Source organism: Lathamus discolor, chromosome 1 (assembly GCF_037157495.1).
Source record: "Lathamus discolor isolate bLatDis1 chromosome 1, bLatDis1.hap1, whole genome shotgun sequence".
Classification (NCBI taxonomy): Eukaryota; Metazoa; Chordata; class Aves; order Psittaciformes; family Psittacidae; genus Lathamus; species Lathamus discolor.
This window is the reverse complement of record NC_088884.1, coordinates 125,282,931-125,545,856: the sequence shown is the minus strand read 5'-3', so window position 1 is coordinate 125,545,856 and position 262,926 is coordinate 125,282,931. Positions and strand designations below refer to the sequence as shown.

The 262,926-nt window shown below is 41.2% G+C and overlaps 5 protein-coding genes and 1 long non-coding RNA gene across 18 annotated transcripts; 3 read left to right on the top strand and 3 right to left on the bottom strand.

The window, feature by feature from the left end:
• Positions 1–9,522: 9,522 nt before the first annotated feature.
• Positions 9,523–15,810, bottom strand: LOC136006446 (serine/arginine repetitive matrix protein 3-like). Its single transcript, XM_065664470.1, has 2 exons — positions 15,756–15,810; positions 9,523–10,178 (listed from the first exon to the last, which is right to left on the bottom strand). Exons 1-2 carry the CDS (start codon positions 15,808–15,810, stop codon positions 9,523–9,525), a joined length of 711 nt encoding a protein of 236 aa, XP_065520542.1.
• MFAP3L (microfibril associated protein 3 like) lies at positions 9,664–31,885 on the top strand. Of its 2 annotated transcripts, none has more exons than XM_065694439.1 (3): positions 9,664–9,714; positions 22,131–22,538; positions 26,690–31,885. In XM_065694439.1, the coding sequence occupies exons 2-3, from the start codon at positions 22,256–22,258 to the stop codon at positions 27,553–27,555; spliced, it is 1,149 nt and encodes a 382-aa protein (XP_065550511.1). In that variant the 5' UTR covers positions 9,664–9,714; positions 22,131–22,255; the 3' UTR covers positions 27,556–31,885. The 2 variants fall into 2 exon arrangements, with proteins under 2 accessions (XP_065550511.1, XP_065550504.1); XM_065694432.1 differs by lacking the exon at positions 9,664–9,714 and adding an exon at positions 9,782–9,866.
• Positions 31,886–136,639: 104,754 nt separating this feature from the next.
• On the bottom strand, positions 136,640–149,295 carry LOC136021807 (uncharacterized). Its single transcript, XR_010615890.1, has 3 exons — positions 149,155–149,295; positions 136,820–136,921; positions 136,640–136,719 (listed from the first exon to the last, which is right to left on the bottom strand). It is a non-coding gene; the product is annotated as an uncharacterized LOC136021807 (long non-coding RNA).
• On the top strand, positions 140,367–158,087 carry LOC136021799 (histone PARylation factor 1). Of its 2 annotated transcripts, none has more exons than XM_065694407.1 (8): positions 140,367–140,460; positions 150,735–150,894; positions 152,166–152,352; positions 152,833–152,931; positions 153,942–154,092; positions 155,124–155,211; positions 155,789–155,961; positions 157,830–158,087. In XM_065694407.1, exons 1-8 carry the CDS (start codon positions 140,458–140,460, stop codon positions 157,959–157,961), a joined length of 993 nt encoding a protein of 330 aa, XP_065550479.1. In that variant the 5' UTR covers positions 140,367–140,457; the 3' UTR covers positions 157,962–158,087. The 2 variants fall into 2 exon arrangements, with proteins under 2 accessions (XP_065550479.1, XP_065550470.1); XM_065694398.1 differs by lacking the exon at positions 140,367–140,460 and adding an exon at positions 149,194–149,301.
• A 1,404-nt stretch (positions 158,088–159,491) lies between these two features.
• CLCN3 (chloride voltage-gated channel 3) lies at positions 159,492–222,685 on the bottom strand. Of its 5 annotated transcripts, none has more exons than XM_065694358.1 (14): positions 222,523–222,685; positions 210,805–210,980; positions 183,176–183,333; positions 180,369–180,468; positions 178,318–178,505; positions 177,562–177,684; positions 175,789–175,995; positions 173,744–173,824; positions 171,972–172,517; positions 170,437–170,623; positions 168,668–169,066; positions 166,622–166,838; positions 164,230–164,305; positions 159,492–162,531 (listed from the first exon to the last, which is right to left on the bottom strand). In XM_065694358.1, the coding sequence occupies exons 2-14, from the start codon at positions 210,962–210,964 to the stop codon at positions 162,373–162,375; spliced, it is 2,601 nt and encodes an 866-aa protein (XP_065550430.1). In that variant the 5' UTR covers positions 210,965–210,980; positions 222,523–222,685; the 3' UTR covers positions 159,492–162,372. The 5 variants fall into 5 exon arrangements, with proteins under 5 accessions (XP_065550430.1, XP_065550420.1, XP_065550446.1 ...); XM_065694348.1 differs by lacking the exon at positions 222,523–222,685 and adding an exon at positions 221,101–221,245; XM_065694374.1 differs by lacking the exons at positions 164,230–164,305; positions 222,523–222,685 and adding an exon at positions 221,101–221,245.
• On the top strand, positions 221,292–262,654 carry NEK1 (NIMA related kinase 1). Of its 7 annotated transcripts, none has more exons than XM_065694292.1 (35): positions 221,292–221,394; positions 224,191–224,339; positions 224,417–224,513; positions 226,562–226,659; positions 228,004–228,087; positions 228,573–228,640; positions 228,744–228,830; positions 229,895–229,949; positions 231,180–231,380; positions 232,594–232,654; positions 233,798–233,955; positions 235,761–235,814; positions 236,051–236,104; positions 236,255–236,302; positions 236,395–236,469; positions 238,324–238,502; positions 238,585–238,716; positions 241,846–241,948; positions 244,010–244,093; positions 244,655–244,738; positions 246,776–246,853; positions 247,917–248,012; positions 248,915–249,088; positions 249,256–249,321; positions 249,411–249,645; positions 250,655–250,807; positions 251,459–251,644; positions 252,223–252,343; positions 252,553–252,635; positions 253,548–253,765; positions 255,530–255,684; positions 256,497–256,708; positions 258,791–258,924; positions 259,187–259,319; positions 261,292–262,654. In XM_065694292.1, the coding sequence occupies exons 2-35, from the start codon at positions 224,223–224,225 to the stop codon at positions 261,303–261,305; spliced, it is 3,897 nt and encodes a 1,298-aa protein (XP_065550364.1). In that variant the 5' UTR covers positions 221,292–221,394; positions 224,191–224,222; the 3' UTR covers positions 261,306–262,654. The 7 variants fall into 7 exon arrangements, with proteins under 7 accessions (XP_065550364.1, XP_065550358.1, XP_065550371.1 ...); XM_065694286.1 differs by lacking the exon at positions 221,292–221,394 and adding an exon at positions 222,806–222,884; XM_065694299.1 differs by lacking the exons at positions 221,292–221,394; positions 236,395–236,469 and adding an exon at positions 222,806–222,884.
• The last annotated feature ends 272 nt before the right edge of the window (positions 262,655–262,926 follow it).

Sequence of the window (262,926 nt, the reverse complement as noted above, 5' to 3'; positions counted from 1 at the left end):
ACAAATTTTGCTGTACTGTTTTGAGTTGGATTTTCTTTCCCTCTCCTTCCAGAGGACATAATTCCTTTTGCTCTTTAGATTGACTTTTACACAAAGCTATAGGCTTAATTCAGGGGGGAATCTTATGGAATAACTGCAGCAAAACTCACCCCGAAAGACAGAGTAGATGCTTCCAGAAGCACAGACATAGCAGACATAACAGCATATGTCTGACCAACTTACAAGAACTTCTTTGCACCTCTCAGCTACACAAACACAGAAGGAAAGAAAAATATGAGCTCAGAAAGCCAAGAAAAGCTTTCATCTTTTACTAGACCTAGTATTTCCAGATGCCAGCAGTCTACTGCATAGTAGCCTACAGACAAGAGGATAAAATTGGACCAAGTAGCCCCAGAGCCTCTTCCACAGCATCACCTGCTAGCAGAGACTAGCAACATAGAAATATGCACAGCTCCTTCAGCACAGCTGGTCTATCAGTTGGTCTATCCATGCTTGCTTCTGCCTTCTCTCCAGATGAATACCTCATGATCACCAGGGTCCAGACACATGCTTAACTGGAAATCAGATGCACACGTGCAGAATCTTTGAGTTGTTAAAGGAGCTGTGCATTCCCGACTGCCCACTGAGCTCTCAGTCTTTCCGACCATGCAGAGATCTGGGAGGACAGGGGACAACCCAGCAATCCTTGCTAGTCCTGGGACACCATCCAGAAAGTAGCTAGAGTGGAGGATGAGAGATCTGAAAACCTTTGATGGAGGAAATGTTGGCTGTCCGAGAGGGAAAGGAAAAGCTCTTGTTTACCGGATATTTGATCCCTTCCCAGAAAACTCAGTCTTTGCATTTCAGATGCACGTTTCCCCTGAACAACAGGAAATCAGCCTCTGCTTTTCAGAATTAGAAGTGGCCACCTTTGTAGGTAAAAACTGTAGCTATTCCCCACCCCAATTTCACAAACAAAAACCATTACTGAACACTTTCCAGTAGATGGCAGGGTTACGTCGTGCCAAAGCTGAGAGTCCTGAGCTGAAACTGCTCCTGGATAAAGGTTCAAATACTGGCTAAGTATGTTTAATTAGCAGAATGAACTGATATCTGAAAAGGCATAAACACACGTCGGATTAACTGATCTAATGTAAACTAGGAAACATAGAAGTTATATTTTAAGATAGTGACAAATCTTGAACCTAAACACAGTATTAAAAATGAGCTTCATTAAAAATGAGCTTCATTTAGACAATTGTTTATACCACAAAACTGACAAGGCAAAAACCATACTATTTAATGTAAGAATCCACTGCAGTTGCCAGCTGCAGAATAAAGTCATGGGAAAAGAAAAAAAACCCCACAAATCTTATTGAAAGTGATCAGCAAAAGTGGCTTTCAGGACCAAAATCAGTTCAACTGCGTGTTGTAGTGTTCACCATTTTCTAGGGACTGAGCAGAAGAAGAGCACCCCAAAAAGGCAATTCTGTACCATGCTTGTCACTATGAGAAATAATGACCACAGTGGGTAGAGAATATGTTCACAAGTTGGGACCCCCCTGAGAAGCAAATGGAAGGAAAGCCTCATGCACTCAATGCTAAACAAAGACTGAATAATGACAGGATCCATATATAAATGAGAATCAATACAGATTTCAACAGTATCACAAGGTACAGTGTACAGCATACAGAAACAGCAAACACAATCTCAAATATACCTTGGTTCTGAGCTCCCATGGAGGTGCGAGTAATCAGAATCAGAAATGGGTTTTTACGTGCCAGGAACCAAACTGTTCAGCCCAGTTTGACTTCAAAATAACTGGCTGCAAATGGACAAGGCTTTGGCTTCTTAAAACGACAATTCTCTGAATCTGCTTTTCCAGCCGAAGCAGCAAGAAGCACCCCACTGTATTTCCAACACTCATAATGATTCTAGTAAGTTAATTCCTTTATAATTGTCCTAAGGTTGTTTGGGCATATGCTTGAAGGATAGCTGGATTTTCAGGAGGTGGATATAAATGTGGTCATTCTGGTTGTGTCAACAGCTTCTGAAATTATATGTGGATGACTGCTAATGCCAACCTCTGTACATTGCAGGTAAGCTGAAATGACTGCAGGAAAAAATACCAGGCCACATTTTATATGGTTTTCTTTAGCAGAAAAGATTCAGACATCAGACACCCAATACTTTTGCTTCTCTTTTGGTATGTGCCAGGTTTGGCTTGCCTCACTGAAATTACTCACATATTTAATTTCACTATTATACTGTGGAATTAGATGATTAGTGGAAATGCTATATTTATTCATAAAGAGAAATTACATGCTTTCTTTTGTGAAGATCTAATAAGAAAATGCACGGGCTGATGACACACAGGGCTTCTGAAATGTGCCCAGCCTGGCACACCTTCTGTGTGAGGACAAATTCTACCTTTATTACACCAGTGCCCCTCAGTAGCACTACCCGACTGCAGACCATGCAGAAAAACAGAATTCTCATTCCTAGTGATGAACAGTATCTTCAAAGTCATATTTCCTATTATTTCCTGCAATAATATACTCAACTTCCTCTGGGAAGCATGGAGTGTCACTAAAGAACATACCTTTGACTACATCACTGAAAACAGTACTGGGGTTTGTTTTTATTTTACAAAATCCTTAATAATTTTTTGTCATATTGGGGGGGGGCTTTACATATTAATGCATGATTACATTATATTCCTTAAATGTTTCCCTCATCCTATAGCCACCTTACTGACAAGTCACACCTATTGATTCACCTTGTTTCTGAAAGCATTTGCTTTGTAAAAATACAGCCCCCAAAAGGAATAAAACCTGCATCAACTGACGCTGTAAAATCCTATTGTCTTTTTGCAGTTGGATAATACACACAAAGCTTGACACATTCCTAAAATTCTGCTTCTGGTGAGAGTGTAACAGAAATGGTAATATTACTATGATCATCTCGATTTTTTCGCACAAGACTAACATAAATCTAACTGCCCCGAGATCACATGTCTTTTCTCCCCCTTTCAGCCTCATGAATAATTTGGCTCCTCTTTCTCACTGACATAAACACTGAATCTTGCTGAAGGTCACGCAGCATTCTGAGTATCTTCTCATTCATGTGCAATTCAGCACTGTATTCTGTGCCTCATATTATTTTACATTCATGACATGCAGTTGTAGAGTGTTTCCATGGTGGTATAATGCCTGATAGTCAGTTCATGCAGTGAATGGTAAACACTAATGTTTCAAAAGCTTATTTGCGGCGTAGATTTGTTTTTTACTGCCCTATCACAGTTTATCCAGCTGGAGAGCTATGGGCCAGGCAAGGTCAGCAAAGGCGATTAATGATCATTGTTTCATACAACAGAAGTTGAAATAAATAAGATTATTTGGTGTAGAAAATAATTAATATGAGGCATCTGATATTATTAGGGGAAGTATAAACCAATTGTTTTGACCCATAGGCCTTTGGCTCACCCAGGGTCCTCACTAATCCGATTGTCACCTAATATTTCTGTCTGAAGACAAAAGCCCTCTTAGGCTTTAACAGAGAACCAAGATCCTTCTGTTCCTGGCTCAGTGACTCTTCATTTCTAGCTTCAAGTTTCATCTCATCGGTGCCCTCTGAAGCAAAACAGGAAATCATGAGCAGGAAAGTAGTGGTGAGGTGCAGAAAAAGAAAGAAACGAAAACATTTTTATCTTTAAGAAGTGCTTTCAGTTGGCTTCAACTTACACATGGAAAGCTTTTTCCGCAAGTTGCTGGGGGTAGGGGAGAGCATGGGGGCAGAAGAGCTTTCACCAGTCTTTTATTTCTTCATGTCCTAAAGAGCTTGGCAGCTTTTAAACAGTGGTGCCAAACCCTCCGAACGGAGTTTCCTGTGACCTCCCTGTGGAATTTTCCCTTCCGATCACAAGAGGTGTGGATTTCACCCTCTCCTCAGCTGCCAATAATTTATGCAGACATATCTGTCCTTGGCTCAGCACATCCACGTGGCTAGGCCTCCTGTAGCACACATCACTGAAGAGCCTGAGCAACAACACAAGCACATGTAGAAACTGTCCACATACATGCTGTAGGACAGGGAGAGATCTTTACCTCAAGAAAATATACTTCAAAGCCAAGAGAACCTCAAAGAGGTAATTTCAAGAAGAATAATATTTGCATTTGTGTAAAATAATATTATAGCACCCATGTAGCATATATAGCAGCCCTGCGGAGAAGGACTCGGGGGTGCTGGTCGATGAGAAAATGAACATGAGTCGGCTTCAGTGTGCTCTTGCAGCCCAGAAAGCCAACCATATGCTGGGCTGCATCAAAAGGAGCATGACCACCAGGTCAAAGGAGGTGATCCTGCCCCTCTACTCTGCTCTTGTGAGACCTCACCTGGAGTATTGTGTGCAGTTCTGGTGTCCTCAACATAAAAAGGACATGGAACTGCTGGAACAAGTCCAGAGGAGGGCCACGAGGATGATCAGGGGACTGGAGCACCTCCTGTATGAAGACAGGCTGAGAAAGTTGGGGCTGTTCAGCCTGGAGAAGAGAAGGCTGCGTGGAGACCTGATAGAAGGGGGCCTATAGGGATGCTGGGGAGGGACTCTTCATCAGGGATTGTAGTGACAGGACAGGGGGTAACGGGTTCAAACTTAAACAGGGGAAGTTTAGATTGGATATAAGGAGGAAATTCTTTCCTGTTAGGGTGGTGAGGCACTGGAATGGGTTGCCCAGGGAGGTTGTGAATGCTCCATCCCTGGCAGTGTTCAAGGCCAGGTTGGATGAAGCCTTGGGTGACATGGTTTAGTGTGAGGTGTCCCTGCCCATGGCAGGGGGGTTGGAACTGGATGATCTTAAGGTCCTTTCCAACTCTAACTATTCTATGATTCTATGATTGTATGAAATTGGTGCATTTGTTTCATTTATGGACTGTGTCTGCAATAGAGTTCAGGAAGGAAATTCCCTCAGAAGTGAGTGATTAAAGTGGATCACTGCAGAGAAGGTCTTCCTCAACAAGACAAGGATTTTCTTCCTCTGGGAGGAGCAAAAAGAAGGATCACAGTAAAAGTATAAAACCAGGTTACTTTTGTAACCTCATTCCTTAAAAAATAAGGCATAGGGAGGAATAAAATTTAATTGGTCATTCTCATGCTTACACGTGCAGAGGAAGTAGGAAGAGGAGGAAGGAACCACCAACAAAACTGGAAAGTAACAAATCCAGAAGTGCAGAAGAGAAATAGTAATCGTTACACAGTATTGTGAGGTACAAATGAAAATCACCATAAGTTCATGAGCTTTGTGCATAATCTTTTTTTACTTATTTTGAGTTATTTCAAAAGGTAGGGAGGAGAAACAAGAAAAAACCACAAGCCATGATGTAAGCCACAGTGCTCTAGGACACAATTCAGAGTCAGATATTTCCAAAGGGACTGATACAAAGCAAGCTCTCTCCCTGATGAGGCATCAAAAGAAGTGTGTCCTTTTTCACTTGCCATAAGAATGTATGATGGTTTAAATAAGTTAATAAATAAAATGCTTTGAAGTAGATAGACCCCGGTTGTCCAGTTTGAGGTAGGAATGCCCATTCCCTCCTGGGACTACTCATCCCACATGAGTCTGGCACATTTGGAGCAGGCCTGGAGCTCCCAGGACCATAGCATTTCTGCATCTTCCTCCCAACCAAAATCAGTTGTAGGCCAGATCCATGCATTTCAGGTGTCCATATCCTTCCCCAAAATTGGGGTGCTACTCAATCAAGAACGCAGTGCTGGTATAGCTTGGAACTGCAGTCTTTCATATGATTACAGTGACTAATGTAACAATCTTAAGTAGCAGATACAAATAAAAATAAAATGCAGCACATCTTTCAGAAAACAAATTGAGTTAATATAGCATGGTGAGGATATACGTAATAATAAAGAAAGTCAGCATTTTCTCATTAGCATTCATGCAATTTCTAATTGTACTGGGGTCTAGAAATTCTAAAAAAGAAATGAGTAACATCACCACACTGAAAAAAGAATTTCTCATCATCAAAAATTTCACCTCTACCTGAAATATGTCAACATAACGTGATTTCCAAATGAAATATCCCCTCATGTATCTATATACAAGTGAAAATCAACCAAAGTTCAATATTGCATTCTTGAAAGTTGGAGGTGAGAACATTAACCTATCCATGTTTTTAACCAACTTTAGGATGACTCTTCATTAGGGACTGTAGCGATAGGACAAAGGGTAACAGGTTCGAACATAAACAGGGGAAGTTCAGGTTGGATATAAGGAGGAAGTTCTTTACTGCAAGGATGGTGAGGCACTGGAATGGGTTGCCCAAGGAAGCTGTGAATGCTCCATCCCTGGCGGTGTTCAAGGCTGGGGTGGACAGAGCCTTGGGTGACATGGTCTAGTGTGAGGTGTCCCTGCCAATGACAGGGGGGCTGGAACTTGATGATCTTAAGGTCCTCTCCAGCCCGAACCATTCTCTGATTCTGTACATCTATGACTGTCACATTAATACAGCTATTTTCTTCAATATTATTTGAAAACTTCCCTTTTTCTTTTGTTTCTCTGCTGCTACTTTACGTTGTGTGGCACACAAGCTTGTCTCAGGCATTCCTGTGTCCCACTCTGACTAGTGGATGGAGGGATGGTAATTACAGAGAATGTGCAATTTAATCTTATCTTAGACTTCTAACAGCATGATTACAAGGCTTCCCTGATCATGCTGTTCAGATACAACTATCAGAAATACAAAGTTTTGCTGGTTCTAAGGTAAAAGGCTGATTTTCATTAAAAAACACTATGATATTACAGAAGTAAAATGCGCTCACTGTTGTACTGTCTCAAACACCAGTGTTTAACTATGGCAGGCATTATCAAAGAAATTAACAACACTGTGAATTTTATTATTTATGTGCTTTCACAGGTGTATAAACTTAAATACATTAGGGAGATTTTCATAGCTAATCTTAAACTACAGTACACATCCAGAAAACCTGTGTTATAGCCCCTGCTCCACTCAGTGCACCAGTCTTCTGCATGCAGCTGGTGCAAGCATATTGGAAAGGTGGGAAGTCCATGGGCTCATTTGACAAGACAGGGATTTCAGACCTTGCTCCATGCTGAACAAAGCACAAACTAGAAGCCAGCTCTCCCGCTTTCTCCCACAGACCTCAGCTGTTTTTTCCTATGCACCAAAGACATCAAGTTTAGCCACCAGGGTGCAGAGTCAGTTCAGAAAGCCTGCCAAACTTGCATCTTCTGAGGTACAGATGATATACCAGTTGGGTATACCTAACGCTGGAAGCAAGGGAGAAGATCAGCCACTTCAAGCCTGAGGAAGGCAGCCTGACCTGCTGGAAGGCAGTTCCTCACCAGTCTTAGGGAGTTCATTGTCAGATCGTGGCTGTGTGCTATGGGTGCTGGAATAGGCAGTTTGCCTTCACAGCTCAGCTGTCTTCCTCAGGGCTACTACATGTTCGTGGCAAAAGTAGGAGATGGGGCAGGAAGAAAGGGGCATCAAGGAAGCACTGAATCAAAGGAAGCTGTGCAGGATAGCTAATGCTTTTAACTGCTGTGGTGGTGTAAGTCCTGCTTCCTACCTGCTGCAGACCATGAAGATCAACGAAAGACTTCTCATGGTAGTCTACATAGCTACATCTCCCTGTGGAGTTATCCCCAGAACAGCTATTGTGAATGGGAGGACAAGCACAGCCCACACTAGGCATAGGAGACATTGATCTCCGTGGAAAGGGCACAGAGCAAATCATGTGGTGCCTTTGCTGTCAGCAGTGGTGTCATGCTCCACATTGAGATGTGGAAGTGCTGGGAAGAGACATAAGTCCCAGGTGTGTGGGCATCGAAATTCCTACAGCTGTGTCCAGGCTTATGTTCACTGAAACCTGAGGACACTGAAAGGGAAGCCACTTTCACGAGACCAAGGAAAACTGTTATGACTTTTCCAAATAGAAGAATTCAGCCTCATCTCACACAGACCTGACATGCACTCAGATAGCTGCTGGGTGCTGCCGGACTTGAGTGAGTTTGTGAGGCTGGGGACTCAGTTACCTAACTGCTCCACCACCAAGCAATAAATATAAGCCACTTGACTCTGTTCAAACCCAGTACTTACTCAAACACAGGAAGAAGGAAAATCAAATGCATAGTAAGTGGTGCCAAGCTAGCACACCTCTCAAGACAGTGGTAAACAAGGACCTACGACCAAAACAGCTCCTCCCATCAAGAAAGCGTTATGCTGGGAAAGTGGATGAGTAAGAAGCACACACCTTGACCTATTCACTCAGTTGGCACCTGGCTCTGGCCAAGACTGACTATGTCAGATGCGTCTTCCTCAGAGTCTGCAAATTCTTCCATACTGGAGACCCTGAACACGAGACACCCTGGCTGTCAGCAGCCCTAGTCTCACCAGTACCTACACTACTCCTGAGCACTGGCTGCATCTGAGTTCAACCACTGCAGCCACCCCTGAACAGCATGCAAGGTGGTGGGTCCAGGGGCCCAGAACCTTGGTGTTAAATAGTCCAGTTTCCTGGAGTGGGTCTTCCTCTCTGTTTCTCAGCCCTTCGTTGCTATCCTTCTTCAGTATTCCCTAGGCAGGTTGGAAACCTGCTTTGAAATGGGCTACATATTCCTCCCCCTGCAATGACATGCAGTCCTAACCCCCATTTTTCCAGCAGTTCCAGCAAATGCTCACTCATCTGACTACTCTTATTTGGAGCAGAGAATCTTCAGTTACTACTGCCCTCAAAGCAATCAGAAGAGGGTATCAAGAGCAAGGTCCAAGCCAACTCTCTATAGGATAATTACAAACATCTGGAAGCATAAACCTCCATGGTTTAACCCGTGGCCCTTCGTGCTCAGTTGAAGATAGCCCTTCATCCTTCCCTTCTGACGTCACAAGGTCGGGAAGCAAGTACACGCAACTGGCACAGGACAGCACAGGCACAGCGCAGCTACCTGCCAGACTCCTGCCTGCGGCTGCCCACCTACATACCAATCCATTTTGAGCAAGCACACAGCCTGCACAGGTAGCACCAACCACATTCGATCAGTTTTGCTCAGGCTAAAGGCCAGCTTTACCCTCTTGTGACTTGGATACCTACAGAGCCAGCTTCAGCTTCCCGCAAGCTGGGACCTCTACAGACTGGCTTTAAAGTGGCGCTGGGTGCTGTAATCCCCTTAGGACGACAGTCCTGCGGGAAAACCACGCGTGCCATTTCTCGGAACGACAGCATTCTGATCTCGAAGACTATCCGAACAGGTTGAGCTTTCCCCTCTTTCCTGCAGCCCTGGCTTCCGCGGTGATAGCTGATCCGCGATGTGAGGACAGGCGTGCGCATCCCGGCGGCGCGGCCGGCCCGGCAGAGCGTTCCGCCGCACCGCAGGCTCCTGCAGGCGCAAAGGGGACTCGCGGAGCCGGCGGACGGACACCGCCGTTCCTACCACCGCCCCCCCGCGCACCGCCCGTTCGTGTCACGCCCCGCCGCCCCGCTCCTGGCCGCCGCACGGCCCCCGCCGACCCTACAAGGGCACCGGCACCCCAACTGCCCCCTCTCCCCGGCGGCCCCGGGTGCTGCCGGCCCCCACCGGCCCCGGGGCCGCCCCCCCGGCCCGGCCCTGAGCATGCTCAGTGCCGCCCTGACCTACTTTCCCCTGCCGGAGCCGGCAGCGGCGGAGCGGAGCTGATCGGGGGATAGTGCTGCGCACGGCACGGTACAGTACGGCACCGCACCGCGCGGCGCGGCACTGCGGCAGCGCCGCGCTCCGCCCGCCCCGGCCCCGGCCCCGGCATGGTGCTGCGCGGGGCGCGCTGAGGGCACGGCGGCGGGCGCTGCCGCGGGGCGGTGGCAGCCGCCGGCGGGCAGGTGAGCCGGTGCGGTGGGGGCGCGGGCCGCGGTCCTTCCCGTGGGAGAGCGAGCGGTGGTCCCGGGGAGGCGCTGCCCGCCGGCCTGGCCGGCACCTGCCGCGGCTGCCGGCGCCCTGCGCGCCGGACGCCGTGCTGCGGGGACTGCGGAGCTCCGCGGTCCCGGCGCAGAGCCGCTGCGGGGAGCCTGGGAGCGGGCGGAGGGCTGGAGCGCGGGGACGGCGACCGTGCCCGGGGAATAGCTGAGAGCCTGGCGTGCCCGGCGCTGCGCTGCTCCCGCGGCGGCAGTCCTCGGCAGGTGACGGGTAGCCCGCTGTGGAGAGCAGTAGCTACCCCGCGTAACGGGAGTGGGGTGATGCTGTGTGCAGCGTCAAAGTTCAGAAGATTGATTCGGATCAGCGCCGGGGCTTGCTGAAAGGTGTGCTGCTTCAGGCAAGAGAGCTAACGAGTCACCCGCTGGAGACCGTCAGCTCGGGATGCTGTCCCACGCTGGGACGGGGAAAGGAAGGCAGCAATCCTGTCCTCTTCAGTGGAGCTGGTTTCTTAGGAGAGCTTTAAATTTAAAAGCTGCCTCCTGATGCTTTGCTTTAATTACCCTTTACTTCACAGGATGGTCTAGTAAGATAAAACTCAATTTCGGAAGTGCCCTGAGGGAGCAAGAATCTAAAACTTGAGAGCGGTCTTGAAATAACTATCAGATACTATTTCTTAACGGGGCAAATTCAAACAGTATAGGAGGAGAGCTGAGGAGAACAGAGAGTTATACCGAGCAAGCAGTTTTCTAGTGTATTGAGCTGGAGAGCATTGTAAGAGACTGCACTTTATAACAGTCCTTGTCCAGTTGTTAAATTGAAGCATCTCAAATGGAGCTTCCCTCATAACCCAGCTCCGGAAATAAAAGCACCAGCTGTGTAAGCAAAGCAATGCTAAATACTAAATGCGACCTCATTTGTTATGTATTTGCTTGAAAGGCTGTAAAGTTAGTTCAAAGGGAAAAGGACAAAGGAGTTAAAAGGGGGAAAATGTAGCAATTTAGTTGTTTAGAGCCACTAACACTGTGGAAGAGTTTCTCTCTTCACTGCAGTATGACAAAATACAGCCAGTCTATTTTCAATGGAGATGATGTTTGCATGGCAGGAATCTTTTGTCTGGCTTAGCATGTGCAGTTAGCAACAGCACCACTGATCTACTTGTGGTTGGTGTAATCAGAATCCTTTTTTATTAGAAAGCCTTCTTATTTAGACTGCAGTATATCAACACCAGTTGATGTTGAGTGCAGCTGACACAGCTGGAGTGCACATTGTACACCCTTTATTTCTGAAGAATTTGTAGGTGTCAGGGGGGCCTAGATAAACAGCAGGACATCCACAAAAAGAAATGTTTTCTTCCTGCTCTAATACAGTGATATGTAGTATTTGTCCAAGGCGTGTTTCCCATGCTGAAAGTGGTGAGATAAAATCAGTTGCTTTTAAAACATTTAACACATGGTGGGAGTCTGACAGTAAGTTCGGAAGTGATATGTATTGTACAGCTCCATTTGTCTTCTTGTCCTGTCCCCCATGCCTCCCTGCAATTAGACAGGTCCTGTGCTAATATAGAGGAGGATGGAGTTGGCACAGGAACCTAGCTTCTTCGGAGAGCTTTAAATTTAAAATAAAGTGATGTTCATCCCATTTTCACAGGGGAAAAAGACAAACCCAACCAACAGAAATATGCAAAGCCACACCATAGAGTTTAGGAGAGGGTCACGTTTGTGACACAGTGCTGTGGGGACTGATTTAAATGGAACAAAAGCAATCTCTGTTTCAGTTCTTGCCCAGAAATTTTGGAATCCGGAGGCTGTAATTTATATTGTGGTTTAAAATTCTCACCGGTGTAAGGCACCACTGAGACATGGATGCAACTTAGAACAGGAAGAATGAGCTTGCCAGAAGCTAAAGGAACCAGTATCGAGCTTTGCTAGCAAGGTCTTATTTCTCTATAAGCATTTTGCACCTTTACTAAAAGTTTTTGCAGGTGTGAAGATTCTACTTTGAGACATAGAATCATAGAATAGAATCATAGAATAGTTAGGGTTGGAAAGGACCTTAAGATCATCCAGTTCCAACCCCCCTGCCATGGGCAGGGACACCTCACACTAAACCATGTCACCCAAGGCTTCATCCAACCTGGCCTTGAACACTGTTAGGGATGGAGCATTCACAACCTCCCTGGGCAACCCATTCCAGTGCCTCACCACCCTAACAGGAAAGAACTTCTTCCTTATATCCAATCTAAACTTCCCCTGTTTAAGTTTGAACCCGTTACCCCTTGTCCTGTCACTACAGTCCCTAATGAAGAGTCCCTCCCCAGCATCCCTATAGGCCCCCTTCAGATACTGGAGGGCTGCTGTGAGGTCTCCACGCAGCCTTCTCTTCTCCAGGCTGAACAGCCCCAACTTCCTCAGCCTGTCTTCATACGGGAGGTGCTCCAGTCCCCTGATCATCCTCGTGGCCCTCCCCTGGACTTGTTCCAACAGTTCCATGTCCTTTTTATGTTGTTACCAGAAGACTGTGGTGTAAGACTATATTGCTGGATACTTTCTGGAATTTCTCATTCATGCAATTCTGAGCTGCTGTCCATCCATGCTGACTTGGGTGCCTTCACAAACATTTCTTTGTAATCTTATTTTTTTTTTAGCTCTCTTAACTAAATCAGTGGCATTTTCTGTCCACATACAGATCCATCTTGGAAACATCATTTGTAAGACAGTGGAGATGCTGTTACTTTTCAGTAGTTACTATGATTGAAATAATTTTTTTGCAGCATTTTAGAGCATCCTGTCTTTTATCTGCCAGGAAGGCTGTGAAGGGCAGACAGAACTTGTACCTGTTTGTGTCAAGACTGAAAAATTCAAAGAGATTTCCTGATTTGCATTTAGCTATCTAAGAAATTTTTGTAGTGGGCTCTTATTTCACAATAGAAGTAGTTACAATGAGTAGCACCAGTTTATCAGAAATAAGGAACTCTGTACACATGTGTGTAAATATCTTATTTTGGAGAGGGCCACTGTGTGCAGAGGAATTGCATTAAGAACAACCTACCTAGCCCAAACTTAGCAGTTAATTGACATGGTTCTGCTACTCTAGAGTTTTATACCAAGAAGGTATTTTTTAATATTTTAAATATTTTTAAGTCACGCAAGGCCAGAGCACTTATGTGGCACGGCAGCTACCCTACAGAAAATAGTGGATGCTGAAAAAGTTATGTTACTTTAATGTTACACTTTTCAAACTGATGTAGAAATAACTGGCACAAAAGTCTGAAATTACAGAGGTTCTTTAGGATAAACTCTTGAGGGTTTCCAACTAAATTATTGCATATACATGGCCTTCTATATACATGCTTGGAAAGAACAGAATTGATTGCTTTTATGTACAGGCAAGACTAAAGTTGTTGTGTGGTGCAGGGCAAACTCATTTGAATCCCATCTGCTATCCCCTTTGTTACTTGAGGAGGAAATAGGCGCAGGCAGTTTTAACCTGAAATAATCCTTTTCTACTGCAATCGGTCATGAATGGTTAGATTTCCTATAAATTCCCCCTCTGACAAGGTTAATCCTGTTCTAATCATGGCATCCACGTGTAACCTCTTTGCCCTGTATCCCAGAAACCAATAAATGTGAAAGCCAGTCATTAAAAATTATATCCATCTTGCAGTTCTGTAGGGATAGAGAAGAATTATCTGTACGCATGTCTGTTTTCTCCTGTTTTGGTTTGGGTTTTTTTTTTCTTTTTTATATTCCAACTAAAATGAGAGCCTTTTGTTAAAAAAGTATAATGAAAACTGTATCAGTGCATTGAAAACGTTCACTTATTCAAAGCACATAAAAAAATCAGAATTTAAATAGCAGACATCTTTAGCCCTGCAGAGCCCATCATGTCTTTGTTTAAGCAAAACTTAATTTTTCATTTTATGTCTTGTTTGAATGTCCTACGTCTGGAATTTTTAGTCTTCATTTAGGAAAAGAAAACATAGGTGTGCTTAAAGGATGGTTAGCTTTCGCAAACAGCTCAAAAGAGGAAGTGAAGGGAAGTGAATCGGTAAAGTGAATGCATTGCTGTGTCCTTAGCAGGGTCACTTAAGCCATGCCAAGAGCATATGAGATCTGTTGTATTTGCTGACTTTGGTTATTTAAACTGTTGACAGAATAATGCTTACAGAGCACCAGTATAAATAAAAGATAAGAGGTGAGTAAAGAAAATGATAGATAAGTAGAACTTGGTGAGGCCAGGCAGCACAAAGATGTATGTGGAAGTGTGGGAGAGATTCTCTGTGCATCTTCTTTGTTCCCCTTCCTCAACAAAGGGGACTTTTAAGCATTGATCCATCTGCATGTACTGCAGCAGCATGACAACAGCTATGCTGAAAGCTTGCAAGGAGTTAAGCAACTGTCTCTTAAAGCCACAGGGATGTGTCTGGAATAATAGCTTTGTATACAAAACTACATTAAGTGATAGTTGTCCAGCCTCCAAATAAATAAAAATGCTAAATAGATCTAGATAATCTGAGTAAACAAAGTATTTATTTGTAAGATTAAAAATTCTGTAAAGAGTGCATAAACCAAGCATAACCTGGGCCTTCAAAAGTCTCCACTACTCATAGTGTTGAATTTGCTTTATGATCAGGGTAGCCCACAACTCAGTAGGGTGTTTCCACCCCAGTACCTGTCTTGATTAAAAACAGCAAGTTTCTTGACTGAATATAAAACTATGTTTTCACTGAAGTCATTAAAAAACCTTAAAGAAAGAACAATAAATTGCTCAGTCCATATGAAAATGCACATACGAACTATAGCTTATTTACTGAAAAGTATTCAAGTTGCCTGACTGTTCTTGTTACTTCAGTGTGTTTTGCAATAAGTTCAATTTGATAGAGCAGAGATGCTGGGATTACAAGAGCTGTGACACCAAAAGGGATCTTCTCAGAGATTTGGCATTCCTAAGGTACTTTTAAATAATCTCTTTAAAAATTACCTACTTTCATCAATTCATTTTTAGATTAATGGATTAGGGTCTCTGAGTGTTAATTGACATGAAGGGAGTGCACATCAGACGATTCAAAGACATGGTTAAATCAATGGATCCAATGAAATGCTTAAAGTGAAGGGGGTCTTAAAGGCTCTAGGATACCATATGCTCACTTGTTTTGCAGTATCGAGACATGAAGTAGGATAAAGAGGAACGAAACCAAAGAGAAATAAATTTACAGTAAAAATATTCTAAAACATTTACACACTCATAAAGGCAACATGAACAGTGCCTTCACTGTGCCATTGCTGAATAGACTGGCATGTGCTTCTTTCCCTCCACCAAAAGTCTGGATATAGCATTTATTTTCAATCACACATACAAAATGTGGAATGACCTTATTGTTTGGTGCTTTCTTGCTAGAGTTTATTCACAGAATCATAGAATGGTTTGGGTTGGAAGGGACCTTGAAGCTCTTCTAGTCCAACACCCCTGTCACGAGCAAGGTCACTTTCCACTAGACCAGGTTGCTCAAAGCCCCATCCAGCCTGGCCCTAGCACTTAATTCATACCATGACACTAAGATAACTGAATCTTTACAGTCATTAACTTTACTCTCTTACCCCCTACAGCGTTGAATGTGTTCAGAGCAAAATAACTTTAGAAAATAGTCATTACAAATTTAACTCCGTTTCTGCCATTAATGGCAGAATAAGCTACGGCCCCTGATTTTTCCATTTTCTTTCCTTTGTTATTTATCATTTGTCACCTTACGAAACTGATTGACAAATATTTGCCTGTAATAGCTTACCAGTGCCTACAAAACACAAAATTAATTTGTAGGTTTCTTTATTATCATTTCTTTTAGATGCGAGTCCTACAAAAGGGCTCCAAATTGCCGTACTGACAGCCGTCTTGTTCACTGCCCAGGGCCATACACTCAGAGGACAGTGAACACACAGAAAGCAGTTAAGTCCCCACATTCTGCAGATACCATCATAATCTATGAACCTGCACAGGTAAATTACATACAGTTTCTCTTGAATCTTCCTAAATTCTCAGCTCTTATTTTATCTTGTGTCAAGGAATTGCAGTCTAGTCACTGTTAATCAAAAAAACTTCCTTCTCTTTCTTCCCAATGTCCCATCTTCCACCTCAGTTTCACTGCAGTTTCTTTGTTTAATATTATGAGAAGCAGTAAATACTTATGCCTCAGCTGTCTTCTTTATACCATTCAATATTGTGTGTGTTTTTAATAACATCTCTTATTCATCAACCCTCTGAAGTCAGTAGTCTGAAAAAGTTGTCTTAGTCGGTCTTCCAGTTTGGCTTATTTCTGCTTTATTCTATTTCAAGATTAAATTCAGCACAACTGACAGTTCTCTAGCATGAAGAAGCCAGTTTTATCAGCAGATAATAGCCCATGAACTTGAGAGTCTGGCTATCTACATGGGGAAAAAAACATTCCCATGTAGATCTGCAACATTCACTATTGCAAGTAAATGGTATTTCAGTAGTTATCTGGGCTGGAAATAAGCCCTGTCTGTATGGTAGTGGACTTATCATTGTACTTATCATGTAAGTACAATGGAGAAGGCCAAACAAATTTTTTTTCAGGCTGTAGTCAACATCCTCAGCTTGTCTTGTCATTCTTAAGTACTGCTGCTCAAAAATAAAAGGATTATGGAGATCATGAAGGCAATTTCCCAGCATCCCATATAGAAATTGTTAAGAGTAGCCATATTTTTTCACAATAACTTTTCCACAAGGCGATTCTTGTATCTGTGTTTCTTGAGTATTAGAGTTTCTTTAGGTTAGAGGGGGCCTCTGAAGACCATCTGATCCAGTTCCCTTCTCAAAGCAGGGCCAGTGTAGACCAGTTTTCTCAGACTGTGTGTAGTCATGCTTTGAACATCTCAAAGGATGGAGATTCCACAGCCCCTCTGGGAAACCTGTTGCAGGGTTTCACTGACCTCATGCTTAAAAATTTCTTCATAAACAATCATAATTTCTGTTGTTGCAGCTTGGGTCCCTTGTCTCTTTTCCTTTCACTGCACAGCTCCGAGAGAAGCCTGAGCTTGTCTTTTCTGCACTCTTTCATCAGGTGGCTGAGCATGCGTGGCCAGGGCAGTACCACACGGCCCTGAGAAGTTTCTAAAACATGCTCAGGCAGCTGAGGAGGCTGAAACACACCCATAGTTGGGAGCTGCTACCCAAATAGGAAGCCCTAGTTTAGGTGTGCAAAAGAAAGCTCTTCATCTTACAAGCATCACCAGCATGCAGCCTGTTCAGCATAGCCAGGGACACTGAAAAACATGAAGTTATAAAAGACTGAAATCCCCCCAAAGGGAATGAACAGAGCCTGTCTGGGCCCTAATAGCTCAACCTTTTCAGGAGGTGATTCTCATTCTTAAGTCTGTGAACTGGCACTCGGCTTCTTGCCTTCTGTGTGGCATAAGTTCCTTCATTTGCATTCCTGTGCCCATAAAACCTGTTAGCTTTTACTTTTGTCCAGTCCGTAAAGGCATTGCCCATGGAAACCAGGAAAGGTAGTAACTAGTTTCTAAATAATACTGAATTAGCTCTAGTTTTGTTTTGTAGCATTATCCATGATACTTATTTATAGACAAATGATAACTAGAATGAAAATTATTTTGTTTTCTTGATCACTTACAAGCCAAGATAGCATTGGGATGTTAAAGCTATAGGAACATAATTTATGCATTATACAATAAGCTGGTTTCTTGTACTTTACTTCTGAATTGAACAGCCTCACAGTTAATAGGATTACACATTATTCCAAGAACAAGAACAGGGCAGTCTTACAGAAGTGAGAGAGCCAGGAAAAGGTATGCACAACTGCCCTGCTTTTCTGTTCTTTTGTGTTCTGTCATCATGTTGTTCTGCACAAATGCAGTATTTGCAAATGTAGCCCCTCACCCGTAGTAATTTTCTTTGGTGGTGGTGGTGCTGGTAGTACTGGGAAGCAAAGTCATCTGTGACATGAAAAAATAAATGGTCAATCAAAACATATCTCTTGAGTGATTAATGTTCCCAGGCAGCCCAAGCTGTGTCTTCTGTTCAGACTGATGCTTGATTTTGGACAGAGAAATTTTATCCTCAGTTTTTGTCCCTGATAGAGTACCGTGATCCTGCAGTTGTGCTTGTTCTGGAGCGCATCTCTGGATGGAAGTGCAGAGAGCACACCAGAGTTGGATATTATGTCACTTGGAAGAAAAGCCTGTCATAGGTCCCTCATGTCACTCAAGTCTAATTCAGTTTTCCTTGGAAGTTAACCCCGTAAGCAGTAAATTTATTACTTTCAGATTTTCAGTTTATACCATTTGGGTTGGGTAAGAAAAACACAAAACTATTTCATGTAAGGAAAATACATGGCAACCAGTGGCAAATGTTGCTACAGATAAAATATGGCAGAGCCAATTACCTATATATATAAATTCTAGGTCCTGAAGGAGAGTTGGGGGATTCCTGTTTTCCATCTTGGGAGTAAGCCTGCCCTGACTAGAACTTTGGGTGGAAAAGGTAGCTCAGAGTAGCTGGAGGTCTTCTTTTTGCTTTTCATGCACCACAGTTAGAGATAAAAAGAGGGAAAAAAGAAAAAAAAAAGAAAAAGTCTGTGTAGCCATATTAAATATATTGTGAACTTTTACTCTATATAAATCTTTTACAAGTAGGTCATGTGCTTTGGGATGGGAGAAAGGAATGCTTACATTCATTCCATGACCAGAAATTTATAATGATCCTTTTGTGGCAAAAGTGCTCCCAGAGACTCAGTCTGTTCCTAGAGTGATACTCAGCATTGCAGATGGCCTCCTTCATGAGTTTTGTGAGTTACTGTCAGTCTTGAGGAGTTATTACAGGAATCTTTGTTTTAGTCTGGTCAATTCAGCTTTCTCTGACTTCGAGTTAGATTAAAAGGTTACAATTTTGCCTGCCTTCATCAGGTTTATCATGGGTCACAGCTGATTACTGCCTCTCATGGCCAAGATCCAGGGCAGCACTGTACCCACTTCTCCAATACTCTGGATTCTCTTGCGTCTTTTCCGGAAGTGGGCAGATGTCACTAGCAGTGCTGTTTTGGTCTCCTTAGCCTTCTCCCCATTTAGTTGTGTGACTGAATTATAACCTGTTACGTCATTTATGTTTAACGAAGCAGCTGGCTTCCAAATTTTTTTTCCTGATGTCCTCGGGCTGCTATTGTGGCTAGAGCAAAGCAGTAGTACAGAAACTTCCCTTTGCACCAGAGTCTGATGTGAGCACATTTTCTGCTCTTTCAGTTCTTTCTCTCTGCTTCTTCCTGCTTTCCTAACCTGACTCCATCATTTTTGGTTCTGTCCAACAGGCTAGCAGAGTGTCTTGGGCCTACAGGCCCTTTCATGTCCATCTTAGAACTTTCTGGTGCTAGGTGAGGCTGAGAAAGCCTTCTTTGGTTTCCTTCATTTTTTTTTGTTCCCCACTAGTGGTGCAGAGGATGCATGCCAAAGAAAAGATTCCTTACCCCTTCCTAGTTGCCCTGGAACATTTGTCTAAACTTGCAGTTTAAAACATCAGTCTTCAGAGAGCTCTCTCCCACACTCTTTGAACATCCAGAGCATTTCCCTGGATGGCACATGAAAGCAGTAGCCACCATTTCCAGACATTCTGCTTTAAACATAGTGCCTGCTTATTCCTCTTACTAGCCATCACACTGTATTTATTTCAAACAGAAATGTATCTGCAGAAGTATTTAGTGTTTTCTTAATATTCTGTATTCCAGGAACATATATGGGAACATACATTCCCAGGAGTGACATGAGTAGGTATGGATTTCCCACAGTAGGCGTAAATTATTTGGCTCTATTTCTTAACATTTAGTGTGGCTATTAATGGTTCAATTTTGTGCCAGAATGAGGGAGTCACTGTTATTTTCAGACAAGTAATTGGCCCTTTGACCGTATTAAGAAACAGTCATGTTTGTTATCACTATACAAAGGTATGGGTTTTGCTTTTATATGCTCTGCATTAAACATGAGTAAACATACAGAATAGGCACCTGCCTTAAGCTTCCCAATACACTGCAGGTCCTTCCATACAGGTTTTCTATTCACCCATTGGGGTGATGCTATTTAATTGCTTTCCATGGTAAACACCTTTTTTGATTGCTACTGATTTTTCTGCCATCTAAAAATATGGTAGGCTCAAATACAATAATAACAAGCCACAGTTAGTAATTAGCAACACAAAGCGTAATCAGTTTGTGTTGTTCTTTTGCCTTTCCCATTGTCTTAATCCAGCCAGTCTTCGTTTTTGCTCCCTTGCCAGGAAGCGTGACGTGTCTTTTGGCTTTTCTGTATGGCGCAATGCAGATCTATAACACTGCACAGAAACATTTTATAGAGTGAATATGTGTGACCATATAGAATGGCTGTCTCCAAGGTTAATGGAGTAATAGAAATGAGATGTAAATAGTTACTGAATTGAATAGGCAGAATTGAAGGATTTTTTCCAAAGTGCAGATTCAGACAGGCTGTACCTATACAGAACTTCAAACCCGCAGGCTCTACGCATATTGCATAATTTAAAATGGATTTCTAAGTCATTGTTTTTATAGCTTTATATGACAAATGAGAATTGCATATTAACTTAAAGTAAAAAATTATTCTGACTTTTCAAGACAAAAGATTTCCACATTCAATAATTAGAAAAACAGAGAAAAATAAGGGCAAGCTTGGAGCTGTGACAGGCATCCACACCATTTGTGCAGCTTATCTAAAAACACATAGTTTGTCATTTCTAGTAGTGATTTGTCCCGCAAAATGGAGGAAACTGTTTTGCTCTTTTAATAACAGTTATATCTATTTGTATGAAATTAAGTTCATTGCTTTATAGAGAACAGGGAATGGAGAAGAAAATAACCTAAGTCAAATATTACCAGTGAATTACCAATGAATATTGTTTTCTTTCCTTTTTGAATAAAGAAAAAAAGAGGGAATGGGATTGTTTGTTTTTATTTTAGTGTTTCCTTTATATATGAACTGAAGTAGCCTTGTCAGCAAGTCGTTTTCTGTGCTATGGTAGAGGAGTTACCACAGTGTCAAACAGCTTTTTAACAAAATGTAAACAATTTTGCAAGTGAAATCTTCATTTGGGGAAATTTTTTTAGATAGTTACTTATATTTGGATTCCAGGTAGACTCCTCTAACAAGTAAGTTTCACCAAGTTTCAGTTACTTACCTTTGAAACACAAGTAAAACCAATGTAGTTGGATACTTTGATGTGATTTTAGCATAACTTACAACCTTTAGGCTCCTGAGTGAAATTTTCAGAGGTGCTCATTTCGAGGCAGACGTTGTGTCCTGACTCAGTACTGAATGCCAGTTGTGTTTGCTGAGAGCATAATGACTGCAGTACAGAACACATTTGTAAACCCCCCTCCTCTGTCTACAATTTGAAATCACTGTGCAAGAAAGGGCTCATTGTAGATGATAAGTTGAGGGAAAATACTTAGTGAGAGTGTGCAAAAAGTATATGCCACATAAGGAATGGAAAAGTCCCAGCTTCATTTGGTACTTAGTTGATGGCTAGGCTTAAACCGTGACGGTCTGCTGTAAAAATGACATTGAAATGACTTTACCAAGTACCAAATATCCTCTTTTAAGAATATTCTTTCATGCTATGTTTTATCTCAGATAACTTAAAAAAATGCAGCAGCTTAAAAAAAAAGTGAATGGCCTTTTCTGTATGTGCTGTTGTATTTGGACAAAATTGTGTATATTAAGGATTCCAACAGAGCTCCGATAACCTTTCCTGGAGCAGTTCTTCCTTACACCATGTTCCACAATTCACCTAAAATCATGCATGTGACATAGTTACAGCACTGAATCCGCAGTGACAGCTTTAATGTGCTGTACCTTTGTTTCTCCTGTTGACTTTGCAAATGTTAAAAAAAAAGAGAAAAATCAGTTGAACTTTTGGCATACAACTGTAGCTGCTGCTCTAGCTAAATTGCTGCTAAGTGTCTAGGTGATAAAAGCTTTCTCCCACGCCTGCCACTCTGAACAACACTATTATCAGGAAAATGTATGCATCTTTTTCCAGTAAGAATAAGGACTGTGATAACTTCAGCATTTAGACAAGACACCGAGCTGATGATTGTGAAATGCATTAATGGATGTGTCACTGTTTTAAAAGAGCACATCTAATGGATTGTTTATACATGCCATCTCATTGTACTTATTTATTTATTTATTTTATAGGATATTTTAAACATTACATTGCACAGATCAAAGTAGAGCTCTCCTGTGACTTCCTCACCTCAAAGGCCTGTGTTGAGCGGAACCAGTCCCAGTTCCCAGCCAGTTGTATATACCACTGAAGGAAAATGAACATACTGAACAGCCACCACTTTTTGTACTTTCTGCCTACCACACGCCTTGTCATCTTACTAGCAGCTTTAACAACTGCTGAGGATGTGACTAATAGCACTTTCAACCGCACTGACATGAACACGGGATCCGTGCCCTCGGTGATCTCCCACATCGACCATATTATAGTCAAGGAGGGGAGTAGTGCCTTGATCGACTGCAATGTCCAAGGTAGTCCTAGTCCACATTACAGATGGTACAATTCCAATGGCTACCTACTCAAAGAGGAGGAGAATAAAGGTAAGATCTTAGTGTTCTCACTGATATAGCCTGCCCAGAGACGCTTCGGATTTCAGGAGGTTGACTAATAACCTGAATTTAATAGCCTGACTGTGGTATTTTCCTGTATGAAACTGTGTGAAAGCACAGTGGCAGCCACAAATTCATTGTGTGCACCTTGGAAGAAAACAGTAACATTTTGTTGTGTTATTTATAGCAACACAAAGCATGAAGTGTAGACAGGCTTCTTTCACTGGAAGATTTCGGGTTTGATCTTGTTTCCCTTTCTGGCCTCTTTTGTTCTTCTCTGGAACCAAAAAAGATTTAAAAGCTGTTTTCCAACTCAAGGGAGGATTCTCTTGACATATGACAGTAATTTGTTGATGTGAATTCAACACAGCTAACTCCCTGATACACCTGCGGTCTTTATGTGTTGTGCCATGGAGGGTGAGATGCAGAAGATACTCCGAATGACCAACAGAAAAACCTATATAGGGCAGCAGTCAGAAGGACAAGCAAAGTCTGAGCCTTCCTGGCTTTAGTTAAGACTCTTCGGTTGCATTTGCCAGAGACCTTAATTACACAAGCTTGTTTTTCCTTAAATGGAAGGGTTAGGTTATAATCCTAGTTACAGTTCTAGGGAACATTTCATTGGAGGTGGGGGGAATGTGTTTTGCTCCTGTAATCCTTCCATACTGACTGCTTTGTTCCCAGCATGATGAAATAAACCAGTTATTCATGCTAAATTCACGATAGCTTGCCTAACTAATAGCTGACCTGAGGGAGAATGCTGCTATGACAGGAGTAATGATTGACCCAGCTGGATATTCAAGAGCACAGTGTATCTGTAAAAACTTACTGCATAATTGATTATATTTTACATGATAATATTTTGTAATTTTCTGAGTAAGGCTAGAGAAAGGAACTACTTGAGCTAGTGTTTTCAGGTGTAATCTGTGCAGTCATGGCAACATACTGTGATTACTGCACTGGAGTGGTTTCCTAAGGCTCACTAACAGAAATTTTCCCCTTTTGTTAAGCATCTAACTTTAGGTCTTTTTATAGTCAACTGAGAGAGGCAGGTACTGACACATATATTTAGGTAGGTGAGCAAAAACTTTGACCAGTAAAAATTGCAGATGTAGCATTAAGACAGCATCACTTGGACTTTCAACAGTGCACTTCCACCCTTAAAAAAATGACAGCCTTCCTATAAGAAATGTTTCCTAGCTCAAGGCCTTTCCTTACTATGTGTACAGTTACGCTGCATATGGCGTTGAATTGTTACCAAACCTAGCAATGATACCTTTTCTAATCATTGTTTTCTTGTTAGGCTTATACTGTCTGCCAGGATCCACTGGCCCAGGCCCAGTCACTGAGTCACAGTTCAATGCTATTATGTCATTTATAACAGCTGGAGCCAGGATACATCAGCAAGGCAGCTTATCATTTAACAATTAATAAACACCCACTTTGCCAACATTTCAATTCAAAGAAATACTGAGCAGCCAATACTCTGTATTTCTTTCTTATTCTAGAGGTGGAGAAAGAAGTGTTACCTCTTACAGACAGAATGATAGAATCATAGAATAGTTAGGGTTGGAAAGGACTTTAAGATCATCTAATTCCAACCCCCCCCGGCATGGGCTGGGACACCTCCCACTAAACCATGTCACCCAAGGCTCTGTCCAGCCTGGCCTTGAACACCACCAGGGATGGAGCATTCACAACTTCCCTGGCCAGCCCATGACATTTCCTCTATAAGAGTGTTGTCGTCTGAATTTGCCTAACTTTAGAAGATCGGGGTGATTTGTTTATGTGAAGGTCTGCTTTAGACTGAGCTTTTTATTTATTCTATATTTTTAAATTTCAGGCAAAGTGATGCAGCTGTTTTCAAGAATTACACTAGGACAAAACCCAGTGTTTCAGCTAAGTTAAAAACTCTACGTAAGAAGATAAAACGATGCAATTAAGTGTCCATACAGGAACTGAGGCAAGGGTCTTGTGGGAATACTTTCTCTATAGGCTTCTATAAGCCATGCTTAATTAGAAAAACTTTCAAAACGGTAAAAGCCCATAAGTACTCTAAAATAAAGGCTTTTTTTGACTAATGAGTTTCAAAATTGCGCACAGATTCTTCCTTGAAAGAAATAATGTAAAATATATATATATATATATATAATCTTTTTAACAACCAAAGAACTATGTAAAGGATAAAATAAATATAGAAGCAAAGTGTACACCAACATGTGACAGGACTGCAGACCTTGTGTGTGATTTACCTGCATTGCACAGGGGTTTTAGTCCTCTAATCAGATTCTGTGTGTTTGCTCAGCTGCCTTAGTAGACTCATAGAATGGTTTGGGTTGGAAGGGACCTTGAAGATCATCTAGTTCCAATACCCCTGTCACAAGCAAGATCACCTTCCACTAGACCAGGTTGCTCAAAGCCCCATCCAGCCTGGCCTTGAACACTGCCAGGGATGGGCATCCACAGCTTCTCTGGGCAACCTGTGCCAGTGCCTCACCACCCTCGTAATGAAGAATTTTTTCCTAAATGTCTAATCTAAATCTCCCCTCTTTCAGTTTAAAACTATTCCCCCTCATCCTATCACTATATGCCCTTGTAAAAAGTCCCCCTTCAGCTTTTTCTTCATCATTCAGTATGGCTAGTAAGACAGCAAAACTGAATTTCCTATTTTGTTTCACTTTTGCCACAAAGAGAGTGTGTTACAACCCCAAGTAAAAACAACTTTCATGTTAATAGACTTAAACTGCTTAGGATTAAGGAAGACCAACTTTCTGATAGTAAAGATAGGTGCACACCTGAAACTCCTTCCTGTGAAAGATTCCATTACTGCCTTCAGCAGATACCTGCCAGGTGCCTGCTTGGGATTGTGTTACAGAGCTTGAAAACAGTTGAGCCTGCCTCTGGGCAGCAGTATTGGATGATCTTACTGTCTTACATCAGCCTGTGTCGTTGTTCTAAAAGGAAAGCTGTATGACATCACTCTGTGGATAGTGTTCAGAAGGCACAGAGGCACTCCTGCACTTTCTGGCTGTTCTTTTCACCATGTGAACCCTTCTAGGAATAGGTTTACATGAATGAAAGAATTGATACCAGATTTTCCCACCGAAGTTGAATCATGTTTTCTATAGCAAAGTTGTAATTTAATAAGTTATATAACACCAAATAAAGCCAAAAATATATATATATACACATTCTCAGGTCTAAAATGGTAGTGATTTTTGAATAAAAATGAAACTTGCGAAACTGAAAATCTAATTCATTACCAGTATGTAATGGCAAACACAGTAATGAGCTGAATCTTGAATCACTTCAGCAGTGATAGCAGTGCTGGATTTTAGCATGTTGTTTAGTCTCAATTTAATAGCTAAATTGTTCTGCTGTGCCAGGTTCAAAGGATATGAAATGTATGTGTACAACTGCATATAACGACTAAAAATACCACTTACATTTAATTGATAGAAATGACTCTTAAAAGTAAAATAAGTTCCATTGTGATGTGTAGAAGTTCACACTGGCAAAAAAGGTGTTCTCTGCCGTGTCTTTTCCCTTTCCTACCCATTTTACTCCTCTAGTTTCTTCTTTTTAAAATCATATTTCAAAATTAGATTTTGGAAACCTCAGAGAGTAGGCAGCATAGTATATGATCTCTGAAATTTTAGGGGTTTAAAGTTTACATTAACAATTATATGAAATACTGTAACAAAACACCAAAAATAACCCAATTGTAAGAAAATGCATTGTCAGGGAACAAAATAAGGAGGCGTTAGGAGGTTTGTCTGCCTCACAATCCCATTGTTACTGTTTTTTAAGGCAGTGTGGCATGCATTTGGGAGGCTCTCTGGGGTAAGTAGTTCCATCTTTGTAACTTAACTGGCCGTAAGATTGTGATAGATGTCATGCATATTAATTTTTTTCATGAGACTCTTTCAGGGCATGATCTAATTATTCACAGTTGATGTCAGGATTTTATAGTAACACATCCAGGGACAGAGAGGCCTTTGTGATGGTAAATTCTTTGTCTTCTTGTGAACATTATTTCCTTCTTCTAAAATCCGAAGCCAGTTTGACAAAGATGATGTTTAAGACTATGATGATTATGTGAACAAAATGCTTCTAACTAAATTACTCTGTCTCCTCTCCAGCAGGAAAATGGTGGTTTCTTGACAATGGGCTACTAAACATTACCAGCGTGTCTTTTGAAGACAGAGGTAAATACACGTGTGTTGCATCTAATATGTATGGCAGTGTTAACAATACTGTGACGCTGAGGGTTGTCTTCACCTCCGGAGATATGGGCATCTATTACATGATTGTCTGCCTTGTAGCTTTTACCATTGTTATGATACTGAACATTACTCGATTATGTATGATGAGCAGTCATCTGAAGAAAACTGAGAAAGCAATCAATGAATTCTTCAGAACAGAAGGGGCAGAGAAACTCCAGAAAGCCTTTGAGATTGCAAAGCGTATCCCAATTATCACTTCAGCCAAAACACTTGAGCTTGCCAAAGTAACCCAGTTCAAGACCATGGAATTTGCTCGCTATATCGAAGAGCTTGCTCGGAGCGTACCTTTGCCACCTCTCATCATGAACTGCAGGACTATAATGGAAGAAATTATGGAAGTTGTCGGTCTAGAGGAGCAAGGACAGAATTTTGTACGGCAGACAGCAGAAGGCCAGGAAACCACTGAAACAGATGAGCTGTACATGATCCCAAATGCTTTGAAGCGCAGTGACTCTCCCACAGGTGACTCTGACGCATCATCACTGCACGAGCCGCCTCAACAGATTGCAATAAAAGTATCAGTTCACCCATTGTCTAAAAAGGACTGCATGGATGGTCAGTCACAAGAAAGCATGCAGCTGGACACCAAGGAAGAAGACACTTCTCAAACACCAGCACTTCCTGCAGAACCCCTTCCTGAGCCTTCTGCTGAACTCAGTTCCGATGACACAGCATTGGCAAACGACAAAAATACATGCATTATATATGAAAGCCATGTATGATAGTTACTCCTGAATCTATGCATAGCAGGAAAATCAGGTGGAGCTCTTTTAAAAATACATATTGTAATTGCCGCTAAGCCTTACCTGGAGACTATCATAGCAAAAGCATGTATGTGGATTATTTGGCACTTTCTTCTCAGTTTGACTTTAGTTTACCATGATGTATGGCAGAGTAATTGCTATTACATTAATATTAATTGCTCTTTTTGATTAGGAGTATTTCCAAGAAACATTTACCTCAGCATTTTCTAGGTTGGAGTCCCCTATAGTGGCCTCCTGAAAGTCACTGGTAGTCTTCAATGTAGGACACTTGAACTTACTAAACATAAAACTGGTTTTCATTTTCCTCCTTGACTCTCTTATTTTCATCTGTTGCATTTTTGCAGATATTATCTTATGAATTTGAAATATTGCCCAAGAGGCAGCACTCCAGTAGCCAAATAAAATCCTAATAGATCCCTTTTAAAAAACCTGTTTGTTCAGCTGCATTGTCATTTAGAGGGCTATTAAAGAAAGTTAAAATGTTTCCATTTCATTTGAGACTACACTGCTCAGGCACAGGGGAAATAGTTTTCCTTTTTCCATGGAATGAAGATGCCAACAATTGTGTTTTTTTCACATCAAGAAACAACTTTGAGGTATATTTTACAGATGGGGAAGTGTGTAAACATCTTACAGAAAGTTGCAGTCCAACAGCTCTGCAGGGATTTTTGCATATATTTGACCATTTCTAACTTTGCCAGAAGTTTATGTGGAAAATAGCTGCAAATATGCAAGATGTCTTTGGGGTTTTTTTGTTGGTTGTTTATTGGGTTTTTTTGGTAGTAATTTTGTAGGAGTAAGTATGCACTACCTTACCAAAAGATATGCAGGTTCCTTAACAGTCCTGCAAATGCCAGTCATCAGCTGGTAACAAGGCTGAAATGGCAGAAGAGCCTTTTATTGGGATTCTCAATTTGGTGTACATTCGTATTTTGAAGATCAAACCTAAATGCATCTATAAGCATAAGTCTGACTGTGTGTTATCCAAACGAAAAACCAAAATAATATAATTGTCCTGTGAAATTCCAATGACGATCACACACAAACTGTTTACTGCATTGTAATTGCCTTGTTACTTTGCCTCCTACCTATGTAGGATGTTCACTGCTTGAGTACATGTGTCCCTACCCCAGTAAAGCTTTAATCATCACAGCAACTGGGGCATTAAAAAGGGTCAATGTTTAGGCCAGGAAATGCCAGGAGTGGGAAGGAAGTGATAATTCCTATTGCAAGTAGACAATAAAAAGGACCTTCTCTGGAGTAAGTCTGGAATGAAAGCTCTTCCAAGGAGGAGTTGTGTAAGATTCATAGCATATTACTTAATCATCTGGCACACTTTAATTTGGAACTAATGAACAAACTGTCACCTTACCGTTTTTAAGAAGGACTGTAGTGTTAAGTACAGATACTCAAAACTAATCTGGAATTATGCATATTGCAGAAAAAGTCACTTAGGTCTCTGGGAGATGAGGTGTGGATGGCTCTCTGGACATTTTACTGAAGTAGCCACATCTACATAAGGTGTCCATTCAAGGCAGTCAGGTATATTAACTGCACACGTAATTGAGACCAAACAAAGTCAATGTTGTAGCTCTCTAAAAAAATCATTGATAACTGACAGTTTATCTCAACTTCCTCACGTTAAAGTGCAGAGCTTCACTAGCAGTGTAATACAGGAACAGCCCATGACTTAAGTAGGTGATGTCGAGAAGGCTCCGTATTTACCTTTCTAAAGTTATTAAAAAAAAATACATGTTTAATAAGGGACTTAAGATTTTGTGACCAACTTGTGAAAACTGTGGTATTTAATTGCCTAATGTTTGCTTGTGCTCACCACAATGGCAGGAACCTATACAAAATGCATTTGCACATTCCCAAAAGGAAGGAAGGGCAAAGTCCATTTAGGAATGTGGCTGGAAATATTTTAGGTCCAGTGAAGTAATGTAAATCTAGAACACAGGGTAAATGAAGGGAATACCATAAAGAACCTCACTTCTGACCAGTGTGATTGAAAATACTACTGAAGCAAACTGTTAACTTCTCTGCATCCAAAGTACGTTTCTATTTAGTGTTCACATCAGTTTTTCAAGTTACTCAATCTGCTTCTGGTACGAAAAAGGCTGAGGGCAGAAACAAAAGCAGGAACTTGCACTAAATTCCTTTAATTCACCTTAAACTCCTGAGAAGAGGCGTCTTGATTTTTCTGCCTGGCCAACATTTACAAACAATGCTCACGCATTCTGAAGTTACCTGCCTGGTGCCCAACTAAGATTGCAAAGATGAGCAAGGTTGTTTTCCTTGAAAACATAAAAATAGGTTTTAAATTACACTTAAAAAAAAAAGAGTTTCAAAGTTATTTATTAAAATAGAGTATTTTAATTGTTTTCTAATTATGAACTTTTTACAGTAGAGACCAGACCCCTTCATGTATTCATATGGTGATTGGTACCAGGCAGTTCTGATCCAGCTGCTGCCCTCAGACTGTCCTCTTTTACTGAGATCCATTAGAAAGCAATCAATCCCTATGGTTTTCTTCAAGATTTCTGTGTAAACTTCCTTGAAGATAAAGACATTTTTTTCCCCCCAGAGATTGCCCACAAAATGCATGTGTTTGAAGCACACACAAATGTACATTGCAAATTACATATGAGCAACAGTGATTTGGTTTAGATGCATGTAACAGGTCTAGTGCACCAGCCAGTCTGCTATAAATTCTTCAAACATTTAGCTTTGTGGTGTTAGGGGAATAAAAGCAGAACAGCACTGTATCTGAAGAAAATACAGACTGTAATGGGTCTGGTTTAAGTATGTTTTTTGCTTTCATGTATGCCACTCAGGATCTTTATGCATCCATTTAATGATCTTAAAGATCTCTTCTGACCTAAACGATTCTATGACTCTGTGATATAATACGTGTAAAGCCTAAAGCTTTCTACATACTTTCAGGCACTTCCTTTGTGGGAGACAGATGGGAAGCAAGACACAAACCCATCTTCCCTGTTCCAAACTTTCTGTCTGTGCTATTATAAAATAGACAATTTTGTCCTCCAGTATTTCTTAGGGAATGGCCATTTTCTGGTGCAAGAACAAAATTAACAAATATAAAAATAATGATGGCTCTAAGAAAACACTAATATTTGCTTGTAATGTATTTCCATGCAACTTAAGCACTTCAAGGACATTACAGCTATCTGTTCCCATCACAGACTATGCTCTGTATATTATAACACTAAACATTAATGGTTCTTACCATACTCAATCTAGAAAATCCAGTCCAACTGAATTTGCATTCTAAATGTATAAGGAACACAGGACCAGGTTTAGAAAGGAAAAGAGATTTGCAGAATACATTTACACCATTGTAAAATATTTTTGCCAAAACTTCATGAAACATGACTAGACTTCTGCAGCACAAGAAAGCAGTGTTAGATGTGAATTTTACACTTACTCTTCTTTGGTTTTACTAAATCTAAGACCACATTAATCAGACCACTTGAAGAGAGTACTATCTACTTACTCAACATTTTCTTTATGAGCAGCATGTGTTTACTGCTGATCCTTTTTTGTTCTCTGGTTTGAGTATGCTTGTGATGAAACCTGCCCTTCAGTCATTTTTTGAGATTGTCATTGAATAAATTTAAAGACCCCATAGATCGGAATTTTAATGCAGGCTTGTTGGTATTAGGTAAGGCACAGCACTTTGTTCCTGTGCTAAAGAATTACTGTATAGCCATAAGATTTGCAGAATGGCATACATGGGCAGATGTTGATTTTTTTTTTAAAGCAGTGCCTGGTTTATTCTAATGTACATACTGTGTCAGTTCCTCGATTTGCAGTTACTTTTTGACACAAGTACTGTAACGTATAACTAGGGCTTTCTGACGTTCAGTTTGGTTCAGATCAGTTAATTCTGGAAAGTGTTAACAGTGTCGAATTTTAAAATTTCTCATGGAGTTTCTTGGCAGCATGCTGTTTTAAGAGTAGGCCTCTTAAGTATGCCATACTTGGTGGGACAGCTGAAAGCTTAGATGCAAAGGAAATGCTTGCACTGAAGTATCTTAAGTTATATTTCATTTATTATGAAATCCTCTTTGGTTTTACAAGAAATGTAAGACAGATATGAATGTGTTCTTTTGAGAAGTGGTTACTGTATTTTGATTTAAGTAACTTATGATTTTATAGTTCGCAGCCGTAAACCACAAAGAGACCAGTTCATGCTGAAGTGGCAAAATGAAATGTGATCCAGCTTGTAAATTGATTGTTGTTTCAATAAAGAATTTGCACAGAGTATGCTGAGTTTGTACATACTCAAAAAGATGATAGTTTCTTAGTAAGAGTATGCTGTTGCTCCAACTCAAATGGAAGTGAATTATGTATTCCATTGTACATCTGCTAATATTCCAGAAACTTTGATTCAGGAAAAAAAGTTAATTACCTAGAAAGAAGGTTTTAATAAAGCTCTGAAAGGGCGCTGTTGTTGTTATCAGAATACAGACTTAATCAGTATTGTTATCAATAGCCTAAATTGTTCAGGTATGTAAGGTCTGTCTTTGGAAACATGTCAGCAGTTCTGCGTGTAATCCAAAGGACTTCCTTTGTCCACTGTTTCTTCTCTGGGCCTTGTCATGGGGCCTTGCAAAAAGTATTGCTGCTTTTTCAGAATTGGGGACAACAGATAAGTGTCTCTTCTCCCAGAGGCACCCTAGCACCCAGACTAAATAAAATCTTGAGTAGCTCTACCCACGCCCCCATTCCTTCACCCACCCTAAAAAGATGAGGTGAAATGGCTTTCCTGTACCACAGCAGTTGGACTGTATCGACTGTATCTCCCTAACAGTCTTCAGCAGGACTTGGTTGAAGCAGACACTGTAATACCTTGTCCTGGCTCTGCTAGACAGCTAGCAGCCAGTGGCAGTCATTGACAGATACGGAATGGGGGGCTTGCCCTTTCACACCTGAAAGATTTGCTCTTGCCAGCTGCCTGTTCTAGGCTGAAGAACATAGCCAACAGCAGGAAAACAATAGCTATTTTGTGTTTTAACTCTGCTGTTTGAAAGAGTGCTCCAATTTTGAAAAATATTTTCAGACGCATTTTTATTCAACAGTCTTGTCAGAGTTAATGGGGGTGAGACATCCACAATTGGTGGACAAGTATCTACCAAAAATTGTGAAGAAGTCACAAACTCATCATAAAAATGGAATACATATGGCTAGAGCCATATGCTATTTTATTGTCTCAGCATGGGACCTTGTCTTGCAGTTCGATACACTGTGATGTTTTTTTTTCCTCTAGAACAGTACCACCTCAGGCTGCTCCCCTCCAGCATGCTGAACTCCTGCAACAGCTTTGCTGGAGCATTTTTCAGGAAGGTGGGGTACCATTGGTCCCCATGAACTACACTCCTGAACACTGAAACAGGCTGCTCCCAGTCTCAGTGCTTCTTGTGATAGAAGATCTTTATGTCATGTGGAGGAGGCTGCCTTACATTAGTACTACAGAGGCACCCCCAAACTAAAAGCTGCTGGTGGGTAGTATCTGCACAGAGACAAACCTGTGGACAGTGGGGTCTCTGCTCTCCTACTAAGACTTGAGCCAGGGAAAGCTGGTACGTAGCTCAGGGCTGGTAGCCCAGTTCCTTGCAGTGCTACAACACCACTTTCCCACAGGACTGCTGATTTTCTAACTTGCATTGTGCACTAGTTCCTGGAATAACCAGCTAAGACTTGAGAATCAGTTCCTCCTCAACATCCATTTCTTCCATCTCTTCCTCTCCCCATCTTACCTTCCTGTGCTTTTTTCTGTCCCCACCACTTCTGCAGTGTTACTTCTCAAGTGAGAACAGAGTGAAATTAGTGTTCAGAGCAAGTGTTTCTGCACTCCAGGTACCTCCATTCCAAACTGACCTTTCAAATGGATTTTATTTTTCCACCAACTGTACCAGGCTCTAATGCTATGTACTTTATTTAGCTGTCTGGCTCCTAGGCCCAAACTGAGTCATACTCTTAGAGTAAAGGCTGACTTGTGAATCCATAGCATCATATATAAGTCTATAAATAGGGCAAAGACAGTAATATAAACTGAAGCTAAGTTCCCTATTTCTCATACAAAATCAGACTGCATAGCAGCAAACAATAAATGTGGTAGACCTAGGCCGCTCAAGTTATGCAGTGAAAAGCTATTCCAGACCACAGCAAGATGAGGCAAGAATGAGAAAAATTAACAGCCAACCTTGTATAGCATGGAGAATACATGTAAAACCCTGCTTATGGTTAAACAGAAATTTAGCATCAGTATCAAATCAATCTGATCTTCTGCAGCCACATTCTATTTTGAGAACAGATTCCTTTAGTATCTGCTCTAAGCAGAACTTCCCTATGGAAGCAAGCACCTTAGCTATGGAAATAGGACAAGAGTTATAAGAAGGAGCCTTGTCTCCCTCATCTACTACTTTTGACTAGCTATGCATCAAAGGCCAGCCAAAGGTCTGGCCAACCACCCTGTCTTGGTGTCTAGCCACAGAGTGTGGGAGCTTCTGTTTGAGATGCATGAGTGAGTTTCTCTGAGACGTCTGTCTTCTCTTGCATAGGTTTTGACTATACCACCCAATAAACCACTCATTTATTAATGGCACCAGTCATTCTCAATTAATAATTACAGAGAAGAAAAATAAATGCTGCCACCACTTCCCTCTTTCTGAAGCCTCTTATTGCTTCTACCTCAGTATTAGCCCTGATGGACAGGTATCTCCTGAGTTGTTTGGGTATCTGTCAGCTCATTCCTGCTGGGGAACACTACCTTAGCCAGAGAGCAGGATTAAAAATAATTCAGCCAGGAAAGAATCTCCCTTCTAAGGAGGCAAGCATGGATCCTGCCCCATAAAAAGGCTTCATTATCCTTCTCTTTAATGTGCACAGAGTAAACTGCCTCAGGAAAAGGTGGCAAAAAATAGAAAGAAATTTAAGAACATTAAAATGGAAAATCTTTCTCCTCATTCAAAACATCCAGAGGTGATTTATCTTTAAAGTATATCAAGTTCTAACTCATTTAATCATGCTTTGATGTCCTTTTAAACATACTCAAGTGGAGAAAAAGGAGATTCCTAAAACCAATGAAATTTTCACCACCAACCCCAAAGTAAATTATCACAAAAGTACAAAACATATTGTTCAGCCCTTCTCTCAGGATACCATTTATCAGGGAAGATATTTCTAGCCCTTTTTATGGTTCTGCTTAGGTGACTGCAGCTTCCTTAAGGGATTGGTGAAGGTGCATTTATTTTCTGCTGTCTTCTTCTTGGTTAAATAGTCTATGCCCTGTATGATCTCCTCTTTATGTTTAAAAATCAATGTTCCATCAAAGATTTATCTTCATTCTTCCCCTCCCCATCCCATTTGGATACCTTTTGGTTTTTTGTGTGTTTTGTTTTACTGCTTGGATTTGGGGTTGTTTGCACTGAAGTTCCTCATGTTTTAAAACATCAGAGGATCCTAATGTTTTTTCAGTTGCCTGTTTTGGGGCAGGATCACTCACACCCATCTGTATAATTCAGTTTTAATTACACTGATGTACATTTTACTGTTCCCAGGTTGGTGCAGGATGAACTAATCTATAGGCTGCAGCAGATTTCTTTTGCAGAGCAGCACCAAGGTAAAGCCGTAATTCCCAAGATACAAGTGAAATAAGTGTCCTCAGTCATATATGGGTCTATGAATATATGGTCTTCTGTTTGTTCATTTCAAAAAAGCCTTACTTAACATGTTTCTTTTGGCTTAGCCTCTGATCATTGATGGAATAGCACATTTGCACCATCCCTACACTTTTACATCAGCTATCCATTATGTGGATTGGTTTATCTTATTCATTGGATAGCATGCCAAGTGCAGGGGTGTCAGTACATTAGATATTTGCGAAGAGACTGTGGACAGCTTGGTGACACTATGTAAATGATATTTATTTCAAATGCATTGATAAATGCTTTTTTGCATTCTTTTAATGGAAATGCTGTATTTCTACATAGGCTGATATTTACATGTTGATGGAGTCTCTTTTTCTAACTAGAAACTCCAGTTTTTCGTAAGTGTGCAGTAAAATGACAGTAATCTGCTGCCAAATAAAGCTGCTTTTTGCAACTACAGTTTCTATATTTCGTAATCCCCCTGTAATCTCTGCTAAGCACAGAGCTCATTCTTTAATATATGCATCATCAATGAGGCGAAAGGCTTCAAATCTGTTATGCATGTAGTCTGCATCAGACTGCTAGTTATTTTATTAGAACATATACCTACCCTGACACTGTAACTCCCTTTGCAGTTACCAGAAATAGCCCCAGAGCATTACCCAAATGTTATATGATACAGTGCCACAATGCAGTGCCACTGAGAACTATGCACTTACTCTACACCAATTTCAGGAAAAAAAACCTCCCCAGAAGACCCATCCCTTCTCATCAGGGAAGCAGGGACTGAAAGCCTCTCAAGTACTTCATGTTTCACATGGTTTTCAGACAAAAAGAAAACAGCCCCAAAACCCCCAACTGCCAGCTAGGTAATTACTGAGGTTCTTACTTGTGAAACTGATGCAGGAGCAACATCACCAATGTTCACTGGAGTATGGAAATGCATCACTCCTGTCGGTTGTCAGACAGCAGCTAAAGACACTTCTCACAGTAATCCATGACACTATAAGGAGGGCAGTGTTACTCCATAGCATGTAAATCGGTAATTTTGTGGAGTCTATGGATGATGCTGAAAGATGCAGTCCCCAAACTGTTCAGGTGACGGCACTGCACCTGAAACTCAAGCCTGTTTCCTGACTACAGAAAGGCACTGGGAGCATCACTAAAGGCTCTTCTGGGGTGGTGGAGTCAGACCCTTTCATGAGAATCCAGGTCCTTCCTTTTGGCTTGATATCGTGACCAGACTACCCCTCTTCTTTATTTGCTGTAGCACTACCTCATAGCTCTTCAAGGAAGACTAAGTAAGGACTCTTCAGTGAGGCAACTGCTGAAAACTATGCAAATGCAACTCAGCTGTACTGACAGATGTGAACTTGCCTTTGTACCATACCAGATGAAGACGTTCCCAGAGGCCTGCCAGTGTTAAATGGAAAAGGGCAGTGATGCTGTGAGTCCAGAAAAAAAAAGGAAGCAGATGAGAACGGGCAGTGGGGAGTGAGCTGGAGGCAGTGGCCCAGTCCAATAGGCATACAATTAAGATGACAGCCCCACACTTCCTGCTGAAAACACCTCCAGCAAAATCAGCTCCCTGTCCCTACACACTCTTCTCCAAAGAACTGTCACCCATCGTCAGCTCAGCAACAGCTCCTTGTCCTTCTGCCTAGTCAGGCTCTGACCAGCCAGTTTTTGCTTCTTATTGAGCAGCTACAAGGCTGTCTAATCCTAATGGAGATTTGTTCTGGCTTTTCTTGCCCTGTCTCTCCCTATTACTAACTTAAAAGAAGGCATGGGATTCACTTGCCAGCATACAAGTAAAAAGCTAGTCCTCAGAGACCTAACAGACCAACTCTTCTGTTCTAAAGGAGGATGTGCAGAAGCTAGGCACTTCAAAATGAATTAATATATTTAAAACCTCTGCCTGGTTAAGCCCTGTATGCTTATTCATCATCTCCTTTTGTAATGACAGAGTGCTGGCCAGTTTTAACAAACTACAACTTGACCTATTGCTGTGTTTTAAAGGAGAGGATTATATGGAGTTTTTTTAAACCTGTGCATATTGAGCAATGAAGAGTTAAGAGAACAGAGTCCAGACTTAATCACAGCACTCTCTTCTCACAATGCTATAAACTGTATTCTGTGTCTATTTGCAATTTGCAGAACAAGCACAGGATATCCTAGCAAAATCAATATTTTTTCAGTGATGGCAGTTGTCCTCATCTTGCCTCTACATAACAGAGTAAAAGGTCTTAAGGCACTGTCAATTAGAAGAATTGATAACAAATGCTTTTGATTAGGTACCCTGTTGGAAAGCAACTACAACAGGAATTCCAGTTTGTAAATGAGATCTGCTCCCTTTATATTGACTTGCCATATAAAGGCTAACTTTACTGAGCAGAAATACACAATCTTTTACAAGTCTGGCTTACTGCTGCACATTTTTTCTTTTCTCTTAAGAGTCCCCTATTGGATATGATATGTACTACAAAACTTTAATGCTCTACCCATGCAATTAGAGAGATTTTATTCAAATACAGAAATAGAAGATAATAAGTATTCCTTCCTAGTTTTTCTTTCAAGAGTTATTATCAATAACTTAATCATTTGTGCCATGTGCCACAAACACTGAGACAGATGCTGGTAACTTTTCTGCCCACTTCAGCCTAGACCACACCACTTCATTAGAGTGCTGAGAATTTGCTGGCTTCTGAGAGGCCAAAGCATGTATTCTCAAGGGACTGAAAGGAAAATGTTCCACAAATGCCAAGCTGGAACTTGGCACCATGGTCACTTGGCAAATGAATGGCACTATACATAATAAACAAGCAGAGAGAGGGAGCTTAAATTCTAAATGCCCTCTTGAGAAAAGATAGAAAACAGTTCCTAGGAACACAGAACAAAAGCTGTCAGAAAACTAAGATCATTGATTTTTGTCATGAATGACTTATGATTATAGCTATGTGGTTCGAATGGGAATGGAAGATTCTGCACTACAAAGCTCTGCATTCTCTAATCTCATGTGAGGTTTCATTTGCATGCATTAAATAAAACACGGTGTCACATGCGTTAAATCTGATGGGCTCAAACATTGTATTTTACACATTAATCTAATTATCTTCCTGTTTGACTAGATCTTTACATGACATTAATTTATTACCAATTAATAAATGCTTTTTCTGTTTCCATGTATATCTATGTAGAGAAAAATATGGGTTAGAATAGCCAATAATTTTCCACTCAAATGAATCAACTGCTTCAAAATGAAACTGACCAAGCTGCAATTTCCACACCTCTCATGTTTTTATTATGCAACACAAACATTAAAAGTAAGAAAATACCTGACGCAGAGCTTAGGCTTCCAACTGGCTACCTGACAAAAGAACAGATTAAGCAAGGAAGCAGGATCTCTGATCCAGCAGATGAACAAGTTGTATCTGCCTTCTGCATATTAACATTGCTCAGATCTGAAGGGAATCTGCTGTGACCCACATGCATGTCAGTTCTACACTGCACAGCACTCAGGATACTCACCAATCTGTTACTACACCTCATACCCTTGATATCCTCCACAATTCCCCATCCACTGCCAAATCAGGGTTTCAGAATGCACTATTACAAAAGCCTTCAAAACCTTATTCTGCACTGAAACAGGAGTCAGCGTACTCAGAGATCAAAATATACCCTTGTTCTTTACCTCTAAAGGACTTAAGTTCACATCCAGTCCCATTCTCTTAAAATACAACCAAAGATTAATAGAAGGTGGAAAACAACCTTCTAGCTCAACAAATAAGCATCTTCAATTTTAAATACTAACACTAAACCACCACTGTGCAAAGACACTTTCTACTCTCTTCCCTTTTCCAGGTCTTTAGCAGCTTTCCTTTACAGTCCTTAACTTTCTGAGTTGTGGACCTGAACTGCACCCTCCACCAGAGGAATCTTAAGTCTAAATTTGTGTTCTGATTTTGCTTGCACTTACTTGGTGCTTGAAAGAAATCCAGTTGTGCAGTTAGGCCCAGATCCAGAAAAACACATAAACATGCGATTTATATATATGAATAGTACCATTGTGAACGGTGCAGGCTCTTTCCCAATATTTGCCATCCGTCTTTTCTCTGCTAGTGCTTCTTTGTTCCCCATTATTGCCTACTTGTGGCCTTTCTTTTTCTTCCAAGATTTTCCTACGGATTTGTAATGGGGTGCAGGCTATCCGTATGATCATTCCTAAAGACTGAGAGGAGAAGCCTCTCAGAAGAATGGAGACATAAAACACAATTTATGGAGACATTTAAACACACTGTGTTTAAAATGAGATGTCAGTTCTCAGCACTGCATTTCATCCCAATCAGTTCACATGTACCAGAACACCTGTTGGCTAGCTTGCTTGCTCAGCCTGACTTTTTAGAAAGACCATCCTGGTAGCCCATTTAGTTAAGGAAGTATCACTGCAGAAGAAGTAGTTAAGACTCATGAGTTACAATATAGCTGGGACGTTAAGTGCTAAATATTCTAAATCCAAACTACTTAAAAAAATAAATAGTGTGGATTCTATGATATTGTGAGCCTAATAAAATTCTTTCACCTATGAGCAGTGGTGTATATTTAGAGGAGAGATATTAACATGTTTCAAGCAGTCCCATAAGCAAAATAAACATTTAGCTATAGGTATCAACTGAGATTGATCATTAACATGAAGTCTCTTGGAAACAATTTCATATAACCTGGTCATTTCAATAATCTGACTTTAGGTTTAGGAATTCCTGTTGGAGATGCCCATATACTGAACCAGACATTTAAAAGTGCTGATGAGATATTTACTCTAAAATGCTAGACACAAACTCTTTGCAGATGGATCTGTGTCATCGACATGGTGCAACTTTACACTGAAAGACATCAGCCATATGGTCAGTGTTGCAGAAATACCAGCGCTGGTCAAACATTAACTGCCATAAACTCTAATGGGAGTTGACAGCCTGTCTCAGGGAGCTGTTTAAATCTTGTAGAATCGAAGTCCTGATAGCCCTATCACATAGCAGATACCTTTGTGATAAGGCTTTTAATCTCAACTTTCTGAGATTAAAATCAGAAAAGAAAGTTGAAAGATCAATTTTAAAAAAACCCTGTATTGAATTAGTGACATATAACACATGCAACATCACCACTCTGGTTCTTGGAGAAAGGGATAATGGTTTTGAGAGAAATTTTGCCTCAGCAGTGCATACTAAGTCAAGGACAAGAAGTTAATCTTACTGTAAAAGTACATTCAATGCTGTTGTCCTAGTAAAATTAATTCTACTTGTCCAGAACCTAACAAAGCAAAAACCCCTTTAATTCAACATTCATGTGGTGTTTTAAGAAATCAGACTACAAGCTTCTGTGTTAAAACTCATTCTGGTTGAATCTTAAATCCACCAATGTTATAGTGCTGACAACTTACTAAATGTTGCCATGCAACAGAAGGAAAATAGCAAAAAAGTAAACAATTCAAATATGCTAAAGAAGAACAAACTGATACAAAAATAAATCCTACTCCTCACTTCTAAGCAATGTTAACTCCTTTTTATATTCCATGCATAAAGAGGAAGTACACAGTCTCACAAAACAAGGAGCAGTGTTCTTGAGAGGTTTCTGGATGTGTTATTCTCACAAAGGATCCTTTTATTTCTTTTCAACACTTGAGCAGACAATTCCTTCCAATTTCAGTCAACCCATGAAAACCACCAGAGACTCCAAAGACTTCATGAAGTCACTGGGGCAGACTGTAAAAGTCTCCCTGTGCTATACAGAGCTGTCGTGTGTTTCCTTATAACCATTCTTGTGTAGCTTGTATACTGATGTATTTTGTGCTTTGTGATACTTCTATTATTTACTGCTCCAACAAACTAGAGGTCCTTAAATTTCAGTTTGTGCAAGCCAGGAACAGTTGCTGACTACAGTGAACCGCCTTTTGGCCAGCCAGAGTCCAAAAGTGTTCTCCCCTTCAGAGTCCCGAAGTCAGAATCCTAAGGATAAATCTTTCTGCAAATTCTCTAGTATTTTTCTCATTGTCAATATTTTTCTGCCATCAGATCTAACCCATCACCAGAAAACCCTTCTTCATGAAGAACTGCAGCCCATGGGAAGGACGCAAGCTGGAGAACTTTGTGTAGAACTGTCTTCCATGAGAGGAACTCATGCTAGAGCAAGAGAAGAGTGTGGGGAGGAAGGAGTGGCAGAAACAACATGTGATGGACGAAGTGACCACAAGCCACATTCCCCATCCCCCTGTACCACTGTGCAGGGAAGAGGTAGAGAATTCAGGACTAAAGTTAAGCCCAAGAAGAAGGGAGGAGTGGGAGAAGGTGTTTCAAGATTTGGGTTTATTTCTTATAACCCTACTCTGATTTGATTGGAAATAATTTAACTTATTTTGCCCAAGTCGAGTCTGTTTTGCTTGTGATGGCAACTGGTGAATGATATCTTCTTGTCGTTATCTCAACCCATGAGCCTTTTGTTATATTTTCTCTCCCCTGTTCCATTGAGGAATGGAGTGATAGAGAAGCGGCAGTGGATGTCTAGCCAGGGTCAAGAAACCACCATACAGCTCCTTCTACCAACAAGGGGTAAAATTCTTCCCTTGTCTCTGGTGACTTATTGTACATCTTTCAGTTTAAAGTTCAGTTTAAACCTGAACTTTATGGTCCATATTGCATATTCATAAATTTGTATTAAAAATAAATAAATATGAGGCTTATTACTAGCTCTATACTGCAACTGTGATAATAATGTCGCTTCCTTGGGCTGACACTTGTTTCATTATGATCTTTTCCATCTTCCTTCTGCAAAGCCTCCTGTAAACTGACTACATTACTAAGACAGGAAAGCATTCTTCAGGCGGATGGTTTTAAATTTCACTTCATCTTCCAAACTGCTATGGTTTTGCTCAACCTAATGCACTTTGAAATGGCGTTAAGCTAAAAAAGAGAGTCAAGCTAATTAGTGAATAGGAATACCCACATATGGAGTTAGGCAGGAATACCTGTTCTTGAGTAACATCATATACCCAAGCCTGGAACAGTTTTAAGGTTTTGTTTACAATCATGACAAGTAGAGCTTTGGAATTTTTAAATTTCTTTTTTCTTTGTTTTGCTTTCCAATTTTTTTAAATTGAAACAAAAAATCTGTGGCACAATAATTGCTTCAGATAAGTAGTTCAGAAAGTTCATGAGTATTTGTACCCCTGACTTCTACCCTAAATTTTGGTAAGAGATACCCATTAAATACAACACGGAACCCAGAATCATTTCCCACATTCCTAAGAGCAGAAATAGCTATATAATTTTAATTATATCAGGAAGTATCAATTCAACACACAATGGGAACAAGATGTTGGTCTCTGATGTTAGCTTGGTGACTCAGGCACCATGGCAGGATTTCCTCCCCTCTGAAAATTCTTTAATTGGAGTGGATGATGAGGCATCTGTTCCCTCTCCTTTAGACTCGTACAGCCCTCTATGGAAAGACACGACTGCTTTGGGAAACAGACAATGGAAAATCTTTCTGACAAAGTACAAGAGGCCAACAAACAGTGGAGCCAAATCCATTCCTGACATCCCTGACTAATCTCAGTGGCACCACGGCAAAGATTATTATAGCCTACGTGCTAGATGTTCTGCTACAAATTAAAAGCATTGGAGTAACTTTGGAGGCCTGGCTCACAGGAACAGCTAACAATTAGGACATCTGGCTGTGGATTAAATGTTTCACTTCTTCTAGGAAAATGTTGCTAACTTTTATCTTAAGAAGACAGTTGGCTCTTGAGTCTTGCTCCCTCTTTCCCTGGCCCTTCAGAAAATCTGGGTGCATGTCTAAAGAACAGAATGGTATTGTTGCAGCAATACTGCAATGCAGTTATTGTTTCTGGAAAAATGGGAAAGATGTTCAAAGACAGGTAACTTAAATTTTTACCCCTGTATGTGTGAAGAGAGTAGGCCAGGCAGAAAGCAGTAAGAAGCACTGAAAGAATCTGAACATATGCTTAGTGTCTACTTACTAGAAATTTTTATTAAAGGTACAAAGTCTTTTAACTTCCACACGTTCATACTCCAGTGCTGAACTAACTAAACCTAAGGAAGAAAAGCCACACATGCAAGCTAATGCACACACACAGAGCACTCCTTACATACAGGCACAAAAGCGGCGAATAGTTCTGAGGGAAGATGATTGATACACATTTGCTCTAAGAGCTGCCTGCCATTACCTACAACATGCTGCAGTCATTCCTTGCTAGGAACTGATGCAGCAGCCAAATTACCAGCTCAGGAATCACTGAACTGTTATTTTGCCAAGGAGTCTGAAGCATTTTAAAGAGAGGTAAAAGGTTTCTGTACTCTTGGGTTCAGAAGAGTCAAGAATTCACACACACATATTATTAGGGCCACCCAACAGAGACTATTGAAATCATCTCCCTGAGATGATCAGAAGTGACTGTGTTAAAGACACATTGTAGCTTAGTGTACTAAAATATGGCAATATATACATTTCAGTGAAATTTTGCATTGAAACCTGACAAAAAAGACGTGTGAGTATTTTAAGAAGGACACATTTATGGACTGATTTGCTCCATATTAATTCTATTCTGAAGTTAGCAGTAGTGTCTGGAAAGAGTATTAAAATTATTTCAGTAAGAAGTTATATAGTACTCTCCAAGATTTCTTGGAAGCTGCTATGACCACAAAGTACAACAGAAATAAACATAATATTCAGAGTCCTGAAGTCATAAACATAAGGATAAATCTTTCTGCAAATTCCCAAGAAAGCCTCATTTTTGCCATCTTTCCAATAAAGATATAAACAGAGAACAAAGTAAACAATGTAATAACAGACCTACGCATAGTTTTACATCACTACTATTGCAGGTACACAGCGAGATTAGACTGCATGGGATTTCCAGAGGATTGGATCTTCACAATATTGTTCTCCTCAGGCCCCATTAGGAATTAATGATGCCTCAGGAAGTACCAAGTCTTGCAAACTTCTTTCTACTGCTTCTGCTACATGACTATGGCAACATTGCAGCTTCTGCCCAGCTTGTGCTATTAGAGGAAGGTATCTGCAACAGAAACAGAGAGGCACCAATTCCCCCGGGACAGCTTACTGATCTGCACATCATTCAACTCCATTAACCACGTATCTGGGATTCCCAGACTTTAACATTCCCACAGAGTGCTCCATCTTCCCTAAAGCTCTGAGAGGACAGCAAGCGTCTCCTGAAAACTCCTGGTTTGTTTCCCTTCCTGTGGGATATTGTTTCTGGGGTACAACGTCTTTGTGTGCACCTTTAATCAAGTCTAGATACATCCTGTCAGCAAAATATTAGGTTTATCAGAATAAATGGGTGAGAATACTTGCAGAAGTAATGGAAGCACTAAACCATTCCTACGTATACACTGCATTAAACTTTTATGAGAGAAACCATACAAAAATGCTTTGCTTTGAGTGCATTCTCAGAGCCGGTCATTTAGTTTGGTCAGTTGAGCTGATCAGGCAAACAGAAGTTTAACCCAACAAAGTAAAAATATTAATGGAAGGGTGGAATCCCACATCAATATCTGAGCAGAACAAAAAGACAAAAGCATATTGCTGGCTCTAAAAGGTAATAAAGAATATCTTACTCTATCATAAAACCCTACCCTAATTCTGAAGCAAAAGGTTGTTCTAAGGCAAGATTTTATGTCTATTCTATACACAGTGTAAAATATAACATACTATTCATATCATAGTGTCTATATTGTTTAAACAGTACAATATACATTATACTTATCTCAAAAAAAGAAAAAAAAAAAGCCCAACAACCTCAGAGCCAGTGATTTTGACGCCCGCTTGGTATTTATTAGAAAAACGGTATGTGGCTCTGCTTCATAATTTGGAAGTGTCAATACCTGCTGGCAGACTTTTGAGAAAGAGACAATTTGCTATTGCTGATTTGTGACAGATGCTAGCAGGTTAGTGGGTGGGAAGCCACCCCTCCAGATCTTTGATCTCACCTTTTAAGGGTGCACTACAGGAAGAGTGTGCACTAAAAGAGACTGTGGGCTAAACTGACCTGACTCCATCCTCAAATCTGATACTTAAAGAAACAGCCTCGGAGTCAAGGCAGGTCCTGCTTTACCAGTAGCCATTGCCATGCTGGGCAGATCCTTTCACAAGTTTCCCCATTTGGTAGCTATTGGAGAAAGACAGCAATTGCAAGTATATAATACAGACTAGACCTGGGTGGAAAACAGAACTTTGTCTAACAAAAGGTGGTGATATTTCAAGTTGGGAAGAAGCCCTTCAATATTTTCCAAATTCTGTACAAAGACAATTTTTTAAAAAGGGAATATAAATCAAATATTCATTTCGGCTCCATCAGAATCCTTTGATTCAATTTTAAGGTTGTTTGTTTGTTTCAATAAAAGCGAAGAAAGAAATTGAAATAGATACATCTTTCCAAACGGCAACAAAAGACCCCAACAAAAGTCATTATTTTAAATATGCCAAATGCTTTTTTGCTTGGTTGCTTCTTTCTTTCTTCCAAAACTAACACAGGCAAAAAGGAACCTTCAAAGCCCTTCAAAGTCAGATTCATCCCTGATATCTTCCGAGCCAGCTCTAACAAAACTACTGTTGCATAAGTCTTTGAGAACCACAAACAGAAGGTGATATATACACATGGTAAATAATCATAATTACTATTGCAGATAATGGTTTTATACTTTTTTGAGCTAGGCTATATACTCATAGCTATATGTTCATATCCATAAAACAAGAACTCCAGCAAAAAAAAAATAGGCTGACCTCTCTTGTGTGACATGATTGACAGAATGAGCTGGTTACACTCAACACTACAGAAGTCCTGCTAGTCTGAAACATCCTTCATGACATGCTGTTTTGAGTTTTCCCTGTGATTGCTACTGAATATGTCTTTGGAAAACATTCATTTGTTGTTAGGTTCTATATATATATTGCAGCAATAATTTTAAGGGGTATATACTGCAGCTTCAAACAGTATTTTGGAATAATTCATGCAGGGTTACATTCCTAGAAATCCCAGATCAAAAGCGGATATAAGTGTATGTAAAACGTATGCTAATTATGAAAGGGAAATCTGGTAGTCAGCGCAGAAATTATTTAAAGAGGAACATTACTTATAGCATGCAGAAATTCAGTCTTGATGATCATACTGCTTCTCCATTAATAGTCTTTTACTCACCTACCATGATGGAAATTGCGCTTAAAATGAAAAGAGCTGCTTTCTTATTGCAGTTCTTGTGCCATTAGGCTCAGTCTGAACTTAGTTTTGTTGCAGCATGCATAATCCTGCAGAGGGCAAACAAATGATGCCACTTACTAATTCTTCCCTGCAAACTTTATCAACTAGCTTTGGTAGCTTTGGCAGCTTCTCTGTATCATTTAAGGCTGCTGGGCATGCAGCTGTTTGCTTGTTCTATGTCTGCAGAAAAGGGCTTTGCCTGATTTCCCTACGTGCTCAAGCACTATGGCATATAGCACTTTGTGATTCACAGTTATTGTCTCCTGCAGCAGCTGTGACTACAGATGGATGCTAACCTTCCAGCAGGAAGAAAGGCAATACTTTAACAGCTGATAGAGTACAAATGTCTGCATCTCCATGACCAATTCAGAAATTTCCAATGCAGTATTCAAGGTCAGGTTGGACAGAGCCTTGGGTGAGATGGTTTAGTGGGAGGTGTCCCTGCCCATGGCAGGAGGGTTGGAACTAGATGATAGGAAGGTCTTTTCCAACCCTAACTGTTCTATGATTGATACTATGATTCTACCTGACCACAAAATCATTCAGTTTGAATGTCATAGCTTTATCAAAGTGAAGTACAGAGCACTGAACTGGAATTTAGAAAACCTGAGCTTTGTAACGAGTCCAGTGAATAAACTAAACTTCCCTGCATTTGGAACCATCATCCATAAAACGGGAAAAAGATGGTCTACCAATGTGCACTGCGTTTGTGTGGCAAAGTTTTGGTAGCAGACAGGCTACAGGGGTGGCTCCTCTCAGAAGCTGCTACAAGCTTCCCCCATATTTGATTGAGCTTACGCCAGATGGATTCAAGGTGGATTCACCACTGGCCAAGGCTGAGCCCATCAGCCATGATGAGAGCACCTCTGAGATAACAGATAAAAGGGTTTGCACAGAAGCAATTGAAGCTGGAGATGGGAGTGAGAATACATGAGAGCACCAGCTCTGCAGACACCAGGGTCAGTGAAGAAGGAGGAGAAGGTGCTCCAGGCACTGAAACAGAGGTTCCCTTGCAGCCTGTGGTGCAGACCATGATGAGGCAGACTGTGCCCCTGCAGCACATGCTGACTCACAGTGGAGCAGATATCCATTTGCACCCCTGGAGGACCTTGTGCCAGAGCAGGTGGGCATGCCTGAAGGAACCTGTGATTCCGTGGGAAGCCCACACTGGAGCATGCTCCTGATAGGACCTGTGACAACATGGGGGACCCACTGGAGCAGTTAATGAAGAACTGCACTCCATGGGAAGGACCCACGCTTGAAAAGTTCATGTAGAACTGTCTCCCATGTGAGGACCCCACGCTAGAGCAGGGAAAGAGTGTGGGAAGGAAGGAGTAGAAGAGACAACATGAGATTAACTGACCACAACCCCCATTCCCTGATCCCCTGGGCTGCTGGGAGGGAGGAGGTAGAGAATTCAGCAGTAAAGTTAAACCCAGGAAGAAGAGAGAAGTGGGGGGAAGCTGTTTTAAGATTTGTGTTTGTGTCTCATAATCCTCCTTTGATTTGATTGGAGATAAATTAACTTAATTTTCCCCAAATTGAGTCTGCCTCTGATGGCAACTGGTAAATTCTTCTTGTCGTTACCTCTACCCATGAACCTTTTGTTATATTTTCTCAGCCCTGTCCAGTTGAGGAGGGGAGTGATAGAGCAGCTGTGGTGGGCACGTGGTGTCCACCCAGGATCAACTTGCCAGACAATGAAAAGTGTCATGAAAGAAGTAGATACAGTATTATTATCATAGCTACTATTGACATGATTTTGCAGTTCTATTACTACTGCAGTTAGGTCCAAGCAACAAAGTTTGGATCCTAATGCTCACTTTGCAGGTTAAATTTTTCCTGCCTAATGACAGAATCATAGAATTACTTAGGCCAGAAAAGACCTTCAAGATCATCAAGTCCAACGGTAACCCTAACATAAGGTGTTAAAACAGTAACAATCCCTTATACAGGAACTGTACCGTAGGCATCTTGCCTTCCACAACCCTGTAGGTATGCATACATAATATGGGCCTAGGAGGTGCCTGTATTTGACTTGTACTTCCTTTTTTTACAGTTTACACAGTTTACAGTTCCTTCACTGCTGGAACCTGACAAAACTCCACTAATGTTACATCTTTTTCTGTCAAGTATGGTAACATTTTCTTTTAGTATTACAACATTACCAATTGGTTTAGCTTTTTTGTTGGATTTGCTTTCCAGAAATCACCGGTGAGTTCAGAACAGGAGTATGGAACTCCACCTCAAAGGAAGTTCCTGAGAAATTATGAGTTCCTAAAATAGAAGCACAAAAAGACGTGACTCTGTTTTTTTCCCTTTGCTAGTCAAATAACCATAGCAAGGTACATCACTTCGTGACCTGAGACTCAGTACCTTTATCTACTAGATTTTCTCCTGTAGCTGAGGCATATAGTATGCAAGGAAACCCAGGTGTCATCTTGTCACACAGAAACGACCTCAGATATTAATACAGGTTCTGCCTGCATCAAAACAGCAAAAGTTTATCCCAGTTTCACGTGTTGATATAATTAGAAATAGAATGGGCAAAGTTTGAAAGAAGATCAATCCATCAAATACAAGAGTTTTTATTAAATCCAGACGGTACAATAGCACAAACAGTGGACACCTCTGTTTCAACCTCACAAAAAAAAAAATAAATTAGTTTTTCTCTATATCCAAGTTGTATAGTTTTAACTGAGTCAGTAGAATTTATTTTTATAGACATAAAAGAATTACATAAATAAGTATTATTTAAGGAATACTTGTAAACTTTTAACATTTCTGACTGCAGTCCAGTCCTGAAGAACTTGCCAATGCCAGGAATCAGGATTTAGAAGAGGACAAAATGTACTTTATAGAGAAATTACTTGTAAAAGCAGATTACTTGTTCTGAGAAGGGTCGTAATATGTGCCCTTTGAAAATTATATGCCCCACCATTTACAGCTACGATGAGTCAGAGATGAGAACTGGGCAAGGCAGATTCCTTAGGGAGAAAAATGACTCACCAGAATCTGCTTAGACTGAACTCCCTGGTTCTGACTTCCTTATAGAAAGAAACAAACTATGGGAGACATGGGGGTGGTCAGATGAAGAAATATTTGCCACAGTGGGGCCACTTTTTCCTAGCCCTTTATCAACTGGTTTAGTTGATAACTTCTTTGTATGAGTAATTGTAAGATGAGGAATTTCGATCTCACTGAATGAACAGGTACTTGGAGGGGAGGATAACAATGATTTGAATGCAAGGAAAGAAAATACAGATAAAATGAAGGGCAAAGTTCATTGACATCAAACAATTACTTGATGGTCTCAGAGATGGCCTTAGAGACAACAGAGTTTCATTTGTGGTCGCTATTTGTAATTATAAATGTTTTATTCTGTATGTGGTCCCCCTCCTCACTGTGCTGCAGTCACAGATGGCACTCACAGATGATCAAGACTGATCCTACATTTTTGTCCCCAGCTCAGCAGAGACGACATGCAAAAGCTAATTCAGCTTGGAACTGTAATGTGTCTTCCCAGAGATTCACTAAGGGAAAAGAGCCCTTCAAACCAGTTACCAAGGCATTCAAACATAAGGAAGGAGTCCTCAGTGTGGACTTAGTAGAATCACAGAGTAGAACTGGTGATGGTATAATATGAAGGGAATCATCATCATGCTCTACTCTGTGGAGCAATGTAGAGTAATTTCTATAAAGGAATATCCAAAAACATCTGCTCAAGTAAGAGCTCTGGCACTGTTGGGTGGGGAACTTGCTGGGAGGGACTTATGCCCAGGTGGATCCCTGGCTAAGAATTGCACTGAACAGAGCTAAGCTGTCTCTGACATGCCAAAGCTGTCAGTGAGTCAGCACAAGGGCCACCTACGATAGGAGAAAGGAAAGGTTCACTCCTTCCCAGTATAACAGGGTAAACATGACCATTCCCTTCCCAAGTGGATTTAACCAGTCACCAGGAACAAAGAGTGTGTACTCTTTCCTACTTATGCCAAAAACTGTTTTTTCACGCTTTTTATAAGGTTTACATCCTTTTCTCTGTCTGTAAAGAACAAGCTGTTGAATTTAATTTGTGTTGTTTGAAGAAGCACAGGGTAAATGAGTATCTCACAATGGGACATAGAGCTTTCCTCATAATTTTTTTTAATAGTTTAGTCCTGGTGCAGTCATTCCTTCCAAATACTTCCCCCAAATATTTCTTTCCAGGGACTTTTTACCTGTGGAACTATGCTTCTTGACAGAAATGATCTGACAGTAACCAGAACTGGAATTAATACATCCACTGTATAAAAGGGAATCACAGTAACCTTGTCATTCAGTTTAGTGACAGAATATTAGTGAGGAGCTTCCACAGGCCCCTGAAATCATGTTCTGCAATGAAATCCAATTTAATTTAATACGATACCTGCCATCTTGAGAAATGCTGCACATTTCAAGCTGCCACTCAGCCCTAGCTAAAACCCAGCACTGGCATTTTGATAGACTTGGGGTTTATGTATACTAAATATATTTATTTTGGATGGTTTGGTGGTGGTTTTTTTTTTTTTTTTTTTGTCCTGACGCAATTAAAAATTATCTGTTGCTTTCAGCACTGATAGGCAGTTTCTGTCATAATTAGCATTAACTATACTGCTTGAATTTCCTGTTGTTTAACAGCATCCGAACTGATTAAAAATGGAGAAAAGAGAACACTGAGTGCTGCTGCAGGAGACTACCTGCCCTCTGTGAAATTAATGACTGCGATCTGCTGAATCTCTATACTTCTCTAAAGAGGTTCACACAGACAGTGCCCAAGGAGAGCAGAGGTCCGAAATGAAAAATATTTCTCAACTTTTATACTAGTTAAACCAGTATTTTCCCCCTTGTTCCATGATCATTTTGTTCAGATATCACTTGTGATGCTTTTTTAAGTCACAATCAAAAATTGTGTTATGTCTCAGAAAACATCAGAGTCGAAACTGTGAGCCAGCTACAAAACTGTAACTCCATAAAAATATTTTTTTTCTTTACTTTATTCCCCAGAAACATATGTGGCTTTTCAATCCATGTGTATGTAGCACCATTAAAATGTGGGTAAATATATCAAAGAACGCAGATATAGCACCTGGATTAAGCTACACATTACGTCAACACATTCTCAGTGCAAACTCTTAACAGTTGTTTTACATATAACTACCAATGAGATCTGGCAGGAAGCAGTATTTCTCAGGAGGTGGTTTGAAATGTTGTGACACTGGTGTTATGTCTAAGAAGTTTTCAACAATGAGCCAGAAATTTCTACTGGCCACTGTTGTGATTAATATTTATTTCTTATTTGTATCACCATAATAATTAGGTACCCTAAAAAAGGATAAGCCTATCTCCTATGTTCTTATGCAAACACTGCATAAAAAGTTCTCAAAGAATCTACAACCAAAGCAGCAATTAACAAGCCATAACCTGAGCCAAAATCAGACCTGGTAGACAAATTCACATAGGCCCATATGCTTTAAGCATAAGAAATACAACTGTCAGAAAAACAGATGCACTTGGGAAAGTAGTGCGACTTGATTTAGTATTGGGCAGGTACTCAGAGAAGGGCCTCTCTTTGAACTCGTGTCTTCCATACGATTTTTACTTTCTCAATCTTCTGAAATTAACGGGTAAATCACACCCATTCCGCATAGCTGCTATGCAAGAAATCGTAGCAAATCAAGCAAAAAGAAATCGAGTTCCATGTTTTTATTGCTCTCCAGTGTGTTTCCCTAATAATTTATATAAAACATTTAGCTTACTGCATATCTCTGGTGACCTTTTCCCCTCCTAACTGCCAATATTAAAAAAGGGGCATTAATTTAAAAGCACATGAATCCATATTACTCTTCCATCTTTACAGGTGGTTGGTTATTAAATATCTGATTTACTATCACAAAATTGTTGCATCACTTAAATTGGAAAAGACCCTTATGAGATCATTAAGTCCAGCCGTTGAACAACTTTCTTATTTTACATCACAGGAAACAGAAAGGCATGGGAAATATGGGCATGGTGACAATGATTAAAAATTATGTTCAATTCAATTCAATTCTATTAATAATTTCAATTTCTATTAGTGAAGAAAACTTGCCATTCTACTAGCTGTTAATAACAAGATTATGCCATTACTACAAAGAGAATAATTAATTGAGAAAAGCTGGACAAAGATAATTTCAGCTTAATAATTTCTTTTCCTAAGCTACCCTGCAGCACATAAATTGTGTTTATTTAGCATCCATAGAAAACATTCAAATGCTTCAATACTGATTGTGTTCTCATTTGCACTGATTTGCCCTATTTACAACAATGAAACTACTGATACTTGCATCAGTGTAGAAGAAAAGAAAAACAGTCCTTCTTTAATGGAATATAAGTTATTTGATTTGATTTTATTTGATTTGATAAGATACTGTTGTATTTTTGACTGATTGCTATCAACCACATTTAGCAATGAGATTATGGCAAAGAAAAAATTCTGAAAATGTAATGACATTTTGAAAACTTCTTGTAAGATACCTACATACCCACATGTAGGAATTTCATTTTGATAGCAGCATTTTTCTTCAAATAGTGGAAGATGTGGGTTGGGGATAAAGCCACTACCAGTAATCATTTTCAACTTTTATTAGTTCTGGAAAGTAGTTTTATGTTCTTTTATCAGCCTTTTTCTCCACTCACCACTATAGAAGTAAACTGTTTTCTGAAGCCAGTCTTCTCTGCAGACCATCATTCTGATAATGTAACATAATGACAGAAAATTAGCACTTCATTTTCAGCCCTGCTCTTCCAGAAACTCTGTATTTGTCATTCTTTGAATAAGCAGAAACTAGAGCTTGTCACAGAAGGATGAAATCTGTACTGAATCACAAAATCTTTCTGAACACCTTCAAAGGTCATATGTTAACATCAACTACAATGAGATACAGAATAACTAAAACTAAAGTAAAACCACAAATTCAAGTAAAAGATGTATTTCCAGGAATCTGAGTATCAGTTTTAAGTAGATCCACATTCAAATAATGTTTAACTGAACTGGGGATGAGCAAACAAATGAATTCATCAAGATGATCCAATGCAAAAGAATGATTAAAAAACCCTGAAAAGCTGAGTTTTGATGTGGTATATGAATATCAATTGTGCCTCTTGAAATCTGGGAGACTCTTGATCGATCGTCCCCATGTCTCTACATGCTAAATAATGGACATAGGGATGCTTTCAGCTAAATCTGTAAAACTGTTATCACATCAGCTACTGACTTGGAAGCTGAGAAGAAAAATAAAACACCTCAGCCTGAAATGTTTATTCAGTTTTTCTCCAGAGAAACAAAAAAGGAAGCTTATAAAAGTGCTGCCACCTTGGAATGGCTATTCTTCCTTACTGCATGGGTACAGAATGTTCTGAAATGTAAATCTACAGCAATTAATAATAAAAAAGTAAACTAAAAATACTTAAACTTTTGATACAAATATTTAAATCTCTGATAGGGTTTCTTGACCAAGTTGTTGAATTCACACATAGTTTTGCTTAATCTAAATTGGCATTATTTACAAGTGAATAAAATATTCAACCGACATATTAGCATCAGCCAAGAATTTAAGCTGGACATGCTAAAAAACAGCTGACCCATCACATTTCTTCCAGAAAACAGGCTGTCTACACCAGCAGCACCTCTCCTTCTCTACACACTTTCTTTCTTCCTCCTGGAACAAGCTCTCTTGTGCTTGTTAAGTCTGACCCAGAAAATTAGGAGGGAGAAGAAAGCAGCTTCATGCATTTCTTCTTGTGGCATAGATTTCATCAATCTCTCTGTCTCCTATCCTTCCTCTCAGGCTCACTGTTCCTTTGCTGGCAGATAAAAACTGAGTTTTCCAAACCCTGTCTAGAATGGCCCATTGCCATACATACCCACCAGAAGTTAATGCCCCCTCATGACTATGTAGTTGATATGCTTGTCAACAGGTCTTTAAACAGGTGCTATTAAGGTGAGGGATTGGGGGGGTGAGGAAGAGATGGAAGAGGAGAACATGCTTTATCTCTGATGGATATATCAGTTCAGAGTCGAGGGGAGGAGGTGAGAAGTCCAGGAGAGCACAGTATGTTGAAGTTGGGAGTTGTCTGCTTTTGTAAGAAAATCTGTAGAAGATTCCTATGGAGAACAGGGAAAACTGCTTCATTTCCTTCATGAAAAAAGAGGTTTATAGAATAAACTTAACCCTTTCAATTATAAACCTATTTTATTTAAAACAGTTAAGTATTTTTTAACATTGAAGTGCATTCTGCTTTGAAAAAGGTTGGTGTTTCTAGCTCAGCACTTTAATTAGCCTTCGAAGAGGATGAAGGGTGGATCCTAGACCTCTGGTTTCAAGCTGCATGCTGTGAGACACATAATGTGACACCAATCTTCATCATTATTAGACTTAACGCCAGTGACGCACACCGTGAAGCTTAGTGGGGAACACACCTCTTCGAACAGCCAAAGGGCTTAAAGGCCAAGTTACAGTCATCGTTTCCTTGTATGCAGAACAAGAGAGTACTCCAACCAGAGAAAGTATTTATGCACCATTTGAGATTCTCCTGAAATAGCACTGGGAAAAGCTCCAGGGAAGCCAATGAAATTACACAAGGGATTCATCTGTTTGACAAGCATCATCTCTGCAAGCTTTATCATAGCAAACAGAAAGACACCCTCAACAAAAGTAAAAATATACTTCCAAACAGCACTGTAGGAAGGAAAATATAACCAGTCTCTAAAAAAAAAAAAAAAAAAAAGAGAAGAAAGAAAAAAAATCTCAAACCTTGAAGATTTTTTATAGTTTTGTCTTCTGATATGAGGACATTATGTTCACATTTTCAAGCTTTTCTTCACAGCTAATATTAATATGGCTAGAAGCTTTCTTTTATTCAAAATAACACTCCCAAGCTATGTATAAACTAAGCGGATTTTATAGACTAGAACCTCAGCAGTGACTCTGGGGGTGCCTGCCTAATCCACACAGCTAGGTTCACCTCCACTGAAAAGTGAAGCAGAGAGGAGAAGCAGTGTGGAATAAGGTCTCATCCCAGCATGGAGCTAAGGCAGCTGCAAGGCTCCTGCACAGGTCCCAGAACTGGGAAGTGCTTCTCTCAGTAGCTCTTCATAGAAGCACTATTGTGTCTGATAACAAATCAGTTTTAATCTCAGTCTCAAAGCTGATAATTTAAGGAAAACACACAAATGAGATAAGGATATGATTTAAGATACAAACTGACAACACTGAAAAGTACTACTGTTGTACATGTTCATGAAGTATTGACTGTGCTATGCATCTAATGTTGAGCCACTGTCTGCGAAAGTGACAACCTTCCATGAAATTTTAACAAGTAATTCCAAATCTACCAACCACCTATTTTAAACAACAGAATCTGTTGACTCAATGCCACTGACAGACTCAATGCCATTAACAAAACTGCAAACCAAGGGTGAACAAAAAAGGAATTAATAGATCATTAGGCTGCATCAATTGAAGTCTGACATTCTGCTCTATATTTAGGCAAGACTCCAGTCAGCTCCAGAATGTAAGAACTAGACTATGTTGTAAATGTTAGGAAATACAATGAAGTTTTCTGAAGAGTTCACAGTTCTCCTATGTCAAAACTTTTCATGACATTATCTTTCTAACCGTCAGTCACTGCAGTATTGCAGTGAAAAACGAGCTGTTATGGTTTCTCTTGAAATATTCTAAAACTCCAGCTTCTTGTCCTGAGGGTATGAATGAGGTATCTGGTATCACTAAAATTTAGCAAAAGGCTGCAGTTCACCATTACTGATTAGAACAATCTGCAAATGCCCAAAAAGAGCTGCATCAAATAATCCTTATCTGAATTCAACACAATTGCAATGATAAAAATATAAGATAAAGAAAAAAGAAACACAAGAAAAGGAAATTAAAGGAAGAAACGGTTTTTCTTCATTTTGCTGTAAGCATTCTTCCTAAAATTACTGCTGATCTCCCACTCTTACTTTACATGAAACTACATCATTGCAGCGTATGTTGCAGCTCTGGACCAGTCTGGAATAGCAACAGCACCACTTATCATAAGACTGTGGCTCAACACCACAGTATTTGCTTCTATCATACTGAGCAAAGGCAACATGACTACCTACCTCTACCTCTGAATGTAATTTATGCTCTCATCTTACTCTATAGAAAAAAAAAGAAATGTATTTACTGAGTATTTTTCATATAACCTTTTTAACTATATGTGCTACTAAGTACTGAAGTTAGAGAAGGTAAGTATATGAATGGCATATTATGTTGTAAGTGCAGGGAAGGGAGGTTTGTGGCAGTCTAATTTCTGTGGTCATTTAGCTGCATGTTTGGCCAGAAAAACATATGACATCTGAACATACAAGCTGCACGATGTCAGGCAAAGAAAGTTTGTTTGATAGTTTGATGGCTCTTATTTGAGACTTTGGTTAGTTGTTTCGATACACCATGGAAAATGTTGACTATCAGGGACAAAGCAGTGATATCATTCAAAATTCAGTAGGAATTTTAGCAGCGAAGGGGCAGCTTGAGTGTGGCCCTGATGATCTGTGAGGCGGAAGACATTTCTGAGTAACGTTTTGTACTGGATGGTGCCAAAGTATGGCAGGCTTTATTTCCTGTTGTACACAACTGAGAAACGATAAAGTGTGAATAACTGATGCCATATTAAGATAAAGTCTTTTAAACTACCTACTGAAAATACTCACTTGCAGATGGGGACAAAGTCCTTTGTTGAAAGATCACAAAAACCATTGTACAAAAAATATAATCCAATTCTTTTCCTTTATTAAGTATACTAGACTGTATGCAGTTTGTTAGTCTAACACATTTGCCTCTATTCCTAGTCCTGCATTTATGTAAATCCACTTACTTCAAGTAAGTTATTCATAACTCCCATTAATGCAAATGAGATCAGAATAGAGCTCCACTTTATATGTAAGCATAGGTGAACATGCATCTGTATACAGTGATATGCTATGCATCAGTCCCAGTTTACTACAGTTGTTCAGACCCAAATTGTATTAATCCTTTCCCCACCCCACCAAAGGTAAAAAGACAGATAAATGGAATAATACTTTAACCCTCTTGCTAATAAACAGCAACAGATGCATACTGAAGTAAGGACACTATGCTTCACTTTTGCGGTGGTGTGCCAGTAACACATCAGCTGTGCTACCAAACAAATTCTGCACAGCCCGAGCATTAGCACAGAACTCTTTCCCCTTCCCCCCACAAAAAGGAAATGTGTGATATTTAGAAAGAGAACAATGTGAATTAAATGTTCCATGTACCAAGCATTAAGAGCCCAGCTCAACTCTCTGAAGTCAACAGGAAAAAATCTCGTAACTAAATGTTATGTTATGAAATGTGATGAAACCGGGCACAGTCGCAGCAAAGACACTTTTAAGACACAGCCCCTTTCTGACCTTGATTCTTACTGAAAGAGAATAAATACCATATGAAAATGAAAAATCCTGTCTGAAATCAGTTCAGACAACATTAAACTGTGTCCATACACACTGAATAGCTGATACTGTGTTCATTGTATTTTGTCAGCCACCATGGTAGTTAGGACTGATACTTAACTACTTGCTTAAACATCTTTACTTCAGCACAGTGCTTCTATAAAAAATGCTTTGGTGGCCAAAAAAAATAAGTGTTCTAAGCAGGTTATCCTTACTGCTTTTTTCTGTTTGTTTTCTACCTTCCTTTTCTGCAAAACTGGCAGTTCTTCAGGACTCCATGCTGTTACCTTTCATATTCTCATCATTTATTGAAAATCTGCCTGAAGGCTGAATTCACAAGTATGGCAGTAGCACTATTTATTTACAAGCCATTTTTACAATATTATTAGAATTGCAGCACTAGCACAATCTAAACAATTTATAGAGTGAATTGAGAATCCTAGCTTGTCCAAATAAAACATTTGACTGAAAGCAGATAGGACAAATGGCTCATGACCCACTGGGAGAATATGACTAATGTGTGGCTGTACCACTGCCCATTGCTGGATACAATTAAAACAGGTTGCTTTATATCTCTGGCCCAGAAACTGCTAGTTATAATCAGCACTTCATCTGATTTCTTGATGTAAATATTTTAAGGAAAAACATTTATTTCTTTATTTACTTACTTATGTGGTTTAAGGGTGTTTTTTTCATCAGGTTATTCTCCTTCTACATCCAATAATACACAATGCGCTATTTGTGCTTGCCCTGGGAAAAGTCCCAAAAGGCTCTAAAGTCCACCAGAGAATAGCTGATCAGGACTGCTGGTATTACTGCATACTACACAGGCACTGAGTAGTATCCTCCTGCAGAAAACTTCAGTTAGCTGGGACTGTAGTGAATTATTTACATCCTGCTCTATTTCACAATTCAGCTAACCCCAGGGAGAAATAAGACTCCACCCCCGCAAACAAAATCCTCCAAACCCTCTTTATTTTCCTTTTCTTTTTCCTATTACTTGGGCTGCTCATAACTTATGAAAGTTTTCACATAACATCTGTAATTTCCCCTATATCCCTGTTCTCCTGTGCTCTCCTCTAAACCAATGTGCAATTTGAAATTTCCGGGCACCTTGTATGATTTTCTCTCCTTTCATATCCTATTGAGCTTCCCTGCAATCTTTTGTTTGGCTAAGTCCACAGCATCATTTCACAGCTTCAAGGCCTCAGCTGGGCCAAAGAAGCCTCCTACTTTCTATTTAATGGGGTATTTTTCTTCCCAGTAAATAAACGTGACACTGTCAGAATATTTCTGTTAGCTATATTCATAGAGGTTATTGCACCTCCCTTTCCTCTTTCACTGCTTTTTATCAATGTCTAAGTTACAATTTCTGATGGAATCCACAGAATCTTTTGTAGCTATGGCACACTTATCAGACATTTGAGCAATTAGACCTTTGCTTGTTTATGAAATCCATAGAAATGGGCTGTCTGGATAGCAAATGTAAGTAACCTAAACTGGATAAATAGATTCAAACATCACATTCTGTCAGAGACATGTGAAACATTAAGACTTTCTTCACTTATGGGTCTTCTGTTGTGCTGAAAATTTGTTTAGTTCAACTCTTTTGAGTACCTGATTTCAGCACTGACAACATAAGAAACAAAAAGCAGGCTCAGAATCTGCCATCATTACAAAGTCTAAATAAATTTCAATTTTGTCTTAAAGAATGTCTTTCAGGTACTCTGTCTCCAAGGCAATGCAGAGACGGCTGCTGGCAGGAGGAAAGTTTTTAATTCTGATTCAAATTGACAGTAAAACTTCCTCACAGTTTGGCAAGGTTGAACACTGTGGGGGTTTCGTTCATATTCATCCTTCCTCTGAAGAATATCTGCATACAGCATTGTCTAGCAAAGAGCTGCAAGCAGACTTTTACATATTTTCAATTGCAAAACATTTAAAATAACAACCCTCTCCAAACAGCTTTTGGGCTTTTTAGGTAACAAGAGACAATAGAAGGCATTTATAGAGTAACCAGAATTTCAGCAGCAATAGATCAAATGTTAAAGACTAACTGATTAATTAAGCAACATCTGTTCTATCTTCATGATACCCCGTCATCATCTTGGCACCTCTTTCTTATGCACTTCTACCAGTATTTGCTATTTCAAACATGAACATGGGCAGGAGATGTGGAGATGGTGTACTACATGTAAGGGAGAGGTTTGGTTGGATAGCCCTTACAGTTAGTGATGTGATTGAGAGCCTCTGGGTGAGGATTAGGAGGGCTGGAAAACAAAGGTGATGCTGTAGTGTATATGTATTACTCAACGTCCAATCAGGATGTAAGCACTGCTGAATTACTCAATAAGCAATTTGGATAAATTTCTAGGTTGGTAACTCTGGTCCTTATGGGAGGTTTTAATTTCCCAGACATCAACTGGGAATATCATACTGCTGTGACAAGCAGGTCTTGGAAATTCTTGAAGTTAGTAGAAGGTAACTTCTTGTCACAGGTACTCACTGAGCCAACTAGAAAGATGCCCTCCTAGGCTCGCTATTTGTGAATAGCGAAGGACTTATGGGGGATGTGATGGTAGGTGGCTGTTTGGCTACACTGCTCATGAAATGGTTGAATGCATGCACAGCAATGGCAACATGGTGAAAATAAAAGGAAAGGTTATTTCTGGGAAAAGCCTGGGTAAAGAATATAATTCTTCTCCAAAAATACATTTTGCCTTACAGCAATCATTACATTTTCTTGCCAAGAGCTTTCTAGGTTATGAGAATAACAAAAGTGGAACTTAAATACACAAAAATTAATCCCTCAAAACAGATTATATACACCTCTATGGAATATATGTGGTACAGATATGTATTACAATGTTTAATGGTAAAGTTTGAAAAGAAAAATAATTATGTGCTGGAGTTATTCATATACTATAAAAAGCTACTCAGTTATTTGAGTGCTTTTACAAGTAAGGGCTCTAGTTGTCTTTGGAAGAAAAAAAAGAATATATAATATTTCAAATGCAACAAATTGCTTTGAAAAACATATTTCCTATCATTAATCTGTATTCAATAAATGAACATTCCATGTATGGCTGAAATTAATACATAATAAAATATTCTAGTAGGACAGCTGAAGCAGCAAGCCAATGTTCTGCTCTGTTGTTCAGTTAGATACTTCTTAGATTACATGTTCAAAAGTTGTTGTTTAGGAGCTGCACTTAGAGCAACCCATTATTAATATGAGTATTTATGGCAAATACTGTCTATGTGCCATTTTAAGTGTTATTCTTGTTTAGAAATATAGAGACAATTGTTTTATGAAGTGTGAAAGAATCAGTCCCTTATATTAACTCATGAGTTAAAATAATCAGAAAGTGACAGCTTATGGTAATGTACTCCATATCCAGCTACTGAAAAATGCAAATTCTACAATCAGATTCCATTTTTTCTGTCAACAGACAAAAGCAAAACCAAATCCAATACAAAATACAACTTGGTAATGACTTGTTCCATATGCTTGCATAAAACCATCACTGTCACTTAGTTGTTTTTTGTTTTTTATATGCTGTCCAAGCTATAAATTGTGGATATTTTTTTCCCCTTCAGGCCTGCTACTTTAGTGGAAAATAGTAGACATTAAGAAAGGGAGTGTCCCTAGCCCTACTGAAGAGACTTGTGATTATTACCACAGGATCATAGAGTGCTTTGGATCGGAAGGGACCCTAAAGATCATCTATTTCCAACCTCCTCTGTCATGAGCAAGGTCACCTTCCACTAGACCATGCTGCTCAAAGCCCTGGCCAGCCTGGCCTTGAACATCACCAGGGATGGGGCAGTAACAACTTCTCTGGACTACCTGTGCCAGTGCCTCACCACCCTCACACTGAAGAATTTTTTCCGAATATCTACTCTGTATCTACCCTCTTTCTGCTTAAAGCCATTCTCCCTTGTCCTGTCACTACAGGTCCTTGTAAAAAGTCCCTCTCCAGATTACTTGAAGGTTTCACTAAGGTATTGAAAAACCATGATAAGATCTCCCTAGAGCCTTCTCTTCTCCAGGCTGAAGAAGCCCATTATTACAAAAATTGCACTTCGGTTTCATTGACTAGATTGAATTATTCCCTAAGTCAAATCATATTTTCCCGTCAGTCAATTCTGTCTGTCCTTCAAGGTAAATCTGGAGTTAGTTTTAATATTCCTTTAGACTATTAGATGAGAGTTCTAGGTACTGAAGCTTACCGTGAGTGGGTAAATTTTAAGGCAATGTAGCGATAATTATCATTGCTTTTTGTGATGAGTGGCTGTAGAAATATTTGGCACACTAGCAGAGAATATTTATTGGCATTTTTTAACTATGTCACCTGTCCTTTTTTTTTTTTTTTTTTTGAGGACTGATTTCTACCCAGATCAGCTAAGTTAAGTTTTAAGAGGCTTTCTCATATAAAATCTGCAGTGAGAAACCTGTCTGACAGCTTTTATGAACTTCCTTTTACAACTTCAAAACCAGGAAAACACACATCTGTAAACACAGACTAGGGCATTGCTAAAAGCTAACAGTTTGGATCTTGTATCTCACACTCAAGCATGACTCCAGCATTCATCAAATTGTCCAAAGGATAAGAAATACCAAGGTGCCAAGCACTAGAAAATCATTAAACTGAGAAACAATGAAGAAAAAGGGGTATGAAAGAAAAAGCAGATAAGCAAATTAGTAATTCAAAACCAGTAAGTCATCAAGCTTAAAACAGTGCATCTATCTGATGCAGTTTATCTATAAAGTGACTGAATTATTAAAGGGAATATTCAATGCTGCATTAAAAAAAAATAAATTGCGAAGTGACAAAATGTCATATCATACCAAGTTACTTAAGTTTGTAACGTCCACAAAAGACTGTTGGAAAGTGCAGAAAGACCTAAGCAAGAGAATTATGATAGCATGATGGAGTATTCAATACGCACATGGAAAAGCATATGCATTTAAAGAAATATATATATAACCTGTACAGTTTAACAGTATCCAAAGAGATGTGGATGTTATTACAGAAAGCCCAATAAACTGCATTAAAAAAATACTCCCCAAATCCTAGCAGTACCACAGACAATGCATTTCTGTGAATGAACAGCAGAGTCTTGCCTGGTGTACTCTGCAGGTACTGAACACCTACCCTGTAAAAACACCTATTAGAATCAGAAATAATTAGTTATCGACAAGGAAAAATGAAAGGATACTGTAAAGATTTGTACTTTATATAAGGAAGAGAACATAAAGTATATCATGTATATAACGAGTGGAATAGTGAGCAAGTATCATCTCTGACTTTTGGCAGGAGAGTCAAATAAAAAGTAACTTCCCAACTGGTGAGCTGTATTTTCACACAACTAAAACTAAGGAACCCATTGCCAGAGGCTGTCAGATATCTACCAACATGCATGTCCTGGGTTCAGCAGTAGCAGACATTTTTCTCCTTCTTAGTAGCTGGTGCAGTGCTGTGTTTTTAACTTTCGGCCTGGGAACAGCTCTGATAACACTGATGTTTTCAGTTGCTGCTCAGTAATGTTTACTCTGACCAAGGACTTTCTGAGTCTCATGCTCTGCCAGGGACGAGGAGAAGCTGGGAGGAAGCACAGACAGGACACCTGACCCAAACTAGCCGGAGGGGTATTCTGTACCACAGCACGTCTTGCCCACTATGTAAACTGGGGGCAGTTACCCAGAAGAGTTAGATTGCTGCTCAGGTCAGGCTGGGTATTGGTTGGTGGGTGGTGAGCGGTTGTATTCTCTTCCCTTGTTATTTCCCTTATCATTATTATCATTGGCGGTAGCAGCAGTGGTTTGTGTTATACCCTAGTTACTGGCCTGTTCTTAGCTCAACCCATGGGAGTTACATTCTTTCAATTCTCCTCCCCATCCCTCCAAGAGTGGGGGGAGGAACAGGGAGCAAGTGAGCAGCTCCGTGGTTCTGTGTTGACGGCTGGGTTTAAACCACGACAGTTCTTCGTGGCACCCAACGTGCGACTCAAAGGGTTGAGGTAACAACAGATCTGACCAGAGTGTGTCTAATCATATTTGTGATAATCATTCATTGTTTTAGATTAATAGTCACTTGTCACAATGCTGATTTATTGGCTCTCAAAGCTGTTACTCTTGATCTTGGAGTTTCATCATGTCGTACCTTACTTACAGCTGGTATTTGCTGTTTTAGTGTTTATCGGCTGGGGGGGGGGGGGGGGGCTTGGGCTAAGGTTCTAGGAACCCGTGTCTCTCTGTGTTGCCCAGGCTACGCTGCAGCAGCTATTCACAGACGCGATCCCACTACTGACTGGCACAGGAGCTGGATAGATCAGATAGACAATCTCTCAATTGTTTGAACTCCTGAGACCATTTTTCCACAGCAGAAATGATGGAAGGGGAGAGACTGTCTTCGAACTATTGGAGTTTATGAATCATTTCATTCACTGTTGGTGGTACTATGTCATTCCAGGTTGTTGGAGCAACCTTGTTTTAATATATATATATACGTATATATAAAAAATTCCGCTCGATACTTATGTATTTTCAGACATCTAATATTTCAAAGCATCCTTTATCATTGCTAAATTAGCCAAACCAGTACAAAATTAACTGCAAGAAAAATACCAATTCACATAGTTTTTGTCAGTAATACAAAAGGGACTGTTCAGCTTCTCACATTTACAACCATTGAGGCATTTGGCTTTAGAATGACTAAGGGATTACTAAGGCTTTAGAATGACTAAGGGATGACTTTAGTTAGTCTCCACTCTCAAAGGGCTTTGCTGAACCGGTCGAGTATTATTTTGCTGGAAGTAACAAGTGGTCAGTAGATCCCTGGGTTTCAATCGCCACAGCAAACAGAAGAGAATACAGCCTGCACATACAGGATGTCGATGTGACAGATGGCGGTCCCTAAGCTTGTTTTGTGCAAACTCAGCACACTCCTAAAATGAAGCAGGTGCACCTAACTGTACAAGTTTCTCCAAAGATATACCGTATTTCGAGTGACATTGTTGTGAATGAAGGGAGCAACGTTACCCTGGTATACTGGCCATGGGGAAGCCAGAGCCTTCCATTTCCTGGAGACACAGCTCTCCACCAGGGCAGAGATGCAACACACAGATGGGCTCGTGATCAAATGAACTTTGATGAAACCAGACGAGTTCTGCAGTATCATCAGCAGGCAACAATCCAATACTACACACAGCCTCTCCTGCCCTGAAAGACTGTTACAAGAGATGGAGCCCCACATCATGGACCGGATGAACTCAGCAGCTTTATAGGGATTGGTCCATGCATTAAGGAATGATATCTCTCTCTTTGTGTGTGTGTGGATGTATATATATATATATATATATATGAGACAAGAGTGATGGTATATTGAAAATGTGGGATCTGAGCATGATGTGAATGGTATGGAATAAGGGGTGGATACTGTCCTGGGTTCAGCAGTAGCAGACATTTTTCTCCTCAGTAGCTGGTGCAGTGCTGTGGTTTTGACTTTCAGCCTGGGAACAGCGCTGATAACACCGATGTTTTCAGTTGTTGCTCAGGAATGTTTCCTCTGACCAAGGACTTCCTGAGTCTCATGCTCTGCCAGGGAAGAGAGGAAGCCGGGACGAAGCAGGGACAGGACACCTGACCCAAACTAGCCAAAGACATATTCCATACCACAGTACATCATGCCCAGTATACAAACTGGGGGCAGTTACTCGGAAGGGTTAGATTGCTGTTCAGGCTGGCCTGGGTATCGGTTGGCGGGTGGTGAGTGGTTGTGTTGTCTCCCCTTGTTATTTCCCTTATCATTATTATTATTGGTGGTAGCAGCAGTGGTTTGTGTTATACCTTAAGTTACTAGACTGCTCTTATCTCAACCCATGGGAGTTGCATTCTTTCGATTCTCCTCCCCACCCCTCTGGTAGCGGGGGGAGGAAGGGGGAGCGAGGGAGTGAGGGGCTGCGTGGTTCTGGGTTGCCGGCTGGGTTTAAACCATGACAGTGCAATAGTTAGACTGAAAATTTGCATTCCACTGAAGTATCAAGTGGCAGCATAAGACCGATAAAGATCTTGGAAAGGACATTAGATCCGCTACTTCACAGACTTGGCCAGGCTCTAGACAGAGATCAGAAGCCTCAATAAAGGAGAAATCTGCCAAGCTCTTACACCTTTCCTTGAAGGACCAGACACTTCTGTCACTTATTTGATAAAGAGCCTAAATCTGAATGACAAGTCTTGTATTCATCAGGGGAAAACTCAACTTGAACAACTCTCTGAAATTCCTAACTCGGTCCATAGGGTACATCTATGGACTTGCAGTTTGACCCAACCATGGCAGAGCAAGAAATAGTCCCCAAAGTATTTTATTATTTTAAATATTGAAAACTAACTTTTTGATACTTTTTCTAAACAACAGTGCCTTTTACCCAGTGCAGCCTCAAAGGAGCATGAAATATAACTTCTATAGCAGTCTCAAAGGGAAAAATTCCTACACAAACCAAAACCAAACACAAAACAAAAATAAAATTTAAAAAAGCAAACCAAACCCTTCAGAGTAGACCTGTCAAAGAAGTGACAACAGAAAAAGCAGGCAGGGAGAATAGGGAGAAAAGGAGCTGACCCAACTACAGATGCTGAGCTCTCATACCACTGTTAAACAAAGATAATTACTGCAAGTCACCAAGTGTCCTGCAGCTTTTTGCAGTGGTGCTTTTAGTCTATATTGGAGTCAGTCTTGAATTCAAGAAATGTAAGCGAGAGGGAGAACCACCATAAGCAGGTCTTCAAGTATCTCTGTTACATTGGACTTGGAAAATCAACTACACTTTTCTACTTAATCAGCTGTGAATTCTTTATTCCATGTATCACATTTTACTCTTTCCTTCTAGTCACCTTTCCTAAGGGCTAAGATTCTTGAACATCATCATATACACTGCTAGAGTCATTGCTCTAGGTGTACAGGTTATTGGGTAGGTGCAGTCCAGCTGCCTATTGCACAGTGGGAGGCCCAAAAGGTGTCCTAAATGTGAGAAGTCTTGAGATTTGATAAAAGAAGCCTTCACTTTGCTTCCAAATAAAATATAATTACCTATTTTATCACCAGGGCAGTGGGAGGCATTAATATTTCCTTTTGATTTTCAGTCCTATGGAGAACTGCTAAATGTCTTCATTAAGATGTACTAATAAATAGAGCAGCCTTTTACCAATTATTATTTCATTGTTGTGTTTTAAATATTAAGTATGTAAAAGTCATTTCTAGCTCTAGTGTAAATATATCAAACTAAGAAAAGAGGGAAGACCCCTATTCAAGATCTAACCCTAGTTCCTATCCTAAGTGGGAGAGATGGGTATCTTCTCCGCTGACTAAAGGAGGATGTTTATCAGGCAGCTTTTCATATTCTCCACTCAAATGATCACAATTCACATTAACAGAGGCATGTGTATGACAGCTTGAAAGCTACCCTTACTTTTCCCCACAAAACTGAGCTGTGATCACTAATCAGGAAGGGAAAACGTCAGAAGGGAGAAGCAGAGGGCAAAGTGCCTGGTGTTGGCTCTGTTCAGTAGGAATCCTCCTGACTCTGGTTGGTCATAGTGCTAGTTTTAGGACTGCTCAGTGCAGCATAGAGCAGTCACAAAAGAAGTGCAGGCGTAGATTTGCCAAACACAGTAAGTTTCCCTCTTTAGATATAGTTTCTTTGCCTTCCTTTCTATGTTACATCTAGAAAATCAATCTTTTTATTGTTACCAGGTACAGAAGGTAAAGTTTTTCCTGAAGAGTGTTTAACACATGAAAATCAGGAGTTGTGTACTCCAGCATAAAAACAGGGACAGAATAATTCAGTGATGAATAAGTAACAAAGCATCCATGAAACCGCTCCTGTCATTTTGTCTGGAATCAAAAACCAGAATTTAACAACAGAGTCTATTTTCTCCTTTGCTATCAAAAGTTGAAGTGTGATTTTCCTATTTTGGTATTAACTCCAGTCTTAAAACTTTATACTTTTTCCCCTGTATTCTGATATTGTGAAGTATGTTCTCAGTATATTGAATACTAAACACACAGATGTTATTATCTGTTATTTTATTAACCACATCTTTCAGGAGTGAAAGGAAATGGGAACCTCACTGCAGGGCAGTAAGACGCACTCATGTAGAAATTGCTTTGTTCATCTGTTTCATCTTCCCACCTCGGTGAAGGAAATCTTTGTAAAATTGGCTGCCATCATACCCCCCCATCTGTATCCTGCTTTGATGATCCCCTAGAGTCATGACTGCCAACTACTCACAGCCTTTCCAGGGGAAAAAGTATGCTTTGGGATATGATCCCACAGTTCCACGTGAAAAGTTTGATTGTGATCATTCACCTAACGTGCCGGTAAGAGGCTAAACAACCAGCTATCTGGATGTGTTGATCTTATTTAGAGTACTGTGAAGACCAAATTAAAAGCTTTGAGAGAAATAATGAAGAACAGATGCACTCCATGGAGCTATTTTTAATACTTCTTCAAAAATAGCTATAAAGTCATTTAAAATCAGACTCCATTATAATTGAGAAACACACAAGAACTCCTTAAAAAAGCAGTGATTTTTTTAAAAAAGATTGATTTTCACATGCATGATAGATTCCCTTATTTGAATTTGAATATTTTGCTATTTTGGATAACAAATTATTCATCTTATTTGGGATTGCTGATGTTAAAAATTAGCTAAAGAAACTCAAATAACGTATTTCCAGAAAACCAAAGCAAAGTGAGATTAATTATGAATATTCAGCCATAAGATCTCAGATTTCTTCTGTATTATTCTTAACATCCACTTTCTGTCATTGCTGGTTTTGCTACTTTTCTCTACATCAACCCATGACTCATTGTTGCTTGCAAATCTGAAGCATTTAATTTTAGACAACGTTTGTCTTCCGGGAATCAGTCATAAATGACTATAAAACCAGACAATCTTTTAAGCCAAAAATGTCACCTCCCTTCAGAGATGTTGAGCCTTATTCTCCATGCTCTTTATTTTTTTGTTACTCCATTTATTTCTGCAGAGGTAGTCTCAATTCAGATCAGCCTCAAAGAATAATCAAGTCCATAATTTCAAGGCTTAGCAAAGAATACCAGTTAGCTAGGAACAATGGCTTCAAATTATTTATTTGTTCTGTAGTAATGATGTATTCTCAGCAAATGCTATTTTAAGGGATTTTGCACCTCCTGCAGTAGAAATTACTAAATTTCAAACCAAAGAGATAACATAAGGAACAATAATACTCAGTTTTACTACTCTAAAAGTAGAAGCAAGATGTTAAGAGTGGGTTAAACATGTATGGTGACTGCTTCAACAATTTGCATATTTGTCTTGTAAATCATTTTAAGCTATGTTGTTTTTTTTCCCCTGCTTTGAAACTGAGCCAGTGATTTCCTGGTTTACTGTGATATCCAGCAAAAAACCTGCTGGGATATCACAGCTATTGTGGAGTCCAGCCAAATGAGTGAGCCTACACAGAGCGGCCAAGGTCAGTGCTGTCATAGGAAATTATCTTGATGGCTTTAAAAAAGGTACATTTTTATCACATTGCAAAAGACAAATTGCACATGTGGTTTCGACTGTATATATGGTGGTCGGGCTGGGTGCATAAATACATCACGAAGAAACAGAACTCCATGAAAACCAAGGCCAGAGCATAACTTTACTTTAGATCCCATTTATACTAGCACATCACAGGTTATCCTGGGTGGTATAATACATCCTGATTTTTCTTAAGAAAGCATCAGTGTCTTTACAATTTTAATGCTCTGAGACTGTAAGAAAGCAGACAGGCTGTGTTTCAAGAGGATTACCTTACAAAAAGGTAATCCTTGAGGGCCATGGAAAACAAGAGGAGGAAGTAAAAACTCTGAGGGACAGAGGGAGCGTCATCAAAGCCTATCTGTTGAGGTGTAGGTCTTCCACTGCCCCAAATAGCTGCTGATGTGAAGATATCAAAGCCGAAGTGGTGACAGGGGAAGAGAGGATAGAGGAAGATAAACAGGAAGACACATAAGAATGAGGACAAGGGAAATGGGGAAAAGGAATGGTGGGCCTAGGGAGAAACAGGTAAACAGGCAAAAGAGCTCAAGGCAGACAAAATTACAGAAATCAGAAATTAAATGCAGTCAATAAGGGTTAAAGTGAAATCCACAAAGAAAAGAGGCTCTCTAGAAAGGAGAGGCTGAGAAGGCAAGGAGAGGGATTTGCCTTCTACATGAGAAAGTGGTAGGAATGCACAGAGTTCTTCCTAGGGATGGACATGAGCCACCTGACAATTTACAAGTTAGGATTTGTAGGCAGACCATCATGGGTCACATTGCAGTGGGCATCTGCAACAGACTTCCCACTAAAGAAGAATTAAATGCAACTGGTTGTTAGCCTATGTGAAAACCTATGAGCTCTTCAGAGGCTCTGGGTATGTAGTCTTGTGACCAGAGTATGCTTAAGCTTCCAGTTTAGTCACCAGGTGAATACATTAAAGTCATAAAAGAGACGGCTACTCAGTCTACAAATATGCTGCTTTTTCGTGGGTTTTTTTTTTTTTTTTTTTAGTAGTAGTCAGGCACACCAAGGCAAACTCAGACCTGCTCCAAACGTCTTTGCAGCATAATGGGAATTATGCTATAATATCTTGGCTCCAACAAGATCTGAATAATAAATATTGCACCAAAGATGTGCAAGCCAGGCTCATTGTGCAATATATTCATAACAGTGACATTTTACTGAGCTGCAATGGGCCATGAGTCATGTACTCTGAGATGTAATAGTCTGAAGACAAAAAATGTTGTACACATAATAAGGAGGGGGAGGAGGGATATGACTGTTGTGCAGAATAACCAAGTTAGATTTCTCCAAAAGCCACAGAAACCAAAATATTATCCAGCCACAAGTGCATTCAAGGGTCTGACAGCAGTGAAATTTTAAAGACCCCGTAAATCAGGAATGTGGGAATTGCCCACCCAGCCATCTGGGGTAGTTATGTCATGCAGTATCTATTCTGAAGCGAAGAAATCATGGCCTGATAAAAGCCTCTTGTTTTGCAATAGGTTGCACTATAATCCATAAATTTGCTAAATATAGTCCTGTACAGATTCAATATTCTAATGTACATGACCAAGTACAGCTCTGTAACAACTCCTTAACCACAGACTCATGCATGCAACCACTAAATATAACTATTTAGTGAACAGGATCCAACTAAGGCTGACGCTGCCTCAGATTTGTTTTTAATATTTCAGGGACTGAATCAATCCATGAAGTTGTGAATGCTCCATCCCTGGCAGTGCTCAAGGCCAGGTTGGACAGAGCCTTGGGCAACATGGTCTAGTGTAAGGTGTCCCTGCCCATGGCAAGGGGTTGGAACTAGATGATCTTAAGTTCCTTTCCAATCTAACAATTCTATGAGTCTACGATTCCATGATCCAAACATCCATAGGCAACACCCCTTTGTCAACTAGGCTGAATCTAAGTTTCTCTAACTCATTCAGTAAACAGTTATAACAGTGTACAGTGAGGGCTGGCTGCTCTGTAACCCAGAGCACCTGGGAAGGTGGGAGCCAAGCATGATACCCAGCCAGTAAGGCAGGCATCTTGCCAGCCAGGGCCTAGCCCTGTGGTACCCAGGCAAGGTAAACAGGGCAGGACAGACCCAGAACAGGCAGCCAGGCTCAACCAAGAGTCCAGGCAAATTCATGGTGATGAGTCAAGGCTGAGGTCAAGACAGAAAATCAGTTGTCAGGTTAGCGTCTCAACCAGCACAGCCCATGGCCAGGCAGGGCAGGGCTGGGGCTGAGCTGGAAACAAGCAAGTCTTCCAACATAGCTCAGATGGGGACTGGAATGAGCTGAAAGCAGGCTCCTGGGCCCATGGCAGGGTGTAGGCAGAGGCCCAAGGTAAGGCTGGTCAGGATCATTAAGGTCTAGGAGTGTCCTGATAAGACCATGTTCCTTCAGTAGCAGCATCTGATCCAAAGATTGAAGTCACAGTTAAAATATGCATGTAATGAGCACAGCTTATTGTTTGCTGGACACTTCAAATCAAAAGGCTAAGAACAGTGATGACCACACTTGGGAATAATAACCAGAGTGACCAGTATCAATTTAGTGTTCATTTAGCAATGACAGATTTGGGACCACCTTGCGAACATCATGAACTAGGAAGAAAGCTTACATGCCATTTATGTTTCACAAAGGTTGTTTTGATGTGGGGTTTTTTTTGCCTAATGTTTATAAAACATTATGAACTACTACATATGACAGAATTGCAATAACTGCCCCTGTTACATGCATAAAGTTAAATCTTAAATCTGCATATTTATACTTCACTTCTTCAGTTGCTAAGCATATAAATGTTCCATGAAATTTTGACCCTGCTGAAAATGACGATCGCTGTAATTCTTCTTTGTTAGAGTTAGGTTTTCAGGTTTTCATTCCTTAGTATTCTACTGAAAATCAATGGATAAAATAGGCAATTCTTGCTACACTGACTTCTGGCTCAAGGTTTCATTAAAATATTGTTAAAATATTAGACAGATGGATTAACTGAGACCAAACATTACCCCATATAAATTAACCCTACAAATACAATGAAAGCCCTCTTTCACACATGCTCTATAAAGCCTTTGTTAATAAGAATTCCACTTCTTGGATACTCAAAATGAAGTATTGTTCATTGCCATATGGCTCGTATTAAATACAAGGAAGCAAACAAAAACACAGTAAGTCTTTGACATTTTAATGACCATAGATCAGTTACTCCTACCAGAAGCAGCTCTATCGGCTAATTATACTCCCTGCAAAAAGAAATTAACTTTGTTTCAAACCTGATTTCAGCTTCTGCCTTTTCCCACTAATTTCGAATTCAAATCTTGATGCAGGAAAAGATTATACGCATTAGCCCTTGAAGACCACATCTAAGATGAGGGTCCCTTTGGCACTGCATAGCTAAAATGCAAAAGAAAGCTCTTGAATAAGACTGACTACACAAGACAGAAGGAGAAAAATACTTGAAGTGAAGGGACATCACAGTGCCTCCATTTTAGGATGGGGGGTTCTCCTATGGAGGAAAAGGTTTTCATAGGATCCATGCTGGTGGTCTGCCTGGCTCTGAGAGCTGGTCAATAAAATTTCTCACAAACACAAGCTTCCCAGTAATCTTAACTTTTATAATCCAAGTGAATTAGTGAATGGTGCCAGCTACTACTGCTATCAGGAGCATTTCTAGGTTTGCAGTAGTTCACAGGATCCTCTCTCAATCTCCATTTGAAAAACAGAAATTTGCTATTGAATATAGATGAGACAGAAACAATCTTTCCAGTACGGCATTGTGTTAAATGTAAATGACTTATTATTTGAAGGAGAGACATGGTGATTAGGACCCGAAAGTAAGCTGCAAGTTGACATTTAGGGTAGGGTTAGGGTTAGTGGTAGGGTTACCATTCAGACTGTAATAAAGGCTACAGCTCCAGGGTCACTTGGGCTCCAAATGGCATGGCAAGAGGAGCACGGCACTGCAACAGCATTGCTTCTTTCTACACCTTTCTCATCTGGGACAGCCAAGGTGATAAGGACCCTAAACTAAGCTGCAAGGTGCTGTTTTAGTTGGGGTTAGGGTAGGTTTACCATTCTGACTGCCATAAAGGCTACAGCTCCAGGGACATTTGCATTGCAAATGGCATGGCAAGAGGAGCACGGCACTGCAACAGCATTGCTTCTTTCTACAACTTTCTCATCTGGGACAGCCTTGGTGATAAGGACCCTAAAATAAGCTGCAAAGTGCCATTTAGGTTAGGGTTAGGGTAGGGTTACCATTCTGACTGTCATAAAGGCTACAGCTCCAGGGACATTTGTGCTCCAAATGGCATGCCAAGAGGAGCACGGCACTGCAACAGCATTGCTTCTTACCATACCTTTCTTGTCTGGGCCAGCCATTGTTCTTGGGACATTAGCATCACCTGCGAGGTGCTCTTCTGATTAGGGTTAGGGTGTTGGGTTATGCAAACTGTTCAGAGGCCCATAATAGCTACAGCTCCAACTCCGGGGCAGGAAAGAACACTACAAGGAGAGCCTGGCAGTGTACTGCTATTATTCTTTCCACAACATTTTCATCTGGACCAGCCATTCTGCTTGGGACTTGAAACTCAGCTCCAAGGTGCCATTTAGATTAGGGTTTGGGTTAGGTTTAGGGTTATGGTTCAGGAACTCACAAAGCCTACATAGACAAGGACACTTGGGTTGCAAAAGTCACGCTGAGTGGAGCAAGACACTGCGAAGACATTGCTTGGTCCACACCTTTCTCATCTGGGTCAGCCATGGTGATTAGCACCGTAAAGTAAGCTGAAAGTTGACATTTAGGTCAGAGTTAGGGTTAGGGTTAGGGTTACCATTCAGACTGTCATAAAGGCTACAGCTCCAGGAACATTTGCACAGCAAATGGCATGGCAAGAGGAGCACGGCACTGCAACAGCACTGCTTCTTTCTACACCTTTCTCATCTGGGACAGCCTTGGTGATAAGGACCCTAAACTAAGCTGCAAGGTGCCATTTAGGTTAGGGTTAGGGTTACCATTCTGACTGTCATAAAGGCTACAGCTCCAGGGACATTTGCGCTCCAAATGGCATGCCAAGAGGAGCACGGCACTGCAACAGCATTGCTTCTTACCATACCTTTCTTGTCTGGGACAGCCATGGTGATAAGGACCCTAAAATAAGCTGCAAGGTGCCATTTAGGTTAGGGTTAGGGTAGGGTTACCATTCTGACTGTGATAAAGGCTACAGCTCCAGGGACATTTGTGCTCCAAATGGCATGCCGAGAGGAGCACGGCACTGCAACAGCATTGCTTCTTACCATACCTTTCTTGTCTGGGCCAGCCATTGTTCTTGGGACATTAGCATCAGCTGCGAGGAGATCTTCGGATTAGGGTTAGGGTGTTGGGTTATGCAAACTGTTCAGAGGTCCATAATAGCTACAGCTCCAACTCCAGGGCAGGAAAGATCACTACAAGGAGAGCCTGGAAGTGTACTGCTATTATTCTTTCCACAACATTTTCATCTGGACCAGCCATTCTGCTTGGGACTTGAAACTCAGCTCCAAGGTGCCATTTAGATTAGGGTTCGGGTTAGGTTTAGGGTTACGGTTCAGGAACTCACAAAGCCTACATAGACAAGGACACTTGGGTTGCAAAAGTCACGCTGAGTGGAGCACGACACTGCGAAGACATTGCTTGGTCCACACCTTTCTCATCTGGGTCAGCCATGGTGATTAGGACCCGAAACTAAGCAGCAAGTTGATATTTAGGGTAGGGTTAGGGTTAGTGTTAGGGTTACCATTCAGACTGTCATAAAGACTACAGCTCCAGGGACATTTGGGCTCCAAAAGGCATGGCAAGAGGAGCACGGCACTGCAACAGCATTGCTTCTTTCTACACCTTTCTCATCAGGGACAGCCATGGTAATAAGGACCGTAAACTAAGCTGCAAGGTGCCATTTAGGTTAGGGTTAGGGTTACCATTCTGACTGTCATAAAGGCTACAGCTCCAGGGACATTTGCACTGCAAATGGCAAGCCAAGAGGAGCACGGCACTGCAACAGCATTGCTACTTTATACACCTTTCTCATCTGGGACAGCCTTGGTGTTAAGGACCCTAAAATAAGCTGCAAGGTGCCATTTAGGTTAGGGTTAGGGTTACCATTCTGACTGTCATAAAGGCTACAGCTCCAGGGACATTTGCGCTCCAAATGGCATGCCAAGAGGAGCACGGCACTGCAACAGCATTGCTTCTTACCATACCTTACTTGTCTGGGACAGCCATGGTGATAAGGACCCTAAAATAAGCTGCAAGGTGCCATTTAGGTTAGGGTTAGGGTAGTGTTACCATTCTGACTGTCATAAAGGCTACAGCTCCAGGGACATTTGCGCTCCAAATGGCATGCCGAGAGGAGCACGGCACTGCAACAGCATTGCTTCTTACCATACCTTTCTCATCTGGGACAGCCTTGGTGATAAGGACCCTAAAATAAGCTGCAAGGTGCCATTTAGGTTAGGGTTAGGGTTACCATTCAGACTGTCATAAAGGCTACAGCTCCAGGGACATTTGCGCTCCAAATGGCATGCCAAGAGGAGCACGGCACTGCAACAGCATTGCTTCTTACCATACCTTTCTTGTCTGGGCCAGCCATTGTTCTTGGGATATTAGCATCACCTGCGAGGTGCTCTTCTGATTAGGGTTAGGGTTAGGGTTATGCAAACTGTTCAGAGGTCCATAATAGCTACAGCTCCAACTCCAGGGCAGGAAATATCACTATAAGGAGAGCCTGGCAGTGTACTGCTCTTATTCTTTCCACAGCATTTTCATCTGGACCAGCCATTCTGCTTGGGACTTGAAACTCAGCTCCAAGGTGCCATTTAGATTAGGGTTCGGGTTAGGTTTAGGGTTATGGTTCAGGAACTCACAAAGCCTACATAGACAAGGACACTTGGGTTGCAAAAGTCACGCTGAGTGGAGCACGACACTGCGAAGACATTGCTTGGTCCACACCTTTCTCATCTTGGTCAGCCATGGTGATTAGGACCCGAAAGTAAGCAGCAAGTTGATATATAGGGTAGGGTTAGGGTTAGTGTTAGGGTTACCATTCAGACTGTCATAAAGACTACAGCTCCAGGGACATTTGGGCTCCAAATGGCATGGCAAGAGGAGCACGGCACTGCAACAGCATTGCTTCTTTCTACACCTTTCTCATCTGGGACAGCCATGGTAATAAGGACCCTAAACTAAGCTGCAAGGTGCCATTCAGGTTAGGGTTAGGGTTACCATTCAGACTGTCATAAAGGCTACAGCTCCAGGGACATTTGCACTGCAAATGGCATGGCAAGAGGAGCACGGCACTGCAACAGCATTGCTTCTTTCTACACCTTTCTCATCTGGGACAGCCTTGGTGATAAGGACCCTAAAATAAGCCGCAAGGTGCCATTTAGGTTAGGGTTAGGGTAGGGTTACCATTCCGACTGTCATAAAGGCTACAGCTCCAGGGACATTTGCACTGCATATGGCATGCCAAGAAGAGCAAGGCACTGCAACAGCATTGCTTCTTTCTACACCTTTCTCATCTGGGACAGCCTTGGTGATAAGGACCCTAAAATAAGCTGCAAGGTGCCATTTAGGTTAGGGTTATGGTAGGGTTACCATTCTGACTGTCATAAAGGCTACAGCTCCAGGGACCTTTGCGCTCCAAATGGCATGCCAAGAGGAGCACGGCACTGCAACAGCATTGCTTCTTACCATACCTTTCTTGTCTGGGACAGCCATGGTGATAAGGACCCTAAAATAAGCTGCAAGGTGCCATTTAGGTTAGGGTTAGGGTAGGGTTACCATTCTGACTGTCATAAAGGCTACAGCTCCAGGGACATTTGCGCTCCAAATGGCATGCCAAGAGGAGCACGGCACTGCAACAGCATTGCTTCTTACCATACCTTTCTTGTCTGGGCCAGCCATGGTGATAAGGACCCTAAAATAAGCTGCAAGGTGCCATTTAGGTTAGGGTTAGGGTAGGGTTACCATTCTGACTGTCATAAAGGCTACAGCTCCAGGGACATTTGCGCTCCAAATGGCATGCCGAGAGGAGCACGGCACAGCAACAGCATTGCTTCTTACCATACCTTTCTTGTCTGGGCCAGCCATTGTTCTTGGGATATTAGCATCACCTGCGAGGTGCTCTTCTGATTAGGGTTAGGGTTAGGGTTATGCAAACTGTTCAGAGGTCCATAATAGCTACAGCTCCAACTCCGGGGCAGGAAATATCACTATAAGGAGAGCCTGGCAGTGTACTGCTCTTATTCTTTCCACAGCATTTTCATCTGGACCAGCCATTCTGCTTGGGACTTGAAACTCAGCTCCAAGGTGCCATTTAGATTAGGGTTCGGGTTAGGTTTAGGGTTATGGTTCAGGAACTCACAAAGCCTACATAGACAAGGACACTTGGGTTGCAAAAGTCACACTGAGTGGAGCACGACACTGCGAAGACATTGCTTGGTCCACACCTTTCTCATCTGGGTCAGCCATGGTGATTAGGACCCGAAACTAAGCAGCAAGTTGATATATAGGGTAGGGTTAGGGTTAGTGTTAGGGTTACCATTCAGACTGTCATAAAGACTACAGCTCCAGGGACATTTGGGCTCCAAATGGCATGGCAAGAGGAGCACGGCACTGCAACAGCATTGCTTCTTTCTACACCTTTCTCATCTGGGACAGCCATGGTAATAAGGACCCTAAACTAAGCTGCAAGGTGCCATTCAGGTTAGGGTTAGGGTTACCATTCAGACTGTCATAAAGGCTACAGCTCCAGGGACATTTGCGCTGCAAATGGCATGGCAAGAGGAGCACGGCACTGCAACAGCATTGCTTCTTACCATACCTTTCTTGTCTGGGCCAGCCATTGTTCTTCGAACATTAGCATCACCTGCGAGGTGCTCTTCTGATTAGGGTTAGGGTGATGGGTTATGCAAACTGTTCAGAGGTCCATAATAGTTACAGCTCCAACTCCGGGGCAGGAAAGATCACTACAAGGAGAGCCTGGCAGTGTACTGCTATTATTCTTTCCACAACATTTTCATCTGGAACAGCCATTCTGTTTGGGACTTGAAACTCAGCTCCAAGGTGCCATTTAGATTAGGGTTCGGGTTAGGTTTAGGGTTATGGTTCAGGAGCTCACAAAGCCTACATAGACAAGGACACTTGGGTTGCAAAAGTCATGCTGAGTGGAGCACGACACTGCGAAGACATTGCTTGGTCCACACCTTTCTCATCTGGGTCAGCCATGGTGATTAGGACCCGAAAGTAAGCTGCAAGTTGATATTTAGGGTAGGGTTAGGGTTAGTGTTAGGGTTACCATTCAGACTGTCATAAAGACTACAGCTCCAGGGACATTTGGGCTCCAAATGGCATGCCGAGAGGAGCACGGCACTGCAACAGCACTGCTTCTTTCTACACCTTTCTCATCTGGGACAGCCATGGTAATAAGGACCCTAAAATAAGCTGCAAGGTGCCATTTAGGTTAGGGTTAGGGTAGGGTTACCATTCTGACTGTCATAAAGGCTACAGCTCCAGGGACATTTGCGCTCCAAATGGCATGCCAGGAGGAGCACGGCACTGCAACAGCATTGCTTCTTACCATACCTTTCTCGTCTGGAACAGCCTTGGTGATAAGGACCCTAAAATAAGCTGCAAGGTGCCATTTAGGTTAGGGTTAGGGTAGGGTTACCATTCTGACTGTCATAAAGGCTACAGCTCCAGGGACATTTGCGCTCCAAATGGCATGCCAAGAGGAGCACGGCACTGCAACAGCATTGCTTCTTACCATACCTTTCTTGTCTGGGACAGCCATGGTGATAAGGACCCTAAAATAAGCTGCAAGGTGCCATTTAGGTTAGGGTTAGGGTAGGGTTACCATTCTGACTGTCATAAAGGCTACAGCTCCAGGGACATTTGCGCTCCAAATGGCATGCCGAGAGGAGCACGGCACTGCAACAGCATTGCTTCTTACCATACCTTTCTCATCTGGGACAGCCTTGGTGATAAGGACCCTAAAATAAGCTGCAAGGTGCCATTTAGGTTAGGGTTAGGGTAGGGTTACCATTCTGACTGTCATAAAGGCTACAGCTCCAGGGACATTTGCGCTCCAAATGGCATGCCGAGAGGAGCACGGCACTGCAACAGCATTGCTTCTTACCATACCTTTCTCATCTGGGACAGCCTTGGTGATAAGGACCCTAAAATAAGCTGCAAGGTGCCATTTAGGTTAGGGTTAGGGATACCATTCAGACTGTCATAAAGGCTACAGCTCCAGGGACATTTGCGCTACAAATGGCATGCCAAGAGGAGCACGGCACTGCAACAGCATTGCTTCTTACCATACCTTTCTCGTCTGGAACAGCCTTGGTGATAAGGACCCTAAAATAAGCTGCAAGGTGCCATTTAGGTTAGGGTTAGGGTAGGGTTACCATTCTGACTGTCATAAAGGCTACAGCTCCAGGGACATTTGCGCTCCAAATGGCATGCCGAGAGGAGCACGGCACTGCAACAGCATTTCTTCTTTCTACACCTTTCCCATCTGGGACAGCCTTGGTCATAAGGACCCTAAAATAAGCTGCAAGGTGCCATTTAGGTTAGGGTTAGGGTTACCATTCAGACTGTCATAAAGGCTACAGCTCCAGGGACATTTGCACTGCAAATGGCATGGGAAGAGGAGCACGGCACTGCAACAGCATTGCTTCTTACCATACCTTTCTTGTCTGGGCCAGCCATGGTGATAAGGACCCTAAAATAAGCTGCAAGGTGCCATTTAGGTTAGGGTTAGGGTAGGGTTACCATTCTGACTGTCATAAAGGCTACAGCTCCAGGGACATTTGCGCTCCAAATGGCATGCCGAGAGGAGCACGGCACTGCAACAGCATTGCTTCTTACCATATCTTTCTCATCTGGGACAGCCTTGGTGATAAGGACCCTAAAATAAGCTGCAAGGTGCCATTTAGGTTAGGGTTAGGGTTACCATTCAGACTGTCATAAAGGCTACAGCTCCAGGGACATTTGCGCTCCAAATGGCATGCCAAGAGGAGCACGGCACTGCAACAGCATTGCTTCTTACCATACCTTTCTTGTCTGGGACAGCCATGGTGATAAAGACCCTAAAATAAGCTGCAAGGTGCCATTTAGGTTAGGGTTAGGGTAGGGTTACCATTCTGACTGTCATAAAGGCTACAGCTCCAGGGACATTTGCGCTCCAAATGGCATGCCGAGAGGAGCACGGCACTGCAACAGCATTGCTTCTTTCTACACCTTTCTCATCTGGGACAGCCTTGGTGATAAGGACCCTAAAATAAGCTGCAAGGTGCCATTTAGGTTAGGGTTAGGGTTACCATTCAGACTGTCATAAAGGCTACAGCTCCAGGGACATTTGCACTGCAAATGGCATGGGAAGAGGAGCACGGCACTGCAACAGCATTGCTTCTTACCATACCTTTCTTGTCTGGGCCAGCCATGGTGATAAGGACCCTAAAATAAGCTGCAAGGTGCCATTTAGGTTAGGGTTAGGGTAGGGTTACCATTCTGACTGTCATAAGGGCTACAGCTCCAGGGACATTTGCGCTCCAAATGGCATGCCGAGAGGAGCACGGCACTGCAACAGCATTGCTTCTTACCATACCTTTCTCATCTGGGACAGCCTTGGTGATAAGGACCCTAAAATAAGCTGCAAGGTGCCATTTAGGTTAGGGTTAGGGTTACCATTCAGACTGTCATAAAGGCTACAGCTCCAGGGACATTTGCGCTCCAAATGGCATGCCAAGAGGAGCACGGCACTGCAACAGCATTGCTTCTTACCATACCTTTCTCGTCTGGGACAGCCTTGGTAATAAGGACCCTAAAATAAGCTGCAAGGTGCCATTTAGGTTAGGGTTAGGGTAGGGTTACCATTCTGACTGTCATACAGGCTACAGCTCCAGGGACATTTGCGCTCCAAATGGCATGCCGAGAGGAGCACGGCACTGCAACAGCATTGCTTCTTTCTACACCTTTCTCATCTGGGACAGCCTTGGTGATAAGGACCCTAAAATAAGCTGCAAGGTGCCATTTAGGTTAGGGTTAGGGTTACCATTCAGACTGTCATAAAGGCTACAGCTCCAGGGACATTTGCACTGCAAATGGCATGGGAAGAGGAGCACGGCACTGCAACAGCATTGCTTCTTAACATACCTTTCTTGTCTGGGCCAGCCATGGTGATAAGGACCCTAAAATAAGCTGCAAGGTGCCATTTAGGTTAGGGTTAGGGTAGGGTTACCATTCTGACTGTCATAAAGGCTACAGCTCCAGGGACATTTGCGCTCCAAATGGCATGCCGAGAGGAGCACGGCACTGCAACAGCATTGCTTCTTACCATACCTTTCTCATCTGGGACAGCCTTGGTGATAAGGACCCTAAAGTAAGCTGCAAGGTGCCATTTAGGTTAGGGTTAGGGTTACCATTCAGACTGTCATAAAGGCTACAGCTCCAGGGACATTTGCGCTCCAAATGGCATGCCAAGAGGAGCACGGCACTGCAACAGCATTGCTTCTTACCATACCTTTCCCGTCTGGGACAGCCTTGGTGATAAGGACCCTAAAATAAGCTGCAAGGTGCCATTTAGTTTAGGGTTAGGGTAGGGTTACCATTCTGACTGTCATAAAGGCTACAGCTCCAGGGACATTTGCGCTCCAAATGGCATGCCAAGAGGAGCACGGCACAGCAACAGCATTGCTTCTTTCCATACCTTTCTTGTCTGGGCCAGCCATTGTTCTTTGGATATTAGCATCACCTGCGAGGTGCTCTTCTGATTAGGGTTAGGGTTAGGGTTATGCAAACTGTTCAGAGGTCCATAATAGCTACAGCTCCAACTCCGGGGCAGGAAATATCACTATAAGGAGAGCCTGGCAGTGTACTGCTCTTATTCTTTCCCCAGCATTTTCATCTGGACCAGCCATTCTGCTTGGGACTTGAAACTCAGCTCCAAGGTGCCATTTAGATTAGGGTTCGGGTTAGGTTTAGGGTTATGGTTCAGGAACTCACAAAGCCTACATAGACAAGGACACTTGGGTTGCAAAAGTCACACTGAGTGGAGCACGACACTGCGAAGACATTGCTTGGTCCACACCTTTCTCATCTGGGTCAGCCATGGTGATTAGGACCCGAAACTAAGCAGCAAGTTGATATATAGGGTAGGGTTAGGGTTAGTGTTAGGGTTACCATTCAGACTGTCATAAAGACTACAGCTCCAGGGACATTTGGGCTCCAAATGGCATGGCAAGAGGAGCACGGCACTGCAACAGCATTGCTTCTTTCTACACCTTTCTCATCTGGGACAGCCATGGTAATAAGGACCCTAAACTAAGCTGCAAGGTGCCATTCAGGTTAGGGTTAGGGTTACCATTCAGACTGTCATAAAGGCTACAGCTCCAGGGACATTTGCGCTGCAAATGGCATGGCAAGAGGAGCACGGCACTGCAACAGCATTGCTTCTTACCATACCTTTCTTGTCTGGGCCAGCCATTGTTCTTGGAACATTAGCATCACCTGCGAGGTGCTCTTCTGATTAGGGTTAGGGTGATGGGTTATGCAAACTGTTCAGAGGTCCATAATAGTTACAGCTCCAACTCCGGGGCAGGAAAGATCACTACAAGGAGAGCCTGGCAGTGTACTGCTATTATTCTTTCCACAACATTTTCATCTGGAACAGCCATTCTGTTTGGGACTTGAAACTCAGCTCCAAGGTGCCATTTAGATTAGGGTTCGGGTTAGGTTTAGGGTTATGGTTCAGGAGCTCACAAAGCCTACATAGACAAGGACACTTGGGTTGCAAAAGTCATGCTGAGTGGAGCACGACACTGCGAAGACATTGCTTGGTCCACACCTTTCTCATCTGGGTCAGCCATGGTGATTAGGACCCGAAAGTAAGCTGCAAGTTGATATTTAGGGTAGGGTTAGGGTTAGTGTTAGGGTTACCATTCAGACTGTCATAAAGACTACAGCTCCAGGGACATTTGGGCTCCAAATGGCATGCCGAGAGGAGCACGGCACTGCAACAGCACTGCTTCTTTCTACACCTTTCTCATCTGGGACAGCCATGGTAATAAGGACCCTAAAATAAGCTGCAAGGTGCCATTTAGGTTAGGGTTAGGGTAGGGTTACCATTCTGACTGTCATAAAGGCTACAGCTCCAGGGACATTTGCGCTCCAAATGGCATGCCGAGAGGAGCACGGCACTGCAACAGCATTGCTTCTTTCTACACCTTTCTCATCTGGGACAGCCTTGGTGATAAGGACCCTAAAATAAGCTGCAAGGTGATATTTAGGTTAGGGTTAGGGTTACCATTCAGACTGTCATAAAGGCTACAGCTCCAGGGACATTTGCACTGCAAATGGCATGGGAAGAGGAGCACGGCACTGCAACAGCATTGCTTCTTACCATACCTTTCTTGTCTGGGCCAGCCATGGTGATAAGGACCCTAAAATAAGCTGCAAGGTGCCATTTAGGTTAGGGTTAGGGTAGGGTTACCATTCTGACTGTCATAAAGGCTACAGCTCCAGGGACATTTGCGCTCCAAATGGCATGCCAAGAGGAGCACGGCACTGCAACAGCATTGCTTCTTACCATACCTTTCTCGTCTGGAACAGCCTTGGTGATAAGGACCCTAAAATAAGCTGCAAGGTGCCATTTAGGTTAGGGTTAGGGTAGGGTTACCATTCTGACTGTCATAAAGGCTACAGCTCCAGGGACATTTGCGCTCCAAATGGCATGCCAAGAGGAGCACGGCACTGCAACAGCATTGCTTCTTACCATACCTTTCTTGTCTGGGACAGCCATGGTGATAAGGACCCTAAAATAAGCTGCAAGGTGCCATTTAGGTTAGGGTTAGGGTAGGGTTACCATTCTGACTGTCATAAAGGCTACAGCTCCAGGGACATTTGCGCTCCAAATGGCATGCCGAGAGGAGCACGGCACTGCAACAGCATTGCTTCTTACCATACCTTTCTCATCTGGGACAGCCTTGGTGATAAGGACCCTAAAATAAGCTGCAAGGTGCCATTTAGGTTAGGGTTAGGGTAGGGTTACCATTCTGACTGTCATAAAGGCTACAGCTCCAGGGACATTTGCGCTCCAAATGGCATGCCAAGAGGAGCACGGCACTGCAACAGCATTGCTTCTTACCATACCTTTCTTGTCTGGGCCAGCCATGGTGATAAGGACCCTAAAATAAGCTGCAAGGTGCCATTTAGGTTAGGGTTAGGGTAGGGTTACCATTCTGACTGTCATAAAGGCTACAGCTCCAGGGACATTTGCGCTCCAAATGGCATGCCGAGAGGAGCACGGCACAGCAACAGCATTGCTTCTTTCTACACCTTTCTCATCTGGGACAGCCTTGGTGATAAGGACCCTAAAATAAGCTGCAAGGTGACATTTAGGTTAGGGTTAGGGTTACCATTCAGACTGTCATAAAGGCTACAGCTCCAGGGACATTTGCACTGCAAATGGCATGGGAAGAGGAGCACGGCACTGCAACAGCATTGCTTCTTACCATACCTTTCTTGTCTGGGCCAGCCATGGTGATAAGGACCCTAAAATAAACTGCAAGGTGCCATTTAGGTTAGGGTTAGGGTAGGGTTACCATTCTGACTGTCATAAAGGCTACAGCTCCAGGGACATTTGCGCTCCAAATGGCATGCCGAGAGGAGCACGGCACTGCAACAGCATTGCTTCTTACCATACCTTTCTCATCTGGGACAGCCTTGGTGATAAGGACCCTAAAATAAGCTGCAAGGTGCCATTTAGGTTAGGGTTAGGGATACCATTCAGACTGTCATAAAGGCTACAGCTCCAGGGACATTTGCGCTACAAATGGCATGCCAAGAGGAGCACGGCACTGCAACAGCATTGCTTCTTACCATACCTTTCTCGTCTGGAACAGCCTTGGTGATAAGGACCCTAAAATAAGCTGCAAGGTGCCATTTAGGTTAGGGTTAGGGTAGGGTTACCATTCTGACTGTCATAAAGGCTACAGCTCCAGGGACATTTGCGCTCCAAATGGCATGCCGAGAGGAGCACGGCACTGCAACAGCATTTCTTCTTTCTACACCTTTCCCATCTGGGACAGCCTTGGTCATAAGGACCCTAAAATAAGCTGCAAGGTGCCATTTAGGTTAGGGTTAGGGTTACCATTCAGACTGTCATAAAGGCTACAGCTCCAGGGACATTTGCACTGCAAATGGCATGGGAAGAGGAGCACGGCACTGCAACAGCATTGCTTCTTACCATACCTTTCTTGTCTGGGCCAGCCATGGTGATAAGGACCCTAAAATAAGCTGCAAGGTGCCATTTAGGTTAGGGTTAGGGTAGGGTTACCATTCTGACTGTCATAAAGGCTACAGCTCCAGGGACATTTGCGCTCCAAATGGCATGCCGAGAGGAGCACGGCACTGCAACAGCATTGCTTCTTACCATATCTTTCTCATCTGGGACAGCCTTGGTGATAAGGACCCTAAAATAAGCTGCAAGGTGCCATTTAGGTTAGGGTTAGGGTTACCATTCAGACTGTCATAAAGGCTACAGCTCCAGGGACATTTGCGCTCCAAATGGCATGCCAAGAGGAGCACGGCACTGCAACAGCATTGCTTCTTACCATACCTTTCTTGTCTGGGACAGCCATGGTGATAAAGACCCTAAAATAAGCTGCAAGGTGCCATTTAGGTTAGGGTTAGGGTAGGGTTACCATTCTGACTGTCATAAAGGCTACAGCTCCAGGGACATTTGCGCTCCAAATGGCATGCCGAGAGGAGCACGGCACTGCAACAGCATTGCTTCTTTCTACACCTTTCTCATCTGGGACAGCCTTGGTGATAAGGACCCTAAAATAAGCTGCAAGGTGCCATTTAGGTTAGGGTTAGGGTTACCATTCAGACTGTCATAAAGGCTACAGCTCCAGGGACATTTGCACTGCAAATGGCATGGGAAGAGGAGCACGGCACTGCAACAGCATTGCTTCTTACCATACCTTTCTTGTCTGGGCCAGCCATGGTGATAAGGACCCTAAAATAAGCTGCAAGGTGCCATTTAGGTTAGGGTTAGGGTAGGGTTACCATTCTGACTGTCATAAGGGCTACAGCTCCAGGGACATTTGCGCTCCAAATGGCATGCCGAGAGGAGCACGGCACTGCAACAGCATTGCTTCTTACCATACCTTTCTCATCTGGGACAGCCTTGGTGATAAGGACCCTAAAATAAGCTGCAAGGTGCCATTTAGGTTAGGGTTAGGGTTACCATTCAGACTGTCATAAAGGCTACAGCTCCAGGGACATTTGCGCTCCAAATGGCATGCCAAGAGGAGCACGGCACTGCAACAGCATTGCTTCTTACCATACCTTTCTCGTCTGGGACAGCCTTGGTAATAAGGACCCTAAAATAAGCTGCAAGGTGCCATTTAGGTTAGGGTTAGGGTAGGGTTACCATTCTGACTGTCATACAGGCTACAGCTCCAGGGACATTTGCGCTCCAAATGGCATGCCGAGAGGAGCACGGCACTGCAACAGCATTGCTTCTTTCTACACCTTTCTCATCTGGGACAGCCTTGGTGATAAGGACCCTAAAATAAGCTGCAAGGTGCCATTTAGGTTAGGGTTAGGGTTACCATTCAGACTGTCATAAAGGCTACAGCTCCAGGGACATTTGCACTGCAAATGGCATGGGAAGAGGAGCACGGCACTGCAACAGCATTGCTTCTTAACATACCTTTCTTGTCTGGGCCAGCCATGGTGATAAGGACCCTAAAATAAGCTGCAAGGTGCCATTTAGGTTAGGGTTAGGGTAGGGTTACCATTCTGACTGTCATAAAGGCTACAGCTCCAGGGACATTTGCGCTCCAAATGGCATGCCGAGAGGAGCACGGCACTGCAACAGCATTGCTTCTTACCATACCTTTCTCATCTGGGACAGCCTTGGTGATAAGGACCCTAAAGTAAGCTGCAAGGTGCCATTTAGGTTAGGGTTAGGGTTACCATTCAGACTGTCATAAAGGCTACAGCTCCAGGGACATTTGCGCTCCAAATGGCATGCCAAGAGGAGCACGGCACTGCAACAGCATTGCTTCTTACCATACCTTTCCCGTCTGGGACAGCCTTGGTGATAAGGACCCTAAAATAAGCTGCAAGGTGCCATTTAGTTTAGGGTTAGGGTAGGGTTACCATTCTGACTGTCATAAAGGCTACAGCTCCAGGGACATTTGCGCTCCAAATGGCATGCCAAGAGGAGCACGGCACAGCAACAGCATTGCTTCTTTCCATACCTTTCTTGTCTGGGCCAGCCATTGTTCTTTGGATATTAGCATCACCTGCGAGGTGCTCTTCTGATTAGGGTTAGGGTTAGGGTTATGCAAACTGTTCAGAGGTCCATAATAGCTACAGCTCCAACTCCGGGGCAGGAAATATCACTATAAGGAGAGCCTGGCAGTGTACTGCTCTTATTCTTTCCCCAGCATTTTCATCTGGACCAGCCATTCTGCTTGGGACTTGAAACTCAGCTCCAAGGTGCCATTTAGATTAGGGTTCGGGTTAGGTTTAGGGTTATGGTTCAGGAACTCACAAAGCCTACATAGACAAGGACACTTGGGTTGCAAAAGTCACACTGAGTGGAGCACGACACTGCGAAGACATTGCTTGGTCCACACCTTTCTCATCTGGGTCAGCCATGGTGATTAGGACCCGAAACTAAGCAGCAAGTTGATATATAGGGTAGGGTTAGGGTTAGTGTTAGGGTTACCATTCAGACTGTCATAAAGACTACAGCTCCAGGGACATTTGGGCTCCAAATGGCATGGCAAGAGGAGCACGGCACTGCAACAGCATTGCTTCTTTCTACACCTTTCTCATCTGGGACAGCCATGGTAATAAGGACCCTAAACTAAGCTGCAAGGTGCCATTCAGGTTAGGGTTAGGGTTACCATTCAGACTGTCATAAAGGCTACAGCTCCAGGGACATTTGCACTGCAAATGGCATGCCGAGAGGAGCACGGCACTGCAACAGCATTGCTTCTTTCTACACCTTTCTCATCTGGGACAGCCTTGGTGATAAGGACCCTAAACTAAGCTGCAAGGTGCCATTTAGGTTAGGGTTAGGGTTACCATTCAGACTGTCATAAAGGCTACAGCTCCAGGGACATTTGCACTGCAAATGGCATGGGAAGAGGAGCACGGCACTGCAACAGCATTGCTTCTTAACATACCTTTCTTGTCTGGGCCAGCCATTGTTCTTGGGACATTAGAATCACCTGCGAGGTGCTCTTCTGATTAGGGTTAGGGTGTTGGGCTATGCAAACTGTTCAGAGGTCCATAATAGCTACAGCTCCAACTCCAGGGCAGGAAAGATCACTACAAGGAGAGCCTGGCAGTGTACTGCTATTATTCTTTCCACAGCATTTTCATCTGGACCAGCCATTCTGCTTGGGACTTGAAACTCAGCTCCAAGGTGCCATTTAGATTAGGGTTCGGGTTAGGTTTAGGGTTATGGTTCAGGAACTCACAAAGCCTACATAGACAAGGACACTTGGGTTTCAAAAGTCACGCTGAGTGGAGCACGACACTGCGAAGACATTGCTTGGTCCACACCTTTCTCATCTTCGTCAGCCATGGTGATTAGGACCCGAAAGTAAGCTGCAAGTTGATATTTAGGTTAGGGTTAGGGTTAGGGTTAGGGTTACCATACAGACTGCCATAAAGGCTACAGCTCCAGGAACATTTGGGCTCCAAATGGCATGGCAAGAGGAGCACGGCACTGCAACAGCATTGCTTCTTTCTACACCTTTCTCATCTGGGACAGCCATGGTGATAAGGACCCTAAAATAAGCTGCAAGGTGCCATTTAGGTTAGGGTTAGGGTAGGGTTACCATTCTGACTGTCATAAAGGCTACAGCTCCAGGGACATTTGCGCTCCAAATGGCATGGCAAGAGGAGCACGGCACTGCAACAGCATTGCTTCTTTCTACACCTTTCTCATCTGGGACAGCCTTGGTGATAAGGACCCTAAACTAAGCTGCAAGGTGCCATTTAGGTTAGGGTTACCATTCAGACTGTCATAAAGGCTACAGCTCCAGGGACATTTGCACTGCAAATGGCATGGCAAGAGGAGCACGGCACTGCAACAGCATTGCTTCTTTCTACACCTTTCTCATCTGGGACAGCCTTGGTGATAAGGACCCTAAAATAAGCTGCAAGGTGCCATTTAGGTTAGGGTTAGGGTAGGGTTACCATTCCGACTGTCATAAAGGCTACAGCTCCAGGGACATTTGCGCTCCAAATGGCATTCCAAGAGGAGCACGGCACTGCAACAGCATTGCTTCTTACCATACCTTTCTTGTCTGGGCCAGCCATTGTTCTTGGGACATTAGCATCACCTGCGAGGTGCTCTTCTGATTAGGGTTAGGGTGTTGGGTTATGCAAACTGTTCAGAGGTCCATAATAGCTACAGCTCCAACTCCGGGGCAGGAAAGATCACTACAAGGAGAGCCTGGCAGTGTACTGCTATTATTCTTTCCACAACATTTTCATCTGGACCAGCCATTCTGCTTGGGACTTGAAACTCAGCTCCAAGGTGCCATTTAGATTAGGGTTCGGGTTAGGTTTAGGGTTACGGTTCAGGAACTCACAAAGCCTACATAGACAAGGACACTTGGGTTGCAAAAGGCACGCTGAGTGGAGCACGACACTGCGAAGACATTGCTTGGTCCACACCTTTCTCATCTGGGTCAGCCATGGTGATTAGGCCCCGAAAGTAAGCTGCAAGTTGATATTTAGGGTAGGGTTAGGGTTAGTGTTAGGGTTACCATTCAGACTGTCATAAAGGCTACAGCTCCAGGGACATTTGCACTGCAAATGGCATGGCAAGAGGAGCACGGCACTGCAACAGCATTGCTTCTTTCTACACCTTTCTCATCTGGGACAGCCTTGTTGATAAGGACCCTAAAATAAGCTGCAAGGTGCCATTTAGGTTAGGGTTAGGGTTACCATTCAGACTGTCATAAAGGCTACAGCTCCAGGGACATTTGCACTGCAAATGGCATGCCAAGAGGAGCACGGCACAGCAACAGCATTGCTTCTTACCATACCTTTCTTGTCTGGGCCAGCCATTGTTCTTTGGATATTAGCATCACCTGCGAGGTGCTCTTCTGATTAGGGTTAGGGTTAGGGTTATGCAAACTGTTCAGAGGTCCATAATAGCTACAGCTCCAACTCCGGGGCAGGAAATATCACTATAAGGAGAGCCTGGCAGTGTACTGCTCTTATTCTTTCCCCAGCATTTTCATCTGGACCAGCCATTCTGCTTGGGACTTGAAACTCAGCTCCAAGGTGCCATTTAGATTAGGGTTCGGGTTAGGTTTAGGGTTATGGTTCAGGAACTCACAAAGCCTACATAGACAAGGACACTTGGGTTGCAAAAGTCACACTGAGTGGAGCACGACACTGCGAAGACATTGCTTGGTCCACACCTTTCTCATCTGGGTCAGCCATGGTGATTAGGACCCGAAACTAAGCAGCAAGTTGATACATAGGGTAGGGTTAGGGTTAGTGTTAGGGTTACCATTCAGACTGTCATAAAGACTACAGCTCCAGGGACATTTGGGCTCCAAATGGCATGGCAAGAGGAGCACGGCACTGCAACAGCATTGCTTCTTTCTACACCTTTCTCATCTGGGACAGCCATGGTAATAAGGACCCTAAACTAAGCTGCAAGGTGCCATTCAGGTTAGGGTTAGGGTTACCATTCAGACTGTCATAAAGGCTACAGCTCCAGGGACATTTGCACTGCAAATGGCATGCCGAGAGGAGCACGGCACTGCAACAGCATTGCTTCTTTCTACACCTTTCTCATCTGGGACAGCCTTGGTGATAAGGACCCTAAAATAAGCTGCAAGGTGCCATTTAGGTTAGGGTTAGGGTTACCATTCAGACTGTCATAAAGGCTACAGCTCCAGGGACATTTGCACTGCAAATGGCATGGGAAGAGGAGCACGGCACTGCAACAGCATTGCTTCTTACCATACCTTTCTTGTCTGGGCCAGCCATTGTTCTTGGGACATTAGAATCACCTGCGAGGTGCTCTTCTGATTAGGGTTAGGGTGTTGGGCTATGCAAACTGTTCAGAGGTCCATAATAGCTACAGCTCCAACTCCAGGGCAGGAAAGATCACTACAAGGAGAGCCTGGCAGTGTACTGCTATTATTCTTTCCACAACATTTTCATCTGGACCAGCCATTCTGCTTGGGACTTGAAACTCAGCTCCAAGGTGCCATTTAGATTAGGGTTCGGGTTAGGTTTAGGGTTATGGTTCAGGAACTCACAAAGCCTACATAGACAAGGACACTTGGGTTTCAAAAGTCACGCTGAGTGGAGCACGACACTGCGAAGACATTGCTTGGTCCACACCTTTCTCATCTTCGTCAGCCATGGTGATTAGGACCCGAAAGTAAGCTGCAAGTTGATATTTAGGTTAGGGTTAGGGTTAGGGTTAGGGTTACCATACAGACTGCCATAAAGGCTACAGCTCCAGGAACATTTGGGCTCCAAATGGCATGGCAAGAGGAGCACGGCACTGCAACAGCATTGCTTCTTTCTACACCTTTCTCATCTGGGACAGCCATGGTGATAAGGACCCTAAAATAAGCTGCAAGGTGCCATTTAGGTTAGGGTTAGGGTAGGGTTACCATTCTGACTGTCATAAAGGCTACAGCTCCAGGGACATTTGCGCTCCAAATGGCATGCCGAGAGGAGCACGGCACTGCAACAGCATTGCTTCTTTCTACACCTTTCTCATCTGGGACAGCCTTGGTGATAAGGACCCTAAAATAAGCTGCAAGGTGCCATTTAGGTTAGGGTTACCATTCAGACTGTCATAAAGGCTACAGCTCCAGGGACATTTGCACTGCAAATGGCATGGCAAGAGGAGCACGGCACTGCAACAGCATTGCTTCTTTCTACACCTTTCTCATCTGGGACAGCCTTGGTGATAAGGACCCTAAAATAAGCTGCAAGGTGCCATTTAGGTTAGGGTTAGGGTAGGGTTACCATTCCGACTGTCATAAAGGCTACAGCTCCAGGGACATTTGCGCTCCAAATGGCATGCCAAGAGGAGCACGGCACTGCAACAGCATTGCTTCTTACCATACCTTTCTTGTCTGGGCCAGCCATTGTTCTTGGGACATTAGCATCACCTGCGAGGTGCTCTTCTGATTAGGGTTAGGGTGTTGGGTTATGCAAACTGTTCAGAGGTCCATAATAGCTACAGCTCCAACTCCGGGGCAGGAAAGATCACTACAAGGAGAGCCTGGCAGTGTACTGCTATTATTCTTTCCACAACATTTTCATCTGGACCAGCCATTCTGCTTGGGACTTGAAACTCAGCTCCAAGGTGCCATTTAGATTAGGGTTCGGGTTAGGTTTAGGGTTACGGTTCAGGAACTCACAAAGCCTACATAGACAAGGACACTTGGGTTGCAAAAGGCACGCTGAGTGGAGCACGACACTGCGAAGACATTGCTTGGTCCACACCTTTCTCATCTGGGTCAGCCATGGTGATTAGGCCCCGAAAGTAAGCTGCAAGTTGATATTTAGGGTAGGGTTAGGGTTAGTGTTAGGGTTACCATTCAGACTGTCATAAAGGCTACAGCTCCAGGGACATTTGCACTGCAAATGGCATGGCAAGAGGAGCACGGCACTGCAACAGCATTGCTTCTTTCTACACCTTTCTCATCTGGGACAGCCTTGGTGATAAGGACCCTAAAATAAGCTGCAAGGTGCCATTTAGGTTAGGGTTAGGGTTACCATTCTGACTGTCATAAAGGCTACAGCTCCAGGGACATTTGCACTGCAAATGGCATGCCAAGAGGAGCACGGCACTGCAACAGCATTGCTTCTTTCTACACCTTTCTCATCTGGGACAGCCTTGGTGATAAGGACCCTAAAATAAGCTGCAAGGTGCCATTTAGGTTAGGGTTAGGGTAGGGTTACCATTCTGACTGTCATAAAGGCTACAGCTCCAGGGACATTTGCGCTCCAAATGGCATGCCAAGAGGAGCACGGCACTGCAACAGCATTGCTTCTTACCATACCTTTCTTGCATGGGAAAGCCATGGTGATAAGGACCCTAAAATAAGCTGCAAGGTGCCATTTAGGTTAGGGTTAGGGTAGGGTTACCATTCTGACTGTCATAAAGGCTACAGCTCCAGGGGCATTTGCACTGCAAATGGCATGCCAAGAGGAGCACGCACTGCAACAGCATTGCTTCTTTATACACCTTTCTCATCTGGGACAGCCTTGGTGATAAGGACCCTAAAATAAGCTGCAAGTTGCCATTTAGGTTAGGGTTAGGGTAGGGTTACCATTCTGACTGTCATAAAGGCTACAGCTCCAGGGACATTTGCACTGCAAATGGCATGCCATGAGGAGCACGGCACTGCAACAGCATTGCTTCTTTCTACACCTTTCTCATCTGGGACAGCCTTGGTGATAAGGACCCTAAAATAAGCTGCAAGGTGCCATTTAGGTTAGGGTTAGGGTTACCATTCAGACTGTCATTAAGGCTACAGCTCCAGGGACATTTGTGCTCCAAATGGCATGCCAAGAGGAGCACGGCACTGCAACAGCATTGCTTCTTACCATACCTTTCTTGCCTGGGACAGCCATTGTTCTTGGGACATTAGCATCACCTGCGAGGTGCTCTTCTGATTAGGGTTAGGGTGTTGGGTTATGCAAACTGTTCAGAGGTCCATAATAGCTACAGCTCCAACTCCGGGGCAGGAAAGATCACTACAAGGAGAGCCTGGCAGTGTACTGCTATTATTCTTTCCACAACATTTTCATCTGGACCAGCCATTCTGCTTGGGACTTGAAACTCAGCTCCAAGGTGCCATTTAGATTAGGGTTCGGGTTAGGTTTAGGGTTATGGTTCAGGAACTCACAAAGCCTACATAGACAAGGACACTTGGGTTGCAAAAGACACGCTGAGTGGAGCACGACACTGCGAAGACATTGCTTGGTCCACACCTTTCTCATCTGGGTCAGCCATGGTGATTAGGACCCGAAAGTAAGCTGCAAGTTGATATTTAGGGCAGGGTTAGGGTTAGTGTTAGGGTTACCATTCAGACTGTCATAAAGGCTGCAGCTCCAGGTACATTTGGGCTCCAAATGGCATGGCAAGAAGAGCACGGCACTGCAACAGCATGGCTTCTTTCTACACCTTTCTCATCTGGGACAGCCATGGTGATAAGGACCCTAAAGTAAGCTGCAAGGTGCCATTTAGGTTAGGGTTAGGGTTACCATTCAGACTGTCATAAAGGCTACAGCTCCAGGGACATTTGCACTGCAAATGGCATGGCAAGAGGAGCACGGCACTGCAACAGCATTGCTTCTTTCTACACCTTTCTCATCTGGGACAGCCTTGGTGATAAGGACCCTAAAATAAGCTGCAAGGTGCCATTTAGGTCAGGGTTACGGTAGGTTTACCATTCTGACTGTCATAAAGGCTATAGCTCCAGGGACATTTGCACTGCAAATGGCATGGCAAGAGGAGCACAGCACTGCAACAGCATTGCTTCTTTCTACACCTTTCTCATCTGGGACAGCCTTGGTGATAAGGACCCTAAAATAAGCTGCAAGGTGCCATTAAGGATAGGGTTAGGGTAGGGTTACCATTCTGACTGTCATAAAGGCTACAGCTCCAGGGACATTTGCGCTCCAAATGGCATGCCAAGAGGAGCACGGCACTGCAACAGCATTGCTTCTTACCATACCTTTCTTGTCTGGGCCAGCCATTGTTCTTGGGACATTAGCATCACCTGAGAAGTGCTCTTCTGATTAGGGTTAGGGTGTTGGGTTATGCAAACTGTTCAGAGGTCCATAATAGCTACAGCTCCAACTCCGGGGCAGGAAAGATCACTACAAGGAGAGCCTGGCAGTGTACTGCTATTATTCTTTCCACAACATTTTCATCTGGACCAGCCATTCTGCTTGGGACTTGAAACTCAGCTCCAAGGTGCCATTTAGATTAGGGTTCGGGTTAGGTTTAGGGTTACGGTTCAGGAACTCACAAAGCCTACATAGACAAGGACACTTGGGTTGCAAAAGGCACGCTGAGTGGAGCACGACACTGCGAAGACATTGCTTGGTCCACACCTTTCTCATCTGGGTCAGCCATGGTGATTAGGCCCCGAAAGTAAGCTGCAAGTTGATATTTAGGGTAGGGTTAGGGTTAGTGTTAGGGTTACCATTCAGACTGTCATAAAGGCTACAGCTCCAGGGACATTTGCACTGCAAATGGCATGCCAAGAGGAGCACGGCACTGCAACAGCATTGCTTCTTTCTACACCTTTCTCATCTGGGACAGCCTTGGTGATAAGGACCCTAAAATAAGCTGCAAGGCGCCATTTAGGTTAGGGTTACGGTAGGTTTACCATTCTGACTGTCATAAAGGCTACAGCTCCAGGGACATTTGTACTGCAAATGGCATGCCAAGAGGAGCACGGCACTGCAACAGCATTGCTTCTTTCTACACCTTTCTCATCTGGGACAGCCTTGGTGATAAGGACCCTAAAATAAGCTGCAAGGTGCCATTTAGGTTAGGGTTAGGGTAGGGTTACCATTCTGACTGTCATAAAGGCTACAGCTCCAGGGACATTTGCGCTCCAAATGGCATGCCAAGAGGAGCACGGCACTGCAACAGCATTGCTTCTTACCATACCTTTCTTGCCTGGGACAGCCATGGTGATAAGGACCCTAAAATAAGCTGCAAGGTGCCATTTAGGTTAGGGTTAGGGTAGGGTTACCATTCTGACTGTCATAAAGGCTACAGCTCCAGGGGCATTTGCACTGCAAATGGCATGCCAAGAGGAGCACGCACTGCAACAGCATTGCTTCTTTATACACCTTTCTCATCTGGGACAGCCTTGGTGATAAGGACCCTAAAATAAGCTGCAAGTTGCCATTTAGGTTAGGGTTAGGGTAGGGTTACCATTCTGACTGTCATAAAGGCTACAGCTCCAGGGACATTTGCACTGCAAATGGCATGCCCAGAGGAGCACGGCACTGCAACAGCATTGCTTCTTACCATACCTTTCTTGCCTGGGACAGCCATGGTGATAAGGACCCTAAAATAAGCTGCAAGGTGCCATTTAGGTCAGGGTTACGGTAGGTTTACCATTCTGACTGTCATAAAGGCTATAGCTCCAGGGACATTTGCACTGCAAATGGCATGGCAAGAGGAGCACAGCACTGCAACAGCATTGCTTCTTTCTAGACCTTTCTCATCTGGGACAGCCTTGGTGATAAGGACCCTAAAATAAGCTGCAAGGTGCCATTAAGGATAGGGTTAGGGTAGGGTTACCATTCTGACTGTCATAAAGGCTACAGCTCCAGGGACATTTGCGCTCCAAATGGCATGCCAAGAGGAGCACGGCACTGCAACAGCATTGCTTCTTACCATACCTTTCTTGTCTGGGCCAGCCATTGTTCTTGGGACATTAGCATCACCTGAGAAGTGCTCTTCTGATTAGGGTTAGGGTGTTGGGTTATGCAAACTGTTCAGAGGTCCATAATAGCTACAGCTCCAACTCCGAGGCAGGAAAGATCACTATAAGGAGAGCCTGGCTGTGAACTGCTATTATTCTTTCCACAACATTTTCATCTGGACCAGCCATTCTGCTTGGGACTTGAAACTCAGCTCCAAGGTGCCATTTAGATTAGGGTTCGGGTTAGGTTTAGGGTTATGGTTCAGGAACTCACAAAGCCTACATAGAAAAGGACACTTGGGTTGCAAAAGTCACGCTGAGTGGAGCACGACACTGCGAAGACATTGCTTGGTCCACACCTTTCTCATCTGGGTCAGCCATGGTGATTAGGACCCGAAAGTAAGCTGCTAGTTGACATTTAGGGTAGGGTTAGGGTTAGTGTTAGGGTTACCATTCAGACTGTCATAAAGGCTACAGCTCCAGGGACATTTGCGCTCCAAATGGCATGCCGAGAGGAGCACGGCACTGCAACAGCATTGCTTCTTTTTACACCTTTCTCATCTGGGACGGCCTTGGTGATAAGGACCCTAAACTAAGCTGCAAGGTGCCATTTAGGTTAGGGTTAGGGTTACCATTCTGACTGTCATAAAGGCTACAGCTCCAGGGACATTTGTGCTCCAAATGGTATGCCAAGAGGAGCACAGCACTGCAACAGCATTGCTTCTTACCATATCTTTCTTGCCTGGGACAGCCATTGTTCTTGGGACATTAGCATCACCTGCGAGGTGCTCTTCTGATTAGGGTTAGGGTGTTGGGTTATGCAAACTGTTCAGAGGTCCATAATAGCTACAGCTCCAACTCCGGGGCAGGAAAGATCACTACAAGGAGAGCCTGGCAGTGTACTGCTATTATTCTTTCCACAACATTTTCATCTGGACCAGCCATTCTGCTTGGGACTTGAAACTCAGCTCCAAGGAGCCATTTAGATTAGGGTTCGGGTTAGGTTTAGGGTTATGGTTCAGGAACTCACAAAGCCTACATAGACAGGGACAGTTGGTTTGCAAAAGTCATGCTGAGTGGAGCACGACACTGCGAAGACATTGCTTGGTCCACACCTTTCTCATCTGGGTCAGCCATGGCGATTAGCACCGTAAAGTAAGCTGCAAGTTGACATTTAGGTTAGGGTTAGGGTTAGGGTTAGGGTTACCATTCAGACTGTCATAAAGGCTACAGCTCCAGGGACATTTGCACTGCAAATGGCATGGCAAGAGGAGCACGGCACTGCAACAGCATTGCTTCTTTCTACACCTTTCTCATCTGGGACAGCCTTGGTGATTAGGACCCTAAACTAAGCTGCAAGGTGCCATTTAGGTTAGGGTTAGGGTTACCATTCTGACTGTCATAAAGGCTACAGCTCCAGGGACATTTGCGCTCCAAATGGCATGCCAAGAGGAGCACGGCACTGCAACAGCATTGCTTCTTAACATACATTTCTTGCCTGGGACAGCCATGGTGATAAGGACCCTAAAATAAGCTGCAAGGTGCCATTAAGGTTAGGGTTAGGGTAGGGTTACCATTCTGACTGTCATAAAGGCTACAGCTCCAGGGACATTTGGGCTCCAAATGGCATGGCAAGAAGAGCACGGCACTGCAACAGCATTGCTTCTTAACATACATTTCTTGCCTGGGACAGCCATGGTGATAAGGACCCTAAAATAAGCTGCAAGGTGCCATTAAGGTTAGGGTTAGGGTAGGGTTACCATTCTGACTGTCATAAAGGCTACAGCTCCAGGGACATTTGGGCTCCAAATGGCATGGCAAGAAGAGCACGGCACTGCAACAGCATTGCTTCTTTCTGCACCTTTCTCATCTGGGTCAGCCATGGTAATAAGGACCCTAAAGTAAGCTGCAAGGTGCCATTTAGGTTAGGGTTAGGGTTACCATTCAGACTGTCATAAAGGCTACAGCTCCAGGGACATTTGCACTGCAAATGGCATGGCAAGAGGAGCACGGCACTGCAACAGCATTGCTTCTTTCTACACCTTTCTCATCTGGGACAGCCATGGTGAGAAGGACCCTAAAATAAGCTGCAAGGTGCCATTTAGGTTAGGGTTACGGTAGGTTTACCATTCTGACTGTCATAAAGGCTACAGCTCCAGGGACATTTGCACTGCAAATGGCATGGCAAGAGGAGCACGGCACTGCAACAGCATTGCTTCTTTCTACACCTTTCTCATCTGGGACAGCCATGGTGAGAAGGACCCTAAAATAAGCTGCAAGGTGCCATTTAGGTTAGGGTTACGGTAGGTTTACCATTCTGACTGTCATAAAGGCTACAGCTCCAGGGACATTTGCACTGCAAATGGCATGGCAAGAGGAGCACGGCACTGCAACAGCATTGCTTCTTTCTACACCTTTCTCATCTGGGACAGCCTTGGTGATAAGGACCCTAAAATAAGCTGCAAGGTGCCATTTAGGTTAGGGTTAGGGTAGGGTTACCATTCTGACTGTCATAAAGGCTACAGCTCCAGGGACATTTGCGCTCCAAATGGCATGCCAAGAGGAGCACGGCACTGCAACAGCATTGCTTCTTACCATACCTTTCTTGTCTGGGCCAGCCATTGTTCTTGGGACATTAGCATCACCTGCGAGGTGCTCTTCTGATTAGGGTTAGGGTGTTGGGTTATGCAAACTGTTCAGAGGTCCATAATAGCTACAGCTCCAACTCCGGGGCAGGAAAGATCACTACAAGGAGAGCCTGGCAGTGTACTGCTGTTATTCTTTCCACAACATTTTCATCTGGACCAGCCATTCTGCTTGGGACTTGAAACTCAGCTCCAAGGTGCCATTTAGATTAGGGTTCGGGTTAGGTTTAGGGTTATGGTTCAGGAACTCACAAAGCCTACATAGACAGGGACACTTGGGTTGCAAAAGTCATGCTGAGTGGAGCACGACACTGCAAAGACATTGCTTGGTCCACACCTTTCTCATCTGGGTCAGCCATCGCGATTAGCACCGTAAAGTAAGCTGCAAGTTGACATTTAGGTTAGGGTTAAGGTTAGGGTTAGGGTTACCATTCAGACTGTCATAAAGGCTACAGCTCCAGGGACATTTGCGCTCCAAATGGCATGCCGAGAGGAGCACGGCACTGCAACAGCATTGCTTCTTACCATACCTTTCTTGCCTGGGACAGCCATGGAGATAAGGACCCTAAAATAAGCTGCAAGGTGCCATTTAGGTTAGGATTAGGGTTACCATTCAGACTGTCTTAAAGGCTACAGCTCCAGGGACATTTGCAATGCAAATAGCATGCCAAGAGGAGCACGGCACTGCAACAGCATTGCTTCTTTCTACACCTTTCTCATCTGGGACAGCCTTGGTGATAAGGACCCTAAACTAAGCTGCAAGGTGCCATTTAGGTTAGGGTTCGGGTTACCATTCTGACTGTCATAAAGGCTACAGCTCCAGGGACATTTGCGCTCCAAATGGCATGCCGAGAGGAGCACAGCACTGCAACATCATTGCTTCTTAATATACCTTTCTTGCCTGGGACAGCCATGGTGATAAGAACCCTAAAATAAGCTGCAAGGTGCCATTTAGGTTAGGGTTAGGGTAGGGTTACCATTCTGACTGTCATAAAGGCTACAGCTCCAGGGACATTTGCGCTCCAAATAGCATGCCAAGAGGAGCACGGCGCTGCAACAGCATTGCTTCTTACCATACCTTTCTTCTCTGGGCCAGCCATTGTTCTTGAGACATTAGCATCAGCTACGAGGTGCTCTTCTGATTAGGGTTAGGGTGTTGGGCTATGCAAACTGTTCAGAGGTCCATAATAGCTACAGCTCCAACTCCGGGGCAGGAAAGATCACTACAAGGAGAGCCTGGCAGTGTACTGCTATTATTCTTTCCACAACATTTTCATCTGGACCAGCCATTCTGCTTGGGACTTGAAACTCAGCTCCAAGGTGCCATTTAGATTAGGGTTCGGGTTAGGTTTAGGGTTATGGTTCAGGAACTCACAAAGCCTACATAGACAGGGACACTTGGGTTGCAAAAGTCACGCTGAGTGGAGCACGACACTGCGAAGACATTGCTTGGTCCACACCTTTCTCATCTGGGACAGCCATGGTGATTAGGACCCGAAAGTAAGCTGCAAGTTGACATTTAGGGGAGGGTTAGGGTTAGTGTTAGGGTTACCATTCAGACTGTCATAAAGGCTACAGCTCCAGGGACATTTGGGCTCCAAATTGCATGCCGAGAGGAGCACGGCACTGCAACAGCATTGCTTCTTTCTACACCTTTCTCATCTGGGACAGCCTTGGTGATAAGGACCCTAAAATAAGCTGCAAGATGCCATTTAGGTTAGGGTTACGGTAGGTTTACCATTCAGACTGTCGTAAAGGCTACAGCTCCAGGGACATTTGCACTGCAAATGGCATGCCGAGAGGAGCACGGCACTGCAACAGCATTGCTTCTTTCTACACCTTTCTCATCTGGGACAGCCTTGGTGATAAGGACCCTAAAATAAGCTGCAAGGTGCCATTTAGGTTAGGGTTAGGGTAGGGTTACCATTCTGACTGTCATAAAGGCTACAGCTCCAGGGACATTTGCACTCCAAATGGCATGCCGAGAGGAGCACGGCACTGCAACAGCATTGCTTCTTACCATACCTTTCTTGTCTGGGCCAGCCATTGTTCTTGGGACATTAGCATCAGCTGCGAGGTGCTCTTCTGATTAGGGTTAGGGTGTTGGGTTATGCAAACTGTTCAGAGGTCCATAATAGCTACAGCTCCAACTCCGAGGCAGGAAAGATCACTACAAGGAGAGCCTGGCAGTGTACTGCTATTATTCTTTCCACAACATTTTCATCTGGACCATCCATTCTGCTTGGGACTTGAAACTCAGCTCCAAGGTGCCATTTAGATTAGGGTTCGGGTTAGGTTTAGGGTTATGGTTCAGGAACTCACAAAGCCTACATAGACAAGGACACTTGGGTTGCAAAAGTCACGCTGAGTGGAGCACGACACTGCGAAGACATTGCTTGGTCCACACCTTTCTCATGTGGGTCAGCCATGGTGATTAGGACCCGAAAGTAAGCTGCAAGGTGCCATTTAGGTCAGGATTAGGGTTAGGGTTAGGGTTACCATTCAGACTGTCATAAAGGCTACAGCTCCAGGGACATTTGGGCTCCAAATGGCATGGCAAGAGGAGCACGGCACTGCAACAGCATTGCTTCTTTCTACACCTTTCTCATCTGGGACAGCCTTGGTGATTAGGACCCTAAACTAAGCTGCAAGGTGCCATTTAGGTTAGGGTTAGGGTTACCATTCTGACTGTCATAAAGGCTACAGCTCCAGGGACATTTGCGCTCCAAATGGCATGCCAAGAGGAGCACGGCACTGCAACAGCATTGCTTCTTAACATACATTTCTTGCCTGGGACAGCCATGGTGATAAGGACCCTAAAATAAGCTGCAAGGTGCCATTAAGGTTAGGGTTAGGGTAGGGTTACCATTCTGACTGTCATAAAGGCTACAGCTCCAGGGACATTTGGGCTCCAAATGGCATGGCAAGAAGAGCACGGCACTGCAACAGCATTGCTTCTTAACATACATTTCTTGCCTGGGACAGCCATGGTGATAAGGACCCTAAAATAAGCTGCAAGGTGCCATTAAGGTTAGGGTTAGGGTAGGGTTACCATTCTGACTGTCATAAAGGCTACAGCTCCAGGGACATTTGGGCTCCAAATGGCATGGCAAGAAGAGCACGGCACTGCAACAGCATTGCTTCTTTCTGCACCTTTCTCATCTGGGTCAGCCATGGTAATAAGGACCCTAAAGTAAGCTGCAAGGTGCCATTTAGGTTAGGGTTAGGGTTACCATTCAGACTGTCATAAAGGCTACAGCTCCAGGGACATTTGCACTGCAAATGGCATGGCAAGAGGAGCACGGCACTGCAACAGCATTGCTTCTTTCTACACCTTTCTCATCTGGGACAGCCATGGTGAGAAGGACCCTAAAATAAGCTGCAAGGTGCCATTTAGGTTAGGGTTACGGTAGGTTTACCATTCTGACTGTCATAAAGGCTACAGCTCCAGGGACATTTGCACTGCAAATGGCATGGCAAGAGGAGCACGGCACTGCAACAGCATTGCTTCTTTCTACACCTTTCTCATCTGGGACAGCCATGGTGAGAAGGACCCTAAAATAAGCTGCAAGGTGCCATTTAGGTTAGGGTTACGGTAGGTTTACCATTCTGACTGTCATAAAGGCTACAGCTCCAGGGACATTTGCACTGCAAATGGCATGGCAAGAGGAGCACGGCACTGCAACAGCATTGCTTCTTTCTACACCTTTCTCATCTGGGACAGCCTTGGTGATAAGGACCCTAAAATAAGCTGCAAGGTGCCATTTAGGTTAGGGTTAGGGTAGGGTTACCATTCTGACTGTCATAAAGGCTACAGCTCCAGGGACATTTGCGCTCCAAATGGCATGCCAAGAGGAGCACGGCACTGCAACAGCATTGCTTCTTACCATACCTTTCTTGTCTGGGCCAGCCATTGTTCTTGGGACATTAGCATCACCTGCGAGGTGCTCTTCTGATTAGGGTTAGGGTGTTGGGTTATGCAAACTGTTCAGAGGTCCATAATAGCTACAGCTCCAACTCCGGGGCAGGAAAGATCACTACAAGGAGAGCCTGGCAGTGTACTGCTGTTATTCTTTCCACAACATTTTCATCTGGACCAGCCATTCTGCTTGGGACTTGAAACTCAGCTCCAAGGTGCCATTTAGATTAGGGTTCGGGTTAGGTTTAGGGTTATGGTTCAGGAACTCACAAAGCCTACATAGACAGGGACACTTGGGTTGCAAAAGTCATGCTGAGTGGAGCACGACACTGCAAAGACATTGCTTGGTCCACACCTTTCTCATCTGGGTCAGCCATCGCGATTAGCACCGTAAAGTAAGCTGCAAGTTGACATTTAGGTTAGGGTTAAGGTTAGGGTTAGGGTTACCATTCAGACTGTCATAAAGGCTACAGCTCCAGGGACATTTGCGCTCCAAATGGCATGCCGAGAGGAGCACGGCACTGCAACAGCATTGCTTCTTACCATACCTTTCTTGCCTGGGACAGCCATGGAGATAAGGACCCTAAAATAAGCTGCAAGGTGCCATTTAGGTTAGGATTAGGGTTACCATTCAGACTGTCTTAAAGGCTACAGCTCCAGGGACATTTGCAATGCAAATAGCATGCCAAGAGGAGCACGGCACTGCAACAGCATTGCTTCTTTCTACACCTTTCTCATCTGGGACAGCCTTGGTGATAAGGACCCTAAACTAAGCTGCAAGGTGCCATTTAGGTTAGGGTTCGGGTTACCATTCTGACTGTCATAAAGGCTACAGCTCCAGGGACATTTGCGCTCCAAATGGCATGCCGAGAGGAGCACAGCACTGCAACATCATTGCTTCTTAATATACCTTTCTTGCCTGGGACAGCCATGGTGATAAGAACCCTAAAATAAGCTGCAAGGTGCCATTTAGGTTAGGGTTAGGGTAGGGTTACCATTCTGACTGTCATAAAGGCTACAGCTCCAGGGACATTTGCGCTCCAAATAGCATGCCAAGAGGAGCACGGCGCTGCAACAGCATTGCTTCTTACCATACCTTTCTTCTCTGGGCCAGCCATTGTTCTTGAGACATTAGCATCAGCTACGAGGTGCTCTTCTGATTAGGGTTAGGGTGTTGGGCTATGCAAACTGTTCAGAGGTCCATAATAGCTACAGCTCCAACTCCGGGGCAGGAAAGATCACTACAAGGAGAGCCTGGCAGTGTACTGCTATTATTCTTTCCACAACATTTTCATCTGGACCAGCCATTCTGCTTGGGACTTGAAACTCAGCTCCAAGGTGCCATTTAGATTAGGGTTCGGGTTAGGTTTAGGGTTATGGTTCAGGAACTCACAAAGCCTACATAGACAGGGACACTTGGGTTGCAAAAGTCACGCTGAGTGGAGCACGACACTGCGAAGACATTGCTTGGTCCACACCTTTCTCATCTGGGACAGCCATGGTGATTAGGACCCGAAAGTAAGCTGCAAGTTGACATTTAGGGGAGGGTTAGGGTTAGTGTTAGGGTTACCATTCAGACTGTCATAAAGGCTACAGCTCCAGGGACATTTGGGCTCCAAATTGCATGCCGAGAGGAGCACGGCACTGCAACAGCATTGCTTCTTTCTACACCTTTCTCATCTGGGACAGCCTTGGTGATAAGGACCCTAAAATAAGCTGCAAGATGCCATTTAGGTTAGGGTTACGGTAGGTTTACCATTCAGACTGTCGTAAAGGCTACAGCTCCAGGGACATTTGCACTGCAAATGGCATGCCGAGAGGAGCACGGCACTGCAACAGCATTGCTTCTTTCTACACCTTTCTCATCTGGGACAGCCTTGGTGATAAGGACCCTAAAATAAGCTGCAAGGTGCCATTTAGGTTAGGGTTAGGGTAGGGTTACCATTCTGACTGTCATAAAGGCTACAGCTCCAGGGACATTTGCACTCCAAATGGCATGCCGAGAGGAGCACGGCACTGCAACAGCATTGCTTCTTACCATACCTTTCTTGTCTGGGCCAGCCATTGTTCTTGGGACATTAGCATCAGCTGCGAGGTGCTCTTCTGATTAGGGTTAGGGTGTTGGGTTATGCAAACTGTTCAGAGGTCCATAATAGCTACAGCTCCAACTCCGAGGCAGGAAAGATCACTACAAGGAGAGCCTGGCAGTGTACTGCTATTATTCTTTCCACAACATTTTCATCTGGACCATCCATTCTGCTTGGGACTTGAAACTCAGCTCCAAGGTGCCATTTAGATTAGGGTTCGGGTTAGGTTTAGGGTTATGGTTCAGGAACTCACAAAGCCTACATAGACAAGGACACTTGGGTTGCAAAAGTCACGCTGAGTGGAGCACGACACTGCGAAGACATTGCTTGGTCCACACCTTTCTCATGTGGGTCAGCCATGGTGATTAGGACCCGAAAGTAAGCTGCAAGGTGCCATTTAGGTCAGGATTAGGGTTAGGGTTAGGGTTACCATTCAGACTGTCATAAAGGCTACAGCTCCAGGGACATTTGGGCTCCAAATGGCATGGCAAGAGGAGCACGGCACTGCAACAGCATTGCTTCTTTCTACACCTTTCTCATCTGGGACAGCCATGGTAATAAGGACCCTAAACTAAGCTGCAAGGTGCCATTTAGGTTAGGGTTAGGGTTACCATTCAGGCTGTCATAAAGGCTACAGCTCCAGGGACATTTGCACTGCAAATGGCATGCCAAGAGGAGCACGGCACTGCAACAGCATTGCTTCTTTCTACACCTATCTCATCTGGGACAGCCTTGGTGATAAGGACCCTAAAGTAACCTGCAAGGTGCCATTTAGGTTAGGTTTAGGGTAGGGTTACCATTCTGACTGTCATAAAGGCTACAGCTCCAGGGACATTTGCGCTCCAAATGGCATGCCGAGAGGAGCACGGCACTGCAACAGCATTGCTTCTTACCATACCTTTCTTGCCTGGGACAGCCATGGTGATAAGGACCCTAAAATAAGCTGCAAGGTGCCATTTAGGTTAGGGTTAGGGTAGGGTTACCATTCAGACTGTCATAAAGGCTACAGCTCCAGGGACATTTGCACTGCAAATGGCATGGCAAGAGGAGCACGGCACTGCAACAGCATTGCTTCTTTCTGTACCTTTCTCATCTGGGACAGCCTTGGTGATAAGGACCCTAAAATAAGCTGCAAGGTGCCATTTAGGTTAGGGTTAGGGTTACCATTCAGACTGTCATTAAGGCTACAGCTCCAGGGACATTTGTGCTCCAAATGGCATGCCAAGAGGAGCACGGCACTGCAACAGCATTGCTTCTTACCATACCTTTCTTGCCTGGGACAGCCATGGTGATAAGGACCCTAAAATAAGCTGCAAGGTGCCATTTAGGTTACGGTTAGGGAAGGGTAACCATTCTGACTGTCATAAAGGCTACAGCTCTAGGGACATTTGCACTGCAAATGGCATGCCAAGAGGAGCACGGCACTGCAACAGCATTGCTTCTTTCTACACCTTTCTCATCTGGGACAGCCTTGGTGATAAGGACCCTAAAATAAGCTGCAAGGTGCCATTAAGGTTAGGGTTAGGGTAGGGTTACCATTCTGACTGTCATAAAGGCTACAGCTCCAGGGACATTTGCGCTCCAAATGGCATGCCAAGAGGAGCACGGCACTGCAACAGCATTGCTTCTTACCATACCTTTCTTGCCTGGGACAGCCATTGTTCTTGGGACATTAGCATCACCTGCGAGGTGCTCTTCTGATTAGGGTTAGGGTGTTGGGTTATGCAAACTGTTCAGAGGTCCATAATAGCTACAGCTCCAACTCCGGGGCAGGAAAGATCACTACAAGGAGAGCCTGGCAGTGTACTGCTATTATTCTTTCCACAACATTTTCATCTGGACCAGCCATTCTGCTTGGGACTTGAAACTCAGCTCCAAGGTGCCATTTAGATTAGGGTTCGGGTTAGGTTTAGGGTTATGGTTCAGGAACTCACAAAGCCTACATAGACAAGGACACTTGGGTTGCAAAAGACACGCTGAGTGGAGCACGACACTGCGAAGACATTGCTTGGTCCACACCTTTCTCATCTGGGTCAGCCATGGTGATTAGGACCCGAAAGTAAGCTGCAAGTTGATATTTAGGGCAGGGTTAGGGTTAGTGTTAGGGTTACCATTCAGACTGTCATAAAGGCTGCAGCTCCAGGTACATTTGGGCTCCAAATGGCATGGCAAGAAGAGCACGGCACTGCAACAGCATGGCTTCTTTCTACACCTTTCTCATCTGGGACAGCCATGGTGATAAGGACCCTAAAGTAAGCTGCAAGGTGCCATTTAGGTTAGGGTTAGGGTTACCATTCAGACTGTCATAAAGGCTACAGCTCCAGGGACATTTGCACTGCAAATGGCATGGCAAGAGGAGCACGGCACTGCAACAGCATTGCTTCTTTCTACACCTTTCTCATCTGGGACAGCCTTGGTGATAAGGACCCTAAAATAAGCTGCAAGGTGCCATTTAGGTCAGGGTTACGGTAGGTTTACCATTCTGACTGTCATAAAGGCTATAGCTCCAGGGACATTTGCACTGCAAATGGCATGGCAAGAGGAGCACAGCACTGCAACAGCATTGCTTCTTTCTACACCTTTCTCATCTGGGACAGCCTTGGTGATAAGGACCCTAAAATAAGCTGCAAGGTGCCATTAAGGATAGGGTTAGGGTAGGGTTACCATTCTGACTGTCATAAAGGCTACAGCTCCAGGGACATTTGCGCTCCAAATGGCATGCCAAGAGGAGCACGGCACTGCAACAGCATTGCTTCTTACCATACCTTTCTTGTCTGGGCCAGCCATTGTTCTTGGGACATTAGCATCACCTGAGAAGTGCTCTTCTGATTAGGGTTAGGGTGTTGGGTTATGCAAACTGTTCAGAGGTCCATAATAGCTACAGCTCCAACTCCGGGGCAGGAAAGATCACTACAAGGAGAGCCTGGCAGTGTACTGCTATTATTCTTTCCACAACATTTTCATCTGGACCAGCCATTCTGCTTGGGACTTGAAACTCAGCTCCAAGGTGCCATTTAGATTAGGGTTCGGGTTAGGTTTAGGGTTACGGTTCAGGAACTCACAAAGCCTACATAGACAAGGACACTTGGGTTGCAAAAGGCACGCTGAGTGGAGCACGACACTGCGAAGACATTGCTTGGTCCACACCTTTCTCATCTGGGTCAGCCATGGTGATTAGGCCCCGAAAGTAAGCTGCAAGTTGATATTTAGGGTAGGCTTAGGGTTAGTGTTAGGGTTACCATTCAGACTGTCATAAAGGCTACAGCTCCAGGGACATTTGCACTGCAAATGGCATGCCAAGAGGAGCACGGCACTGCAACAGCATTGCTTCTTTCTACACCTTTCTCATCTGGGACAGCCTTGGTGATAAGGACCCTAAAATAAGCTGCAAGGCGCCATTTAGGTTAGGGTTACGGTAGGTTTACCATTCTGACTGTCATAAAGGCTACAGCTCCAGGGACATTTGTACTGCAAATGGCATGCCAAGAGGAGCACGGCACTGCAACAGCATTGCTTCTTTCTACACCTTTCTCATCTGGGACAGCCTTGGTGATAAGGACCCTAAAATAAGCTGCAAGGTGCCATTTAGGTTAGGGTTAGGGTAGGGTTACCATTCTGACTGTCATAAAGGCTACAGCTCCAGGGACATTTGCGCTCCAAATGGCATGCCAAGAGGAGCACGGCACTGCAACAGCATTGCTTCTTACCATACCTTTCTTGCCTGGGACAGCCATGGTGATAAGGACCCTAAAATAAGCTGCAAGGTGCCATTTAGGTTAGGGTTAGGGTAGGGTTACCATTCTGACTGTCATAAAGGCTACAGCTCCAGGGGCATTTGCACTGCAAATGGCATGCCAAGAGGAGCACGCACTGCAACAGCATTGCTTCTTTATACACCTTTCTCATCTGGGACAGCCTTGGTGATAAGGACCCTAAAATAAGCTGCAAGTTGCCATTTAGGTTAGGGTTAGGGTAGGGTTACCATTCTGACTGTCATAAAGGCTACAGCTCCAGGGACATTTGCACTGCAAATGGCATGCCCAGAGGAGCACGGCACTGCAACAGCATTGCTTCTTACCATACCTTTCTTGCCTGGGACAGCCATGGTGATAAGGACCCTAAAATAAGCTGCAAGGTGCCATTTAGGTCAGGGTTACGGTAGGTTTACCATTCTGACTGTCATAAAGGCTATAGCTCCAGGGACATTTGCACTGCAAATGGCATGGCAAGAGGAGCACAGCACTGCAACAGCATTGCTTCTTTCTAGACCTTTCTCATCTGGGACAGCCTTGGTGATAAGGACCCTAAAATAAGCTGCAAGGTGCCATTAAGGATAGGGTTAGGGTAGGGTTACCATTCTGACTGTCATAAAGGCTACAGCTCCAGGGACATTTGCGCTCCAAATGGCATGCCAAGAGGAGCACGGCACTGCAACAGCATTGCTTCTTACCATACCTTTCTTGTCTGGGCCAGCCATTGTTCTTGGGACATTAGCATCACCTGAGAAGTGCTCTTCTGATTAGGGTTAGGGTGTTGGGTTATGCAAACTGTTCAGAGGTCCATAATAGCTACAGCTCCAACTCCGAGGCAGGAAAGATCACTATAAGGAGAGCCTGGCTGTGAACTGCTATTATTCTTTCCACAACATTTTCATCTGGACCAGCCATTCTGCTTGGGACTTGAAACTCAGCTCCAAGGTGCCATTTAGATTAGGGTTCGGGTTAGGTTTAGGGTTATGGTTCAGGAACTCACAAAGCCTACATAGAAAAGGACACTTGGGTTGCAAAAGTCACGCTGAGTGGAGCACGACACTGCGAAGACATTGCTTGGTCCACACCTTTCTCATCTGGGTCAGCCATGGTGATTAGGACCCGAAAGTAAGCTGCTAGTTGACATTTAGGGTAGGGTTAGGGTTAGTGTTAGGGTTACCATTCAGACTGTCATAAAGGCTACAGCTCCAGGGACATTTGCGCTCCAAATGGCATGCCGAGAGGAGCACGGCACTGCAACAGCATTGCTTCTTTTTACACCTTTCTCATCTGGGACGGCCTTGGTGATAAGGACCCTAAACTAAGCTGCAAGGTGCCATTTAGGTTAGGGTTAGGGTTACCATTCTGACTGTCATAAAGGCTACAGCTCCAGGGACATTTGTGCTCCAAATGGTATGCCAAGAGGAGCACAGCACTGCAACAGCATTGCTTCTTACCATATCTTTCTTGCCTGGGACAGCCATTGTTCTTGGGACATTAGCATCACCTGCGAGGTGCTCTTCTGATTAGGGTTAGGGTGTTGGGTTATGCAAACTGTTCAGAGGTCCATAATAGCTACAGCTCCAACTCCGGGGCAGGAAAGATCACTACAAGGAGAGCCTGGCAGTGTACTGCTATTATTCTTTCCACAACATTTTCATCTGGACCAGCCATTCTGCTTGGGACTTGAAACTCAGCTCCAAGGAGCCATTTAGATTAGGGTTCGGGTTAGGTTTAGGGTTATGGTTCAGGAACTCACAAAGCCTACATAGACAGGGACAGTTGGTTTGCAAAAGTCATGCTGAGTGGAGCACGACACTGCGAAGACATTGCTTGGTCCACACCTTTCTCATCTGGGTCAGCCATGGCGATTAGCACCGTAAAGTAAGCTGCAAGTTGACATTTAGGTTAGGGTTAGGGTTAGGGTTAGGGTTACCATTCAGACTGTCATAAAGGCTACAGCTCCAGGGACATTTGCACTGCAAATGGCATGGCAAGAGGAGCACGGCACTGCAACAGCATTGCTTCTTTCTACACCTTTCTCATCTGGGACAGCCTTGGTGATTAGGACCCTAAACTAAGCTGCAAGGTGCCATTTAGGTTAGGGTTAGGGTTACCATTCTGACTCTCATAAAGGCTACAGCTCCAGGGACATTTGCGCTCCAAATGGCATGCCAAGAGGAGCACGGCACTGCAACAGCATTGCTTCTTAACATACATTTCTTGCCTGGGACAGCCATGGTGATAAGGACCCTAAAATAAGCTGCAAGGTGCCATTAAGGTTAGGGTTAGGGTAGGGTTACCATTCTGACTGTCATAAAGGCTACAGCTCCAGGGACATTTGGGCTCCAAATGGCATGGCAAGAAGAGCACGGCACTGCAACAGCATTGCTTCTTAACATACATTTCTTGCCTGGGACAGCCATGGTGATAAGGACCCTAAAATAAGCTGCAAGGTGCCATTAAGGTTAGGGTTAGGGTAGGGTTACCATTCTGACTGTCATAAAGGCTACAGCTCCAGGGACATTTGGGCTCCAAATGGCATGGCAAGAAGAGCACGGCACTGCAACAGCATTGCTTCTTTCTGCACCTTTCTCATCTGGGTCAGCCATGGTAATAAGGACCCTAAAGTAAGCTGCAAGGTGCCATTTAGGTTAGGGTTAGGGTTACCATTCAGACTGTCATAAAGGCTACAGCTCCAGGGACATTTGCACTGCAAATGGCATGGCAAGAGGAGCACGGCACTGCAACAGCATTGCTTCTTTCTACACCTTTCTCATCTGGGACAGCCATGGTGAGAAGGACCCTAAAATAAGCTGCAAGGTGCCATTTAGGTTAGGGTTACGGTAGGTTTACCATTCTGACTGTCATAAAGGCTACAGCTCCAGGGACATTTGCACTGCAAATGGCATGGCAAGAGGAGCACGGCACTGCAACAGCATTGCTTCTTTCTACACCTTTCTCATCTGGGACAGCCATGGTGAGAAGGACCCTAAAATAAGCTGCAAGGTGCCATTTAGGTTAGGGTTACGGTAGGTTTACCATTCTGACTGTCATAAAGGCTACAGCTCCAGGGACATTTGCACTGCAAATGGCATGGCAAGAGGAGCACGGCACTGCAACAGCATTGCTTCTTTCTACACCTTTCTCATCTGGGACAGCCTTGGTGATAAGGACCCTAAAATAAGCTGCAAGGTGCCATTTAGGTTAGGGTTAGGGTAGGGTTACCATTCTGACTGTCATAAAGGCTACAGCTCCAGGGACATTTGCGCTCCAAATGGCATGCCAAGAGGAGCACGGCACTGCAACAGCATTGCTTCTTACCATACCTTTCTTGTCTGGGCCAGCCATTGTTCTTGGGACATTAGCATCACCTGCGAGGTGCTCTTCTGATTAGGGTTAGGGTGTTGGGTTATGCAAACTGTTCAGAGGTCCATAATAGCTACAGCTCCAACTCCGGGGCAGGAAAGATCACTACAAGGAGAGCCTGGCAGTGTACTGCTGTTATTCTTTCCACAACATTTTCATCTGGACCAGCCATTCTGCTTGGGACTTGAAACTCAGCTCCAAGGTGCCATTTAGATTAGGGTTCGGGTTAGGTTTAGGGTTATGGTTCAGGAACTCACAAAGCCTACATAGACAGGGACACTTGGGTTGCAAAAGTCATGCTGAGTGGAGCACGACACTGCAAAGACATTGCTTGGTCCACACCTTTCTCATCTGGGTCAGCCATCGCGATTAGCACCGTAAAGTAAGCTGCAAGTTGACATTTAGGTTAGGGTTAAGGTTAGGGTTAGGGTTACCATTCAGACTGTCATAAAGGCTACAGCTCCAGGGACATTTGCGCTCCAAATGGCATGCCGAGAGGAGCACGGCACTGCAACAGCATTGCTTCTTACCATACCTTTCTTGCCTGGGACAGCCATGGAGATAAGGACCCTAAAATAAGCTGCAAGGTGCCATTTAGGTTAGGATTAGGGTTACCATTCAGACTGTCTTAAAGGCTACAGCTCCAGGGACATTTGCAATGCAAATAGCATGCCAAGAGGAGCACGGCACTGCAACAGCATTGCTTCTTTCTACACCTTTCTCATCTGGGACAGCCTTGGTGATAAGGACCCTAAACTAAGCTGCAAGGTGCCATTTAGGTTAGGGTTCGGGTTACCATTCTGACTGTCATAAAGGCTACAGCTCCAGGGACATTTGCGCTCCAAATGGCATGCCGAGAGGAGCACAGCACTGCAACATCATTGCTTCTTAATATACCTTTCTTGCCTGGGACAGCCATGGTGATAAGAACCCTAAAATAAGCTGCAAGGTGCCATTTAGGTTAGGGTTAGGGTAGGGTTACCATTCTGACTGTCATAAAGGCTACAGCTCCAGGGACATTTGCGCTCCAAATAGCATGCCAAGAGGAGCACGGCGCTGCAACAGCATTGCTTCTTACCATACCTTTCTTCTCTGGGCCAGCCATTGTTCTTGAGACATTAGCATCAGCTACGAGGTGCTCTTCTGATTAGGGTTAGGGTGTTGGGCTATGCAAACTGTTCAGAGGTCCATAATAGCTACAGCTCCAACTCCGGGGCAGGAAAGATCACTACAAGGAGAGCCTGGCAGTGTACTGCTATTATTCTTTCCACAACATTTTCATCTGGACCAGCCATTCTGCTTGGGACTTGAAACTCAGCTCCAAGGTGCCATTTAGATTAGGGTTCGGGTTAGGTTTAGGGTTATGGTTCAGGAACTCACAAAGCCTACATAGACAGGGACACTTGGGTTGCAAAAGTCACGCTGAGTGGAGCACGACACTGCGAAGACATTGCTTGGTCCACACCTTTCTCATCTGGGACAGCCATGGTGATTAGGACCCGAAAGTAAGCTGCAAGTTGACATTTAGGGGAGGGTTAGGGTTAGTGTTAGGGTTACCATTCAGACTGTCATAAAGGCTACAGCTCCAGGGACATTTGGGCTCCAAATTGCATGCCGAGAGGAGCACGGCACTGCAACAGCATTGCTTCTTTCTACACCTTTCTCATCTGGGACAGCCTTGGTGATAAGGACCCTAAAATAAGCTGCAAGATGCCATTTAGGTTAGGGTTACGGTAGGTTTACCATTCAGACTGTCGTAAAGGCTACAGCTCCAGGGACATTTGCACTGCAAATGGCATGCCGAGAGGAGCACGGCACTGCAACAGCATTGCTTCTTTCTACACCTTTCTCATCTGGGACAGCCTTGGTGATAAGGACCCTAAAATAAGCTGCAAGGTGCCATTTAGGTTAGGGTTAGGGTAGGGTTACCATTCTGACTGTCATAAAGGCTACAGCTCCAGGGACATTTGCACTCCAAATGGCATGCCGAGAGGAGCACGGCACTGCAACAGCATTGCTTCTTACCATACCTTTCTTGTCTGGGCCAGCCATTGTTCTTGGGACATTAGCATCAGCTGCGAGGTGCTCTTCTGATTAGGGTTAGGGTGTTGGGTTATGCAAACTGTTCAGAGGTCCATAATAGCTACAGCTCCAACTCCGAGGCAGGAAAGATCACTACAAGGAGAGCCTGGCAGTGTACTGCTATTATTCTTTCCACAACATTTTCATCTGGACCATCCATTCTGCTTGGGACTTGAAACTCAGCTCCAAGGTGCCATTTAGATTAGGGTTCGGGTTAGGTTTAGGGTTATGGTTCAGGAACTCACAAAGCCTACATAGACAAGGACACTTGGGTTGCAAAAGTCACGCTGAGTGGAGCACGACACTGCGAAGACATTGCTTGGTCCACACCTTTCTCATGTGGGTCAGCCATGGTGATTAGGACCCGAAAGTAAGCTGCAAGGTGCCATTTAGGTCAGGATTAGGGTTAGGGTTAGGGTTACCATTCAGACTGTCATAAAGGCTACAGCTCCAGGGACATTTGGGCTCCAAATGGCATGGCAAGAGGAGCACGGCACTGCAACAGCATTGCTTCTTTCTACACCTTTCTCATCTGGGACAGCCATGGTAATAAGGACCCTAAACTAAGCTGCAAGGTGCCATTTAGGTTAGGGTTAGGGTTACCATTCAGGCTGTCATAAAGGCTACAGCTCCAGGGACATTTGCACTGCAAATGGCATGCCAAGAGGAGCACGGCACTGCAACAGCATTGCTTCTTTCTACACCTATCTCATCTGGGACAGCCTTGGTGATAAGGACCCTAAAGTAACCTGCAAGGTGCCATTTAGGTTAGGTTTAGGGTAGGGTTACCATTCTGACTGTCATAAAGGCTACAGCTCCAGGGACATTTGCGCTCCAAATGGCATGCCGAGAGGAGCACGGCACTGCAACAGCATTGCTTCTTACCATACCTTTCTTGCCTGGGACAGCCATGGTGATAAGGACCCTAAAATAAGCTGCAAGGTGCCATTAAGGTTAGGGTTAGGGTAGGGTTACCATTCAGACTGTCATAAAGGCTACAGCTCCAGGGACATTTGCACTGCAAATGGCATGGCAAGAGGAGCACGGCACTGCAACAGCATTGCTTCTTTCTGTACCTTTCTCATCTGGGACAGCCTTGGTGATAAGGACCCTAAAATAAGCTGCAAGGTGCCATTTAGGTTAGGGTTACGGTAGGTTTACCATTCTGACTGTCATAAAGGCTACAGCTCCAGGGACATTTGCACTGCAAATGGCATGCCAAGAGGAGCACGGCACTGCAATAGCATTGCTTCTTACCATACCTTTCTTGTCTGGGCCAGCCATTGTTCTTGGGACATTAGCATCAGCTGCGAGGTGCTCTTCTGATTAGGGTTAGGGTGTTAGGTTATGGAAACTGTTCAGAGGTCCATAATAGCGACAGCTCCAACTCCGGGGCAGGAAAGATCACTACAAGGAGAGACTGGCAGTGTACTGCTATTATTCTTTCCACAACATTTTCATCTGGACCAGCCATTCTGCTTGGGACTTGAAACTCAGCTCCAAGGTGCCATTTAGATTAGGGTTCGGGTTAGGTTTAGGGTTATGGTTCAGGAAGTCACAAAGCCTACATAGACAAGGACACTTGGGTTGCAAAAGTCACGCTGAGTGGAGCACGACACTGCGAAGACATTGCTTGGTCCACACCTTTCTCATCTGGGTCAGCCATGGTGATTAGGACCCGAAAGTAAGCTGCAAGTTGATATTTAGCGTATGGTTAGTGTTAGGGTTAGGCTTACCATTCAGACTGTCATAAAGGCTACAGCTCCAGGGACATTTGGGCTCCAAATGGCATGGCAAGAGGAGCACGGCACTGCAACAGCATTGCTTCTTTCTACACCTTTCTCATCTGGGACAGCCATGGTAATAAGGACCCTAAACTAAGCTGCAAGGTGCCATTTAGGTTAGGGTTAGGGTTACCATTCAGACTGTCATAAAGGCTACAGCTCCAGGGACATTTGCACTGCAAATGGCATGGCAAGAGGAGCACGGCACTGCAACAGCATTGCTTCTTTCTACACCTTTCTCATCTGGGACAGCCTTGGTGATAAGGACCCTAAACTAAGCTGCAAGGTGCCATTTAGGTTAGGGTTAGGGTAGGGTTACCATTCTGACTGTCATAAAGGCTACAGCTCCAGGGACATTTGCGCTCCAAATGGCATGCTGAGAGGAGCACGGCACTGCAACAGCATTGCTTCTTACCATACCTTTCTTGTCTGGGCCAGCCATAGTTCTTGGGACATTAGCATCAGCTGCGAGGTGCTCTTCTGATTAGGGTTAGGGTGTTGGGTTATGCAAACTGTTCAGAGGTCCATAATAGCTACAGCTCCAACTCCGAGGCAGGAAAGATCACTACAAGGAGAGCCTGGCAGTGTACTGCTGTTATTCTTTCCACAACATTTTCATCTGGACCAGCCATTCTGCTTGGGGCTTGAAACTCAGCTCCAAGGTGCCATTTAGATTAGGGTTCGGGTTAGGTTTAGGGTTATGGTTCAGGAAGTCACAAAGCCTACATAGACAAGGACACTTGGGTTGCAAAAGTCACGCTGAGTGGAGCACGACACTGCAAAGACATTGCTTGGTCCACACCTTTCTCATCTGGGTCAGCCATGGCGATTAGCACCGTAAAGTAAGCTGCACGTTGACATTTAGGTTAGGGTTAGGGTTAGGGTTAGGGTTACCATTCAGACTGCCATAAAGGCTACAGCTCCAGGAACATTTGCACTGCAAATGGCATGGCAAGAGGAGCACGGCACTGCAACAGCATTGCTTCTTTCTACACCTTTCTCATCTGGGACAGCCATGGTAATAAGGACCCTAAACTAAGCTGCAAGGTGCCATTTAGGTTAGGGTTAGGGTTACCATTCAGACTGTCATAAAGACTACAGCTCCAGGGACATTTGCACTGCAAATGGCATGGCAAGAGGAGCACGGCACTGCAACAGCATTGCTTCTTTCTACACCTTTCTCATCTGGGACAGCCTTGGTGATAAGGACCCTAAAATAAGCTGCAAGGTGCCATTTAGGTTAGGGTTAGGGTAGGGTTACCATTCTGACTGTCATAAAGGCTACAGCTCCAGGGACATTTGCACTCCAAATGGCATGCCGAGAGGAGCACGGCACTGCAACAGCATTGCTTCTTACCATACCTTTCTTGTCTGGGCCAGCCATTGTTCTTGGGACATTAGCATCAGCTGCGAGGTGCTCTTCTGATTAGGGTTAGGGTGTTGGGTTATGCAAACTGTTCAGAGGTCCATAATAGCTACAGCTCCAACTCCGAGGCAGGAAAGATCACTACAAGGAGAGCCTGGCAGTGTACTGCTATTATTCTTTCCACAACATTTTCATCTGGACCATCCATTCTGCTTGGGACTTGAAACTCAGCTCCAAGGTGCCATTTAGATTAGGGTTCGGGTTAGGTTTAGGGTTATGGTTCAGGAACTCACAAAGCCTACATAGACAAGGACACTTGGGTTGCAAAAGTCACGCTGAGTGGAGCACGACACTGCGAAGACATTGCTTGGTCCACACCTTTCTCATGTGGGTCAGCCATGGTGATTAGGACCCGAAAGTAAGCTGCAAGGTGCCATTTAGGTCAGGATTAGGGTTAGGGTTAGGGTTACCATTCAGACTGTCATAAAGGCTACAGCTCTAGGGACATTTGCACTGCAAATGGCATGCCAAGAGGAGCACGGCACTGCAACAGCATTGCTTCTTTCTACACCTTTCTCATCTGGGACAGCCATGGTAATAAGGACCCTAAACTAAGCTGCAAGGTGCCATTTAGGTTAGGGTTAGGGTTACCATTCAGGCTGTCATAAAGGCTACAGCTCCAGGGACATTTGCACTGCAAATGGCATGGCAAGAGGAGCACGGCACTGCAACAGCATTGCTTCTTACCATACCTTTCTTGCCTGGGACAGCCATGGTGATAAGGACCCTAAAATAAGCTGCAAGGTGCCATTTAGGTTAGGGTTAGGGTAGGGTTACCATTCTGACTGTCATAAAGGCTACAGCTCCAGGGACATTTGCGCTCCAAATGGCATGCCGAGAGGAGCACGGCACTGCAACAGCATTGCTTCTTACCATACCTTTCTTGCCTGGGACAGCCATGGTGATAAGGACCCTAAAATAAGCTGCAAGGTGCCATTTAGGTTAGGGTTAGGGTAGGGTTACCATTCAGACTGTCATAAAGGCTACAGCTCCAGGGACATTTGCACTGCAAATGGCATGGCAAGAGGAGCACGGCACTGCAACAGCATTGCTTCTTTCTGTACCTTTCTCATCTGGGACAGCCTTGGTGATAAGGACCCTAAAATAAGCTGCAAGGTGCCATTTAGGTTAGGGTTACGGTAGGTTTACCATTCTGACTGTCATAAAGGCTACAGCTCCAGGGACATTTGCACTGCAAATGGCATGCCAAGAGGAGCACGGCACTGCAATAGCATTGCTTCTTACCATACCTTTCTTGTCTGGGCCAGCCATTGTTCTTGGGACATTAGCATCAGCTGCGAGGTGCTCTTCTGATTAGGGTTAGGGTGTTAGGTTATGGAAACTGTTCAGAGGTCCATAATAGCTACAGCTCCAACTCCGGGGCAGGAAAGATCACTACAAGGAGAGACTGGCAGTGTACTGCTATTATTCTTTCCACAACATTTTCATCTGGACCAGCCATTCTGCTTGGGACTTGAAACTCAGCTCCAAGGTGCCATTTAGATTAGGGTTCGGGTTAGGTTTAGGGTTATGGTTCAGGAAGTCACAAAGCCTACATAGACAAGGACACTTGGGTTGCAAAAGTCACGCTGAGTGGAGCACGACACTGCAAAGACATTGCTTGGTCCACACCTTTCTCATCTGGGTCAGCCATGGCGATTAGCACCGTAAAGTAAGCTGCACGTTGACATTTAGGTTAGGGTTAGGGTTAGGGTTAGGGTTACCATTCAGACTGCCATAAAGGCTACAGCTCCAGGAACATTTGCACTGCAAATGGCATGGCAAGAGGAGCACGGCACTGCAACAGCATTGCTTCTTTCTACACCTTTCTCATCTGGGACAGCCATGGTAATAAGGACCCTAAACTAAGCTGCAAGGTGCCATTTAGGTTAGGGTTAGGGTTACCATTCAGACTGTCATAAAGGCTACAGCTCCAGGGACATTTGCACTGCAAATGGCATGGCAAGAGGAGCACGGCACTGCAACAGCATTGCTTCTTTCTACACCTTTCTCATCTGGGACAGCCTTGGTGATAAGGACCCTAAAATAAGCTGCAAGGTGCCATTTAGGTTAGGTTTAGGGTAGGGTTACCATTCTGACTGTCATAAAGGCTACAGCTCCAGGGACATTTGCGCTCCAAATGGCATGCTGAGAGGAGCACGGCACTGCAACAGCATTGCTTCTTACCATACCTTTCTTGTCTGGGCCAGCCATAGTTCTTGGGACATTAGCATCAGCTGCGAGGTGCTCTTCTGATTAGGGTTAGGGTGTTGGGTTATGCAAACTGTTCAGAGGTCCATAATAGCTACAGCTCCAACTCCGAGGCAGGAAAGATCACTACAAGGAGAGCCTGGCAGTGTACTGCTGTTATTCTTTCCACAACATTTTCATCTGGACCAGCCATTCTGCTTGGGGATTGAAACTCAGCTCCAAGGTGCCATTTAGATTAGGGTTCGGGTTAGGTTTAGGGTTATGGTTCAGGAACTCACAAAGCCTACATAGACAGGGACACTTGGGTTGCAAAAGTCACGCTGAGTGGAGCACGACACTGCGAAGACATTGCTTGGTCCACACCTTTCTCATGTGGGTCAGCCATGGTGATTAGGACCCGAAAGTAAGCTGCAAGTTGATATTTAGCGTAGGGTTAGGGTTAGAGTTAGGGTTACAATTCAGACTGTCATAAAGGCTACAGCTCCAGGGACATTTGGGCTCCAAATGGCATGGCAAGAGGAGCACGGCACTGCAACAGCATTGCTTCTTTCTACACCTTTCTCATCTGGGACAGCCATGGTGATAAGGACCCTAAACTAAGCTGCAAGGTGCCGTTTAGGTTAGGGTTAGGGTTACCATTCAGACTGTCATAAAGGCTACACCTCCAGGGACATTTGCACTGCAAATGGCATGGCAAGAGGAGCACGGCACTGCAACAGCATTGCTTCTTTCTACACCTTTCTCATCTGGGACAGCCTTGGTGATAAGGACCCTAAAATAAGCTGCAAGGTGCCATTTAGGTTAGGGTTAGGGTAGGGTTACCATTCTGACTGTCATAAAGGCTACAGCTCCAGGGACATTTGCACTGCAAATGGCATGCCGAGAGGAGCACGGCACTGCAACAGCATTGCTTCTTACCATACCTTTCTTGTCTGGGCCAGCCATTGTTCTTGGGACATTAGCATCAGCTGCGAGGTGCTCTTCTGATTAGGGTTAGGGTGTTGGGTTATGCAAACTGTTCAGAGGTCCATAATAGCTACAGCTCCAACTCCGGGGCAGGAAAGATCACTACAAGGAGAGCCTGGCAGTGTACTGCTGTTATTCTTTCCTCAACATTTTCATCTGGACCAGCCATTCTGCTTGGGACTTGAAACTCAGCTCCAAGGTGCCATTTAGATTAGGGTTCGGGTTAGGTTTAGGGTTATGGTTCAGGAACTCACAAAGCCTACATAGACAGGGACACTTGGGTTGCAAAAGTCATGCTGAGTGGAGCACGACACTGCGAAGACATTGCTTGGTCCACACCTTTCTCATCTGGGTCAGCCATGGCGATTAGCACCGTAAAGTAAGCTGCAAGGTGCCATTTAGGTTAGGGTTAGGGTAGGGTTACCATTCTGACTGTCATAAAGGCTACAGCTCCAGGGACATTTGCACTCCAAATGGCATGCCGAGAGGAGCACGGCACTGCAACAGCATTGCTTCTTTCTACACCTTTCTCATCTGGGACAGCCATGGTAATAAGGACCCTAAACTAAGCTGCAAGGTGCCATTTAGGTTAGGGTTAGGGTAGGTTTACCATTCTGACTGTCATAAAGGCTACAGCTCCAGGGACATTTGCGCTCCAAATGGCACGCCAAGAGGAGCACGGCACTGCAACAGCATTGCTTCTTTCTACACCTTTCTCATCTGGGACAGCCTTGGTGATAAGTACCCTAAAATAAGCTGCAAGGTGCCATTAAGGTTAGGGTTAGGGTAGGGTTACCATTCTGACTGTCATAAAGGCTACAGCTCCAGGGACATTTGCGCTCCAAATGGCATGCCAAGAGGAGCACGGCACTGCAACAGCATTGCCTCTTTCTACACCTTTCTCATCTGGGACAGCCTTGGTGATAAGGACCCTAAAATAAGCTGCAAGGTGCCATTAAGGTTAGGGTTAGGGTAGGGTTACCATTCTGACTGTCATAAAGGCTACAGCTCCAGGGACATTGGCGCTCCAAATGGCATGCCAAGAGGAGCACGGCACTGCAACAGCATTGCTTCTTACCCTACCTTTCTTGTCTGGGCCAGCCATTGTTCTTGGGACATTAGCATCACCTGCGAGGTGCTCTTCTGATTAGGGTTAGGGTGTTGGGTTATGCAAACTGTTCAGAGGTCCATACTAGCAACAGCTCCAACTCCGGGGCAGGAAAGATCACTACAAGGAGAGCCTGGCAGTGTACTGCTATTATTCTTTCCACAACATTTTCATCTGGACCAGCCATTCTGCTTGGGACTTGAAACTCAGCTCCAAGGTGCCATTTAGATTAGGGTTCGGGTTAGGTTTAGGGTTATGGTTCAGGAACTCACAAAGCCTACATAGACAAGGACACTTGGGTTGCAAAAGTCACGCTGAGTGGAGCACGACACTGCGAAGACATTGCTTGGTCCACACCTTTCTCATCTGGGTCAGCCATGGTCATTAGGACCCGAAAGTAAGCTGCAAGTTGACATTTAGGGTAGGGTTAGGGTTAGTGTTAGGGTTACCATTCAGACTGTCATATAGGCTACAGCTCCAGGGACATTTGAGCTCCAAAAGGCATGGCAAGAGGAGCACGGCACTGCAACAGCATTGCTTCTTTCTACACCTTTCTCATCTGGGACAGCCATGGTGATAAGGGCCCTAAACTAAGCTGCAAGGTGCTGTTTCGGTTAGGGTTAGGGTAGGGTTACCATTCAGACTGTCATAAAGGCTACAGCTCCAGGGACATTTGCACTGCATATGGCATGCCAAGAGGAGCACGGCACTGCAACAGCATTGCTTCTTTCTACACCTTTCTCATCTGGGACAGCCATGGTGATAAGGACCCTATTCTAAGCTGCAAGGTGCCTTTTAGGTTAGGGTTAGGGTAGGGTTACCATTCAGACTGTCATAAAGGCTACAGCTCCAGGGACATTTGCGCTCCAAATGGCATGCCGAGAGGAGCACGGCACTGCAACAGCATTGCTTCTTACCATACCTTTCTTGTCTGGGCCAGCCATTGTTCTTGGGACATTAGCATCAGCTGCGAGGTACTCTTCTGATTAGGGTTAGGGTGTTGGGTTATGCAAACTGTTCAGAGATCCATAATAGCTACAGCTCCAACTCCGGGGCAGGAAAGATCACTACAAGGAGAGCCTGGCAGAGTAGTGCTATTATTCTTTCCACAACATTTCCATCTGGACCAGCCATTCTGCTTGGGACTTGAAAGTAGCGAAGGGGAAAGGGACCTGGGGGTCCTGGTGGATAGGAGGATGACCATGAGCCAGCAATGTGCTCTTGTGCCCAAGAAGGCAAATGGCATCTTAGGGTGCATTAGAAAGGGAGTGGTTAGTAGGTCAAGAGAGGTTCTCCTCCCCCTCTACTCAGCCTTGGTGAGGCCGCATCTGGAATATTGCGTCCAGTTCTGGGCCCCTCTGTTCAAGAAGGACAGGGAATTGCTTGAAGGAGTCCAGCGCAGAGCCACAAAGATGATTAAGGGAGTGGAACATCTCCCTTATGAGGAGAGGCTGAGGGAGCTGGGTCTCTTTAGCTTGCAAAAGAGGAGACTGAGGGGTGACCTCATCAATGTTTACAAATATGTGAAGGGTAGGTGTCAGGATGATGGAGCTAGGCTTTTTTCAGTGATATCCAGTGATAGGACAAGGGGCAATGGGTGTAAACTGGAACATAGGAAGTTCCACGTTAACATCAGGAAGAACTTCTTTACTGTAAGAGTGACAGAGCACTGGAACAGGTTGCCCAGGGGGGTTGTGGAGTCTCCTACACTGGAGATATTCAAGGCCCGCCTGGACAAGTTCCTGTGTGATGTACTGTAGGTTACCCTGCTCTTGCAGGGGGGTTGGACTAGATGATCTTTTGAGGTCCCTTCCAACCCTTGGGATTCTGTGATTCTGTGATTCTGTGATCAGACTTAGGAAGCACCATCTGATTAAAGAAGAAACTGGTCCATACAGAATGGGAACGGAGTAATTAATTTAAGTCATATGAAATTTAAGAGAAAGACTGTGGCATACAGCAAGAACAGAAACACCACTGGGTTGCTGTCTACCATGATGTCAGAGTACCAGCTTATACCAGCAGAGATGTCCTGTCAAATGAGGACAAAATCACAAAACAATGTTACTACCTAATTATGAACATTCTCTTGACACCAGGCCTCTCACAGTTGGCACCTTCGCTTGTAGACAGTCCATATTATGTGGAGGGAAACTGACAAACCTTCATGCACGGACAGACTGAGTCTGAGTACCATGGACTTATGGCAGCATATCACAGATACGAGAAATGGAGTAAGATTAAAACACTTCTTACACTGCCACCCTATCAAAATATTTTAAGGCTCTAGGTGATCCCACATAATTATTTGGAAAGAGGACAGATTCCAAGAGAGAAAATAGCCTCTTTTCAATAATTCAAAGCCACGCAAACACAATGATTTTTCTAAATAATAGTGTTGAGAAAACAAGGCGTAGATGCTATGTGAATCTGATGGTGATGAAGGCAGCTGCTCAGACACATGACTAGGGCTGCTAAAGCTTGGAACTCAGGTAACATACCAACAATTCAAACAGGGAAGTCTGCCTGCATCGTTCTCTGTACCCTTACATTCACTCTTATAAATACACACAGAGATAAAAGGATCTATTAGCTGCCTCCCTAGTCCCCTCTGAAAGACGATGTTGACAGGTTTTTTCCCCACAAAAAAATCTTATGTTATTTCAAATAAAACCAAGGTAAATGGAAAAGATTACATCTGGACTTCACAAAAGTTCTGAAAAGATAAGCATACACCTCCAAATGAACACAATGACTTTCAGGCACTGAGTTGCTCTGCATGGAATATTAGACATGATGGAGGAAATGAGCACAAGAAACAGGTAGGTATGAAACAGGCTAAAATGAACACAGTGATCTGTACTGAAAGTGGAACTAGAATGAGGGACAACTCTTAAAGGAGGTCCTTCAAGGGTCCATTTTAGGGTGAGTCTTTTCTTAATATTTTCATTGACGAACTGGAAACAAAAAATATATATACCAATAAATGTTTGCTGTTGTTAAAACTGGGAACCAGCACCAGTCTGGTTTAGGACCAGAATATCATACACAAAGAGCTGTGTGACCTTTCAGACTGAAGATTAAATTTTAATACTACAAAATACAGTGTTATGCATTTGAGGGCTACTATGAAATATAGACAACTGGAAGCAATATAGGAAAAGGATGGCCTCACAGGGTACCCAAGACACCCATTTGATACATCTGTGAAAAAGCCAACTGAAATCTTACGATGCATCAAAGAAGTACAAATGCCATTGTATAAAGGACTTTCGATGTTGCAGCACAAATGCAGTCTACACCTTCCAATTATCTATGCTAATAAAAGATACATTCAAACTTGATCAGGTGCAGAAATGTCTTCCAGGATAATCAAAGTAACAGAGAGATTCCCTGTTTTCAGAGGGAAGATTTAAAGAGACTGGCCCAATTACCCTGGGGGAAAAAAACCCCAAAACTCAATTATGAGAGCACATCTGTATTGGGTTTGCATGGCAAGGTTTTGTCAATGGTAGGGCTACAGGAGTGGCTTTTGTGAGAAGCTGATGGAAGGTTCATGTCCAATGGAGCCAATGCAAGCTGGATCCAAGATAGGCTTGCCATTGGCTGAGGCTGAGCCCATCAGCAACAGTGACGGCACCTCTGAGATAACAAATTTACATATTTAAGAGGAGAAAAAAAAACCCCTGATGTCATTTCTGTAACCAGAGCTGAAGACTACACTTCATGACACAGAGATCACTGCAGGCCTCTTTCCTATGTCACCTATTACCATCCAACATTTTAACCCACATATACATACACTTTAATGCACATATGCATATGTAAATGCATAATTTACAGAAGTAGTTACGGACTATGCTTGTCATCACAGTAGGTGTAGCCATGAAGTAAAGAGCTGTTCTGCTCCAACTTCACGTGACTGAGCAAGTGAGAAAGGGTAAAATGCCTTTGCTCAACTTCTCAGTAGTTGGTATTTAACACTTGTTTTTTTCCCCCACCTAAAAGTCTGAGCTTATTTCAAGTCACCTCAATGAATAAACACACTTACATTTAAATAATTGCCTTTTTCTATAGCTAGCTCACAGAAAACAAAAATACAGGAACAGTCCCAGTCTGTGGCTTGAGTGGAAGAGACAGGCACTGCTTAGGCATCCACACTTGTTTGGAAAAAGCAAATAACATCTGCTGTCATCTAAATCACTTTGTGTATTTTCTCTTCTGTAACAGAGACTGTGACTAACTTTATGAAAGGATTCAAAATAGCTGATAAAAAACAAAATAATAAAGCTGCAATCCTGCTGCACTGCTTTCACACTCTACAGTCTCACTCTACAGTCTCCTCATCTTCACACAAATAACTGATTTACCCTAATAGTAACTGGGAGAAACTAGGATTCTGACCGCTTCTTCCAAGCTCAGGATCGGAGCGTCCCAATGAGTAGGAAGTCAAGTAAGGGATCTAGGAGACCGGCGTGGTTAAACAAGGAGCTGCTGGGCAAACTCAAGTGGAAAAGGAGAATCTATGGATTATGGAAGGAGGGGCTGGCCGCTTGGGAGGAATATAGGACAGTTGTTAGAGGATGTAGGGAGGCAATTAGGACAGCTAAGGCCTCCTTGGAACTCAATCTTGCTAGTCGGGTTAAAGACAATAGAAAGGGCTTCTTCAAATACATAGCAAATAAAACTAAAACAAGAGGCAATATAGGCCCACTGCTGAACGAAGTGGGTACCCTGGAGACAGAGGATATAAAGAAGGCAGAGGTGCTGAATGCCTTCTTTGCCTCTGTCTTTACTCCTGCAGACTCTCCCCGAGGGCCCCGGATTTCTATAGCCCCAGAAGGAGTCAGGACAAAGGAGGAGTTTGCTTTGGTAGATGAGGATTGGGTTAGGGATCAGCTATGCAAACTGGACATCTGTAAATCGATGGGTCCGGATGGAATGCACCCACGGGTGCTGAGGGAGCTGGCGGAGGTCATTGCTAGGCCACTCTCCATCATCTTTGGTAAGTCGTGGGAAATGGGCGAGGTGCCTGAGGATTGGCGGATGGCAAAGGTCACACCAATCTATAAGAAGGGCAAGAAGGAGGACCCGGGTAATTATAGACCGGTCAGCCTTACCTCCATCCCTGGAAAGATGATGGAACAACTCATTCTTGACTCCATCACTAGGCATATCAAGGATGAGGGGGTCATTAAGAACAGCCAACATGGTTTTATGAGGGGGAAGTCATGTATGACCAACCTTATAGCCTTCTATGAGGAAGTGACTAGGTGGAGGGATGATGGTAGAGCGGTAGATGTAGTTTTTCTTGATTTCAGTAAGGCATTTGATACTGTCTCCCACAGCATCCTCATAGATAAGCTGAGGAAGTGTGGGCTTGACGATCAAGTAGTGAGGTGGATCGAGAACTGGTTGAAAGGAAGAAGGCAGAGAGTTGTGGTCAATGGCGCAGAATCTAGCTGGAGGTCTGTGACTAGTGGAGTTCCTCAGGGGTCGGTGCTGGGACCGGTGCTGTTTAATATTTTCATCAATGACCTGGATGAGGGAACTGAGTGCACCCTCAGCAAGTTTGCTGATGACACAAAACTGGGAGGAGTGGCTGACACACCAGAGGACTGTGCTGCCATTCAGCGAGACCTGGACAGGCTGGAGAGTTGGGCGGGGAGAAACTGGATGAAATTTAACAAGGGCAAGTGTAGAGTCTTGCATCTGGGGAAGAACAACCCCATGTACCAGTACAGGTTGGGGCGTGACCTGCTGGAAAGTAGTGAAGGGGAAAGGGACCTGGGGGTCCTGGTGGATAGGAGGATGACCATGAGCCAGCAATGTGCTCTTGTGGCCAAGAAGGCAAATGGCATCTTAGGGTGCATTAGAAAGGGAGTGGTTAGTAGGTCAAGAGAGGTTCTCCTCCCCCTCTACTCAGCCTTGGTGAGGCCGCATCTGGAATATTGCGTCCAGTTCTGGGCCCCTCTGTTCAAGAAGGACAGGGAATTGCTTGAAGGAGTCCAGCGCAGAGCCACAAAGATGATTAAGGGAGTGGAACATCTCCCTTATGAGGAGAGGCTGAGGGAGCTGGGTCTCTTTAGCTTGCAAAAGAGGAGACTGAGGGGTGACCTCATCAATGTTTACAAATATGTGAAGGGTAGGTGTCAGGATGATGGAGCTAGGCTTTTTTCAGTGATATCCAGTGATAGGACAAGGGGCAATGGGTGTAAACTGGAGCATAGGAAGTTCCACGTTAACATCAGGAAGAACTTCTTTACTGTAAGAGTGACAGAGCACTGGAACAGGCTGCCCAGGGGGGTTGTGGAGTCTCCTACACTGGAGATATTCAAGGCCCGCCTGGACAAGTTCCTGTGTGATGTACTGTAGGTTACCCTGCTCTTGCAGGGGGGTTGGACTAGATGATCTTTTTAGGTCCCTTCCAACCCTTGGGATTCTGTGATTCTGTGATTCTGTGGAAGATCAGCTCTTTGAAGCTTTAAAAAAGCCTTTTTTTTTTTTCCCCAGCATTTCAGTGATTTAGAAAACATATGTGGATATAATATAAATGTCACAAAGCGTAAGCACAGAAAGATAACAATGAAGAACGTACCTATAACAAACAGCAATGTCCACGGGTTAATGTATATATATGCCTTAGGTTACAGGAAAGTTGCTGTGTGAGACATACATGTATGTACAATAGTTACTGTATCTCAGAATTATTTATTACATAACTTGTTTGAACAAATTAGAAGAAATTTAATAAAGGATTTTTGAAACTATTTTCTGTAAAAAAGCTTGTTGTTTTCTTGTTCCTTTCCAAATATTCGCCTTTGTCTATGTGAACTGGAAAGCCTTCAGAACTCTGCAATAAGCAGGAGTCTTCGTCTTATATATGCTACAAAGTGACTTTATGAAGAAGGCTAAATGTTTATAAGCATGACAAAAACAACACCGAAAATTAAAACATTTCATATTGAAAATCAGGAAAAACAAACAAAATACCCTTGACAAAGCTTACATTCTTAAAATGTAAGACACATGCTCATCTAGAAAGCTACATAGTTAATAATTGCCTTAAAGAAAACTCTATTCCAAAGGCTCAAGGAAGCCCTATAATGCTTCAAATGAATAGTTATGAGAAGGAAAACCAGGCAAATTGCATGTAAATGTACCTCACAAAGCAGAACATTGATTAGCACATTACCATGTCTATTATAAACAATACAAAGCAATTGCATTCATCTGCTTTTAAACTCAACACATTACTGGAGAAAGGAAAAAGGTTATTTTATATTGAAAGTATTTGTGTTCAAATGCTCTGAAGTACTATTTATGATTCCTTGAGAGTCTATGTTAGTAGTGACCATCTAGGCATTGGTCTCATTTAATAGGAAATTAAATTAGGAACAAGGAGACTGGTTATCAAGACTTATGGACTCATGTGAGCAGAGACTTTTGAAGACATGAGAGTCATGCACTGAAACTGCTTGAACATCCCTCTGCAGAGTGGAGAAAAGGTATTGCAATTATAGCTGTAAGATCAGGGTTGACATTTGTGGTTTTATGACAAGAACTCGTATTTCTTAACAAAGTTTTCTTTCTCCTTCCCTCCTCTCTTGTCAGTCCCCAAAGACATAGAAAAATAGTAACTCCTACTTTGAAATTAAGTTTGGTGCAAAGGCAGATTCTTTCTAGCCCTTCAATTTGAACTGAATTACAAGACAGAATTTATCAACTGAACACTTCAAAATAGGCATTTGAAAAAGTCCATAGTATTAGTTCTCCTTTTTGCCACTTAGTAGCACGAAAGGGTGAAAGTCAGAGAAAACCAGTGCACACGGGGTTCACTATCCTGACAGTAAAAGTCCAGGATCAAAATAGATTTATAACACTGTCTTTGTAAACAAGGTCATTTGCAAGTCTTCACTTGCACCTTTTAAATTCTTTACTGATTAAAACTATGCATCCTTTTCAACATCACAAAAGAAGGAATGAAAAGGCAAACTGAATTAGTCTAATATCCATGTATTGCCAGAGTATTTTTCACAAACATTTATGGGGAAAAAAAAAAAAAGAAAAAATCAGGTGTTTGAGGAAAATGCTTTCTTACATATAGATCATTTGTTACAGATGCAGAATACATTTTTTTATGAATTTAAATCTCATCTGGCCTCTGCGGTTATGTCTCTGGGATCTGAGAGCACCTGTTGTTTCCTGGGTTCAAGCACACATGCCTGGTTCCACAGCAGCATATACATTACTGCTTATGTGTGTGTTGTTTTCAGAGGGGAAGGCATTTAATCATATGGTCTGGAGGGTGTCACAGCATACTCCCCTTTCTTAGCATCAGAAACCTACATGTGTTTAACCTGACCTTCTGACTTGGGGACCATTTCCTAATCGTGGGAAAGTAAGAAGAATCAATGTTTATAATAGGTGCTACTGCAATATTTTGGATTACTATGCTGGCACTTCTCTCCCAGAAATATAACATGTTTCACATATATTATTGGAAATATATATATATGTATGAAATATATATTCTTTATCCAGCTGGAGCAATGGAGCAATGCACACCAATAGGTAATGCTAAAAAAACTGATTGATGTGTTGCAGAAGTGAATCTAGAGTACTTTCTCATGACTTGGTATCTTTATATAAAAGGAATGCTAACATTTCTGTCACAGTAAAAAGATGATAAACAGAGAGACTGGAAACTATCACTTCTCAAAATATGCTAATAAACCAAATAGAGAACTGGTGGATTTGTAACAGCTACTAATACTGATTATCTAAATAGAACAACTGATCAGTATAGACAGAGCTGCTGAGACCTGGGATTCAGGTTGAGAATCCAAAGGATCTATGGAATGCCAGTTATACTGTGAGCCATCATAGCAGAAGGGAATGGTGAGAGTGGCAACAGTATGTTATCAACAGATGCAGAAAGACACAATTTCATATGCTGCATTCGGATGACCAAATATAAATGGGCAAAGGTCATTCAGATCAGGGATCCAAAGGTATTCAGATTAATCAAAGAATTTATTTCACACGCTGGTAATTACAGAATCTGGTTTGCAGACAGAAAGGGACATTGACTGTTATATAGATCTTGAAGCCATAAACTATACAAAATGGGCTGAAAGGAAAAGAGGAAGATCATAGAATAGAATCATAGAATAATAGAATAGTTAGGGTTGGAAAGGACCTTAAGATCATCTAGTTCCAACCTCCCTGCCATGGACAAGGACACCTCACACTACACCATGTCACCCAAGGCTCTGTCCAACCTCCTTCGACCTGCTGGTCATGCTCCTTTTGATGCAGCCCAGGATACGGTTGGCTTTCTGGGCTGCGAGCGCACACTGCGGGCTCATGTTCATTTTCTCATCGACCAGCACCCCCAAGTCCTTCTCTGCAGGGCTGCTCTGAATCTCTTCTCTGCCCAACCTGTAGCTGTGCCTGGGATTGCTCCGACCCAGGACCTTGCACTTGTCATGGTTGAACTTCATGAGGTTGGCATCAGCCCACCTCACAAGCGTGTCAAGGTCCCTCTGGATGGCATCCCTTCCCTCCAGCGTATCAACCGAACCACACAGCTTGGTGTCATCGGCAAACTTGCTGAGGGTGCACTCAATCCCACTGTCCATGTCAGAGATGAAGATGTTGAACAAGACCGGTCCCAATACTGATCCCTCAGGGACACCACTCATTACTGGTCTCCAGCCAGATATTGAGCCATTGACCACAACTCTTTGCGTGCAGCCATCCAGCCAGTTCTTCATCCACTGAATGGTCCACCTATCAAATTGATGTCTCTCCAATTCAGAGACAAGGATGTCGTGCAGGACAGCATCAAATACTTTGCACAAGTCCAGGTAGATGACATCAACTGCTCTACCCCTGCCCATCAGTTCCGTAGACCCATCATAAAAAGCCACCAAATTGGTCAGGCAGGATTTCCCCTTAGTGAAGCCATGGTGGCTGTCACCAAGCACCTTGTTGTTTTTCATGTGCCCTAGCATGCCATCCAGGAGAATCTGCTCCAAGATTTTGCCAGGCACAGAGGCGAGACTGACTGGTCTATAGCTCTCTAGGTCATCCATTTTCCCCTTCTTGAAAATGGGGGTTATAATTCCCTTTTTCCAGTCACTGGGAACTTCACCTGACTGCCACGATTTTTTAAATATGATAGACAAATTAAGATAAGATAAGATAATAAGATAGATAAGAAATTCTAGATCATAAGAAGTTAATAAAAAAGTGTATTTTTACCTACTGTTATTGTAACAACACATTTTCATCATACTTTAAACTTTGCATAATATTTATTTCTCAACTGGTATCACCAGGTGTGTTGTTGTTGTCCATCAACAAAATATTTGACTGCTAGCATATGAAACAGCCAAGCAAGATGATTTTTACTGGGACTCAACATTTATTTCTTGAATAAATGTCGGCAGTGGTAAGAACTAGTACAGAATAGTACAAGCTGCAACAGAAGCATCTATTTCCTTCTACTATCTCACTTTTGGGTAAGTTCTTAGGTTAATAATTTATGAACATATCTATGCCCGACACCTAATCTCAGAATATTCGTACCTCAGACACAAAAACATCATAGCCTATATTGCTCCATTGCTAGCAAACTCCATTGTCACTATCTGAATCAGGGGCCATCCTTAACTTACTGCTGCAGAAAGGGTAGAATTTTAGGAATGATTTTTCTGGATATTGATAACGGCAGAACCTTTCATCTGCACATCATAATTCAGAGCTGGTCTAGCAGTATGAATGTAGTTCAGTAAAAGCTAGCCTCTGTGAGATGAATACCACATTGCAAATATGACAGCATATCATATTTCAAAACTGAACAAAGTCACAGCTTTTCAAAGTTACCCTCCCTATTGACAGGGAGTTTAACAAATATGAAGTAAACTGTTTTGCTCCATAAGACATATTCCTCCAGGATGAACTCCTGCTTTATACCCCTTTCTTAGCATCATCAGAGCTTTGTAACTCCTGTATCTAATTCCAAGAGCCAACAGAGCGTCTCTTTTTAGAGTATTATACACCTGAAACTAAGACAGGGAGTTAAAAAGTATCACTTAATCTCAAATAAAACTTTGATTTATCCAAAGGCTATTCAGTTATGATATGCCAGCAGAGACCTATGTGAGTTTTTACAAATTCGATCAAGTTTTGCCAAACACGAGTAAACAAAAAGGATGCTTTCTACATAAATATTGACAGAAAAGTACATAAACCTTTTGGAAAAATGGAAATCATATCTGAGAAGTTTTTTTTGATTTTGCATTCCCTACCCATCATAATTTTTTGTTGAAACCACTGTAAAGATAACAAAAGTAACATAAAATCCTGACCTCTGTAAGACAGCAACTGACTTCTTGCAATGAACTGACAGACTGCGTTCTAGGATTTACCAGTGCAAAAACCATTTTAAACAGGTTTTTTTATCACCCAAGTTGTCTTGACCTAGTTTAGCCAGAAGTGTCACAACTGCAATATTTAAGATATACACCCAAGTTACATGTTTTCTTTATTCTGTCCCAACACTCAGAAAAAAAAATGATTCTTGCTCAGTTTGCAAATAGATATGAAATTGCCTCAGGTCACCTTTGTGCATGGTGCTTTGTTGGCAAACCAAGAGTAATGATGCCCCTTGGGCTTTTTTAACAATTTTTGAAGGTGAAAAATACAAAGGTGAATATAGATAGAAGAACAGCATTCCAGAAGGACAATGTCTCCTTTAGACGTTCAAGCCAGTGCTGAAGTTCTAGTAGAAATAGTAGTATGGGATTCCATGGTAATGTTTCAGTCACTGTATTATTGTGAACTGCTGTAACTGCTATATTCACATATTCACAGTAGTGAGTTATGCTGCAGTTACAATCATTCACTATCTGGATGTGTCTTAGGGGACATTTACCTCACGGCTGGGCTGTTACCACAATTTATATAGCACACATACCTGCTTTTAGCTCTTTGGGATAACAAAGAAGCCATTAAATGGGTTTTTAGCCTGACACAATCATCCATTCTGATACTCAACTCTTTCATACTCAGCACTAAATGCCATTGAACTGCTATTTTTAAGGCTCTGATGAGAATAATAAGGTATCACCTCACAAATTCTAACTGTTTTATCCTCCAAGGGGCATGTATTTGAATAAGGATAACACAAAACAGACTCTAAATCAATCCTGAGTTAAGGGCCAAAAAGCAGGAATCCAATTAGTTTGTGGGTGAAGTCTTAAATCTCCATTTGATTCTGTAAATACATAGGAGTTTTACAGATACTTTTAGACAAGCGGTTAGACTACCTGTGCTCTTCAGAGAGGCAAATATATCTGTACACAGACCTCTGTTTGAAAAAGACAGACAACTTGGCTGAGCTTTTGGTTGTAGAGTTACCTGACACCCAACCTTCACACAGGTTGTTTCATGGATCAGTTATCTTCTGAAGAAAAATTATTTAGGGAAGTAAACACAGACCCTCCCCTCACTTTTCCCAAGCACCTGTACAAAACTCACTCTCCACCCTAGCATTTTCTGTTTGCACATCATTTTTTCACTAAGTTAATATCTGTTTAAAGGAATGATATTTAGGGAGTCTCACAGAATACCAGCCACTTGACTGGATCTACTGATGTGCCTCATGCATGCAGATATTTGACAAGAACTGCATAATAAGCATTATTATTTGGTTTCTGCAGACCAAAAAGGGGAGTCCATCCTTTTGAAAGCCTTGATGTACCTGTATTTTTAGCATTTTTGCTTCCAGAAGGAAGGACAGATTTACCAGGGGGGCACATAAAGTAGCTACAGTTCCTGCTCAACCCCATTTGCTCTACACAGATTGATGTGCTCTCCATGTCATATGACAGAGGATGCGTTGTGCTGTTCAACAGCACCCTTATTCACATCCTGACTGCATCCAGCTCTGATGCATAGGAGTACTGTGTGAACAGATTGCTTTCATGACAGTTTTGAAACTCAGGAGCCAATCTGAATTGCAATTTGATTTTTAACTATCCTGCAAGTGATGTCTACAATCTAAGACACAACTGTCTCAAACATGATGCCAGTGTAAATAAGTGGATGGTTCTGAATGGTTACCTTATTTACCTTTAAAGGGCAAGCCATGACCCTGGAGAGATTCAGAAACCCAGTACTGAGTTAGCAACAGTCTTGTCATTTCTTTTTATATCCTGACTTCTTTCTGTTGTGCTAACTGCATAAAATGTGATGAATTTAGGAAACTGCTCAAAAAAAAAAAAAAAAAAAAAAAAACCCATGAAGGACACATGTGCAGCTTGAATTCTGGATTCCTGGATAACCAAAATAGTACGATTCAGAGGACTTGATAAGCTTTCCAGTCATCCATTTCACAGAAGTACTTGAAGTACTTTTTAAACACTTCCAACTACAATCGTGTGATTCTTTTAGCCCTTTGCACTTACACTCTGAAATACTCAAACAAGACTAATTATGTATATTCTCTTTGCACAGGATGATACTTATCTCAAGTGGTATAATTGGCACTTTGGTTGTATGTACACCATGTAATGCAGTGTAATACAGACATACAAAGCTAACAGGAAAGAACACAATTGTGATAATTACAGCAGGAGTGTAGACAATGTGGAAGGGAGGAGAACTTGGAGCACAACTATCTTCCGGAACAAAACCTTCTTTAGCTTCCATGCTTAGGCTTCTCTTAACAGCTTTAGCATATTTTTTACCAGTGAATAAATCAAAGTGCCACACAGTAATTGTCTTTGAGAGACATAGAAAAATGCTTGTATCTCATTACTGGATCCTACTAGAGCAGCTTTCCTTTAATCAACCAATTCCAACTCCTCTACTAGACAGAAGCCCAAGTCTTCCTGAATAAATGGCCACCTGATTACACAGTCTCTGGGGCCTTATTGCTCTGCCCAGATAGTAATTACCCCATCAAGGTTTCCATGACAACTTTCTTTGCTCATGATGGACCCCAAGTAAAGCCATTCATTTAAAGTGACAGAACACATTTTGGTTCAAAGCTAGATGCAATGAACTTTCACTTTCCATCTTATTCTATCTATTCCAATGGGATACTCACATTCTCCACTGAATTACGGCTCCCACAAAGTGTAATCTGCTTTCCATTTGCGAAACAGGTGAACTCTAAAGCTACTGTCAGGACTGAATAGGAGAAAGGAAATAGATAAATCACATGGAAATAAGATTACATGCACTGACTATATGTGTGTAGGAAATGCCAGATACCACATCATTTACGCACTTTTTTCCAAAAGCTCGTGGACTCATTCAACAGCTGTGCTGCATCCCATTAGAGGCAATATCATACAGGCAGAAAGAAAAAACCCATCCTGGGGAAGGATTCCTGAGAAAAGCAAGGAGATGGCAATTAGCTACAAATTGCTTACTTAATTACTGAAGAATAAAATGATGGCACTAATTAATCTTGTGATAACAAACTGATTTAAGAATCTCTGATAAGTACTATTCTTAGTCAGAAATGCTGCCATTTTATTTGCTTTAGAGAAGATGAAACTAAGATAAGAGAATAATGCTCTTTCTGATTTATAGAACTTCATTTCATATAGAACTGCTTGTCTCCAATTACCATGAACAGCCATCAGGTTAAATCACCACGCTTTATTTTAAAGAAAAATAAATATAAATTCTGTATTTAAATTCTTAATTTCTCTTGCAACAGAACTGTCCATTTTGTGCATGTGGGATTTTGCCTCATACTGCAAAACCCATGGATTAGGATTATGATACTATGCATATAATTGCTAATATGATGAGTGTGCACTCAACTGTAGGGCAAACACAACTGTCTGCTGTTGTGCCTTATAGCTGTTTTCAAGTGTATGTACACACCGTGATAACTGTGTCATGATCCTGCCTATTTAAAATTATGTTTCTGCTGCTTTAGTTGACTCATTCGGGATTTTTAATATTCCCCCCCCCCCCCCGCCAATGAAGTAAATTAAAAAACTTTTATATACAATGTCTCCTGAAATGTGATGGGAGTGGAGGAAAAATATATTAGTCATATCACAAAGCAAAGCTCATATATTAATGAAAGATATGAGAAGACAATCATGAAGTTAAACAATAGCTTGTTAGAAAGTTTACAGGTCAAATTTGATATAATTTTGTAATGCCTCTCACATAATTGGTTGAGCATGAAGCCTGCTTTGTACAGGAGTCCCTGCCTGCCCTGTTGGGCAAAATTAAAAGAAATACTGAGGAAAATTTATGTAAATGGCAAGCTTTTCATAGAGTGCCTACTCCACAGATCTTGAACATTCTGCTGTTCAAGAATCACTATGCAGACAGCAGTGCTGGGCTGCACCAGCTACTAGAAACCTCTTAGCAGTCAGACCATCAGGGCAAGGTGGGGACTAGAGAATGGTTTTAATGACAAAGATGAGTTTCAAGCAGGTACTTTGTTCTACCTCCAACTCCCATCTGAACTGCAAGTCTAAATCTCCAGGTTCTCCTTAGATCTGACTTAAGAAATAAGTCACTAATAAGTCAATTAAGTCATTTAAGACACTGCAGTCTTCTCGGCCCAATCGGTCTCCTTTGGATTCTTGGTTATTATCCCGATTGGTATTTCCATCAAATTTGGCCGCTAACAGTAAACACTGCTGTCCTAGTAAAAAGTCTGTATAGTATTAAGAAGACTAATTTACAGGTTTTTCTTAGGAACCCAGCTGATTGGACCAGTCCTTTGAATGACAAAAAATACTCTTGACCTATTCTTTAACCAGGCATACACAGCAAGTGCTTTACTACAGGGTTTCTGTGATATTATTCCACACTTATATATAATCATAGTGTTTGACAAAAACTGTACTCTATTTCATTCAATGGCTTAATGCTAGCTGGTCAGCTGAAAGTCAAGGGAGTCTCTACACATCAGAACAAGAGGTTTTGCTACAACATCCTAAAGTATAGATGCCTACATTCTTTCTTAGGCAATTAAAATAATTACTGATCATAACATGATGCTCACATACAGTAAGGTGTATCATATAGCATTTTTAAATATGCTGGAATTAACTACCACTACTCAATGCATCTCTCTGGAATGACATTGCATGGATGTGAACAGCGGCCCTGGGATATCCGTATGGTTGAATATTTCTGGGTGTGGCAGTAATACCTCTGGAATCATTTCTTGTTTATGTGTACCTAAGTCCCTCAACTTCTGCAACTGCTCAAAGCTTTGAATAACTCCCTATCCTATGTTCACAACATTGTTACGCATACTTTCTGCAGTTCACATTTTGCCAACTTCTTAAACCACTGATTGTAACCTGTTTAAGGGATTAATTACACCATATAGTTTACCATTCCAGAGGACATCCCTTCCTTGTCTGACCACAGCAGTGTTTTGATGATGATCAGGGAAGTAAGTTCATGGAAGACTTCGAGTAAAATACTACAGGAAGCCAGCAGAAAACAATTTTAGCATTTTGAATTCTGTTAGGAGGCACTATGCTTACGCCCTATGTTCTGCTTAGATATCACAGAGATGATAAAGTAATGAAAAATGACCATGTTTTAGTTTTTTGAAAACTGCAAAAACTGTCCTTGTAAAATGCTGACCTCTGTGAGAATTACATTTGAGAATGAAACAAAGACAAGAGATGGAGTCAATGACTATACAAGGACTTTTTCATTCATGTTGCTATATACTGTAGTTTGGTTTTCTTTTAAAATTCATGTTTATTATATTGCTGGAACTACAAACTGCTGCAAAACCCATAATGATGAGTGATGAGTTTGCTTACAGAAGTCTGATCCTGAAAGGTATATTGAACCTACAATTCAGGTTCCTAGAACCTTGCAGAAGGTATCAGAGATCCAAACTTTTCTAGCAAAAGAGAGTTTGATTTTAGGATGCTTGATATTTTAGCTTAAATTCCACGCTGTAGGCTGCATCAACACCATGAGGGCTTTATACATGACTGATGATAGAAACTGAGCATATTGCTTAAATGGTGTATTTAGGTGCTAAAATGGGTAGACAGACACTTTAAAGACACTGAGACTTTAAACAGTTTGCATTAGAAAGTAGGGTTTGGAATGTATTTGTAATATCCAAGATTTATTTCTTTACAGCTGAGACCCTGCAATCCATCAGTCAATGCTGATAGCTTGGTAAGAGCGCATCAACATAAGAGAACAATGCACCATGGTCTAATTATAGCAAAAGCAGTAGTTCAGCAAGAGTTCCTACAAGTCCTACTTGCAACATCCATCCCCTATTTACTGCTTTTCAGTACTATCCTTTTCCTTAATTAGTTTCCTGTAGTGTCACAGAACTATTTGAATGATAGAACCAATATAAGAAGTACTTCTATTCTTTAAGCTAGCCCTGGCAGTGTAACAAAAACAAATAAAGGACTTGCAACTGGCATACTGATGAGTACATTTTCTATGATGAGGTCCCTGCCTAGCTTCCTCCCTTTCTTTTTCAGAGGAAATTCTACACTTGTTATCTCTTCTAATAGGCAACCAAAAACAGATGGGGTAAATAAAAAAAACAGAAACAAGTAAGGGAAAAATATGGAAATTATGCAGGAAAAAAGCAGCTACGGCAAGTTATACTAAATTTCTGGGGGCACTACAAATTCCTTAAGCTGGATGCTGCTAAACAATTCAAAACCTTAAACCTACTTTTCCCAGTTACACCTGCTGAAAACTGGAAGCAGAAATGCAGGGGTTAAATGGTCAGGGAGCAGGTACAGCTGAGATCCTGCAACTCATCAGCCAATGCTGACACCTTGGTAAGAGCACATGTAGGTAAGAGCACAAGCCTTTTAAGAAGAAGTCACACAGTTATTTCCATAGAGTCACAAGCTTCAGTAGACATTGGGCTTTTTCTGCCTTACAATGGTAAGCTTTTTCATTTACAGTTGCTTGTTTTTTTTAATCTGCTGGGGTGAATAATTTTTAAGAGGTTTTATTCCATTTTGCTCTGAAAACAGTGGAAAAATGGAGAGCTTTGTCTAACAATAGCTGGTGTATTTATCTTTTTGCTAAGAAAGCAATAGCTGCTGACTGGTAGTGGTACTAGCTGGGTTGTGTTGAGATGGAGTGCTGGTTGGACTTCTTTATGAAATATGAAAAAAATACTTAAGCTGTGAGGCAGCTGAATGGTAAGAGCTGGGTTATGTGGCTGAACTGTAGCAACTGGCTCTAAATATAACATAAAAATGTCTTGTTCACTGAATTATTTTGTAACCAGTGTTCTTAAGCTTTAAAAGTATCTTAAAAATAGAAAATGCTAATTATCAAGTAGTATTTTTGGTGTAAATACAGAATAAGAAGCAAAAGGAGTGAAGAGAGAACTACTGCCCTGTAGTTCAGTGATGCAAGTTGGAGGGTCTTGCTGTTTGTTGTAAGTGTTGAAGTCGATGATAAACATAAGATAGTTGCTGGTCTTTAAACTAGAAAACTGATCTCTCTGGATGTGGAGAGTTGCATCTATGCAGTACCTCATGAGACTCCTCATTATCTTGGCTTTTTGTGGGGTAGTATTTGTTTAGTGATTTTTGGTAGTGGTGTGAGGTGTTTCTTTTTTGGTGGGTTGTTGTTTGATTTGGTTTTTTTTGCTAACTGGAGGTCTTTTTTTAAATGCTTTTTCTTATTTTGGAATCTGGGGAGGCACAGAGGTATTTTCTCTAAAGCCATCTTGGCTAGCTCATACTAACTGTTAAACTTGGGAGTCCCTAGAAGGGGTGGCACATTAGCTTCCAGGACAGAGGCAAAGCATGTGTATTTTTTTTGCTAGTACCTTATGGAAAAAAAACCCAAAACAAACCAAAAAACCCATCAAAAGCCAAAAACACCCCACAATGAACCAAACAAAAAACCACCACAAAAAAAAAAACCCACACCAAACCCCCCCCCACAACAAACAAACAAAAAAACCCCAAAAAACCCAAACAAAAAAAAACCAACAACCCAACACTTAAAAGTTTGTACTGTGCTGGTAATTAAGTTGGTGGCTTGCAAAGCTGGCACACTGCTATGGGTAGATGATGAAATGCAGTGATTAGGGATATTCATGAGTATACCAAAACTAAGAGCTATGGGTGTTTGTGGCTTATGGAAAGTAGTACATACCAGCAAAGACAAAACTTAACTTTACAAAGTGTCAACAGGAAACATCGATGATGCTGAAGAGCAAATCCTATTGTGAAAGCAGCACTCACTGTCTCTTGGGGCTATTAACCTTTTGTTTGCGTTTTTGTTTTAGGGTTTTTTGGGGGGTTGTGGGTTTTTTTGTTAGTGTTGACACTAGAGCTCTGTAAATAACTTGCATATATTTTGCATATCTGTACAGAAAGTTTTGGGCCTTAGAAAATGTTGGCTAAAATACGAGTAAGAAATATGTTTGCTCCTTGCAGCTGAGGAAGCATTTAAGTCTCTTGTGGTGTGAGGGCCTGGTCTTTTAGACATGCTGCATTTGCAGCTTCCCAGTGGAGTCTGTAGTAATTCAGTTACTGTATTAAGGGCAGATTCAGCTGTGATGTGAAAGCAGCATCAAGCCCTGGGCTGCAGCAGGTCTGCATCAAGGGGGGATGCCAGGTTCTACTTTCTCCCACCACATCCTGATGAGAAGAGGATTATTTGCTGATGCTGGGCATAACCTGCATTAAACAGTACTATTGTCATTAAAATATGCTATAACCAGGGCTTTACACATATTTTGCTGCTGTGGCACTTGTTTATGGTAGTTTATAGTACCAAGACAGGTGAATGGAAATGGGATGACAGAAAACAAAGTTGAATCTATTGCCAGTGCTACCTGTGACGTGTACAGAACCGAAAATGCTAGAGCTGTGCCAGCACAGTGCTGCACCTGAACTAGTCATGCTTTCCTGTCTATGACAGGAAAGCTAACTTATTTGGGAACAGACTGTGCTAATGCAACACAGCTCTAGGCACTGAAGCTGTTAGCTGAGAATGGCACAGTGAGAATACACCAGGTTGTGCTACTAGCTAAAAGTCAACAGCAGAAACCTACTGTACTGTTGCACTAGAAACCATATGGAATGGAAACAACCAAGTAGATCTGAGGGAAAAGCCTTAAATATGAGCACAACTCCAAAGTCAATGTTATGAATCTTAGAGGCAGCACTAAAGTATGCTAACCCCAGCTTTTTTTCCTTTAAATACTTTGTGTATGCTAAGGTGTCAAGAAAAATGCAAAAAGATACATTTCTTACAGAAGCCGCTAAATATAATTGGATTTTTCACCCTAAACTGTTTACCAAATACTCTAGATTTGGGGACTCTCACAGCAGTAATGGCTACAAAAGTTACTATTTGAGAATGGTTTATCTGTGAATGTAAACTACTTCCTCTCAGGAAGTTAAAATCCAAAAATGGATTTACCCTGTTCCTAAAGGAGTCTTGCCAGTCAGCCAGTTATAGCCAGCAAGTGTCTGTTTCTAAAGACCGGATAATAGGAATATAATCAACTTGGGCAACTTTAGATCCTGAGGAAAAAAGAAGAAATCAAGCTGAGTTGCTTGCCTCCTGACTCACTGTAGCCCAAGCTGAAATGACTCGGAGCCACTGTTTTCCACCCCCTCACCCCACTGTCTGTTGGGGGAGGAAACCAAGCCCTATATACTAGATGAAATGTTAATGTCATCAATCAACACTTGGTGAATGCATATTGTTTCATTATTTGTACTGACTGTCACCCTAACATCTGGTGACAGCAGAATGTGAATTGTTTTATATGCCAGGACAAAGCCTTGCTGTTATACTTTTATTTTTCTGTATTGGACCAAAGATTGATTTTTATTTTTTTTTTTTTTTCACTTATTGCCTCCAGTGGCACCCATTTGACTGTACATGCTTTTATCTTCCTTGTCTGTATGCTGTATTTTGTACATATGCAGGGAAGGTTTTAAGGTTAAAAATGACAGATTAAAAGAAGCATGATACCCATAAATGACAAAAAAAAAACCATAACTAGAAAAATTAATCTTGTACCTAGATTACTTGACTCAAAAAAACTATCCTACCAGAAGTAAAATTGGATTAGACCTACTAACTCAAAGGTTCTGCTTTGTTGGGGGAAAACATTTTTGGAGAGGTGTTCACACTAGCAGCCCTTTAGAGGAGTAGATTCTTACAGGAAGACTCTACCTTCCTGGGATAATACATGCAGCTGAACTGTGCCTCGCTGCTCCTTTGAACATAAACAGTTGTGCTTCCAAGTAAGCTACGCAGCTTGCAGTATTATATGTTTATGGCTAATGTAACTGGTAGGTTCAGCAAATGGTCCTACATAAATCACAGTTCTACACAACTGCAGGACTAACAAGTTATTTAACTGGAGAATAGCACAGATATTCTGTGTTCCAAGTCCTAATTTATGTGAGCAGGATGGTTTCCCTATAATCAAAATGGAGCAGAAAGAAGTAAGTTTGGCTTTCAGCAAAGTACTACTGCCACCTTAAATTAATAGTCCGCTGCTAGCTGCCAGATTCAAACAGTGGTTCAAAATGCTGGATTACAGAAGTACCAAGCTGTGAGTTTGCATTCTTGTCAAAAGTAGCTATTGCAAGGCTCACTGAACTGATGCCAAAATAATATTGATCTCTATACTAATATATATAACTAAGTACAAGTGCTTTCACAGCAAGACTACTGTGTATCTTCACTCATTCTGTCCTAAACATTCACAGTAAAAGCAACCTGGAGCCTTCAGGATTTCTCAGGAGATATGTCCTGCAGTATCCTGATGAGCTTTCTTATTTTTTCCCAGTGACATTACTTTTTCTCCACCACCTCCTACTGTACTTTCTTCTTTCATTCATCCTGATGTATATAGCCTACCCTGCAGAATTGCAAGGGGAGCTGGCGGGGATCCAGGACAACCCGTCAGCACAGGCAGCAATGAGGTGGTGACTCAGCAGAGGCACTGTGTGTCTTTGCGGTCTGCTGCAGCGCTACTCACTCCCAACCTTCCCGGAGGCAAATCTTGTCTTTGACATTGAATGTGTCCACAGCTTCCACTCATCCTTATTTTGGTGGAAGGGAGGATGTGTCCTCCTCTGAACCTGAAAACACAGAGCTCCCCTACAGAGGCTAATAACCCAAGGAACAGAAGCTCTGTGTGATTTGAGAATTATTTAAAGCTTAACCTGAGAAGACTGCTGGCGATTTTTTTTTAAAGCAAGTCGTTAAGAATCAGATCTTCACTTAAAGTGCAGTATTAAAACTGTTTTAAAACAGCATCATTTTGCTGCATTTGTGCCAAATTGCATTCTGTATGACACCAGCATAACAGCTGACACATACACAACCACAACTACACATGCTGGGATTACTTAGAGTAAGATTAAACTATCTCGTGTTCAGAAACAAGCTGTCTACTTTTAAAGGGGTTATACCGAATGGTATAAAAGGACATCAACGTGGCCAATCATGTATTAAGATACTATTTGGTTTGCCTTCGTTCATCAACTGCCTTTTTAACGACAAGAATTTAAATGGCTCCCTCTTGTGGCAAGAAAAATGCAGTATCATGGTCTGGCAAAAATTAGTTGAAACAGAAAGTAAAATTTATATATTTACAGCTACCTTTCAGTTGCATATACAGCAGGGTAGGGAAAAACAGAACCGACTGCACCACATCATACTGCTAATGTAAAGTAGACTTTACTGTATCTCGCAGAGATCTCTGTCCTTGAATATAAGTCTCTGGAATATCTGGATTGCATAGCTTAGTTTATTTCTGATGTTTTTCCACATGTGAGAAAAACAAATCTGACCTTTGTAAGGGGTGGGAGGAAAACAGTCAACTCTGGAGGAAGGCTATGAGCATAACAATCAGTGAATGGCAGTGAGGAAGGATAAACTGAATTTCAACAACTTTGCAAGTCGTTCTTCCTTCTCTTTGGTATCTACTAGCCGATAAAGCTTTCACTTGGGCTTTTAAGTCATGAAGGCTTTCTTCACAATAGCTATAAAACTCTGAAATTAAGAACTGAGACTCTGTCATAGTATGGGGCGTACTTTGGTAACTTTGGATATTAAGCCATAATCTTGGAAACTGACAAACTACAGTTTTGGTGACCTCAGAGGGCAAATTAAATGTGTACACAAGATGTATCTACCCTAGCAGTTGAGAAAGCAGGTCTGAAAAGCTTCCTTTCAAGACAACAGACTCTAGATCTGTGGTTTCTCGCAAAATCTGTTACTATAAAGTTGTAAATTAAAAAGAAAAAAAAGGTAATTTTTCTTTGTAGGACTAATCATACGGACAGCTTTAAAGCTTGATAAAGCTACTTGGCAGATTAATCTCTTGAGAGAATCTCCTTTTATCCTGATTCAGAAGTCTGATGGTACAGACATAGGAGGCTATATTTACTAGTTTGAAGGAGGAGGCTTTAAACTACTGTATTGTAAACTCTGCTTCAGCTGCTTACCTTTTGTCATAGAAAGTCTTCCATGTTACAGCCTTACAGGTTGTTAACAGAATGAATGACAGTATGCCTACTGATATCAAATTATACATGCTTTTCAAATCTAGGGCTTGAAAAGTGAGAACCAATTGTTTGGAGGTAAATGCACACAGGTGGAGTTACTTCTTCACAGAGGAAAAAAAATTATATAGCACACAGAATAATCATTCCAAATCTTAGTTTATCTTCTAAGGACTCGTATTGTGGCACCCAACAGTCTGTTTCCAAATTTCAGTGAACTGATGAGGATGGACTTAACTGAAGAGTAAATGAAAGGGTTAAAAACATAACCTGTGTACTTAACCTCAAAACTGCTGAACTGAAAATGTCTTATCAGCTTCTACCTGGCACTAGATACATCTAACCTCAAACATGCAAAATTAGTTTTCTGAACACAACCACCAACATGATCTTAATGGAATCAAGCTAACTGCCTCATATTTCGAGCCTGTCTGGATAGGATGAGGCAACTGACCATTTTATTACCTATTTCTCTCAAAGTACTCATTCCAAAGTTGGTTGGAAGATACCTATGTGAAAGGATTGTAAGTTATAGCATATACACATACATATAATATTTTTTAAAGCCCATTTTACCTTAAATATGGCAAAACACTGCTACTCTCAACCAGTAATCTAGTGGCTAGGGCACCTGCCTGGGAAGTGTGAGAGACTGAGTTCCTCAGCTGGAGAGGTTTTAGTATCTTCCCCTCTTAGATCTTGTCTTTCTCCCCTGGAGTATCACAACACTGCAGGCTCTCAGACTTTAATAGCTTGTGTGGAGAAAAGAACACCAAATAAAAACCCTGCTAATCAACTGATCAATAAACTCACAGGAGGTGTCTTCTGTGAAGTTGTAAAGGCACTCCACGTTTGGCTGTTGAGCCTGGACACTGATATTAAGAATAAACCAACACGAGTATTCTTCTGGTTCACTTGCATTTTGCCAGCATAGCTTTGCCTTGTGAGATATCAGCATACCTAAAATGGGGCCACTACAAGTTTATTTCATGTTTCCATTACTTGTCTCTCAAAGGTATAATGCAAAATATTTTCAGAAACAAAAGTCGATCTGAAGTTTTCAAAGTCTTCCACCTACAAAAATGTTCTGTTTTCTTACTGACCTAAAATAAAGGTAGAAGCTGTCATGCTGACTTCATCTACTTGTTTTGTAGCAGGAACACACACTTGAGACTCTGGGGTAAGGCATGCTTGGGCTATCCTTCCCATGTCACTTCTAATGTTTGTGCAAAGGGTTTCTTTCAGTAAACCCTGAGAGAACAGAAGGGCGTGATAAGCATCTGCAAACCTATAGGTTAATTACGGAATTAACCTCAACTTGCAATAGGGGAAAAGCTTATCCTGAAATAGTAACGGGTGACAGAACGTGGAATTTCTTAGCTTTAATACTGAGCTGGAAAATACTGGTGGTGTCCATTTGCTGCATTTGCAAATGGTGATCCCATTTGCTGCATGAGGCTGGAATTTGTGCAAAGCAAGTTTGGGCATGTAATAATACTTGCGCTGAGGCTGGGGCAGGTATGCCTTTGTTCTAGAACACTTTCCACCAAGCTGCTGAGGAAGATGTCATTCCTTCTGGTGCCATTTTGTGTAGCCTCCACTACAGTTAAGGCACTAGAAATCACGAAGTGAGACGAACACTGGAAATTCTTTTCCCAAAGAAACCTCAGGGCACTACTTCTTATGCTTTTCAGGAAGGAAATTAGCTTGGGGTGTCTGCTCATTTCTGCTTAACCTCAGGTGATGAAACATAATCCATCCCTTAAGGTTTGAATTTGAATCTTAATATTCCTTTCTTATGTGTGCACGATTTCAGTAAGAAAACAGTTTAATATGTAGATTTAAACAACAGTCCTTCCAGCTGAAGGAGCCCATTTTGTCACTGGTTGTCCTGCATCCACACAGTATCAACCCATGGTTTCTAAGAAGTGCCTAGTTCTTTCTACATACAGGAAATAACATCATCAATCAGGATCAAGTCTCCTGTGAATGCTGCGTATTAGTACTTGATAGTGATGTCATAGATGCCCTTAAAATTACCAAGCTTTTGTGTTGGTCATATAACTCTCGATGTCAGCAGTGGTTTTCAAAGGCGCTACATCTTATTCCTAGACCTAAGCTAATAGTCTATTCTGCAAGTATTTACAGCTTTAATGGACTGCAAGATAAAACCACTGAATTTATGCCATATATGCATCTTTGCTGAACACACACTGCATACCAGAAAGAATTCCTGTAGCTTATGCTTCTTTAAACATACCCACTGCAATCCAAATTACTGAAACAAGAAAGTGAAGGTCTATATATAACCAGCTTCCCACTGCCTCCTGTGCTATTGGTGTTCGAGGCCTTTTCCTATGCAAAGCACTTCAGCAGTATACTTAAATTGAGAGGAAGTTGCATAATATGATCATGTGCTTTTCTAAACTGAGGAGTGTGTCCCACTTGCTGCATGTTACACACTGCTGCCTCGATTTGCTTATTGGAACAGAAATTACACAATGACATTTTTACATTCCTGGCAGCTGTCAAATGCTGAAGAGGAGGCTGAGAGGCCTGGGCTTTGTTTTGGGGTCTTTTCCCCTCCTTTTCCTGTGTACTGAGAACTAGTATCGCTTCCCCTCTTTTGTATACCTTTAGTTCTGAAGTGAACCATTCCATCTGATTCAGGTAACTTTTTATCTGTGTCTCGCCCCAATATACTAACTGAACTTGTATTACAGGAACCACACGTAATGTAATTAGGGTAAAAAAAAATATTCCAGTCTTGACAGTGTCTACGGGCAGCCCTGAGGTGACCGAGCCTACCCCTGAGGACACACGGCTGCTGTGCGCCATCGGGAGCTAACCGCGCTCCTTCTCTCCCCGCTCAGACGCCGCGGTGCCTGCTCCGGGCCGGGGCCCACACCGCCGCGCCCGCACTACCCCTCCTCCTCTCGCTCGCAGCTCCGCGCAGGCGCCGATGCGCACATACAGAGCTGCGCACCGCCGTCCTAACGGCGCTTGCTCACCCTGCCGCGAGGCGCCCCGCCACCGACCCGCTCCACCCCCCCCCCCCCCCCCCGGCGCCCGTTACCGGCACACTGCGCGCGCGCGCCCACGCCTCGCCGCCCTGCGCACGCGCGGAGTTGCGGGGGCGCGACCTCGGAAGCGGCGGGGCGGGCGCATGAGAGGCGTCGGGAAGCGGCGGGCGCGCGGCGCGGCGGGCCCGGCCGGGCAGCAGGTGGCCGTGGGCGGCGGGCGCGGGGCGGGGGCGGCGTGAGGGGGCCGCGGGCTTGCTCCGGGGCCCGCGTGGGCCCGGGTGCCTTGGGGGAGCGCCGGGCCTGGGCCGCTCTGCTCCTCGTCCTGGCGTGCCCCGCGGCCCGGGGAAAGCCCCGGGCGAGTCGCTCTCCGACGCGGGAGCCGCTCCTGTGTACCCGGGCTTCTGGCCACCGCGGCGTCCCGTGTGCTGCGAGCAGCGACAGCCTCGGTGCCTCGCGTGTCTGCGGCAGGGGGCGGGTGCTGCTGGTGCAGCCACCTGTCTGATGGCAGCCTGCTGCCGAGGTGAAATGTGCCTCGTTGTACTGCCCTGGCAGGGGAAATCATCATGTTCTTTACACCAAGGGCAGAATGAGACCCAGCAGCTCTTGGAGCCTTACACGGGATGAGGAGTTGAGGTTACCACCGGAGTGGTGCGTGTGCCTGGGTGGATCATTTCCTAGCCTGTTCATGTTACATCACTTGTTTTAAAACTATTTAATCCTTAAGCTACTTTTAAGAGGCTGTGCTGTAGATTACACCAGCTCAGATGCTGAATTGAGTAGTTCACATAGTGCAGATTTGGAATACTTTTGTAGTGTCACTTAACCAAACGTGGCAAAATAGCATCCCTACTTCCAGCTCTGTAAAACACATGGGTTTATTGGATGCAAGTTGCTGTGTGATTGGAAACAGTCCTTTCAAAATCACGTAGAACTTAGATGAAACTTTGGTAATGCTTAGCCCTTTGCTTGAATAACTAATTGAAGAATGGGGCTGACTGAGGGGTTGTAAATACGTAACCTTAAAGACCAAACCTTAGGCTTTGTTAGCAGCTATAGAGAAAAGGAAATTGCCAAGATAAGCTTTGCCAGAACCGCCCGGGGGTTACTGATATGAGAACGATCCTAAAACAAAGCGATGAAGAAATTACCACCAGGGGTCCCAAAGCCCACTACCACATTTTAATGTGCACGCAGGAGGCCTTCTCTAAAAGCGTGATGTAATGTATGTAATTTCATGAATACGTGTGTTTAAGGACAATACAGTCACAGCCTGGTTGGTGCTTGGAGGGGCAAACCCCCACGTCTCCCAGCACCTCAATAAAGAACCTGCTTGTCAACTTAAAACTTTGTTGGCGAGTTCCTGGAGATTTCTCTGAATCACTAATAAAACTGCTTCTGTTGGTTATGCTGGCCCATTAATATCAAAGCAGCAGTTGGCAGTGTTTAGTGCATGTCTCCAGATAATGCACTTTTGAGGGAATCTGTCCAAAATAGATGTTCTAATCAGTACATAAATGGTTTAAGTAACAAGCGAGACTTAATGCTCCTTTTTTAATACAGAAGCTTTGTAAAATCCTTTGGTAGAACTGACGGCAACTAATTAACTTTGGGTTTGTTGTTTTTTAAACTGCAGTGTGAAAAAAATGGAGATATCAAAAAGAGAAGGTCAAATCAGGCAGATACTGCTGGCAGTCTTCGTCAAGAAGCAGAAACATGCTATCGGCTTAAGCTGCCTGAAGACTTCTACCAGTTTTGGAGGTTTTGTGAGGAACTAGATCCTGAGAAACCATGTGGTGGGTTTTGAAATGCTTTTTTCATTTTCTGACTTTCATTCTCAAAACCAGCCTGAAGACAGGCCAACTGGAGCTGCTCAGATGCTTTCTAATCACAGAATCACAAGCTGGTTTGGGTTGGAAGGGACTTTAAACATCATCTAGTTCCAGCCCCCCTGCCATGAGTAGAGACACCTTCCATTTGACCAGGTTGCTCCAAGCCCCGTCTGGCCTGGCCTTGAACACTGCCAGGGATGGGGCAGCCACATGTTCTAGTGTCCCACCACTCTTAAAGAACTTCTTCCTAACGTTTAATCTGCATCTCCCCTCTTTCAGCTTAAAGACGTTCCCACTTGCCCTGTCACCGCATGCACTTGTAAAAAGCCCCTCTACAGATTTCTTGTAGGTCTCCTTTAAGAACTAGCAGGGTGCACTAAGGTCTCCCCAGCCTTCTCTTCTGCAAGCTGAAAAAGCCCAACTCTCACAGCCTGTCCTCATAGGAGAGGTGCTCCAGCCCTCTGAGCATTCTTGTGGCCTCCTCTGGATTCACTCAAGCAGCTCCACCTTACACTTGTGTTTGGGGGCCCTAGAACTGTACACAGTGCTTCAGGTGGGGTCTCACAAGAGCAGAGTAGAGGGGCAGGATCACCTCCTTCGACCTGCTGGTCACACTCCTTTTGATGCAGCCCAGGACACAGTTGGCTTCCTGGGCTGTGAGCGCACAGCTTATGTTGAGCTTTTTGTCAACCATCACCCCCAAGTCTTTCTCCTCAGGGCTGCTTTGTCCGTTTCACCCCCAGCCTGTATTGATACTGGGGGTCGCCCTGACCCAGTGCAAGACCTTGCACTTGTCCTTGTTGAACCTGATGAAGTTCACATGGGCCCACTTCTTGAGTTTGTCCAGGCCTCTCTGCATGACATCCCTGCCCTCCAGCACGTCCACTGCACCACACAGCTTGGTGTTGTCAGCAGACTTGCTGAAGGTGCACTCAGTCCCACTGTTTCTGTCATTGATGAGACACTAAGTTAGTATCTCAGTACGGACTCCTGAGCGACGCCACTTGTCATTGATCTCTATCTGGACACTGAGCTGTTAAACACTACTAACGAGAAGTATAATAACTGAACTCTTAAAACTGTCTGAGTAGAAGCATGTCTCAGCTTTCCTTGTCTGCAAAACAGAGTGTTTGACTGTTCGGATTTCTGGAAGCTTTTGACATCTTAGTGACATAGGACTTTGGTTTAGATATGCACCCACCAGAAAGTGAACCACTTCGTGCTTTGCTTTTCAGATGCACTTGCGTCAAGTGTTGGACTTAGGCTGGTTGGGCCATATGATATTCTTGCTGGAAAACACAAAAAGGCAAAATCAACAAATCCGGACTTCAATCTTCATTGGAGGTTCTTCTATGATCCCCCAGAATTCCAGACTATACTTGTTGCAGATGGCAAAACACAGTATCACATGGGATATTTCAGGTATTTATATATGCTCTTGCTGGACTGTAATTAGGTGTAGCTTTTTTGCCTCTTTTTTCCCACAAGACAAGATTTTAGAGTTTTGCACTATGACCAAACAACAATCTCTCTCTCCTGTAGCAGGATATTAACACATGGGTTGGTATCATGTAGTAAAAAGGATCACAGATACTGGAGTTGAAGACTAGATTTAAATACTCATTGAACTAGCCCCTAACCCTCATTAACCTTTAACTCTTGCCATGATACCTAGGAAGCGAAAGTCAAACCTTATAAGGGGAATGTGTGTTCTCTCTCCATGTATTGATACAAGTTCCTTTGAAAGCCGTGCTGTAAGGCTTTAGAGCTTTAGGTCTGAGGGTGTTTGATGTTAGGTTTCTGAATGAGACGGCAGCATGGTGAGGAGGCAGATTAATCCGACTTTGAAATACGAGAAGTGGACACAGCTTGACTATTTGTGTGGTTTTTTTTCATAAATAGGGATGTTCCAGATGAGCTTCCAGTGTGGGTTGGTGCAAATGAAGCTAAGAAGAGCTGTGTGATTTCACAAGTTGGTGATAATGTCTTTGCTGCAGTCAAGTAAGGTCCCTTTTATTTTTTAATAAAGGGTAGAGTGGAAGAGAAACTATTAATTGGGACACATGAATAACGCACCTAACTTACTACCTACCTACCTTTCTCAAGAAATCCTCACTCTTCTGCTCATGCTAGCAATTTCTAAGGTACTCTCAAAAGCATTAATAGGCTTCTAGAGCCTGTTTTGTTTTTACAAATGTGTTAATTATCTCATTCTTTATATATTGGCAAGGATATGCTCTATAGGAAAAAAAATGCCCACCAGCTATGTTAAAGTATTTCGTAAGTAGAAAGGGCATCTCAAACAGTGGTGAAGGAAACCTGGCTATTGTGCTAAATTAGTATCTTGTAGCTGTTGGTTTTGCCTACATAAAAATACGTAATTTTCATGTATAATGAGTAGCTACAAGAAGTACCATTTCTGACCTGAGGCAGGGTAACATTTGTGTGGGCATGTAATTTGCTATGATTCATGAAGGTTTACATGGTCCTGCATTATGAATGTAAACAAGAGATTTCATCAGCTGTCAGTAAAAAAAATCGAAAGCTTTCTAAGGACAGATGTGTCTGTAACTGAAGAATAGCTTCTGCAAAAGAACCCATGTGTACAGCAGAGTTAAATGAGGACATTTGTTTTGAAGGCACCATGATGAACCTCATGAATATGTATTTGTGTGTGTGACTTGGATGACAAATAGTGTGTACAGCACTGAAGCAGCAAACTGAGTTCTTAAGATAGTAAGATGAACAGCCACTGAGTTCAGGAGAATCTTCAGCACCTGCAGATTGCATAAACTATACTGTAATGCAAAAAAGGTGGGAAATGCCAAAGTACCACCTGTGACAAACTTGTTTAATTTCCTGTTGTTAAGAGGCTTGCGTTCCCAAGTCTGTGTGTATAAATAAACCCATGACTGCTGATCTTCATTATAAGATTTGGAGGTTTAGTGATTAGAAGGCTATATGTTTGTTTTCTGTTAAGCTCTTTTAAGACGTGTTTCTTCTGTTTGCAGATTATTTTTGTCAAAGAAACTTAAGGAAGTGACTGATAAAAAGAAAACTGCTATTATGAAAGACATAGATGAAAAACTAACAAGAACAGCAAAAGAGCTGGGTTACTCTCTGGAACAAAAAACGGTGAAGATGAAACAGAGAGATAAGAAAGTATGACTTTCCTGATCCACTGGAGAGAATTAAGTTCTGTTACACTTCTTAATTTATTTGCTTGTTTCTTTTATTTCTTTTCTTTTTTTATTTAATTCCTTCTAGTCAGTAGGGATGCTTTGTTTAGGAATTTCCAGGGCTATTCAGCACTCTCAAACTTTGGGAAAGGGGAGATCAATACAAGTGTTGCAAATAATAGGATTAAATCAGAACACTTTATTCTTGTAAACCATAGCTTGGCATTCCCATTAAAACAAAAGCCAGGGATATAATAAAAAAACCTATAACGAATGGGGAGCATGGAGAAAACTGCTGTGAAGTGAATATTCTTGTAAACAGTTGGGTTGGATCTGTTGGAAGCAGAACCATAAAGGATGATATGGGTAAGAGGTTTTTGCATATCTGTCAGAAATAATTATAGTAGGAAGTGACTAAATAACTATAGTATGGTACTACACAGGTGACTACAAGGATTTCTAGATAGGGATGCTGGGGAGGGACTCTTCATCAGGGCCTGTAGTGACAAGACATGGGGTAACGGGTTAAAACTTAAACAGGGGAAGTTTAGATTGGATATAAGGAGGAAATTCTTTCCTGTTAGGGTGGTGAGACACTGGAATGGGTTGCCCAGGGAGGTTGTGAGTGCTCCATTCCTGGCAGTGTTCAAGGCCAGGTTGGACAGAGCCTTGGGTGACATGGTTGAGTGTGAGGTGTCCCTGCCCATGGCAGGGGGGTTGGAACTGGATGATCTTAAGGTCCTTTCCAACCCTAACTATTCTATGATTCTATGATTCTATTTCAGGATGTGACTGAAATGGAGTTTGCAGTTCTTTTAAACTTCAGTACTCAAAAGTAACTTCCATACAAATAAAGGAATTCCAGGACATGAAATTAATTTCGTGTCCTGGAGCCTGGACACTATGTTTAGGTTTGACCACCAGCAGCCAGGTGTTAATGCTGTTAAGTAAGGTGAGAAGTTTTATGTCACATTTTTAACTTGGAGCACTGTATCCCATTTCCTGTCTCTTTAGGTGGTGACCAAAGCATTTCATGGAGCAGGCCTAGTTGTTCCTGTAGACAAAAATGATGTTGGATACAGAGAACTTCCTGAAACAAATGGTAAGTATCTTGGTTACTGTATTCGTTGCTTTACTGAACAAGCCTCAGTCATAAAGCCACTATGCAAAAACCAAACATATTTCCTCCTGGAAAGAATATGAGTGGTTGGAGTAAAAAGCAGAAGTCTTAATACTTCGAGTTCAAGTATAATTTTTTTTTTTTTAATGACTCAGATGGCGATCAGTGAACCATGCAAAATCAGAAATAATAATTCCTGAAGGAGTAGTTTAGATGCTTTTCTCTTTTGTATGGGCACAGCCATGCAGGAGGTAGATTCAAAAAACCTGATCTGTGTTCAGGGATTTGTGGATGTGTTTCTCATCCTTCCTCTTCTCCCAGTGTTCTAACCGGAATCGGTTCCTTCACACGAGTTCACCACACAAAGCTTGTCTCTTTTATGGGAAACTGGGATGGGTGGGCATAGGGCAAGAACGAGCAGCAAAGGAAAGGGGGGAAGCTCTTTTACCAGCAGCTCAGGGTGTGCCCTGTTGATGTCATGTAAGTATGACACATAGGTATGTTTTCCCCACAAAATACCTCTGTGCAACATTGAATTTCTTCCTTTTGTGTTTTGCAGCTAATCTGAGGAGAATTTGTAAGGCCATTGTTGATGCTTCCACTGATGATGAAAGGCTGAAGGCCTTTGCACCCATTCAGGAAATGCTGACCTTTGTTCAGTTTGCTAATGATGAATGTGACTATGGGATGGGCTATGAACTGGGTATAGACCTGTTCTGCTATGGATCACATGTGAGTACCACAGCAATCGTATGTCACAAAATTACCTGGTGTTTTTGTGCATGGACTGGGAGTTGTTCTGTGTTGTAGATCTTGATTCCCAACTCTTGCATGATCGTCTCTAAGAATCATGGAAGTCTACAAGAATACTCTTAATTTGTCAAGACTGGTTAAAAAGCTACACTTAAGAGATCATACCATGTTAAATTTAAAATTGCTTGTTTGAAAGCACAATCTTGCAATTCACAAGCATTTTAACAGCATATAACTGTTGTGATTGGATGTAAGACAATGAGTTCTCATTCAAGGCCTAAAAGTGCAGAATGTCTGACCCAGAGACATTGAATAACTGTAGCCTCCTGTCCTCAACTGCTTGTGTAGGCACAAGTGCTATATTTAGCTAGGTTAGGAAACAGACTGATGTTTGTAGTAACCCCAGCTGGAGAAATCTGAACCTCAGCCAGCTGCTCAGCTCCAGGGAGAGCTGCATATGGCTGTGTAAGAGACTTCCCAGTGTGTGTCTTGTTCTGGCTCTGTTGGCTAAGGATGTCATAAATAAGCTGATGGACTTACCAGCACTTAGTCACATGTAGAAACTACACTTAATGCTTTTTGTGTGTGGTTAGCCACTGCCCTGATGAAAAGGGCCATGTCTGTAATAAATCCATACCTAGGAAATAATGTACAAAGAAGCTTCAACATCACTGTACAAGAATGGCTGGTCATAGAAAAACCCATGAGGAAGAGCTGCTTTTGGTAAAAACATGATTGGCTAAGGGCTGCTCCAGCGTGTCATGTGGAAAGGTGAAAACCTTGAAGTGCTAAATGTAGGCCCCCAAAAAGCTGTCCTAAACACCAGTTAAAATACTCAGCCATTGAAACAAAGGAAAATTCTCTGATCTTTCCACAGAGTTGAATTACCGATGTGTTTCTTAGGTTTCTTGCCCTGCAGCGCTTGAGAATGCGTTTTGTTTTCCTCTGATACCCTATTTATTTTGGACCCTTCAGCAACTTGCTGCTTCAGCTGCTTAATTCCTTTGTGCATCAGAAGGGGCAGTGAAGACAACAGTTATTTCAGCTGGCAGAGTAAATGAAGACAAAGCCCTGTCTTTGATGTTTTGTGCTTCTCGGCACATGAGATTAACCACTGACCAACTCCTGCCATGACAAATGAAGTCTTCACAGTGCTGTGACATATCCTGAGAGCTATCTTAGGCAGCAGTTTGAAACAAAAAGATGTAATTTAATACCTTTTCTAAAGAGAGAAACCTTCCTTCATTTTTCTAGTTTAGTAAACAGACAGAAAAACCAGTGGCTTCGCACACAGCTTGCAGCAGGGCTTGTTCCCAGTGTTTTAGCCTGTCTGTAGATACTTTGAGTTTATTGGTTCTGGTTGGACCCTGGTTGTTCCTTGCTTACAGAGCCAGAAGGAGCACCCACACTGTAGCTGTAGTGCAAGACATGAGAAAGAACCTCTTCCCCCTCAGATGGGAGATAATAGTGGTTGCAAGTACAGTAACTGTCACAAATTCTAAATACTCTTGTTCACCGGAAGCACTGAAATGGCTCCTGTATGTACCATCCTCATCCCCTGGAGCTGTGGAGTGTGACGGGATGTGGGGCTTTAGCCAGAGGCTGGGCAGCTGTGGGCCTTAGTGATAGCTGTCATCTTGTGTACTGCTGAAGACGTATGCCCATGTCTCCCTACAGCCCTTGAGGTAACCCAGCTTGACCTTGCTGTGGTGGTTACTGATGTACCGTGTGTATGTGGTTCTGCAGCTGAAGAGCGCAGCCTGCCCCAGGCGCAGCCTGGAGGCGCGCTGGCTGTGAGGGCAGAGGCACTGACGGCCGGCCGCTCTTGTTTTCCCTCTCGCCCGCAGTACTTCCACAAGACGGTGGGCCAGCTGCTGCCCCTGGCCTACACGCTGCTGCAGAGGAGCCTGTTTGCCGACATCATTCAGTCGCACTTGGCCAACCGGCGGGAGGAGCCGCTGGACCAGCTCGCGCCCTGAGCCGTCTCGCTCGCCCCGGGGCGGCTGTCCTCTCCGTGTCCCTGTCCGTGTGTCCGTGTGTCCGTCCGTCCGTCCGTGCTCTGTTGTACTGCGCGGCCCTGCGGTCAGTAAAGCTTTCCTAAGGCAGGCGCCTGATCCCTGTGTTGCTGCGAGCCCCGGGGGCGTCAGGGGATGGTGGTGGCGCATGCGCGCAGGGCAGTGGGAGGGGAGGACCATGCTGCAGGGCAGCGCCGGCGCACCCGCCCGGGAGCGGGGACGCTCCGAGGCAGTGAGGCCGGAGGCTTCCGGCCAGCGCCGGGTGCCCGCTGAGCAGCAGCCCTGCGCCGGTCCGGCAGCCTCGGTCCGCAGAAGCGGTGGCGCGGGGAGTGCCGCCCGTGCTGTGCTCGCTGCTGCCGGGGCAGCCGGCGTTACTGCGCCGCTGGCCGTTACGAGGTTACGTTTCCTAGAGACACGGTAGGCGGGGGGCGGCCCTTCCGTGCATTCGTTGGTGTACAGTTGGAACCGGCCACTTGGGTGTTCCCAGCTCCGTTTCTTTGCTGCCGGTATACAATTCGAGTCTGCCCTAGCAGGGGGGTAAACCTTCAGGTACAGCAGTGTTCCCTTCTGCGTGAAAACAAGCCACTAAATCGGCTCCAGCAGCTGCACCTGGCCGTGGGTTACCAAGAATCAGATGGGATTAAAAACCAGCTGACTGATGTTACCAGGTAAGTTAAAAAAAACACTGCAGCTGCGGCCTTGGTAGTGAGAGAAAGCCACTCCCTGTTTTCAACTAACCAGAATCGAGATCGAAATGAATTGTTTCCAAGCTCCTTGATCTGCTGCTTATTTCCTGCTAGTGCATGTAAGAGTTTCATCCTTGGGCAGCTGCTTGAAGTAACAGTCAAAAACCAGGGGAGAACAGTGCCTGCTCTGTCTTGCAGGCTGCCAGTGTACAGTGACCTGTCCTGTAGCAGGTCACATCACTGCTGCTGCTGACAGCAGCACTGACTGACAAGGATCACAGGCTTGTAGCAACATGCTTGTATTGCAAAGTTGTCAGTGTCTTTTTAAGAAAAGGTTTGTACTTCCAAATGTCCCATCCAGCATAAACTACTTCCCAATGCAGGCTGAGTTCTGCAAAAGTGTCTGCAATTTTAAATAAAAAATGCAATCATGTGCCACATCTACTTTGGTATATCTGACACCCCAACCCCTTTCACTCAGCATAGAAGTGTTCCATTTATTGAGACAGAAGTGCTAGCGTATATGGACACTTCCATGGGCCCAGAATTTAATGTTTTATAACAGGAGGTACTTCCTTGAAATTTCAGTCTTGCTCCTCCTTACTTTTTAGGTTCCAAGTATAAGCGACCTTTATATGAATGCCCTGTAACTCACAGAAGTAACAAGAACTCATTTTGTTCTTTCATCTGCTTACTGGCTTTGTATGGAAAGTTTCTACCGGTTAACTTTTTCCCAGGGAAAACAGATACAGAAATCAACACAAATACTGGTGATGAAAACGACAGCAAAACATGACAGAACAATAAATGGTCATACAGAAGTTTTTAATGTTTGATTAAATCATCACAGTAATCGGAATTTTTACTGCAATGATCTGCAGCTCTACCACACTATTATAAATAAAAACATTAAGATCAATATTAAATACAGCCCTAGGCAACATCACAGATTAACAAAGAATGCATTCTTCATGAACCAGTAACTGAATGGTTTAAAGAAAACCTAAAAAAATGCTGACATTTCCCCTCCCATCCACCACATTCATGTTTTTCCAAATTGGTAACTTGAGTAAGGCGCTGGAAGCTGTACGGTTGAGAAGTTGTGTTGCACAGCACAGGCAAACAGACTTCATTATAACAACATCTGAGGCATGTTTTCAATGTCAACAGGGAAAACTCAGCAGGTAAGAAAAGAGATGCACAATTTCTATGCAGCACTTGGCAGCCATACTGAAATTCTAAAACACGGCACGGGTGTGAACTGCCCTTCAGATGGTCTGCAGAATCATGGACAGCTGTGTTCTATGAGAACATCAGGCAGCAGAGGTTTCCAACTGGTTTAAAACAGGGTTTGTAGGTGTAGTGTGTTTGTATTCTTACACTGTATAAAAAGGAGACACCAGAACTCGGCAGCATGGACAACTTGCAGAGCTGCCTCTGGGAATGGCCACATCCTGCTCATTATGTAGCTTCCTCTGCAAAGTTCCTTCAGGCTGATGTTGCAACAGAACTGATTCTGAACCACAAGCGCTGACTTCATGTGGAGGAATACAGCTGGTTCTGCAGCCCTCCCACCTTAGCACAGCTCAATGCCCTGGTTTTTGTTACTACTGGGGCAGATAACCATGAGCCCACTGGCACATTTTGCTTCCTACTGGTTCCTGTTGCTGCACGAGATGAGATGATGGCTGTAGACGGCAGTTTTATACCCAAAAAAAACTGGTAAAACAGCAGAGCACTTAAGCACAGGCATTGTTTTAGATTTGCCAAAAGTACCAGAATGCCAATTCAGTATCTTATTATACTTAAAATCTACCAAGTACTTTTCAAATAAAGATATTTGTGGTAACTCTGCTGAATGCCTTAGAGATACCTCGGACTGTTATTTTGGACTTTTACCATTTATATGCTTACAACTTTTGCAGTCTTGGGAGTGTAAAAGAAGGAAATTTTACCTAATCCCATATTCTAAAGCATGTTTGTCAGCGGATTTCTTGATTCTCCCCCTGCCCCTGCACTTGAGGCTTACAGCATGTTGCCTTTTCTCCTCTGCATGTGCTTGTGGCGGCTTGTTCTAATGACTATGGAACAATCTAGTGATGGGGAAAATGTTAGGGACCTGCCAGTTCACCTGCCAGCACGTCTGCTGCTGCTGGATGTTAAAGTCCTGCCAAAGTTTCAAGTACTAGATTCGGTTCTGCCCCGCTGCTCACCTCCTGTAGCTACGTATCATTTACACCTCTATACACTTGGAAAAGAAAAAAGTCAAAAGCAATCTAATGCTTACAGTTGCTTTCCTGCTATTATTTTTAAACCCTGCAGTTTTTAAAAATAAAATTTTACTATTCCTGTTCCAGTTATCTGCTAGTAAAGGGAAAAGGAAACCTCAAGGTAACGGCAGTGAGAGTTGTATCTGAAAATGATCTTGCGTGTGTTGGATCATAAAGAAACCATTTTGTTTCAACCCTTCATCTAGTTGTAAACATTTTCTAATCCTCTGTTCCGTGCAGAGGATTATGAATTATTCTATAAAATCACATTAAAAAGGTAATTAGTTATGTGAGATATTAACTGATTCATATTTAATAATTTTTAATCCATACAAATATAAATAAAGAATGGGAAAACCTCAAGAAAAATAATATACATTTAGTGCAAGTTATGAGTTACATTTCTTCTTACCATGTCAGCAGTGGAACAGCTTTTGTGGAGAAGAGGAAAATAAAAATGACCTTTCCCAAATTTTCGGGGGGGGGGGGGGGGGGGGGGGGAGGAGGTGGGGGAAGATCTCCAGTGTAGCATGCAGTTTTACCAGATACACGTATACAGAATTGTTCCAGCTCTTAACTAGTAGAATAGCAGTATTTATCCTTATACTGCACACCATTGGTATATATCATAGTGTTTTCAATAATACAAAAAATTGCATAAGACCAGGTCACATTATTGATATTTTCTGCAGCAAAACCAGTATCTTCCTTTGAAACGCTCATTTTGTCCAGTTTTAGTTCTTCTCCTACCCCAACGGCACATGGGTTGAAAGGAGCCTTGCACAGTTCTCACAAGGTATTACCTGTTCAGTCTGGTTTTGTCGCAGTGCATCTGTACCGCCCCAAGCATTTCATGATGTACAAACTTACACGATTAATGGCACAAGAAAAACCTCCCTTCTTGTGATCAAACCTCAGTAACTCACAGTACATCTCAATATGAGAAACAACTGCTTCGAAAGGGCACACCAATTTTAAAGAGGCTTTGTTACGGCTCAGGAGAGAGAGAAATAAAGCTCTTCTGGAATGTAGAAAGGTGACATGTAATAATTAATACATTTCATGACTTAACACAACAGTTTCAATGGTGAAAAGGGCAAGACCTTTCAGTCTCCATAAGATGGCTCGAATCGGAATGATCCCTCCAGAAACAGGGATTAAGAACACATCTCTTCAATGCTGAAGTACCAGGCTGGGGCTGGAGAATTGTGCCACCTCGCATGGCTCACCCACTGCACTATCATGGCAGACCTGATGCCTCGGGACGCATCCAGTGCAGGACAGCAGCTCTCCCTTCCCATGCTCCCATCAGCCTTCCTCCTCTTTGCCACATATTCCCCCAGACCAACTCCTGATTTCCAGCAGCACTGTCACACAAAAACCCAGCTCTCATCTCTGATCTTGGAAGCATCCCCCAGACTAAAGTGTTGTGCTATTCAACAAATGAACCTCCTCTTCCGTTTCCTCTCTCTCCTCAGCTATGGGTTTCAGTTGAACATTATTGAGGCGGGGTCTTGGTTTGCCGTCTGGGCCATATGACGGAGGATATCTTTTTTTGTTATAATGCCAAGGAGGCGCCTGAAAAGCATAAATGGAAAATCGGCATTAATCCAAGCAGGAAAAAATAATAAAGCAGAACAAATCTGTAGCCAAGTCCTTTTTGTTGACAGGAATAGAGCAAAAGTAAAAAGCCTGATTTTCTTATTTAGACAAGAACATTTTATTAATTGAAATATTGAGGAACCACCCGTTTGTTAAAAGACAGCAATGCTGAGACACCCTATCGGATGGTCTCTGACAGCTGTAGTCTGGTTTGATGAAATACAAGGAATACAAGCAGAGCCCATGACAATTTTTTATTTAACTTTTTGTGTCTACAAAAATAAAATTTTGATTAGCGTATGCCAACAAAAAAGTAACAAAAGAGGGACAAAGAAAAAAGAGGCATGAAAAAGAAGTGATATTGATCCCGTTTCATAAGGGAGGCATGTTCCAACCTAGCCATCAGAAGTAACATACCGCTTGATGGCCCAAAATCCTGAGAGCAAATCAAACTCCCCTTCCCTCCATTTATAATTTGTAATGATCCTGCCAGTCTGATTCACTGGCTCAGGCTGAACGTGTTCATAAGAGCACACCATATGGGCCACGGAGGTTTTGTAACTCAAACACGTTAACCAGGGTTTGGAGTTCACTCCTTTAGAAAACAAATTGAGAATAATAAAATAGACTTTTCATTTTCCAATTTCAACACTGTGCTCTTATGACAGGGTCTTCATGGCTTTATAATTGTAACTCTTCAAAATACCAAGGTTGAGACTGTCCAAAAGGATAATATCACAGGAGAAGCAAAGAGCAGAATGAATGAGCTGCTGCCCTCGTTACTGTGGTTAGTACATTTCAGTTTGTCATATTAAAGGACGCATGAAATACTTGTGAAATATTAGCATAAAATGAGAACATAATTAGCATGTTTTGCACATAAGCAGCTAAACTTGGTGGGCATGTTTAGTAGAGAGGTAACTAGAAACCATGTCCAAATTAAGGCAAAGTCTACCATCTGGCTAAGGTTAGTTCACAACATCATGGTTAAAACAGTATCCATCAATCAATCGATTGAAGTCAACAGTCAGTACAGTAGCTGCCACTTGGTGGCTTAGGGTATCAGTGAACACTTTATAAAGGAGTACATGAATTGCTGCAGGGAACAGCAGCAGAATCACAGAACTTTACATAATATCACAGAATTCACTAAAAATAAGAGTACTTTTAGAAATACCACATTGATCAAGGGGGATTACAGGGAAGATCTAATGCTGCAGTACATTAAAAACGTGCTGGGGTTTGCTTCTCAAAAGACAAGACACTTTGCTATCTGACAGCTATTTAAAGCTGTCAAGGTCAGAAAAATAAATTGGCATATACGAAAATCTTAATTTGCATTATTAGTCAGGGAAGAAGTATTCCTAGCTGTGTGCTTTCCCACCTGGGGAAATCAGCAGATCAACTGCATGGATCTATGTTACCTCAAGCACAGAAGTATCAGAAAGTCTATTGTTGACTTTCCTGTAATGTTGTGACTAACAGTACATCCATATTAACAGCTTCATTTCTACCAAAGGATTTTGTACATGTTGTTTTATGGCTTAGTAGAAAGTTTTAGCATAAGATGATTTCATTGTTCAGCCGATGTCATAAAAGCCCTGAACAGTTCACAAGTTTCATGCTTCCTGACTTCTAATGTGTCTAATTATGAGATCTGATATATCTAATCACCAAGGGTTCGACGTGCTGCTTTAGTTGCTCGAGATGCTCTAATATGTTCTTCTTTGTGATGATCCCCAAGACAATCCTGAAACAGATCATGTTATGCTAATAACTGTGTGTGAAATCAAATAAAAAAAAAGTTCTATAATGAAAAAGGATTAGAACAAAATAGAAGAAAAAGAATGGTTGCAGGAAAGCTAATGAGATGATTCAATGAAAAATGATTTGAAAGTCAGTACCCCTTTCCCAGACTCCTCCCAAATGCTGAACACAACTGCATCTTCAACCACCCCAGAGAAGTATGTTTCTCGTATCAATTACATGGCTTCTCCCTTCTCCCCACATTTACATCTCTTCAGGTTTTAAGAGGCCCTGAAACAAAAATCTCTTTATTTCCTTGGTTTAGTAGTTACTTCTCCTCACACATACAGGTATTATTCACAATTTTAACAAACCACAGTAAATGAACACAGTAATAACTGTGCAAAGTCATAGCAATTTAGGTTTTAAACTGCTCTACAGAGCAGTGTTACCCAGTATGCTTACAAACAGACAGACGAATTCCTAATTCTTGACAGTATAATCAAGAGCAACTCCCTGGAATGTGTATTCTGGTACAAATAAAGGAAGAATGAGAGTCAGTCTTTATGTAATTCTCTGTCACCAGCACCAGTTTTTGCACAGTTCCTATTCCAGTCTGGACTGGAACCAGTACACTGATGTGTGTCTTTATGTGGGGATGCTCAATTTGCAGGGAATTTGCCAAAATACAGGTTAGTCCTTGCTGTCCACATGGCTGTATGCCATGGCCAACTACCACTAGTGCTTTACTTATATGACCTTGCAATGGACAGTAGACACAGGGAACATCACAAGGGTGCAAACTGAAGCAGGACAACAAAAAATGAATGTCTGGAAACAGCAAATTATTAAGGCCATCCATACTAGCTGCTGCTTTATCATAAAACAACTAAAAAACTGAAGTACAGTTTGACATAGCTTTGCACAATTAGGCTTTTTAGAGAGTTGATTTTAACATCAATGTCAACGTTTGAGCACATAACCATGACAGAAACCAAGAAAAAAATGATCATAGCAAATATTCTTCATTGAAGTTCTATCAGTTCTGTTTCCTTCCCCAAAACAAGAATAATTGCATGCCTGCACTGACTGTCAGATCATACATCCTCTCCCCATGTGAGAAGGCTTTTTAAAGTCATCTATGCTTCTGAAAGCACACACTTGCCATTCAAATACAGGGATGCATTGAAGAGAAAAGCAGCAAGAGAACATTTAAAATAAATTTGTTTTAAAATACACCTGAGAAAATAAACTTGTAAACCAATGTGATATTTGAGTATTTGCCACTTATAGCAGCAACCCTTTTGCTCACAGCAAAGCAAAGGAAGTCCCATCCCTCTTTCAGGTTTCTTGAGTTTTTCCCATAGACACTGATCCTAAATAAGGTGGATTAGCAGACTATGTTTCACTCCCCAGGTGCCTTCAAAGACATGCTGAAGAGAAAGCAAGATACTGTGGTAGGAAGTGCAATGTGTGTCAAGGAAAGCAGAATGTTAAAGGAACAGCTACAAAGAAAAAGATAATGTAAAAAAAAAAAAGTAGCAGTTTAGATAAGAGACACTTATAATGAACATTTATGTTTCCATGCCCGGGGCTGATTTATTTCGTAGGTAATCACATGACAACTCCCTATAGTATCATTACAAACATTCTAAATCTTAAAATTAGAATAGAATCATAGAATAGTTTTCTTGTGATGCTTTGAAGAATGTAGAAACAAAAGCTGCAGATTGAAGTTCCAGAACTAGCAGCAGTTACTTGGTTGTCAGTATTCTGAAACCAAGAGCTTGGTGGTAATCACCATCAGTGAACTCCAGAAGAAGAGACAAAGACTGAATCATTTTCTCCCACTATTTTTTTTTTTACAAACCCAAGTATTTGTAGATGTTCAACAGCAGACACATTCACAGCACATAGATAAAAATGAGGAAACGCAGGCCTTGCACTGTTTACCACACAACTAAATTGTCTTGTGTGGTGCACACGCAGGTGGAGGGGTTGTGTCTCCTCCACATGTGTGTGCAACAGCAAGTTGCACACACAAAACTTGCTGAATGAGAGCGAGTTTTTAACAGAACATCTTAAAATACCTGAGATCACCTGCCTGCTTAGGTGGAATATGAGGGAGAAGTAAGAATTTAAGAGTTGCGTCACAGCACAGCACCTTCTTAGCGAACAGTTAGGGTCCTCAGTTGCAGTACCAAACTTCCTCGTTCAAATACTGCCATCCTGGAATATATCCTGGTTCAAATACTCTGATCCTAGAAGTGAAAATCACTGTATCCAACACAATGAACAGCGTTGCTGCCACTTAACTCACCCGTTGTGTGTTACAAGGCACTGCCTCAGACCCAGCTTCCGGAAAATATCCACCACTATTTCCATTGGGGTGTGGTCTGTCACGGTGAAAGGGCTCATATCTAGGATGCTTCTAAGCTTCAAAGGCCGAGGGCTTTCTGCTGGAAGTGATGGTGTATGCTGGGCAAAACAGACCCTGGAGCTGCCAACAATCCCTTCCTGCTTCTTTCTAGCACTTTCTTTAAGAAAAAGAGGGAGGGGGGAAACAGCAGAGGAGGAAGAATTTATATTCTTGGAGTAAGATAAGTTAGTGCAAACAGATCAATCAACACTACCTGACTCTGATCTTATTCTCTAGATGCTGAGACTCTGATATATGCTATTTTGATGTGTTCCCATAGCCACTGCTATATCCCTAATGGGTGTTTGTGCAGAAATCACAAAAGCCATCTACCACACAGCTTTAGCCATTCTTCGGCTACTACCTTCCTCGCTCCAATAAATGACTTTTATTTACTAGAAAGAGGTAGAAGGACTTAAAGAATAACGTGCAGGAAGCACACGCCTGCTGAAGAAACTGTCAAGGGGAAAGCCAATCTCAGCTGACAGTTCTCCTGTCACGATTCCAACGGCTGGAATTACTGTGGATTTAAAACCAAAGAACTCATTTCTGAGCACTCTGAAAATGTTGTCTTCTTGTTTATAATGAATTTATTTAGATACTTCTGAACTGCCTCTGCCTTTTCACACCTTCATCACCTGGGTGACAACAGCTTCCCCTGCCATACCCAGAACTATTTCACACAAGGGCTCTCTTAAGCCACACAAAATCCAAGACTAAGCAAAACTTGCACCATGTGATCTCAGCATGAGCAGCTGAAATGAGTCCTACCTGTGAAAGTATATTATTAGAAGAATGTTCTGCTGTTACCCCTTTAACTCTTAGGTAAATGCAAACTTAAACCAGTATGACGTCTAAATCGTTTCTCAGTTTTGGATGCTTCTGTGCATCCTACGCAGTGTAATACTATGGTATACAGAGTATTAAGACCATAGGCAAAAGTTTTACTGAAGTAAAACAGTGTTGTGTTCACAAAACTTTTGTGGTTTTAAAGTTTCAGGAGACTTCTGTTTCTCAAGTGTCTGTTAAAGAGATAATTGTCAATGTACAATTTTATGAATTAAATAAAAAAATAATAAAAAGAAAAAAAAAGTAGTTTAAGATGCAATTTCCATCACTGGTGTCATGCACCAGAAATTACAGTTTTGCAGCGTTTCCTTACATAACAGTGATTTTTTCCTCTGGTTATGACAGCGTCCTCAAAATCCACAGCATTTTTCTTAGCGGTGCACAAAGCACTGTCACAAGTGTCACACAAGTTCTAATAGGCACCCAGAGAACGAGGGCTCAAACAGGGTTTGTTTGCTCATGTGCAAACTTCCCATTACAAAACAAATTGAAAAGCAGAAACCTAAAGTAAGAAGTATTCCGCTTATCTCTCCCTAGTACAATTTTATGCATAAAACCTGTCACAGAGAAGTGCAGCATACATTTAAATTTAAAAATGCCTTGGACATTTTTAATTCTCACAGAATCCTGCTATTTGAAAATGAGAATCACCCAATTTTAAAGAACAGTGTTAGTGCAGTGCCACCTGGGGAAAAGAGGTATTAGCAAGCCAGGCTGGATGGGGCTTTGAGCAACCTGGCCTGTGGAAGGTCCCCCCTGCCCATGGCAGCGGGGCTGGAACTGGATGATCTTTAAGGCCCCTTCCAACCCAAACCAGTCTGTGACTCATTCTGTGAAAAGCCTCAAAACCAGCAAAAATACTGGACTAGATGATGTTTTGGCTGACTTCAGTGTGGTGTGGCTTTATGACAAAGAGAGTAGTATTTTCTCCACTTCAAAGCCTGCTGTTGAAGATAGTCATATACCTGCATAAAGAAACAGATTTTGCAGGGTATCTGAACCTTAAATAAGTCTAGTAACATACAAATAAATTGTGTTTTAAGCTATAAAATCATTTAAATTGGTATATATAATCACGCAAGACTGTCAGATAATTACCTATTGCAATAGTTAAATCTCTTCTTAGAGCAAAGCCCACTAGTCTCTGCGATTCTTTCGACATAATAACAGGAAAACCATTATAGCTGGTTTCGTTGATCAAGTTTTCTATGTCTTCCACTGTCATATTATCCTGCGTCAGAACCGCTAAAGGTGGGTCGCTTCTCCGAGGTCGCATAACATCAGCAGCCAGTGTTGTGTGAGTAAATTCTTCCTTTGCATCCAAGAAAGGATATCCATTCAGTCGGATGTGTGCCTCATATATGCCTTCCCTACCAAAGGCATCTCCTACCCACTTACTGGTCATGACTGCAGCCATTAGGGGCACAATATATTCCAGCCCTCCTGTTAGCTCAAAGACAATAACTACCAGGGACACAGTCATCCTTGTCACACCACCTGCAACAAAAAAATGGTAAATGGTAGCCAGTAACATTCTGGTATCAGATAATGATGAATTCAGAATTTCCTGCCTTCCCATTGAGAACTACAAACGTAACTTTGCCATTAAAGATCATCTGATAAGCATCATTCTGTATAATACAAACAAAAGCAGACAGGGAAAGTGAACAAAAAGCTGTCAGAAGTAAAAAAAAAAAAAAAAAAAGAGCTTTAGGGAAAATTCCTAGAAAGTGAGAGAATTACAGGATTTGAAAAATAGGTGTAATTATTTTGTGTAAATTAAGAATAAAACTGTATTTCTCCACACCACACCTAGCTTAAAAATACTGTGAAATTCAAGGAAATCCAGTAAGGTGAGAATATGGTAAAAGAATGGAAGGAATGCAGGAAGTCGCAGGTAGCAATTCAACAGCTATGTTGTCCAAAGGATTAGGATCTTAATGCTGTTGTTGGATCATAAAAGCTAAAGAGAATTCTGAGCTGATGAAAAGAAACGTCTTTGACAATGAGAGAAGGAAGGGATTGTATTTCTCTTTTGTTAGTACTCAAGATGTTTTTTCTGCCAAGGTTTCTCATGCCATATCTTCATTTAGGGAAAGAATACGATCTTTCTTTCAATGCATTCAAAAGTGATTCAAGTTGAACTATTAAAAAAACAAACAACTTCTCAAAATACTGCATTTGTACCACTAGTTTACTTCATCACTCAAATGCATTTTACCTTAAAGAAAAGGTCTTCCTTTCGTTGAATCTGTACTAATAGATTTTAAACTTAATTTCTAAAGCAATGAAATTACAAGTGAGGACAAGAGAAGGCCTTCAAAAAACCTGTCCTAGTTTAAGTGCCCAACCTCAGCCTCTTTCCATGACACTGATTTTCGGCAGTTTGTAAATCAGACTTGTTAGAAACCCCTCAAGCTGGACTCCCCGAACCATCAGAAACCTCTGACAGTTTTGTTTGGATTATGAATTGCAAGAACTTTTTCTGCACATCATGTAGGTGCGGCAGCTGATCATGCACCTCCTTGTAATAATTTCAACAGTACCTGACTTCGCAAATCCTCCACTTCACACATTTCACAAAACTGGTTTTTCAGACTGGTGTGGTAATGACACCTCTCGATACCAGAGACAGAAAGCAAACACTGCCGTTTAAATGCTTCTCTTATCAATTTAAATGTCACATGTTATTCCTCAGATCACAAGGATCTGACAGTCTCGTGTGGAGATGTGAATGTATTATTCTGAAAAGACAGAAGTCCATATAAAATGGTGTTCCAAAACTGCACACGTTTATATCTCATTTCTTAACCACTGTTTTGGCAACATACAAGAAATCAGATACTTATTTGTTACATTTTATTTACCTAAGCATGCAGCAGCACCAACCATGGCATAAAGACCAGGTGTAATACAGTCAGCTCCAACTTCACACCACTCCTTGAAAATGAACCAGTCATGGTGGTAGTAAGCCAGCTGCTCCACTGCAATTCCTACAATCCTTCCTGCTATTGCTCCAATTGCCATGCTAGGTATGAACAACCCAGATGGAACCTGTAACAAAACCAGAAGTACTGCTGTCATGCTAATGGGAACACACCTGACGCATCGTTTTACAAGCTTGGTGTTTTTCCAAGAGATACAAATGCTCAAACTGTCAGATTAGAACCACCTACATTGACTTTGCAAGGTTTGTAAAACCTGCAATTATTGATACCTCTGATCAATTTCTGGTCTATGGAAGACTAGCATTTAAAAGACACATCAGATTTCTCTTACCCATCAACTAACGTGGAAAATAACTTCAAATAACAGACTGCAACATCTTCTAAAACATCAACAAGTAAGAAACACAATGATATTGTTCTATCAGTTACAGAATGACAAAATGGCTGTGGTTGGGCCTGACCACTTCAAATTGTCTATCTCTGCTCAAGCTGGGTCAACTACAGCAGGCTGCTTGGGACTGCAGCTAGTCACGTTTTGTGTATCTCCAAGGATGGAGACTCTACAAGTTCTCTGGACAGCCTATTCCAGTGTTCAACCACTCTCACAGTAAACAAGTGTCTTCTTATGCATGCAGTTACATGGAACAGCAATGTAGACTGAAAAGTTAAATAAAGCCAGTTTAAATACAAATCCTGCTTAATTAACATTCTATAATGCATTTGTGTTAAGACATGACTGATACTTATGCAGTTGCAAAAGCTATGAAGAGAGCCTGACAAGACAGAAAACGAAGGCATGACAGTTACATGTCATTCAGAAACCTGTCACAGCTTGGAGAGAAGCTGAACAGAGCAGCTCTAAAATGGATTCACGAAATGAACAGAAAAAAAAAAACCATGCTGCTTTGCAATGGAGAAGCAATTCCCATTACAGTCACAGGACCAAAGCCTGCTTCCTAGTCATGACATGCAATGCTGGGAAGTAAAGAAACTACCATTGGCAACCTTGGACAGTCTGCAGTGATGATATCCATACGATAAATGAGAAGATTCAAAAATAAACCAACTACAAGTTGATCCAGAGGTATGTTTTTTCCTCCTTCCGTGTAACAGAACTAGGAAGCCTGAGTGCTTATGTTTGAACCCAGCTCTGAGACGTTTTAGAATCATCCTTATTGCTGAATCCGGCCCATACAGCCATCCATGCACCCCGTTACTGTTCCCTATTAAATTTAGCACGTTTCTGTTCAGCTGAGAAAAAGGCTAGTTTGAATTTAATTAAACTTAATACTGTTTTCTACATTACTTATTAGTCACAATAAAAAGACCTTTTTAAAAAGAAATACACATAAAGATTTCTATAAACAAAACTACTAACTTTTGAGGATGGAAAATGAGAAAGGCAATAATTAAATAATCACAGCAGATGATACAGCCACTTCATTCACACTCACCTTGATACCAAAGGTGAAGACTGTCATGATTATTTTAAATATGAGTGCTAAACACAACTGCCATATAGCTGAATAGACTCCAGTGCCTGCTGGACGGTCAGGAATATCATCTACTATTTTGCTTGCATTCATATCATTTCTGTAGTCACACAGGGAGGAGGATTCTAACGGCCCACAGTCTGTGAAGAGCTCTTTAATAAGCTCACTGGTGTTTAGCCTTGTATACGGATTAGGAAATGCAATGACAGCTGTTATTGCTGCAACAATAATAACCTCCAGGACAGGATACTTCCCAAATTTTGTAGATTTGCGCCGACGACACCATGCAATATTTGCTCGGATGAAAAATGCTCCCCAGAGCCCACCAAATACTCCCAGAAGAATAAAAGGAAGCAGTTCAAAAAGGTACCAAGGAGTGTGATATTCCACGTAAAAAAGAACTAGGCGGCTATTACCAAAAGGATTGATGGACCTTAAAACAAATGCAGCTACTAAAGCAGCAAAAAATGATCTCCATAAAGTTTTCAGTGGGAAATAGTAACTGACCTGTAAAAGGCAATACATGAGAATTATTAGTGATTCAATTGAAAATACTGGAAAGACCATTTTATGCATGTGTTACAGTACTGCTGCTGACATGGCAAATGCTAAAAACCCAGTGCTCTTACATTATCAGTTATTATTCTCACCCCTTGGAGCATGGGCACTTCAGCACATACTACATCTTTTAAAAGCTTGACAGCAATTCATACTTACATCACTACTAAAGCAGTAACAAAACCACTGCTGTTTTAAGACTGTTAGGAAATAATGTGCAGTAATTTATGTTTGAAAGCCTCTCTGTTCGTAAGTATCTCTTCTGAGCATTCACGAGAACCAGACTGGGTACTAGCTGCCCTCTCAAATGTCCTGCTTATGCTGTTTCATCTCCATTTAACCTACAACGAAAGGTTTCTGGCAGATGTTATTTTTATGGAGTACGACTAAAACAGAAAAAAAATATAATCCTTAAAACAGAAATTTCATACTTCAGCCCCACATGGCCTGATTTGAATTTCAAAAGAATTTTCTTCTGGAATATTTTTTTTGCACCAAGTGAATTTCTCAAAACCCCCGTATGATATAATAAAATTTACATGACGGGATATTTTGCTTCCTTTCTTCAAAGTACAGATTTTTCGTTTTCTTTAAAACTGCTGATGATCTAAATAACATTCTTGTGTACTTTTAAAATATGAAAACTAATTTAACACAAGACGTTTCTTGGAGAAGAGAGTTTGGTTGCCTTGGCAGTCCGTTTTATGGCATAGCTGCTTTTTAATAATTAACATCTTCAATTATCGTTAGTGCCTGAAACTTTGAGAGAAGTTTAAAAACGTTTAAAAACCTGCTTCCCACAACTGTCAAGCAGGTTTCGAAAGCCTCTTTCAAAGTGGGAAAAGAGAAAAGAAAGAAAAGCCTGATTTTTTTTAATACACTCCTACAGCGAAAACCAGCTGGATCTCCATCTGTACGCAAACTGCAATTATTAACTGACTCAGCCCTTCTCCAGCAAAAATATAATTGAAAACAAAGCAAAGCTGACATTCATCCAAAGAAAAGAAACGGTATCTTTAGGACTTTGTTGGTAAGAAGACTCTTGACTTTGAAAAGAGGGTCCAAAAATAATTTCCTTACTAAGAAAGACTCTGCAGCTTAAAGGAGTCCAAGATTATTCATGCTAGAAGAGATTTTTTAAAGTATCTATCCTTCAGTGCCACCTCTTGACATACCTCCTCCAGACTGAAAAGGACTCCTCCAATTGGGGCACCAAAGGCTACAGATACTCCTGCTGCTGAGGCTGCTGACAACACCTGGAAAACAATGGTGAGGAAGCTTTTAACAGTCTGTGAAATGCTTTAAACATGAAGACCAGAATCTCATTACAGTTACCAGTTTCTTCTGTATTTCTATCACGGGCTCACAGACTTGCTAACAGTAAAGCATCAAGTACATGTATCAGAATGCTCGTAAATTGTGGCCAGTCACCGCAGCAGCCACTGACCAGGTAAGAGCCATAACTAAGCCAAGGACACTGCTCAAAGCCTCCTCAGAATAGCACCCAGGAAAGTCTATACTTCAGTATGAAATTGCTGATATCTCATTTTCAAGAAACTGTAGTAAGCTTTCCCTGGACTAAAACAGGGAATTCCACTGTCATAAATTAAACAAGCGGAGCAGAAGAGCAGGTGGGCCAAATAGGCAACTACTTCTGGAGCTCAAGAGGAAAAAGAAATTGTATGATCCCTGAAAGCAAGGTCAGGCTTCACAGGAAGGTTACTGGGCTGTGATTCATATATATGCAGGAAAAAAGCACACGGAAGGCCAAAGCTCAATTAGACTTAACAGAATCCCAGAATACAAGGTTGGAAGTGACCCCAAGGATCCAACATTGAAATCGGCCAGTGTTGTGTCAAATTAAAAAAAAGGGGACTTTTTAAGTACATTAATAGCAAGAAGAGGTTTAAAGAAAACACTGGATCAATACTTGTTGAAGATGGTCATCTGACTAACAGGAATTAGGAAAAAACATAGGCATTCAATGCAGTTTTTGCCTTAGTCTAGTAATACTGATAGACCTTGGGCTGCCCAGTGCCCTGAGTCAGAGGACCACAAGTGCAGAACAGCAACTTTCCATTTGTGGATACTGAAATTATAAGGGACCAGCACTGTCACCTGAAGGCTCACAAATCCATGGGGCCTAATAGGATTCCTCCCAAGTGCTAAAGGAGCTAGCAGATGTTATGGCAAGACCCCTCTCGATCATATTCCACAGGTCTAGGGAGTCCAGGCAGGCCTCTGCTGACTGGAAACGAACCAACAGTATTCCAGCCTACAAGAAGGGTGCTGAGGGAAAACCCAGGGAACTACAGACCTGTTAGCCTAACCTCAGTTGCTGGGAAAATTATGCTGGGTGCTACTGAAAGGCATTTACAGAATAATGCAGTCATCAGGCATATTACTTTAACTAATGTGCTATCCTTCTGTAAGGATCCACACACCTAGTGGATGTACTGTCTTTTTATTTTAGTGAGGCTTTTGATACTGTCCCTCACAGCATCCTTCTGGACAAGTTGTTCAGCTGTGGGATGAGCAGGCTGGGTGAAGAACTGGCTGAATGGCTCAAAGTGTTGTAGTGAACAGGGCTACATCTGGCTGGGAAGAAGGGAGAGTGGGGGCAAGGTGGTTTTAGTTTTGTTTTTATTTCTCACTACTGTAGTCTGTTACTAATTGGCAATAAAATTATCTTCCACAAGTCTAGTCTAATCTGCCTGTGATAGTAATTGGTGAGTGATCTCTATATCCTTATACTGACTTACGAACTTTCCATTCTAGTTTCTCCCGCTGTCTTGCTGAGGAGGACCAACCTTGGTGGGGACCAAGGCTACTCCACTAGATTCTCACTAACAACTGTTGTCACCAACCCTTTTCTAATAGCACTTCATTCACAGGTTCGAAAGTTCTCTTCTGTCCTCACAACTGAAGACAGTCATCAATTACCAAACATAGAACCAAGAACAGAAAGAATTTAAGTAAAATCAAATGGTCTCTGAGGTGGAAAAAATGCAAACTTACTCTGACGTGGAAACAATTTATCTTGGAGAATGCTAGGGATAATACATTATTCTTAACACATAAATAACTAAGCCTAAGTTATAATACTATAGTATTATATATAGTATAATAACTCTTACAGAAAAAATATTGTCCTTTAAACAAACCAGTGTAAATGCATAGAAATGCAATACATTCTAGAAATGCTTTTACAAGAACTTACCTCTCTTTTTTTAGCTTCATTTGTGCTGTACTTTGGAAAGAGGTAAGAAAAAATATTCCCACAGCAGCAGGCAACATGTACCAAGGGACCCTCTTTTCCTAAACTCAAACCTGACGCGACAGCCAAGACTAAAGTAATTGTTTTTATCATCAAAGTCCACTTTCCCAAATAACCTCTGATGATGAAGCCACTCAAAATAGTTTTTATCTGGAAGAAATAAAAAATACCATCTGTTATTGTATTCTGCTTTCTTCAGAAAATAATTACTTTCATTATGTTAGCTACTTAAGTTCAAAAAATAGCCTTTTCAAATGGCTACCTTTATCACACTTAAAAAAGTATTATTCATATTGCTACACTGAGTCCATCTGGTTGCCAGAGGCTTTCCATTTGCAACTTCCTCTAAACACTGTACAATAACATAAAACATGATTATCAATTACATTTAGTAGAAACTTACTCTGCACTAGCTTCTATGACTGCAATCACTGGTTTATGACATAAATTACATGCAAGTCAGAAAAACTACACTCAAGATCATCTATTGTAGTAATACCACATTTGCACCCATCTTACCCCTCTCTGTCTTCTCCTTACGTTTTACCACCTCTACGTAAGAATTTAACAGGTGACTCCTTGACATAAGGGTGGAAACGATCAGGCCTTTTCAAATAGAAAAGATGTGCCACTTGCTTAAGGTATTACTTTGCCTAACAGCGTCATATTATTACCCTGAAATATATGCCCAGATATAGGAAATAATATAGTTGTCACAGGAAAGGACAACATGTCTATAAATACAATGTACACAAAACACTGGGCAGCAGCGACTAAAGTAGAGGTTAGCTAAATTTGGAAACCAATTCAGAATGAAATCTCTTCTGGAATAATGGCACAGAATTATTCCAGGCTTATTCAGAGACACGATTTGTCCTTCAAATTCTACAATACGCATACATAAAGAAGTACCTACAGAATTACTAGAGACTGATCAGACTTTGTGTTTTTCCCTTCCATTCTGTGTATAGTACAGATGGCAACTATAAAAACAGTAAAGTTTTGAGGATATTACACATTTCACTGTGATTGATGGCGTGATTTGGAGTTAGAATCATAGAATAGAATCATAGAACAGTTAGGGTTGGAAAGGACCTCAAGATCATCTAGTTCCAACCCCCCTGCCATGGGCAGGGACACCTCACACTAAACCATCCCACCCAAGGCTTCATCCAGCCTGGCCTTGAACACTGCCAGAGATGGAGCCAACGAGCCAGCTTCAATTGGAGCTCGTCTCAGATGCCTCTATACAAACGCCCATAGCATGGGGAACAAACAAGAGGAATTAGAGATGTGTGCACATCTATGGGGGTATGATACAATAGGCATCACAGAAACATGGTGGGATGGCTCCTATGACTGGAGTGTTGGAATGGAAGGTTACAGGCTCTTTAGAAAAGACAGGCCTGGCAGGCGGGGAGGGGGAGTTGCCCTTTATGTTAGGGATAGGCTGGAGAGTATGGAACTCTGCCTGGGGGCAGGTGAGCAGTTTACAGAGAGTTTGTGGGTCAGGGTTAAAGGGAAAACAGCCGTGGGAGACATTACTGTGGGGATCTGTTACAGGCTGCCTGATCAAGGAGAACCTGCGGATGAAGCACTCTACAGACAGATAGTCACAGGGCGCTCCCTCTTGCCTGCCCTCTGAACCTGCAGGAATTCCCTGCAGGAATTTTCACATCAATACGAAACATCTACAACATATATATTAGATCTCACCTCAGGTATCCCCGAGCCACAGGCATAGGGAGCAAATATCTTCACCAGAGAAACTGCTAAGAAGGCAAAGCTCAAAGCCCAGAAAATGTACATAATGTAGTTCATTATGTATGAACCCGGACCCTAAAAACAAAAACAAAAAATCAGAATATAAATTTGAGCAAAATCACCACTTAAAGTAGCCCAAAAGTACCCTTGCTGCATGTACACTTGCGCACGCATTTTGAGGGATGGTAACTATTACCAAGCCAAGAGAGTTTTGTTTGAAAAGCATGAAGTCATGACACACATCAGCAAAGACTGGGTTATACAAACTAGGAAGTATTCTAACACTGCATCTTAAACAGAAAAAATAAACAACACAGTTTGGGTTTTATTTATAGCTATTAGCTGCCAAAATCTACTGAGTAAATACTCTTTATTTTAAAAAATGTGTGGTAAAAAAAGCTATTCTTAGTTATCACAGAACTCCGCAAATTTATTTTTTTTTTTTATGTACAGCTATGATCAGGAATAGAAAATCTTGTGAAAAAAATCTACAGTTCTATCCTATCGTAGCTTCCTTATATCTGCAACACTAGAAGCACCCTTGCAGTGCATGGAATGCATATTTATTACACTATAATCTATTCAAATGCTAAAAAATGGAGCAGACAGTACAACCCAAATCTGTTCAGTGCCATTAAGAACATTATTTTCTTACCATATTGAGCCAAGCTGTTGAGCAAGACCATCAAAGAACGGGTATATACTTACTTCTGCTTGCCCAATTATTAGTTCTGCCCACGTTTTCCACTGTGGACATTTATCTCTCTCTTCAAATGTGGTTTCATTGGAACCCCAACAACACTGTTCATGGTTAAACCACAAAGCACTAAGGCAAATGCCTTCCTTTAAGTCAGTCATCCAGTCAGCAGCAATGTCAATTAATCCTGCCAAAGCCCCTGTCATAGAAACAGTTCTGTATCAATATTCTGGTAAGCAGGAATAACACACACAGCTAAAATGAAGAAATGTGCTGCTATTAACTGATGTAAATTTAAGTTACAGAAAGCCTAAACAAACAGACATTTAAATATTACTGATTTGCAGGAATATTTGTGATCTGGTAAGATTAGGATTTGCTGAAGAATCTATAGCATCTTGTGCATTTCCGGAGTCAAATGCATCTTTTGTTTTTCTTTGATTTTTCCTATGCCAGTTCTCCAACAGTCCACTGAAACTAAGGGGTAAGAATCAAGAGGACTGATACACTTTTGTGGTGAAAGCCACAACAGACTTCCTGACAAAACTAGCTTGCCATGCCTCAGAGAACTTGAGCTGTGCTATGTTTTGTGCAGAACAGCATGCGGAGAAAATAATTCTTACCTTACCAACAATAGTTTTAGAACAACATAAACCACCAAAATAAACCCTGATGACATTCATGTGATCCACATAAAAAGACTACTGAATTCTGTAACATGGGGAGGAGAAAAATGAGGCAGACAGTACAAGACAAATCCATGTTTAGTGCCCTAACCTTAAGACCACTCTTTTTAATTAATTCCTACTGCAGGTAACAAACAGTATAAATACTAAGCAGTTCCTAAACTCAAAGCTTAAGAAGGATTCTGTATTATACATGCAGAAAACTTGCTGAAGAGTCCTCAAAGAATAGGCAGCAGGATACTGAAAAACTACTTCTAAAGTCAGTATTTTTGTGAACATGTACATCTGTTAATTAGTTATAATTAACTATTCTTAATGTATTAATCACTACCAGAAATAGCTGTATAGAGACAGCCACAGTTTACTTGCGTAGTAGACTAGTAGTAGAAAATTACCTCTGATTTACTAATTCATATTTGCTAATCTTGACAGACCCTCAGTTTGAGATCCTGGGTCAACTAAAGTCAGAGTCAAAGGCAGTATTTCAGTAGGACAAAATTTCATCCAAATTATTTAAAATTACATAAACCTAAGATCTTCCCATGACTTAAATCGAGGTTGCACCATTTAAGATTCACTAGACACATTCAACAAAAAGCAAGAAACTGAAAAACCTGTAAATGTTCAGAATTTGCTCTCTTTGTTGCTCAGAAACGTAACAAAGCACTTTTAATATACATAGCAGCTTGGGGGGTAGAAGTACAACACAGCACATTCCCACCCAAATTATCATAAGCAATTTCCAGTAATTACACACTCCCAGATTGAACATTCAGAGCTATATAAACATGTTAAAACTTTGCATATATATTAATTTATATGTGATTTGTGAAAGTGATTATGCATACATCTAAGTAATAATTATATAGTTACCATGCTATGTTCTGCAACTAATCCAGGGACTAATCTGCTAGGGGAAACCAAACCAAACATACACATACAACACCCCTCCCTCCCCCCCCCCCCCAAAAAAAAAAAAAAAAAGAAAAAAATCAGAGCTGAAAAAGCAATCTAGATCAATTAACAGAGTTTCACAAGAAATCCTACAGGAAAACAGCACAATTTAACAGAAAGGAAAAAAACATTGATCTCAATCACACAATCGAAGACCTTTGATAATTAGGTAAAAGGTCAGTAACTCTGAGAAACTCTAACTAAATTCAGTGCCAATTTTGTTTTCCTTTTGATTAGTAAACCCTCCCCTCAAAACACTAAAGCCTGTAAATCAACCTTTTCCTTCCCAACCTTTTTCCTTCCTTACAGTAAGCAGTCTGAACCAGCTCTCATCCACCTTGGGTGGTAACGCACACATGAAAAACGCAGTAACTATACTTGCTGACAAATGTAAGAAAGAAACCCTCTGGTTTTTAATTTACCTGATGCCAAACCAGTCAGTGTGACTACCAGCCATCCTGACCATGCATCGTACAAACTTTTTGTCATCTCCCATGCTGATTCTTTCTTCTTGCTGTTAATCTGCAAAGAGAAATCGTCATGTATTTGTATGTGTTTCTGTAATATGAATAGGAGGAAAAGGAAGTATGACATACAAACTGCATGACGCAAGCTACAGGTAAGTAGATCCTCTCTTTACACTACATGCAGTCTCATTGTATGTAGTGTTTTACAGCTTGGTTACTCAGAGATCAAACAACTGACAGAGGAAAGTAAATGTTCTTCACTTAAAAATTTAAACCCCAGAAAATGCATTATTAGGGTAAATGAACACTTTACATGATACACATCTAAAACATCTAAAATTGAAGAATTATTTCTCTCCTAAAACTTGGTTTTTGCTGTACCTCAAGTAAACAGTTAGTGTAGTGCTAATAAGCTATTCCATGCAATTCAAACTCCTAAGCTTCAATTCCAAATATATGTATCTTTATCCTTGTCTAAAAATCACACAAAACCAAACTCAAAAACTGGGTAACTACACAGTTAAGACTTCCAGACAACTCTTACTAATGACATCTAAAGTTACCGTACTAAAAAAAATGGTAATTCTTATTTTAGCCTGATTTCCTTTATGCACTTAGCTGAAATTTGTGCATAACTTGTTTATGTTAAACCTTTATGATGTAATTGGATCCTATTCTTATGACTTTTTTATACGGTAAAAGGGAGGAGACAGTATGTGCAACAAACAGGGAGAAAAAAAGAAAAAGCCAATCAACAAAGTGCAGTATTAGACAAGAAAATCTAGAAAAAATACCATTCCTAAAGCAAATCATAGAATCATAGAATAGTTAGGGCTGGAAAGGACCTTAAGATTATCTAGTTCCAACCCCCTGCCATGGGCAAGGACACCTCACACTAAACTATCTCACCCAAGGTTCTATCCAACCTGGCCTTGAACACCGCCAGGGATGGAGAATTCACAACTTCCCTGGGCAACCCATTCCAGTGCCTCAACACCCTTACAGTAAAGAACTTCCTCCTTATATCCAATCTAAACTTCCCCTGTTTAAGTTTTAACCCGTTACCCCTTGTCCTATCACTACAGTCCCTACTGAAGAGTCCCTCTCCAGCATACTTATAGGCCCCCTTCAGATACTGGAAGGCTGCTATGAGGTCTCCACGCAGCCTTCTCTTCTCCAGGCTGAACAGCCACAGCTTTCTCAGCCTATCACATAAATACATTTTATAGTTTCCTCTATGTTTGAAATTCTCAAACTTTTTTCCTTTTTAATACAAGAAGTTGTTTCTACAGTAGCATGTCTTTCAAAAACTCATCCCTTCTTCTTTCTCCATCTTTGATTACATACATGGCCAGAGAGTTTCCTATCATTCAGGGCATATTTACAAATTTCACAGTAGTCCTGTGGCTATAAACTGAACTGTCTTGTCCGACTTTTCTGGTCTCAGACATTAAACTGCCTAAGAGCTGTGAGACTTCACCCTAGCCTGTTTCCCAGGATTTGGTCAGGCCCAGCATGTTATCCAAAGGTATATCCACTGGACACTGACCTACACACCTGCAGTGTAAAGATGGCACTGTGTTAATTAATTGCTGCTTTGACATCAAATGGTGAAATGAAGTATTCCATGGAAAACACCTTCTTAGTTTTCATTAAAAGCATTCAGGCAAGGTACACGTTCTCAGATCCAATGTCCAAGGATCACTTTTCCTTAGAAAAGCACTAGATAGTGTAATTTTGGATGTTTTTGTTTTCAAACTAGTGTAGAATTATTTTTTTTTAACCATGTCAAAGTCAATCATCATATGCACCCTACATCTGCTTCCACAAAATTAAAAATGGCGTTTCCAAAGAAAGCAGAATAATGCTACAGTGTTGTAGATGAAGGAACCTCTCCTCTACCCCTCTACACACAATTCACTTTTAATTATTAATTTTCATAAGTTAAAAATATTCTAGGAGAAATCACATCTCCAGATCTGTTCTGGTTTTAAGGTTAGTTAAGGTAAGTATCTGAGAAGTTTTACAGTAAGGCTCTAAATAGCAGATTTCCCCTTAAAATTCTATTAAATGAATCCATTACATGAAAGACAGTATCAAGCACATTACTGACTAAAAAACCTAGAGTCCATTTCATGAAAGAACTCATTGCAGAGTGCACTGATAAAGATGAATGGTCTGAACTCTCAAGAAATCATGAGACAAGAAAAGCAAGTTCTGTGATGGGAGAGTGGAAAGGACATTTACCATACATACTGAGACTACTTTTTTGCTAAGCATATGTACACAGATATATATGTTTCAGGTGTGAGAATTTTCACTTCCCATAATCCAAACAACCACCACACTACATTGCATTAGCACAGATACATTTGTGTCACTATAAAAGCAGCACACATCGGTGCTTACTTTTCCGTACAAGTATTACCATAAGCACTGTTGTACTATTACAAAAACATCTACACTGGAAAACAGCCTTAACTATACTAGCACGAAAAAAAGGCAGTAATGTAAAAATGTCACTCGGGTGATGGAGGCTCTTCACGCTTTAATTAATTACTATTTCTTTTCCAAGTTGTAATACTCTTGCAGGACTGCAGGCATAAATGAAAAGGTGCTTTTTTAATAGCACTGTAGTTCTACCTGATGTAACTACTTACAAATTTAAAGTATGTAAATATTGGTATGTGTTCCTGGATCAGACTTGAATTCCAAAATCGAACAAAAAACATTTTCCAATAATTGTTATTGATCTTAAGTACCCGTCTATGCCTTTCCCTGTCTTTGCACTTCTCTCGAACCCAGTCAATGGTATGGAAGTCATCGTATGTTCCTACTCCAGGAATTGGTTCATCCAGCAGATCCAGTAAATGTGTTGAACTGTTGATATTTCCTCCATTTGTCATTGTATAATGAGTTCCTGTGGCAAAAGAAAGGCAGGAATTAATTAATGCTGCAATAAACAAAGTATTCTAATGTTCACAACACTACTGCATATAAGATTTCTGAACAACTGAGACACTTCCCATAATACGTGTATTTTACTTCATGTAGGTCTCTCAATGTTTCATGTCACTACTTTTTTCTGTCACTCATCTGCAGGTTAAATTAATGTACCAGTCCAAGTGGGTTTTTTTGCTTTGTGTGCAGATTCCAGAGAAACTTCAACAGAACAGCAGCTCTGACACACATTTAACTTAAAGTTCATTTCAGTTTATAAACTACCAGAGGAGAACCTCTTTGTAAAAAGGCAAACCCAGATGATTATATATGGAGTTCACTTCCGTAAGTCACTAGTTATTTTTTACATAAACGCACTACTGATTACCAATCTCCCCTACATGTCTAATTCAAACCTAAAATACATTATCAAAAGATTATCAGTGCAGCTAAAAAGTAACAGAAAGCCAAGAAAATATATAAAAAAATCAACAAAAAAAACCCCAAATTTCTAATTTTACAAAAAATATATGTATATTGTTTTTTTGTTTTGATGGGGAAAATTCAAATTTTTCCAAAACTGAAGATCTGCATTTGATTTAATATCTCTTTCTCTGGTATTACCTGACAACATGGCAGTAACAGATAGCACCTCATTAGAACAGTTGTTATCACAGCTTACAGCAACCATTTTAGCCAGTTGTGGGTGTAGTGGAAATTCAGCCATCGTGGATCCCAACTCTGTCAGTGCCTCATCCCTGGCAGTGTTCAAGGCCAGGCTGGATGGGGCTTTGAGTAAACTGATCAAGGGAAAGGTGTCCCTGTCCATGGCAGGGGGTTGGAAATAGATCACCTTTAAGGTCCCTTCCAACCCGAATCATTCTATGAGTCTATGATTCTGTAACTCACAGCACAGGCCTCAGTCATGAAAAGTTAGAAAAACTGTATAAACTATCTTCTACTAATCCATCATCACTAGCTAGTTCCTTCACAAGCAGTTCTCATAGTAACATGTCCAACAGTGTTTTTTTAAGTGATCAGAACAAGAGCAAATACTAATGTCCTGGGTTCAGCAGTACCAGTTATTTTTCTCCTTCTTAGCAGCTAGCGCAGTGCTGTGTTTTAATCTTTTGGCCTGGGAACAGTGCTGATAACGCCAATGTTTTTAGTTGCTGCTCAAATGTTTGGTCTGGCCAAGGACTTTCTGAGCCTCATGCTCTGCCAGGGAGGAGGGGAAGCTGGGAGGAAGCAGAGACAGGACACCTGACCCAGACTACCCAAATAGATATTCCATACCACAGCACCTCATGCCCAGGATGTAACGGGGAGTGACCCGGAAGGGCTAGGGACTGCAGGGTTGGACGAGGTATCGGTTGGTGCTCGGCTGGGGGGAGTGGGGCGAGTTATCAGTCGGCCGGTGGTGAGGTGTTGTATTCTCTTCCCTTGTTATTTCCTTTAGCACTATTATTATTGTTGGTAGCAGCAGTGATTTGTGTTATACCTTAGTTACTAAACTGTTCTTATCTCAACCCGTGGGAGTTGCATTCTTTTCGATTCTCCTCTCCGTCCCTCCGGGAGCAGGGGGAGGGCAAGAAGGGGGGGAGTGAGTCGACAAGCCGTGTGGTTGGGTTTAAACCACGACAACTAAGAATTTTTCCCTCTTCACAAGTGATTAAGAAAGTTGGGGGGGGGTTTAAGTTTTTAAATGTCATCAATTCTGTAATACCTTAGCTTTTTTTGAGCTCCTGTGCTATATTTACAGACCCCAAGTATAATTTTCTGCTGGATGGTTGCCTAAATACATACAGCATAGCTACCATTTGCTCACCCAACACAAACTGCTTCTGCAGCAGCAATTGCTACAAAGGGAGCATCTATAATGAGGTTAACAGATAATGATTTAAAGAGCAATTACTCTCACTTGTTTGCCTCAGAACAAAATGACATAGCAGCAGCATATGGCATACCACAATAATCTCTGTTCTTAAAGATGTGGGCTCAGGTGGTCAAGACTTCTATCAGTTCATTCTGATGATCTTCAGTTCAGACTTCTGATCAGTTCACAGGCATAAGAATTCATTTCACTAGACTGACCCACAGATGGATAGAAAGGTGGGGCAGGGGACTGAGCTGGGTTTTCTTGTTTGTTGAGTTTTCAGAATTGCAAGCTCAGCTTCTAGGTGCTGTCAGCAGAAATTTCCAAATTATCCAAAATAAATAAATAAATAAAGATTTTCAAAGGGCCTACCTGCGAATTTCCAAATACTGCAAAAGCCAAGTTCACCAGCCAAAGCTTTCGCCAGCAACTGACAGACTTATGCACAGGTAAAACGTCTTTTCCCTTTAAATTTGTGAAGTCTGAGATCTAGCAGAAGCAGCGTGGCATCTGGCACTATATTCAGACCCAAAGGTGTGCCTCAGCCATCTACTGCTTGAGAGACTTCATATATGCCTGCTGTGGTTATTCTGACATTTTCTTAGTGGTGAAGACAACAAACACACAAGAAAATAATACCAAAATCCTGTTAAGAATAAACACAATCTAAAACCTTCAGACACACAAACTAATGTTCATTACATATACACATAACATATAGAAAAGCTTGAAAGTCTATAAAGATTACTCTTCTTTTTTTCTTTTAATCTTAAAGTAAGAGAATGCAAATGGATGAAACAACTCCTCAACAATGCTAGTAGCATTCTCTCATAGCCAGCTAGCCTGGCTGCTGTCTTTTTTAATACAGTTTTTCCCCCAGTCTTTGCCATATTGAATTTTCCCTCATCTACTGATCATAGAAAAAGACCTGTAAATCTCTTCCCTGCTAGTCTCTCTTAAGGCAGATGCAAAGAAGCATTACCTATGGTTCCATTAATAAAAGGCTAACAACAACAAATTAAATCAGATTTGCTAACACAGGTGATTGTGTAAACCTTGCTTTAGGGTAAGGGTTTCAATTCTCTTGCCATTTCCAATTCTCATAACTAGAAAGGAAGTGTAAGATACATGTCTGGCTAGCTGAAAGGGCAAGCTGATCTTGTGGAAGAGGTGGTAACAAAATTCATGTTGTAATGATTAGTTTTGGCCTCAAAATTGAAAGGGTAACAGAAAACATGAAAATGTTATTTTTACATGAAATTAACCTCCTTCTCAAAGCAATGGGACATATACTAAATTCAGCCACAGTTTAATTATTAATCTTCTACAAAGTTACAATGTGAACAATCAGTTTCCTGAACCTAAGGAAAGGAAAAGCTTGCCTTTGCCCCAGGGGAGTTTTATGCCCTGTTATATATGAAGCAATATCCAAGCTATAAAGAACATGCAATCCTATGCCACAAAAGGCAAAGGAGAGTTGAGAGTTATAAATGTATCACAAACAATAAAAGATGACGCTATGCATATCAAGGTGCTCAACTGGAATTCTCTCCAGCAAAACCACCAGGAACGGCACCTGACTCAATGCACTAGACCTCTGAATAGACTACAAAGAATGGTCATTGCCTGGATACAGTAAAAATCCCAAATGAAACTGTGTCATGTTCCTACTTTGCCACCAAATAATGGAATATAAATTATTACCATATGATGGGGAGGAGACAGAACAAGATGTGAAGCTGAAGAGGTGGTTTTGCTGAATACAGAGCCGCCAAGAACACCTGATGCAGCTGAGTAGCTATATCTCATAACAACTGAGAAACCCTGCAGTGTGTGGTAGAAATGCTGCCCTATAGAAGACCATGAAGAGGACAACTGTACAAAACCTGGTACACTTTATCTCAGATGAACACATCTGACAGCAGTGGGAAGAGGACATTCTCCAGCTAGTATTATGATCTATGAAGCAGGAGAGTTTAGAGCAGTATACCTTTACCAATACTCAATACTTTCCTAAACTTCACTTTATTCTTCCCTTCCTTCTCTAGTATTTCATGCAGTGAGATGCTCCTTCCAGCTATGACGGTAATGATTCTCATCAGCATGAACTGGCATTTTTTGCCCATTTCATCAGTGTTATTAGATTTATTTTCAACTCTATAGATTTTGTTAGAATCCTTACCATAATATAGATTTCTCATCACATTCTAACCTCCAAGCAGGAAATCATCATTACCCTGAAAAACTGCAGCATTTAGCAAATGCAGCCTTCTAGACATTTCCAATATTCAGAACGTATTTCTCCTTCCTTCTTCCCAGCCTTTCCTCGTCTTCAAGTTTCAAGACTCTTTCTCAGGCTACAACTCAATGCAAGTGCTTTTCATCAAAATCCAAGCTGCCTTAGTCTTTAAAAGTAGAAGAAGTACTTAGCACACAAGGTATCCAGGCACAGCCTCTAGCTATGGTAAGAGAACACCTCCAGTTTCTGTATGCACACTCCTGAGCCATTCTACAGCTGTCAGAAAATGAAGTCATCTTTTTGGTACATATGAGTGTGCTTAAGGCTTTATTAGACTGGGAAGCTGATGGTAAACATGGCAGGAAGAACTTTCATTATTAGCATTATTCCAAACTAACCCATGTAACTACAGGGAGGGAAATACTAATATACTGACCCTCTCAGAGACTCAATACAACTCACGGAAATCCTTACAAAGTAAATGAAAAACAATCTTTCCAGCATATCTGGAATCCCTTTATTAGCGCACTCTTCTCCAACAGCATCTTTAACAATCCTGTATTCTTACCACATAACTATTGAGCTGCTGCAATCACAGACTGCAAGCTTCTAGACAATAAAAGTAACACGCTTCCTCAGAGAAAGGAGACTGCCTCTTTTAGGTGGTTCAGTCACTGTAGGTCTTGCCTGAATTACCTTCTAGGAAGGCAGCTGACTTTTGTTATCCTTCCATGCGTGTAATTCCAACCCTTCAGTACAATCCTTTCTCAGCAATCAGCTCTGGTAGTGCTGAAGAATTGCTTCAAGTGAAGTTGTTAAAAAAAAACACCAATGAAAAACTAACAGTAGAACACTGTACTTTGGGACACCTGACCAGAATGAAGTACAGCAAAACCAAACAAAAATGCTACATGGACAAAACTGGAATAGAAATAGTGGATTCCAACACCATAAATAAGCTCTCATCTCTGAAGATGTGCAGAGTTTGTCTGTTGATTGGGGATTTTGTTTGGTGATGGTTTTCTTTGTGTTTGGGGTTTTTTTGTGAGAATGAAAAAATACAATCCAAAAATCGCTTGAGAGGACACTAGGTCTGATGAAAAAAGCAGTCCTTACCCTATTGTGCTTGTTCATTTCCCTCTGAACATGAAGTTATAGTGTATGGCTGTTAGCTCCTAACACTGACCCAATCTCCTGGTTTGCTTAGCTAGTCCCTCCTGACATAAAGCAGGAACAAAGAAATTACAGAACTAACGTTTTGCTATACTCACACAAGTTGTTTTATGTATTACGGATTCCTCCTTGCCTTATGTCCCCCCTAAGGCAAGGAGTATCTCTTCTTTCATATTCTATATATGTGCCTCATACAAAGCAGTCTTTAATCTTGACTGATGTTAGAATGATGATAAACGTGACAAAAAGCTGATTTATGTAGCATTTTTTAGGTGCCATGCACAGTATTTTCAAAGGCTGCCTCACCTGCTCTAGTAGTGATCTCCTACTCCCTTCTCCTTTTGCAACTCGGTAGTTTTCTTTCAGATTTGAAAGCTACCCTGGGCAACATGCAGCTAATGAAAGTCGTGGATTTTTAAAGAAAAATACCTGGTAAGTTTTTAGCTAATTCATTTAAAAAGAAAAAGGTCACATCAGCAAGAACTTATACCTTTAAAACATGAGCAGACCACTACCGACTATTCAGGATAGTTTGAAAATTTTCACAATAAAACATTCTAAAACACTAACAAAGCAAAACATGAGTTGCTGACATCCATACACTGTTGCACTTTTCTCCTCTTAGATTTCTTGGAACAAATCCACAGTGAAGGAACCTAGCAGATCACAAAGATCTTTGGGGTCCTGCTATCCTGTTCCTGACACGAAGAAATGAAGAGCCAGCGGACCTCGGTTCTCACTTCTCCTTGATGTTCTCTTTTCCAGGGAGGCAGCGGGTTTCACACTCTAGGATTTTAAAAATCCCACACTTAAAATACCTTGAGTTAAAGAAATGAGGGAGCTAGTGCTTCAGTTAATCTAAATACAGTTTCAGGCAAGAAAGGGGTTTTGCAACATGTTTGAGCTCCTGATTCCCACATAACTGCTTTAAACAATCCTTCCCAACTCTTTCCTTGTGTGTAGTGTTCCTTCTTACATAGATAATGAGAAGAGAAACATCACGATTTAAGAAAAATGCTGCATCCTAGGTAACCGAATGGTGCCCAACAGATTTTTATGTGGCTCTCCACCAAGTGATCATCTGAATAATTAGCCAGGATCACCTAGAGAACAAATCCACACAGTTGCAGCCTCCATAGCAAATAAGGTACAGAACAAGGACACAAATATGCTCAAGGGGGTAACTAGAAGAGTTAACAAGGGACAATAATTTCATGATACAGTTTAAGACCCCTTCTATATTCTATGCAACATATAATATACATCTTGTATATTTTGACTGTGTCAAACTGAGCATATCTGAGCTTAGTCCATTGTATGAAATAAGACATACCTCTCAGGACATAATCACAGAATAAGGCTGATCTGATCTGCTGCCACCCAAACAGGAGATCTTACTCCCCCTACTTCTCCCTGGTCCTGGTCACATACTCCCACTCTCCCCCTTGGATTAGCTCTGTCACCTTTGGATCCGACTGCACAGTAAACCAAGCAAACATGCTAATCCAACTAAGCAGATGAAAATACCGAATGAAAGATCTGCCATTATATAGAACAAATCAAGCTTCTGTGCTGTCAGAGGAGAAACAGCCAATGAGAGAGCAAGAACTGAGAGAAGAGGTAGGGAATGACAAATTCACCCTCTTTCACAGCAACTGTCAAACTAGTTATACTGAAATACATAAATGCACCCTTGGGATCTTGTTAGATTTTAATTACATCTTTCTGCTGGAAACCATTCAAAACTTCTATATAAATATTAATATCCAGACACGATGCAGTAATATCTATTTCACAGAGCTCAAAACTCCCAAAGGTGGCTGTGTCTGGAAACACTTCAGAGTTGCGAACACAACAACAGATAAACAATATCGACATTTGAGTCAGCAGCAGAGCAATAGTAGGACCGAATTTCTCAAAAGTATTTCTCTACAAGCTACGTAATTGCTAATGCTTACAGCAAGAATACTCTAGTTTGCTGCTGCTCACATATCCCTTTTTCTAGACAGTGCACAACCACACAGCAATGCCCTCAGCAGCCATCCTTCTGGCTGGCAGCAGTGCGTGTTTCATTTGTGCTACTCTGAGCACTGTGAAAGGAGAAGGGAAAAATAAATGCACCTCTGAGAGTGAAAATGAAGCTAATCAGTTTATACCGAAGGCTGGAATAAGCTCTCCCTGACATGACCATCCAAACATGCTGAGTGTTAAAATCAGCAGGGGCTGCAGCTTTCCAGAGGCCAGATACTAATCCAAGGCTTTGCTTCACCCGTGTGTCCTTGGGTATTAGGTGGCAAGGGGAACGGAGGTGGGGAAGCACCCTGAATTGAACTCACACTATAAGGATCATTTACGCTTCTAACAAAGAAGATTTTTATACACAAGATATGTGTTAGTGCCTCAGCTGCTTTCTGTCTCCATACTGAGACAACAAAATATGAGGCTTTCAATTAAAAAAAAAAAAAAAAAAAAAAAAAAGACAAGAAACAGTCATCAGTTATTTCAGTTTGCCTGTAACCACTCAAAAAGAGTCATTAAGCACCGTTGTCTTTCCCTGGCTAGAAGTAATTTTTAAACATCAGAATCAGGAGCACAGCACACCGCGCCAGAGTGCCATCATTCGCTACTGTTGACGATTAATAATTTTAAAGTCTTTGTAATCAAGTAATACATTCTTCTGCACAACTATGAATTTTCAGCCCCTCCAGTTGGCTCTTCTGAACTGCATCAAAGGCTTACGAGCATGAGCTGGTCTCTGTGCTACAATAAAAATGCATACAAAAATTGCAGAAGTATATACACATGAACTGAAAAAGATCAGCTAGAAAAACATCAGATAGGTGGGAAACAGGAAAACTCAGAGTACATTTTGAAGAACAGGATTAAAAAAAAAAAAAAAGCTTTACCAAAGTACTGAGTAACAACCCCCTCCTCTCCGATTCTCCTACCAAACAAAAAAACTACATTCTGCGTTTACAAATAACCCTCAGAAAAGCAGGAGTTAAATGAAAGTTGAATATTAGCACCTCAGAGTTAAACCAAGACTTTTAAAGACTTGAGCCTACTGCAAGTGCACATAATTAAAAGAACACAAATAGCTTTGGCTTTTTATTTTAGGTGGAGGAAACACATCTGTTTCTATGATGCAGCAGAAAAATGACTTTATTATTACAGATTTCTTGTAGTCTTAAAGGCAGAATGCACTGTATGTATTTATTTATGTCTATAATGAACAGGGACTTCAGGTATGGAAGTGAGGCATTCTCGCAATCCCCACACTACTAACTTTACAACTTGAATAGAACACGAACAGTGCAGGAAGGAGATAAGAAAAATAAAAGGGATTAGATACATAAAGTTAGATAAAGCAACCATTATAAAAGGTAAGTAATCTGTCATCTAACAGCAGCCAAAGCAATACAAGTCAGAACAACAAAAATGTAGATAATCAGATTCCTAAGTGTTGCTGCTGCATGCACATAAGAGCTACTTACTTATACATTGTTTTGGAGGGCAAAGACAGTATGCGTCAAAAATAATTCTGCTAATATGATTATCACAGTCAGGCCACGTTCAGGCCCAAGGAGGGCATAATCCTGGTTTGTTCATTAGTCTTCTAGTATCTCAGATGACAGTGCATCTCAAAATTATTTCCAAACTTGAGAAATATATGGGTAATAGAGAACCTTATCTCTCACAGAGCACAAGCAGACAGATAATCTGCAGCTACCTACAAAGAACCATAGTTGTATCTCATGGTACTTTCTGTTAATGACCAAAATAAAATCTGCTAAACTCATAACTGAAAATTTCTATCCCCTTTTTATACTAGAAACCTTAAACCAAAGGGCAGCAGAAATTCAGTGCCATAACCATGCTGAGTTTCTCCAAGTAATGCTTTTTCTCAAAGCACTCAATGTTGGACAACTATAATCATCTTCATCACACTGTCACGAACATGTAATTAGTCTAAAACTTAGTTTTATTCCTCTTCCTCTGCTACCAATAAAATTGCAGAAATGAACTCCAGCTCTAAGCATGTGAATGCAACTTTCACAGCACACCCATTTACTTCAAAGGTCACACTAAAGAATTCCAGTCTTTTAATGGCTTTTGATTTATTATCCATTCTTAAACATGAGGCTCATAAGATGAAATGCAGCCTAAAGTACAAAAGTATAACTTTTACCACATAGAAGATCTGACCTGGTTCAGCATGCACCTGACTCAAAGTCTTACTAGGATATTATCGTATTATATATCCTCTGCCCCATGGCTTACCACAGTGGTGAAGAGGTTTCCCCGATGTTACTGTTAGTAGTATAGTCTAAGCAAAAGGAGTTGCACCTCGATGCAGTGATGACTGGTGCACAATAATGGAATGATGATTTATTAAGTTTTCTAAAACTAAGTAATCAGTAAATTTAGTGTGCTCTTTCTATGTGTAATTTTCACGTCTCCCAGCTACTGACTCAATTGCAGATTACTAGTTGACCAGCATTTCATTAATGTTGCTTGAGGACCTTCAAAATCTAAAATATGCTTACGTATATGGAACAAATAAAATGGAGTTAACAACCTGCATAAAAGGGAGTTAACAACCCTCATGCTGAAACTCAATTTTTGCTGCTGGTAGCTCACCACTATACTGCTATTGCTCAGATTACAGACTTATAAAGAATATAAAAATGAATGCTTATTTAGGAAAAAAAAAAGGGGAGGGGGAGGGGAATCAAAGAGTGTGAGCATGTCTGCCAATGGCTGAAGACAAGCCAAATGATGATTTGGAACTTTCAAAAAGCAAAAATGATGAAAAATGATGAAAATGATGAAAAAATAAATCCAAGGGCAAAGAACTGAGCTGCACAAATGATTTTTTACTCCACATATACTCCAGCATATGGCTATTACATAAAAAATTCTCATGAAAAAGCGTGTGTGTCAGTTACTTATAATATACGCAATCCTAAATCAGGACTTTAAAATTATTTCTGAGGACAGAAGTAGTACTTCTAACTCTTCTAGTTACCAGAGGATACAGTAGAAGCGAACCGGGTTCCTGCAGTTTCATGTAAGTGTATCAGGGAAGATAAGGAGGTCTGGAACTATGTATTTAGTACCATGTAAAGAGCAGCCTCGGGACAGAGCAAGGTAAAGGAATTCCCGATAAGAATTATTCTGTATCTTTAATTTTTTCAAAGAGGTAATGATGATTAACTATCACTGAAAGATGAACGCCATAAATACGTATTTTCAAATCTTCCCATTTAATGTTTCACAGCATATTTGCACTCAAAAAAAAAAAAAAGCATCATCTAAACGCAAAACAATGGGTCAGGCTTTTAACAATAATGTATTATAATACTCTGTATTTCATCCCACTGAATGTTAGTAAAGGCCATTAATTAAACCTCAAAGCCCCGTAATGATTTAAACCATCTTTTCATCATTGCTGAGGTACAGCCACTTTGGGTAAGCCACTGCAGTCAATTAGTGTAACAAACACTTTGATATTACAAAGCAGTTTTGCATGACGTGATCATTACTCTGCAGGGCAGAAGAGCTGTCAGTATGTGAATAAGGGGGAAAAAATCCATAAGCTTCAACAATTAAGCTTGTTTTCTCAAAATATCTTAATCCATTTTGTCTTGGCTTCTTATTAAAGTGCTCTGAAATCTACACAAGGGGAAAAAATTCTTGGTAGTATCCTTTTCTAGACCCACAGATAATAAAGAAATGTCAAGAATGTAACTGAAATTTCTGGTTTTGTCTGTTAGCATTTTAAGACTTACTCTGATAGCTGGATTACAGTAACAGATTACTGTCTGTGGTGCTGTGAATCAGCACGAAATACCCACTAATTCTGATTCAATCTATGGAGCAAACTGGTCTGGAGACTCTATTTTCATGAGTTATATGCACTTGACAAATTAAGATTTGCAAGAGATTATGGTAACACTGTTGGGGTTTTGTTGTTTGTTTTTTCTTACTCTAAACTCACTATTAGCAAATGCAAGAAGTACCAGTAACATTAGTTTTGAAATACAGTATTAGAATAGAGGAAGTAAAAGCACTAACCCAATTCAATGAAACTGCAAAAAGGAACAAGTTATAACTGGGAATTCTCTTGGCTCCAAGGGCTGTCATCACAATGGGAACACTCAGCTGAACCTTCATCACAGAATTTGTAAACTGCATGTTGAATAGGAATACTCCAATGTGCCAGACACTATTTTGCACTGCAAATCTCTGCTTTTTGTACTATAAAATCAACTACAACCTGGCAAATTCCAGGAATATATAGCTGATCACATTTCAATTTCTATAATTTGCAAAGTCTGGAAGTGTAGTATCGTGGCTGTTTGCAGTTTTCATATTTAAATCTACCTACAAATCTAAACCCACAGAGCAGCTGAAGTTGGCAGGGACCTCTGGAGATCACCTGGTCCACCCCCCTGCTCAAACAGGGCCACCTACAGCTTGTTTCCCAGGACCATGTCCAGACAGCTTTTGAATACTACCAAGGATGGACATGTCATAACCTCTGTGGGCAACCTGGTACAGTGTTCAGTCACTCCCACAGTATAAAACTGGTTCCTGATGCACCTGTGTCTCAGTTTGTGCCCACTACCCTGTCACTAGACACCACTGAAAAGAGCCCGGCTTTACCTCCTCTGCACCTTCCCTTTGTGTATTTGTAGAGCATAGAGAAAAAGATCTTCAACTCACACCTTGCAAATGTTAGAAGAAAATACCATCCTAAATTTCTTAAGAGTGACTCTAAAATCCGAGTTAGAAAACTATTCAGCACTTGCTATATAACAATGATTGGGGCAAAGAAAAATTTGCTTGTCTTATAACAAACCATATTGGAACTTGCTGATATTCTTAAAATATGCTGAAAAACATTCTAAGAATCATAAAAAGACAACAATTAGCCTTTTATGTAAATTACTAAAACACAGACGAAAATTCCAGATGAACATAAAAAGGTGTGACTGTTTATAGAACATATAAAGGTGTGATTATAGAACATAAAGAGTTGTGACTATTTACAGAAATAAGAGTTTACAAGGAGAGGTGAAACAACACACAAAGATGGAGAGAAAAAAAATAATTCCATGTAAGGCATCTCTGTTCTCAGCCTGCCCCCTCTCTAATGCCATCGTAAACAGTCATAAATGTTGGTAACTTTCTAATTTCAGATTAGACAATTTAAACAAAACTTAAGTGAGAATGTTCTTCATTTACTCTTTTAAACACCAACGTATAACCATAAAATACAACCAAAAAAAAAACCCAAACAATTTATATCATCAGAATCTGAATGCATAATTTTAATTTTTTCCTACTACAGCTTCTCTCAGTACAAAACCAAATCTTCCTAGAAGATTGTTTTCAATTTGCAGTAGGAAACAAAAGGCAAGCTCAAAAAAGGATTCTTTCTGAACACTAACAACCGTGTTTTCTTTTTAGATCTGCTTCCTTGCAAGCAACAGTGCAAAGAACCCACCACAAAGCTCCAGTTTCTTAAGAGCTCGTCAGTATCGGCTTAACTGACATGTTATAACTGTCCAGCTTTGCCTTCACGCAGCAAAGACGTCAACAAAGAGCTAAGTCCAAAAGCACGTATGTACAGAAACTTCAAAGCTAGACAAACACAGTTCCTATTCAAGTTAGTGAAAGGCATCAAAAACATCCTACTTATTAAACTCTTGCCAATCTGGTCATGGTCATTCACAACCACAGTTCTGGGTTGGTTTGTGTGTGTGTGTGTGTGTTTTGTTTTTTGTGCATGAGATCGTTTTACTGATTAAAAAGCAAAAAGAGAGAGAAGAGACTGCCACATATGGAAGATGGAGTCAGAGGCCAAGGAGCTGTGAAGCAGAGCTGATCTGCCCACAGAACACAATCACTGACAGCACAGGAACCACGCAGAACTGAACCCTCCTCCTACAAAAGGCACCGGGCTGGCAAAACAAAGCAATGCGCTAATTAACAAGCCTCTACAGCTCTGCTTCAGATCCGAACAGCAGTCCCGCACGTCCGGATATGCAAACAAGTCGCTCCACCGTAAATTCGGCATACCTCGTTTGTGCAACTCCCGGAGCGGAATGCCGTCTCCTCCCCCGCCATCGTAGGGCAGATACGGATCGGAAAAGGCATCCATGGAGATGACGAACCGCAAGCCCGCTGGCGCGCTCAGAGGGGCCGCAGCATGCCTCACGCAAGGGCGGCCGCGGGGGCCGCTGCCATGTTTGCCCGGGACCCGGCTGCGCGCCGCCGCCCTGGCGCAGGACCGGGGCTTCGCCGCCGCTGATGTCACCGCTGGGCGGCCGCAGCCGCTGCCAGTGGCTGCGCGGGCGGCGGGCGCGGCCCCGCTACCTGCGCCTCCCGCTGGGCGCGGGTTGTGTCATCTGCACAGGAAAACGAAGCCACGTATCCGACCGCCGACAGGAAGAAGCGGCGCGGAGCCCGTTCCCAGCTTACGGAAGAGGTGCAGCCCTCCGGTGCGCAGCCACCTCCGCCCGGGCTGGCTGGCAAAGGGAGCCGTCCGGGGAACAGACACACGGCCGGCGGCACGAGTTCATCCGCACAGGTGAAGCTGCCAACGCTGCCAGCCTCCAACAAGTGAGCGGCAGGGAACCGGCTCCGTTAAAAAGGCAAACCTCCAACTAAAGATACTCGCCCTCCCTTTGTTCACCTCTCTGGAACCACAAGAACCAAGGCTTTCTAAACAGTTATAATCACACTGTATTTGGAAAGGAAAAATCATGAATTCGTGCATTACCCTGAGGGGGGGGGGGGGTGGAGGGTGCGGGGGGACGGGACTGATTCCTGATGGTTTCAGTTACTCTTTTCCAACATCAAAACAATTACCACCAAGAAAGTACAACATAACCTGCTCTCAGCCAGCCGCTATGCTCTGCTGCCAACATCCCCTTCCCTCCCCCCACCCCCGTTGAACTTCTGATTCAGTGAAGGGCAGATTTGAACACAGGTGATCACAAACATTAATTACACAAGGTGTAGCTGGAGGGCTTAGAGCAACCTGGTCAAGTGGAAGGTGTCTCTATCCGTGGCAGGGGGTTGGAACAAGATGATTTGTAAGGTCCCCTCCAACCCAAACCATTCAATGCATGATCCTACAATGATTCTATGATCTAACTAAAACAGTCCGGTGTCTTCTATATTTTTGTGATGATCATGCCGATGTTACAACTGCATAACATCCATACTCCTATTAAAAAGCTTAAGGGGGAGGAGATCAACCGTAACACAAACACCTAATTCAGCTTGGATTACATTACACATTTACAAAACATTTCGAGTCCCTGAAAAGCCACAGCCTCAAAATAGGCAGCAACCCGCATGAATGCTAACCAAGGCATCCACGTGACACAACATCAAACAGTAACTGTTACAGCTTTGGCAAAACCCAAGCACTTCAAATAACCAGCTTCTAAAGACAGGAAATCTTAAACTGACCACATAATTGCTTGCACTTGAAACAGATTATATATTGTATCCATACATTAACATATGTTGGCTGCTCCTATCTTGCACTTACTGATAAGAAAACTATTTTATATGAGGTTTCCATAGTTAGTTTAGTTGTAAGGAAATAAGTAAGATGTGAATAGTTTTTCCTTTTCTTTCCCTCCAGCAAGTAATATAGATGTATTGTCTCCTCAGTCATTACAAGTGTTCTGCTTCAGTAAAACCTCATGCATTAACCACACTACCACTTCAGCTGCAGAGATTCATTTTTGTCAAAATACACAAAAGAAAAAAAACAAATGCTCTCAAGCTCTGAAAATGGATGTGCAAGTCATTCACCATGCTGCCTCCGTGTAACACTTGTCTGTTTGTGTATGCACACAAACACACACGACTGACATTACTGAGGGGTCCTCATTGAGTCTGTTCACGCTTGGTGAGGCTGAGAATACTGCATGCCTGCAGCACCAAGGCCCAGCTTCAGTTTCACTCAAACAGGACACAAGGACAGAAACTGATTTTATTATGTATGCCTTTTCCCTCGTGGAAGTGTGACAGACAGACAGACAACTACTTCAGCTTTCAAATACATTAGTTTCTTAAATAATTTTCCAAGTATGGTCTTAAAAAAGTTATTTATTTTAGAAGTCAATGCTACAAGCTGTGTACTTTAAATAATCTTTTTGAGCACAGAGTAGGACATTAAGTATTAAATTTACTTCACAGATTTATCAAGGTATTAAATCTTAAAAATATGGCTCCAGTACAACTGTTGAAAATGCTAGTATCTTCATAGATGTGAGAATAATTGGGGGAACAAAAGAGCATGCAGCTAAGTATGTTTTAAAAACTTAAAGACTATCTATGTCCAAGACAAAGGGAACCCCTGAGCCACAGATACTTAGTTCTAAATTACTGGTGTCTTCCAGGAAGTTAAACAGGTATCTCCATTCACTGTCTCTGTCCAAGGAAATGCTCTCTGAAGAGTGGCCTCTTACAATCGCCTTTTCAACAAGAGCAACAGAACTTTAAGATCCTGAACATCCAAAAGTGGCTTTCAGAGCCATTATACATTCTCACCATTTTGCCTCTTAAGGAAACAAACCCAAGTACCTCTGAACTTTAAATTATTCACATGATTTTGATTTAAGGAAAAGTACAACAGAAATCCCATAGCATTCTCAATTCCTTATCTCAACAGCACTTGCAAAGAGTCTGTAATCTTACTGTAAGGCTCTAAATAAAGTCATTCACAGCAGGAAGAAATACAACATCTGTAAACTAAAGAATTAGTATAGAGTGAACTGTTAGTTCATTTATTGTATGTCAATTATAGAAGGCAACACTATAAATTCAGCTCCATATTTGACAGAATATGAAATAAAGGATATGAAGGACTTGTATTAACACAGTATAGGATCACCAGCAGTTTAAGAGTTTGATGTGGTTACTGAAGGCCTGGAACATCTCAGAACTGATTGTAAGAATCAGTCACAGCAAAGAAATGTCTAACTTGTTAGCCTAAACTTGTTCACTGGATTAAGGCAGAGGCAAAATTTCTACATAAGTCTAAAATTCAGTCTGAGTTGGAAAACATAAAGGGTATAGCTAGTTGGAGGGCATAGCTGGTAAACATTAGATATGAGGAAAAATAATTAGTCTGCAGCACAGAATGGATGCAACTTGTTATATAAATTTCAGGAGTCCAGCTAATATGAAATTACAACTCTTCCAAGGTCACTGCCTACAGGCTGCGAAATACAGTCCTTTGTCTAGCCTTAAACGGCAGAAGTAATTTTCCCTTCTCAATTATCAGTAGCTTTTGTTCTCATTGTTCATAAGCACTACCACTGTGTGTATGCCTTTTCCTACAATACCGTGAAAGGTGGTGGGTGGTTTTTTCAGGGGGAGGGTGTAAGTGAGAGACAGAGAAAGATACTATGCATGCTAACCTGACCTATTTAAACCAGCCTTTAAAAAACAAACAAACAAAATCTTAAAGTCTATACAATTTAATCTTTCCAATTTTATCTTCTTCTACCTGGTCTGAAATACTGTCTGACTTTATCTGTCTGACAATTTTATATTCAAAATGGTACATCAGTTATTTCTGCTGTGAAGTTCGAAAAATTCCACAATTGTAGTTAGTGAAATGGCATCTCTTGTTAACTATGTGTTTTGGGTATTATGGAGTACATAACATTATGAACACTTGCTGTAAGGCCAAAACTTAGTTTTACAATAGCCTTATTTTCAATGACTGAGAATCTCTTAAAATGGCCAATTTAGGACACAGAAGAGCTCCTGCCCAACAGCACATCTGTAAAGCAGTTTGCTTTCAAGAAGATTTCATCACAGTAATTATAGACTAAGGCCTCAATCCCAGAAACCCTCCATGCCCAAATAACTTCACACATCTGAGTGCTCCCATCGTTCTCAACGGGCACGTACTGTTGTTCACCATCACTTACACACATCTGCTTTAACAGAAAAGGGCTTTAAGTCCATTGCTCTAATAATATCATAATATATATGGGTGACACACCTTTAAAGCATACTAAGAATGAGGAAAGATACCTTAATCCTCCCTCCACACCTTATCTTTTCCCTTTTAGGGAGAGAGAAGAAACATGTTCAAAGTATCTGAAAACATAAGAAAAAGTCAAAGGTCAGACAAAACAGGTACAGCTAAGCAAAGAAAGGTGTCTTGATGTGACAAAACACGGCCAGTAAAAAGAGGAGTATCACAGAGGTGTGACAGCCTGCTTATCCAAGGATAGAGGGAAGACCTTAATTCTGAAGTGCTATTCCACCATTTAATTTTATTAAAAAGCAAGCCAGGTTTAAGGAAGACAGCCAAGCACCTTGTTACATACAAACCAAACATATTCTCTCAATTCTCTCAATTACTTGGTTTATTTTGGTGACTATCTAGTTTCATTGCACCAGGTAGTGAAAATTGAAAGTGCCTTTTATGAAATTCCAAATGCAAGATTGGGGATGCTGAATGATTACATTTAACAAGAGATGGCAAAAGTGTGTCTGAAGATTACAAATGTTAGCATGACTCATGCAAAAAGACTTTGGTGTCTCTTAAGTGTCATTTTTCTCTCCTATTATTATTCAAACCTAAAGCTTCTCCTTCAGCAGAGCTAGAAGATAATGTTCTCTTGAAAAATGCTACATAATAAGAGCACTCCTCAAAACAGGTACCACTCCAACCATTCTGAACAGAATTTAACTCCTATGCACCCACAGTAGAATTTGGGCCTGGAAGCATCCATTCAGAAGTACACACAAAGTATCTCAAAGCCTACTGTGGCCCATTCCTCTTCCTTACATTCCTCCTCTTTCCAGCTTTATTCTCCTGCCTTTTTTTTTTTTTTTTTAATTTTTTTTCATTTACACTTTTCTTAATCCATGCAGCCAAAATTAAGCCCAGGTCTAATCCCTCTACCATCTCGACACCTTTTCTTAACTTGTTTCAGTTTACTAATCTTGCAGCCCTTAACTCAGACATCGCCCAGGATGAAACAAACATTATAAAGAACTCTGTGCTTGATCAGTGGTGTTGGCAAAAGGCTCCCAGCTCTGTATCAGACTATATACAGAAGACTCCATTAAGCCATTTTCGTTGCCACCTCATCAAAGGCCTCAATAAGGCAGACAGACAATGGCAGGAAAAATTGCAGACCAAATACAATGTAAAAGCAGAAGTAAAAAAATTTACAGCATATGTTGTTGAATAGTTCAAGGCAGATGGGATTTAAACAAAACAGGAGTAAAAAAAAAAAACCCACAGAGGAATGCACTTAACAGTAATACACAGTAAGATTCTTTTTCTATTTGCATTTTATTATACAGAAAAGAGTACCTTCTTAATCACAGTTTCTTTTTTCATAATTGTTTGTTTCCCACAAATTAGTTAGTTAATTTTGCTCACAATCATTTCACCCAGCAGAGAATGCTTTACTCCAAGATCCTGACTAATAAGCTTGTTTCTTCACTGGCCAACCACAGCTTCTTGAATTATGCTGCTGCTACAGTATTATGTAACCTCCAGTGGAGCTTTAACTCACTGCCCAGACACTGAAGATGGTAACTGAAGTCAAAACCAACCAGCCAACAGAATGCAGCAGAGCAGGTCATGCAGCCACAAGCAAGTTGTGTAATCAATTCTAGGACTGCCTTCCCCACAGCATGGCTGAAACCACTGTGAATCAATAAAATAGGAGTAAATGTTCCCCACTACCATGCAAAACTGTAGGGCAGGAGAAGAAACAAGAGGAAATAATGAAATCATGATGCAACACTAACTCCCAAAATAAAAATAAAAATAAAAATAAAAATAAAAATAAAAAAAAACCCAAGCCTTTGGTCTGTTAAGACTGCTTTGGCATCTCAGCCCAAAACACTGAAGGCAAGACTACTCTTTCCAGTTGACTTTTTGCTTCTTTCTGGGGTTGTCTATCAAGCTCTCCTTGATCTGTAACCTAACAATGCTGGAAGAAAATCCCTGACATCCGCAAACTACATATAGCTATCAGCTGTAAGGGCGTGGTGGTGGTGTGTGTGTTTTCTTTTTTCCTTTTTTTTCCTTAATTGATCAGCTTTACAGATACACTAAAAATATATATTTTATTGTATTAATCAGAAAGAAAAAGCAGGCTAGTTTCTGCAAACAAGTTGCTTTCCCTGATTTTAAGAGCCTCTTAACTACTTCCTACCTTTTTTCTTTTCTTTACAGAGTAGGCTTTTACTAAGAAAGTAGTCCTGTGGCTTTTTCACCTTTGCATACCTGTCCTCTCCTTGCACTCCTATCTGCTAAAACTCTAACTTACCAACAGGAAAATGTGGCATCCTTAATAGAAAGTGATCCTGGCTTACTGAGCAGCTTTCTGAAAGTTTACTTCTCCCTTTCCTAGGACTAGTCAGAATTCTGCTAACGCCAGCATTCTGGTTTTCCTCTTATCTAAATGCATATAAGGAAATGGGTTTTATCTGCTATAGACTACTCTTACTCTGTTTTAGGACTGTTTATTTTTGGCTACTATTTCCAACTTGCTGTTCAAAGTATGTGCAGGAGATAAAATTACAGCACCAACATGTATTCCTCCCTAGACATCCTTATATATTAAGCTTACTTTCTATCTTCAAGAATATCTTCTCCATTCAAGCTGTGTGAAAATAGTGCCAACAGCAACATTGTATGTTGTTAATACATAATACTGTACTTTGCCAGGCATATTTGAATTCCATGAAACTATGAGCTCTGCACTTCAGCAGAGGTCAGAATAAAACTGGCTACTCTATTTCCATGACACACCCATCTTCCAAATACTGTGTGAAGCTCTGATCCCTTCCCTTAGTTATAGACATGAGAAAAGGTTGAGAAAGGGGCAGTGAAAAGGCTCCAAAATATGAGATAGCTGCAAGGTCCAACTGAGCAAACCTGAGCCTAGAAAGGAGATAACTAAGGAGGGAAAGAAACAAGCAGCATAAGAAAACAAATTTTCACTACCTGTTTCCAGTAATAGAGCTCTAAAGATACTTATTGTTTTAGATGATCAAGATCTTTATAAGTGACAAGAGCAAGGACAATAGATTTGTGTTAATGAGTATACATTATATACAGGCATAGCAGAACACAAGCTATAAACAATGTAATACCTCACACTGGTCATTAATAAATATACCTGCTTACTGATTTCCTGTAATTAAACCATTGCTCTGAAACTTGAGATTGCAATCCACAATTCTCCCCTCTTAGAAGTGGGAGAGGGACTACCACCTTTCACAGTGACAACCCCATGTTGTCCATATGTTAATCCTTGTTAGTTTCTACCCACATACGGCCAATGCATGACATGCCTTATCAGACTGTATTTGGCAAGACCATCAAGTCATCCTAGTTTCAGGTCACCCTGTCCTAGTTTCATATGAAACCTTTTTGTATCAACAGCAGTTTCATTTCAGTAAGCTAATAATACCCCTAAGACCCCTATGCATCAGCAGAGATTTTTCACAGCTGCAACTATCAACAACAGAAAAAAAAAAAAAATAAAGCTTAAGCTTTTTATTCTGCACAAGGGTGAGTGACAAGGAAGTCCGTGTGTCAGTCCCTGCTAAGACAGAATGTTAGCTGAGGCAGGACTCTGGCAGTTACAGCTGTTCTCAGTTGTATTTATATCTGAATTTTGGTTCAAAATAAAGAAAAAAAGGTGGTTCTTCACATAAAATGTAGCTAAGCTGTTTGCCAAAGGATAGTGTGGATGCCAAAGAATTTCTTCAATGAAAGTGGAAGAAAAACCCACTGATAAGGGCTAAAACTCTAAAAACCACCACTCGGTTAAGAGAGGCTGTCAGCTATACAAACCTGCCGTACAAGTACTCAGACACTTATCACATACTCTGTTTTCAACCCTTCCTTAGGCACTGACTTTTGACCCCTGTCAGAGACAAGCTGCTGAGCTAGATAGATTTGTGGTTTGACCCAGTACGGCAGTTCCAGTGTTTCAGGGACATCATGATACCCTCTTCCAGAATGACATCTTTGTCTAATGCAAGCACATGAAAAGCTTTCACTTCACCATGCTGGCAGCCAAGAATATTCTCAAAGGTAGAAAACAAGAGTGCAGCCTGATATCGGTTTGGTTTAAATCTCATGTGCCTCCTTTGGTTGACTTGAGAAAACAAATCAAACGTAAAATGAATAAATTAAATATTGATTAAAACTGTAGTGAAAATTGTTTCTTTAGTACCTGGAGACTTTATGGTCATATTGGATTTAATTATTTTATTGTACAATTCAGACTCTTCTTTCTACATACCTATATATATATGCCATCACATTTCCTCTGCTTCATCCCTTCATCTTACGCTATTCATACATTGTGCCTGGGAGAAGGACATACTTAGAACACTACACCAGGCTGTCAAGTTGATGATAGCTGCCTTAACAGCATCTGTTAACAAAGCTAGCATGCTTTAAGCACTTCAGCAATGCTGCAGAAGGAAACCAACGAGATTATATAATATCAGAAAGATGGAAAGATTACTAGTAGTACGATTCATCTTCTTCCTGAGCAGCTGACTGGAAATGCACATGCTTGTGTGTTTTGCAAAATGATGAAACCTAATTCAATAGATGGATAAAATTAACTTCACGTATTACTAATAAAAAAAGTAAAAGAAAATGTGGTTCTGTGTTGCCACATATCCTGTGTTTAGCTGCATTAGCAGCATGGAGCAGACGCAAAGTGTTTGCAGCTATACAATTCTACAGGAAAAATTGTAACCAGTTACTGACAGCTTAACTAGTCAAAATATACTATGCCCCATGACTGCCCTTGTGATCAAAGCAAGTAATGTTATTTTATGCTTCAATTTGTATGGCATAATTCAAGAGCAAATATATTCCTAACTGAAGGAGAACAGTAAGCCCTTTAATGCAAATGTTCCTAACCTGAAAAATAGGTTGTATGTAACTTAGGAAGAGATATGTCAAACTGTCATAAGGACTGCACAGTCAAGCCAGTTTTGTACCATATGCATGGAAAACACAAACAATGCCAATGGTGCAAAATGATTTTTAAGACCCTTCTTAGTATCAGTTGTGGACAACAAGGAAGAATCTGTTAATGCAATTTCCATGCATAAAGAATATAACAGGAACTTCAGCTCTTTATGCAGGAAATAAGTTATTTTATTCTTTTCTTTGTATTCTTCCTTGTTTTTATAACCTGTAATAGCTAAATAGAAGCAAGCACAGATGTGAAATAACATTTATGTACTGTTAGAAAAGATAACTATGTCTAGATCTTGCTTGAACAATTAACATCTGATGTGGTATGAATTTCTTGGTTATACAGAACCAGCCGCACTTGTTAAAAATTACATTCTGTTTGCCAAATAATACCATAATATTAGTTCCCTATATTGTGAGCTAATATATATGTAATATATTTTTAATGTCAGTATTTAGGGCACTGAAGATTGACTGGTTTGGTCTCTCACTTTAAGCAAAGGACTAACTCCTGATTAAGGCCAGTTTAGGACTGCTGCAGTGTTTCACACCACAACCTGTTGGCATAGTCTTTTTTTTTTGTGGCACTGTTATCACTGCAAGGAGATAGTAGCGGCTGTAGCAGCAGCTTCTGAATTACCAATTTACAGGTTGTCATATTAAGGTTAACTATTGCCAATTTTATGTTAACACCATATGCCAGACTGTAAACTGTCTCCACATTGAAGTCACAATATAAGCAACTAAGCTCCTTCAACTGAAGAAGGAATCACTATAGCTATTGAAAAGAATGCCAAGCACATTCAGGGCTCAGAGTCCCACAGGAAGATGAAAGTACCTTGAAATGTAAACACCAGTGAGATCATTTGTTTGCAAACCATTTTTCCTGAAAATATGGTTTAATCATCTGATTTCAGTCAGTGCCCTGAAAAATTCTCAGTCCGACATTACCAAAATCTACCTCCTGCTGAGCCTGCCCTACACTTAAAAAAAAAAAAAGTGAACACTGATGCAGTCCTCTCTCACATTCCATAAACAGCCCTCAATCATAAGTAAAATTATGAAGAGCTCTCAGTTTCACCTCACTGGTTGGCTAACCCTGAGTCATAAAAGGAGGAAGTTTGAACTTTTGAAGAGACTTGTTACAACCTTCAAGCCCCACCAACAGCCTAGAATAGTGTGTCTCAAACTTCAGAGACAGGCACAACAAGACAATACTGAGAGAAAAAGAATGGATGAGACATTTCATCTTCCTAGTCATATTCCCCAATTAAAATATTAGTCTGATAATATATGTCAATTCTGGAGATTTCACTTCTGGTTAGAAGGCATTCTTTTTTTTTTTTTTTCTGTGTTAAAATAATGGAAAACAATGAACTATCCTAGTGTAACTAATTTTCAAAAACCAAATAGCATAGATCTATAACATTTAAACCAGTAAATATTAGCTTACATGACTTAACTATTAAAGACCTGATAGCTCTTCAGTGGTAAGTATAACATGTTCAAATTGACCTAGCAAGAAGCAGGGCAAACAGTCTAAACATAAAACACAGATAAGCCACGATGAAAGCGATCTCGACATTGCTTGCATGGAAGTACATTGCATGTAAAAGCATTGGTAAGATGTCCTCCCTACAAAGAGGAAGATACTTCTGTTACCAGTATAAAGTCACCATACTTCTCATTAGACAGCAGTTTAACAAGAAAAAACACTGACTTAAGTACCATAAGGAGATTAGCTTGGATAAGCAGCAAAAGCAAGTTTTGATCAAAGCTGACAGGTAGTATCTCCTCCAGACAGGGCTTTCGTGCAAATTATTGAAGCCTTCACATGCATAGCAGTTTAATTATCTAGCATGTTAAAACACACACTACAGTCAAAGGATTTACAATTTCGTTATACTTATTTGCTCTCCCTCATGCTGCCACTAAAAGTCTGAAATTCATGCAAAGAAAACAGCTACTGGAGAATATAACAGACATGCAATATACTATATATATAATTATACATATTTATACATTTAGTATATAATACTACATAGTCACAATATGTATACTTCTCACATGACACAATAAAGGAAAGTAATATGCATGCTTTCCGATGGTGTCAAGAGAAACAAGATTGTTGTACAGCACTGTTTTGTAAGACAATGGCAAATCCTCCACACAGAACTCCACAAAACCACTTAAATTGCTAATCAGAGGTGACACTAAAAAGGCACATCTCTTATCAACTAAATATTAAAGATACCTAAAAGTCTACATCAGACCTTCTGAATACTGTTTTTAGTTAACAGTCACTTGTTTGGTCCCATATAGCATCAAGGAATTTCCTACATAAGACAAGTAGCATATATATCATTAGTGTTCTTTCCCAATGTCATCCCATTTCTGCATGCTTTCAACAGAAGGCATATTCACCACTGAGTAACAGCCCCAAAGGCTTTGTAAGCCTCAGTTAAGTACTTAAGTGGTAATGTGAATGGCAATACTGTGCTGGCTTTACAGATCTAATGTCCTGACAGCCAAGGGACTTATGAAGCCTACCAAAAAAGCAGATTCCTTCCATTAATCTACTGCCCTCTGAATGAGGGGGGGAAGACAACAATTACTTTTGAAATTCTGTAATGTTAGCTTTCTATCTGCATAATATATGTGCAGTTTATGGTTCAATTTTCATTAGCAAAAAAAAAAATCTTAATCTTCATTTTCTGAAAAAATTCTGAAATTCTTTATTTTATTACATAAACTGTAAATTTATAGTAAATATTATTGTCCATGGCAACTTATCCAGATTGGGTAAATTCATGTCTGTGCTCATTTGTACTCCCAGCTTATATTCTGCAGCTACGCAGCTTTCAGTTTAACTACATGATTTCCACAATCATTTTAAGTACAGATACATTAATACCATTTTTGTTCATATTGCTAAGAAACCAGGGTTACAAACTCTACCAGTCCTACAGACTTAAAAATCACAAACTACATGTTTAACCAGAGTTCCTGATTTTGGAAGGGTTCACCAGCTAACGCACAGAGCTAGACCTAATGCTCCTGAATTGACATCATGCTTTGAAGCGCCTGCTGTGTTGAGAAGCATGGGATCATCTAGTTGCTGGGATGGTCTGCCCTTCCTCAGGAGGCAGAACAGATTCTGTATAGTGAATGCATCTGTACTTAGACTAGACTGAATAATATACATCAATAAAGAGATTATTAGAGGATATAAGTATTTTAGTACTAATTAAAACAAAACAAACAGTTGATGCTAAGTGAGTCGTAAAGGACTGTAAAAAGGACACATGCAGTCCAGCAAGAAAGTGCTTGGTCCTGTCAAAATTTGCTTATTTAAAAACACATAAGAAAAAACACCATACATACTTGGAAACCTAAGGAATGAGAAACACTGATGCTCACCTCCTACATGGAAGTTTATGTAAAAATTTTTTTGGAATTATGTTCTTGCCACTTTGAAATTAAAATTTACACCAGATTCTGAGCTACTGCATATTTACTATGATTTTACACAATTCACTATGATTTACAAGAAATGCCTCTTATCAAGCAACCAGAATTGGATCTAATGTCTATTTGCTAATGCCTATTAGCAAAAAAATCAACTCCAGGAAGAAAACCCACAACTTAATATTTATATTCTAGTGCACATTCTAATACTTCAGCATAACAATGAGAGAGGGGCTGCTGGCATGTGCAGCAATTAGCATTGCTTTTGACAGTGCAAACAAAACAACCACCTCATCTGTTTGGACTCAGTTTAAGGAACTAATATCACAAGAAGGGCAGAAACTATTTGTTTTATTGCAAATTTTCTCCTTCAAGCTTGAAGTGATGGAGAGGATTTATATAAATGATAACCAGAGTAGCTTCAGACTTCCAGTACACGCTGCAAATATTATGTTAAACAAGCAAGGCACTCACTTTATTAGAAGTGCCAGATATTCACAACAAAACATTACACATGGAAGCCAGTTGTTCACTTAGTAATTTCCAAGCTATTAAATGCTTGACTTCATCTAAGTAATCTTACTTAGCAATTACTATCTAAGTAATTTGGCAAAAGACATTTTTAGGCAGATTGAAGGTGCCCTGGCTCTTGATACCTGTACTGGTATAGAAATTAAATAACTGCACATTCAAGATATATCTGATTAGACAGAAGGCACAGAGATGAGAAGAATGCTTACAACGATACGATGCAACTATCTAGTACAATGCCAGCATCCAATTGCTAAGTATGACAAAGGGAAAATGCATGAAGGAAGAGACCTTGCATGGAAGAAAGACAACTGGATGTTAATGGGGCATGAAAGGGTGATAAGAAAAGAAAGCTCAACAAATCAAGAGTAAATGACAAGAGTATATATTTACCCAAGGTTACCATCTCAAACAGAAATTACTGTCTTTTCCTCCTTCTGTTCCCCTCTGACCATTGGTAGGAGAACGTTAACGCTTTCACTCCATTAACTGTTTTGTTAATAAAACAAACAAACAAACAAAAAACCCAAACAAAAAGAAGGAAGAGCTTCCCAGTCATTTCTCCTTTGATTACCTCAGTGCATTTATCAGTGCTCACAGTAGAAAGCTTTCTTTGCAACCTTTCACCTAGTTGTAAGTTTGACTCACATGGTGTTACCTTTTGCTTTAACACCACCTCTACTTTAAATGGTTTTGCGTCCGTTTTACAGATCTGAAGTCAAACCAAGTTGAAACAGATTTATCTCTAGAAGTAATGACTTAAAGAAACTGAGAATTTCCGCCCCAAAGAAATATTTAAGACAGTGACACTTGCAAAATCCTGCTACAGCAGAGAATGGACAGGTAGCTGCAGAACATCCTTCCCCTACTTGACAGCAGGGTTGTAATTTGCCAGAAGTTAGCATCTGCCTTGTATCAGAAGTCAGCCCATACAATGTAACTATTAGGCAAGCACACTGATAAATGCCCAGTCACTGTCAGTGTTAAGGCATCCCTCTGAAGAGCAGATCAGGTAAAGAAACGTTAGTAATGATAAAGGGTTAGTTTTGTTTATTAAAAACAAGACGAAAAAAAACCCACGAAACCACAAAAAGAGGAAAAAAAATAAAAGTTTAAGCTGAAATTAATATTAACTTACCAATTGATGCATCACCATCCAAGAGGTTGTCATCTTCTGAGGTCTGAAAGTCCATAATTACACCTGCGCCATCTAAAAGCTCCTCATCACTGCTTGCACTAGTTATACTGTTGTAACTGTTTCGATAGTAGCCTCTATGAAACAGCTGTTCAGACTCCATTTAGCTGCTTTATGACCTATATAAAGAGAATTGGTTATTTTCCATTTGAATATGCACAATGGATTGAGAAGTTTCTATCAAATAAAACCAAAGTTTATTTCATGCTTTGAGGGGCATGTAAGGTCACAATACTACAAGTTACAAAAAAACATAGCAGTAATACAGAACATTTTATATAGAGAACATTTTACACAAATCTTGAATAATTTTTTACTGCATGATGCTTCTTTATCCCCTTCCTTGGGCTCTCCTTAGCTCAATGCCATCATCACAGAAGTATTCCAGTATTAATGATTTATTGTTATAGTTGATGCATACTGAGGGCATGGCTAAAGTCTGCTTAGTCTTTAATTACTGTACCAAATTTGGAAGTCATGTACAGTCTTTTCATCTAATAAAGACATTTTCCTGTAATAGTCTCAGCAGAAATATTTATTGAAGTATAAAGCTGGAACACCATAAATGTCTTTTTTTTTTATTATACAATTTCCTTTATATTAAACTCTACAGCTAGAGTTAATCTGACTGCAAACCTGCGATTCAGAATAAGCGAAATAACTCTCCCTTTGGAGGTCTTTTAAATCACTTTAGATAAATGTCACAGCAGTGGATTACAGATACAAAATCTTTCAGTAACTGAAAAAATGCTTTCAGATTGGGCTACAGCAGAATGAAAAGCTTTCATCAATTAGTAACTGACAAACAAACCCAACAGACTCTCCAGAGCCGTAACAAGCATACCATGAAGAATCCCTGAATCATGTCTCCACAAACAAGATTCAACATGCCAATTCCTCTGCCATACACATGCCTCCACTCACACAATAGGCCTGACACTACAGGCTTTCTCCTGTTTTGAAACGCTACATGTATCCTGCTGCAGAAGTACTGCTGCTGACAGACTGTCCGTCAATCAAGCAAAAGTTGTAACCCAGAACGGTTTGGGTTTAGGTCCTTAAAGATTATCTAGTTCCAAACCCCCACACACACACCCACAGGCAGGGACACCTTCCACTACACCAGGCTGCCCATCCAACCTGGCCTTCAACACTGCCAGGGATGGGGCAGCCACAGCTTCTCTGGGCAGCCTGTTCCAGTGCCTCACCACAGTTAAAGAACTTCCTAGCATCTGATGCAAATCCCTTCTCTTTCAGTTTAAAGCCATTCCCCCTTGTCCTGACACTACAAGCCTTTGTAAAAAGGTGCTCACCACCTCTTTTGTAGGCTTCCTTTAGGTACTGGAAGGCTACTAGAAGTCCTGTCTGGAGGCTTCTACCAAAACCATTCATTCTGAGGACCCTAACCAAATTTTTAAGAACTGTACATTCATTCTCTGCATTCCCAGAGTCAAGTACCCCAACTGCTTCATATTTGACATGGTGTTACACTGCCTCACAGCAGCAGCAATGGCAGGAATGCAGGAAAATAGGACTATGAGAATGTTAACTGTTCAATAAGCTTCATGTAGGACTCGTAGTTTACTTCTTAAGAGCATGTTAGTCACCAGTTTTTATAACACTACGTGCTAATAATGAGGGGGATGACACAACTTACGTCAACATAAAACAAATTTCCCTGCATGCCTTTAAGAAAAGGGTTTGTTTAACAAACTAGGACACAACATTAGGGGTGCACAACCTTCAGCTGTACACAACATTCAAGATAATTTAAAGTGTATGCTCATGCGACCTTAAGATATTGTAAGCAGGTGAGAGAGATCTGCCTCACTGAGAGAAGGAAATGGAGTGATGTCGACACAAGAAGTAGACTCCTACTAAGACACAGATTGTTGGGAACAGCAGTAGTAAAGAAAAGGAAGGCTATTGCAGTTTTCTGCACAGTCTAGTACCTCAGGCATTTTTCTGCTCCCAAACACCAAATATCCTGCTTATCTTTGAAGCTCTACAAATAAAAGGTCAAGCAGAAAAGCAAGTCAGATGAGGGAACCACTTCCAGTGCAGAGAAATGTCTCTGGAGAACACAGGAGTAGAACAGTAAGAAGTCTGATTTACAGGATGTTCGTTGTCAGGTGATCTGACTAATCTGTAGATCTTGGATATGTGCTCTGTTGTCCATAAAAACACTTTTCTGTATCTCAAAGGAGCGGCAGGAAACAAAGGCATCTCAAGTTTGTTATTTCCTCAGGAGGAAATTGAAAACTTAAAAGTAATCCTCCAGATTACAAATCTGATTTAAATAATTGAAAGTAAATAATCAAACCAACCAAAGAAAACTGAGAAGAATCTTGAGAAACCCAAAACTCAGCATACTATTCAATTTTCAGTCAGTACAACTGACCTTCCGCAAAACCTAATCTAGGCCAGCATCTAGTGAGATAAATGTTAAGAAGATAAAACAAAAGCAAATCAAATTAAAATTAAGAATACAGTCTTCACAAATAAGAACGTGTGCTACAGTAGAGGAAATGCAGTGATAACAACAGAAAAGTAATTTCTTGATTTTTTTTTAACCACAGAATTTTAAACATTTTAACTGGTAACAACTTTCAAAAGTGATTTTGATAAAATAGTCAGGAATTCTATATACATCAGCTTATCAAAAGAAGTATCCAACTACCATACACTTTAAAAACAGGTAAATAATGTGACAGAAACATTCCCCACCCAAATTTCAAATAAAACTTTAACATATATCCCATATATGGGAATATATGCCAGAACACCTGCCCAAAAGATGGAAGCAGTCAAGAAGCTTTGAATGCTTAATTTCAAACTTCCCATATTGTATTAACCCAAAATAGTGCAATGTCATAACTTCTATTTTTTAAATAAGCCCATCCTTCAGAAAAAAATGTAGAGCTAGAAAAGAAGAGACTTTTACAACCATTTTAAAACAAAGACCATGTCGTGGCTACTTTTTTATCCTTAGGCTCACCAGTGCCAAAATTATACTCCCATTTTCATCAGAGACCCAGCATATATAGCTTCTACTTATTTATTTTGCCTGTCAAGATAGTTAAGTAAGTTGAGAACATCACTCATCTTCCAAACTTCAGGTTTGGAAAAGGGGTGAATGAACTGTGAGGAATTTCTCACTTTAATTTTTAGGTCAGTAGGAAACTAATTCAGAAACAGGCTCAAAAAACACACTTCAAATCAAAGGGAGGATGAGTGAAATAGCAGCCTTCCCGAACACTCTCAAGTCAGCTTAGAGTGTCCTTAAGCAAAATATTTAAGGACACTCAAGAACACAAACTGTTTAAGAATTAGGGAATGCATATGCTAACCTCACAAAAAATAAATATAATGTAGCATTCAAAAAAACCTTATCCAAAACTAAACTAGTTTCAAGAACAGGACTATTCTTACTGCAGTCATTTAATGAGATGACCAACACTCTTGGTTAACTTTTAGATTATATTTAGAAAAAACAAAGTCATAAAGGAGCACTGGCAGTTAACTGAAGCTATCTGAGTTAAGAAAAAAAAATAAAAAAAAATCTGAGTTTATGTAGTAGGTTCTCTTGGAATAGAAAATAAAAAGATAGTTTCTAAAAATATACATAGGTAAAACTTTGTCTAGTTCATGCACAGCTATTCCCAAAATAAACGTACAGTTTTGGGATGAAAGAAACACTCAAATATTATTTAAACAAGAAAGGAAGCAAAGACAAGCACAGAAACACAGACAAAACTACATGAAAAGGTAATACTTGTAAAGCACAGAGACAATCTTAAAACTGTATTAATATCTACTTTCTAGATTCTGCTGAATTTAACCACTCTCAGTTACAAAAGCTTAACAGGTTTTTTTACTTTTACAATACATACCAATACAGAATATCACCACTATATCTGATCTTCACAAAAGCAGAATCAATAATAAATACCCATGTTTGACAGCACTTTTAATCTTCTCAGCTTTAAAAAAAAAGCCCGCAAAAAAATAAACGAGAAACTGCCAGCCAAATTACAGGATGAATACTGAACTCATGCTTTTAGTCATATGATTCCACACATTCAGGGTACTGACTTCAGTTTGCAGGAAGTACTCAAAACTACCTCATCTCTGTTCTCTAAAATGTCTTAACCATGGCTATCCACAGTTGTAGCAGTTGAAGACTTATACCACCTGGCACAAAGGTATTAGCCTACCTGATGGGATTGCTTCTCTCATAATCAAATTACTAACATAATTACTTTTTAATTGCTTTCAACCAAAACTGGCTGGACTCGCTGAAAACTCAGATTTACACTTACTAAACTAACTTCATGTATTAATACACTAGAAAAAACTCTGCCATCAGAGTTGAAGTGCACACAGGAACACCAATAGCTAGCTACATGAGTGGCAGGGTCGTTAAGGGGGTTTTAGGTAACAATTTAGGAAGAAAAAAAGAAAAAAGCTAAGAACATAATCCCTTAGCATGAACCTGAACTGAATATAAAAGCAAATATAACTCAAAAGCATAGGCTTTATGGGCAAATAATAATTTCCAACCAAGTCATGGTAAACAACACACATATGTATTTATGTGCAGTTACCTTTTTATGTACTGACCCATTAACTCAGAAACTAATATATAACTACAGCTGCAAATACTAGCTCCAGGAAAAAAAAGATGGAGAGTCTCCTTAGCAAAAAAATCTATTATGTTCCTTCTATGATCATATTCAGGTAAGAATAACACGGATATTTTCTGAGACAACTGAAAGGTAAACCCCATACTCCTCTCCTGAGGGGCAGCAACTATGACTTTAGGTTTTGTTGTAGACAATGTAGCTTTTGTCTATGGAGTCTTTGGCCATGATGCTCATTTTCTGTTTGATGAAAAGACACGTGAACAATGTGCAACCTTCTCTTTACAATTTTTAAGATTTTATTCCTTTTTAATGTGGACTTGCGCTGCAGTCATCTTAGTGTTATACAAACAATGGAGCAAAGCTTTTACACACTACCAGAACAACCAGAAGTCTTTTTTCGCTTTAATTTTCTTTATCTTTTCAGAGAAATGTACTGAACAATCTTTAGCTATGTGCACAGATTCAAAAGTTCAGGGTCACACCTGAACTGGGTAGCTTTCACAGAATTTCATTCAAGTTCAATGCATTTGCATCTGAATGATCTGAAAGTACTCAGGGAATGAAAGAGAGACTTTAAAGGAAATGAGAGCATCATAGAAAGTAGGCTCTGCAAGCCAAGACAAAGAGCATATGAGAGCAGACTCCAGCAATAAGAGAAGCACATGAAAAAGTATTCATTCTCGATATGCAAAACTGTAATTTGGTATTGTTGAACTGTAACCTGAAAAAGGACCACTATCCCCAGTTTAGCTCTAAGCATCTTCTCAATAACAGCAGCTATCACAGATTTTTAAGGTCCTTGCACTGAATTCCAGTTTCTTTATGAACACACTAAAACCCCTGAGATAAAAAAAACATAAAATCCTATAGAGCTCTCCGAAATAAAGCACAGGCAAAGGACCACTGCTTATGAAATCTTGTGGGGACCCCTGGTGGTTCCTGCTTACCTACTCACCCTTGATTTTTAAACTTCAAGGAAGTGAAGGAAATCCCAGCTAATGAGGTACTCTTGTCAGGAAGTACAAATCTTTTGTCACCAAAAAGTAAAAAAGGCTGAGGGCTCTTCTTGGTATGTGTAACAAACAGATAAAGTGACAAGTGTGCTACATAGAGCTATTCAAACTTGAAGGCTAGGAACCCTGAGAACAGGCCTGCTCTTTGGATCATCTCGAGCAGCAGTGTTAAGGCAGCAAGGCAAGGAACGACTGAAGTGATCTGCAGTCAACACCTAGCCCTGGCTAATGGCTTACCTTCTTGGCTAGACTAGACATAAGCCACCACATCTTTGTAAATACAGCATATACAACTGCTACTGTTTGCCATCCTGGCCATCTTCAAAGGATTAAATAAATAAATAAATATGTGGAGAGAGACCTGTGAATCTCTGATATTAACAAATAAAATTATTAAAAAACAAAAACAAGCCATTAACAAAAACATATACACTTACAACAAACAAACAAAAGGCAGAGATGTACAAACACCATCAAAAGTGAAGCATTCACTATGTCAAGTGTGTGAGCAGTTCTGAATGCACAGAAGTTACTTTCACTTGAATATTCCCCTCTTCAGCTATAAAACCTAGTGGGCTGTTTGGCAAATTGAACTTCTAAAATGATGGGTACTTTGTCAGAGTCTACAAATAGTAGACAAGTTCCTGGCAGGAGAGTCTGGAAGGAAATTATTACTGTTAAATAGAGGTATTAAGTTGAAAGCAAGAAATAAGGTGGGTATTTTATGAGGCCAAAAAAAAAAAAAAAAAACCACAGTTTTGTGGGAGATTTTCAATTTTGAAAATTACAGAACAAAGATTCATTGATACTTTCCTCAAAGGCTTCTAGCCAACAGAGCACACCAGAATGTCAGATAACTTACACAGAGACAAAGCCAGTTCACTGGGTTCACAGATCAAACTTATTAGAAATAACCCATCCTCTACCTACCAAAAGAACAAAAAGGGTTTTTTAAACTTTGTTAGGAAGGAATAAACATTGAGATTTTTTATCAAAGGGTCTGTGCTTTAGGACTGAACTTTTTAATTTACTATTCCTCCTTGCCCTCCTATGGATCCTGCTCCTGTAACTGGATAGTCTAATCAAAATGCTTAACAAACAAAAAAAGCTCAATGTTTAGGAAGTTCAAGGGGAAATAACTGACAAGACTCTCTGCAAGTCATTAATAACAACCACTGGTACCCACGGTGAAGTTATAAAGTCTCCTCTTTCCACTAATTTTCAGGAACACACATTCAAGATCACTTACTACATAATACAAACAAATAAGGACACTTTAGATGTAAGCAGATTTACAGCTATTTAAACAGCTTTGTCTAAAATCCCAGGCAAGATGTCAGGAAGCCACAGAATTACTTTGTCAACTCTCTTCTCTCTGATACCAACAGATGTTATCAGATCATTAAGTGTAACCACTATCTCAACATTGAGTTTTTCAGTTTCTATCTTTTTAAAGCAGAGAATTATTTTCACAGTCTGTTCACAACCCTCTTCCAGAATCAGTGAGCATTGTTTTGCCTAAACGTTATTCACTCAGATAATTTACAAAAGCCTCCAAAATTCAAAGAAAAGTTTCAAGTTCAACACCTAAGAAAATTTATGATTGTCAACTTTCCAATATTCTGAGCATCTTCAGTTACCAGAGCCTGGCATATAAGCAAGTAGGAAGTATTGTGTTGCAGAACCTAAAGTTGCATACCTTATTCATGAGCACAGCTAAAAAGATGGCCTGACACCTGAACAGCTTTACGGAGTCAGCCAATATAGAACCTGCACCTTCAGGTAATGACAGAAGAGAAAGACTGACACTGGGAACACAGCACTGAGAACCTGCTCTCAGAGGACACAGGTCTAAAGCTGAAATCTTAGTCTGGGGAAAATAAGCACAGAGGGTGTATAAGCAGTTTCACATGCATGATCACTGCCACTGCTGATCACCTTCAGAGATTACTGGGTTACTGCTGCTGCCAAGGAGGTGCCAAAGCAAGAAGTTTAGGAACAGGCAACCTAGAGTCTGAGAACTAGCAAATTAACATTTCAAACAACTCAAATTGGCACCATCATTTCTGGCACAAATCTCTCCAACAGCAGAGCTTCTTTTTAACATTTTTATTGTGACCTAGTTAAAAACATTCCTACTGCCAAATTATTGTAAGACTTCACCCTGAAAACTTGATCTGCACAGTAACACCGAGCCAGATGCATATGAAGTCACTTAAATAAGGGGAGAGGGGAAAAAAAAATCTCAGTGTTCCTAGAATGCCTTCTGCAATGGTTGTGAACACAGAACAGTTGTCCCAACTTTAGTGCTTACGTTCAAATAATGCAACTCTGCTGTTCAAATATCAAGCTAAGACACACAGACAGCCCCCAAAGCAAAATGTGTGAGGAAAAAAAAAAAGAAAAGCCAAAGCATATATTCAGTGAATGAGAGAATATATATTATGCATCTAGATGCAACTGTTCATAGAATAACCAGTGCACAGCACTTTGTCACTTGCAGGTTACTGAAACACCAGTTTGTGACAAACATTATGCGTGGAAGAGAACACAACAGAAAGTCCAAACAGTCACAAAAGAAAGATGCAGGCATACTCATAGAGAGGCTCACAGCAATGTAGTAATGAAAAGCAAAGACCAATAGCTTCAAGTGTCTTTCCCAGCTTAGGATTTGGACAGGCTTGTTCTTATTACAAGTCAATATTAAGCGAGAGAGAGAAGAGATTTACCCCAAGATTATTTTAACTTGCAAGTATGGAAGGGATACACAGAGAGAACAGTGGTACTGTAAACCACTCACAGAGAGGATGCTGTAAAGATTTGGGCAAAGACAGCCTCAGGAATCATAGAACAAGGAAAATATATTTGTAGAAATACTGCAATACACATTATGCATGACATCTACTATTGTCAGGCAAAGAATTTCTAGGACTGACATACCAATACTAAACAGAAGCAAAGAATGAACAAGCTCTGTTTTTCTAGACACTATACACCTTTTATTTTCCCAGGTGCTGCAGACAGATGTAAAGTAATTTTGTTTCAAGCTGCGAGCTTCAACCTATCTACAGCTTTCCCAGAGCAAAGCTGCTTTCCATTTTGGCAACCTACAAGTACTGAGCATCGAGTTTACATCTGCTTGCCAATCAAAGAGACATCAACTCTAAAGCAGTTAGCCAGTAAAAGACTTATCTTTGAAGAAAAATGGTAGCGACAGTTGGTGAGTTCTCTAAGGGCTTATTTTACTTCACAAAGGTATGTCTCCTATAATGCACAAATTACTTCTTTTAATTTTATTTTGCTGCATATTGAAGTTACCTTAAATAAAGAAACAGTACTTGTAACTATCTGCTTTCAAATCTGTCATGCCAACATGTCCTTCACTCAAATAGATGTTTTTGCAAAGCAGCATCAATGTTGCCTAGGGATACAGAAGAGAAATGCCTTCACAGGTCCACCAAGAAAGGCATCTGAAAGCAAAAAGCACCAATACACCTGACACTTAATAACAAACTTCATTTCTTTCACAAACTCTCCACCACGAACCTCTGAGGTCCCATAACCTTAAATAGGAGGTGCAAGTCCAAAAACCCAAATGACTACCATATAGGGATATTTTTCCAAAAAGATTTTTTAATGTATACTCCAAGAGTTTAGCACCAGAAATGCTTCTAATTTGCTTTAAGTTGGTTTTAAGGCCTTGTTTTACCTAGTTTAGTACTTTAAAGTGTGACACAGCAAATTTACTAATCGACATTATTTCACATGATTTTCCACTGTCACACTTGTAGCTGCTCATTTTAGGTGAGAATTGATACTTATTTGTTTCACAGTATGTTTCACGTTTCTGGATAGGGAAGGATTTTGGATAAGTAGAGAAGATAGCACGAACAAACTCAATCTTCAGTTCCAACCTCGCTGACCTGCACCCTCTCATTTAATTAAGAGGCTTCAGGAGCAGCCCATTACCTCCCTCCCTTGCATAACAGCAACCTTACTAACCAAACCTGCGAGCCAACTCGAAGCGAGCAGCAGCTTGAGCCGAACTAATACTTCTAACACTGTTTACATGAGGAAAAGACTCTGCATCTTCGAAGTTGCAGAGCACCTCAGTTTATGGGAATGAGAGCTACCACAGACGAGAACCGAAGACGGATGACAAGAGACCAGACGCCGTGTAAACATGCGGGAACTGCCCCTCACCCCGGCACTTCCCGTTTCGGAGGAGGAGGACAAATTATACTGAGAGTCCACGAGGAACGGCCATTTCTGACCCTTCCCGCCCCCCGGCCGCAGGACGAGGCGGTCTCGCTTGCGAGAGCGCAACAGCCGTCCGCGGGCGGGCCGCGCAGCGCGGGCTGCCTTCTCCTTTCCTTTCCTCTCCTCTTTTCTTCTCTCCCCATCTTTCGCCTCCCCCCGTCCCACCAGGGTCGGGCTACAGCCACCACCTCAGCCGCGCTCGCCCCGACAGCAGCGGGCAGTGACCGAGGGGCCCGCTCGCGGCCCCTCCCGTCACGCCGCGAGAAGGCGAAGGCGAAAGCCAAGCCTAGCACAGCCCAGCCTGCCCGCCCCGCCCCTACCTGTCCCGGCGGCACCGCCTGCTGCTCCCCAGGGAGGCGCTGGCTCATCCTTCCGCGGCGGCGGGGCGGAGACGGCGCGGACACCGGCTCGGCCCCCGGCCCCAACGGTCGCTCCGGCAGCCAGCCCCACCCCCTCGGCCGGGGGGGGGGCGGGGCTTCCTGCCGCGCACGCGCGCCACCGGCATCTCTCAGCGCCTGCCGGAGTTACCGTCACCGCCGCCACTTCCGGTTCCCTCACGGGTCGCTGGCCCGCGCGCGCGGAGGGGCGCGGCCGTTAGGCGCGGGCCCGGTGAGGTGAGCGCGGGGGGGTACTGCGCGTTTCAGGACGGGGAGAAGGCGGTTTCCCGCAGTACGTCGCCGTGTCATCTGGGTAAAACCAGGAAGCGTATAAGTTTCACGGCGCTATGTGACTGTATGGCCACAAGAGCTTAAAGTGGTGTTTATCTGCAGCCGAAATGCAGATCTCGGCCCGAGCACGTAACTCCTGCGTGCTGTCTACCTGAGGAGGGTGTGAGGCGTTTCAGTACCTGCCGAGAGACTGAGGCCAGGAAAGAGTTTACTGGACATATATCAACAGAACAGAGCTGCCAGTAAAATACTGTGAGAGGTTTAGTGGGGTTTTTGGTTGGTGGTTTTTTTTTTAACGGAACATGATGGAATATCTGCAGGTTTGTGATTCTGCCCCTCTACTCTTATTCTCATGAGACCCCATCTGGTGGGGCCCCCAACACAAGACGGATGTGGACTTGCTCGAGCAAGTCCAGAGGAGGGCCGTGAAGATGCTCAGAAGGCTGGAGCACCTCTAGTATGGAACACCCAGAGAGAACTGGGATTGTTCAGTCTGGAAAAGAGAAGGCTCTGAGGAGACCTTATTTCAGCCTTCCAGTACCTAAAGTGGACCTACAAGAAAGCTGGAGAGAGGCATTTTACAGGAGCATGTAGTGACAGGACAAGGGGGAATGACTTTAAATTGAAAGAGGGGAGATTGAGATTAGACTTTAAAAAGAAATTCTTCACTATGAGGATGGTGAGGCACTGGTACAGGTTGCCCAGAGAAATTATGGCTGCCCCATCCCTGGCAGTGTTCATGCCAGGCTGGATGGGGCTTTGCACAACCTGGTCTAGTGGAAGGTGTTGGGGACTGGAACTAGATGATCTTTAAGGCCCTTTCCAACCCAAACCATTCTAGGATTCTAGCAAAACCGAACAGTGCTTCCTACTGTGCACACAGGGCGAGGTATGAAGACAATCAGAGTAAGACTGAAAAGGATCGTTGTGAATCACAAGCCGTTACTCGCACATGTCGTTAACCCGCACTCCGACTGGGGAGCGGAGAAGCCACAGCGGCCCCGGGCACCCCGACCCTCCCGAATGACTCCCCCAGGCATCCCGCCCCGCTGAGGTCCCTGCGAAGACACGTACCGCTGTAGCCAGGCTGCGCGGTCTTGCGGGTCATGGCTGGCCCGGGAGACGTTTACAGCAGCTCCCGTTTTTCCCCCTGGAAGGCGAACACACGCCGCTGCCGGACGCCCGTCCCACCTCCTGGCGCGGCGGCCGGCAGGCCCCGCCCGTCACCTGACTCGTGGCTGCGCGTTACTAGGGTGAAGCGCCGCTAACGCGGGAAGGGCGATCAGGCTGACCCGCCGCCCCGCCTTGGGGCAGGTCGGCCAATGGGGGCTGAGCTGCGGGGCCGGCCCGCCAATGAGGCCGGAGAGGGCGGGTCCGCGGCGGGTGCGAGTCTTGGTTGAGCGGCCGTGGCAGCGCCGGTCGGGTGCAGCTGGGAGGTATGGCAGGAGCGGGGAGGGGGTTCGCGGGGCCACGCAGGTGGCGGGTCTTCACTGTGGGTCGCCCTGGGGCAGCGTGGCTCTGCTCTGTCGCCCTGGTGCTAGTCTTGCCCAGCTGTGTAGGTGTGGCGGCCTGGCGGGGCCCGGCTGAGGCCTCCCCTGCCGCCGGGCTGGGGCGGGCGAGCACTGTGCCCCACCGCTTTCCTTCTGCCCAGTTACGGCTTGGCCGTGTAGTTCGGGTTTGTGGCCTTGTTTTCTTCGTGTTTAGTCGTCGGGTTGTCTTGGGGTATGATTTGTGCCCCGGCGCATGAGCCGCTCTTCTGCGTGTCGGTGATGGACAAAATGACTTCTTGCCCAGGGCTTCAAAAGCCAACGCCCTGTCAGCGCTGATGTCCTTTTTCAAGACTCGTATTTCCCATGTCACGGTTAAAAAGAGGCCATCTAACTCGCACAAAATTGCAAACTCTCTTTGAACTGTACCTTCTCGCCCACAGGCTGCTTGTCGATGGTTTGTATTTTAAGAAAATAGCGTACAGTAAGAGCCCAAAGCAATGCCTAATGCAGCTGGCTTGGCTGTAGTACAGCATAGGTTGTGTCATAAACAAGCCAGGGGTAGAAAGAGATGTAGTAAAGTCATGTGAAGTTAAAATTATGTCCTGCCTGCTAGTTTAAGCATTGCCCTAAAGATAATATTGCTGTTAATACTGAGTATGTGCAACTTAATACTATCTGTCTGTACTTAGAGGCAAAAGTACCTGTTTCCAGTCAGAATTAAGGTAATATGTTAAGTAATAATTTTAAGCTAAAGGGGGGTCTCTTGAATTCAGTCTGGTTTTTGGCTTCATTATCATGACTAACTTACAAAATACTAGATTTAGTGCTTCTTAAGAAGCAATGTGTAGGAATTCCCCACACACACTGTTGTAGTTCTTCCAAGTAAAGGCAAATGAAAGATTGTTAACGAGGTGCAATAGCTGTGTATGATGGTTGTGTGCTAGCTGAATCGGAAGTTATGGCACTGACTGTGCCTTTTTGAAAGAGAAAACTTTTTTTTTTTTTTTTTTTTTACTTTATAATGTGTCAAGTTGAAAGATTAAACCTGGTTGCTGGTTTTAGCAATGCAGTCTTTTTGTACACCAGGTGAGCCAACTGTATCAAAATAAAATGAAGACTTAAGAGGTTTAGGGAAAAGCTGCAAAGCATGTGGTGCAACTGAAGAGACAAATGGTTTCAATATAACATGACCTAGCAGGCTAGATGACTGAGTACAGCTAACCAAATGTGTTCTGTGGGGTTTTTTTTCTAGTACTCAAGAAAGGATGCCTTAAGAAGATAACTATGGATAAGTATATCAAAGTGCGAAAAATTGGAGAAGGATCATTTGGGAAAGCGTTTCTTGTCAAAGCTAAAGAGAATGGCCAACAGTATGTTATTAAAGAAATTAACATCTCAAAGGTGAGTGATTATTGTTAATTCCTGACCCTTTTTTTTTTTTATTTCTTTTCTGAAAAATTATTATTTTCCTTCTGAAGATGTCAAATAAGGAGAGAGAAGAATCAAGGAGAGAAGTCGCTGTATTGGCTAACATGAAACATCCAAATATTGTCCTGTACAGGGAGTCATTTGAAGGTAAGGTTAATTAACACATTAGAATGTGAAGTAATAATAGTAACTGTCTGTGCACTACTTATTATATTTAGTGTGTTTTCTCTTTAATCAGTCTTTTTAATGCTTCCATTACTTGCTTCCTTTGAATTGGTTTGGGCTTTTTTCCACAACTCCCCTGCACAGTTAAAAGTAATAATAATTTTTTTAAAGTGCAACAATTAAATGGAAATGTTCATGCCTCTTCCTTACATGCATCAGTTTTGGTTGATGCTTAAATGAAAGGGTTACGGTGTCTTGTTTCTCCACAGTGTAAGTCTCCTTGTGTATATCCTAAGGGCTTGAATGCTTGTGTGTGTTAAATATGAGTACAGTCTGAATTTGGGTATTGATAACCTAGCAAAAGTGATTTTATATCAAAGTCTGATATATTAGAATGCAGTCTTCAGTAATCATATTGCTGCTTTCAGAACTGGAAAAATAGATGTGACTTTATTTCATCAAGCTATGAAGGAAGGAGAAAAATAATCCCACATTGGTTACACTGTGAATTGAGCAGAACACTTTGGAAATGAGCAGAACAGATAAAAGATTCTAACAGTCTATCATATAAGTTAAAATATTATTCAAAACCCTATTACTTGAAATACTGTTCAGGGACACTGCTTTCCTTCCTTTCTGCCGACTTTCATATGTCTTTTGGAGGCTTTTGGTTTTTGTTTGGGGTTTGTTTTTTTTTCTTTTTTCCTATTTTTTAAATTAGAATTTGATGCCATAGTTTTATTGCATAAACAGAGTCTTCTGCTTTATAAATTCACTCTTCTGTCTCTTCTTTAATAGAACCTTGTTCTTTAAGACTGCTTTTTTCTTTGTTATTCTTACAAGGCAGATCCTGTAATCTGTAGTTCACAGAACTTCATGTTGGATCTTTATTGCTAAAGCACTTTGACTTTGAACATGCTGATTTGGTTTATAAACGAGAATTATTTCAGCAACAGGTCTGCAAGAAATCCAGGCTCCTGTCTTTTAAACTAATACCAATTACAAAGCTTAACCAAGATGCCAACCACTATAAGCAAAAAAAAAAAAAAAATCCTGGGTTTGCTGTTTTGAAAAACAGATTTCAGAAGCATCCTGTGGCAGTGCGTTTTAAATGACTTAGAGTTAAAATTAATTACATCATCCATGTAGATTTTTTCTTAAGTGCTGTTGTGAACTCATAAGAGTTTTTTTCTTTTGAGTAGCAAAATTGATTGATTTATGCATTTATTAGGTTCTTTTTGTGTGAGTAATGTAGTTCATGTGGTTTTGGTAACTTGCAATTTGCTTCTGCCTAACCTTTTTTTTTCATCAGTAACTGGAAAAGATTGCATTGGCGAGCAAAGCTGTAACTTTGAATGAAATATATATATTCATACCTCCTAGTGGAAGCTTGCATAGGACTTTTGGAAGTCCCCCCAAATTTCACTCAAAAATGACAGTTGTTTCCATCTGTCACTGTCTGCTGGAAGTTTAACTCTGAAATGAGCTGTATGTCTGGTGTGAGAGTTGATGATTACCATGTTCTTGCACTTAGTATGAGTAGTAGTACCTTGTCCAGGTAAAACTCCAAGAAAGAATTAGGCAAATAGAGACAGATATCTAAATTAGAAGTTAAGATCTGTAGGGTGGGGAATCTATGGGATGTTTGAAAGCACAAGAAGAATGGGTTTATATTGCAGTCAGTGACATACTTAATTTCGTAGTGGGCATTGGTTCAGCAGATGTAATTTTTCTTCTCTCCATAACAAAATAGTCTGATGTTGCCAGAAATGGGAAACTTCTGTTTTACAACTCAGAATAATAAAAGCATTTTTGCTTCAAGTTAGGAAAAAAAAAAGACTAATAAATGGTATCTGAAGCTGCATGTGAAAAGGTTAATTTTTGATTGCTTTTCTGTGACTGCAGTGAAGATATTAGGAGAGTTATGTTAAAGCTTGTTGTAGGTTTTCTTGTGGTTTGTTTGTTTGGGGTTTTTTTGTTTGGTGGGATTTTGGGGTTTTTTTTTAAGTACTTTGTATTTTATTTTACAGAAAATGGCTGTCTCTACATAGTGATGGATTACTGTGAAGGAGGAGACCTATTTAAAAAAATAAATGCCCAGAAAGGAATCTTATTCTCTGAAGATCAGGTAACAGCAAACTGCTGCTGTAGTGTTTTGGTGAATGATAATTTTTCATAAGTTTTCAATTGTTTTGATTCAGTTTGGTAGATATGGTTGGTTAATCTAAAAGGAGGTTCTGAAATGTGATTGTTCCTGCCATCGGTCAAAGTAGTCTCTTGAAGGGTGGGGGGGGGGAGGAATGTAGCTGAAAATTATAGGTATGTTATTTGGGCTTTTCTATGTGTAAGATGCTCCAAAAAAAGTTGGATCTCTTGCAAAGTAAACCAAATCTGAGAAAGGAAAAATACTGAAGGGCACCATAATTATTTTTAAAACTTTTAAAATTAATATTTTTTAAGATATAATGGCATGAGGTTTTTGTTTTGTAATATTAATTTTCATGTATCAGAATTATAATAGTATGAAATATGGCAATATGAAGTTGACATGATTCAAAAGTTTATTTTTCCATTAGGAAAAAAAAGTTAATATTGTAAGTAGACCAGCAGATTTTCTACAATTCTGGGTATAAAATCATTTGTACTGTGGAAGAATTTGGAATAAACGAGAAGATTTTATGTGCAGTTTTGTTTTTGGTGAAGTGAAAATAGATTATGTGGGATTCCTTTTTTTTTTTTTTTTTTCATTCTAATTTGGACTCAGTTTTACAAGAAGACCTTAAAGTGGAAAAGTGACAATTACATCTTGCATTTTACTGTAATTTTGACATGTGTGTACTTCTAAGCTGAGAATGTGAAACCAGTATTCACATGGAAAAGTTCTTGCCATTGGTCACTTCTATATTGTAATTTCTAAAAATTTACAAAAATAAAAAGGAGAATTTCGGTTTGTTTATAATGTTCTAACTACGTGTTGTTTGTTGCTTTTCTTATTGAAATCTGCTTTGTACCTTTTTTCAAAAGGTGGAATACTTAAAATTATTGTATGATAAAATAAGTGTTGCTGTAAACATCAGCAGTGCTTTTGAAAACTGTTGATTAGCTGACTGCAAGAAGGCGTGTTGTAATGGTTGTGGCAAAAGTACAATGTTTAAGATGCAAATTCCAAGTTTTAAACATTTTAGTCAATTGAATTCATATTGCAAACTTTTGTTAGGCTTATAATATGTAATGAAACTAGCAGCCTCAGACTGAATACCTAATTTTAGTAATACGCACCTTTCATTAAAATGTTTGCATTGTAGTGACAGTACTTTTAAATTTTTAATTATTCTATGTTATAAATAAAGACCGGTTTGTGGGAAGAGGGTAAAATCTTGAGTTACAAAACTGATTTTATAAAATCTTTATTTATGTAACTGGGGAAGTTTTCAAATAATTACGCTGATGTTGCATTTTCTTTTATGTGTAGATTCTGGATTGGTTTGTACAAATCTGCTTAGCACTAAAGCACATACATGATAGAAAAATCTTGCATCGGGACATAAAGTCACAGGTATGTGAGTAACTTTTTTTTAAATTTAATTTACTTTCAAAGTGCATACATTCATATCTTGCTAGTATAAGTTGGCAAATTATGGAAAGTAGTCTTTTAGCGGAAACACGTCTAATACCGGAAACACTTTTTTTTTTTTTTCTTCAAAATTGTCTGGAGGAGGCTTATATGATACATGATATAAATATACCCTATGAAAAAATGGATGTGGCTATTTTATGAAGCTGCGTGAATGTTATTCATATTTCTGTGTGGGGACAGAAGAGGTCGTGTGTTAGAACAGTGTTCAGTGTAATAGTGTTTTCTTTAATTTTGATCAAGTAGGACTAGAGTAAGTCTGGTGTTTCACAGTAGTAACACTACCACTGCTAGTGACTTCAGAGTGATTGAATGGTAGAAAACTTTATTCTTTCCAAAACATATTGAGAACAGAAAGCGTGCAATTGTATGAATGTTTTAATTCTTCTTAAAATTTGTATATCAAGAATATATTTTTAACCAAAGATGGAACAATACAACTGGGAGATTTTGGGATCGCCAGAGTTCTTAACAGGTAACTCATTTTCAATGCAGTTTTCTCTGACTTAATTTAAATTGCTTTGATCTGTGCACATCACATGAGTTAACTAGTTAACATTCATTCTTACTTTTTTTAGTACTGCAGAGCTGGCTCGCACTTGCATAGGAACACCATACTATTTGTCACCTGAAATATGTCAGAACAAACCTTACAACAATAAAAGGTACTAATAAGCATTTAATGAAACAGTTTTGGTCAGGAGAAGAAAGTGAGTTCTAGAAATGAGAAGCCATTTTACAATGGTGAACAGTTGTTAGTTCATCTCTTAACCAAGAAAGTACCAAGACTCATTGCACAAGAGGAACCTTAGTAGGTACGTGCAGTACAAAGCAGTGTGATGCAGAGGTGACTTAGCTTAATGGTTTGAGTTCTAGATCTAGGCATGTTTTTAATTATGGCTCTACTTTTGCCTAGCTGTTTGTGCTGCCTTAATTTATGCAGTGCAAATGTGATACTGCTATGGATGAAATCACAAACACAGTAACTGGATTCTGTAAGCATGCGCATAGATAGGTGACTCAGCTTGCTTCAGGTAACAAAGTCATACTGATACCTTGCTTATGTTTGCTGTCCTGGCAGTAGGCTATATCTGGTAACAGTGTCCCTTACATTTTAATTTAAGTAAAATGGTCATTATCAAGTTAGCCTTACACTCTACCAAGTTGCTGCATCTGTTGCTGTGAGTGACTTAGACTAATTTCAGTTGGTTTCTTAAGAGATACAAATTACAGTTCCTTGCCCCTTTAATTTCTTCATGGGATTTATTATCCAATTGCATTCTAACCAAATTCTGTAATCCTGTAACGAGTGACGATAAAGTAAGTCAGTGTTAAATAGAGTAAATTGACTTTGAGAGTTGCATTGGCTGAATTAGGTGGTGAGTTTTGTTTGGGTTTTTTGTTTAATCCAAAGACCTCAGACAAGTGTATATATTTAAAGAAAAAAGCCTTCATCTGTATTTTGTCTGAGTTCTGTGATTGGTGTAGTTCAGATGAAAAGGCCTTTTTTCTGGTGAAAAGCCAGAATATCCTTGTCTGGTTTTCAGTTGGCCTTATTTTTGGTGGTTGAATTCTTTTTTTGTTTGGGGGATGGAAGATGTATGTACAGAGGAGCTTTTGTGTGCTCAAAATGCTGTGTTTTCCTTTTCTAAGATAGACTTCACAGGTGTAAGTTGCTTGGCAGTATTATACCCATAACTAATTCTTATGATACATTCTCTTGATTTAGTGATATCTGGGCCCTTGGTTGTGTTCTCTATGAAATGTGCACACTTAAACATGCGGTGAGTAGAAACTTCTTGATTTCAAACAGAAAATTTTTTCCTGATATTATGCAAATGTATGTCAGTTAATGAAAGGCTTTTGTGGTGGCTGTTTAAAATAACCTTCAGCATTTCGATCTCCTCTTTGTATACTGACCAACATTTTCCATCTCTGTTTTGGTTTACACTGATCTGTTCAGAAATCTTAGCATTGTATACTTTGTTCGTGATTGTAAGTTTTAAATGAACTGTATTAGCTGAGTAAGTTGTTTGGTGTTGTAATAAGTGATACTGTGGATGGTGTTCCTTTCTTTCAAGAAAGTTGACATCTCATTGAAAATCTAAATTTGGACTGTCAGCTTTTGTGCAGGTGGATTAAAGCATTTCTGTTTAGAACAGAAATAGTTCTTAAGACAATATCCCAAGCTCAGGGGGTTGGCTTTTGTTTGGTTTTCTTTTTGTTTTCCTCTGTGTGTGTGTTGTTTTGAAGACTGTATCTTTATCATACATTTTCCAGTTAGGAAAGGAAGAAAAAAAAATTCTGATTTTTTGGTTTTTTTTTTTTTATGTTTTGTTTCAGGGGTTTTTTGAGAAGGGTATTTTTATTAAAAGAAAAAAGATTATAATGACAAGAAAATCAGGAGAGATTTAATGTCTAATTTCTGTAATTTCTTATTGCTTCTCTTTTCTGTGGCAGCAATGCTGACAGTGTTTCCTTTCTGTGAGTTGATGGCCATAGATTGTTTTCTGTGAGCTGGGTGATACGCACTGTTTTCTTTTTATTGTAAATAAGAATTGAAATGGTGTGCTCTGTTTGGATTCCTTTGGGTTTTACACTGAATGAATGTTAATGCTCTACATTCTTTCATTTGAAATGTGGCTTCTGAAAAGGTCAGAAGGCATGTGATGGTTGAAAGTTTTTTGGGAGAGGAGATCAAGCAGAGAATGATATAATTATTGTATTCTTAATTACATATCATTATCAGTCTAGATCTGAAGGGAAATATTTATTTGTTGGCAAAATGTATATCTCAATGGCATAAGTATTATGATGTATTTTTAATCAGAATACTTGGGAGCAGGTTATTTTAAACTGCTGATATAAACTGTACATAGCCTTCAAAATTTGTTTTGGCATGTTGAGGCAAACATACCTTTTTGGTTTTGTTTTCCTCATCTTTATATACAGGCTTGCATTTGGACAGACAGTAAGTTAAATGCAGTCACTGTTTTCTTTCTTGCGTGATACAGTTTGAAGCTGGTAACATGAAGAACTTGGTACTGAAGATAATATCTGGACCTTTTCCTCCTGTTTCTACACATTATTCCTATGACCTACGTAATTTGCTCTCACAGTTATTTAAAAGGAATCCTAGGAACAGACCATCAGTAAACTCCATATTGGAGAAAAATTTTATAGCCAAACGAGTTGAAAAATTTCTCACACCACAGGTATGGAGTTAGTTTTAATTCTAGTCTTGCTAAAGGCATCACAGGACTTTTCTCTATTCTAATGTTAATATACAGCATAAGAAATTGGAGTAATAGTATTCCCAAGAGCTTTTATAGGGATGCTTTAGGTTGAGGAAAGAGTTTTACTATGAACTGTAAAGAAAAATCTTAAATTAGTTAAGTATGTAGACAGAGAAAGAACAAGGAGGAAATGAATGCAAAAGCAGACCTCCCTAAGCATGAAGAATTCTAATGGATTCTAACTCAAAACTAAAGTGATTTCACAAGAAGGCCATATATAGTTGGATCAGTAAGAAATTTCACAGGTCTGCTACATGTTGCAGAAAGCATCAGCTTTGTTTTATTCTAAATCTTCCTCCTTATATTTAGTCATACCACACTTATAATGGTATTATCATTTGCCGTCCTTGTGCGTTTCTCTGCAAAATCACATGTGGCATTCTAGACCTGTCACATTGCATCTCGGTCATCTTTTTTGTGGGTTGTTTGTTATTTTACTGCAGTTTTTCAATACTTCTAATAATGTTTGAGCCTTTTTCATTTCTACTTGAGAAATGAAACTCTTGAGAATGATACTCTTGAGCTATTGTGTTCAGAACTGCCTACAGTATTTGAGATGATGGCCTGTTAATGTTTGGTCTTTGTCTAGACTTAAAGTAAGGCTATTTTCCACACTTTATTATGCTGCTTCAATATGCCCGATAGCATGCCCTATCTGTTGTTCTTAGATATCTCTATAGTCATCTTCATATCTTGAAAAGGATAGAGAAACTTAAAAACTGCAAACATTTTTAGAGGACTTTTTTTTTACACAAGCTAACTGAGAAATTAAACTTTGGCAGCTATACAGAAATCCAAAATGTACTATGCATAAAGCTATGTTGATACATTAACTTTCTTCTAGATTCTTAGCTAGCTCATAAATGAGGTAACCCACCAGCTAGAAGTCAGACTAAATCAGTTTTTCTATTATTTGAGTAAATACACCAAAAATGTTTGAAAACACTGAATCCAGCTTCCTATTCATGTTTGTGATACTAAATTGAATACATAAGGCTGAGTATTCATTTAAATTTAAGATACAGTAAATGCTATTAGATGCTTACTGGGAGTGGCACATTTCTCTGAAAATGTGTTCTTCCTATCTTCAGCCATAAGTACTGTTGGCTAACAACTTCAATTCTTTGTTTAGCTTATTGCAGAAGAATTCAATCACAAAATCTTCCAGAAGTTTGGTCAACATGCTGCACCAGGTAAGTGAGTGTATAAAGTGCTTTTGCTTTCAGCACTGGCAAGACAGTGTATGTGGTTTTGTTTTTCCTCGTGGTTTTGGTGTGTTCTTATACCTGATTCTAGAAGTTTCAGGAAGAAAGAGAGAGAAGCAATTTACCTCCCTCCCTTGAGGAGCTGGATGTATGTAGGGTACAAATGATAACTATGGTCCTGTAATATTTTAGTTGAGCTTTTTCCTCTTGCAGTATGCTGTGCTTCCAGAGTTTAAGGGGACAGTGAAGACTATAAATACACAAAAAAATTATGTCTTGCTATTGAGCATTTTTTTCCACTTAGTAATGAGAAATGGGTGATGAGAAATGCCATTTCCTCTAAAGAGGTGAGAGGTTTTGTTAAAGATTCCTGGATTAAGCCCTGACTTCAGACCAAAGCAGTATAATTTCTGCTACTGGTAGGAAATTAGATAGCGGTTCATTTTGTCAGTATGGTCTTACCTTACTTCATTTTCCTGCGTTAGTTTACCCTACTTTTCCTGGATTTTTTTCCCCTTTTTTATTTCCTCATAATTACTTGAAGCTGTGGCAGGTGCTTTGGTGTCTTTTAATAATGTTTTGTGTTTCACTGCTGTCATTCCGTTCTGTAGTAAGAGAGCCCTGGTAACACGGAATCAAATTCACAATATTGGCATATTTTCAGGAACTCTACAGGGAAAACTTTATCCCTGAAAGCCACTGAAGCTCTTCCAGAACTCATCTTCTGCTGACATTAGTGTTGCAGTCTAGTGTTGTTAGTGGTGGGGAGCCTGTCCCTCCATTCTGTTAGGAAAACTTTTCCCTGTGTCCATGACAACTGTATGTTAGAGCATGGAAGCTGAAATAAACTTCAGTTCTCCAGTTTGAAGTGTTGAGAGTGAAAGGCTCAGGGATTGTGTTTTGCTGTTATCAAGCATGAAATTAAGACAAGCAGTTTTGGACAACTGGGTGTATTGCACTTATGCATCAGCCGATGTGGATGAATTGTTAGCAGTTTGCACGTTTTCCTCAGCTTTGCTGTTCCAAGACCTTGGGAAAGGGAAATATGGTACACTGGCTAGCCTGGATTGCTGTAAAAGAGAGTTGGGGTTTTTTGTTTGTTGTTTTATTTTGGTTTTCTTTTCATTTTAGCTAAAAGGCCAGCTCAGGAACAAATACTGGCTTCAGTTGCACCGGCTCAGAAAATTACCAAACCTGCTGCAAAATACGGAGTGCCTTTAGTGATGAGGAAGCCTTGTGATGTACCTAAAAAGCCTAATGATAAGAAGCCATTGGCTAAATATAGACAGGTAAGAAGCTAAATTACTTAAACTGTTTTGCTCATACCTTATTTAAATGCTATGAAAATATTACGTATTCCTTTTCAAAATGTATTTTATGTGGGGACATGCATCTGGAGAAGAAGTACTAGTAGTTCAAATGCTTGGTTTGCTTTATTACTGAGTTTTTTGTTTGTTGGTTTGGTTTTGTTTAGTTGCTTTTAAGAGAATAATTTTTGTATACTGCTGCCTTAGCTTTGGGTTTTAATTCCACTACTGAATTAGATGTGTTTTGCATGTTTTCATTTCCTTTGTTGGTGTTGACCACTCAAAGAAATGTGGCAAGTCTGTCAGGTATACCAAGGTCATTGGGTAAGAATCTGTATTTTCAAAACATAGAAAAATCTTTTTAGTCATTTTCAGCCAGACAAATTGTGTAATTGGAAGAGGAGTTTCCCAGATGTAATTTAATGAGCTAATGAGAAATAGTCTTCTGTATACCTTCATATTCTTGCAGTAGTTTTCTCTGTGGTACTTATTACATAAAACTCTTCTTTCCTCCTTCTCCCCATGGCACTTTGAGCAACATAATATTAAGATCTCTGTGCATCTGTCGAATTTGACAGGTGGATAGAAAATTTGAGTTATAAATTACCCTTGAGGTTCACAAATTATTGGACGTATAGGGAAAAGCTCATTGATCAGTAAACTTTATTGGCTTGTGATACACAATTTGAAAAAGCAAGAAGGGAACAGAATTCTTGTGTGTGTTTGTGAGACTAAGGTTTTTATGTTTTAAGGCTTGGTTGTGCAACTGTCTCCTAGTCTGCTGCGCTTTGTAATCAATATCACCAGCCAACACTGATCCAGCTTTCAGAGAGACTCAAAGTGGCAGGGTAGAGACTGAGGAAATATCCTCTTGCTGCATCTAAGAAGTCAGTAATGCTGCAATTTTAAGACATAGTGTGTGTGGATGGTACCTAGTGACAAAAGGGATAAGATGCAGGACAGAAATAATGGCTACAGTGTAATAAAAATTTTCTTCTCTTTGCTATTGTTCCAGAGTAGTTTGAGCTTGCAGCTCTCAACTGGCTTTTCAGAGGAGCATGTATGAATCATCTCCTGTATTTAGTGATATTACATTAAATTGTTGTAGTTGAACTATATTGACTTAAGTCTCTAAAGGCTTCTGTCTTCTGAAATATTTAAAGTACTCGTTTGATAGGATTTTAGGTTGCCAGGAGAAAATATTATGAAACTTTCTGTGTTTCTGTGTCAGGAAAAAGAAAAAAAAGAAAAAGGGTTATAATATTAACTATCACTGTTTTGAGAAGATTAGAGTAAGCAGCATGGTTTATTATGTATAGCTGCTTCTTTGTATCAGGTATTCAATAGTGGCTGAATTTTCCTCTTCCATAACTAATGAGAACTTTGATTAGAGTTACCCAAGTGGAAGAGCCTAATGATAATGTAATAAATTTGTTCTTTAAATAAGAGAATCTTAAAATCTAGGGACCTTCAAAGACTTATAATTGCATAAGATTGTCATGCAGAATGGTATTGCTGGAGAAGAAAAATGAAGACAAAACAGCATTAAAAATTACTGTCCTCAGCTTTTGAGGCATAGCTTTTGGTAGAGGATGAGCAAGTACAATAGTGTTTACCTCTATGTCCTAACAGTCCTTTTCATTTAAAACCTCCTGAGTAATTATGTTAAACCCCGTTTTGGACACACTAAGTTGTGGGTTTAAGATGCAACTTTATTTTTTCTGATGACAATTTTTCTTGCATGGTGGCGTCATGCCGTCTAATTTGGAGTTTCACCTTTTATTCAGGCCCTTGCAGTGAAGAAAATGAATCCAGGAGAAGAAAGGAGGAAAATGTTTGAGGTATCATGAAATTATCTGTTAATTTTGAAACTAAGCAAAAGCAAACTCCAGAGCAAGAATGACAAAGTAAAACCTTCAAACCTTTCCTCCTTATCTATCTTTTTAAACATTATGTAACAGTACTTTTCTTAATCTTCATGGAAATATACCAGCAGTTGGAGCACTAACCTGTCTTGATAGAGACTTGACAGATCACGGCTCAGTAATAAATACCAAATTGTATGCTTATTTTTCAGGAACCTTCAAAAAAGAAAAAGTTAGAATTGCCTGAAAAACGCCAGAGAGATCAGGTAGACAAGATTCTTGAGACTTTTTTTTTTTTTCCAGCCGTAGTAATTTTAATGAAATACTTTGTGGTGTGATGTGTTATCTGTTGTGTAAGAATATGGAGTAGTTCAATTTCCCAGTTACTAAAAATGTTTAATCCTTACAAATTGCAGATCAGTTTACTGAAGGCAGATGAAATGAGAAGATCAGAAAAAGAAAGGGTAAAAAATGTTTAAAATGTGTTAATAGTGAAGTTAAATTTTTACCTAGTGATTCCTTGAATTTTGTTTTCCTGTATTGTTTTCTTCTTCAGATGGAACGAATAAACAGAGCCAGGGAACAAGGATGGAGGAATGTGCTTGGTTCAGGTGGAAGTGGTGATGTTAAGGTTGGCAGCAGATGCAGAAATGTGGTGTAGTCTGATCCCCCACCTTTGTTTATCTGGCACGGTCTTCTCTTTTCAGAAAGATCTGCTCTTGGAGGTCAACTCTTGGGTCTGCCCATTATTAATCTGTGAATAATTTAAGAGAAACCGTGTAACAAGATTCTCTTCCCTGGCTTTTTGGAGATAATGTGCAATTTTCATTTCTAATACTTACTAAATTTATGAATCTCTTACCTTTCTGTCAGTAATGGTTTTCATTCACCACTTTGTTTTGTCCACTTCTGCTTTTGCTACTTTTCCTGTGCTGAATCTGTGCATGAACAGCTTTTATCACATCCCGGTTTTTTCTCGAATTCTTCTGTTGAAATCTTTTTCCAGGTTCTCATCTTATGATAATGGGCCTCTTCCCCGGTATTAAAGACCTGCTTCTAAGCATTCTTTGTTATTTAGCAACACAGGTTGTTGGGGGGGTGGGGGTGCGGGGGAGGTATGTTTTCTGAAAGCAGTGAACTCTTTAGCTATTCACTTACTACATAATTTAATCTGATTCCTATGACAGATGACAGTTTCTTTTGTTACCTGTTCATGTATGTCATAGTTTCATGGGAATGTAACTGTTCTGTCTCCTGAAGTTAGTTGAACATAAAGATCTGAGTACTTTCATCAGACAGAGTCAGTGCAGGGATTGCAAGTATCACTGTGTAAATCTGTCTGACAATAGAAAAAGGGCTAAAACACAGCTTTTTGTTCTGGTGGTAGGGAGCCTCACAAAAATAGTTGGCCTTCGCAGGTTTAGCAGGGCTTTTGTAAAAAATCTGAGCAATAGAGTCAACATGAATAGACGTTTTATTTTCTGTTCATTGTACAAGAATATGAAGATTACATTGATGAGGTTTCAGTAGTTGCTTATTAAATATATTTTTTCAAAATAGACATCATCTTTAGTTGTATGCAACACATCACATAATAAAGCATAATTAAAAGCAGACTTAAGTGTACCAGACTTTAAAGACTACCAGGTACTGACTTACTGGAAAAGTCAAAACCTGTCATTTGGTTCCTATGCCATCCTTCTCTTTCTCAGGATAAAACTCTCAGGCACCAATACAAGCTTCCATACAACATAGTAGATGAGCATTGTCACATTTGGCTATACATGTTCCTGAAAACAGTTGTGTTTCTATTACATGTATCAGAGAGAGCTGATGGGTGTTGAGCAATTGAAACTCAGAACGTGAGCTAGATTCCACTCTCAAGTATAATCTGTTCAGAAACTTCTAAGTAGGCAATCGTAAACCTGTCATATCTGCACTCACCTGTTTGAATTTATTTAAAATACTTTAGAACACACTGGAAGGAACACTGACGCTATTGTTCAAACAGATTACATAGATTCACTACCATGGGCTATTTGACCACTGCCTTCATGGGTAAAGGAAACATTTTTATGCATGTGCTGACAACCTTAACCTTATTTTGCCAGTTTCACATTTTCTGCATCCATCCTTGGCTACTACTCTACACAGCTGCTTGCAACATGTTTTTTATTATTTTCACATGAAGATTGTATTAGGAATTCTAATTCTTTGAGCATGACAGATAATGGGCATGAAATATATTAATTCTGGTGATAAAACCAAATTATAGGTTGGTAATGATGGTGATCCTCAGATAAACCTGCACTTAATGCAACTCACCAACCTAAAAGTGTGCTTAACTGTTTCCAACTTTATGGAAAAAATGGGGTTTTGTTACAGAACTTGTTAATATCTTTATTCTGCCGATTAATTAAAAATTGGAAGGGCTTGTTAAAACTAGTATTTGAGATTTCCACCCTCTACCCCTTTTGATTTCCAGGCACCGTATTATGGCGGTGGAGGTGGTGTTGGTCCATCTCCTGTGTCTTCCAGAGGACAGTATGAACACTATCACGCTATTTTTGACCAGCTGCGACAACAACATGAAAACATTAGAGTAGCTGAAGAGAGGGAAGCCAAATTGAGGGCGAGACTACAAGGCCGGGAAGTTTTTGAGAGGTACGGCTGCATTCCATTGGAAGTTGCATGTGATCTGCTTCAGATGAAAGTAATGAAAGTTGCTGTACATATTTATCTACAGAGGAATTCCACCTGGAATACGTCCAGGAGTTCCTAAGGGGCCTGCGGGTCATCACCATTTACCTGATGCTGGTGCAGTTAGGAAAAAAATGAAAAGATTGAAGGAGGTGTCTAAACAAGCCAATGCAAACAGGTTGGACTGTGATAATCCATATGTCCCTATGTGTTAGATTCTTGTTCCGTGTCTTGTTTCATTTAGTAGTCGGACATGTTTCAAAATTACTTTTAGCCATTGGTACTGTGCTGTCTGTTTGTGTGTTAGTCCCCTGCAGACTGCAATTCTTCTAGAACCAATGGAAACCTTGGCTTCCTCAGTAATGGAAAAAGTGGATTACTATAAACTGTAACTAAGCTGGATCTCAGCCAGAATTCTTGGCTTAATGCAGTTGCAGATAACATCATAAGCCTCCTCCTTTGCTTTTTTCATAGTTTCACTTTTTGTGTTACCTGCTAAGATGCTTCCATCTCATGCTAACTGCCTTCTCTACATCTAAGTGTTTGACTGTCTAGGACAGAAGAGTGTCTAGAATGCTCGCGGAATTGCTAGGTACTGCTTATTTATCAGTGGAAAACTCCTCGGAGTTTTCCTCGTTGAGATGCAAATGTTAGAATGGGGTGCAGCTTCCAATTTGGTGATGCTTATTCTCTGCAGTTATTATAAACTGAGTCTTTTATATATAAAAGGGTAGCAAACGAGCATTGGGTTGGTTTTGTTTTGTTTTGTTTTTTAATTATTTCATTCTTTTCAGTAGCTTCTTCAAAATTTCTTTGGCCTTTTCCGGATCTATTAATAATTGCCCAAAGAACTGTGTCTGCACTTGTGATCAGTAAATGGGAAAATATATTTTTTTCTAGAAGCTTAATTCATGAGTATTATTAACTTTCCTAGAGGGACAGATTTTCTCATGTGTTATTTAAACTTCTGAAAATCCAATGATGTATGCTATGTAGGAAGAAATAGATGGAGATAATATTAAGAAAAGGAAGTGGCCAAAGAAAATGTTTATTCTTCTAAACTAATTTTATTCAGTTTTATGTTTTAATATGATATATTTTGCCTTTGTAGATATTTTTCTATTTTAAAATTTATGGCAAAAACACATTTAACACCAGTGTTACAGTTTTGCAAGCTACAAGGTATATTTCGGTTTTTGTAGTCATTTGGGCTGTTGTGAGTTAATTAAAATTCTTCCTGGTAAAACCCAGTCCTGGAAGGTGTATTTTACCAGCTGATGTAAATGCCTGTTTCCAGCCCCCTCTATTTATTCTCAGTGCTTGGCACAAAGTGCCACAGTTTTTTGGGTTTTTTTTTCTTCTATTTATAAACTGGATTACCTTTAGCCTTAAATTGAGGTGCTGTTTCTTAGCATCTAAAATGTGGTATTTGTACTTTGTCATTGTCTAGAAGCCATTTCATTCTTAGGTTAGTAGTAGTTCTCTCCTGCATTTTATTCTTTCAGCCAGAGATGAAATACGAAGATAAGCATTCAGTATGTTTAGCTCACAGAATATAAATAACTGCAACTTTGTTAAGGAGAAGTAATTTAGAGTGTATGTTAAAGAAGTGGAGAAATCCTCAAGTTGCAGTCTTTCTGATCACACTACCACAACTAATGTAGAGATAAGTATATTCAACATCAGCAATCTTAAAAAAAAAAAATGTGTCTCAGACAAAAAATGCAGCCCAGAAGAAATCTACTTGAAATGTTTTAGCGAAATGAGTCACTCAGCTTCAGAGTAGAGAAGACCATTTTCCTAAAATCTAGTTGAAATAAGTTTTTCCTGTGAATTTGGTTTGAGAGAAATAGGTTTGGGTAGTTTTGCTTTGGAAGCACCTCTCCTGAAACTGTAAGCTAAACTTCAGCTATTATGATATGGGTTCAGGCAGATTTCAGTATTCAACAGTTGAGTTCATATGCAGTTAGAGTAAAAATCTTGTGGTGAGTCAAATACAAAGATTATCAAGTGTTTGTTTCTTTACCAGTACCACCACCGGGATCATCTTGCCTTTTTGGAGGAGCTACAATGTTTGTTCTATTGTATCGAAGTAGTTTTATCTCCATCTACCTCTTAATGAATTGAAGCATATGAAAACACTTCATTTCGTTGTTGCTTGGGGAAGTGATGAGGGGAGAGAACAAACAAGATGCCAGGTTATCTAATTAGTGTGCTAATTCATTAATGGATTACTAGCAATAGCTCCTTTTCTTCCAAAACAATTCTTTCTTTAACTCTCAGCCTGATGGGTTATTGCTATCAGTTTATTCCAATTTCTTCCTGCATGTTACTGGACTCCCTCAGTCAAACAGGGCCAGGAGAACTTTGGAAAGGGGATTGCCTCATCATTCTACCATCTGTTACAATATTATACACAATTTCAGTGTTGTTTGTTTGGGGTTTTTTGTTGCTTTTTGTTTTGGTTTTGTTGGGGGTTTTTTTATTTATTTATTTATAAGAAAGCTTTCTCAGAGTTCACTTGTAACTGAATTGTCAGAAACTGCTTCATCTACAGAACAATCCTATGTATGTACTAGGAGACTTGCCAGATGCTCAGTTACAGTAACTTGAACATAGCCTTCTTGTCTATCCAAGCAGGTCCTTGACCTGGGGTGGAACACGTATAAAAAGCCATCTTGTTCTATCTAATTCTAAGGTTGGAAAATTCCTTCACCATATATTTAAAAACAAACAAAAATCCCTCCAAGATCCGCCCCCTACCCCCATCCCCTTACCCCCCCAAGTTGTTGCTGGAACGCTGAGAATACTAGCACTGTACTAATTATTTAAGTGGTAGAAGCCTTTAGTCCAAACATAGGTCAGTCTTGAAAGACTGCTGTAGTATTGATTTTAGTGATTGGTTCATGTGATGAATTCTTGCTCACTGATGAAGGAAGCCTGGAAGAAGTAGTCTTTTTTCATAAATGATGACAATAATGAAACAAGCTAAGACATTTTCAGAAATAATCACACTGAGAATGTGGTTTGGCTTTTGGTTTTGGCTTGATGACCAGGATCTAGAAGGACAACATGATGTTTTGTTGTTTGTCTGTTAAAATTGTTCTTCTAACTTATTTGAGCCCATTTTCCACGATTTTGTGGAAGTCTGGCTTGCATCTTGGCTGATGAAAGGCATTTTTTGAAGATGCCTTACTTATAGAAAGTTACTCTTTTTCTGTGTGTATCCTGGTTAGAATAAATGCGGGTGGGGGTTGAGTCTCCTGTTTCAGAGCCTTTCATCTTGCTATGTGTTGTAATTACTCAGGCATAAAGGATGGATAGCTGCAGATAGAGCAAAGCAAGTTGAAGAATTCTGGCAACGAAAGAGAGAAGCCATGGAAAACAAAGCTCGAGCTGAGGGACATATGGTATGGAATCTGGTCTTCCTATATGTATTACTGTCTCAGCATGCTCTATGAGTCTTTGAAGTAGCATAATAACTATAAAATACTGGCTAAATAGATTCCTTAAGTATTAAAAAAAAAAAAAACTAATGGGAGGTAAGTTTTTTTTCATTGTTACTGATTTTATTAAAATGTTACTGTGCTGTACATTTCTCATTACTGTAAACTTACTAAGAAAGGAAATTACTTTGGTTTTTGCATGTGTCTAACTTGATACTGTGAATTTTAGAAAGTCATTTACTTTTTTTCTGTTCATAGCTTTAAAGTTTTGATTAAAATTAAACTTCATGTATTATTCAGTAGCTTGAACCTAAAATGAATTTTGATTAAACTGATGCATTAGTGTGTTCTACAAAAACACATTCTGTTAATTAAGAAGGTATAAAGACACCCATCTTTATCAAGGTTGATATTTCTAAAACCTTTACTCTTCAGAGACTAGCTAGTGGACAGTGTCACAAAATGTTCTTTCTTCTTATGCTTGCAATTCTAAATTCAGTATTCCTTTAGAGAGTTTGTTTTGCAGAAAAAAATATCTTGGAAATGACTCATTTGCACTAGGACTTTGTGTGGTTTAACTGGGTGTTTTCATAATGTAGAGAGTTCTGCTTTTTGAGTGCTTCTCCACACTGTTCTTATAGAACCCAGTCACAATACCACTGTTAGCTGCTGAAATTAAACTGACAATGCTGGCATTGCAGTGAGATGAGAGCAACCTCAGATGTATAGTAGCATCTTCTGAGTTATATCTGAGTATCAGATCATGATTTACAGCCAGGTCTTTGTTTCAGGGATTATTTCACTTACAGTAAGCAATTCTTAGATGCTTTGATTCACTGCTTTGATGGTGAAGTATTCTGATAGTAGTATAGATGTTGCAAAGAATGAATATTCCACTTCAAAACTGTTTGTTTTTAAAAAAAAAAAACTTCCAACACCAGTAAATTTGAAAAAATAAAGAATTCTTTTAAAGACTGCCTCGTTAGGTGAGGCCTTAGTAGTACCTACTTCCATTTTGTTCTTGACTTTGGTGGCATGAATATAAATGTACAAGATCGATTAATGCAAGATAACTCGTATTCAGGTTAATGTTTCTTGTGTTTCTCCAATATATCCAACTGAGCCCACATGTTTTAGTTTTACCTGGCTGCTGTAATAAAACAGGGAGGTTACTGACCAGTTGTAAAATAAATTCGAGATGTTTGACACGGCTGGTAGCCAGGGTTCCAAATACAGGTACTGTCATTTGCTATTGATAGCAGAAGTTCTTAGCAACTTCATTCTATTTGTGCAGGAAAATGGTTTGACTAGTTGGCAGTAGTTCTCATGTAGGGATGGGCCTATTTCCCAGACAGTGATGATCTGAGAGGAGAAATTAGTAGGAAATTTTCAATTAATATGCAGCTCTTTGTTGTAAAAAGACATGTAAGTCAAATGACTTGCACTGAGTTACCCTGCTTCTGTTGAATATAGTTGCTATCAATTTTAATTATCAAGTGACAGTCTAAAGTTTCACTCAGTAGTTGAGTTAATGATACTTTCAGTCATCTATTCTTGAGACAACTGGTGATTTGCTACTCACTGTAGCTGCGTGGCATTGCAAGGCATGGAGTCTTGGTATTTGAAAACTTTTAATATAGGCAGATGAGTAAAAGTTTACAATCTACAGAAAGAAAATCAGTTCAAAAAACAACCCCAAAAATCTTGCTTCCAGTTTCTTTCTTTTTAAGAGCAGTGATATAAATCTCCATCAGTTTGAAAATACCTAAACCAACTTGAATGCTAAAATGAAGAACCATGAGTTGAACCCAGCAGTGCTAGTTAGCTTTTGTAAAGCTCAGGAACATGCATTAAAAATAAAAAATAAACCCAAATACTTTCTAAAAAGGTGAATATGCAAAATATTGCTTTCCATCTTGTATGATTTGATGGATTTGGTTTCTTATAAGTGAACAGTTATTGGATAAAGCAGATAGTTTTACTGCTCCAGCCACCTTAAATTTGATACCATTAAATGGCAAACAGGGTACACTGCAAAACGTGGCAGATATCTATGGAGGCAGGCCCTTTTCTGCAAGAGGAAGGAAATCCAGAAACAAGGAGGAAGAGGTATGCTTGCCGCATGTTTGCCACTTTGCTCGTGACACAAATAGCACTGTTTTGACCTTGACTGTGCCTAGTTTCCCTGCATGGTTCCATCTGTGTAACAAAATAAAAGGACTTCATAAATCCCTAGGAGATACTTTACCATTGAAGCTCTAGAGTTCAGGTGTGTTTGTGTTGTTGTGTTTTGGGGTTTTTCAGTTTTTTTTGATTCATCAAGTTGTCTACATCAGTCTCTCTCAGAAAGGTTCTTGAATGTGCATACATACATATATGACTTGGTATATCTTAACCCTGTTGGGATAAATATAACCATTCTTGGCCTTCAATGATAGAAAATGAAATTATAGGTTCAAACTGGGAAACATACATTCTAGTTTTCTTTATTTTCATTAGATGAGAGTTTTTCCAGAGATTATTAAATGCTAAGATGGTGAGGGTAATAGTGTGGGATTGGGTTTTTTCCATCCATCTTGTTTTTTTTTGTGGACTTTTATGTATTTTTAAGTTAACCATACTAGGGACAGTTTCAGTGTAATTGAAACTTAATTCCGTTCTTTGCCTTAGGAGTATTTGGCAAGATTAAGACAGATTCGGCTACAAAACTTTAATGAACGTCAACAGATTAGAGCAAAACTTCGTGGAGAAAAGGTTTGTTTGAAAAATAATCTTAAATACTTATGGAAGGTGGCTGTGGGATGTATTATTTCTGAAGGAAAACTTTTCTCATCGGCAGTTTTAGATATATAGACATATATTTTTGACATCTGATTCTGTTCCACACTTCCACCTCTTCTTGCAGAATATGCAAAATCTGTTTGTTATTTCAGTGATGGGGGTACAACTTCAGTGCTTGTAAACTAACTGTTTTAAAACCAAGACAACAGAAGGCTACATCTGAATTTTACACTTAAATTTCTCATCAAACCAGCACATTTATATTTATATGCTTTTAGTTACAGGAACTTCCTTAGAATTCACTTTTTGACAATGCTCATGCAGAACACGTATGAAACAATTCTTTTCATGTATTCTGTAGGTGGTGTTTTGAAGTTGGACACTGCTGGCATGGGCTCAGTTTAATTAATACACTTTTATCAAACCTCACTCTTCTGAAATATGTTCGTAATAAAACCAAAATAATATTTTCACAAAGTACATTCAGAACAAGCACTACTTAAGGTGTCAAATGAATAATCCAGGGCAAACTTGGAAGCAATCTATTTGCTTGTTTAAAAAGGCTTCATTTGAGGGGCAATCTGCATTGTACAGTCCAGAGTTTGTTTCCATCTTTTCATTAACTTGCTATATGATCTTGTACTCCTGTTTGTTCTTCCCCTTCCCATCTGTTTGTCTTAATAGTGTTTGATTTCCTCAAGTTTATATACTTGAGGATATATTTCCTCAAGTTTACCTGTTTATATATTGACAATCTACTTTGTGATTTAAAATAAGAGAAATGTTCCTGCCCTGCTTTCCCCTTGTGCCTTTAAGCACCCATACGTATCTTATGCATAGTAAGTAAACATAGAAGGCAAGAGCATGCCCAGTACTATTCTGTTTCTTTGGATCACTGTCCCAGCTAAACAGAGTTCTGCCTTGCTGTAGGTTCTGGAGGGTTTTTTAATGCTAAAATAATCTGGGGGGTTTGTGTATCACTGACTTTTTCTGTATGTATCTCACTGATGAGATGCAAGAGAGTCCAACTCAATCCCTTGATTGAGGTGCAAAAATTCTTTAGTTTATCAAAGAGGAACCTGTGTCCCTTTAAGTGTAAAAAGAATGATCCAGAGCAAGAGTCACATATGTTTCTACCTGAGAAGATTGTATAAACTTCATAAGATATCCTAGTGGCTAAGTCTGTCATGGGACCAACATGGGCTGTTCTCCTAAATTTTCTCTTAACGAGCGTGAGAAAAATCAAGTTGTTGTGAGTCTATGAAATTACTGTAGAGGCTGTGAAGTTTATCGCTAGTACTGACTCACATAAAATGCTAAGCTGATGCACCATAAACCCATGCTTAATCTTAATTTCCCTCTTAAAGAGGCCTTCTAAATAGTTTTTATTTTAAATAAAAGGTCTGCACAAGCTGGTCTCGAGCAATAAAAACTCCTATCAGAACCTCTGTGTAGCTCTGTCGGTCTGTCCTGTAAGTAGGAATGTGCAGAAGCCATGGAAAAGGAGTAAGAGAGACTGAAAACAGATTTCAGAGGTAGATCTTACATAGTCTTATTTATTACCATATTCCTCCCTCACCCATGCCACCTTCTTTGGAGCACATATAGTGGAAGAAGCTGGAATTCCAAAGCATTAAACTTTCTTGTACACCTTATCTGCAGGGCATGCAACAGTAATGAGGGGTGGCAGGTGAGAGCCCAGCATTGTTAGGTCGTTTCCTTTGCAACATTAGGCACATTACTTTATTCCTGGCTTGTAAAAGCTTCATATCTTTTAAAACCAGCACCCCAACCCACACCCCATCAGAACTAACCAAGTAAGTTAAAAACTCCCACAATTCTCAGACGAAGTTCTGTCCAAGTAGACATTCCATTTGGGTGAGGAGTTACCTCGTGAAATCATGGCCTGTGTTTGTCAAAGTCAGTCTAAATGATCTAAGTAGACGCTTAATCACTCAGCTTTTAAACACAGGAATCGGTGATAATTCTCTGAGGTCTCTTACTTTGTAGAATGAAGCTGCCAGCTCTGATGGACAAGAGTCAAGCGAGGAAGCAGAACTGAAACGCAAAAAGATAGAAGTACAGAAGGTACTTGTGGGGTGGGAGGAGGTAGAACTTGCTGTTTTGAAGTTTGTTTTGTAGCTCATGAAGTTTCTTACATTTTATTTTGCTATGAGCAGTATTGTAGTTTGTTCATACATCTGCACAAGAGGCTTTTATTTTAGCTGTATTGAGGTAACAACTCTATTTTTATCAGTAATTTTACAATATGTTGTGATATAGTATAGCAAGTTTACGGATTTTTCCCTTAAGCTTAAGGAATAAATCTCTGCCTTTATCTACAGGTTAGCTTCAGTCCTAAAGGCAATTTCGTATGGCTTTTATGGCGTTTTGATACTGAAAGGCAAAGTAAAATGTACCTTAAATAACAACTGTATTTGATTTAAAAGAATCAAGGAAGGCAAAACTGCTAACATGTGCTGGCATGGGCTACATGTGGTTTGGAACGAGAGCTGTATACCCCTGTGGTGAAGTACATTTAAAGCAAAGGTGTTTCACAGAAATTCTATGTTTGATTGGAACTTTGTTTCCTGTGGTGTTCTTACATCAGTAACTATCTCTACCATACAATCCATAGCAAGTATTAAATCTGTTCTATGATTAATTTTTTTCCAGCCCATCATCTTTAAAGTGCGATGTAAAAACCAGCTAACCTTATGCCTAACCTTAAAACTAGAGGTGAAAAGGCAACTGAAGCTTTTTGTGTTTATATTAAGTTTGTGAAGTTTAAACTGAATATGTAATATTTTGTAATTTGGCTTCAAAACAACTTTTATGTAGAGGTTCTAATTTTACATTACCCTTTTTAAGATTAGTATGTATACTAAAAGTATAACCATGCAAATCAGGAACTGTAAGTAAATTTTCAGGAGCTGCCATTATCTTCAACATAGAAGATCAGTTGTTAAACTTGTGTGGTGAGTTCAGTTGTCGGTGGAGTCCTCCCTTCACAATCTCTGCAGTAATAAGTGAGAGAAAGTAAGGTGAAGTAATCCAAGACTGTGTCTCCTTTTGGAATGTTCCATGGAATGGGGTACTAATGCTCTTTATGATTTCAAGTTGGTCAGTTTTGCTTGTTTGTTTATTATAGGCCCAAACAAAAGCTCGAGCTGCAGTTCTGAAAGAACAGTTAGAGCGGAAGAAAAAGGAAGCATATGAAAGAGAGAGAAGAGCCTGGGAAGAACATGTAAGAAAATAAATCTGTTATGCACAGTCTAAGTATGTAGTGCCATATCTTCGTATAACTAAAATCCTATCCTGTGGCTTTTTCAGGCTTACATAATTGTGTTTTTCTTCTGAAACTGAGGAGAACATTTGTCAATCAGAATTCCCCCATTAGAAGCCTAATCTTAAGTATACTTGAATGAAGAATTTGGTTCAAGAATTTAAGAACATCAAACCTAAGAATCATTAGGATCACCTTAAATATTTTATTAATGATCTGTAGGTTAGCAAAGTGTACTCCATCATATGATCATAGAATCAACCAGATTGGAAAAGACCTTTTAAGATCATCAAGTCCAACTGTTACCCCAGGACTGCCAAGTCCACCATTAAACCATATCATTAAGGGCCTCATTTACACATTTTTTTGAACACTTCAGGAATGGTAATCATACCACTTCCCTGGGCAGCATGTTCCAGTACTTCATCACATTTTCAGGGAAGAAATTTTTCCTAACATCCAGTCTAAACCTACCCTGGTACAGCTTGAGGCTGTTACCTCTTGTCCTGTCACAGTTTTACTTGGGAGGAAAAGATACCAGCCACCGTCTCACTCCATTCTCCTTTGGGGTAGCTGTAGAGAGCGATAAGGTCCTCCCAATCTCTTTTTGTGTCTGTGTGCAGTGGAGTGACAAGTCCAACTAGCTATATATCACTACAAAAAGCAGTAGGTGAAGCTGATAAAATTGAAAGAGTTCACATGTGCAGTTAGCAGGTGTCTTCTGTATGAAAACATGGCATTATCATCCTTTTCTAAAGTTTACATGAGTATATTTGATCATTCTGTGTTTAATGTGCAAATTCTTGAAGTTAATTTGTTGGTTTTTGTTTGGGTTTGGTTTTTGTTTTTTTTAATCTATACAGCTGATAGCAAAAGGGGTAAAGAATCCTAATGTGCCTTTTCATGTGGGAGCTGCAGAACACAGTCCTGTGCATGGACTACAAGAGCCTGAACCAGCTGTTCCTAAACCACAACTTCCAGCAAAGCCCAGTACACCAGTCATCTCCATGACTTCTGCTTTGAAGGAAGTTGGTGTGGTAGGTACTTTTGCTAAGAGGGTAAAATTAATACAAAGAATTGATTTGAGAAAGAATAAAAAGGTTTTTTAGAGGTAATTTTTCATTATTTAAGTCTATTAATATTTTCAGTATTATTTTTTTATGACATACTCTTAATTTTTATTTCATGCTTCTTGAATTTACAGGATGAAAATGCAACTGCTATCCAGGAAGTTGAGGAGGAAACAAAAAAGGCAGGATTAGCAATGCAGGTATGTTGAATTGTATTCAGTTTCATTTATTTTTCTTTTCCTTTAAGAAAGGTACTATTTTAAGTTATATATATTGGCCCTTATTTCAGAACAAACGTGAAATACTGAGAAGATTAAATCAAAATCTTAAAGCTCAAGAAGATGAGAAAGGTAAAAAGGAGTGTCAGAATATTTCTGAGTCAGCTGGGTCTGAAGATGGAAAGGAACAACAAGAAGGTGACCAGCCAATTCTAGGAGATCGCAAAAAATGGAAATCTGGAGCATCTGAATTGGTAGTTCCTCTAGCTCAGTTAACAATGGAAGATTCGCTGTCTGGAACAGACCGTAAGTAGTTTTGTTTAACACCATGATATTAGTAAATCAGTTTACCATGTGTAGCATCTGTTTATATAAAGCAAGTACACTTATCTTGTTAGCACTTGTGTGTCATCTGCCTCTAAGAAATGGGTGGTTATGTATTCCCTTGGATATGGAGTAAGGGACAGGCTGAGTAATTAAATGGCTTGCAGGAGATTCAACAATCATTTCCTAATTTCAACAGTTGTCTAACTAAATGAATGTTTACTTTCTTTGAGCTTTCTGTGTCATTTAAATGGGCACTAATTTAACAGAAGCATTTCAGATACATGAAAGTTTCTTACAATAAAAGCTGAGGGTTTCCTCAGTTTGTGTCTATTGCTTCTGTTGTGCCCTTAGCTTTTTTCTTCTTTTAAATCTAGCCTGTCTTTTCCAATTTTCTGCATTCTCTGGCCTTTTGGGGGGAAGACTTTTTTTGCTGGGTTTAGTGTGTCTTATTAAGGGTCTGTTTCACATTGTAGAAATAAAAATCATTAAGAATGTGACAAGCTTACTTCATAGCATAATAGTTTTACACAGGATGTTAAAAGATCAAGAAACCTCTTTTGCTCTGTTCTTTGTTGCTTTATATACTCTGTTTTCTTTGAAGGGAGAAATAACACAAACAAATGTCAAAAGGCTAGCAGGACAAAAAACTTTCTAGTTTCCCATTTCAGGTAAAGTTAAGACCACCTCATGCCAGGTTTAAACAGGTTGAGTTTTTTTCATTTGGTTTTCTCTTGGAGCACTTGAATTGCTGAAAAGATCTGCTGCTATTAAGTTGCAGATGTTAATACTCCTACTATTAAATGGAATTGGCAGAAAAAAACTGTAGACTTATGAACACAGTCTTTAGGCTGTCTGACATGGTTTGAGGTGACATGAGTTCTGACTTTGTAGTTTTTAGTTTTGTGGAGGTTGTTTGTTTATGATATAGAAAGTGAATAGAAGTTTCTAATTTCTAAGTATTTCTGTATTTGTGTTTGTGTCCCAACAGGTCAAACTCTAGGGGAAGTAATTAGGTTAGATATTGGTGAACCCCACAGAAAAGTGTGGGGCAAAAGCCCTACTGATTCAGTCCTGAAGATCCTAGGAGAAGCAGAATCACAGCTGCAAACTGACTTACTTGAGGAGCTAGATATAATAAGTGGTAAGCACAACTGGTAACTATCTGCACTGCAAGTGTAGAGAGTGCCAGATTGACACTTAGTCTACTGAGAACAATTTTGAAGTTATAAAAGCATGTTCTGCCCTCTCTCTAGCTTTCCACTTCTGGGTGTTGCCTTAGTTCTAAATGTCAGCACAAAGTGGTACTGGAAGACACCAAAATATTTTAAACTCAGTGAAGTGTTAAGAAACTAAGAAGGATGTGCTTAAAGGGAAGGATTTTCATTTTGTTGAAAAGTCCTGGAATTTGCTTATTAATAGAAACAACTCTGCTTTTTAAAAGGATGTTATCAACTGAATATTGGATTAGATTGGTCCTATAACCCTCTTGTTAGCATGTGACTTACCATCTGATTAGATTTTTTTTTTCTGGTCAAATCTTGCCTTTTTTCCTTTCCAAGGGCAAAAGGACTTAAGCTTATTCCAAGTATAAACTTATACTAATGATAATGCAGCAAGGAAAAATCAAATTTTAGTATTTCTAGCTTTTCATAATAGTTTCAATAAAAGCATGCAGATTATTCTGTTCTCCTTTAAAGCAACCAAAATTCACTACTTTCCTTGTATCCACATTGTAGTTTATTATCAAACTGTGTCTAAGCACTGTTTAAATAATAGAATAATTTTGTGTTAGGTACTGCAGAACTTCTTGAAGGAGGTCATCAGTCCTCATCAGAGGAGAAGGAAGAGAAAGCTTTTCCTGCTGTTGGAGCTCAGTGTTCAGTACCAGTTGGTGTCACAGAGTCTGACATGACTGTACCAGAAGAATCTCAAAATGCTGAAGCTACTCAGGTGCAGAGCAAACCTATTATGCTGGATGGTAAGTAATTTCATTAGTAATTCTAATTACAGACTGTTTTGTAGTTCAGTGGAGGAAGTAATGATCCTGTATACTTTTATATCTTCCCATGAGTTATGTGCAGGTCTTCATTAAAGCCTTCTAGGTAGGACCAAGTGCTTTCTGTGCCTATGTTGTAATTTGATTCCCTAACATATTTTGTAAATTTCCAGAAACCTTTTTTGTGTGCTTATAGAAAAGTCTAGAAGACAAGTGGAGTTCTGAAGTGCTTCATATTTTTTGTTGGTGGGGAGGGGAGGATTTTGTTTGTTTCTTCCCATCAGTTGTGCTGAAATCTTTTCCCCTATATGATATCCCATGCTGACACCTAGGGGAATGTTACTGAAGTTTTTAGAAGACATAGTTTGTTGGCGCTTTAAGACACTCTTCTTATATAAGAAAAAAACTTTTATCTCCAGGGTTACAAAACTTCAGTTTTCTGCAAAATACATAAAACTATTAAAGCTGAAGGTTGTAAGTGTATATTAAGATGTATATTTTCTCCTGTCCTTTTGTTTGGTTGTGATTAATTTTTAATGAGCTATATGACTTAATTTTAGAGCCTGATGATTTGGAAGCAGAGATGTTGGAAGAAACAGAAGACAAAAAGCACCAGAGTAAGGAGAGCAAGAAATTTCCCATCACTGTTAATGAAGTGTGGGTAAAAGAGAAAGAGGATAAGTAAGTGCTCTCTTCTTCTGATCCCCCTCTCTCCAGTTCAAACAACTAGCTTTAACTGAGTAGGATTTACATACATCACTTAAAATGTTATGCTTAGTAAAGCTTCAGTCTTGTCTGCCATGTTAGTTTTACTGCCCTTGGTAATTTTTTCAGTGGACTAATGACTATTTTTACATGGTGTTTCCCCCGGATGTGGTATTTTATAATAGGGCACCACATGACAGAACAAATGAGGCAACTTCTGAGAAACTAGTGCTTGACAAGGTGCAACCACCAAAAGAAGCTCCAAAAGGTCAGTTGAAGTCTCTTCTTTATTATAGCTGACAGTGTGGAGTACTTGAGCCATCCCTTCTCACATCTTCACTCATCCCAAAAGAGCAGGTTTTCTGTTTTCATTTTTCTTTTTTAGTTCACACTTCTAAAAAGCAAATTTCTGATAGATAAGGAAGACTAATGGTGGGTGTTATTTTTGCTGCTTGAGGAGGAAACGTGTAACAAAGCTACACTGTGCATCGATGAACAGGACAGTGGCCCACACTAAGACTTGAAAGTGAACGTAAAGTTCCTGAATGTTACATCCTTTTAAAATGACTGTTTAAAATGTTATGAGATCTGATTATTTACTTAACACTGTTGCTTTGTTTATCAACATCACAAATTAATATTGAGCTGCAGCTTGGATAAGAAAAGGTTTAAGCAGTTGCTAATGATAATCTCTTATCTTTATTGCATAGAATTGCTTGCTCTTAGAGGTCTTTAACTTCAGAAGGTCTGCATACAGAAAATGCATTGGCAGGATTGTGAAGTATCAGTGATACTATTGCATCTATTTATGGGTGGCTTAAGCAAACTGGGGTGGTTTTTTCAGTGTCTGGGCAAATTATGTTGAGGTACCTTTAAAGAAATCTAGTACAAGGCAAAAAGCGATATGAAAATGGATGACACCATAACTTCAGGCATGGACTATATTAAGTGAGAAACTAGAAGGCTTGAGACGACAACAGGCTATAGCTGAATGCTGTATATTCCCAAGAAGTTAAAATGGGAGAAGGAGATTTTAATACTTTTACAGTGCTATCTATTTTCCCCTTTAATTGTACAACAGAAGTTTAGTTAGTTTTATTCACTTTAGTTAACTTTTACTTAAGAGCTTGGGGGTTTTAATCTATTTAGATTTGTAATAGACTTCTTTTTACCACATCAGAAACTTGTTCCAGTGATTCTCTGCAACCAGAACCCTTATTCCAGAGGGTAATACAGCCCACAGCTGTACCAACAGACTCGCCAGTTCTGTCAGCTCAGTCTTCACAGGAAGAGCCTTTTGTACCTCGTTCACGTTCCATATCACCAGCAAAAAATAAAGGCAAAAGTTCATTGTTGATTGGACTTTCTACAGGGCTTTTTGATGCAAATGACCCAAAGGCAAGTTTAAAAAAAACCTAAAAGTAAATACTTGTTTTTCTGTAGTGATGTTATTCTAATTTATTTTATTGTGTCTGAATGAGACCAGAACAGATGGCATAACTGTTTCAGCCGGTACTTGTGTTTGTCTACCTATGTCTGCCCTGCAGTAGGACTGCTGTGCTCGTTTTATCAGCAGGACTTGCACAGCAGTGAGAGACTCCAGTTTCACCATTTGGCACTCTGCGTCCAGGTGTTTGTGGAGGAATGCCATCACTTCTCTGAGACATTAACTGAGGGAGTTCATGAGGAAGTTCTTAACTTTCTGCTTTCTCCCTTTTGTGCAGTCTTTAAGACTTAAGCTGCCTTGTCATCATAAACATCCACACTGAACAGATCAGCAGAGGTATCTTATAATTTCTTGCAACCAGGTGATTGCGTTTTTTCCTACAGGATTTAACCAACTAGCACAGGTTCTGGCTGTGAAGCAGGGAAACTGAAGAAGAGGGAATGGAACCAACTGCTTTCTTGAAGGTGTTCCCTGATCAGCTACATAGGGTTGAGTGGCAGCTCACAGTCTGTGAAATGAGCATAGGATGGTGGAATGTCGTTTTGATATGAATTTAAAATGTTTGAAGGAGAGTTACAGAAGTAGTAGATGAAGCACACTTAGGTTACGTGCAATACTTGCCTGGGTTCTAAAGTGGAAAGTGCATAAAAGAGCAGCTGCTTTTTGGAGAATCAGTGGTGGCAAGGACTGTCTGGAAAACTGCACACCTGTGTTATGATCAGTCAGTAAAGGACTTCCTGGATGGTGGAATGCTGGATAAGGAAGAATGTTTCTTCTTTTGACTCCTAGCCTTTTTGTGAGTGCATGAAAGAAGCTGCACTATTGATGACTGAATATTGAATAGTACCTGTTGGTTGATGCATAGCTAGGAAGCATAATATCAGGGATAGTGCTGTTTACATGTGTGGAAAATAAGGCTTATTGACAAGCTGGCATCTGTTCTCATAGATCCATATAGTCACCTAAATGGATTTTTTTGCTCTAATTTAGATTCCTCAAGAGTTAGTCTGTCATTAATTTCCCTAGTTCCTGAAGCTGTTTATCAGGCAATTAGACAATGATTACAGAAAAGCCAGCTTGTGAGCAGGGGGAAGATGAACATTCTTTGTACCCTTACAGATTTCGAAAGTAGTGGATATGCTTTATAATGAAGTTCTTAAGTGTATCAGTATGAACTGCTTCAGTATGAATCATAGAATCGGACAATGAATCGTACAATAGTTAGGTTTGGAAAGGACCTTAAGATCATCTAGTTCCAACCCCCCTAGAGAAATACTAAAATGTAATTAAAAAATATTCCTTTGTCAGCTACTTAAAATGGTTCTAAGCTGTAAGTGATATTGGCACATATACATTGTAAACAATTTTGTATATAGATACACTATTTAGCTAATACAATGTTCTTTTTCTTTTGATAGCTGTCAAGGTAATGAATAAATCTGCACAAACCCAGGATCTGTATGTCAGTTCTGGTGTCCTTAAAGCTTTTCAATCACTGTAACCTTTAGAGGCAGAAGGAATACTTTTCTTCTAGCTGAGAGGCAAAATGCAAGATGTCAGATTTTCAACAGCTAGAGTATCTGTGCTGGACACATTGTTAGTTTGAAATTGATCTACAAATGAAAAAGGACAAAGTCTCATGTTCAACTATTTTGTAACCTCAGGCTGTCTTTAGTATTGTTACCAAGCAGGCTGGCTCTCTGTTGCCTTTGCAGCTGTTGAGAACATGTTCGCTCCCAGATCTTTACAAGCTGTACAGAACCTTAGTTGATGTTCCCAGTGTAGCAGATGTGCAGCATCAACATAATCTTGAAATAGATGATACGGAAGATGAGCAAGCCAAAGAAGGACCCTCTGATTCTGAGGATATGTGAGTGCATCAAGTTTATCAAGTATTTCTACAGGCATCTTAGATCCAGAAAATTTTTAGTTAGACACTAAGGATTACACACAGTATACCAGCATGGGGATTTTACCTGAAGTTTTTAAATCCTGTATTGAGTCACCATTTACTTTGAGTTCTATTCTAGAGAACTGAGAAGCTAACGGGATGTACTGCTTCCAGTAGCTGTCTGGATTATGCTCCAGATTCCATCCATGGTGCTGTTCCATCTGGCTTCTGCAGCTTGTGTTCTGCTGAAGCAGATCAAAGTTTATGGCTATCACCCTTCTAGAAATAAAGTTTTACTTTGAATATTTCCTTTATTTATATGCTCTGGGAAACTCGCTCACCTACCTTCTCTACTCTTTGAAGCTTTACAGGGGCTTCAAAGTCTGACCCTGGCTCTTGACTATTCCCTGCAGCTTGGGATCTGGTGTGCCTAATCTGATAAGAGCTAGATCTCTTTTTGTTCCAGACACGTTTTTATGTGGATTAGCAATGTTATACTTACCAGGGTACTATAACAGTGCACAATACAAAGATTTTGAAGTTATCTTACTAATATGTTACAGCACATCTTTTTTACGATGTGGTATCTGTTTATCTAATCTCTATTCCCTTGCATGATACAGTGGTATCAGTGCTGTAATCATGTTGGACTGAAGACACCCATATTTGCATGCTTTCCCCCAGCTACAATGGCTTTCCAGCTTGTTGGCTTAACAAAAGAAATGAGCCCTTCCTATAGGGTTGGTCTTGTAAAGTATGAACTATGTAAATTTTATATCGCTTTCCTTTAGTATGTTTGAAGAGGCAGATCCTGATCTGCAGGAACTCCGGGCCTCAATGGAACAATTGCTTAGGGAGCAGCCTAGCGAGGAATTCAGTGAAGAGGAGGAGTCCACTTTGAAGGCTAATGTCATCGAATGCATAACAAATGGTACAGAGCTGGATGAAGGAGATGAAAATAACCCCAGCAGTGAAAGTGCACTTAATGAAGAATGGCAATCTGGTATAATTTCTTTACACCTATTTATTGATGTTAGCAATTCAAATGTGGAAGAATGTTTTTGCATTGTATACTTATAATGAAATAAAGCTGTAGTTAATAGGTTTGATACTGAAGTTTAAATCCAATAATATTTAGATTTTCAGTGTTGCAAACTAGATTGTCTATTTGTTAGGCAGTGATTGGAAGTCACTTTTTCTCTAGTTGTCTCAAACTTAAAGGAAGATCAAAGACTGTGCAAATCATGTGTTTTGAATAATTCAGGACCGCAATGTAAGAGTGCAAAAGAAATGGCAGTTGACATGACTGGAGTATCTGGGATCCAGCTTACATTACAATTAAGTAATTTAACAGGCAGTCAAAAGGAACATGAAATTATTAATCTGTTGTTAGCCCAAAATAGCTATTAATGCAGTCCAAAAAAAAAAAGAAAAATGTATTAGTGCTTTTAGCGTTTTACATTAGCTATACACTATGGTGTCCTGAAATCTCAGTTCTGTTTTTTAAACTCTGGTCGAAATAGAAGTGGTTTACTACTGGTGTAAAATAAGGCGCATTTAGAAATGTAGGTATAAAACTATGTAGAAAATCAGCAACTAATCTAAAACACAGCTTTTGTGTAATTTTGGTTTGTTGATGACAGCTTTAAAGAAATTGAAAATCTGTGACTATATCTGCAAGATATTACCTGTATAATACATTGCAGTAGTATTTTAAGATAAAATAAATAGCATCTTTCATTTTTCGACAGTGCTACTGTTACAATTTGGTAACATACAATACCGTCTGTTTCTGTGATCCTGCTGCTCTTGCAAGCATTATGGTTATTTGGTATCAGTGTCCCACTTTCTACTTTCACAGCATAAAAATTGCAGGGTTTGTTTAGTTGGGGGCAGGAGGAAGGTCTTCAGACCTCGGTGGAATGGACAGCACTCAAAACCAAATCTGGTCAAGATCCAGAAGTTAAATACAGGATTAGAAGTCATCTAATGAGTTTTTAATCCATACACAATTTTTCATTCTTTATATTTCAATTATAGTTTCTTATGGATTTATTTGTTGATATTGTGAATTGGGAATACAATTTGGTCAGGATTATACCTTACATTAGTCACATAGAAATGGAAAGCAGCACTAGTTCTTAATACTAACTCGCAAATTCTGTGACCTACCAGGCAATACTGTTTGATAATATCAAATATCAAAAGATTTTATAATATCAGCTCTAAAATCTAAAAAGTTGTATATTTTTTGTATATTTTTCCCTGGGTAGGTAAGTCCTTTCATAATTCAAATATTTATTTAAGGAAGTATTTTTCTTGGGTGAAAACAGTTTGCATTTTATAATAGGATTTTACATAGGGATTCTGTTGCATAGGGATTTTACATAGGGATTTTTAAATAGATCCTTTTTTTGTTAAAACTTAATATTTGACTTACAAATAGGTTAGTAAATTTTCTATAGCCTATAAGCAAAATCATGTTGATTTCCCTCATGTACTGGCATACTGAATTTGCTACGCAAAGGAGATGGGCCCAGAAAAGAATGAGGGACTTCGTAGCTAAATTAGTACTGGTTTTTTAGACTTGCTTCAAAGAACAAGATGCATCTCAGTGCAGAAATGAAATAACTGATTCTTAACACATGTGTTAAGACAGCTGCTTCACAAAGGAGCTCTCCTCCCTAGCATGGGACAGCCACCAAATCCTGCATCAGTTCCACCTCAGGAATAACGTGGGATGTCTATATGGAACCTGACCTAAGAACATTGCTTTGCTAAATAAAAGTCTGCTTTAAGATCATACCTTGTTTTCCTTCAGTACAAATACCCTTGTGGGTTTTTAGAGGACGTAGCTAGATGCTTCCTATTTGGGATTCAGAATTTCTTAGCTGTCAGGAAAAGGACTGTTTCTACTTCCTTGCAGTTGTGTAAGGCATCTGCCAATGTTGTCTAGCGCTCCTGAGCTTATCTGATTGTATTACATTTAGAGGCCTGTGTGGATAATCATGTTTAGGGACACAGAAACAGCATTAAGAATGCAGAAAAACAGAGGATTTGTCACTGTTGTTTTCTTTCTTCATAGATAATAGTGATGGAGAGATTGCCAGTGAATGTGAAGAATGTGATAGCATCTTCAGCCATTTGGAAGAGCTGAGATATAACCTGGAGTGTGAAATAGGCTTTGATAAGTTCATTGAAGTTTATGAGAAAATCAAGGTTTGTGGAAAATATGTTAAGAAACATAGTACCTAGGGCTGTTCATTGTGCCAGTGACTAACTGCATTGTGTGACTAGAATCGATGCTTATGTCTTTAGTCTTTTATTCTGTTTCAACACACTACAATATTAACCAAGAAAATGCCATACTATTGAATTAAAGAGAAACTTTGGGTTTAACCATGAATTGCGTTCAGTGAATCTGAACTACTTATTCTATGCCCATTTTCATTTTGGCAATGTGGATTGTCCTTTCTCCCAGGCTATACATGAAGATGAAGATGAAAATATTGATATTTGTTCATCCATAGTTCAGAATATTCTTGGAAATGAACACAAGCATCTATATGCCAAAATACTTCACCTAGTAATGGCAGATGGAGCCTACCAAGAAGGTAATCTCACTGTATCCTGGCAATTACAGCTCATCTTGTGCTGTTTCTTGGTCATACACTATAGGTTCTGACGTACTTTTAAAAACATACCTGTGCTTTGTTACAGTGATTGGCTAAATTGGTAAAAATACTGTTTTTCACAAAAGGTATTCTTATTCCTGCAATAAACATGGCAAACTTTGAGAAAGCATGTTACTCACGCTGATTTAACAGCACATACACATGCAGTCAACTCTTAACAATAGGCATCTTAGGGAAGGTGCAGTATAATTATTTCATATCTGTAAAATAGTTATGCAAACTGGGAAGATGGAAGTCTAGAATAAATCAGAATTAAAAATAATTTTTAACTAAATAAGATGGTACTTCTCCAAAACTATTTTTAATGGCTTGCAGTGTTTCTGAAAAGAAAAATTCATGTTGCTTCATCCTATAACTGTCATTTTCAGAAAAACCTTATGTGGAGGTACCATCCATCTTTGTTTTCAACTGGCTCGGTGACACATTAATTTATCTATCTTGCAAATTTAGCTTAGCACAGGTTACTAGGCACACGGGTAGTTCCTAGATCTTTCAGGGTTATTCTGTGAAATACCACAGATGGTATTCAATGAGAAATGGTTTTGGTATGGTTCTTTTCCTCTTATGTCAAATATTTAGCTGCAGTTATTTTAGATTTCTAATGATGAAAGTCTTCAGTGGAGAGGTTAAAACCAAGAAATCTAAAATCTCAGTTATTTTTCTAGAAATCAGAATCATTATACATTGGTTTTAGAAATGTGTGCAATGATGTGCACTATTTAATGTGTTTCAATATTGAGAAAACATTCTAATACATGTTAACCAACATTTCTGCATCTTTCAAGGTCCTTAACAAAAGCATTGCAGTAGCAGTGAATAAAGGGTTAAATAAGATGACAGCTTTCTATGAGTTTTATTTATTAATGTTTCAGTGGAAAAGGTCTTAAAAACTAGTTTTAGAAAGGTAGTTAAAAAATTGCTAATACAAATTGCATTTTCCCAATTTTATTTTGCAACTGATACAGTACACTCAGTAAGAATACGCAATGCCATGTTTTTATGCTGTGTTATAGAAGTATGACATAAAAGTGCCTGAAAAACATTTTTTCAGCAACAGTTTACAGACTTGGAACAATATATTATAGTAGTTGATTTTTCAAGTGTCCAAAGGACTGGCAATATAGAAGAAGAAGAAAATGGTAACTCTAGTGTTACCAGTCTCTTTTCCTTGCCACTTCGCCTTAAAGATATTTTAAAACTAGTACTAAAAGGCTTAAATGCTAACTTGCTGAAACGCTGGCATGCCAATTGTAAGCTGTCTAAGTGAACCCTATTAAAACGAGCTTTCATCTTGCAAAATGCAGATTAATAGGTGGCTATTTTTAATAGCTTCAGTTCCGACTCTGTTTTTCACAAATTGGTGGTAGCATACAAAAAGCTATGTGAAAGTAGTTCTTTACATTTCAGACATTTAAAGTACATGTAGTACTTTAGTACTGAAGTACATAAAGAACTACATTTAAAGTAGTTCTTTAAATTTCAGACATTTAAAGAAAAAATGTTATACTAAGAAAGGTGAATAGAGGACAAGTGAGTCAGAAGCATGTTTGTGAGCTTCTGTCTCAAAAGTTTCATACTCTTCAAATAAGAAAAGCTAGGGGGAAAAATCTGTGCTGCTCTTTACTAAGAGGATTGTTCTAACTGAGGCAGGCTGCTTGAGGCGAAACTACCTTAAGTTCACTAAGATGATGTGTTGTTCAGTGTTTGGACACAAAGTGTTTTCAAGGCAGTTTGGGTAACAGTCACCTCCTTGGTGACTGAGTTGGTGAAATCTGGTACTACTGCTTACTAAATTGTGGTTTCTAATCTGTTTTGTAACCCCAGGTTGATCTGCTGTGTGTGTTTGTTTTTCCTTTTCACCCTGTCTCTCCCCCACTCCTGTTTTTTACAGATAACGATGAATAAACCTGACTCAGGAAATCCCTTAATGCTGTACTACATAGATCAGTGTTTGAAGCCTGCACATCCAAATAACGAATTGTAATGGAGAATGTAACATGGGACAGGAGAAGCAAGACTTCAAAAAAGCAATGTCAATTGTATGAAAAAGAGGTAAAACATGCCTTTTAAAACAGAGATACCTATACACCCATGTACTCACATATGTAGTCATTAAATACTATAGCTGCAAAAAATTGAAGCAAAAATGAAATTAAAAATCCCCACTCAACAAAACCAAAAAAACCCAAACCTCCATCTCTCAAATTCCAAAAGAAATATAGAAAGGAATACCTATAGATATTCTGATACAAAACTGGGACCTATAATGTAAAACAGCTTCTGCCCTATCAACAGTTGGCTGGTACAGTTAGGCAATTGGAAGCATTGCTGTGCTGTGGAAGTACCCACATCTAGCTCTTCAGTTACATATTTACAGTAGCCTCTTTTTATACCTACATAAAGAAATTATCCCATTTTTATTGACCCTTGGGGTTGTGTTATAGTAGCCTCTTGATCTAGTGGCCCAGTCTTGAGTATTTCACCTTTTTCCTAATAAAAAAATTAGTGTATTTTGAGGCTGAAAGCTGCTGTCACATCTAGAATATCTTAATGGTGTGTCTAAATCAAGGCAAACTGGTACTTCAGTCATTTAAATGTCTGGGGCATTTTTTGAGGTTATAAAATTAATTTAGAACTAGAATACTTTTTTCCAGTATTTTTATCTTCCCCTTCCCAAGTTCCCAAGTATTTAGCTCTTTTGACTTTTGTAATCAATGATAATATATTCTGCTGTTGAAAGGAGTAGCTCATTTTCCAGTTTCTTTTTAACTTCTTCCTGTTATGCTCCTGGCCCCAGCAGCCATGGCGGAAATGAAGTACTGCAGCACAAGTGCTATGTAATAGTTCTTATCTTTGGGCTCATATATCATACCTTGCTTTCCACCGCCCTGAAAGAAAAAACAGGTTTCTTCTGACCTGCATTTCCTTGTTTCTCCTGTATGGGGAGACATCAGGTATGCTAAAGTTTTCCAGTCATCTCCGGAACAGCTTTATTGGCTTTCCCACACAGTAAGTCTCTTGATACAAATCTGATGAACTAGCAAACTTCCAACTGCCCTACTGGAGAAAAATACAGATATTTTTAATTTCTTTTTCAGCTACAGCCAGTCACAATCTAAAACTGCACAAGTTCCTTTTCCACCAAGTAAAAACAAGCATATATATATATGTATTATTTTGAACTGTCTAAATACGTACATGATTTTTGTATAATTGTTTTATGGTGTTGGTATTAAAGTTTTGCCCACTTTAAAGTGATTTGTTTGTTGGTTTTTTTTAAACACGATGAATTCTTAAAGTTTGGTCTCCCTCTGCTTCAACTGTATCCTGGGAAGCTGCAATGAGAATAAAATCAGTAATCATAAATGCCTTTATTAGATTAAATTTATATATATCCTCCTTTACTTGCTAAACGTCTCTTGGCTCATCTGATGAGAAACTGATCATTGTTGGAAACAGAGCTGGTTCTGTCCTATGCTGCTTCGCTTCTCCCGCCCCTTCCTTCTTTTGCTTTGGGGGGCTTTGG

Coding starts and splice junctions, on each gene's coding strand:
- LOC136006446 (XM_065664470.1), bottom strand. CDS start 15,810: ATGGCCCTGGGCAGTGAACAAGACGGCTGTCAGTACGGCAATTTGGAG. Junction 10,179..15,755: donor CGGCAATTTGGAGCCCTTTT/GTAGGACTCGCA, acceptor TGCTCTCCACAG/CGGGCTACCCGTCACCTGCC.
- MFAP3L (XM_065694439.1), top strand. CDS start 22,256: ATGAACATACTGAACAGCCACCACTTTTTGTACTTTCTGCCTACCACA. Junction 22,539..26,689: donor CAAAGAGGAGGAGAATAAAG/GTAAGATCTTAG, acceptor TCTCCTCTCCAG/CAGGAAAATGGTGGTTTCTT.
- LOC136021799 (XM_065694398.1), top strand. CDS start 149,245: ATGAGAGGCGTCGGGAAGCGGCGGGCGCGCGGCGCGGCGGGCCCGGCC. Junction 150,895..152,165: donor AGATCCTGAGAAACCATGTG/GTGGGTTTTGAA, acceptor TTTGCTTTTCAG/ATGCACTTGCGTCAAGTGTT. Junction 154,093..155,123: donor TGAAACAGAGAGATAAGAAA/GTATGACTTTCC, acceptor CTGTCTCTTTAG/GTGGTGACCAAAGCATTTCA.
- CLCN3 (XM_065694358.1), bottom strand. CDS start 210,964: ATGGAGTCTGAACAGCTGTTTCATAGAGGCTACTATCGAAACAGTTAC. Junction 183,334..210,804: donor GGATGGTGATGCATCAATTG/GTAAGTTAATAT, acceptor CTTTTGCCACAG/GAACTCATTATACAATGACA. Junction 166,839..168,667: donor AGATTTAACTATTGCAATAG/GTAATTATCTGA, acceptor TTTTTCTTAAAG/AAAGTGCTAGAAAGAAGCAG.
- NEK1 (XM_065694292.1), top strand. CDS start 224,223: ATGGATAAGTATATCAAAGTGCGAAAAATTGGAGAAGGATCATTTGGG. Junction 249,322..249,410: donor AGGCAGGATTAGCAATGCAG/GTATGTTGAATT, acceptor CCCTTATTTCAG/AACAAACGTGAAATACTGAG. Junction 256,709..258,790: donor TAATGAAGAATGGCAATCTG/GTATAATTTCTT, acceptor CTTTCTTCATAG/ATAATAGTGATGGAGAGATT.